The sequence below is a fragment of the Pagrus pagrus genome (assembly GCF_965226575.1).
Source record: "Pagrus pagrus genome assembly, chromosome: 6".
NCBI classification, from domain to species: domain Eukaryota; kingdom Metazoa; phylum Chordata; class Actinopteri; order Spariformes; family Sparidae; genus Pagrus; species Pagrus pagrus.
Genome location: NC_140190.1, coordinates 15,815,530 through 16,103,656, shown reverse-complemented (window position 1 = coordinate 16,103,656; position 288,127 = coordinate 15,815,530). Strand labels below are relative to the sequence as shown.

At 40.9% G+C, this 288,127-nt stretch overlaps 14 protein-coding genes across 28 annotated transcripts in view; 8 read left to right on the top strand and 6 right to left on the bottom strand.

The window, feature by feature from the left end:
- The window catches only part of LOC311258090 (uncharacterized protein), a gene marked incomplete at its 5' end in the record, with an annotated part of 14,777 nt that extends 1,373 nt beyond the window's left edge, over positions 1-13,404 (top strand). Inside the window, 4 exons of the mRNA XM_084354136.1 lie at positions 3-758; positions 4,004-5,012; positions 8,656-8,771; positions 13,148-13,404. Of these exons, the coding sequence (XP_084210262.1) occupies positions 3-758; positions 4,004-4,864 (1,617 nt within the window). The 3' untranslated portion in view covers positions 4,865-5,012; positions 8,656-8,771; positions 13,148-13,404. The remainder of the gene's footprint in view (positions 1-2; positions 759-4,003; positions 5,013-8,655; positions 8,772-13,147) is intronic.
- On the bottom strand, positions 11,062-17,502 carry mydgf (myeloid-derived growth factor). Its single transcript, XM_084354826.1, has 6 exons — positions 17,271-17,502; positions 15,790-15,840; positions 15,608-15,669; positions 15,180-15,261; positions 12,804-12,876; positions 11,062-11,237 (listed from the first exon to the last, which is right to left on the bottom strand). The coding sequence occupies exons 1-6, from the start codon at positions 17,430-17,432 to the stop codon at positions 11,158-11,160; spliced, it is 510 nt and encodes a 169-aa protein (XP_084210952.1). The 5' UTR covers positions 17,433-17,502; the 3' UTR covers positions 11,062-11,157.
- Positions 17,503-23,482: 5,980 nt separating this feature from the next.
- loxl5a (lysyl oxidase-like 5a) lies at positions 23,483-28,217 on the bottom strand (the record flags this gene model as incomplete). Its single annotated transcript, XM_084354672.1, has 7 exons — positions 23,483-23,568; positions 24,101-24,216; positions 24,530-24,625; positions 24,784-24,940; positions 25,640-25,777; positions 26,412-26,520; positions 27,230-28,217. The coding sequence occupies 7 exons, from the start codon at positions 28,215-28,217 to the stop codon at positions 23,562-23,564; spliced, it is 1,611 nt and encodes a 536-aa protein (XP_084210798.1). The 3' UTR covers positions 23,483-23,561.
- Positions 28,218-35,694: 7,477 nt separating this feature from the next.
- On the bottom strand, positions 35,695-39,636 carry mibp (muscle-specific beta 1 integrin binding protein). 2 transcript variants are annotated; one of them, XM_084355694.1, is made up of 8 exons: positions 39,373-39,636; positions 38,407-38,497; positions 37,799-37,847; positions 37,387-37,561; positions 36,747-36,818; positions 36,450-36,556; positions 36,201-36,286; positions 35,695-35,995 (listed from the first exon to the last, which is right to left on the bottom strand). In XM_084355694.1, the coding sequence occupies exons 1-7, from the start codon at positions 39,396-39,398 to the stop codon at positions 36,201-36,203; spliced, it is 606 nt and encodes a 201-aa protein (XP_084211820.1). In that variant the 5' UTR covers positions 39,399-39,636; the 3' UTR covers positions 35,695-35,995. The 2 variants fall into 2 exon arrangements, with proteins under 2 accessions (XP_084211820.1, XP_084211821.1); XM_084355695.1 differs by lacking the exons at positions 37,799-37,847; positions 39,373-39,636.
- A 2,713-nt stretch (positions 39,637-42,349) lies between these two features.
- On the bottom strand, positions 42,350-55,960 carry atcaya (ATCAY kinesin light chain interacting caytaxin a). 2 transcript variants are annotated; one of them, XM_084355406.1, is made up of 13 exons: positions 55,269-55,960; positions 53,633-53,732; positions 51,075-51,133; positions 50,727-50,975; positions 50,194-50,367; positions 49,930-50,032; positions 49,241-49,372; positions 48,793-48,879; positions 47,908-48,006; positions 47,646-47,681; positions 47,409-47,480; positions 47,222-47,280; positions 42,350-45,353 (listed from the first exon to the last, which is right to left on the bottom strand). In XM_084355406.1, the coding sequence occupies exons 2-12, from the start codon at positions 53,707-53,709 to the stop codon at positions 47,247-47,249; spliced, it is 1,122 nt and encodes a 373-aa protein (XP_084211532.1). In that variant the 5' UTR covers positions 53,710-53,732; positions 55,269-55,960; the 3' UTR covers positions 42,350-45,353; positions 47,222-47,246. The 2 variants fall into 2 exon arrangements, with proteins under 2 accessions (XP_084211532.1, XP_084211533.1); XM_084355407.1 differs by lacking the exons at positions 53,633-53,732; positions 55,269-55,960 and adding an exon at positions 52,783-53,074.
- Positions 55,961-57,038: 1,078 nt separating this feature from the next.
- Positions 57,039-81,221, top strand: zfr2 (zinc finger RNA binding protein 2). 9 transcript variants are annotated; one of them, XM_084354577.1, is made up of 19 exons: positions 57,039-57,147; positions 60,598-60,838; positions 61,071-61,191; positions 62,128-62,355; positions 63,227-63,558; positions 63,820-64,008; positions 64,273-64,513; positions 65,803-65,990; positions 67,681-67,800; positions 68,896-69,059; positions 69,630-69,756; positions 69,856-70,067; positions 70,669-70,837; positions 72,054-72,228; positions 75,205-75,293; positions 76,349-76,444; positions 77,316-77,427; positions 78,159-78,256; positions 78,662-81,221. In XM_084354577.1, exons 1-19 carry the CDS (start codon positions 57,095-57,097, stop codon positions 78,833-78,835), a joined length of 3,129 nt encoding a protein of 1,042 aa, XP_084210703.1. In that variant the 5' UTR covers positions 57,039-57,094; the 3' UTR covers positions 78,836-81,221. The 9 variants fall into 9 exon arrangements, with proteins under 9 accessions (XP_084210703.1, XP_084210702.1, XP_084210705.1 ...); XM_084354576.1 differs by having other exon boundaries at positions 60,598-60,853; positions 61,074-61,191; positions 62,131-62,355; XM_084354579.1 differs by having other exon boundaries at positions 60,598-60,853; positions 61,074-61,191; positions 68,896-69,041.
- Positions 81,222-81,448: 227 nt separating this feature from the next.
- On the top strand, positions 81,449-94,415 carry matk (megakaryocyte-associated tyrosine kinase). 3 transcript variants are annotated; one of them, XM_084354053.1, is made up of 13 exons: positions 81,449-81,632; positions 81,892-81,934; positions 83,211-83,324; positions 83,407-83,522; positions 83,887-84,106; positions 86,213-86,306; positions 86,429-86,494; positions 86,615-86,714; positions 86,896-86,980; positions 87,922-87,995; positions 88,123-88,318; positions 88,735-88,821; positions 92,061-94,415. In XM_084354053.1, the coding sequence occupies exons 2-13, from the start codon at positions 81,926-81,928 to the stop codon at positions 92,286-92,288; spliced, it is 1,389 nt and encodes a 462-aa protein (XP_084210179.1). In that variant the 5' UTR covers positions 81,449-81,632; positions 81,892-81,925; the 3' UTR covers positions 92,289-94,415. The 3 variants fall into 3 exon arrangements, with proteins under 3 accessions (XP_084210179.1, XP_084210180.1, XP_084210178.1); XM_084354054.1 differs by having other exon boundaries at positions 81,449-81,934; positions 83,410-83,522; XM_084354052.1 differs by having other exon boundaries at positions 81,449-81,934.
- Positions 94,416-102,930: 8,515 nt separating this feature from the next.
- On the top strand, positions 102,931-111,199 carry rx1 (retinal homeobox gene 1). Its single transcript, XM_084354184.1, has 4 exons — positions 102,931-103,011; positions 104,368-104,692; positions 108,543-108,796; positions 109,690-111,199. The coding sequence occupies exons 2-4, from the start codon at positions 104,383-104,385 to the stop codon at positions 110,212-110,214; spliced, it is 1,089 nt and encodes a 362-aa protein (XP_084210310.1). The 5' UTR covers positions 102,931-103,011; positions 104,368-104,382; the 3' UTR covers positions 110,215-111,199.
- Positions 111,200-119,777: 8,578 nt separating this feature from the next.
- On the top strand, positions 119,778-125,032 carry LOC311258606 (fizzy-related protein homolog). The gene is made up of 14 exons (XM_084355050.1): positions 119,778-119,938; positions 120,818-120,935; positions 121,100-121,216; positions 121,345-121,408; positions 121,527-121,657; positions 121,885-121,967; positions 122,064-122,247; positions 122,336-122,401; positions 122,494-122,596; positions 122,785-122,969; positions 123,058-123,291; positions 123,976-124,080; positions 124,181-124,273; positions 124,362-125,032. The coding sequence occupies exons 2-14, from the start codon at positions 120,867-120,869 to the stop codon at positions 124,401-124,403; spliced, it is 1,476 nt and encodes a 491-aa protein (XP_084211176.1). The 5' UTR covers positions 119,778-119,938; positions 120,818-120,866; the 3' UTR covers positions 124,404-125,032.
- Positions 125,033-126,091: 1,059 nt separating this feature from the next.
- Positions 126,092-134,047, top strand: haus5 (HAUS augmin-like complex, subunit 5). The gene is made up of 20 exons (XM_084356089.1): positions 126,092-126,257; positions 126,391-126,489; positions 126,568-126,630; positions 126,806-126,838; positions 127,616-127,640; positions 127,814-127,946; positions 128,120-128,279; positions 128,388-128,484; positions 129,359-129,450; positions 129,560-129,614; positions 129,705-129,832; positions 129,912-129,993; positions 130,102-130,256; positions 130,373-130,535; positions 130,632-130,712; positions 130,870-131,015; positions 131,464-131,560; positions 132,096-132,234; positions 132,340-132,472; positions 133,793-134,047. Exons 2-20 carry the CDS (start codon positions 126,392-126,394, stop codon positions 133,893-133,895), a joined length of 1,983 nt encoding a protein of 660 aa, XP_084212215.1. The 5' UTR covers positions 126,092-126,257; position 126,391; the 3' UTR covers positions 133,896-134,047.
- A 367-nt stretch (positions 134,048-134,414) lies between these two features.
- Positions 134,415-152,314, top strand: sin3b (SIN3 transcription regulator family member B). Of its 2 annotated transcripts, none has more exons than XM_084355011.1 (19): positions 134,415-134,906; positions 136,048-136,154; positions 136,416-136,569; positions 138,754-139,119; positions 139,547-139,702; positions 140,037-140,165; positions 140,354-140,443; positions 140,616-140,734; positions 141,080-141,293; positions 141,622-141,738; positions 141,927-142,165; positions 143,077-143,260; positions 145,244-146,135; positions 147,759-147,928; positions 148,023-148,196; positions 148,962-149,054; positions 149,174-149,268; positions 150,684-150,882; positions 151,013-152,314. In XM_084355011.1, exons 1-19 carry the CDS (start codon positions 134,796-134,798, stop codon positions 151,247-151,249), a joined length of 3,846 nt encoding a protein of 1,281 aa, XP_084211137.1. In that variant the 5' UTR covers positions 134,415-134,795; the 3' UTR covers positions 151,250-152,314. The 2 variants fall into 2 exon arrangements, with proteins under 2 accessions (XP_084211137.1, XP_084211138.1); XM_084355012.1 differs by lacking the exon at positions 134,415-134,906 and adding an exon at positions 135,262-135,446.
- Positions 152,315-154,682: 2,368 nt separating this feature from the next.
- On the bottom strand, positions 154,683-247,798 carry xpr1a (xenotropic and polytropic retrovirus receptor 1a). 2 transcript variants are annotated; one of them, XM_084354773.1, is made up of 16 exons: positions 225,836-225,917; positions 223,950-224,566; positions 217,211-217,262; positions 176,158-176,259; positions 171,996-172,216; positions 171,744-171,893; positions 171,545-171,628; positions 170,578-170,659; positions 170,199-170,386; positions 169,651-169,830; positions 167,360-167,528; positions 166,285-166,485; positions 160,236-160,402; positions 160,015-160,154; positions 159,629-159,853; positions 154,683-158,732 (listed from the first exon to the last, which is right to left on the bottom strand). In XM_084354773.1, the coding sequence occupies exons 2-16, from the start codon at positions 224,016-224,018 to the stop codon at positions 158,675-158,677; spliced, it is 2,088 nt and encodes a 695-aa protein (XP_084210899.1). In that variant the 5' UTR covers positions 224,019-224,566; positions 225,836-225,917; the 3' UTR covers positions 154,683-158,674. The 2 variants fall into 2 exon arrangements, with proteins under 2 accessions (XP_084210899.1, XP_084210900.1); XM_084354774.1 differs by lacking the exons at positions 223,950-224,566; positions 225,836-225,917 and adding an exon at positions 247,795-247,798 and having other exon boundaries at positions 217,211-217,264.
- Positions 225,933-260,745, top strand: acbd6 (acyl-CoA binding domain containing 6). Its single transcript, XM_084354778.1, has 8 exons — positions 225,933-226,393; positions 226,619-226,683; positions 227,726-227,822; positions 230,979-231,055; positions 237,670-237,775; positions 241,118-241,207; positions 256,924-256,954; positions 259,916-260,745. Exons 1-8 carry the CDS (start codon positions 226,115-226,117, stop codon positions 260,068-260,070), a joined length of 900 nt encoding a protein of 299 aa, XP_084210904.1. The 5' UTR covers positions 225,933-226,114; the 3' UTR covers positions 260,071-260,745.
- Positions 260,746-267,923: 7,178 nt separating this feature from the next.
- lhx4 (LIM homeobox 4) lies at positions 267,924-279,451 on the bottom strand (the record flags this gene model as incomplete). The annotated part of the gene is given in 8 exon segments (XM_084355983.1): positions 267,924-270,846; positions 271,698-271,869; positions 272,706-272,860; positions 273,413-273,615; positions 275,319-275,490; positions 279,119-279,386; positions 279,388-279,400; positions 279,402-279,451. Coding segments are annotated over 8 exon segments (1,422 nt in total). The 3' UTR covers positions 267,924-270,457.
- Between the last annotated feature and the right edge of the window lie 8,676 nt (positions 279,452-288,127).

The following is a 288,127-nucleotide window of genomic DNA, read 5'->3' as shown; positions in this document are numbered from 1 at the left end:
AGGACAGTCCTGCCAGGGCGAACCAAAATCCAGAGCAGCAGCCGGACCCCAACCCACAGATCAGTGCAGGGGACGGGCCGCAGGGTCTGAGCAAGAGCTCTGCACAGGACACCTTTGTTAGGAACCACAGCAGCCACCTGACCCTCCTTCAGCCGCAGAATGACGGGACAAGCACCTCAGTCAGGAAATATGGGCCGCTAGTGGCACCACCTCCTGCTCCTGTTCCCGAGGCGCCTAACTGTAAGGTGCCTGTTGTGGACAGGAGGGGGAAGGTGTGGGACTACGGCAGCAGTACTACCTACCGCCAGAGAGACCTTCATTCATCCAGCTGGGTATGCTCAGACACTCAGGGACTAACAGACAAGCAGCATGAGTTCACCTCCAGCTTCAGCTACATCAAACATCAGAGCAGGAACTCCCAGAGCCAGAGAGACCTGACAGCGCTGAGGGAACCACCTGTGGAGGGTTTCAAAGGGCCCCTCAACGGAGTCATCTTCTCCACTGAGGTTCCTCAGAAAGGCCTGGGCTGTGCCACAACTCTACGGGCCCCCAGGAAACCCAGACCGAACCTGGAGCGTGTTGGGATCCTGGGCCAGAACCAGACATGGGTCCAATACAGGCCGAGCAGTGATGGGGAACCACAGAGGAAGGAAGCAGGCAGCAGCAGGAAGGTGGTTCGAAACCAGATCAAACGGGTGGTGGACAACCTGGAGCAGGTTCTCACAGCGCTGAGGGATGTTCACCAGGAAATGAAAGAGGTAACATGTTTTGTTGATTCTGCACAACTCACAGAAAAGAATAAGAAAGACTCAACGAGACAAAAGCTGTCGAGTGCTTTGCAGCCATTTCACCTACACAAGCATCACAAGGCTTCCTGAACTGACACGGGGAACAGCACAAATCAGTGGAGAACAGAAGCAGAGAAGTCTCTGCACCCTCTCGCATTCATTTAGACACTTCCTCATGCAGGAAATGTTTGTGCTTGTGCTAAAAAACCTTGAGGGCTCTGGCTCTTTCAGTTAGCAGTGCAGGCTACAAAGGCACGTCCTCAGCAGAATTGAACATGCATTAAAAAATCAGCAGCCAGGTTGCATGAATCCTCCACAGTCTGCAAACTGTTCCTCCAACTCTCCTCTGTCATCTGTCGTCAAACACACGCAGCTCTCATGCTGAACATTTTCATAGAAGTGAATGAGACAATAGTTACGCCTCATTTGCGTGATGCATTCAGAGGTAGCTGAGTTGATACTGTGTGACACTGAGCAAAGCAGTCGCCTTCCTCTCTTCATCTCTCTTTCTGCCTTCCCTGCTCTCATCTCTTCCTCCACTCTCCCTCCTTATGGACAGATGCTGCTCCAGGCACAGCTGGATAGCGTCCGACGCTTTTTTTTTATAATCCATTTATGTCTGAGTATCTCTGCCTCGTATTCCTCATCCAGTAAAAGTGACACGTAAATCTCGCCTCTTGGCATTTGATCTGCATCTGCGAGGTCGCAGCTAAACCCGAGGTAGCAACCTCATCATCCTGGCTGCGAGGTTTTCGTGTGACAGTACTAATATAACACTGATGAAAGCGCATATAGGCTACACAAAAAGAGGGGGGAGGAGGAGGGGGGAGCAAGCAGAGACACTGGGATAGAAAATCCCAAATTTTCACAACAGAGACGACAGATCAAAGGAAGATAAGGCACTGAGAAGAAGACTTTGGTCACATATTTATTTCAAAGCCCTGATTTATCATTCTGTTGCATGAGCAGCAACCCTCAGTTTTTATTTAATAATCAATCACTGTTATTAAAGGGAACTGGAGTGAGTCTTAAAAGTGTTTTTGACAGCGACTAGACAAACATTAAAGCAACACTAAAGAGCTCTCATAAGAAGAAGAAAAAAAGCAAAAAACAAAAGAAAGCTCACTCATGAATATGATAGCGATCCTCCGCTGAAGGCGTTGTGACGATCTAAAAACTGCTCTGTGACTCAGAACTCAGAAGAAAACAACAGCCGAAAGAGTTAAATGAAACTTAAATGACTGAGCTCGACAACAAGCGTCTCTCAGCGCTCATCAGCACGAGATGCGAAGACCTGAGGGGTCAAAACACATTGTTTTTAACAAACACTCTCGGGAGCAGCCGATGAAACCCGGAGACCTCTTCTCTTTTATCTCCTCTGATTTCTGACATTAACAAGCAGCACCTGCCCAGAGTCACTTGATGAGCATATGCACGCTGTACTTCAAAGTAATATGAAACGCCTCGCCCAAAAAAAGCTGTGGCATAAAAGAAGAAGAAAAAAAAAAAAAGACAAACCAGGTCATCTTTTGACATCAGTAAGGATGTTGTTGAACACAGAGAACAAAACAATAATTCATCTGTTCCAGCAGGGGCTGAGGATTTATCTGTGCACACAGAGCAGGTGGAGAGATAGGTCAAACCTTTTCCCCAGTGTAATTTTCTCCAATCTCTCCAGCCTCAATCACTGCACATGTGTGTGACTGTGTGTGCATGTGTGTGTGTCCACCAACCTGACTGTATCTTTGTGTTAAGCATGTATGTACATATGTGTGATTTGCATACACTCACGCTCTGCTGCACTCCTTCAAATGTATGCATAGCAGCGTATGCCTGCCTGCATATGATATATTATATAGTGTGATTTTCACTATCCACCCACAGGTGTTAGAAGGGAAACCCATCTAAATTTGTGCTACACATTTCGCATTATAGTAATCTCGTCCTTTCTAGGCTGAGATAAACATTTTGTGCACTAAGTAGTACTTTGTGTGAGATACTTACGGATTAGAGCTATACATCTGGTCCAGAAACACTCTAAATAATAAATGTAGGCGAGCAAATGCAGAAAAAATAATTGCTATAACTCTTAATATCCTCTTTGCTGGTGAGATTGGTTTTGTACTTTATACATCATTTAGTTAGAAACTGCTCAAATCGGAAGAAACGTCTTTAAGTGTTCTGGTGGATAGTAGTTTAAACTGCTGATCATTTAAACACAGTGTTCATATCTGCCTTGAATCTCTCTTCTTCCTTTTATTTAATTTCCTGTCATCTCCACACTACTGTCTACTATTCAAATAACAGGCAAAAAATGGCCAGAAAGTATCTGAAGCCTTGAAGTCATTTCATTGAGTAAATATGCCAAATAATCTCTGGTTTCTAGCTTCTCAGTATTGAGGCTTTGCCGCCTTTCCCGGTCTTATATCATTATAAATCAGACTGAAACCTTTTTAGCTTTAGACTGTTTTTCTAAAGCTTTTTTTTTTTAATACTTTATTGACCAAACGATCAATCAGCAGATTAAATAACAACAAAATAACAAAAATCACCAGAAGTTTCAGGTCTTTAAATGTCAAAGTCAAAATCAAATCGGCAAAGGTAGAGATATCGAGACTTTTAGCTGAGCGCCAAATACACTGGATCCTGAGACAACTCTGGTGACATCACGATGACATCTTCGGGGTTATGTTCTCAAATGAGAAAGCTCCATTCCAGGTTTACTTCCCAGTTATGCACAACCTTGTTTGCAGTTTTTGGTGTCCCGACAACAGTTTTACAGATGTCTTTTTTATAATGGTGGTCAACGGGGAAAATGCTTTTTGCTGCCAACACCAGCATGCTAACAAGCTCATAACGGCAATGCTAACATGTTGATATTAAGCATTGGTCAAAGTCAAATTCTTACCTGATGATGCTACAAGGGGGCAAATTTTTTGCTGCAGTACTGGGCAAAATTTGGATTGAGCAGCGCCATGGTATCTTTTATTCAACATGGTTTGGACAAACACATAGCTTACACCTACACCATAGACACCTGGCAAGATGGATTTCACTAGATCACATGGTCACATGCTCTCGTTAATCTAGCTCTCACAGGCTCACTCATCATGAAAAAGACCTGATCTTCATGTGCAAATCAGTGGAGCCTCTTTTCAGGTCTTTTTCTTCATCCATACTGCATATATTTATCCGTCATCGTCTGTATTTTCTAGGTGGTGCAGCAGATTGACAACCTAACCTCATCCATTGATCTAAATGAGGAGGAGCAGCAGAGGACTACAGGAGGTGACAGCAGCTCCAGTTCGGGCTCCAGCTCCAGCGAGGAGAGGAGAGGTCATCACAACGGGAGTCAGTCTCCACCAAATGTGCTGCTGAGCCCGGTAACCTCTGGCTTTTCATCAGAGAGGAGTCGAACTCTTCGGTTCACCTCCAGTCTGGGGTCTTCTTCCAGACAAGGTGGGCCGCCGCAGTCCAAGGATAATCCCCCTAAACTTCAAAACCTCCCCTCCCATGACCTCACTCTGTCTCCCCAAAGAAGCCTTCCTGTTCGGCCGCCCACTCCTGGTCTCTCCCCTCTAACAGTAAACCTCCATCACACAAACAGCCCTGGTTCTCAGCCTCACTCCCCTGGGCCTTCCTCCTCCATCAGAGTCTCCCCTCCCTCCCCTCTGTCTCCAAAGGCTCAACCAACCCCCATCCTTAGCCCTCCTGTCATCATAGAGAACAAAATCGGATCTTATCAGACCCCACAAAGCGATGACCCATCTGCTGGTCATCTCAGTCCATCATCGACCCAGCCTCCGTCTGCCAGCTGCCCACCCACTGCCTCAGACACTGTGTCCAACAATGACAGAGAGCGGCGAGCATCCTCAGCAGGGCCCGTTAACAGACCTTCACAGGTGTGCGCTGCCCCCGCAGCCACAGCTAAACCACCGACAGCGCCAGGCCGCAGAGGTCGCAAGCCTCCTCCGTACCCCCACCACAGACCGTCTGAGCAGACAAAGAAAGTGAAGGAGCCCCGCAAAGCTCCTCCGTACCCTGAGAAACGAAGGCTGCTCTCGACCACTGTGTGAGACAATGCAGCGGGAGGGGGAGGCTGATCGAACAGAGCCATATTCACAGCACCAGCCATGAGTCTGCGAGAGTGGAGAGTGATTTAACGCTCGCCAAGTTGAGCTGAGACCAAGTTTCCAAGGTGACAAGACGCGGACGCAACTTGAGGTCAGTATGTTGGGTTGAACAGCTTGGTTCTGCGAATGTCCTTTCCCCTCTCTCTCTCTCCTTCTATACAAATCTCTTGAGTACGTACGCTGAACATACACAGGGCATCATAACATCTGTCTGGGTTTCTGCTCTGGTAACAAGAGCCTCTGTACAGATGCTCACCACAGCTCTCCCACAGACTGCACAGTTAAAGGGCAAAGGAGAAGGCCTAATTAGATAGAAATATGGAGGAAATTGAAATTATTGCGAGGTGTCAAGACAAAGTAAGAACTGATGACTTTAGTGCAGCCAGACGCATCCACTCACATGTATCAGCATCGTCTGGGTTAGATAATTGCTGTCAGGAGTCATGATGGTATAACGAGAACTCAGTGCAGCTCAGGCTACTTTGGCTCAGCGGTGTGAAAAGCTCACGCGGGGGAGGAGAGGCCAGAGAAGTGTGATAGATCTGTAGACAGGAAAGGTCTCATAATATGAAGAACTTAGCAAGGCCATGCTGGGCGGCTCGGAACTGACTGGGTCACCAGCCCGGCGCCTGGGTCCATGTCAGGGGAGACAGGGGGCAGCTGGCCATTCGTTGTACCCTTCACCGGGCCCCTGGTGTTAGAAAAATCCCATCTCCTTTGCTGCCTCTGGCTTGACCGCCCAGGCCACAATCTCCATCTGTTCCCCTCCAAATGTCAGGAGATGCAAAGAGAGAGAAATCGGGGGCAGGTGTGTGAAAGGAAATTGAGAAAAACAGATACTGGAATGGCAGCCGGATTGATTACACAAATACAGCATCGAAAATTGATGGCTCTGACATGGAGGTAATCTGATGTTGTCCCCCCTAAAATGTTCCTTCAAAGCCTTGTAGTGGCATTTTTTAAAGAATAAAGCTGGTGTTTGTTGGTATTTTCTGTTACTGTCAACAAATCAAATGAAAAGACAAAAAACCAACAGTGTGTTAGTCCATCTCTGAATACCGTGTGACTTCTCCACCCTGCCTCTGGCACTCAGCAACAAGCCCATTTGTTCCTACTGAAGCAGAAAATCTTGTAAAAAATAACAAATAGCTTCGTCATTAGTTTGAGGAGATCAATGAAGGTCTGTGGCACAGAGGAATAAGCTTTAACAGGCTTGGAATAAACAGAAAATACTTGTTGGTTGGCTCAATTCACGGGTGGTTTTGGTATTTTCACTGGATTTGTTTACATAAAAAAAAAATACATTATTGAATATATATTAATATATTATACCGCCATGCTAGCAGCTCTGCAAGACTTTACTAACTGTGGGTGCAGCGGTGCTTTGAGCCGAATGCTAACATGCTTACAGCGCTTATATGTTGATGTTAAGTCATACGTCCATGTGTTAAGCACGCTAATGTTTACCATGTTCAGTGTTAGGCTGCTAACAATCCCTAATTAGCAACTGATGGTAATGCAATCCATTTTACATGTAGGCCTATGTGATTGAAAAATTAAGTACTGGACAAAGTCAGATTCTTACCTGATGATGATGATACAGCAGTGGTCGCCAGCTTCCAGCTCAGGACTCCCCCAAATGATTCCAAGATAAAAATTTAAATCTTTTTTTCATGTATTACTTCTTCGGGACTCTAACAAGGGGAAAAAATCTTCGATGAACTAGTCACAACTGGTAGATGTGTAACCAGTGACAAGGGGTTGCTTTGTCTTAAAAGACAAGTTCACCCAAAAATGAAAATTCAGTCATTATTTACTCACCCTTATGCCGATGGAAAGTCGGATAAAGTCCACAAAACAGAACGGTGTTGCATCATTCTCCTAAACAACTGCAGTAGATGGGGAAACAGCACAAACAAACAAAATGTCTCCATACATCTCGTCCAGCCCGAGATCCAAAATTGATTTGAAGGCACCCCATTTGAAGTGGGTGCACAAGCTCGACCGCATTTCGAGGGTGTAAATAACATCTTTTCAAATCAATGTGGGATCTCAAGGTTTCTGGAGACTTGGATTATGTTGGACGAGCTGTGCAGAGCCATTTTATGTTTTTTTGGGTCCCAATCTACTTCAGTTGTTTAGGAGAATGCTGCAACACTGTTTTCCTGTTTTGTTGAGTTTGAAACTGACTTTGCATCGACACAACAGGGAATTACAAAGTGTATTACAATAAATCCTGAGGGGAACATGAAGGTATGTACCAAAATGTACTTGCAAACCAAGTTGTGGAGACATTTTACTTGGAAAATGGTTGGTCTGTTGGTGGCGCTACAGAGGGAAAGTCAGCAGATTAAAGTCAGTAGGATTCATATTCTGGGACGTAGAATATGTGTTTGAATTTCATGGTTGTTGAGATATTCCAGTCTGGATTAAAGAGTTGGATTGATGTACCCTGATGCCATCCCTGGAGCCACTTTGGCTAAAAATGCCTCTGATCAGGCACCATCCTCATCTGAGCCAGTGCTTGGCAGCGTATATTTTCCTGATGGTTGTACTGTAGGGTGAAAAGTTGAGAGTAAACATCTCTGCTGGTACCAGATGGTAAATAGTAGTGATATGTGTTTAGGGTTTGTATGACAGCATAGCAGCAGCGCTGAGTCTCAGAGACCGAGTAAACTGGCAGTAAACAAAGACTTATTGTGCTCCAGAGACTTATTACTCAATGGAACAACCGTCTTGTCATTTTTTTTCTCCGTGAGGCCGCGAAAGTGGAGAACAGTGTCTGAAATAGTCACACCGTTGCTGTAAGACGCTTTAATTACAAGTAGGAGACTCTGTGGGAGTTTCTTGGCACAGCTTATCGTGATCTTGTTGAAACTCAGCTCTGCAAAAGTGCTACTACACAATAAATGTTGTGTGTGAAATCCAAGTGTTTTATGGTCACAGTCATGGTAATATTTTACATTAAAGCAGTGGTGAATTGCGTGGTTGCAGCATAAATGTGTTGTCCAAGTATCACAGGATCCAAACGAACCGATGCCAATTTGAGCACAATCATGATTACTGATTTTCCCTTGGCTTAACTTGAGATGAATAAATCCCCACTGACTCTATATCTCTGTAAGCCCACAAAGATCAACGCTCTATACATTCCCATATGTGCCTCTGGATTTACTAGATCCTCCCTGCAAAGCCTTTTCCCCCCAGAAATTAAGAGGAAACAATGGAAGCTCTTTATCTCATGGAAACATTTATCCGAGTACAATATATGTTAATTGAGCACGCTTACAGAATACATTTTGAAGCAAATTTGTCATAATGCTTCATTTAATGTGAAGTTTCATAGAAGTTTCTCATTTGCATGCTGAAAAACTGTTTTCTACTGCATGTTTAAAGTAAGAATACATTAATGTGACTGTTATTTTAAAAGGATATGACGGGGGCATGTTCATTGTGGCCCGGCTCTGACACGGCTCAGAATATTTAATGCCACTGCGCTGGCACTCACATTCCTTCTCTCTTTTCATGTTTACCCTTTAACGAGGCTGTGGGAGGTTCAATCAGATCATGACTGACATAACAAGACAGAAACGCTGGGTTATCTCCAGAACAGTGACAACATGTCTTTATTGAAACATCTGTCACATTTTCACCATGAATCAGAACAATCAAGCAGTAGAAAAAAAAGAAAACTTGTACAAAAGAAGTGACATCTTGTGTGTTTTTCTTGTCAGCATCTGATCCGGACGTGGTTATTTATTCCCGGTGTGACCCCAGAGGGATCCTCGACGGTGACACACAAACTGAGCACTTCCTCGACTCCAGAGGATCCGAACCCGGACCCGACAAGGTAACGAATCTCAGCGAGTAATGCAACCTTAGAATCAAATCAACAAAAACCTCAAATCTGAAATCAATCCCCAGAACTTTTCATTTGGACTCTTGTGTGGATCTGAGAGGAGTTGGATCGATGTAAGGAAGATAAAGGCGATCCTGCTCGCTACATAGGGGAGGGGGGGGGGGGCCTGGTCTAATGATGACGTACTTCTGAAACCTGCACAATATCCTTGCTGATCCACACATGTGGCACTGACAGATGAAAGCAAAAGGGTTCGAGAAGGGCTTAGGAATATGGGACGGCATCTCTTCGCCATATATACCGTCCTTCACATGTCTGTGCACGCCTTATATTTTAGGATCTTTGGGTGAAGTCATTGAAACGAGAAAAAAGATAATGGTTTTATCTTCTGCTGCATCAGCCGCTGCAGGTGTCTAATTAAAATGAGCAAGATTAGGGTAATTTCAAATAAAATAATGATGATTTATACTTATTGCCGAGACATATTTTCTCAAATTAGGGTTTTTACAATGAATCTGCATCCAAAAATACAAAAAGCGTGATCTTCAGTGCATCCAGCTCTTCATATCATGTTATGAAGCTGCTATCTGCTCCATTACAAATATCCCTTCTGGCCAAAACCTAACAGAAAGTTATCACAAATGGTACTAATTGCCGATTTAAGGGATAAAATGTGCTTACAGATATCTAGAACAGAGCGAGATTGAGGAAAATGTAATTGTTTCTGTGTGTGCGATGACGCTATTAAGGATTACTGCCTTTCCTCTCAGGATTACAGCAGATGGATAAATCCCTCCCTACTCTAAATATGTTATCTATACTCTACAAGCCCCCAGACACCAATCCTCTATACATTCACGTAACATCCCCAGTGGATCAGAGCAGATTTGCTCTCTGTAAGTCTTATAGCCTCAGAAACTAGGAAACAACTATGGAAGCACTTTATCTCATGGCAGAATTTTAACGACGACATTATGTAGTAAAAAATATTAGGGCTGTAACGATTCATCGAGTTACTCGAGTTACTCGATTACAAAAATTGGTCGAGGCAAAAACTCTGCCTCGAAGCGTCGTTAAATTTCTATGACGCGCAGGGATCTTGAATGTTCCACACGGACCGTTGTTAATACTGCGTAAAGTGCCGTACACGGACACGGAGAGCCCTCTCCGTCGCCGGAGAGCCGGAGAGCCTCTCCGTACTCTCCGGGCGCGGAGTGTCCGGCACTCCGTCGCGGGGAAACGGAGACGGCAAGGGCTGTGATTGGTCCTCTAAACTCACGTCCTCACGCTGGTTCTCCAGCAGGAGATTGCATTGCGTATCCGCCACCACGACGGAGAACTGCGAAGGCTCGAGATGACATGCCAGAGCAGAATCAGTTTGTGCGCGTTTAAAAAACGTAGATATGATATCTGCTTTACAGACAGTTGAGACCGACGTGACATGTTCTCTCTCTCTCTGTCTGTCTGTAAGCGTGTGTGCACGTGTGTTTGTTTACGTCGGTCCGGAGCTCCTCCCTTCGTAAAACAAAGCGGAGGAGAATTGTAGATGCGCGACGATGAAGAAATTATTAATTAAATGAACACGGTCCGGAACGGTTCTATAGGAAAAGTGACCTTAAATGACTTCTGTTGTGATTTGGTGCTGTGTATAACATAAAATTATATATAACACAGCATGCGTGCACACACATAGGTTGCTAGGATACCATAGCAAATAGGCCTATCCCAGAGATTATATATTATTTGTTAGTAGGTGGTTAGAAGGTGCAATCCCTTTTTGTAATGTTGTATAAGACAACACTAAGGCAAAATGGCCGTTACTATTTAAGTTTGTATTGATTCATAGTGTTACATGTTATAAATGTTTTACAGTAAGTTGAAACTGTATTGTTATTTAATTGTTTGCACTTGCACTAAATGAGTAAATTGCAATAAAGTTTTGGAGCCAAATGTTGGAGTTGTAAGAAATACCTCTGTTATTTAAAGAAATAAAAGCCAAATGGTTGATCATTTTACAGCCACATCATTTTCGTCATGCATTATTTGTTTTGGTTGTTTAAAAATGCAAAAAATATATATATACGATTAATCGATTAATCGATCGATAAAGTGCTAGATTAATCGATTCCAAAAAGAATCGATAGCTACAGCCCTAAAAAATATGAATACTCAACCGTTTCCTTTTCAATAAATCCAAAATTGTAAAAACAAATCAGGTACTGACGCACAAATTGCCACAAAGGTGACATCAGTATCATCCCGCTTCAATTTTTGGTTGTCATTCAGGAAAAAATCCATCCTTCATTTATTGACGACTGAGCTGAAACACAGAGGCTCGACTCAGGGCTCTCCAAAGCCATGTCAGACTTCTGACCAATTACAGCTCAACGTGTTGTGTCCGTCCAATGGTGGTGAGTTTGGAGAGTTGAGCGCTGAACTTTCCCTCCGTGTGGGTCACTGGGGATCGAAGAGGAGACACAGACAGTATTAAAACTAGGACACAAAGCACCTGAAACCAGCCGGTATCAACACACTGCAGAGTTGCAGAGCCAGCAGTCTGAGACCTGCAGGTCCAGTCCAACCCGCACTGCTGCCTGTTGGCAAGGAAAGTGAGAGCAGCAGGAGATCAGTCCTGCAGATGTAGATGTGCTCCATCCACAGATACGGAAAGTGAGAACCATGTGTGTTTAAACTGCGATTTAATTTCCTCTTGTACTGCAGCTGCTACTTCTGCTGTATGTGATGCCTGTAGTTTTATAGTTGGACATATTAAAAGAGAAAATGTAATAGTTTTGTTCACTAGAGCATATTTTCTGCTGAATAAGGAAGATAAACTGCTCACAGTGAATCAGCAGTCCTCTACTTTTCTTCTGCGGAAGAGGTGGTGGAAAACTAAAATGGACTTTAGGTTGAAGCTCAGTTCAGAGAGCTGGCTCTGAATGGGTGACCATATTGTATTGTTAGCTCATCTGTTGGATGTTCATGGATCTGAAAAAGTCCAGCTTATGAATGAATGTAAAGGGAGATGAACAGCAAAATCTTTCTGGTAATTTTGTTTTACATCACAAGAAGGTTAAATTGTGAAACTATCACTTATTGGGCCTGTAGGTGGCGACATCTGCAGGCATCTGGAGATCCTTCTACAATTACTTTTCTTTCCTATCGAGAGGCAAAGTCCCTCTGCTTGTGTTGGACCACCAATGGAACTTATTTCAAAAGAAATATGAGTGTTACTTAACGACGAGAGACAAACACATTTCTGATCCTGTTCGAATGGAGCCATGAACTACACATGTGATTTCTATTACTTTAAAAGAAAATGCTCAACTCGAGAAAGTCGCAATAAAACCAATGAAATATAAGACTGAGAGTGTAATAAGAAAGACTTCACAAAAGGACGTATAACAAACAAACGGGAACAAAACAATTATTTGTCTCTCTCCATTCACAGCGATACAAAGTTTTTCCGAATTAAGGTCCCACTGGAAGGGGCGTGGCTTCGGCACTTAGTTGCCATCAACAGAACTGGTACGTTGAGTCTTTAAGCAAGTTTACATTCAGTTTGCCTCTGGAGGTTGTTAAAAGCAACTTACCTACTATGCTACTGTTAAGGAATCTGTGCCTCGAAATCATGATCGGAAGGGTTTTGCGGAGGTCTCACAGTTGGGGATTATCCTCAAATCTGTGATAGTTGCTGGTTTATGAGTCTGTAAGCCTCCGTGCTGCAGTGTCTAATCTTCTGAAAATGGCAGTTACTGTAAATTGCTGTGTGACTTGTCAAATCCTGCTCATCACAGTCTGGAACTGAAGCCACAGTGGGGATTTGTGCCAAAACTGAATAATAACAAATAATGCCACAGGGACAACTGGCAACCCACTCACAGCTGGAGCATTTGCTTTTGAGGGAAGTCAGCAGGGAGCTCACGACGTGATGGAGAGGAGAGAGGGAGTGAGGGAGGGAGAGACCGACGTGACATGGAGAGGGAGTTGATTGAACACTTGAATATACAAATAGTTTCTCACCTGTTGATTCGCCAATTGTAAATTCCTCCAGCTTCAAAGGCACGTCACCCTGTCCTCCTGCTGCCGTCTGTGACTGGAGAAACATACAGCAGTGATGAAGAGGGGGAGGAGGAAAGGGAGGAAGGGAGGGAAAAAGAAAAAATAACAGGATGAGAGGCGGCGCAAGAGACAGCAATTTTTTTTTTTTTGCAACAGATTGGCTGGAAAGTAGGAGGATGTGACGACAAGGTCAAGGAGATGCTGTGCGGGGGTGGCAGGTGTGCTTGTTTGTGTGTGTGAGGTTATTTTTGTCCCGTCATTTAGCAGAGTTATTTTTTTTCTCCTTGTTTGTTTCCTACTTGCAGGGCACAGAGCCAGAGCAGGAGGAGGAAACATGTGCTCTCACTAATGACGGAGTGTCAGGACTGTCCTTGCTGGGGGAAAGGAGGCGTGTCAAGGTGTGCTTCACTTCAGCGACGACGCATCAGACACGGCAGACCTGCGCTAAGTGACTGAGCTCGGAGAGAGTCCAGACATTAACCTTTCATGAGACATTATGCGCAAAGACACAACAATTCTGAGTTTGACTTCCAGGACAAATAAAGGTTTCCTGTTACTATGACCGTCTCTGCTTGTGTTCCTTTGTCAAAGACGGGGCTAGCTGGGATGTAGCTCCATCCATCATTACAGGACAATGGATCAATCAGTTGTGCAGGGAACATGAAGGGTTTCCATGGATACATAAGTACACACAGTGTGTTTTATTCAGTGGTACTCAGGACTGTATGACAGGTAGATTCTGCTCTGGCTCTCAGACACCAAGAAACATTTGCTCTTGTGTGGACAGACCAACGGAGGTCTGAGAAAATCTTAAAATCCTAAAATAATTTAGGAAAACAAAAACTTTTAATAAATCCTGAAGCAGCCACTCTATTGGTTGTGAGTTTGATAGTACTCACATATGGAAACAGGGCGCCTGGTTGATTATTGGCTGATTTAGCTGATAAATGAACTTTTTACGCCGTGTACCACCTCAGAAAATATCCGGCTCTCAAATTAAAAGCATGACTGACGTTGAAATGCAGTCGCATAGGCCGACTCTATTCAACTCTTTTGTGCCATTTGCCGTTTGAAGCCTTGTTTCGTTTTCAAAAAACATATCTGGGATTCCTCTACGCACCACTACAGGGAGCTGCTTGAACCATAGTTTGAGAATAGTGGAACTAAAAAATGTATTAATTAAAAAAGATAATAAATATATTAATCGTTGATAAAAACAATTGTTTGCACTGATTTTTCTCCAGTTCTCTGTGAGCCTGATGAGACAAACGTCATCAGCTACACCTGATCCTGTTCATGAATCATGATGCCATTTTTACATTTCATTTACATATGCATATCCAAGAAAGGAGATAACTGTGTCATTGCATGTGGCAGCCATTTTTTTCCCCTGCGTCAGAGAAGACGAGATCAAAGTGTAAATGGTAACAGCTGATTTTATGCGGTCAAGAAAAGCAACCCTGAAAAACGGAAAAATCCCGCCTTAATCTCGTCACTGGTCCTGATAAATGTATTGCTGGTGCATCGGTGGATGTTTTATTATTTGCAGGCAACACAAAAATGTTCATCAGCTGTGCGCTGACGTTTGTGCCGACACTGTAAATTGTCAGGAGCTTTGATCTGAACACTGACAGGGTGCATCGAGGAACAACGCTTCATTACAGTTTGTCTTTGTTAGGCAGGAAAGTCCTGCAAGCCTTTTGCTGTCCAACATAAGCTCCATTTCAACTGATCAGTCAGTGGCAGAAATGCTGAAGACGGAAGAGGCTCGTTGCGAGGTGCACCTGCAGTATTATAACTACACTGAGCAGGATGTGCTGCTATTCAGCATCCAATGAATTAAAATACTGAAGACTGGCAATGTGCAGATCGCTTTTCTCAACACAGAAGGACGTGCATTGAAATTGGGGAGGCAAAGACTAAAGTAATAGATCCATTTCTTCCATAGTTGCATTTAAGTTTAATAAAGTTTAACTTGTTTAATGATATGACTGAATGAGCTCTACACAACAGTATTACCTTAATTTATTAATTTTATTATATTAAAAGTTCAATATGTAAGAAAGTTGACTAATGACTCTCATTTCCAGGTCCTCAAATACTGACACTTTAGGTAGGTGGCCAGCCTGACCCACCAATGACCTGGGAATGAGACTCAACAATCAGCTGTCTTTCTCCAGAATTTGTTTTTGCACCATCAATTGAAAAAACGTATCCATCAACTACCAAAGCTAAGTAATCTGTGTCGAGGACCAGGATCAGTTGACAACACAAACAAATTCATGTGAACAGCACAGGCAACATTTGCATCAACAATCGGGTTTCTTTTATACTTACAAATGCGTTGGCAAATTCAATTTTGGTTCCCTTCAGTTCAGCTTTGAACTGAGTGAAAAACAGGTAGGATTTCCCCTGAGGCCTGCAAGAAATGAAAAAAAATATGTGTTATCAACCTTAAGTGATTTGCATACATTTATTTGCTTATTAAGTCCGTGTCGGACATGAATACATTTAATCCGGTGAGGTTGAAAAACTCTGTTGTGTTGTTTCTCTTTTCCTCTTCTCTACTGGGACTGTCACGACTAACTAACATCAAAGAGTGACTCAGTGGAAAGAGACAGACGGGACGGATTCTCACTGAAGACACACTGAGCATCAGGGTCACCGAGCTGAAGAAGAGACAGCTCTGCATCCTGTATTGTGTGTGTGTGTGTGTGTGTGTGTGTGTGTGTGTGTGTGTGTGTGTGTGTGTGTGTTTGTCTCACCTCCACACAGAGCAGGAAAACAGTGTGTTGTCGTCACTCAAGCCCACACTCATCAGCCATTGCTGTTTGGCACAAACAAAGAAGTTAAATTATGCATAAAACCTGCTGTAATTAAAAATCAATACTATGATGCTGAAGACTGACAGCATGAAAGAGAGAGGGAGGGAGGGAGAGAGACTTACCTCATTGGTTCCCCCTTGTGAAGCATAAGTGAATGAGCATTCATACTCCCCCTGAAATAATAGTGTCACATATTTCTTGTTAAATTCTCACTCACATTTTCATTATTGATCCATCAATTTATTACATGTGCTTTTAATTGACAATCTCCATTAATCACTAATTATTTCTCTCAAGCAGGCGTTTCTGAACTGGAGTCAGGATGTCAGATTGCTGCTTGGTATCAGGAGTGTGTTTCAGTCATTGTTGATTTGATTGTTTGTACTAAATTCCCAGTTTTAACACAAATACATTCATTTTTTACAACTTCATAAATATTATCTTGCTTTTCTATGTTTCATATCATTATAAATTCAAAGGTCTGTTCTGTTCTGAGCCGTTCAATCTGGCCTCTGGTAAAGACTTGTAACCAGACGCTAGCTACTGACAGTGGTGGGTAATAGTAAAGTATATATTTTCAAATATCATATAATGGCCAATTATCAGATCTGATATCCAGAATTTTTCTGACTGTTGGAATCAATGTTTTTTTCCCCCATACAATTCCTGATACAATAAACTAATAGTGCTGTTATGGCTCTAACAGAACAATATTTTGCCTTCAAAATGTAGTAAAGTGGAAGTACTCAAGTGAGGTATTAGTACCTCAAAATTATACTTAAGTACAGTACTTGAATAAATGTACTCAGTTACATTACATCATTGGTCTCATGTAATGCATAACAGTGGAAGACAGGGCATCACTTTCAACATTAGCTTGATTATTTTAAGAATATTTAGCACACTGGACTGCATATAACTATAAAAAATATTATAATTATTATGAGCAATAGCATGATATTGGCACACCCATAGATCCACCATTAATGCTTTGAGTAACACCTGTTCATTTCCTGCTATGACATGTCAAAATGTCTGCAGTGTGAAGAGGGCATTTGTAATTTAACCCATTTTACAGAGAAATGATTAATCAACTAATAAACACATAAATAACAAATAACTGACATTACAAACATTCAGCTGCAGTCTTAAAGTGCAGACATCATATTAAAACTTCACTCTTCACTGTCAGCCAATGAAAGGAGCCGTTGTGGCACTTTGGGAGCGACGTGTCAGCCTCTCACGGGCTGTGTCGTCATCACCCTGCGACTACAGCTTAGCAGCGAAATGTAGTTTTTCCAGTCACGTTGCAAGAAATGTCGAATATATCGGATGTCACATACTTAACTGAAGGAAATATAGGTTTCACACACGCAAAATAAAATTCGTCACGGTTAGTTGTGTAATTACTGGGTCAAATGCGGATGAATCGATACCAATCAGGCGAAATGTGATCACCAAGACGGTGAATTAGCCTACATTTAAACGTGTAGGGGGTGGCAAACGTCTAGATTTGACATAAATGCAGCTTAACGTCCGGGTGGTGTTTACAAACGCTATCTAATTGTGTAATGTAAAGAAAATATTTAGCACAGTCACTTACAATCCCCTCACTGAAAGTGTGCACGACTCCTCCCGGTTTGACGTTGAACTCCACAGTCTTCGTCGATGGAGAAGAAGCACCAGCCGGGATTAACGCGGCAGTCAACGCAAACACAAGCAGAAAGGCCAAGTGGAAAGCGCAAAAGTTATTTTGGGTCGCCATCTCTTCCTGCTTAGATTGGAGTGGTGTGTCGCTGTGAGTTGCAACCCCAGGTTACCAGGTATCCCGTCGACTGTGGATGACGTCACATCATGCGTCACATGCCAAACAAAAGAAAACAAACCATGATTAAATATTTTTTTTAAAACACAAGCATGAAAAAGAGGAGTATACAAAATAAACTCCGGGTTGCTGAAGCTTACAGATCAACTGTTTTGAATATTGACACTTAAAAGTACCAGTACATTATTGATTGTAACGCTACTATTTATGGCCACACGATGTCGCCCTCGTTCAACCAACTTTGTACATGTGTTTCTAACGCTGTAAAGGAGATGGAGTATGTCTGTTTATTAAACATCTACATATAGCCTATTTACTAATGTGATCCAGTGAGCTGACATTGACCGATCCATCCCCATGACAACCGAGCAAACTCCATCTACTGACTATGACAATGTGAAAGTTGAAGCCTCCAGGGAAGTAGTAAACGTTTTTGTTTTTGGAAAAGTTAAAGTATTAATCACACAAACTATAGTTAATGTCACCTGTCATCAAAACTGTAACTTTATGGTCTGTCCAAGAGGGAAAGCAGGTCATAGAGGTCTACAGAGCACCCTTTAATTCACATGCAAACCCTCTGTTTGGTTAAATGTCTCTTTCTTACATAAGACTGCAGCCCAGGATGTCTAATGCAGGTGTAAAGGGGAGAGGGCAGAGTGGAAATCTCGTCTTCCCACATTTATGTGATGCATAAACATGTCACTGACCTTTCTCATATCAGTATAGCGTGTCATCTCATCTCGTCTCAGTCAATCATTCTTTACTGCAGAGCTACATGTGGTGGTTTTGATGGAAAAATATAAATAGAGGATTTTACCAGGCACAACATAATGTTCCCGATCATGAGGTTTTCCACACAGTCTGCTTATATCTACTGCCTAGTTTTGTTGCTTGGATCAGCTATGTATTCATAGTCATAGCTGTTAGAATTGAGGTTGTTGCCTGCATAACACAACTTGTCAACCATTTAAATACTGCCTATAGGGTACAAGTCACACTGTAACAGGAGTGGGGAGTGTGGTAAAGAAAACAACAAAGATGATTTTGTTTCTTTTAATTTGATATCAAGGTATACTTGGACTGAGCAGAAATGTACCCAAATCAAGACAATAATGCTCAACAAAGATGTTATAGTAGTTCACGATCTTTTGGTATCCTCTGATAAAAGCAACAACTCTGTGATGAGCCTTAAATACTTGGGCCTCTTGTATTTAGACCTGCTGCACAAAATATTATAGTAGTTGTATAGAAACTATGAGATACACATTTTCTAAGAAGCCAGTCAGCAAGCCTGCTAACAAACATAAAATATGTTCGCCAGGTCTCAGGAACAAACACTGTACACTCACATTCCTCTCTTTTTCACAGTAGGAGAACATTTTGTGTTGCAGCAGACAAAAACAGCCTCATGTCTTCTCCTGCGTGTCTGCATGTATGTGTGTTTTTACGCCTCCGGAGCCGTGACAGACGAACATGTGTTGGAGACACCTGAACATTGTCTGACACTCATGTGTCAAACCCATAAAGCAATACGAGCATTTAGGAGCAAATTCAGACCCCAAAATAACCGGATGGTTTCAGCTGAATAACCTGTCCGCCCTCTCTCACCCTCCCCCTCCATCACCTCCCCCTCTCATCCTGTTCGCAGCCTCACCCGGGCCGCCTCCCCGCCCGATCCCACTTCCCAGCCCAAAAATAATACAATAACAGGATTAATAACAGCATGCATCCACTCAGACAGCCTGTTGAGTGTTTGAATATTTACACAGCAGCCCCGGGAGGAAAAGTACAGGGGTCATTATGCACACATTCTTCTATTTCAAATGGGCAGAGCAGTTAAATCTGTAATGATGGGTAAATGTTCAGACTCAGGGGGTCCTTTTCCTGCCCAGGTAAACATTGTTTCCTTTTTCAGGATGTCAGACACTCGGCTGCATGTGTAACACCAGGAGGAGAAAGAAATATTCAGTCATTTCCACAAACAGCTTCTACTCTTTGCTATAAACAAACAGGTCTCTAAAAGGTAAATACAGACCACATATCCAGACGGGGAAACAGAACATTAATGCAGAGTTGGCGTCAAATTATTTCAGTAATGGCTCGTACTCCAGACTTTACACAGCAGGGAGCCTTAAAAAAAGCAACACTTCAGTATGTCAGTGGTTATGTATGTCTAGATTAATAAACAGAGTTAATTCAACACTTTGAACAGCTGTTAGAGAGACGAATCAGCCCTGTCGGAGGAGAGTTACTCTCCAATATGTTCTTCATCATTACCACGATGGCTACAAATCACTAGATGATTAGTCACAGTATGTAGCTATTATTATCCATCTTCTCACGGAGCTGCTGTGTGACTTCATCATCATCTAAAAGTGTTAAATGAAATCTGAAGGTTGCTGATTTATATCATCGTGTTGATTATCACTCTGTCACAGTTGGATTCATCTCATGAGAACCGCAGACTCTTCAGCACGTCTGTTACAATGAGGTCTGAACACTATGTGAACGAGCTTTGTTCAAACCCACAGCAGGTTATTTTGAATAATAGTCACAAGGAGAACAAATGTATGAAGAAGTATTTTATATTAACAATGGATCAAATCATATGTGTGATTGTCGCTCAAACAAACTGCAGTTCCTCTTGTCTTGTTTTTGCCTCTTTTAGCTCATTGTTTTGGCTTTCTCTCATCAGCATCGTGTCCAGCTGCAGCAGGCAGATGTTTCCAGAAAAGAAACTCCAACAACCCTCTGTACACTACCTGCTCTTCATCAGACAGCAGACAGACAAGGTTAACGACTAGCTGGTGAACATAGCAGCGCATTTAGCTGCCAAAGCAACCCAGTCGCCAGAATAAATGTAAGCAAACTAATATCTGCACAATCACAGATAAATTGAAACTGAATACTTCATGTTGGAACTTTTATTTTATTTTGTTGTTTGTTTATGTTCGATTTTCTATTTCTCTCTTTTCACGACGCTGTGCTTATGCTCTAGTTAGGTTCAGGAAACAAAAAACAAATACAGACTGGCGCCCAGGTGTAACGCCACCATCCCCTCCACCTCCTGATCTGAAAGTCTGGTACAAATGTCAACCTCGGATGTGTCTGTGGTTTGCAGAAACGTTGACTGTTAACAGTATATCCTGATGACTGGGCTGGCTAACGAGCCAGATTTCCTGTAGGTGTTTGTGGGGAATGAACTAGAGCTAAAAGAAGAGTAAATGTTGGACATTGTTGCACACAATGTTGCTCTGTAGCTGCTGGATGTGTGAGTTGTACATTTGTTTGCTAACACACTCATAACACTCAACTATAAGTATAACTATAAGGTGATGAGAGTTTGGATTTTTGAGAATCCTACAACTTGATACAATTCCTGTTGTCACATTTTGATTCAGAATCAGTTGCTGACTGAATAAAGTGAAACAGGTGCAGTATTTTCAGGGTCTTTCGCTACTGAAATGCAATATGACACATAACTGGGCGTTAAGCTAATGATGAATGATGAAGGCAACTTTCTGAGCAGGCAGGACAATCTAAACAAAAGTGTACGTACGCTGCATCCAGTTATGAATACAGCAAAGTATACTGTGGTAGCTGATTCAGTTGAGGCAAATTTAAATTATTTAAGTAAAGTAGCACACCTGAGGGCTTACCATCCCTCTAATGATAAAGTTTGAATGGATGCAAAAGATGGGAATGTATCAGATGATGAGGAGAATCTCAGTGCTCCACACACAGTTCATCCACATCACACTGGCCTTGAACCCATTTCACTCATCCTCTTATCCAAACATGGCCTCTCTGTTGAGCCCACACCATCTTTGGTCAGAGAAGCCTCGAGGTGATCCACTGATGTGAATTTGAGTGTGACGGAGGGTCAGGGCAGAGCCTCCTCCGCCGCTCCAGGTGCTGTTTGCTCAGGGCCGGCCGACGTGCTAAGCCTGCAGGGCGTGCAGGAAGGGCAGGGGTGCCGATCGCCCCTGCCTGCCCCCGCTGGAGATGGCGAGGAGGAGAGAAATTCCACAGATCCGCAGACGGCCAGGAAAACCTGACTGCAAACTGCTGACATCAGCAGCACCACAGAAACCAACCTTATCACGGGCTGACTGTCTGTGAGGCCGTGCCCAGAGTCCTGACTGTCTGAGACTCCAGTCAACAAGCGTCAGAGCCAACAGGCGAGACTGCAGGGACACTGTGTGGCAGTCACTTTGTTCCCTGTGCAGACACAAACTGCAGCACTCCCCAGTGCTGCTTCTGATCTCATTCAGTTTGATTTATTATTGAAAAGACAGACTCAAAGACAAATGAAACTTTATTCTTTTGTTTAGCGTTTGCACACAAAGTCCTGTTATTCTGTTGAAATGACATGTTTGGGGAAAATAATTGATTCCCTAAAGAGTTGTGATACAAAAACTCCTAAAAAATACACTTTTGTTTGTGGTTTTAGTAAAGTTACGTTGGTGGAATGAAAGGAAACCACTGAACTCAACCACAAGAGTGGTGCAGCTTTAGCACAAAAAAGGGCAAATGTTTGGGTTCAGTTTGGATAAATATCCAGTCTGATTCCTGAAGTGTACAATAACAGATGGAGGAGGACTCATCAGTTCAGCAAACAAGGAGCAAACCTACACTCTTGTTTTAAAACAGACTCTTAAAACCCCCTTGTGAGGGAGGTGAGTCGTCTGGCGCAGTAACAGATGCTGCAGAGCACTGGAGAAAATTTACTCCACGACCTCAGCACCCATCTGCCTGCATTTTCACCTCATAAACAACACTGAAACTTTTTCCTTCTTTCAACAAGGTGTTGCGAGAAAGTTCCTCTCACTTTACGAAAGTACAAAAATGGAAGAATAAGAATTTATCTCTGCAGAGTAAGAGTAAGACTGTAACACAAGAGTTATACAGTCAAGTTTACCTGCTCTACAGTATATTTAACATTACAAGACGGTGAAGCAATCTGTTTGCTCTGGACAGCAAAGAACAGTGCACACATAGAGCAAAAAGAATGAATTGTGTAATAGTTGTGGTGATTATTTATACATTTCCACGCAACAGTCAGACAGTGTTCCTAACAAATCCTGTGACAAAGTGTAAATAGAGCGAGACATTCCCAGACACCTCACATGGAGTTATTTCCAGGTGAATAAATGTTTTTCTCAATCACTCATCCACTCTAACACAACATGACAAACACGCAACAGCAGGCCTGTGGTGTGAAGCTCGGACATTTCCGAGTCACATAAACATGCTAAGTGGAATATTTCAGGTATTTCTCTGAGGTGTGTTATTCCAGAAGCATTTTAGAAATGCACCACTCCTTACACTAATGACACTCAGCCTGTGATGGACAGTGGAGATGACTTCATGCCGTTTAAACGTTTGTTCAAATTACGCAATTGGTAATGATTATTTACACCAGCTTTTTAAAAGAGACGTCAGTTTTCAATGGCACTTTTTGTTTCCAAAATAAACAATTAAAACTTTATTATAAAACATAATACAAATCCAGAAAACCTTTGAAACAATCAACCCTTTCACCAGATTTTAAAAGAACAGACTATACATTTGTGCAAGGGTAATATACACAGAAATGATACTCATCATACTGTTTGAAGTGTATGCATGAAAGCATCTGTTTTAGGTATTTTAACAGCACTTTTAAATCCTTCACGTATGTGGTCTAAATTAGACAGAGGATATTTAATCTCTGACAAGACAAAATGCTGATACATTTCAGGGGAGAACAGCACCACTGTTTTCTTCAAAATAAGCACCAAATTCAGTCGTACAGGTGAACTAAATATCTTGTTTTCTTTATATTTGTAAAGCTAACACGCTTTCCTCGAGTCCTCTGCACACACACAGCTGACAGTACAGTCTTGCATTGCTAAAATCAACATAGCTTAACATCCAGTTAGCCTGGCTGTAGCTACAATATATCATATGACATAAATACGAACAGATTAATTTATATAGTAGCAAACATTTAAATGTAAAACAGCTGCAGCAACTGTAAATTCAGAGCAACAAGACGGTATTGAGTGTGCCTGTGGGAGAGTCAGGTCAGCTTCTGTGAAACGAAGAACAAACATCAACAATGAGCTCTTCTTTTAACTTCTGGTCCCAGCTATACACCTTATTCATGTGGCGGCCATTTTCCTCCAAAGTCACACTCCAGGTAGGAATCATAGATTTATATAGAAGAGCTGGATACCAGATGGAAAGAACGAAGCCGTTGATTATCAATGGAAATGATGATGAACAGGGAAAAAGCCATATTTGAAGGTAAAAAAATATTTTACTCGTGAGCTGATGTTAGCATTCAACCACTTCCTAGCTAACATTATCATTTGTTTACATCCTGTGTATTTCACTTCCAGGTTTAGACAAACGTCTCCAGGATGTGTGTTGATATTTCTGAATTATTTTACACCTTTTCTAATCGTATTAAATCGTATAAATCTTATCAAACAGTAACGTTAGCTAGAATGTGGTTGAATGCTACACGCACACGACATTTGAACCTCCCACCCTGAGTGTGATGTCAGAGGAAAATGGCCGCCGTGTCTATAAGGAGTGAGAACACTATGAGGCTGACTTACCCAGTGATCCTGCAGTTTCTTGCCTGGACGTAGCCTCCTGTGTACCGGATGTCACAGAGCACCTCATTGTTGGAGAAATCTGACTCCTGAACCAGCTGAGAGGGGTTCACTGTCACCTGAGAAACATCAGATACCATTTTTACGAAAAGCACATAAAAACTCAAGTGAAGTGCCTGAAAATTGTACTTAAGAACAGCACTTGAGTAAATTGTTCATTCATTCATTACTGCAAATGAATATCGGTCCAAAATATCTGTTTTCAGTCTGCTGGATTTCTAATAATCGGCATCCGTAACAGCCTGGAAAAACCCATATTGGTCGACCCCTAATAACAATAAACGTTTCACATTAAAACATGATCGTGATCCATTATTCTCTTTCTGGTGTGGCATAAATACACTGCCGTATAAAGCATCTGTACACTCCCACCCTGAGTATGTAGTTTCCAGGTGGGACGTCAGTGATGTCGATCCACTGGCAGTCGATGTTGGCGTGATATGTATCATAGCAACCGGGACTGAGCCCCTGAAAAAAATACAAACTTATATTACTGAAAATACAATAATGACTCATCATTGAATCAAATTTAAAAAATGAAATAACTAAACAAGTATGAATTAACCGATGAATTAATAGAAAAATTGGATGGAGAAATAAGTAAATCATAGACCAGGAAGAAGAACCTGTGTGTGAACAGTGCAGGCGAAGCGTCGTCGTATTCCCGGGTCGCAGGACGTGTCCTCCAGACAGAAACTTGCCTTGTGTCCCTCAGCGACCTTCTGTCCGGTGGAGATGTCCAGCAAGTCATAGTTACTGAAGGCCTCCATACTGTGGTAATGTCTGCAGATACACACAGACAATGTGTTGCTGAAGTCACATTTTTTGTTGTCTTCATCAGCTTATTGGTATTTTGACAGAGATAGCGAATGTTATTCATATTGCATCATATTGCATCTCGTGCATATCACTTTGTATTCCTAAAAAACGCTGCTGTGGGGTCTTTTATCTTCTCACATCTAAAATGTCGTTTGATCATACACTCCAAAGCACCAAAAAAAGGAACAAAACAAGGCTCTTTGATGATCAAATAGAGCTTGGGTTGTTTATTCAGAAAAGATTTGGCCTCGAGAAGTTTTCTGTTCTCTGCTGTTTCGTCGGAGCACACGAGACAGTTGTGTTAATTTGACCAAATGAAAAAAAGCTGCATTTATTCACCGCTTTTATGCAAAACACTTTACAAATTGCCTCTCATTAACTCATTCACATGCAGACTGATGACAGTGAGCTACCATGCAAGATGGTGGACTGAACATCAGGAGCAAATCAGGTTCAGCATCAAGGAAACTTTGATGAGTGGACAGAAGAGGGAGTTTGGGACTGAACCCTCTACTTCCTGAGCGACGGTTAAATACTTCACATTAGTTTTGCATCATGGTACTAAAAAGACATACAAATCTGATGATTTAATGTGATGTTAGCTTTGACAGTGCATTATCCTTGATACCATTGCGAATGGACTGAGAGGTGTTTTGAACTCACTGATGGCAGCTGTGCCATTCCCACTCATGTCTGGGCTTCACTGGGAGGAAGTCTGTTGTTCCCTGGTTCTTCACTCGCTGTGGGAACCGCAGCAGGACTCTGTAGTCGAGGTCGCTCACACTCGGATGATACGCAGACCTGAAGGGAAGGAAAACAGGAAGAGAGTGAGCCAAGTTTACCTTGAGTGTCTTCGCTGCAACCAGAGGCCACCGAGTGCGCAGCTGAGGTTGACTCGTATCACCTTTTTGTTTGTGGTGTCTTTACATGACATTATCCTCCCCACACACTTCACTGCACATAAAACTGCTTCTCCGACCAGTTTACATAATGGTGATTTACTGTTGAAGGCACAGAGGTGGTTTCTGGTCTCGTCTCAGTAGTTTATGAGTTTACCTCAGGAATCCTTTTCCTTTCATTTCAGGGCTTTTACTTGGCAAAGTGGCTGCTCAGATCAGAGGAGAGAATCTCAGGCGGTTGCCAGGTTTGTGTCCAGCCGCTCTGTCACTCAGCTGCAACTTCCAAATGGGACTAAGTCCAACACACATCCTAATGTGGCAACCTCAAAGAAATCCTAAATGATTCTCATCATTTCTGCCTTTATTTGTGTAAATAAATAGATGTTGTGTCTAAAGGTATAAAATGTTATCACACAGAAGAGAGCAACACGAGAGTCATAAAAAAGTTAACCCAGACTGAATCTAAACCTACTTGCGTCTTCACTAGTTAACTTTGATTTGATCGATGTGGTGGTATGTCAAATAAATAAGCGCACCTGGAAAGACAGTTTTCTTCAGCGGCACAGCGAAGTGCGTACATCTGCACCCTCTGGATGTAAGAGGCAGCTTGGATGTAGTAAGGATCAGGAACCAAGTCTGGCAGGCCTGTGGAAACAAAACCAAGAAAGTAAATACATGCATGAGTCAAGAAAAGCCAAGGGAATCAAATTTCCTTAAGACTTTTTAAAAGTAGGTGGTCTGACTGTTTTGGGGTCTTTAGTTTTTGCTCTAGAAAAAAGATGGAAGCTTTTTAATTATAATCTCTGAGGAAAAAGTCTACATCTGCTGGTTTTACTAAGGAGGTCTGACACATTTTAACAAATAAAAACAACTGCAGTGTTTATGTTGTTAATGAACTGTGAATGCATCATGTCAAACAAGTCATTTTACTTTCTAAACTCCATGTATCAAATACTTTAATAGCATATTTGAGCGGATTATTGAAAGGAGAGCTTGAATACTTTATTATAACTTATAGTGGATAATGACCTGCTCCCAGTCTGTCACTCAACCATGTAATTTGAATTTTGCTCAGAGGCTCTCATACTGGAGACATTAGTTTTGTCATTAACTCTCAGTCTCATTAAAGATGCATTAGGAGAAGAGGGGGCTTACATTTTGAAAACGAGCACGAGGCATCTGTGGTGCTGCTTCACCGAGAATGAGCTGTAATCCATTGTTGAATATTCAGACTGTGATTTTAGGTTGTTACCAAAAACAAAGGAATGCATTTATTATTTTTGTTTTGTTTTTATTGTTGTTCACACTGTGTCAGGTTTACTACTCTTTAAACACTTCAGTTATAACGTCTCACCGTTGTGGAAGAACCTGGTGCCATAGCCTGGCCCTGGTGGAGGGCGCACAGTGACCCTGTTCCTGCGGTCCGGCGGGTAAACATCATAGAAAACCGAGTTCCTGTGATGAATACTGTGCGGATCCCTCGGGTCACTCGTGTCCGCAGCCCGTGTAGTATCCTGCCTCGGTCGAGGAAAGTGTATTTCTACAGAGTTGCTGGAAAGCGCTGTGGGAGAGACGTTTGACTCCGGTGTGTTTCTGGTCAGTGGGTGCGCTCTTTGCGCACTGCGAGCGTCTCCTAAACTGGTTTGCTGCTGGATGCGACGTGCATTCCCTCGATCCTCCTCGGCCACGCTGACCCATCCAGCTGTGGCAGGTGATTCTGGGCTCTCGGATCTCGTCCTGTCGCCTCGGCTGTGCGCAAAGTCAGGCGACCTCACCGGAGACGCAGTGGCCTGTTGTGCACCAGCGTCATCTCCAGGTGTGCTCCGTCCTCCTCGTGGGAACCCGCTGCCGGAGAACTCCTGGATGAAGCTGCGGTTGGACGGTGCCTGTTGTGAACGGTATCCCGCAGCCTCTCCAGAAGTTGCGAGGCGCGCTTCGGTCTGACTGCGTTCCCCGGGTCGACCCGCAGAGAGTAAATACTGACCCGCATCAGCACCGAGAACTGCCGTATCCATCTGACTGACGTCGTTTTGTTGAGAGTGTCTCCCGGCTGCGTCCTCGAGGTCTCTAGATCTGGTTATGGAGGATCTACTGAGCGCAACAGGAGGGTGAAGTCGGTTTAAACTGTTTCTAGTTGTCAATAAGAGCTGAGTGCCTCTTCGGACCTGCGCAGGTGAGCGATACTGACTCCCCGTGCTCAGTAAGCTGTACACCTGCCCGTTATTCTCCCACTGAATCCGGTGTCTCCAAGGTTCTACACGTGCGCGTAAATGGTGCTGACCGGTACCCAAACGCACCAGAACATCTAACACGAGAATCAATACAAGCACAGACTTCTCCATGGCTAAATGTGATGGTGTCTCTGGCTGAAGAGCTCCAACACTGAGACATTAACGATGAACATTTGAGCCTGACATGGGTGATGGGGTGGTGTTTTGAACACACACGACTCCGTCACGCAGTTGCGCACAGCATCACCGCAGAGAGAGTTTGGGTTGAGACGTCTTCAAATGTTTCATCAAAAAATGCTTCATCCGCCCAGTTCTCAACAAGGAGCCGCACTCATGTCTCAGATTAACCATCTCACCACCATCAACTGGATGGTTTCTCTAGATGGAGAAAAAGTGGCAGTTTATTGCTACATCCATAAAATATTGTTCTGTTTTTGCATTACTTCTTTTCATTCTCTCTCTTCCTTTTCTTTGATTTTGCCTGTTTTATCACTTTTATTCCTTTTCTTGTAATGATGAGTTCTTGTTTTAACTCACCTTAGACGAGGCTTCCTTGTAATTTGGCTCAACTGTTGAATGTTTATTCTTTAATATTGTCTTCCTGAGTTTCCTGCTTTTGCGTGATGGTCAAAGCACTTTGTAAAATATGTTTAAAGGTGCAATACAGTATAAATAAAATGTATTATTATAAAAGTTTATTAAAACACAATCCAAAATATCCAAAATAACAGTCTGGGTTTTACATGAAGCTCAGTGCGTCATGACGCACGGAGTTTATTGAAATTAAGATCATTATCACAGTGTTTAGACGTGATTCAATAAGTACATTAGGATTGCATCGATCCAAGCGAGCAGTGCTCTGTGTACAAGTGGGGTGACGGGGAAAAAATGAGTCCTGCTCACATCTGTAGGGAAGTTCATTCCCTGCATTCAACAGGCTGTATTCCACCTGTTGAGTCTCCACACTGACGCCAGGTCAACTTCTCCACCACATGAGGGCAGTGGACCCTCACTGACTCAATTCTCCGCTGATGCTCAGCTCAAAACTATTTTTAGATCCGAGTCTCGTGACTTAAACGAGTGTCCACACGTCACAGACCGATATTTCAGCTTTGAACATGAATGAAGACAGCCAAAAATAAACATGAGGATTAAGTTACTGTAAGGTTCTGCTCCCAAATTTGGGGATCAAGGTAAACCTCTTGATTTGGCTCAAAGGAACTTGTATTAATGATTCCCACCTTGAAGTAAATTAACTTCAAAACCTTGTAATGATGTGAGTCCTTCAGTGGGTAATTAAGAAACACAACACCTATCTTATCTCTCAGAGGATGCCTCCTCTTCATATCTTCACGCCTGATGCACTTCAAAGTCAGGTCGAGTTTCTATTTATAATCTGTAGTCACTGTAGAGTTTTAAATGACGTCACATCCTCCATTTATTAGGCTGCAGACCGTTTAGGTATCCATCTCCAACTCTTGAATGGGACTGTCTAGCCTACACTGACTGAAAACAAACACAATACTTTAACACTTTATATTAAGGTCCTTGTAGAAAGCATTATTTAATAAGTAATAAGTTATGGAGGACTGAAACTGTAATAAATGTATCAATATGTTGGGCTGTAGGCATTAATTAATTCATATAATGTGACGTATACTAGATATTCCTCTGTATTTATTTAACTTGTATCATTTCAACTCATTATTTACTTGCTCATTTAGTTTTCCATTTTATTCATTGATTTATTATTTTTTATATTTATTTACGTATTGATTTTTGTATTTAATTCTGATTTTGGCAGTTTCAGTCCTCCATAATAAAGTCCTTATAACGTGCTTGTGAACGTCAGTAAGCGTATTTAAGTGTTAATAATAGCATCATAAACATTTACAATAACTTATGAGAAACTTAAAACTGTTCATGGATGCTTAAGAATGCCAATAAAAGCCTTATGGGTTTCTTATAATTGTTTAAAATAGCATTACATGTATTAATACATTATGTCATTGTGAAACCTTTACTAAGCTTTTATTTGCTTTATTAGGATTAATACATTTTGAATTATCCATCTATTAGCAGCTAGCGAGAACAATGCCTTATTAAGGTTAACAAATTCTTTATCATTCACTAATTAACCGTTTAGTTTAGCTTAGTAAAGGTTTAATAATGTTCTATAAACTGTTAACAACTTTCTTATAAGAGCTTATAAATGTCTTATAATCTAATAAAAAACATGTTATGCTGTTATGAACACTTAAATCGCAGGTTGATAATGTTATTGAGCATCTTACAAGGAACTATAAGGGCCTCATTATTATTTTAACTAATGCTAATTACAAGGATCTTACTATAAAGCATTAAAGGCACAGAAAACTACCTTCACCAGAGGACGGATGCAGGTGTTTACACATGATGATGGGGTTGGTGACTGGCAGGAAGTAGGTGAGAGGCCCTCACCTTTTCCTTTGTTTTGTCCTGCCGATCCTTGGACGTGCAGACAGACTGGTAGCCAGTCGTGTGGCGCCTGTCCCGAGTGCATGGTGACAAAGGCAAACAGCACACTGTGGATTAGCGGAGGTCTGAGTGTATAAAACCTCCTGTACCAGAACCCCCCGCTAAATATACCCACACACCCTGGCAAGCACTCAGAGCCTCTCAGCAATCTGTGTGAGTATGAATCCATGAGTGAGTGCGAGAAACAGGAGTAAAGGTGAGTGTGTGTGTGGCTCTGCGTAAGTGTGTAAGTCTTGGGACATATAATATGAGGGTCCAGCTCAGGTTGGCTCAGGCAGGCTGTAACCGGATGGTGCCATTCCTCCAGCATGTTAGGTGGTCTCTCACAGTGGCATGGTGACACTCCTTGATCCCTGACTTGATGACACACATGATTTAAACCACCGCCTCTCCTGGCACTAACCACACATGTGGGATCTGACACCATCAATGAACACTGGCTGTGGTTAAAGAGGCAGGACTTTTCAGATAAGACCTGGAAATTTGGTAGGGAAAGTGGCAATCTTCCCCAAATAACGGCGACTGGTTCAAGCCAGGCTTTCAGCCCAAACCTCCTCAGTTATACTTGCAGATCCTGTGGAGGAAAGTAATATTTTCAAGTACTGCCCATTAGGCAAGGCAAGTTTATTTCTATTTTGCACATTCAGAAACAAGGCAATTCAAGGTGCTTTATAGGGGCATGCTAAATACATTAAAAATACAGCATTAAGAACATGTTAGAATTGTATTTACAAGACAATAAAAACAAAAGCAAGCAAATTAATAGCAACAGATTTAAAAGAAGCTATGAGCAAACTTCAGGTATTCAGGAAGCTTGTTCCACAGGTGGGGAGCTAAAAGCTGCTACAGCAGTATCAGCTGTATGTCTGCTGACTGACCGAAGTGTATATATTTTATAATAATATATAAAAATATACATTTGTATAATGCCTGTTACATTGTGATGCACATAAGTTATGGAAGTAAAGGCTCGTCTCCAAACCAGGCGTTTCAGGTAGTGCAGGAGCAGTGTTTTGTGTGCAGATCTTCTACATGTACAAAAATACTACATAACACAATAAAAGAAAGGCAAAAACCCAAAAAGCATAAAATGACCTCTACAATACAGTGCTTGAGTACATACTTCACCACTCCTGGTACTATATGCAATAACGTACATGGGTACATGCTGTGACACTGTGTGAGAGTTTTTCCATGTGGGTGATAAACCTCAATGTCCTATGACGCACTTAGAGAGAACGTCTGTGAATCCAAAACAAAGGCCAGAAACTCACATATCCACATCAAAAATTCAAAATAAAAAATTTTAAAAATGAAAAAATGAAAATAAAAAATCTTAATGTACACTTCTTGTAAAACCTGTTTCACAGTGTCTCAGATCAGCCCTGATTCACCTCCTGCATGTGTTTAAATCATGTGATAGTAGTCATCCAGCATCTCTATTCTTAACAGGCATTTAAGAGATGTAAAAACAAGAATGGACGACTCTAAACATGCGCATCTACACAAACTTACACAGCAATGTTCTGTATGTGTGTACATATGCAAGCATCATAAAAACAGAAAATAGCCTCCATCCTCAGTGTAACACTCCTGTGTACATTGTGTATATGACTGATTTGAGACAAACCCACGCTGTTTATGGAGGTCATACATTCACAAGCTGGGAGTAATTAGGTCAGGTTAGTCCAGGAAAATGTCTAGACTGGATCTGTTTTCACTACAAATAATGTAGCCACTGTTCACAGAGGTCAAATGTGCATTAGCTGACGTGTGGGTGCACACGTATACACAGCATGAAGCTTAATGTTGTTAACCTTTTGAGCATGATTACATGCAGTTGGTATGTGTATGTAAAAATGATCCAAAACACAGAAAAACACACTTATTTTCTCTGCAGTGTTCATGCTTGTACTTCGGGGAACAGATCGTCCTGTGTGCGTGCTCCTGCAGCCATCACACATACTGCTGTCATTTTTAGCACCGGGGGACCAGCACAGTGTGGTTAACTCCACGTCCACCTGTTAGAGCGTCACAACAATCACCTTGTCACTCCATTTCCACAAGACACGCACATGACAGATTACGTGTACCCACAGCTGATGTCATTAGGCGTTGAAAGGATGGTTGTTAGGCTACCGTCACAGGTGTCAATAAAATGAAGCTAACTAAAGATGCATTATAAGCCCAGCTGGCACCCTGCTTTTTCAAATTGACAGTAGCCTTAAAGGAGACATTATGCTTCTTTTCAGGTTCACTTTTGTATTTTAGGTTTCTACTAGAATAGGTTTACATGTGTTCATGCTCTAAAAACACATCCGTTTTCTCATACTGTCCAGTGCAGCAGCTCTGTATTAACCCTCTGTCTGAAACACTCCCAAATGCCCAGTCAGCTCTGGTTGGTCAGCTTACACACGCCTGAGCAGTGCTCACCGTGTCTCCGGTCAGCTCTGTCGTGTTTCCAGCTTCTAGTTAACTTCACTTCTACTGTGCATTAGGCATAAATTATGCAAATATATGACATGGTGATGGATGGTGTTTCAGGAGCAGTGTTTTCTGTGGGAGACAGGAGCTTCTGTTGGTGCAGACTTTTTAACTTTAAAGACCTTTTACATGCACAAGACCCAATATAACACACTGAATAAAAAGAAAAAGGACCAAAAAATCCACCCAAAAAATTAAATTACAATCCAGTCACTATGTGCTCAGCTAGTTATTGACTGAATTTTCATTTTTGGGTGAACTTTTCCCTTTAAGTAAACTCTCTGCTTTACGTCACTGGGTTTCCACAACTGCGACTCAAAATGACCTAAATCACTAATACTTTCAACCGACCAGTCAGAGCCCGGACTGATTTTGACATCCAAATGGTCCCTGGTTGTCAGTGTACTTCGGACATCAGGAGTCCTGAAATACATGCACCTACCTGACCTGTTCTTTATTTAGCCATGGCATAATAAGCTGAAATTCACACTCACTAACTCTGACAGGAAAAGGTATTCCCTCAGGGGAAATGAGAAATTATTCTGGCCTATTTATATGTGTGGAAACATAGTGGTAGGTGATATCAGCACGTGCCGTGGGCCTCATGCGCTGTAAATCTAGCGCTAATAGGCTAAATCTTGTGGTTAGTCTGTGACCTACTCAGGCATCCACTTGAAGCAAGTGAGGGCAGTGCTAGTGTTGGAAAAACCCCAGGAGGACAGAGAGGTGCTCAACAGAGAATTTCCTGTTTCTTAAATAGATACAAGCAAAATTAGCTCAACCTGGATGTAGTTCATATGGATTGTTTATGTTCTTTATTGTGTTCAGGTATTCAGATATTGCATTAGAGCTATTAAAGGACTTAGTGTCCAGTTAGATCATGTTTAGTTAGCCCAGTTGAAAGCGAGGTACATGAAATCCAGAGTGGCCCAGATTCTTGTTCTGTGGTCCTAGATTAAACAGACTCTTGGTCAGTGGGTCCTCACATTTTTGGCTGGTGCCCCATTTAAGACGAGCAATGTTCACTTATGATCCCACCGCAAACCGTGGAGTGGATGGAAGTTCTGTCCAGATTATTTAATTTGAAAAGTTTTCAGCAAACAGAAAACTACCCAGTATTAAAATAGAGAAAACCGTTGTTGCCAATCACAGGTCTGAGAAGAGAATCAACCACCCACATGGTCGACCATAGTGTTACTGACTTGGGGGTAAAAGATTAAAAAAGATAAAGATAAAAAAGATTGTCATTTGTCTTTGTAATGTTTTAAATTATACAAAAATACAATCAGGAAACAACAAACACCCAAGCTGGAGACACAGGCACAGGAGAGATAAAAATGATATGAACATTCATCAGAGCAGCAAATATATGCTCGTGAATACGGTCCCGTGTCCACAGCGACCATCATAGAAATGTTATCATGTTCACACGTCACAACCTTTTCATGGAGCTATGCTCAGAGGGTCCCTTCCCTTTAATTCAACATAACCTGCAGTACACCAGTCAGATGAGAAGTACCTCATCTCCTCTTAATTGGAGTTTGACTATTGTTTTAAGCTGCAGACATACAAAACATTAAGCCTACTAGTTCTCATCTGAACTTTTAAGGATACTCCACTGTGTGCAATCAGGATTGATAAGTGTAACCATGTAGGGGGGATATTTCCCCCTCCTCTTTCCTTTTTTTTTTTTTTTACACAATAACCTTTTATAACAGGTTAGCATCAGGCACTGTTGTAATGTTTCAGTCAGTCTTGATCAGTAAAGTGACTTTTTATTTACTCAAATTGTTTTTAGAAACACTGTGCACAATTATAGCACTAGAGGGTCCAGCAATGGTCAGCTGGAAGTGCCTCAGCCAAGAACTAAGGCCTTATCACAATCTTTTATCTATAGAGCAATAACTCTGTGGAATAATTTGCCTCACTACCTATTTTGTACCGAAAGTAAACATGTATTTAAAAAGAAATTGAAATCCTATTTTATACGAGCTGTACATGAGTACAAGTGGCTCCATTTTGCTGTCTAAGAAAAACTCTGTTTAAGATTTGTGGAAATTTTCCAATGTTTGTTTTAACTTTTTAACATTAGGTATATTGTGATAGACTGTACTTGTAAATGTATGATATGTTGAGGATGTGACATTCTTGTGTATATTCTGTGTTGTTCCTTGTGGACCCCAGGAAGACTAGCTGGCTACTAAGGTACCAACTAATGGGGATCCTTAATAAACAATAAACACTTCAGGGCAAGACCAGAAAGAAGTGTCACTGTTTGTGTTAACACCAGGAACAAGATGAACTGTACCAAGGTACAGGTATGACACCATCCTATCCAGTTTTAAGAATTTAAAGTCATGGCTGACTCAAGAAGGCAAGTAGCACAACTGCATCAGTACTTGCTAACCACCTTTACAATTTTACAAAGGCAACATGGCGTATTTATTATCATAGGTTTGATAAAAGAATCATGTAACTTTTTCAAAATGATATATAAATTCATGATTATCTCTCTACACACAAAACAAACAGCCCCACCTACATGTATCCATAGAACTATATCAATGACAAAAAAAGTACAGAGATCTTTGAAGGTTTGTATATCATCAGCTAATGACACATTTATTCATAGGAGAATGTGACAAATGGTCCAGTACAAGTCAGTGGTTTGACATAACAGTAACATACTAATGATCCGTTCAACAATAACTTTTTAAAAAGGAAAAAACAAAAATATAGATCATCCAAAGATGATTAAAAAGAAAATGATAAGTTAGCATTGCATTGTTGCATTTACAAACAAAGAATAAAATTACAAAAGCTCCATAAAAAAAGAATCCTTCGACTATTTACAATTTCTGTACAAGGATGGAGAGGCCGTCTTCCTGCTGCAAGAAAAACAAAGAGAAAAGAATATTGTTAGATGAGGTTGTAGACTTATACATTTTTTGTACACCCCTATACAAAAATATGCACAAAAGAAAATGTGGCAGATTTTTCAAACCAGGATATATGTTTTTAAACTGCAAGAACCCATAAATGTAATTTCTGTCAAACTAGAGAAACAGTTGCATACTTAATCTGCCTTCTTACCTATAAACGATTGAGCAGGTTGTTCTGAATGTCCTCATACACCTGGTTGTAGATCTCCTCTTTGTGTTTCAATCCATCCAAGTACTCTGCAACACACAAAAGGTTGATGAGGAAACAGACATTTGAAATCATCCTTAAAAAAGGTTGAACTGTTGGCCCTGAATTACCCAAAGAAAATATCAAAAAACATACTGATCTGATAAATATCCACTGACATGAACCGGATAAAGCATTCAAGCTGCAACATACCAATATTCAAACTGCAGTCCTCCATCAGTGTCCTGTGCTTCAGGTACATTGGCCACACATGGCCATCAAACAGGCCGGGAGGGTCGGGGACAGTGTATTGTCTTGTACTGAAAATAATAAAAACACACTGTTAGACAATGTGCATTTGCCATGAATGGATTATGGAGAAAACAAACTATTATGTATATATAAATAAATATAAATAAAAATAAAGGTAGTGAAGATTGAGCTATTGGAGGAAAAAAAAAAAAAAGGTGAACACTAAAGGTATAAACAAATCGTTATTTGTACTCTCACCTTCTCCTTCTTTTGCACTCCTCGTAGGGAATTGTTATGTAATAGCACTTGTTGAAAACGTCCAGCAGAGGCCTAGAGGGGAAATGAACAAGGCGATGAGCAGGGCCCTTAATAATGATACAGAACGTGTTCAGCCAAACCAGAGTAAAGGAGCATAGTTGTGCAACTGCTCATACTGTCTGTTATCTGCATCTTTACAGAGTACTCAACGTTCACCCAGCAGCAGTCAACTTTAAAGTACAACTCAGAGATAAGGCCTTCAGCAGAAAGAGGCTCTCTATCTGCAGGACCCACCCCAGTTCGCATGCAGAGGTCCGTGAACGTATACCAATGGTGAGCAAGCAAAATTACCATGTGACACAACAGAAGTAACACCGCCCTTCTAATGTTTGTTGTCATGAATTTCTGAGAATTTGCGAGAAACAAAATGGCCACTTGCCCTCACTGAAAATTTGGTGGTCTGAAGGCAATTATATAAGAGAACTTATTCAATTCAGAGCGAGTAAAAGCAAACAACTAACCACCTTTCATATCAATAAAACCAGTTAATGTCTATTAACATTACTGGTCAGTTGTTTGTGATGATGCATCAGGTAGAAACTTCCTTGTAGTTAAATGGAGTGAATTCAAATTAACGTACGGGAAGTTGTAGAGCAGGAAGCCCTCCACGATCAGGATGTGGGTCTGCTCGTCGGGGTCGGCCACACTGGATTCAGAAGACAGAGTGACGCCGTGGGAACGGGCGAACTTCACTGGGTTCTCAATCCAGCCTTTTACTGTGTTGGTCATGGCCTCCATATCCAAAGATGTGATCACTGTAGTGCAAGATTGATAGAAAGGAAGATGGTGGAAATGACAGATAGTGAATTAGAATAGACACATGTTGAGAATATAAATGTGTTTGAATTTAGCTCCAAGTTACTGGAGGTCTTAATGTTGATATATTGGGTGTATAATGTGTTACAGCTATAATGTATAATGTTGTAGGATGGAGGGGGTATATGACACTAGAGTAAACAACGAGTCATTGGCAGTCTTCAGTGAAGTCTTACCATCCCATTGTTTAAAGCCGTCCTCCCCGACTTCTATCTGATCAGGTTTCTGAAATAACAGTCACCAATAAAACATTGCTGCAACCTCACAGCTCCGAAAACTTCCCACTCACATGCCAGAGTAACAAGGTCAAACAAAGACACACGCACAGAAGAAAAAGGAACATAGGGCATGCACAGAGTAAAGCAAGCCATTTACAAAAGTACACAGCTTTAGTGAAACTGGGAAAATGCCAAATAAATATAATGTGAAGGTAAACTAGGAAAAAACAGATGCATATGGCCATGTTAGAGAAGTACTGTGAAGTTGATTTAAAGCTTGTTAGATGGCTATCACAGTACATAAGGACTATTATTAAGAAATGTCAAGGATAGAAGGGAGAAAAATCATGAATGACAGAATAAGAAGAGGAAAAACAAGCAAAGAAACTCTGTTACACAGAGATCAAGGCCATTATTAATCTATCTACTGTGGAGAACAGAGCAAGTGGGATGTGTAATCACTCATGGCAGAACCAGCTGCTTAGCTTACATGCAATGCCCATGCAGTACACACAGGAAGGACGAATAACACCATAACACTTTGTATCATTCACACAAAAACTCACCTTGAAAAAGTCATCTTGGTGCACAACACAGCAGTTGGGCAATGTCTTGATCAACTTGTTTGTCAGGGTGGTTTTACCACCATTAGTGACTCTGTGAAGGCAGAAAATGATAAAATGCATATTAATAATAATAATAATAATAATAATAATAATAATAATAATGAATTGCTCACCACGTTTATGATTTAAAACTAAATTATTTTTATGAGGAAAAAATAGCAAATATGTAAGCTTTCAGACAGAAGATACTTGGCTACTTCTGTTTACATTTTATTTGATTATTTAGTATACATGACATAAAGTCATATTAGCCTAAAACACAGTTTAAAGCAATCAAACGATGAGTGTGTATGTGATTAAAAGTGAATATGTACAAAAGGTAACAGTCAAGTCGTGCTGAACAAAAAGCACATGGCTCTGTTTTCATAAAAATCAGCTGAAATATCATACATTCAAAACTGTGTCATTTCCTCATTTAAACCTTTTATTAATGATAATTATGATATTAAACTGTTTGTTGTTTCGGGCAACACTAATCTGTACTTATACCAATCTCCCTCCACTTTTGAACTGAGTGTGGCGGTGAATTTTCAAAAGTCCCGCTCAGTTGATGACAACAAACCAGCCGCACCGGACGTCGCTTTGAACCGGTTTAACAACACGCCTTTACTACTTTCTGGCGGGCGGCTGATAAAACATGTGGCCAAAAGGATAATGTAGGTACATGAACCAGAAGCTAACGTTGGCCACCATTGTGAAATAAATAACTTCATGCGAATAGTTTACCTTGAGATGCCTGAAGCGAACAATAACAAAGGCTCTTGTTATCATTTCAGTCAAGTCTGGCATAAACTCCACTTAACTGTCAGTTAAACTAACAATGTATAGATTTAAATAGGTGTATCTTCACGTCAAAGATGTTAACAAATAACGGATAGCTATTTTAATAAATGCAAAAACACTTACCCGCCAACTCCTATAATGTATTTCATCTTCTCTTCTCTTCTCTTCTCTTCTTTTCTCGACAGCTCTGCTCAATGTCAGCTGAAGAAACAGCCAAGAGTATTTTTTTTTTAACAAAGCCGAGGATTAAAATCCACCAGTTGAACCGCTTCAGCAGTTTGTGGACTAAACTTCTGGTCTGAATGACTTTTCTCTCTACTGCTCCATTGACTGAGAGCGCGAGGTACTGCAGTTTATATCCAGCCTGCGTCGTGTTGCGTCACGACTCACGCAGCCACGGGGCGTCCTCGTGATCCGACGTGCTCGTTCTGTTTTCCACTCGTCCTACGTGCCTCTCCGCTGCAGCCAATCAGCGCCCGGAGAGCTCCTGCCGCCAGCCAATCACAGCCCCCGAACTTTCGCACATTTACATATTTAGAAGCAGCTGCTCCTGTCCATCAGAGCTGTGGACGATGTGCAGCTCGTACTCTTACATTCAACAGTTAATCCAGCTGGTGATCATCTGTCGTGGAAAACTACCATTGATGGTGTCTTATAGATACATTGAAATAACAGCTACATCTCTACTGCTCTACTGTGTACTAGAAAACTGGTTACATTTCTGTTATCAGGGCTGTAATATTCATTGAGAAAAATGTTAATATATTGTGATTTCCAAATATTATTTAAGAAAACGCTCATTAATAAGGGTTTTAGAGTAATATAATACTTTAAACCATTATAATTAAAAGTATGCAAAGCCAACATCATATTAAATCCCTATTAACATGGTGGAATTTTCTTAGAGAGCACAAATGTGGAAAAAGTACCAGCCAAGTAGGTCAAGAAGTATTATTATTGCTGAGATTTTAGGGTCTGGGTACAGCTAATTAAAGGCAAAAAGTAGGTCATTTTATTCTTCAAAAGGAGGACAGATTAGTAGTTTTCTTTGTCTGAATTATGGCCAGTCATACCAGGGGCATTAGGTTCTCGAGTAAAAGTAGCAATAAATTACATTTAATTCAATAAATGCAAACATGTAAAATGTAAATTGTACTACATATATCTTATTTAAATGTACTTTAAGCATAAGAGGTTGAAGCACTTTTAGGCCCATATTCAGCAGTATCAACATTATCATTATTATTATTGATTGACTGATTATTATTGAATGTGGAGCCGTTTTCAATTACCTTATATAGTCAGTGTTGTAAAAAGTACCCAAAAGTCACACTAAAAGAATAAAAGTAAAGATACCTTGTTAAAAGATTGCTTTGGTAAAAGTGAAATTCACAATAATAGTTGAGGAAAAGTCTTAAATCAACTGATATTAAATATACTTAAGTATCAAAAAGTACAATATTTACCTCCAAAAAGTATAAAATAGTATAAAAGTAAGGTGAAAATATCTCAAAATTGTAGTTGAGAATAATGCTTGGAACAGAATAGAATCAAGGCTGTACAGATTGTAAACTTGACTCCTTAAGTAAATGTACTTAGTTACTCTTCACCACTGGTCTAAACTTGTACAATGCTACAAAACACTCACTTACACAGATGTAACAAGATCGGCTCAACCAACTTTTGACACTTCCTTCAAATTATACAGCACTGATTCTTTCTACAAATCGCAGTAATATACACCTTAGAGAATTTTCTAGATATTTGTTATGTCACAGCCCAGATGAGCTTTCATATGTGAAGTGTGTCAGGAGTGTGAGCGCCACTGTGCAGCAGCAGGAGCACTAAATTTAAAGCGACAGATGTCATGGGTTCAGACGTGAGCCAGAGCAATGTAGCTTCCCTGATGTTTTATACATATTCAATATTCACAAAGGAGGTTCACATTAAAGTAAATCTCAGAGAAAACAGGAAATGTAATATTTTCAGATTTTATGCTGCACTGTCTCCAGGTAAATCATCTTCTGTTTAGTGTCTTGCTCTCTGCCTGACAGTGTGTGTGGCATCCACGTCTATTTGTGTGAACGTCTCCATGTGCAATGTGAATCCTGTCACAGCCGTCGGGGGTCAGGGGTCGGGGGTCAACAGTCAGGGTCTCTCTCTGTCAGTGTGTAAGGGAGAAGGGTGTCACGGGTGACTCATATGATAATCTTATGGCCATGGGGACGTCACAGGCCTTGATCACTGCCTCGTCCAGACATGTAGTGCATCCCCTGAAGTGGTGACATCACGCTGACACAGCAGCACCAAAAGTAAGCTGCCTTTTGGGATTTCTAATGCACCTGCATGTCCTCATCCAGCAGGAAGTTTGACCTCCACAGCCTCACATCAGCTCTCATTAAAGTATTAGTAGGGGTAAAATAGTGACCATTTTCCTTTGACGTCTGCTGCTGTGTTCTAGGTTGCAAGTCATCTAAATGTCGATGATCTGAGAAATTGTTGATCAAATCAATTTACCACTTACTGGATGATCATCGCCTGAAAAGATGATGGATAGTGAAAATCTTGAGGGACATCGGGCCGTATTTCAAGTTAAAACAACACTGAGTTTTTACACCCAAAACACACAAGACTCTACTGCCATATTGATAATGACACGCAAATAAGAATTAGCCCTTCGAAGCAAAACATGTTTTAACCTGGGGCCTCATAAATAAAATTAATTAAAGGTATGTGTACACACAAGCAAACACAGTCTTCATTATATCTTTATATGTACTTTTATGATAAAGATCAGTTTGCAAAGAAAAAACAGAAAGCCTTGGGTAAAGAAAACCTGATGCGACTTAAACCTGTAACAACTGATTTGTTGCCTCTTGGGTGGCAGCAGATAAAAGCTGTATACAACACTGACATAGTAATAAAACATAATATGACCACAGCCGCCTATTTACACATCTAATTTAATTTAATACAAGGCTATAAATTTAGATTTTGTTTCCATAGTGGTCTGCACTGGACAAAAGTCATCTCAAGTACATGTTTGTAAGTCCAGTTGTTTCAGCCATTGCAAGAAAATTAAACACATGACAGATTTTTGTGAGGAACAGTTTATTCAGTTATATTTACAAGGCAGAACCGATCATATCAATCAAAACAACTTCAGAACCACGAATGATAAATCATCTTTCCCACTGAAATCTGAGCAAACATTTTACAGCAGACAATTGGAAGGCAAATAATTTGTATAAATATTGTGCTTTCATAGTCAAAATGAACATTTTGATTTTTGGAAATTTCATATCAGCCATTTCTATGCAAGCCTTGCTTATGATATTGGGTCTGACTTGATATAGTTAACCTACAAACTAACATAACTACAAATCAAAAGGTTACATGTTACATCCCTTCACATTATCTGGATTTCTTTTGCCGTTTGGTTCAAAAATAGGCACTAAGTACAGCCAACAAAACTCAAAGGAACTTTACAAAGAACAATGAGCTCTGTTTGGATTGTGATAAACATGTGATGAAACTGCTCAGGTTTGGTTTAATGGTGTGAAAACACCCTCACATCTGAAAAGAATTGAAAAGTTGAACCTTTTCATTAACATTCCTGTACCAGAAAGGCAAAAGAATATAAAGAAAACTAGAATTGAGATGGCACTTATGAATTAAGAGTCCTATTTTCTGCTTCAAAGAAGCTTTTCCATGCCTTACTAATAGCTACACAACTGCATGGCATTAGGTAACAACACAAAATACATTTTAGAAGAACCTCCTGAACATAAATCAATCCCATAATATGCTGAAACCATTCAAAGGTTATGTGACAACCAAATCCAATAGTGCAAAACAAGGCAGGCAGGAAACTAAATAATGCAGCTCTTTACAAAAATAAAAATTCTTACTCCGTTGCCCTCCTGCTACTACTAAGTTGCACAGATGGAAGACATGAGAGAAAATCAATGCAACCCCAGAACGATCCATAATGCATTAGGATGTTTGAGAAATGCTTGTTAAACATGACAATGTGTTGACATCGACTCAGAAAAATGAGATGTCACTCTGATGAAATGAACAAAAGTTTTGAAATAATCTCCACGTGAGCTACATAAACCTTATCATTCTGAAATCAGATCAAAACGTCGTCCTTTACACTGTGAGCTGACAACAAATGATCCCATATGAAACAGATCTGTAAGAATAATACAATTGTGCAATTTATAAAATTATTATGCCAACACGTGGGCAGTGCTTGTGTCTTTTGTCTTCATTATGGCCACTTTGATACGAATTTCATACAAAATTATTGCAGATGTGTTTGGTTAGTGTTATATTTATCTTAAACATGACATACAGTTTGCAATATGAAGTCTAAATATGGCGTAGTAAATATAAAGCCTTTTTGTTTAACGTTGTATGAAGTCTGTTTATGTGGCCATAACCATGTACAGGAGCCCTAAACGGTCATTGGTCAAACATATTAGTTTCTCAGTTTTCTCGTGAATCAGCATGTCATTCATTCATGTCATTTTCATGGAATAACAAATGTTCTCCCAAGATAAGGAGATAATTTTCTCGAGATCTCAAGAAAATGAGCTTTGATATCCGGAGATAACAAGATAAATGAACCAGTTATCACAAGAAAACAAAGGTTGTTCCTTTTATTCCTTATAGATGAATCTTCTTTAGATCAGCAGAGCCATGCTAGCATGCACACACTGCGTTTTGACAAGTGTTGCAACTGATTTAAGCCGAGAATATCAGATAAAGGTGTATTATTGCCGAAAAGTGCACATGGTTTGCTTTTAAACTCCAAAATCCCACTTCACTGAGCAGCGTGTATGTCATGGTCCTCTCTCACGAATCTAATCAAGTTGTTTTCTCATGATAAATCATCTCGTTATCTCGGGAAAACAACATTTGTTATTCCGTGATAATGACATAAGTAACCTGTGATCTCAAGAAAACAAATAAAAACTGAACTCGTTATCACGGCGAAACAGAAAATAATATGTTTGAACGGTGACCGTTTAAGGCTTTCAGTAACCATGTGACACAACAAGCACTGCTTCACAAACACATGTATGATTCTTACACATTTTCTCATATGGGTTTCCAGGCCACAAAATGCAAATATTGATCATGTTCCCACGTTTTCTATGTACAGACGACTGAGGCACATCATAACACAAGGTAGAGTACAGATGTTAGTACATTTGGACATTTTCAAAATGTCAGTACAGCAGAAGGCCTTTTTATACAGCATTTATGGGGCAAAAAAATAAAGATGAAGGCATCTGATACATTGGAACTATTGTTATTTACATCAAACGCACATTATATTCACAAGAATATAATGTGGCCACACACTGACCCAAGCTCAGCATCTGCTACATCAATAAAGTTGCTGTGAGACATCGCTAGTCTCTTAAATCTTTCTTAACATATTTACACACCACTGTCATCAGCCTAAATTCTTACATCTCCAAAAAAGAAAGAAATACCTTCATGTATTACATTTGCTGAATTCAGAAGAAGGTCCAAATAGTCAAAAATCTGTTGTAGACAGCGTTTACTGTTAAGTTTCTCTTAATGCAACTAGTCTCAAAATGTAATGCTGACTTTATTAGTTATTGTTTTCTGTATTCAAATTCAAAAATACAACCTGGATTTTGGTTGCAAAACCTGGTTAACTCAAGATATGTACCTTATTATGACCGAAAAGTAGAATTGTAAAACTTCCTTTAATCACAGTAAACGTCTGTAATCCTTCATGTGAAGTTACACCATGAGAATCTAAACTGGAGTTACAATCGTTTCGCCCAAAACTGCCACACTCGCACAAAGTTTCTCTCAATGTCCGGAGCCTCACGATGATGTAATATTACAGTATGAGCTATACAATAGGTCCGATGACCGGCAGAGAGGCAGAAGAGGTTCCAGACAGAAGGAAAATGATGCGCCATCTTGATGACAAATAATGACGGCACAAATCGCCCGCTGGATGTTGGTAAAACAAGAAAGCACACGTAGACTTGATGTACCACAGCCTCATAAGGGTATAAATCGAAGGCTTCATGCTCCATATGTCTGTCACACTGCATAAAGAGAAGGAAATGTTTGTTTAAAACAGTTAAGACTCGATAGTTTGCAAACAGAAAAAAATCTCACATCCGAAAAGACGATTTTGTTTCATTTTAAATCAATCATCTGTTCAATAAACCTCTAGACACCATCATATATGTGCTTGGAAGTGAAAACCTGCCTGTTCAGTAAAGAATTAGCTAATAAGAGCAGAACATGAACAGTCAGAGTCAAGTAACACTTTCATCCTGCTCACTTCTTTGTATTAATGAGTGGCGTTTGAGTCTTATGACCTTTATCAGAAAGTCAGTTACAGCACACTACTGTATTTATCCTGCAGCCAGCTGGTTTCATAACAACAATGTGCCTCGTTAACACTGGCTCTGAAGGGAGCTGGTGGTATGACTTACTACTAATAGATGGTGTTTATCCTATGACGATATTATATTATGTAATGAACAGTGAGGTGTTTTATGCAGTGGAGGTTTTGGGGGAGATTTGTGTGGAGAGTTGATTGCAAACTTATAATACACTTATAATTATTTGTTTTCCTCTTCTCCTCTTTATCTGTAGCTGCACCTGTAGCATTGTTTTGTTTGTCCTCTTTGTATTGTCCTGTCTGTCTTAGGGTGTCCTACACATAGAACCATACCAAGTACCAAGGTTGCCAGATATGGCAAGAGAAAAAAGCAGTTGGGTCGATGGAAACAAGTCCAAAAGAAGCGACCTAGCTAAACTGGCTTAATATTTCACACTAAACAAACAGTATCTGCAGAGTGTTTTTGAATCGTCCGCCACCTGAAGTCGAATCCAGTCCATCAATACAGCCTCTTTCTCCTACTCTTTTTTTGTATTTTTACCTGTATTGTCCACCTCGTCCCTCGCATTGTTAGCTAAGTAGCTAAAAAACCTCCAATAATGGCGCTTTTTTCTTTGAAATGTCACCAATATTTGTGTAGTGTATTGGGAAAGGGGAGACGTGGAGGGACAGGGTTGTAGACAGATCATATGACGTGAAAAAATAGGCATTTTCACTAAACAGGAGACATGCCTCCAAGGAAGCAACTACACTGAGAAACAAGCAGAAAAAAAGCGACCCGTGACCACCAATATTTGTAAGCGACTTTACAGAAAAACAAGCCCAAGGTTGCTTATAAAAAGCAGACTTGGCAACCCTGCACAGTACTGATTCTCACTCTGCAGGGGTGAGTCAGTGACCCAGTTCCACCTCTGCTGGAGAGAACAGTTTTGCAAATCAAGGGGAGGATGTAATTTTCTGTACTGAACTGTATTGAAATAAAAAAAAACTTGTATATTTAAAAAAGAAGATATTATTCACAGTAATACTTTGATATGTTTCTTGAATCCCAGCCCTCTTTTTGGACCAGAAAGGCAAATTTTAAAGTATAATGGGCGATTTAAATCCGGTTTCTGAGGGACTTTTTTACTTCCTTAACAATATGCATGTGATCTACACTTAACTAGACAGGATCTTGAATAATCAGGCAAGAGAAGAAAAGGGCGACTGAGAGAAGCTACTCAGAAAAGGCTGAAAAACAAACCCATCTAATGACCAAGCGTCAGTGTAAAGGTCTGCGAGACACACCAGATAAGGAGGACACAATGGAGGACTATCAACTGGATGAGTGTGAATCTGAATGTAAATGAAAGTTTCAAAAGGACAACAGTTCAACCCCCAATATAAACACACCTCCTGCATAAATGACAACAAATCGTTCACCCAGCTTTCACACTGCCTCTTCCTCTTCCCAACAATAGAAAGGGTCACTGTTTCGATATCTGTGTGGCGATATTAAAAGCTAGGTGGTAAATCTGTTTCACACTGGAGCTTCAAATAAGAAATACAACAGTGTTTTATTACCTTCACCTGCACGGCTACGTCCTTCTCATAATCCTTCACCTACAAACATCGACTTTGGCCTGAAAACGAGAAAACAAAAATGCACTGAGAACTTTTATAAAGTCAGAAGGAGGACACTGCACCAAAAACTCATCACATCCCGACTAATCAAATGTCTGGAGTGAGAATATGACAGGTAGACAGGTACCTCTCCGACTTTTTAATTGGCTCCTGTGGGACTGACTGCTGCTGCTCCTGCTGTCTGCGCTCCTGCTCCATCCTGGACACCAGACACACACACACACACACACACACACACACACACACACACACACACACACGATGAGTGCAATTCTGTATGAGAATTATATGTGCAATTATATCTGCATTATATGTGAATGCACGAGTTACCAATATGAAACAAAAAAGGACAAATGTATTTCACCTTTCTCTCCGTGCTTTAATCCTCTCCTCGTCAAATCTGAAAATGAGTAACACTGTTATATCCTCATTCCACACAGTAAAGTCATTTTAAAGAACCACAGTACTAAACATATTTGGTATTTAGGATGTGACATTAGACTAGTTCTCCACCAGGTTTACATGAGTAATCATTTTTAAAAAGGGCAGCAGTAGGAACTGTCGCCTGCAGTTAAAGGGTTTCTTCTACAGCTATTTCCCTCCATCTAGTGGTAAGAGGTACTTACTGCACCACACACTCTGGAACATGGACGTGCTCCATGGGGACGATCTCTGCCAGCTCATCCAGGCTGTGGACGTACTGGATCTTGTTCATGAACTTCACACTGCAGAGGAGAACAACAGAACAACAGCGCTGGAGAGCTCCTTCAGTGACAGGCTGCTTCCCCCTGGAGGACTGATATCAAAGGTCCTTCCCTGCTGCTGCTGTTAGACTGTACAACCAGCACTGCTCCCACCATCCACTTTAAACTGTGCAGTCTCATTATACCAATGTGCAGTTTCCCAGCGTGCAATTTCTGCATCTCAATGTGTAAAAGTGTAAATACTTGGAGTTTTTTGTTACTTATTTATATTGTTTACATTGTTTCTACTGCTTTTTTACTTATATTTTTCAATATTTTTAACATATTTACTGCTATTGTTTTAATTGATGCTCTCTATTTTTGTTATCCCAATTGCTGCTGTGATATATTGCAAATTTCACCGCTGTGGGACTCATAAAGGATTATCTTATCTTATGTTATCTTATCTTATCTTATCTTATCTTATCTTATCTTATCTTATCTTATCTTACTACCTTGGCTTTTCTCTTTATAAAGCCCAGATAATCTATCCTCTTGCCTTAACTAAGGACTCTACGTGACAAAACCTTCGACTTGACTTGCCTAAGAAAAAAAATGACTTGGAACTTGATTGAGACCTGGAACAAATGACTTGAGTCACAAGTCTGCTAAATTAAAATGCCTTTTTTTTTCATATGACAAAGACAAATCAAAAGCACTGAATGGTCTTTACTAGTTCACTACAAAAGTATTTGTCCTTGTGCACCAAGTTTTGTGTATTTTCCACTTTGAAGCCTACTTGTTCAGTTGTTGGTTTGCGTGTGTTACCTTATAAAGGGCCTGGATATCGCCAGGACGGTGCGTATGAACCATGTGGGATGCGCGATGACCAAAGACTTCAGGTTCTTCCTCAATCTGCCGTCACAACACAAACAAGTACATTCTCAATTAGGTTAGTAAGTTTAAAGGCTTCTGCTAACACAGACACAAGATGTTAAAAATATCAAACTGAGAATTAAAAAGAGGTTTTCTCTAAATAGAGTCCAGCTGCAACTGTAGCCTGTGAGTCATCTTCAGCCTCCTGCTCACTGACAGCAGGTGACAACTTCCATTGCCCTCCATTTTGTGTCTGTCAGTATCGATGTCATGCATTTCTGTACGTACGTAGCTCGGTGGCTAAAAATAGCAGAGTGAGCCTAATTTTTTTCCCGTCCATAAAAGTTGTTTTTGTTGAGTTTATCAACCACTTTGTTGGAAGATTTTCCCCTTTTCCCACCTTCTGTCAATCATCTGGTAACACTTCTTGAGCCAGCTGATCCCGGGCATCTTACTCCGAGGAGTGGCTCCGTTCATGTAGATGATCAGGTAATCTTCAGCAACGAGCATCTCCAGACTGCTCACCACATACCTGTTTGAAAGGGCACAGCGTCGGGGACAGATTATGAGACCAAATGTCATGGGTTGGGTTTTGGTTTGTCATTTCCTGTTTTATTTTGTAGAATATATCCTTGTTTGTCTGCTTGTGACTTTCCGCTCCCTGTCTTTTTCCTGCCCTTATTTTCTGTGTACACCTGTGTTTCATTTGTTCATTAGCCCTTGTGTATTCAAGTTTTCCCCTCACTCTTTGTCAGTTTGTCTCTTCTCATCCTGCCTTTCTGTGTTCTGTGTGTTCCTGATTTGTTCCCCGTTTTGAGATTACTCTTTGGTTTTCTTGGATTCTCCTTGTTGCATTTTTGTTGCCAGGTTTTTGTTATGTCCCTTTTTGTTGCTTGCATTTTGGATTTGGACATGATCAATGCATGCACACTTTTGACTGTGCCCGGTGACTTTCCTATGAGACGTGATATTAGGTTACTTCTGATTTAGGGGCCTCTGCCTGGTATGTACATGCAATAATCCATCTATGTATAGCATCAAAGCTTGAGCCTGTACTTGAAAACTAAAAGTCAGTCAGGATGGACTCACAGGAAGAGGTTTTCCATGATGTAGTGGTAATCTGCACAGCTGCTGTCAGGCAGGTAACAGGCAGAGAAAACAATGATGGCGTTCAGGCCCTCGCCATAATAACCTGATGAGAGACAGTTTCAGTTAATAGCGAATAATGTCGTGACCTTTGCAGTGTAACGACAGTCTGTCTTGTTGGTTGTGTGCCTGTACAATATAATATGGCTGAGAGGTTGCATGTTTTAGTCATCTTCCAAAGTCTTTCATGAGTTGTGACTGACTGACCTCCGTGTGTGATGACCCGGAGGTAAGGTCTGATGACCTGCATGTCAATACGATGCTCCTGTTCTCCGATTATCACTGTCCTCCAGAGACGTCCGTTGTTGGCATTCCCATCCTCGCCTGCTTCTCCTGAACCGTCACTAGGACCTGCTTTGGCTGAGGCCACCGGTGTGTCATCTGGACAGACATGAGATTTGTTCAGACAAAAAGTTAAGTATATTGTCTGAGTGTTAGCTCCTTTTAGATGGAGTTTAGGCTGAAAACCTGATTTAGTATTACTTCCATTCTCAGCAGTTACCTTTTGTGTCACTGTCTAAGGATTAAGATTAAATTAGGATTAGGTGACATTTTGAATTAGACTTTGTTTGAAGATAACTCTTTAAAGTAATAAGGCGTTTTAAATAAAGAAATAAAGATTAAACAATTAATCAGGAATACAAGTACAGAAAATGTAAAATAATAACAATAAAATAAGAAACTTGAAAAATTAAACTTAAAGGTAACATTAATAAAAGGCTTAAATTAAAACCACTTACCTTCCCACTCCAGCTCGTTGCCATTGGTGATGAACTCCAGCGAGTCTGTCTCATCAGGCGTATCGATGTCATCAACATTGATGTCCAGGTCATCCGGTGTATCCAGGAAGTCGTCTGACAGCAAAGAGCCCTCGCTCTGGTCCAGTGAAAGGTTCATCTCCGGGGCAACCAGTGTGCGGCGCTTACGGTGTGACGAGGACACGCCGCCGCCTCCTCCTGGTGGGCTCACATTCAGGGAGTTAGGGGGAGCTACAGCAAGACCAGGAGGGGAGAGACAAACCAGGAAATGTAACTGATGTCATAAAGTGAGAATATTATGGTGATCTGCCAGTTTCTAGTGTTACTTACAGGCTCTGTCGTCTGTGAGACCACAGGAGGGATCCATGTCTCCGTACTCTGGCAGTGGTCTGGAGGGAAACATACACAGGTCAGCAACCAGTACTCTGCTTGTCAGTGGTGGAAGAAGCATTCAGGTGCTTTACAGAAGTAAAAGAAGTGACACCGCACTGATGAAATATTCCTGTACAAGCAAAAGACCTGCATTGGCTGCCGTTAGCCAGTTAGGCAGTTAGCCATACAGCTAGCGGTCCGGACTGGGAGTTCTGGGACCACAGAAGTGTTGGTGCTTACAACACTAGCACAGGAGCATTAGACCAGGACAAAGATAGCTAGTTAGCATGCTAACTTCATTAGATATCAATGTAATACAATGGATAGACATTATAACTGTTGTTTCTTTACAGTCTGTTGATAATTTAAGAACATTTTTGAACGTTTTTAACTAAAAGTCTTACATAGTGCAGCTTTAATCTACAGAAATGCATCATTCTATAAGAACATCACATGTTTGTAGTGTTGCTAAGTCAAGGGATTTTTAATCTTACTTAGCTGTAAAAAAAAAAAAGGCTCAAAATCACAGAAATTTGGACATTTCTTCGAAGAAGACGTGAAATAACTTGCCGAAACGACAATTTGTTTCAGTTGTTTAATGCTGCTGGAGTGTGATTTCTTTGTGAAGGACTCGGGTCCGCGACAGTCCATAGGATGTGACTTTATGCATGTTCTCCAGTGCCTCGTCTCAGTGTGCTAATAGAGAGCAACAGCACAGCACAGAAGTCCCACAGAGCCCAAGTACAGCAAGCAATTTATAAGATCTGCTCACTGGGTTCTGAATAAAAGCAGCCTTAACTTTTGGCTAATAAGATTATTTCACATATTTCAGATCTATGTTCTCTGTACGCACTAGTCTACATCTAAAATGTCACATTGTGATAAGGATGCGGTTAATGGACCAGTCAACACGTGGGTGATGTCACTAATCTGGCGAAGCATTAAAAAGAGCAGCAAGTCTAAGAGGATAGAGATGGTAATTAACTTCTCTCTGAGGAGAAATGAAGCTTACAGGGCTGCCAGGCGAGGAGAAAGGCGAGATAAAAGAGGGGAGAAAAGGGGAGAAATTAGAGACAGAATGAGGGAAGAAGTGTGTGTCTGCAGAGACAAAGTGGTGCAGCTCTGCCTGTTATTTACTGCTGACACCCTGCGCAGGAGGAGGAGGAGGTGACGGGAGGTCACAGTCTTGCATTTGCATGAGTTTGTGTTGGTGCGTGTTTATGTGAGAGCAGGCAAAACTACGCACATTAGGACAGATGTGCTTACACGTATGTATCAGCGACAACACAACAGATCAAAACACAAGAGATGCGGAGAGCTACAGCGCAGCGTTGTTCAGCAGAGATGGTCTTAACTGCAGTCCTGTCAAAGCCAACTGCCCCTATCTAGAGGAGGGCAGTGTGTGACAGTGTGTGCGCCTCCTGTGCCAACAGCACTGGCTTTAGCCCACAGAAACAGGCGCTGATGAAAGGTCCGACCCTACTCCCCGGAGACCCCTGCAGTGATTACCAGTTCAACGCTTCCTTTGTCACAAAATGAAGCCTTTTCTACAAACACAACAGATTTATGGCTTTATTTCCTCTTCTAACAAAAGCAAGACAATCCCTTTTGTTCCTATTCATGGCTGCTGCTACAACAACGTCAATATCGAACCGATGATGCTTACCTTCTGGAAAATATCACGGGGCTGTTTTTGTCAGAGCCGATTCAAATGAGCTCTCTAACCTCACACACCTTTTTGTTTGGTTTGCTTACTCATTCCCTGTCTCCTCCGCAGAGAAGAGCAGAGCGTCTCTCAGTTAATAATCCCTTAGCTGCTGGATATTCCTCCGTGTCTGACTGTGTCTTTAACCCAAACCTTCCACCATTTTCCTGGCGATGCTGTGTTGCTGATCGGCGGCTGCTGTTGCGTCACATGACGTAGCCTGAGACCATTTACAGACAGAGCTGCACCTGCTCCCTGGCTTCCTCCTGCCTCACAATCTGACAGAGGAGGGGGAGGGAAGAGGGAAGAGGGAGGAGGAGGAGGAGGAGGAGGAGGAGACTGCTGACTGTCTTCTCTCCTGCTCCTTTTCTGCCCATCAAGCTGTGAACATCAGATACTTTCTAAATCTTGGTGGCGCATTAAGAATAAATTGTGTTTTGCCTTCATCGATCTTTCGCTCTGCTTTTCTCTCTTCTCCTGGTGTGGCAAATAATTGATCAGCTGTCTTATCTCTGAGAAATCCTTTCACGTCAACATAAGAATTGTTAAAGCCTTTAATTATAATAGTACAGTAACAGCTTTGCTAATCCTTAGAAAGAAGAAATATTAACAAAGTAGAGCTGGTAGTTCAGCTAATGAATAATTAACTGCACAATTAATTCCAAAATAATGAGTTATTCATCCATAAATTAAAATGTGCTGCATATGCATCAACACACACAAACACGAGAATTTGCTATATAGCTGAAGACACACACACACACACGAACACACACAGTAGGTAGATCAGTAAGAAGTCAAAGGATCTCACCTGGGGAAGTCTTCATCCTGCCACTCGTCTTTCACTTCCATGTTCTCCATTCGTAGAGTCGCCTCTGTGGTGCCCATCCCTCAGAGAGGAGAGCCGGGGCCTGGAGGTGTGAAGAGAAGGGTTTATCAATGAGCACCATTCACAACTAAAACAACTGTTCTGACTAGACAGTTGGCTTCATGGCTGCACCGCAGGAACACGTGTTTGACTTTGAAGGGAGGATTCTTATCCAAAATATTTTCTCATTTAACATTTCAGGGGCTGTAACTCACATGGTTCTGATCCCCCTGCCTCAGAGGAGCACATGTGAGAGGCATGTGACCGACTCGGGCGCGTTTTCTGAGCTCAGCTCTCCTCAAAGTCAAATATCACGTATGAATTTCTTCAAGGGTGGAACTCAAGAGGCCAATGAGGAGGACGACGTGCAGACCTAATCCTCCCTCCCTGCTCCATAATCCTACTGCGCCGATGTGACTGTGGCTTGTTTGATCTCTACTCACACTCGGGCTTTATTGTAACTTCTTTTCAGATCTAATATTCATTCATTTGTTCTCAAGAGTGAATGCCTACAATGCAGAGACTTCACGCTGCATAATCAATAATGGCATTAGGATGCACTGGATTTAATGCTGAAATCAAAACGCATTATCACAACACAAGAGTGACACATTAATAACAGGAGCACAGGCCTGTTTTGGGCTGTGAGCTGCATGAGAGCAGCACAGTGGATATTAAATTGGACCTGTTCTCTTTGTAGTTCTCCACTCAAGTAGAAAATCCACAATATCTGAGCAGGTTCGGCTGAATGAGAGAGGACTCCCAGGTCTGTGTTGGAGGATATTCTTAGAAACAGACTTGTGAGTGCTTGCCTGGTTGGTTTTGGCAACGTGTTAAGTGAGTGCAGCGTGACAAAGATACCGTTTTTTTGATAATAAAACACTGCAAACTCAGTGTTGATCACAATGAGAAATAATGCAACACAGGTTCCTGACTAGAGGATGTGGAGCGGTTTTAGTGGTTTTGGTGGTTTTGGCAGCGACACTCCTGGTTGATTAAACGGGACGACAGCCAAGTCTCACACAAAGGAAATAATTCGTTTCTACTTATGAGCAGCATGAAGTCAAACCTATTAACACATCACACACTTGTTCATAGCCAGTCCCAGTGAGACAGCACCCTGTGAAAGGAAGGGGTGATGGGTGGTGCACACTGTCAGCTTGTTTAACAAGAGTGGAGAAAGAAAACAGAATAAATGTATCAAAAACAAGCAGGTTTCTTCTTAATCAAACCATCTTGACAGGCTGGGAAAATATCCCAAGAAACATTTAAGATGTCTACAAAATGCTGTGTGTAGAAATTAAGTTCAGATGTAAACCAGATGTCATTAAAAAACCCAGATCCTGTACAAATGTTGTGCTGCTCATGTAAACCAAAGATTTTTACAAAATGAATCACCTCCATCGCAGGGGGGAAACGGCCTCGCTGCCTTTCTAGGTCATCTTAAAAGGAACGGCCAATAGGAGAGAAAACCTAGATGGATTTCTGTTAGTGGACCATCTAATGTGCATGCAATCAGAGTAAGGTGTGTGCCTTGTGCAGCGAGCAGAATAGAAATGCAATCAGTGACTATACTCACATGAGCGTTGTGAGATCCCCACAAAACCTCTCGCTGCTCCGTGTCTGTGCGTCCTCCCTCCTCCTCGGTCACACAGATTCAAGAAGAGAGAGTCCTGATCCTCCTCGCCACCAGGAAAAGCAGGGGTCAGGCTGAAATTTCTCCTCTCACGCTCCCTGTCTTTCACTCATTCACATGCACACACACACGCTCGTGCACAGACACAGTCATACAGTGTCCTCGATGTCAGCCGCCAGCCAGCAGCAGGTGTTTGAAGACAGGGGGCACCTCTGTGTTGGACTCCCCCTCCTCTCCTCCGCCTCTGGCCACCTTTGTTGGGAGATAGACTGGCCGTGAAGAGCGAGCCGACAGCCTGCCTCTCAGCTCCGACGTCCACACCACCAAGACACAAAATTCCTTTAATCAGAATGCATCTGCTCTGGCATCATGATCTCCCTCTCTATCTTGCTCTCTTTCCCTCTTTTGTCTCCCTGTGGCTCCTAATACCTTTAGACCATCTTTCTCCTCTCCCAAATATCAATTCAAACCCTTCTTTGAGTATCCAAATCTCTCCGAGGAGGCAGCTCATTTATCCCTACAGCAACTTGGGAAAAATGAGCACCAGTCTCTTCACTCCATTAGATAATCCTACTGTTGTTTTCGGTGGTCCTGTGTGGCTGCTGTTCCCTGGCAACAGCATCTCTCTCTCCATCCATAGCTTCTCCCCTCCCTCTCTGTCTCCTCGCCCCTTTCATACATACTATACCCCAAATCTCACCACACACATGAATTATTCAGTCCCTTACTTCACTTGTAACTAACCAATCATATCACGCCTGCTTAGTTTCCCTGCATGGTAGCTGCATATTGCAATAACAGGTCTCTTTCTATATTGGTGCTATAAGCCTATACCCCGCCTGACATATGTATGCGTTTTTATATCATAGTTTTCTTTCTTTTGTGCTTCTCCTGAGATGAAGCCTAAAACCCAAGGTCATTTTTACCTAATTATCTTCTCGAAATATTATGATTTCCATGCAATTTAAAATCACATTGACAGGGCACTTGAATGTGATGTTATGTTGATTTTTGTCGATTGATCCCCCGCCTGGTCGTTGGATTTACATCAAGTTTTATCTTTAACATCAGTGCAAGCGTGACTGACACAGACACACAGCAGGTTCGCGGCAGAGAAGGCGAGAGGATTCACTTCGATCTACTTCCGCCTTCGCGTAAACACCGTGTTTTAGATAACACGAGGGGAGAATTTAAGCACGTAAGCGCTGCATTTTTCGTTTTTGCAAACCACGCTCGAATAATAAGCATAACTAAACACGTTTATGATATCCATTTAATTTTGAGAATGACGCTAATTCCCAACAGGCATGATAACGATTAAACGTCCTCCTCATCTACCTTCTTTCTTTCTTTTTTTCTGTTTGTTGTTCCTTTTTGTTGTAAAACTACAATTTAACAGTGTTTCTTTCAATCATTTTCCATGTCTCACACCTGAAAACTTCATTCCCAAAGATCGGTTTTCTATTTATTGATTTTTTAGCGCGCATGCGTAATACAGTTATGTGGGAATGCCAGACTATACGACACAATCTATGCTAATAATGCAACGGTAAATTATCTGAAATCATACACTGAGTCGACACGATTTTTTCCACGCGTTAATGGTGTTTTTTTCCCCACTGTGTGTAAGATATTTTCCGTCGTACGCAGTTCCGGTGTGGCAGAGCGGCGTTTCCATTGGCCGCAGCAGAGGGGGTGAACTATCTTGACGGTCAGTTTCGGGGGTTCACTGCTGTCTGCCAGTACTGTACTGTACTGGAGATGCCAAGATGGCTGCAAGCAATTATTTCGGCTTCACACATGGTGCCGGTCCACAATACAGGTAATTGAAGTGATGCAGGTTGGTGTCAGCATGCCTTTTGAGGTGAATTCGTCAGCCGTAGGTGTTTGTCGATGGAGAAACAGTCCCTGGTGGGATTTCGCTGCGTGGCGGAGGAGAGACAGGCTACACGGCTAGCTTGACCCGCTAGTTCGGTTAGCTTACGTTAGCAAGTTAGCTAGCTGAGTTCGCAGGCCGACACGCTGTTTGACAGAGGGTGAACCCGGTACATCCATCATCGGCCGGGGAGATAGTATTGATGGTTCAACTCTTTCACACTCGGTAGACTTTAACTTCAAACAAAGCGTCAGTTGTAGTGTGTGTCAAGTGTCACGCAGCTGGTTTAGTGAACAGAGCTGGCTGCAGCTGTGTCGGGTGAGATTTTGGCCGGTGTTTAGGATTAAGAGGGCTAGCCTCGGTCCAGCTCTGCTGAAGATCCGGTGACGGTGTCTCACGAACAGTACATTACTTATGATTGTATGTTAATAGCAACATGCTGCTGGAAAGGGAAGTTTACACAGATACTACTTGAAGGTAGAACAGTCACAGCGGTCACCAGTACATTTACCTTTGACAGGTAATCTGATATAATTTGCACATCATGTAATTATCATCATTAACTGCGGTTAGTGAACTGGGAAGGTTTCCTGTCGTTTTGGTATGTGTTGGACTGAAGTCAAGCCAACAAACCTGACAAACAGGAGTGGGCTGTTCTCTCTGCACCTCATAGTGCTTTTGTTGATGTGCTTATCTCTGCACGTTTCCCCTGAGTCTGTACTTCCCCTGATTTTAATTCATCTGTGTCCTAATCCTAATTCTTGATTAAACATAAAAACCTACAGTCTCATGTCACTTCACTGTGCTGGAGCTGCAGAGGTACAGCAAGTTTGTAGTCTTCATGAGGTGCTCACTATGTGCAGGGTTATCTCAAGTGAGGTGTGGATCGTGGGGTTAAAATCCCACGACTATACATGTAGTTTAATATTTTTAAATCAACATGAATTGCTATATAGTATATTTTCTGGAAGAATCAGTGGATCAAATTGCTACAGATAGAATGACATGATATAAATGGCCAATTCAGCAAAGTGAAGATGTGTGAAATCAATGTACTTCATTACTATGAAGCAAAAATGCAATAAAAACAAAACAAAAAACAAACTAACAAAAAACACAGTAATGCCTAAAGTAGCAACCAGCCGATAGCTTGGTTGGATGATATAACGGGTAAATCAGTATCGGTGTATATGTTGTCTGGTGTGCGCCTAGATGAAAACGTCTCATGGTCATAATGCAGAAAAAGATGCTGGAGTAATTTCTTATTATCAAATTCCCAGTGACGTTTGCTGTTTCAGTGCACTGATGTCATTTTAGACCACAAAGTCTATTGTTAAACTGTAAAATATACTACCTAAGTGTTTGATAACCTCACTGGGGGATCACTGCAGAAAATATGTGTATATCGGCTGATATCAGAATGTCTTATTCCCTAATTTCAGTGTCTGCATCAAACCAAAAAAAGTCACGTATAGGTCGTGCTCTAGCCTAAAGCACCTCTGCTCATTTATTGCAGAATCTTCCGCATTGACTTCACACATCCAGAGATATTAAATGGGTAGATATAGTGACATAAACAGCATAGCTGATGAATAAAGACACATTGGATGTATTTATTACAGCTCTGATTCCAGGAAACGGATTCCTGACATCACAGGCTTCAGTCTGTTTACTAATCCTCATCCCCTCCAGCCTAGATGCAACAAATCTGCATTGAACATAATGTCATAAAGAGGAGGCGTTTATGGCTCTTCTGACAAGCATACAAATAGACAGTCTGAACCTTCTCTCATATCGAAGGTTGCAGTCCCCCTTTTACGTATACATTTGGATAATTTTTCTTCGACAACAACAAAATCTAAGTAATTTATATTGTCTAACGGTTTGTATAGTCACATCGCCTGGTCCTGTCTGTACTCCTTAATAGGCATTTAATAGGCAGTAAGTGTCAGTGCTTGTGTTCAGTGTTATGAAAGCACAGGCATCCATTTTCCAAAACTTTAACACTGACTGAGGCGTTCTGTTAGCAGTTTTTGTTGGAGGGATGGGTCAGAGCACACAAGTAGGTCAACAGAAGCGTTATCAACCAAACTTATTGATCTGTTTTCCTGTTCATTTTCGGTGAAACGGCTGATATGAGACTTGTTCAGAAGTGATTCACTGTGTGGCATGTGGCACTTGCATAATCTAATTTATTTAATCTTGGAAATTCTTTCCCACTATTATGAGATAATGTCATTACGGCCACTTCGAGGAATGATTCAGCTACTCAATGGACAATCGCTAAAGTCAAGCCCAGAATTTTTTTCTCGGATCCCTACTTTGTCACATTTGTTATGTTACAAACACAGTTTCCTGTTTAAATTCTGTTGTGCAACTGTTTTCGTATTTGCACTGGATCCAAGATAAAAGATATGATAATTAAAGATAAAATGGTGTTGATTTATCTCACATAGGGCTGCATAATATGGTAAAAAAAAATTAAATAATTCAGGATTTTTCACTGATATTCACTGAAAAAACTATTAAAACGGTGATATGACATTTGTTGATGTCTGTACGTATGTCTTCTTACATCTGGAGAACAAGATATATAGGCAAGGCCATCTGTACAGCCCTAGAGTTGCTCATGACAATGGTGTTTTGTCACACATTTTACCTTTGTCAAAACATCGCAGCTTCGTGCTTGGTCATAACGCGATTTCAGTAACATTTCGATTAATTGTGCAGCCCTTCTCTTAAAGCATACTGACTCTATGTTCTCTACGAAATTAAGGTGACATTTAATAGTAGCCTTCGTTTTCTTGTCTATCCACACTGAAAGCTTAATATAGATCCTGATAGCATCAGTTAGATGATGTCGTTGCCAGCAATAGAGGCTGTCTGCATGCTAACGGCTAGGCTGCTGTGGAGTTGTCCTTTCTGTATTTCTCTGTATGCTGATGAAGAGATTAACCAGGTCAAAGCAGGCAGGCTCAGTCAATCATGTTATATTAGTGATCACAATTTGTTCCTCCACAATTAATTAATTAATCTTGATTTGGTTTTGACATTTTGCATTTAATTTGCCTCCCTGTTTTTAGTGTATGTCAGTAGCCGTGCTACCAGCACAGCTGCATGGATGGTAGTGTCTGTCTGCTGGTTGTTTAGTCATTCGGTATTTGATGAATAAACATGACATTTTGTACAGATATCCATGATGTCCAGACTATGAATTCTATGATTTCTTTAACTCCTTCATTTGAAAGAAGTTTTGTTTACTACTAAGTGAGTGTGGATTTAAAAATTCTGGAGAGCAATTAAACTTTTGTTGGAAGAATTATTATGCAAAGCCTCAAGTAGATGCTTTCCTGAAATGTAATGTACTTAATGTCCCCTCCCTCTCCTCTCCGTCAGTACCCAGCCTCCCCCGGCCTACTCCCATCCCTCTACAGCAAGTTACAGTGTCCAGCAGGCTCCAGCTGTAGCTCATGCAGTGACTGCGTCCTACTCTCCAGCTCCAGTCCAGGCCGCCCGGCCTGTGGTCTCTGCCACTTACCCTGCCTATCAAAGCCACCAGGCTCCGCCTGACTACGCCTACAGGCAGCCAGACCCCCCAGCTCCCCCACAGCCCACCACCACCCCGCAGACGTACCAGGTATACTCGGACACGGTCAGTCTCTTTCTGCTTCCTTTATGATTTCTGCTGCTTATTTTCTTATAGCATGGTGTGCTCATGTTGTATGTTGTGTAATGGCTTTTTGTTTTGGGTCATGAGATGTGGATTTTAGACACTGATATTTGTGCGTTTTAAAAAAAAATCTTGCTGCAATTATCTACTCAAATATGCTGTGTGACAGTTGGATTAAATACTCTCTTCTAAACACCAGCAGGACAACTACAGCTATGGACGCCCTACTGTGGCTGTGACTACCTACGACAACAAACAGTACTACCAGACGAGTATAGCTTCGGCTCAGAGGACAGCCACAGAGAACTATTACCAGACTGGTGAGTCACTTTATTTTTACTCTTATGTTGTGTCCAAAGTTTCATCACTTTTAGAGCGCAGTGATTATTCAACATCAAAGGGGAGCTCCAGTGATTTCACACAACACATTTTTAAACTCTAAACTGATAGTCAGGTTTTTTAGGCTAGCCTGTTGACAGGTGTTACCGTTTCCACCAAGCGGTGCAGTACCGTTCAGTTCGTTACCCCTTAGAACGGTTATTTTTGTGTTTCCATTATCAAAAGTTGCGGATGGTACCAAGAGACATCCTGATTTTAATTACCCTTCTGCTGAGGTACAGCACACTGATCCAACACTGAAAGGTGGAGTGAAAACACTGCCTACAGCTTTTTCTTAAGCAGAGCTTGTTTCTTTTTTGTAATAAGCAACCACATGTGTGCTGTGTGTAGAGATTGTATGGTCAAGCGAGAGAGCAGAAGTAGAAAAAAGACTGAATGCCAGCAGAGTACAGAATGAAAAGGTTAGCAGTGTGTATATGTTGTCAGTCGGGCAGTAATGCACATTACAGGTCACAGTGCATCACTTAAGAAATGTTGCAGTTTCTCAAGAGTCCCAAGATTTTGAATACAGTCCATATCAGTTTACGAAAATTATTTTTTGACGGTGATATAACAAGTGTTTCAGATCTAGTTAACAGTGTGAAACACCAATACTCACACTTCAGCCCTGCTGGGGTTTTGTTGGTCATCAGTTTTGGTATTATTTACCTCACACTTGGGCGTGAGGTAAATAACGGTAATATGCCACGTCTGGAATGTGTCTGCTGCTCGTGTAATGAGGATCCTTCCTGCCCTGCCAAAAACCCCTGACAGGCAGTCCCAGAGGGTGTGACGGATGTTTCATATCTCTTTTGCCCTCCTCACTCTAATGCCCTTCCCCTCCTTCCTTAAACTCCCTCCACTCTTTTCTGTTTCAGTAGGAGTAAAGAGTGCTTACAGTCCAGCCCCCACCACTGTGTACAGCCAGCCGCCTCCTCCCCAGAGGCAGGTAACTGCCCTGAAGCCTCTGGCCCCCTCCAGCGCAGTGTCCACCAGCTACAACATCTACCCAGTGTCCACCAGTGTCCAGCAGCCACCCACACCCATTTCATCCTACACCCTCGGCTCCTCCTTCGGCTCCACCGTTTCAGCCACCACCTACTCGGGTAACATAAGACAAGATGGAACCTTTTTCACCCCAAAGGAAATATTTGAGCGCAAGACGCTGGATATACATATTAAAAATAGATACAGTATATGCATAGTCATGTAAATGTATTGTGTGTATATATATATATATATAGTAAACCCAATAAAGAAACCCCTGCAAGCATGGCTGGGGAATATATACGATATATATCGTTATTATGATATGAGACTATATATCGTCTGAGATTTTAGATATCGTGAAATGGCATAAGTGTTGTCTTTTCTTGGTTTTAAAGGCTGCATTACAGTAAAGGGATGTAACCAGACTGGTCTACTTGCTTTAATACTTCTCTTTACCCACTTAGTCATTGTCTCCACATTACTGATGATTATTTATCAAAAACATCATCGTGTTAATATTTTGTGAAAGTACCATTAGTCATCCCTACAATGTTTAGAGAAGTAGGGCCTATTTGGTCAAAGATATTGTGATATTTGATTTTGTCATCCAGTCCAACATTTAGGGAGTGCTTTTGAGAAGATTTCAAAATTGAATATTTCTGATAGTGTTGAGTCAGTTAAAATGAACTGTGATAGTTCAGATTTTATGTTCAGCAAAGAAGTGATAGAGTGAAGGGGTTTTATGGTGGATGACAGAGGTGTATGTAAAACATTGATACCTTGCTAAATAGAAGCTGAAGCTTAAGTTTGTCGTTACGTCACTTGCCGAAGAGGATTTTGGGATTGTATTTGTCCTCCTTGGTCTTTAAGTGCATCTTTTTGCTTGTATGACTGCTGGCCATTCATGTTTGACCCAAATCTTTTATGCTTTTCTTCTCTTTAAAGTTCTCTGTCGTCACTCTCTTCTCTCTGCTCTCTCACCCTCAGGCATTAGTTACTCCAATTATGATTCAACTGGCTACACCTCCACATCTGCCCCCTCCTACTACCAGCCGGCCCAGCAGACTCTTACCCAGCCGCAGCCTCCACCTCAACAGCCGCAGCAGCAGCAGCCCCAACCCCCCATCCAGCCACCACCCAAACAGCTGACGAGCTCTTCCTGGAGCAACTCAGGCAGCAACATGGTGACAGCTCCGGCTGTAAACACCTACAAAAAGCCAACATTTCACCAGAACAAGCTGCAGAAGCCCAAAGGGCCTCCCAAGCAGCCCCAGCTACATTATTGTGATATCTGCAAGATCAGCTGTGCAGGCCCTCAGGTAGGAGTTTACAATATTTTTTTTTTTTGTTAGTATTACTAACATTTAAGACCAGGGTACATGTTTTGATGTTGATGATAAAGTATGTTATGTTGTTTTCCTGCTACTTAATGTCATTAATTATCAACAGTTGTGGGATTTTTTTTATATCGAGTTAGTTCACCAACAAAAGGAAAAGCAAGGAAAAGTAACAAGTACGACTATTTCTATAAGTGCATTTGGAAGACTCATCTTGCTGACTGGTTTGATTTACTGCCTCAGACGTATCGGGAGCACCTTGAGGGACAGAAGCATAAGAAGAAGGAGGCAGCCCTTAAATCAGGGGGACAGACAGGGGCCAGCAACGGGCCCAGAGGGGTCCAGACTCAGTTACGCTGTGAGTTATGCGACGTCTCCTGCACCGGAGTGGACGCCTACGCTGCCCATATCCGTGGGGCCAAACACCAGAAGGTAAGCACAGCTGTGATGCTTTTTTTTCTTTGTCTTCAACTGTTTCCAGATTTGTTGTTATTTAAGAAAACATAGGCAGCTGTAGAAGGTATTGATGCAACATGCTTTCGTGATCGGACATGACTTTGGTGTTCTCATGTGACATTCTATCTGAGCTGCCAAGGGTTGGAACAAGACCTGCCCTAGGGATTTGGGATGGGATTAAGTTTCAGCTGTCTTAAAGGTTTGTATCTCCCGCTGTGTCTCTTTGTCAACCATGGAAAGGTGGTGAAACTTCACACCAAGCTGGGCAAACCTATACCTTCCACCGAGCCAGTGTTGGTGAATTCGACAGCAGTTATCACCACATCGACAGCTGGGAAACCTCCAGCATCCACGTCCACTTCTGCCTCTGTCTCAACCACTTCAACTCCCACTGCGACACCCAAACAGGTGGCTGTGAACACCATGGCCAAAACAACAGCACCCGTCAAGAAAGCAGCTCCTGCTAAAATAACTGTCATTTGTAAGTAGTTATGTAGATGATTTGAGATGTCTATCATAGGACCTGTTTAATATCACATAGCTACTGCTCCACTGCCATCTGATATTAATGTTTATCTCTGCAATACAGCTGCACAACACACACTTTTTAAAAACTAAAATTTTAAAAAACGTAGCGATGCACCAATCGGTTGGCCAGGGACCAGAATCGAGCAAACTTTTTTATTCTGCTCACATGTCAATTGCAGCGCATTACTACTACTACTGTTTTTGCATTTCACAATAAGAGTCCCGGAAATACCAGTATACACTGCGTTAATGCTGAAATTCACCAAGACATCTCAGTAACATGGTAATAAAATGGCTTACAACACTTTATTTTGTTTTATTTAAAAGTCAGTGTTATACTACGAATATACAACAGTAATTAATTAAAATGTCAGTATCAGTTGTAAAATAATTTTTCTAGCTACTAGTGTAAAATAACGTGACATGGTGGGTTGGTTTTCTTCCTGTCCGACCCAATCTTTTAAGTCAACAGCTCCAACTGATGGACTTATTTTGATTCAGCTTTGAACTGAATACAAAAAAACCAGTAATTTGGCTCCCATGTAAGCTTAAAATCACTCTAATCAAAGGATTGGATTGATCTGTCTCTATTATTGTCAAAGCAAGGAACATTTTAATGAATAACACAAAATTTAAAACTAACAAATGAAATAACTGCTGGTTGATGGCCAAGCCGGGCTAGCCCCACCTCCAAGTAGGCGGTGAGGTCTTGTGACTGCGGCCAACCCGTAACAAGCACCTGTGTCCCCCTCAAATTGATACTCAATTTATGTCCGCGCAGGAAACCTGATAGAAAGACGTTTTTAAAAGTCAATGTGTTGCTGTCAGTACTTTTGTAGCTTCTAACTGAATATCTACTGCTGGTGAAAACACATTTCCTGTGATGCTGATTCATAACAGAAGCTTGTAAATGACTAAATAACGGGGGGCTTTTATTTTGAAGAAGCTATAGTGAATGAAACGTGTCTGTAGCTGAATTAGAGCCACTTTGTTAGCGGTGATACTTTGATAGTAGTGCAGGGATTGGGAAAGGCACGTCATTGGTTTAAGACACACCTTCAAGCAGGTAGCTCGGTTGTGGTGGAAATGCAAATCACGGCCGGGCCAGGCTACTGTGCCGAGTCAAACCGAGTAGAGCCAGAGTAGAAATAGATGTTTCAGAGTTTTTTTCCCCCAAACAAATGGGAATGTAGCCTTCCTTAAATGAACTCTCTAATCTGTAATATCTTGTCTGCCGCATAGCCAATAAGCCTGCCAGTGTTCCAGCAGCTGCAGTGACAGCGGCAGCGGCAGCGGTGGTGGCTGCCAAGGTGGAGGAGCCCATGCAACAGTCAGCTCAGAAGATGGAGTCTCTGAGTGACAATGAGGACAGTGACAGAGCTGGAGGCCATGGAGATATCCAGCCGGTGGGACATGACTACGTGGAGGAGGTAAGCAGGAAATGAGAAGAAAAATGGTCATGATTGGATACATACATGGATTGATACATGTTGGTTAATATGCAAATAAGATAAATAAAGCACATTCTAAAATAAGAATGGTACAATATTATTTTTGAATAATTTTTATCGACTTTGTTCAGAGGTCTTTACTGTTCACAGTCATCTGCAACATTAATTCTAGTTGCCTTATGTACTGTAGCTGGCTGGATTAAATTCTGTCTTTCTGATGGTGTGATCAGTGCCCTGGCGTCTTTGATAGGAAAGCCCTGAGTGGCCACAAGATGCGTCATTTAGTATGAAGTATTATAGACTAATACATCTTGATAAGAAGCAGATGCAAAACAAGGTTTAACATCTTTCCTGCTGCAAATTCTGGTGAGCTACACATGTAAATCCCAGTAAAAGCTTTTTGAAAAACTGATGGTTATTAATTATACCAGATTGTTAAAGTGAAACTCTCGCAAAATACAACCTAGGCTTTTTTTGTGAAGGAACCCGAGTCAAACCTTTGTGTAAAAGCATAATTACGACGAAAAAGCCACTTTTAAGATTTGCCGTATTTTCGTTTTCGGGTCAGAATCATTTTCAATGGCGTGCTAGGGGCAACTTTACGGAAGCATTTAAATCGCTATGTTTAAAACACTAAGAAGACTCGACACAACATGAAACTTTGCTCATAGTATCACCAGGGTCTCTACACATGAACACGAGCATTGAGAACATTGTTTGTGTACACAGAGTTTACTAAAAACAAGGTTTTTGAACAACTCACGCTAGCAGTAGCTTGTTTTGCTCACCGCTGTCCTGCCAGTCAAGAAGCGAATTTAATTAAATTAAATTAAATTAAATTTAAAATAATTTAGTTTAATTATCCATACATTTATATGGAACTAAGCTTTAGGAGCTTTCCACCTTTACTCTCCTCCATGTTACGTCGCACTCGGGGATCAACGCTTCTCGACTGGCAGGACGGCGGCGAGCAGAACCATTATGCTTTTACACAAAGATTTGACTCGGGTTCCTTCACAAAAAAAGCCTAGGTTGCATTTTGGCGAGAGTTTCACGAGAGTTTCGCACCCCTACTTCCCTCGTCCATGGTATAGAGAATCACAGCAGAGAAGATGTTTTGTGGTTGTAATTTCTAAAGAGCTTACATATAGATTGGTATCAACAAATTTAGCATATACCTTGGAATTTGCATTAGATCCACGCATCTAGTTTTGATCAAGCTTCAGAAATCCTTGATGATTCAAAGATATGTTGGAATTTTATGTCAAATATTTTGTCTCCTTTTAACACAATTAAAGAGTTTCTCTTATAAGAGCATAAGATAAAATGTAGGTTACGAATGTAACCACGGTTCTGAACCCTGAATGACTGCCGACAAGCTCTCAGTAAACTTAGTGTCAGGTGATTCAACTCAATGCTACTACAGCAGTTGACCTGCGGAAGTGATAAGATAAGGGACTGTTGTTCGGGTGACACTGGTAGTTATACCTGGCTAGGGATCATCCAAGGTCAAACATGACTTTGTTGATATGAAAACTCGACCTGCCCGTGACAGAAGATATCCAGTGATAAGCACTGCGTCTGGCAGTCAGAAAGGGTGAAATAGTACCTATACTACGTTTATTGTCCTGCTTGGTGTTGTTTACCTGAAGTCTCCTGTCTGTTGCAGGTCCGTAATGTTGACGGCAAGGTGATTCGATTCCACTGTAAACTGTGTGAGTGCAGCTTCAACGACCCAAACGCTAAAGACATGCACCTGAAAGGAAGAAGGCACAGACTCCAGTACAAGGTAAGAGGGCTGGAGCATCACTGAGTTCATTACTGTCTGGCTGGTTATCCACAGAGACGTAATGAAAGGGGGTGAGATAAATAAAATTTTGGGTATTTAAGATTACATCTTTAATTTGCTTGCACGTGATTACATGGGCATTAACTAATTGCTTTGAAATATGTTAATGAGGACACCCATACGGTATGATTGACTGTATTGATGCCAAAAATGAGCAATCAAAAAGAGTATGGATGCACAATATATATCGGACCGATTATTGGGTAATTGGTATCAGTGAAATTATAGCTGATAAACACAGTTGATAATACAAAGTGAATTGCTTTCAGTAACTTAACAAACGCAGCATTTACACACTGCAATACAGTAGGAAAGAAGAAGAAGAAGCACACTTGTTAGACTAATGACGTCAAACTGCTGCCCCTGGGGAGAGCATGCAGGTACTAAATACTTAATCATTCATCTTTGCTCATTACATCTTAGCCTTTCTAACCCCCAGGTGTGCATGAATTATGTGTTTGGAACTATTTTTGTAAAATACAAAAGGACATAAGAAGCAGATAGTTATCAGTGTCGGCTGGAAAAATCCATATCAAGCATCCCTAATAAAGTTTTAGGGGCACCAGACAAACCTCTAGTAGTGCCTTGGAGCTGTTTTTTAAATTGTTAGTCCCTTTTGGACCAACCAACAGTTTTACACTATTCCACTGGTCAATGGGTGGCAGTTACACGCAGAGATATACAGCAATTAGCCAGCAAAGGCATAGAGGAAGAGAACTGCAAGCTAGTAAACATGGATGTAAAAAATGTCTTTCTCAGTAAGTCAGGATAGATGTTAATGATGCTGGATTTAAAATAAATAAATAATTATATAGTGAGTAACACTAAATATAATTGTATTGTAAACGCCACAGCTGAGGCGAGGAAGACTTGTTTTTTTTTTCTCCAAAGGTTTGTCATTCTGCTGTGTCAATGGAAGCCCAAATGGAAACACTATTAAAAGTTTATCTGCACTAATGTGGCCTAGAATATGCACCGACTTTCATTACATGCTCTTTACATCCCCCTTACATTTGTCCTGTCTCCTCTCTGTAGAAAAAAGTGAACCCAGAGCTTCCTGTGGAGATCAAGCCCAGTAACCGGGCCAGGAAGCTACAGGAGAGCAAGCTGAAGAAGCAGAAGCAGAAGGCGGTGCTGAAGCGGCAGAGAGACGATGAGCAGCGCTGGCACATGGAGATGAGGTCAGACTCATGGCCAAAGTTAGTAACCTAAACTTGTTCCTACTTTGATGTTACGTTTGCAAGTTTCCTTGGTTGGCACAGAACAGATTAAAAAAAAAGTATTCATACAGTTGAACAGCTGACTGTTAGTGTGACGCATTTCAAAAGGGAAAATTGTCATTATTTTTATCGACTCTTTTTCTGTTTTCTTGACTCTTTCTGACACTGAGCTTTCATAAAATACAGTCAACAGCCAGAGGAAAGCCTTAAATTAATCAAATTAGATGTGAGGTTTTATCAGAAAAACTGTACTGGGGCTGATTCAGGGAGTTTTTGACCTGCCAGTCATGTGCTGTAATTGTTTGCTTGCAGGAGGAAATGCACATTTTGTGTCTCTGGATTATCTTTAATTAACGCAGTGCTTTTGACATAAAATCTTTCTGTAATGATTATTTTATATGATCAACTGTAGATTACAGTAAGTGTTTTGGTAAAGGTTTTTTTTTTTTTATGGACAACTGTGTACTTTTAATAGCAGCCATAACATCCCCCTGTGGGAATAATTTACTTTTAATGACAGACATTAAAAAACCGCCTCCTCTCTTGCAGGCGATATGAAGAGGACATGTACTGGAGGAGGATGGAGGAGGAGCAGATGTACTGGGGTGAACAGAGACGCAGGATGGCTCCTCCACCGCTGATGAGCCGCCCTGGTATGCCAGTACCCCCTCTACTGGTGAGCGTCGCAATTGCAGTTCTTTTAAACATAAAATAGCTTTTAATGAGACTTAATTCCAAGTGTGACCAATCACTTTTTTCCCCTCTCTCCCTCAAGACGTGTGTGCGTCGGCCAGACTCTCCTGATGACCGTCACATCATGGCTAAACACTCCACTATTTACCCAGTCGAAGAAGAGCTGCAGGCTGTTCAGAGGATTGTCTCCCACTCAGAGAGAGCCCTCAAACTGGTGTCAGACACACTGCTGGATAAGGAGACACCAGTATCCAGTGTTACTACTGCTGCTACTGAAGGAGAAGAAGAAAAAGGGTAAAAAATGAATAAATAAATACAAGTGACCTCTGACATTTTTCTCTGTTCATGTTAGTAAAACAAGTATTAAGGTAGCTGAAGCCTAAAAGCACTTTTATTATTCTGACATAAGAAAAAGAGCAACACAGAGCACAAAAGATATCATTTGCCTGTGTTTGTAGGTTTTTGACACGTGGATAAAGGAAAATCTTGGTGTTTTTATTGCAGAGTAGGTTCAAAATGCATAGATACTGTAGATAGATAGATTGAAAGGAGCTTAATTTAATAACAGTATATTAGCACGTAGAAGCTTCAGTTTAAAACTGTATATCAGCATGTAGGATATTAATTTAAAATAGTATATTAACATGTAGAAGCTTCATTTAAAACCAGTATATTTTACAACATCAACAATACCAAAAATACAGGCAATAAATATGAAATAAATATACATACACAAGAGCTACAGATTTGTGGACAAGTAAAAACATGTAATAGAATATTAATTATGTTTGTGATCCATTAAGTTACTGCAACAGAAACCCCTTTAACTGACTGAACTGTTTGTAAAATCAGTCCTGCGGGTCTTTATCTCGTTACTGTCCTTCTCTCCTGTCAGTACTGAGAACGCAGCCCGGATGCTGAAAGGTGTGATGAGGGTGGGCATCCTGGCTAAAGGCCTGCTGCTTCGTGGGGACAGAAATGTTGAGCTCATCCTGTTGACTGCTAAGAAACCCACCATCTCTTTACTGAAGAACATCGCTAAGCAGCTGCCCAAGGAACTGGAGGTAAGAAAACAGACTAAACTAACAGACTGTTAATTTAGGACATTTTTTGAGGCTGTGGGACGGAAGAATTGTGGTAAACTTCATAACACTGAAATGCTTTAAGTTTATCATGAGTGTGGGATCATACAAACAAACTGTTGGCAAAAAAATGGCAGGAGGAAGTCTCCCTCTGCCAGTTTATTGCCAGTGGGTTGTTAAATATGACGTGATCAGATACAGTAGAATTTAAAAAAGAGAACTATTCTACTCATCCACTGCCTCATGACTTGTCATAAGAGCTGGGTACTGAGGGAAGATTTTATTGTTATGTAACTAATAGACTGGGAAGGAGAAGTTTCACTTCTGATACTTTTGTTTTAGATCCCAAAGAATTTGCCATAAAACACAGAAAATTCCACTTCAGAATCACTTCATCCTAGATGGGGTTTTCTCATGTGCTAGAGCAGCTCATTTATTAAGAGCGAACATGCACAGCTGTGTCTATAGCAAGAAACAACACAGCCGTTTGTCCTCCACACATATAATAATGATTAAAATCCCATTTAAGCTTTGAACACATGGTTGGTGGTTCAGAACGGACAGTCCTTCCCCTGTAAATCAGTTTAGTATGTTTTTTATTTTTTTATTTTAATATTTTTAGAGGTCTTGTAGGCTGTTAAATCTGTTAGGTTACACGAGTGCTGTGTGGTTTCTAGCTTTGGGAGAGATTTTTTTCATGTTCACAAATGAGTGAAGTGCCTTTAGCATAAAGAAAAAAAACTTGTGAGTTGTTTAATTTGCTGACATTTCCATTTAAGGCTTACACGACGGAGGATTCACACCAAATACAACGTTGTGATGTGTTGTAATGCCGCACTCTTCCTTGCTCCTGCTTTAGCTGTAATGAGTGTTTCATTAAAGGTGCTTTTGACTGATCTTTAGATTCACTGCCTGGTTATGACACCTGAATCCTACAGAGTGAGATGGGGCTTTTCTTCTTAAACTGGCCGATTGCTTACAGTTAAAGAGATGATAAATTGTTGAGAAATATATTTATTGTAAAGTCACCGACCCTGTTTAAATAACTGGGAACTGCCTCGAGAAAACAAATTGCATAACCCAGGGATTAAAAACATAACAGTATCACCCTGTAACCTTTGCCAAACAAGGCTATTCTTTGCCCCTTCACCCCTCCTCCTCTGTAGTGAGTAATCCCAAGTGTCCTTTTAACCGGCAGACATTTTCTGAAGATCAGTATGAGGTGCAGGCTCACCCCGAGGAGGCGAACATCGTGATATTTTCAAGCAAGGAGCCCAAAATGCAGGTGACCATTTCTCTCACCTCGCCGCTGATGAGGGAGGACACTGCTGCTGAGAAGGACAAGCAGGCAGGAGGAAAAGCGGCTGAGAAAGGTTAGAGAAGCCAAAGCTTTCAGTACCAGACAACCAAATGTAAGCAATGTGTGTAATACACTTATATCTATATATATTTATATCCCTTGCTCCAGCCTTCCACCCAGTAGCAGCCTAAATTTTAGGCTAAGATTACAAAAAAATGAGAGGTGGGACTTTTAACCAAGCCCACATTCAAGTTTTTTTTCTTTAACCCCTAAAATAAGAATTAACTCACGCATTCATTTGTCCCACTCTTTTCATTTCCCCCATTTTTTGCAGTTATACTGGTCCCCTTTATTTCTTTTCCACAACATGGGAATCAAAAGCCGGGCTCTCCGACCTTTCTGTGCCATGAGGGTGTGTGTTTATCTGGTGAACACATGCTCAGATAAAATCTTTGAGAAACTATAATAATGGATCAGTGTTCAGATAATGCCCAGGGATGAAAATGCATCAAATGGTTACACTATTTGTACAAATTTACTATTTCTAGAATTCAGAATTTTTTGCTTCCTGTTGCATTTTGGCCATGAAACCTGAGGAGGGGATTTTGAGGTCCAGCGACTTCCCATTCCCTCATCTTTCATCCCTACATCATAACGTGGCATTATCACTGACAAGGTGTTGGAGTGTCACTTTATCGCCTCACAATGATCAGTATTTCAATAGTAATAATAAGATGACGTTAGTACATTCATTGTCATGACTTCCCCCACCATTCAACAAAGAAGGTACTTTCCAGGATCATTGTGTTGCAAACACTCCTCCGCCTGCTCCAAGAACTGTCAGTGTTCAAATGTGTTTCTTCCCATTTGGAAAACATGGTAGAAATGTTTTCTGTGACCTTTGTCTTTTATTTTTTTAAAATTTTGTTTGGGTTTGTTGATCAGTTCCCCAAATTCTGTATCAGCAGACCTAGGCAAGCCAATGGTTAATCTGAAGACCACACTTGTACACATACCACTATGAATAGAATAATTAAAGGAACCAAAACACTACCCATGCTTATTAAGCTTTTCAGAGGAGGAAAAGCCTCTCATCAGAGGGGCTCTGTTGACGCTAAATGGAAACTCCCAACTCTAAGAGGCTTGATAAATATGAGTCTTTGATTCTAAGTGGTATGGTAGTGTAGACTTCAAAAAAGTGGCTTTGTTTTTTGTTACATATTTCCCCTGTAAGAAAGCTAATGTCCTCTGTTGTTGCTGCAGTTCCAGTGAAGTAGAAGTGTGGAAAGCCCCACGTCTGATCTTGTGAAATATTACATCATTGCAGTATTAACTGACCACACTGAATGATTTGGACGAACCTGTCATGTGTTATTTTTGTAAATTTGACTTAAAAAATGATTACTGTTTCATTAACATCTAAATCCAACACAAACATTACTCTGTATTCTCCAGTTTTTAATACGACTAATTAAGTTAACCTTGGCCTGTGTCATATTGTTAAAAAGGTCTTCACCTAACTTTAATTGGTTTGCTCACTGATGTTGATATTATATTTAGAATATGAAGGCATGAAGTACTGCTGCTCTTGTGCCTTTATTGACTTGGAAACCATCACTATCAGTGCAAAGCAGGGCTGATTTGAAAAAGTTTGGTATGAAGTGAGAACATTTCCAAAGGGATAAATTCATGTTTCAATTGTTAACTGACCAAAAGTTGGCTTCTGTGCAAAGTCAAATGCAAAAAAGAGGAAGTCCACAACATTCAGAGTTTAAGTTTATTAAAGGGAAATTCTAAATGTGACCAGTTAAAGTTAATGTGCACAGCCTAAAAAATCTTTATATATGGCTTAACTTCATAGTGGTGTGAAGAAAGCCACATGTTTCTAAATAACAATGATGTGGAAATGACAGGACTCAATGACGAGTTCCTGAAGTAGAAGAAAGGTTACAGCATTTTTTAGATGTGTTGAGAGTGATGAAAAGAGTGTAGCAAGGAAAAAAACAGGCCCATTAAAGACTGTTTTATTGTCGTCATCAAGCTAGTTTAAGCCTCAAAGCAGAATACATTTTGACTTGCCATAGCAGGAAAACAATTTCTTTGTTCCAGTTTAAGTGTCCGAGTAAGCCACGTCAGTGAACCAGCATGCTCAGTGCTGCTGCCTCTGCACTGACGCACATAGTCTGACTTGCCGGATGTAGACTGTTGGTATAAAGTATGCAATTGGGCACCTATTTCCCCCTTTTTCAAAACCCCCATTGCCACATGAAACATAAACAACAACCTCCAGGCTAGCAACCTACACGCCGAAACCCCACAAACATAAACAGCTGTTACCTTTTGTTTTGCAGAGATTTAGCCATTTTAATGCCAGTGTGTGTAAACCCCCCCTTATAACAGAATGGGAATTGGTGCAGTCAGACCTCTCTCCAGTGCTAACAGTGCTGTGGAGACAGGTCTGGCTATGTGAGACTATGATACACCTAATTGTAATGTCAACGCTATTAATTTATTCGTTACACCAATGTTTGACGAGTCAAAATGTGTCTGTAGAGAAAGATGTCCACAGGCAGATGATAATGGCGTCCAAATTTTAAGTCGCTATTAAATCCAATGGGTCAGGCATCAAATTTACACAATATTATACAATATAATATAATTATAATGTAAACTCCTTTCTCTGACTGCCTTGGATTTCCTTCCTTTTTGCATGTGCCTTCCACTCTGAAGAACACACTGGTGATTGTACTACGTTTTTTTGCTATTTTTTCCAAACACTTAAATCTTCCTCATTTGTAGGTCAATGCTTGACTTTTCTCTCAAATCATCTCGTCACTATTTTTCTCCCAAACAAACTGAAACAAGCCAAAGAGTATTTATGGATTTAAGGAACTGCCTGGTCACACGAGACAAACATGAACGACCAATGTTTTTATATTATCAGCATCTACGTCAACAGTGACAACACTTACTATATATTGCAGTCATCATTTTGGTTTTGCATTAGTTTGACTGTAAGTCATGAGCTAGTGCATGTTATCTCCACCAGATGTGGCTGAGAAGGACCCTCCAGATCTTCTGAATAAGAAGAAATGTCTTGAGTACCTGGCCGCTCTCCGCCACGCCAAATGGTTTCAGGTAAACTCATCAGAAGAGCTTCAGTTTTGTCTTTGGGTTGGGGTTTACCATCTTACAGTACCTTCTTGTACAAAACTTGCATGAATTAAATTCATTAATGGTAGCGGTAACTACCTACCTGCTAACTTTTTCAGTCCATTCAGAAATGTGTGGTGACAGGACATTGATCTCTTTTACAGCGACCATTTTGACTTTGGTTGACTTATTTTGACTCATAGCAAGAAAATCACGCGTGTTATTATTTACACTGCTCAGTTAAACTGAAGTTCCATTAAAGTGTCTGATTAAGCCGATGAGCGATCCTGTACAACGCGTCAAAATGTCCTTAGAAGTCGATTATTTGTGTGGAGGTGTTTATGATTTATTATTTTAAAATGTATTATTTTGCAGAAGTGTTGGAGCGTTTGGAAATTAACTCACTTCCTTTTAAGATAAAAACAGGAGGTGGGATTTTGTTTTTAAGTACTACAATTAGGTTTTCATGTGTAACTAGATATTACGTCAAATCCTGCTGACTCTGTGGCTTTACCAAAGAAAACCCCCCAGTAGCTATGACTGTTTTTGTGATTTCTTATGAGGCTGCTTGTTGTGTCCTGTTTTGTTCTAACTATGGAGGAAGTCTTATAACAGAAATGTTTCACTGTCAGCAGAAATCACCACAGTGAGAAAAAATGACATTTATCTTGTAGAAGTTTCTGTAAAAAAAATATTTCTTATCAGTGTTGCAGTTTTCAAACAAACAAATAAAAAGAGTGCAAATTTCATAGTTTTTAAGAAACGCCACAAATGCCTCAAAATAATAACCACAAATTCCCAGTAGGTTTGATTTAAGTCGTCATTGTGATTAAGGATTTCAACAATCCACAGTTTAGGAAAGAGTGTGCGATCAGCTCCTCTTCATTTATTAAGGTTTTTACTCACAAAACATGGTCTGTAGTTTTGAATAGAAGTCACCAGTCAGAAGTCCAGTTCATCTGAAATAAAAGTCCCTTTCTTGTTGATTGATGTGTTTTGTTTTGTTTTGTTTTTTGGTGTTTTTTTCATGACTTCTGAAGGCTCGTGCCAACGGGCTGCAGTCCTGTGTGATCGTCATTCGGGTGCTCAGAGATTTATGTCAGCGGGTTCCCACCTGGGGGAAGATGCCCGGATGGGTAAGTCACTTTAAACTGTGTGTTATTCTACTTTTTCTATTTTTACCATCTCATAAATATTCTGTCACATCTGATTTTACCTTTTAACTAAAGTTTGTTGTAAATTTCCGTCCTCTTTTTATTGCATGTCTGTCTCTACTGGTGGCGCCTGTGAGAACAGTTACATAACAGTATATTTACTTGCATACAAAGTTTGTATCTTATGGGAGGAGGGGACTAAGGGCCCGTGTCCACAGAATGTTATTTGGGCAGAAAAGGGCTGGCTGGGCCCTCAGGAGCACTGAGATGAAGCGTTTGTGCTCTGCAAGAAAAACACTGCATGTGCGTCTTGTCTTTATGACAACAGTATCTTGACAACTGACGCTGTGTGATTGACACTGTCCCTTTGTGGTTTACGATCTGTTTGTTTTTTATTTGACATAGGGACATCAGAGCAAGAAGGATGTGGGTGCATGACATGATCTGTAGGAGACAAAAATACCGTCAAATATTATCCCCTAAGCAATGAAAAATAAAAACAGTGATGGTCATGTCAGCAGCTCCTTTCTGAAAAGTTGAGAGATTTTCAACTTGAAACACTCGGAGTGGCCGCGCAAAATAGGCGTAGCGCTCGTACAGAAGACTCTGGGCACTGTCCCTTTTCTCTGGGCGGCGCAGACGCTTGCTCCTTATTCAGAACACTTTTAAAAAGACACTGGTGTTGAGAAATAAAAAGCTTTGTGAACACAAGCCCTAACACACAGTTAATGTCTTGAGCAGGGGTTTTATAAAGAGTCGAGACATGGAAAAGTAGAGAAGGACCTATAAAGGGACTTTTGGAGTCTCTTCTTTCATTTCAGTGTCTGTTTCCTCTGTGTGTCTCTCCCTCCAGGCGATGGAGCTGCTGGTGGAGAAGGTGATCAGCAGTGCCGCAGGCCCGCTCAGCCCAGGAGAGGCCATGCGCAGAGTCCTGGAGTGCATCTCCACCGGCATCCTGCTACCAGGTTAGACAAACCAACATGTTAATGAGATGAGATTTCACAAGATCAAAAAAATCTCTCCAGCTGGTGAATGCCACATGCTCATACAGAACTTTTAAACTAAATTTGTATTCATATAGCACAGTTTTATACAAAAGCAGTTCAAAATGTATTACACAATAACAAATAAAACAGCAAAAATGTGTTTCAAAACAAAAACATTTGTATATATAAAGAACAAGAACGGTGTGTTAGTAATGAAACTGAAAAAGAAGGCTAAGTTTTGAGAGAACGTTGTGTATGTGGATCAGAGTGCAGCGGAAGGTATCTTTGTACTTGCTACGCCTGCGACGCATGTACTGTGTAGGGCTTTGTGAGTCACAGGTCAAAACAAGACAGTGAGATTTCGTTTTTGGGATTGTGTCTTCAGTTTTTGGACCCAACAGTGCTGTGAAACTTTTCAGATTGTGTTGTGTAAGTTAACATCTACAGAGTAACTGCATAAAGGATAAAGTTACTCAATGTTTTGTCATCTTCAGTTAGCTAGTTCAGTCTCTTTTGTCAGCTATTGTCAAAGGATGCAGATAAAAGGAATCAAGAAAAAACAGCAAACTCTCAAGATCAAACTGCCAGCTTGGGTCATTTCCTGTAAACTGTAAGAGTCATGTATAAAGTATATATATATATATATATATATATATATATATGTAATATCACATTTCCATTTCTAACTGGTTTCTCCTCCCTTCACTCAGATGGACCAGGGTTAATGGACCCCTGTGAGAAAGAGCCAACAGACGCTTTGGAAACCCTCATGCCTCAAGCCAGAGAGGACATAACTGCCAGCGCACAGGTACCCGTACAGACTATTTAGACTGATTCTGATTGGTTGCAAGGTGGTAAACTGTGGGTAAAGACAGAAAAAATGCCTCAAGAGCTTGGTGCTGGAGTTTTGTGTCACCAACAACATCCAGGAAGATTAAATGGCTGCTCAATGAAAACCATGTAAACTTCATTTCAAGCATGTTTGGTATTTACTTAATTTGGACGTCCAAAGCGACGGGCAGAGGACGAAAAAGGAAGACTTTCAAAATAGCATTTGCCACAGTGAAGCTAGTAGTCATCACATACCCCCTCTTCTCCTCCCTTCTTTCCTGTGTGCCTCTACAGCATTGAGTTGTCAAAACAATGTATCTAAAAAAAGATGCCTTCAACTAAACAGACCTATATTTCTATCTCCTGTTTTCTTTGTCCCCAGCATGCCCTGCGGCTGCTCGCTTTCCGTCAGATCCACAAGGTTCTGGGCATGGAGTCCCTGCCGGCGTCCAAGGCCAGCGCTCGCAACCGCAAACGTCGACGGGATGGCAGCGAGACGGGCGAAGGGGAGGGGGAGGGCAAAAAAGACAAGAAGGAAGAAGCAGAGAGTGGTTGACCTCTGCCTCCAGAGCGGGAGGCGTTTGCTAGTTTAGAGACTGGTAGAATGTCACAACTTTAAACCTTTTCTTATCTTGAAAACAATCTTAACACGCAGCTATACATATATGAATATAACTGACTGTACATGTTACCCTTGAATTAAGAGGAATAATGTGTTGGAGGAGCTGTTACTCAAGCTGACGTTTGAGTATCCGTACTGAAATTCCTTCCTCCGTATAGTTACTTCCTGCAGATTTAGTGTCTTTTAAAGTGTGCAGAGAAAATTGGCTCAGTAAAAAAAAACATGAAAATTACTGATTGAGTCATTCCATTTCCATTTAATTGCACACTAACTACTGACCATCCCTCCCTGTTTATTCACTATAGTTAAAACACCACTGTCAAGTACAGTTAAATTGCTTTCTTTGATGTCAAAGCCTCCAGTTAAATCATCAGCACCTTAAGCTTTATTTCCAAAAGAGTCTGAACTGTGCTGCTCTTCAGGACAGTTCAGCTTGACCATCCGACTCTTGAGTCTGGACTCGCTGAACTAACGTTGGTGCATGACATGTGTAAACTGAAATGTTTTTTTTCAGGCTGTGTTTAAAAAGAAAACAACAAAAAAAAAAAAGATAAGTGTGAAACTGATCAGTGAGGCTGTCTGGAACTGGTATTAACATCCTGCCTGAGAGATGTGATCACAAGTAGACAGCTCTGAGTACAGGTGTGAACACACGCAACACATTTGAGAGCTGATCAGGGCCACATGTGACCTATGTCAGTATGTCTATCTAGAAAGTCCCCAGATTCCCTTAAAAAATCACTAATTTTTGTGAGTTGTTAAGTTAGGAGAGACTTTATAAACTTTGTGAAACGCAGGCTGTGAAAAAAATCGTAATTATTTGACCCTTCTTGTAAATTCGGCGTTAAATGTGACACATTAAGTTGTTTCTTTTCTTGTAAAAAGAGACAGTTTCTGTTTTTCTTGCCAACATTTAACAGCTGTTCGAACACACTTTTATGAGAGAAGACAACTTTTTTTTAATGGCAAAACATGACAAATTTTACAACTGCAGTAAACAGTAACCGATAAAGTCTACTTCCTTGTTGCCCATCGAGAAATCCCTCAGACTCCCTTAAAAAAACACTTAATTTTGTGAGTTCTTGAGTTATGAGAAACTCTGTATCTTTGTGGAACGTGGCCTATGAAAATGTTTTATTTGGGAAGACTTGCAAACCAGGCAAATGTTATATGTTAAGGTCTTTCTTTGCGTAAAAATAGTGTCCGTTCATCCCAGTGATGCACATGTTTGTTTACATGTAGAACAGGCGGGTGAGTCAGGCGTGAGCTGACAGACTTAGAGCTGTCGAGTTGTGACGGATCACTGAGAACGGATGTTAATGCCGGAACAACCTCAGAGAAGACTACCATGGTTTAGGATCAACATAAATGCAGTACTGTGATGTTCATTGTGCCTAAGATGACACATTAGTGATGAAATAGTGTGACTATGTTGAGCCAGCGGAAGTGGCTGAACTCTTCACGCCATCTTCGATCCTCTGAAGTCTCCCGTCAGGCTGTTTCAACATTTCCTTTTGTACACAATTTGAAACGAGCGAAAAGTCGATTCAGTTGTGAAATCCAGACGCCCTGCATCCCACCTTTTACAACAAGGCCAGACAACAATAGCTTAACCTTTTGGAAATACATCATTTAGGATTTTGTGAGAAACATACAAAGACACAGGAGCTCAGCTGTGGGCAGCGTCCCCCCTGAGGTTTCCTGTGGAGGTCACACTGGAGAGTAAATGTGTCTGAAGAAAGAGAGAGAGATAGATGATTATGTTGCACAGTCTGTAGCATGCTGAGGGAATGAAGCACTTAAGAAAAGATAATGTTATTGTATGCAGCCATAATTTTATCATTAAAATAATATGCCTAGTAATCTTTTTTCTTCCAGAGTATGGTTAGCAGAAGAGAAGAGAAGCTTAAGTCCGAAAACTACGACTGAATATCTACTGTAATGATCAAGCAGTCCTTTGACTTTCTTCCTTGTGCCTGCATCATGTTGTACGTTACAGAAGACTGAGTACGGGAACATTTATGAGTTGTCTAATGATCTTATTTCACAAAGATGTAGGACAGGGAAGGGACAGTTGCACAACTCTTTTGGCTTAAAAGTTGATGTGAGAGAATTATCGTGCAGTCTTTAGTTCGATTTTTTCTTTTCTTCATTTACCAAGAAGAGCATCATATAAGTATTGCTTATTTTATTTCTGAAGGATGTTGCAATCTTTTTGTATTGTTTCAACAGAAAGTGTGAACGTTGCTGTCCTATTATTTGAATGTCTTTGTAGTGTTGCCTAAAATTAAGGGGAGATATTAAAAACACTTTTAAGCCACTTTGTCTCCTGGGCTGGTTTTTTGTCTGCATCACTGCCAAAACACACATCAACACATTTCTACACTTGTTTCTGCGGTGATAAAGACAAAGAAGTCGCAGAACAGCGTCACCTCTTGCGTAGCTTCATGAAATATGAACCACATTTTCCTTAATATTGAGGAAGTGATGTGACAGACTTCACAGCAGCCTCGCATCCCAGCTGCAGACCACGTCTGGAGCACGAAGAGCTACAGAATCGGTTCCTCCTGAGTTTTAATGAAGGAGTTTGGCAGAAAACGTCCTCAAAGAGAAGCTGCTGAGGATTTTATGAAGTCGTCATGTTGGTGTTTTCCTCCAGTTTTGTGAGCCGGCAGCAGCTGTCCTGAAGAAGAAGAAGAGGAGGGAGGCTGTTTTCAGTGGAGAGCTGCAGGTACTGAAACATTCATGTCGATAAGAGACCAGTCCAGGGCTCTTCATCCTCCTCATCCTCTGACGGGCTTTTACTTTGAGTCTATGCGACAGGAGCAGTGAGGCGCGAGGCTCGGCAGCCTCACGGTGGGTCTTCACTCCACAGCTGCTCTCCAGGTCTCTGTCGAGGCGTTTGGACAGGACGACAGTGTGGACTTCTTATGACGGACAGGATTTGATGTTATCTGCTCGTTCAGAGACATTTTTTATCTCTTCGACAGGTGTTCAACACAGAGACAGCCCTTCATCCTGCTCATGGCAAAGGTAATGTGACTCAGAGCAGCTGCGTGCGACAAAGTCTAGTTAGCTTCAAGTGTAAGTCCATGAATCATCTTCTTCATCTCTGCTGGCTGTAGCTTTTAGTTAACAACAGCTATTAAAAAATGTATATCCGCTGAAAAATTGTAAGTGTAAGTAAAATACTTATACCGCCTTGTAAAAATACCCGATTGCATTTCCTGCATTTAATTATATAGTTCAATAGTTATTTCACTGTTAACAAACAATGAAATGTTTTATAAAACATTTAGGATGTTAAGGAACCTTAAAAGTTTATAAGCAACTTCACAATAAACAACTTATTGTCAAGTGTTATTACAACCTCTTATATCAGTAGTTTATTATGATTTTACGTCAACTAACAAGGCACAGCTATTATTGTCATTATTGATTAAAGGGGCACTATGTAGTTCTGGAGAAGAAACTCAAATTCAGAATTTTAGTATTTATAATAATGAGGCGATAATAAAAACTCCAAAGCTGAATAAACAAACTGTTCTCAGAGGAAAATAAGGTCCCAGAACACTGTTTGAAGCTGGCAAGGTGGCAGGGTCCGCCAAATATAAACAAAGTAAAACAGTAGGAAACTGTGTTGTCCTTTAAGGTCAGTTTGTCTATTCAGTCATAAAAACAAAGAGTTTGTTTATTTAGTTTGTTTACGCTTAAAAAAATCAGTCAAGGAAGATCTTTCTCTTCTGATTAAAATTTCTTCCGCAAAACTTCACCTTCACCTTTTATCTGCTGAGTATTCCCTCTATTGTTTGAACACTAGTGAGAATTGTCGCCATTGTTACTCAGAGCCCAAGGTGACACTTTCACAATGATTTTATTGTTGTAGGTGGGAACTTGTTTTAAAACATAAAAAAAGAGAAAACAAAACGAATGACAATGAAACAGCTCCATACAGCTCGTCCAGTGTAATCGAAGTACATGAAAGCCCTGAGATCCCAAATTGACCTGAAAAAGACATTATTTACACATTTTTAAATGTCAGAATCTTTTCAGATCAGCTTGGGATCTTGGGGCTTTCAGGGAGAGTAAAATTTGTAATAATTAATATTTAATAATTAATAAATGTTGAGAAAATGTTTACACAGCTAACAGTCACAGAGCTTTGTCTATATTTTGCCTATCGTCAGTACCAGATTACAGAAGATCTTTGAAAGACAGTTATAAGTTTGACTCTGTTGTATCAGACAGACACGCAGATGTTACAGGGTGGATTTCTCTCTCTCTCACCATGATTAATCTGCTGCTGCAGATGAGCTGGGCTGCAGGGACTCAGTGTGTAGCCAAGGGGGACCACAGGAAACCCAAACCTGGAGAACTGGCCTACCACAAAGGGGACTTCCTCACTATTGTTGACACGAGCACGGTACTGTCATGTGTAATGTCGTGTTTGTTGTCAGTCTTTATTTTCCAGCGTTTGACACAAGCCTCTGATCGCTGTTTTCTAGAAGAAGGGACATTACAAGGCCAGACACAACACCACGGGAGAGGAGGGACTCATTAACTCCACTAAACTGCGTGAAAGAGAAGCTCTCCGAGTGGACCCCAGCCTCAGCCTCATGCCGTATGTCTCCTCTTCTTCTAAATTTGACACCTTCTCGCTCGTGCATTGCTTCACGTCAGTACACATGTTTACATTCAGTGTGACTGTCACATGAAAGCTTTTTCTAACTTTAGCTGTAGGTCACCCGCATCTTGTGACCACACAGTGTGGGCTGATGTTGGGCGTGCAAACAAACATTGTCTCAGGATTAATCACCTCAACTTCCTCTTTTTTTGGGCAACTGATGTTGGATGATGTTTTCTCCTCCTGTCTTTTAAAGAATTTGTATCTGTAAGATATTTGGGACTTATTTAGGATCCCAAATGGAGGGTATCAGTACCCTTTTGTGTGGTTGTGTGGCTCATCCTGTGTTGTCTGTCACTAGTTGGTTTCATGGGAAGATCTCCGGGCCAGAGGCGGTGTGTAAGCTGCAGCCGGCCGAGGACGGCCTGTTCCTGGTTCGAGAGTCCATCCGCCATCCTGGCGACTACGTCCTGTGTGTCAGCGTCTCCGGAGAGGTCATCCACTACCGGGTGATTTATCAGGACAACAAGCTGACCATCGACAGCACGCAGTACTTCTACAACCTCATTGACATGATAGAGGTGAGAGGCTCTTGTGTTATTCTGTGTAGCTGCAGGTCTTTGATGTGAACGTGAAAAGAAAAAAAAAACATCACTCCAAGACTTCATGGACATTATTAACATCTAAGGGTTATTTAACAGCAGAATTGACAGTAGAGAAATTCACTTCCAAAGTGAAAAGACAAGGGGAAAAGTCTGAAAAGGTCTGTCTGATAGAACACAATGAATGTTGGTCCGGGTCCTTATTTTAGATGCTGCTCTGCTACATACCTGATTAAAAATCAATGGGTTGTTGTCAGGCTCTAGCAGGGATGATGACGAGCTGATCATTTGAATGGGGTGTGTTGGAGCAGGGAAACATGCAGGGCAGGGGGCCGACAGAACCAGGATTAATAAACACTGAGCTGTGGTGTCACTTTTAAACTCTGTGTGGGAGTGTCCTTACAAAGTCGTTAAGGACACGTGTGAGCTCTGAGTTTCAGAGTCGTTGGGGCCACTTGTTGGTTGTTGACCCAACCGGCCTTCATGTGGGTTGCTAGGGCTAGCTGAGCGCAGGTGTGAATGGTTGTTAAGCTGTCCGGGGAGGGAATTCAGTACTGCATTGTAGGTGGGCGATAAGTAGTGTCTTAGGCCAAACAACTGTGAAACTCAGAGCTCCCACGTATCCTTAATTTAAAAAATACACTACTTTGGCTCTGATGCAGCATGCAATCTGCAAAGTAACTCGTAGCTACAGTTATCAAATACATGCAGTGAAGCAATTTGCCTCCAAAATGCGGAAGTGGAAGTATAAAGTTGCAGAAAATGCAAATACTAAATAAGTTAAGTAAATGAAGGCCCCAAACTGCAACATGTTGGTCTCACCATAAAGTTACAAGTTAAAGCTACAAGCGTTGCAGCAGTGTTGACCTCTGCGCTCAGAATTTAACCACATTGCAACATAAATAATAAGTTCCTCAGAAAAGATTTCTCCCATTACACACAGACAAGTGGTTTCTGAACCGGGGTTCCCTTTTCTTGACTATTCTGTCATTTGGTGCTATTTTCATACGAAGGACTGAATTACACTGACAAGAGTGTACAGCCATCCTCGCAGCTCTGTGAGGCTGTGTGTCGGCACAGCGGTGACAAAGACAATGCTAACACGTTGGTGTTTAGCAGGTGATCTTCACCCTCACCATCTTAGTTTAGTGTGCCAGCATGCTAACATTTGCCAATCAGAACTGATGACAAAGTACAACTAAGGCTGATTTTCATAGCAGTAGATGTCGGGACGTTTCTCTCAGTGAATGCACACAATTTCATGCTGACCTTTCTAACAGTCCATGACACTCTGAGGCAAGCTGTATTTGTGTTTGTCAGTTCGTCAAACTGCCAGCTCAGTGAACCCAGAGTAAAAATACACGCTTCATGAGTCAAAGGGAAGCAGAGACAGAAAACCCACAGCTTTTATGGTTTATCTATATTTGCTCTGCATCTGTGTGAGGTTCCTGTCAAAGCTTTGCTGCTGTGAAGATGGACTCGACTTGACTTATCAGCATGCCACAGATGGTTAAGTCAGACCGGCTGACTTATTCCTGCAGGGAAGCAGAGGGAGGACACTCCAGATGAATATTTGGGCTGAATCATGTTGGAAGTGTTCCTCTGCTGGCAGACTGCTGATGATATAAAACTGATGTGTCAACTACAATGACGACATGCTTTACTAGCTTAATTCAGCTGCTGTGTCTTGATGCTTTTTGTATTTTGCAGTTAGGAAACAGAGACATTACTCTGACTCTGAAGAGGTAGATGCTGTGGAGCGGTTTATTTAAAGCTAAATATAGGTTTACATTGTACTCTCATTGGTTTTCTGTCAGTTGTCAAACAGCTTCCTGAGTGCTGTGAAGTTGTTCTCACAAGGTTGAAGTTATCTGTGTCAGTTCACTTCCTTATTCTCTCTGTGGAGGTGGAGAAAACAATAGTATGTTCTGGACATTCATAAACCTGATGTATGTGGCAACATTTACAAAACACAAGTGTTTATTGTGAGCATACCAAAGGAAATTACATTGTCTATAACACTGTAACTCTTTGTGTGTGTGTGGTTAATATCTAATACCTGTTGTTGGGTTTCCATCTCTGCAGTTTTACTCAAAGCACAAAGGCTCAATTGCAACAACTCTTCTGAAGCCCAAACAAAAGCAAGGCACCAAGTCAGCCGAGTTGGAGCTGTCTAAAAGTATGTTTGTTTTTTAATCAACTCATTTAAGTGAATCATTTTTTATCTCTCAAGTATAATAAAGATTTTGTAAGCCTGTAAAGATGTTTTTTGTTAGGTTTAACGTCCTCTCTCCTCTCCAGCTGGATGGCTGCTGGACATTACGAAGCTCAAACAGGGAGAGCCTATCGGAGAAGGGGAGTTTGGTGGTGAGCTTTCTTTGATTCAATCTACTCTTATTATTAACGGCTTATCTCAACATTTATTATGAAAAGGGCATTTCCAAGAGTTCAGTCTTAGTAAGGATGTGTTCTGATGTGTGATCCCAGCTGTTTATGAAGGAGAGTATATGGGCCAGAGGGTGGCAGTAAAGACCATTAAATGTGATGTCACAGCTCAGGCCTTCCTGCAGGAGACCACAGTGATGACGTGAGTCTGAAGATTTCATCACTTTTGATTTAGCAACTTCTGTCAAAACACTTAATTATCACTAGAACCAGTTTTCAGTGAGTTTGCTCAGTAGAAAATAAACTCTTATTGTAAAAGTGTTCCAGTCATTTTGATTCGAATGTATCTGTGTGACTTTTTAATGTGAATTCACTCCTTCCAGGAAGCTCCAGCACAAAAACCTGGTCCGTTTGTTGGGAGTCATTCTGTACAAAGGGCTTCACATTGTCACAGAGCTCATGACTAAGGTAGAGTCTACACATCATCAACCAGTGGTCCTAAGCTGAAAAATAAATACATTAAATGAGTGTCATGTAACAATTAGTAGCAATTTACATGTATCAATCACTTTTTTATCGGCCATATATGAGCGGTTAATGCTCGTTCTCGAGTGCCTCATCTCAGGGCCTCTCTCTGCTCCACTAACAGAGAGCAACAGTAGCAAAGGTTAGTTTAGAAATGGAGTCTGCTGACATAAAATAAGGACAGAGCCCCTTAACAACCGGTAACAAGACACACAAAAAAATATATAAAATAAAAAAATAGGTAACATTATGAATGAATATTGAACTAAGCGCATGTATTAAAAAATTGCACAGTACATCAAACTGAACAGGTTTGTCCTTTAACCACAATAATTGCACTGGTCAACACAAGTTTTTCCTGATAAATCTACTTGATGTCTCCTGATAAAGAAAGCTCAACTCACCAGCTCTGAATTCACCACCAACGTCCAGTGAGAACAAATAGTTTGGTGGTGGTTGGTTAGTGTGCTGGTGTTGTTTTACTTCCTGGGTTGTCAGGTACTTCCTGGAGCACAGCCAGGAGGCACTTAGTTAAGATTTTGGTCGTCAAAGCTCACAAAAAATGATCTGGCCATTATTAAACGCCACAGCTCAGGAACAGAAACAGCAAGGTGGTAATTCTGCGGCGACTTTCCTGCAGGGTCTGTTTTTTTTTCCTGGTTAATGATGTCAAGTCAAAATCCACAAGCTAATTCTGGTTCCTGGGCCTCAAGTTTATTTTCTTTATTTTATAGACATATTACTTTACAGTGTCTAAGTGTAGTTTTTGTCATGCTGAGAAGTCTTCAAATACAATATTCTTGAAGTATTTTAACACTTTTGTGTGTGTGTGTTTATGTGTGTGTGTGTGTGTGTGTGTGTGTGTGTGTGTGTTTGTGTTACAGGGAAACCTTGTTAACTTTCTCAGGACGAGAGGACGTTCAGTCATAAACTCAGTCCAGCTGCTCGGCTTTGCTCTGTGAGTTCAAACTTCAAAAACAATCTTTTAACTGCTTATACGTAACATTTGTGTGTGTGTTTGACAGTTTGCAGGACAAAATTCAAATGAGAAGTGTGTGCGTGTCTGTCTGTGTGTGTGTTTACAGCGATGTGTGTGAGGGGATGGAGTACCTGGAGTCCAAGAAGTTGGTTCACAGAGATTTGGCAGCTCGTAACGTGCTGGTGTCCGACGACGGCATGGCCAAGGTCAGCGACTTCGGCCTGACCAAGCTGGACTCGAAGGTGTCAGATAACGCCATGCTGCCGATCAAATGGACGGCTCCTGAAGCTCTGAAGAAAGAGGTCGGTTTGAAGACCTGCCGTGTCATCTTTCTGTTTTTTCTGTTTCTGCTTCTCTGTGATACCTCAGTGTTCCCTCCAAATGCCTCTGCTTTGACTTCCTGATTAAGCATATTTTTTGTATTTCGTGGTTATTTCCACTAAAATAAATATAAAACTCTGTTAATAGTCATCAAACAATCTTCTCATACCTTATAATCAATAATACATGATAAAGAAGGAGCAGGTTGGTGTAAGGACCTGATGCATATGTCTCTCCAGCATAACTTCCCTTTTCTTTATATTTCCTTCTTTAATTCATCAGGATGTCAGAGTTTTGACTGTTTCCTGGAGTTTTAACAGATCTTCCTAAGTATGCCTGATTGTTGAAAGGGTTCAACATTTTTTAATGTGTGTATACATTTGCTCCCATGACACAGAAATTCTCCACAAAGTCAGACGTGTGGAGCTATGGTGTTCTTCTGTGGGAGATCTTCTCTTACGGGCGACAACCTTACCCTAAAATGGTAGGTAGCACCAGCGCATGTTGCCGTAGTATTATTATAATATGTGTAAGTGTGTGTTTATATGAGTGTGTCACGAGGCACATATGTGCATTACAGAGATGTCACTTACAGCAAAAACTGTCAATACCACTCACATGTCTGTCTGTTAAATATCAGTCAGGAGAGGGTTAGCTTAGCTTAGCATATTGACTGGAAACAGCTCAAATGCTCTGCCTAACACTGCTAAAACTGAAACTCTAATCAAGTGTAATAACTTTCAATTTAGATAAAAAATCTAGTTGGTCTTGTTTTTAGTATAAATGGATTATGTAGTGCTTTCTGACTTAGTTCAAGTATCACTTGTCTCTGTCTCGATACGTGACTTTGTCTTTATTTGAGTTATTTCTAATAGACACAAGGTTACTGTAAAAAAAATCCACCTCAAGGCTAGAAGTTATTTTTTTCTTGCCAAGTAAAATGATCTTACTGCACTGGCAGATAATTGTGGTTATCCACATTTATTTATACATTTTTTTCTTATAGTTCCATGTTTAATCTTCCCTTAAATCAGATCAGCTTCCATCTGTGAAGTTATCTGACCTCTGTGAGATATTTGAAGAGCCTAATATTTGCAATCTTTTGCACTTCACATGTGATTGATATGATTAATAGGACCTTCTTCAAGTTTGACATTTTGCTTAATCAAACAACTGCACAACCACTTCATCTTATCTCTGTCTCTCTCTGTTCTAATGGCTACAAAAATGTAAAGCCGTAAAGATTCTGCAAGATAAGACTCTGGATAAACCTTACTATCGTCACTATCCTGAACTCAACAGGAAGGAGTATTAAGCTTGTTAGCTAACTGTTTCTCGGTCACGTAGTAGGTGTATCGGTGGACGCCTGCCAGGCCTAGCGACGGATCTGACCACAACTTACTGTGTCAGATCAGGATCAGATCAGGCCTCAGGTCACAGCAGTGCGTCAGTGTTGATGGAAGTTTAGTCTCGCTGCTGTTACTCAATGACAGCAAAACATGCAGAAATAATCTTATTGTCTAAGTAAGTAGTTAATCTACTTTATGTTTGTGCTGGAAGAAGAGGAAGAACTCTTTATCTGTGTTTTACACGCGATGCTGGAATGCAGTGACTCAAGATGTTATAACATAAAATAAAAAGAGCACCAGCTGTATGTGGTGGTTGGTATTTCTGCTACGATGGAGGCATCCAAGGGGACACTTTTGCTGCTTTTAATCGCACATGGGGGCACCAGGATATCATTAACTTAAGTACAGTTTTGACATACTTTGACGTTTCCTTTGCTCTTCCTTGTCACTCAGACACTGAAAACAGCTGTCAATGTCTTGTTTAAACGCTCCGATTGATAAAATGCAAAGCATCGTCCATGTTGCTCCCACATTTGAACTTGACGCACATGAGCGCAACAAAGTCGTAAGAGCGACTTCTGATCTCGGGAAGTGGGACCATCCGAGGAGCGTGTGAATGCAGCATTATGCTGTGACCCTTTGGAGGGTTCTGACCCGCAGGTCGGGAACCACTGGACTAAACTGTAGAACTTATTTCAAACTTATTACTTCTGTTCTTTTACTGAAGTAAGATTTTAAATGCAGGACTTTTACTACAAGTGGAGTATTTTCACTCCGTTGTTTTGGTTCTTGTACTGAAATAAAGGATCTAAATACTTCTTCCGCTGCTGTGTATATGTAGACATCGAAGCAGGAAGGTGTAGGTGGTAGACGGAAGGAGCAGAGGTTGACGTCACATGAAGTCACTGCCATGGAGAGACTCTGGAAAGGAAGAAGCTATTAAACACAGCTCTGTTTGTCATAATCCCCACGCCCTGACCACTGAGGTGACCTGTGTGTTGGCTGACAATTCATTTTGAGGACAGCAGGATCAGGTGGCACTATTCAGAAGGTTAACTAGCACCGCACAGCCTCGCATGTGTTTTTTGCACCTCACGTCAGGCGGTGTCCTTTTAAATGCAGATGATTACCTCCTAATTACAGCCTCTTTAACATATACGCAGGTTGATTTATTTGGGTCAAGTTTATTTTCTCCTTAATTAAACTCTGCGCCTTCTAATTTGTTGTCTGTTGGCAGAAGGAATGAACCCAGAGAGAGAGAGAGAGACAGAGAGAGAGAGAGAGAGAGTGTGATCAATATCCATGTTTTGAACATAATAAGGGAGGCAATGACACAAATCACATGACACTTTTTATTGCAAAGTTCATAAACACAAAACTGAGGTAGAGACATTAAAGTGAGAAAATATGATAAGAACTAGACATTACCCATCAAACCCCCTAACATTACACACAGACAAAACAAACAAAACAAATGCTCGTTGTTTGCTTATTTTTCTCTATTAATTGTCAAGAAAAGTGGTCAAAAAATGGGGGAAAATGTCAAACAGCCAAAAGATGACGTCCTCAAATGTCTGACCCTGACCCTGCTGGTCCATGCAGAACAATATGGTGCCTTTTCAGAGCCGGCTCCCATCAGTGCCATAATTTTTAAGCAACATAACAATCATCACCACTATCATTATCACAAACCGCTGCATTATAATAACCAAATGTGGGCTTATTAGTCAAAATGCTCACCTCCAAGGAGAGAGGGACGTGGTAGTTCAATACAAAGGTTTTTTTGTCTGTGCACATTCAGGTTGGTGAAATTTGTTCAAAATGTTTAATTTACTTATCAGGATTCACTATTTAGCAATTTGTACGGCAAACTAATGTTTCCACCTCTTCCTCTTTGTCCCCTCTGAGGCGGCCTTATGGTTTAACACCTCATATTTCTGTTTAAAATTAATACTCTTACTCTAATGGGTTTATTTTCCCAACATAAATCTTTTTATTAAACATATGCCTCCCACCCTGTCTGAGAACAACTAGTCACTAACCTAATGAGGCTTATCCTGGTTAGGTTAAGAAGCTCTTTGGCGGGCTGCCCCGGTAGCTCTAAGTGGGCTAATTGATAGAGTGCAGCAGGAATCCTGGAAATAAATTAGCATTTTTTCACCTCTGGTTCCTTCGTCTCAAATCAATGGGTTTTCAGTTAAATGCCTGAAATAAGGGAATAAATAAAATATATTTTCACATTTTGTTAAAAGACGTCAGTTAATATCCTACTGCAAATCCTCACACTCACAAATCCCATAATATTGCTGTCCAGTTATGTTTGAGTTGACTAATGTTTCCACCCTGCCTCCTTCCTCTCTCTTTGCTCCTGTAGTCTCTGAAGGAGGTGAAGGAGAGAGTGGAGGGGGGCTATCGCATGGAGGCTCCAGAGGAGTGTCCCTCCGGTGTTTACGCCCTGATGAGGATCTGCTGGGAGCAGGAGCCACGCAGACGGCCTGCTTTCCACAAACTGAGAGAGAAACTTGAAGGAGAGGTGGGTAAATGCAGCCCGAGCCCTCGGTCGGAGCATCGAGTTGGGATCAGGTCTGCGTCTGGATGCTGATGGTTTGTGAATTTTGAGCTCCAGAGTGGCAGTTGTTGGACAGCTAATCTGCACCTCTGGTGTTGTTGTGCATCACATTACGGATGGGACGAGACAATCACCATGTGACACTGATCATCGTGTAATGCCAGTGAGAAATGGTTTACTGGTTGGAGCCATGAATATACCAAACTTTGGTTCAATGGATCTGAGCAAAATGGGTGAATCAGACTGTGGTATGATCGTATTTATCCATGGATGAAAACGACATTCCATCACTTTGATCCAGACTGAAATATCTCAACAACTATGGGAACGACTGCCATAAAACTCTCTACAGACATTCATGGTCCACAGAGGATACATCCTAATGACTTTATACATTGAAAAAACATGTTGATGTTATTTTTGACCACAGAAAGGGATGTCTAAAGGTGATTTCAGTTGGACTTTAAGGGTCAAGATCCCTCACTGTATTAACAGAGCACAGCCACAGTTTTTGAGGTCTGTTGACACTATGCTTCACATAATTCAGGTGATGTCCTTATTTATCTCAACAAATCCCATCCAAAAAGACAACAAAGCAATATTAATAAAATAATAAACAATAATAAAACTAACAAGTATTGTCCGTGTAGCCAAGGCCCTAATAACTTTTCCTTCTGTTCCACAGAAGTATATTGTTGTCCGAAAATCATTAAAAGCGCATCAGTGAGCCACACCTTTCCACTGGATGTCATTACAACAAGCATGTACACTGTAGTTTCTGTTGAGTCAATAGCTGGAATAAATGTTGGCAATCTACATTTCTGCAGACCCCGAAAGTGATGAAAATTTACATTTCTTTATGTTCAGTTTTCAATCTAATGTTGTGACAACACTTTTTCTATGGTCTGGTTATACCTAGACACTAAAGCATTGGTTAGGGTTAGAAAAAGGTCATATTTGGCCTAAAATACCTGGTTCTGCTTCCACAAACTCACCTAAGACAGCCTAAGCCTAAGCCTAAGACGGTGGTCTTAGGCTTTGCAACTGCCTCACCTAGCTGTCATGACATTGACATCCCCTCCACCTTCTGACATGAATGTCAGCTTATATACGTACATGCTCACATACATCTGAACATGATATGACACATATTGTAGAGATGTTGATAAGATGTATGAAACATACGAATGTAACGTATCCGTGCAATGCCAACATTTTTTCCAGCAAAAACTACACTGTTTGTTCCTGTGTGATTTACTGAAAACGTCCCTGCACACCTTTAGGAAATCATTTAGCCTCTTTTGAAAATATGAAGGTTTACATGTAAAGATTTAGAGGGTGCCACAGACAGACTGAGGAAGTCAGAACAATTGTATTTTAATGGGATTTGTTAACAACAATAAAAATACAGACGCTCTTCAGTCTCGTTCCCTAAACAGTATTGTGAAGCTTGATGTCATAATGTGACGGAAATAATGAAATGGAAAATACTAAACAGATCGAGTTTCCTGACATGTCATATGTCTGAATGTCAGTTCTGTTGCAGGCCTGCTTATTGCCATATGAATATGGCACCTGTATGCTCAGAAATATACACAGAGTAAATACATATATTTAATGTCGGGAGATGAAACATGTACAAGAATGAGAAGGACTGAAGAGAGATGGAGGAGAGGAAAATGTTTTTCCTGGATTTAATCGCAGATCAGCTAAATCTGCTTGTATCCCAGCAGTAATACTAAGCAATATGTTATGGACTGAGGGCTTAATATGACGAATATTTAATGTTATTGCTGATGTATGATAAGTAAAGAATTTTGCTTGTGTGCAGAGGAGATTTAGAAAGTCTGTCATTAGCTGCAGATGCTCTGTAGACCTCTGGTCAGTTCTGCTAAAGCACAGGAGCAAAGATGTGTTTTAATTGTTCAGATTTCTTTTTACAAAGTCTCAAACTGTTTTTAACACTGTTAAGTCACGCTCCCTGGACCTTTATTCAATTCATTCAAATTTAATTTGTTCCATAAGACCAATTCTATTGGAAATATGACATTTATTATGACTTTCTCCTCTGACTTTATTGGGATTTTGAGATTATTGCAGTGACTTTGTGTTATCCAACATCCTCTTGGGATTTTTGCAGGTACAGAATGTTTTTTTGCTTTCCTGCAGTTGATCATTTAACATACATATTCTATTTATTAAAGTACATGTATTATGAATGCAGTTGTCAGCTGCTTTTCAACAGAAATGCAATGAAATATTAATCTTTTGGATAAGACTAATACACATTCAGCTCAAAACTCACCACCAAATGAAGCCTCTTTTTTTGGATTGTCGTCGAGTCACAAGACCAAATGAAAGATGTCATTTGATGTAAGTCTACGTAAGCCTGGTATTTGTCGCCGTCCCAGGAGACGGACCCCAAATTGAGGCTTGATCCTCCGTCTCTTGTTATAATACGGTGCAGGCGAGGGTCCTCCACGATTTGTTCAATCTGCTCTGTGTTTCCCAGAAGCTCTCTAATGGGATGAACAGCAATTTTCTGCACAAGGATTCAAAAAGGAGCCCAAAAATGATAATGAAAGATTTGCTGTCTTCGATGGGGATGAGTTATACATAAATGAATATCAGAGGTTATTTCCTTGATGTTTGTCAGTGTGTATTAGCACTGATGCAGGGATATCTGGACACAGCTTTTTTCCTGGTACCCATATGTTAATGGCTGAGCTTTAAGGATGTTTTCATGAAGTGTGCTTTAGCTAATCTACTGGAGCGGAGGCATTGATGGACTGATAAATGACCTGTGAGCTGTTGCTGTCAGCAGTTCCTTTAAAAAAGGGAAGACAGAGGAAGTCTTGTCACTCTGAGCTGCAGCACATCAGATATGAAATCAAACAGTCAATATGATTTTAAGGTGCTGACTTTCAACTTTAATTTTAGGGTTAGGTTTTTTTCTTCTTCTTCTTTTTTACTGTTTTCAGGAATTGTAACACTTTTTTTTTATTATTATTATTAATAATAACCAACAATGTGTTTTTTCTCCAGTCTAGTCCAACACATGCGTGTAAATGGCAGCTTTATCCCAATGTAGTCATTTTCAAATATTAAGGCAGAACACCTCGTTCTGAACACCTTTTTTGACAATGTTTGCTCTAGTGGAAGTGGAGCCAGTGAACAGGATGGGCTTATCTTGGTTAGGGTTGAAGAAGATCATCGTCACCTCAGAAGGTTTTACGTCAACGGTCACGGAGCCCAGCTCTCTGAGCCAATATAAGTATTAGACATAAGATGCTTTTCAAGGAAAACTGTGCCTTGTCCTTAGAAAGCAGTAAAACTATATTATCCGAGCATCTGAATCACCAACCTGTACAACCAGACTGATTGATGTACATTTTACAACTTTAATGTTGTTCTTCTGTCCATTATGACTTTTGGTCATGATACATTTTACTCACCATGTTAAAATGATGAGTCTAATGAGTCTATGAGTGAAGTTAATTCCCAGATAGTAAAGCCGCTGTAGTCCAGATTGGGCCCACACCAGTCAGGTTTATCAGGCCCACATACCGCGCAGGATGACGACACGTGGACGCTCCACTCCTGTTTGCGAGGTCTGAGCCACAAGCAGGACATACCATGACCACATATCAGCCAAGAACGAATCAAATAAACCAGAACTGGCCCACAGATCAACAGGGAACGTACAACCTAGAAAAATGTCCTAAGAACTGGTATGTTAACCCAGAATACACCAGACCGTAAGTAGCTAGGCCCGGCTCAGCACAGTCTATATGCGTCATCGTCTGGCAGTTAACAACACTGACCATGCTTATCGATACGTGGGTTTGCATCTCTAAAGAGGAACTGATAATGAGCTTTTCACATAATCCTTTCTATCACTATGCTTACATTATCTGCTTTAAATTTTCTCTTATGCATATTTGTCTCTCTAGTGGTCCTAATCATCATCTAACTGTCTGTGTGGAGACAATGACTTCTTAAATTGAAAAAATTTGAATGAAATATTTGATTTATGATGACATAACTGCACATTTCAAGGCTTTTATAATACAATTTTATATAAAAACAATAAAGATCAAACTGGGAAGTCTTCATATTTCAAGAGAAATTCAGTTTGACGCCGTGGAGCAACGACAACAGATGTTTTGCTGCCCACAGTCATTATATCCGTTAAGACGAGTCAGGTTTGATCTAAACATGCTGCCACTGAGTAAACGTTGTGAAAGCTCACCCTGCTGGGGGGGCAGCTGTAATTCAATTATGGAGATAAGGATAAAAGCAGCTGTCTATCTCTTTGTCAAAGCCTAACTTGTTATGTGACAAGTTGACTGACTTACTGACTATACTTTTATTTTCACACCTTCTTACTGTACTAGATTTTGAACTTATAGTTGCTCATTTAGTAAACAAAACAAAACAAAAATCTAATAATGAATAAATAAATGTAATTATTTTTTCTTGAGTGCGCGTAGTGTTGTAGTCAAGACCGCACCAACCGAGACCGAGACCGAGACCGAGACAAGGCCAAGACATTTGGATGTCGAGACCGAGACAAGACCAAGACCATATATATCAAAGGAAAATCATAACAAAACATCAAACTGTGAGTTTTCTTTTTTTTTAGCTGGGGGAAATCTTTACACTAGAATGATGTGTAACTTTAATATGGGTTATTGCATTTTGGTTCATGTGTCACAATTTCCATCCATATTTTTGTCGAATGATTTCTGTTTTAAATGTATTAAAGCGTCCTGATAGTCATATTACTACAATCCAGACATTCACCTGAATGTTGAACCTGAACCAAGGAAGTTGTTTTGGTTCAGCTCTTGAGAGATTCCATTACCATTACCTAAAGAGATAACGGTAACGACTATTATGTCCTCTAAGCCATGATAGTGGATCTAATTAGCCTGGCATGGAGTTGATGTTACATCTGCAACTGGGACATCATCTGTCATGCCCTCAAATTTAGTGCAACCCTAAACTGAGGCCACTCCTTGAGTGGCTCTCTGCCACTCTCGCCTAGTGTGTGTGTGTGTGTGTGTGTGTGTGTGTGTGTGTGTGTGTGTGTGATTCAGGTGTGCCAGAGTCAGAGCAGAGTCACCTGCTGCACCTCATCATCATAACTAAGCCTATTCAGATACTCAGCCTTGCCATCGTCTCCCAGATCATAGACTCTGCTACCGGTTAGTGTTTGCCACACTTAAAGACATTATTTACTAGTTCGTACTATTTTTGGCATCAAGTTCTTATTGTTTTTTCTCTGAGACACATCCTCATCATTGCAGTCCTGCCTATTTCTGACTCAGGTCCACGTCTCCCCTACCTCATCTGGCCAAGTCTGCTGTTCTGCCTTATTTGTCATGTTCCCATTATGTGCCATATAAATCTGGGGAACATACTGTAGGTCCCTGGGAACATATTACTCTGGGAACACAGTTCTTTAGGAACACAGGATCCTGGGAACAAGACTCTTTGAACATAGGTCACTGGGAACATAGGATCTGGAAACATAGGTCCCTGGGACCAGGATCCTAGGAACATTTGGACCCCAGAACACAAGTCTATGGGAACATAGGTCCCTGGGAATCTTGAATCATGGAAACATATGACTCTGGGACCATAGGACCCTGTCAGCATTGGTGCCTGGGAAATACAACTGTGGAAACCCTTGGAACATAGGACCCATGGAACATAGGTCCCCAGGAACATACGACCCTGGGAACACAGGATCCTTGGAACATAGGACTCTTGGAACACAGGCTCCTGGGAACATGTGACTCTGGGAATATAGGTCCCAGGGAACATAGGACCCTGAGAACATTAGACCCTGGGGACTGAACACTATGTGAATGTCAGACCCTGGGAACATAGGACCTTGGGGGAATAGGATCCTAGGGACTAAAGGTCCCTAGGAACTTATGTCTTTGGAGTTATAGGCTCCTGGGAACAAAGGACCCTGGAAACATATGACACTGGGAATATAGGTACCTGGAAACGTAGGTCTTTGGGAACATAGGCCCCTGCAAACATAGGACTCTGAGAACACAGAACTTGGGAACATAGATGCACTCCTGCAAAATGGCTTGCAAGCTTTGCTAGAAAAATTCCCAAATTAACATTAATTTACTTGACGGTCCAACAAGGAACTTTCATGTTTCGTAGATTCTGGGAGCCCCTGTGGGCAAAGACAAAACAAAATTAACTAAAGTAGCCAAAGCAGCTAATTTACGCTATTTACATGATCATTTAAATGATGGGATGACAAGCACAGGTGAAAAACAGAAGGTTTCCTGTTCATCCCAATCTCCCGACATTGCGTGAAAACAGTCCTTACTGCCAGTGTTAATAAGGAAGGAACTAACTATTAGCAGTTTTAAGGAATTCTGAATTTCTAACCCAACAGGAGAGCCAATCACAGCATTATTGTCTTTGCATGTGTGTGCTTTTCCATGATTAGTGAATCACATGAATTCACCTTCCCTGTGACACCAGTACCTCACTCTTTCTCTCCCCCTTTCTGCCTCTCTCCGTCCCCCCTTCCCTCTTTCTTCCTTCCTCTTTCATCCCCCTGTCTCTCTCCCCCGCTCTCAGTAAGCTGACACTGCGCATTTACACGTTAGCTGCTTTTACCTCTAATAGGATCAGAGGGACTTACATTGTCATCTGATAAAACTAAGCAGCTTGATAACTAGACTGCTCTTTCTTAACCAATTTATGTTCAATTAGGATAACAGAGAAACAGTGAAAGGACCAAAATGTTTTAACAGGGAATATACAAGAACCTTTGATTATTATTACTTGTTGGCAGTGAGGGTCATTTTGTGAACAGACTGGTCACACCAATGGGAATGAAGGCTTTTTGAGGCAGAATAATGTTATTGTGCTCCACTCTGTTTTTCTCGTCTGAAACTTAAATGATTATTCATGATGTTAACTCCTCTGTTATTGATCATTCTGAAATCTGAATGTAAATTATTGGTTTTGAAATCAAAATTGAAAATGAACACGAAATGTAGCAATTCTTAAAATACTCAAGAACTGAGCGCAGGTATAGTCACCATACAGACCGGAGTGGTGAAGAGACCGGGTGATATAGCAGGAGTGATGAGATGATGAGTCGCAGGTGCGTCTCTCCGCTGCAGCAGCACATTTCCCCAAAACTCAGCCTGATACATGCGGTATCTGTAGAAACTTTGAATCTGCTACAATTTAAAATAATGTTCTGTTGGTATAAAACAATCACAGCGAGAGTTTGACTGTCCCACCAACAGTGGTACTGAAGAGGTTAACGCATTCAGAAATCACTTTAATCATCTTAGAGCCATGTAGACATAAGAAATACATCAGAATCAGATTTTTCTCTGATGTTCAAGGTACCAGGTACCATTGATTTTTAGTCAATCAGTAAATCAATCAAACTTTGTTTATATAGCATCTGTCAAACAAATCAAAATGCAATTTAAAGTGCTTTACAATAGATTGAAAAACATGGGATATTTAGAAAACAAAATGGGTTTAGAGACACCAACAGCAATAAAATATAGGTCATTAAAAAAACTAAAAGTATACAAGCAATCAAAATAACAATAAACATAAAATTATAAAATATTACACTCAGAAAATGATTTAAAAATGTTAATAGAATAAAATAAAATATAAAGAGAATGAGAAACAGTACAATATAGATAATAAAAATTAATATGATTTTAAAAAAGCACAAATAAATACATTAAAATAAAAAAGCCATTTAACACCACGTGTAATAAATAACTCCCTCGGCGGCTATCTCAAATCCTCAAATAATCATTCTATACAATGAAAGATAATTTCTGTTTGCATGTATGATTTGATATACATTGCAAGATGGAAACAACGTTACTATAAAGTCAGGAATAAATTCCAGTCACATGTTTAACGTTGATGGAGCAGCAGTAGATAGACATAGAAACCAAGGTCTTCCTGGTGTGTTTAGCTCAGCTGTCTAAGCTGTAATCTAGTCAATGGAAACTAAGTAGAACTATGAAGTAGGCATGTGTTGTACATGAAGGAGATGAATGATGGATCCTATAGAACCCGAGGAACCCACTTCACATTTTGTCACTGAACATTTATCATTTTGAATGATTTTCCCCATGAAAACCAAAAAAATGCATTTTTTAAAATCTTCTGTCTTTTTCCTCTCAGCTGACTCGTTTTACATATTCTGTCATGTGTACTTTCACCTAATAATAATAATGGCTGAAACTGATTAAATCTACATTGCTCTAACTTATGTTTAAGGTCACAGGAAAGCTCTTTAGCCTCTTTAGTGTTGTGACTGATTTCTGTGACACTAAGCCAAAGTCATCGCTGAGCTCCATGACACTTTTGGGCTCAAACTGACTGTGTGATGACAATGAGCCTGACTTTATTCCTGCCTTGTTTATACCTTGAGGAGTCTGTTTACTATCATCATATCATAATGTCACCTCATCATCTAAAGCAGCTTTCAAATCCAAAAGACATGTTAGTCCCATTAAAGATTTTTAAAGGTGCACTATGTAACTTTTTTCATATCAATTTTGGTTATATATTCCTATATTCTTGAACTGTAGGACTTCTAGATGTGTGTGAACAGGCTTTGAAGTACATCTAAAATGTAAGCTCTTGCAAACTGTTATTCCATGTATCAAGAGCTCTGTCTCTGTTTGTTTAAAGGCCTGTAAAAAATTGCATAGTGCACCTTTAAGAAATACTGCACCTCCACAAAGGGAGCTCTGCTGTATAATTTTTCAAGCCTGGCCCACTTTTCAGCCACCAACCTGAATGTGTCCAATTTCCTGTTTCATCACCCTCTCCTCCGCCAGGACAGTATCGGTCCGACAGTGTCTTCTTACACCACCGGTTCCTCTCTGAACACAACAACTTTAGATCTGTTAATCTGTCATGTATTCATTTGGTACATCAATTCTTTTATTAATTAATTTTTCTGAAGCTATAGTGCTCCTTGGGTTTCCTTCGTGTTGGCCCAACTGGGTGAAAATGTCAAAGAAATACCGTGAAGAATTTCTAGGAAATCACTGATGATGAAATGATGAACTTGGAATATAATCAACATAAAATATCAGCTCTTAATGATTTGATTTGCAAAGCATTACTATTTGTTTGTTGCTTTTCTGAACCCATTTCAGCCAAACTGTAGTGGATAATCGTGGGTCAACACTTTCTAGAGTTTAACTGTGATTATGTAAAGCTATTTAATATACATTTCATATAGTGCACAACAGATAGTATCTCAGTATTTACCTAATACATACAGTTATATATGTATGTATGTGTGTGTGTGTGTGTGTGTATATATATATATATATATATAAATACAACATTTGTATAAAAAATAACACAGTAAGCAGATTCCATAAACAGAGAATAAGGAAGTAGATTTATTAGCATTTTCTTTACAAACAATAACAAGCTGACCTCAATGTTTTAAAATCAGGTAAACGCAGTATTTATTACCTAGTTTCCTGTCAAGCAGTAATTATCATTCCAATTTACTCATTTTTAAAGTTTTTCTTGTAAGTTTTGTAAATTATAAAGATTTTTTTTACAAGATTTCTCTTTTTGAATAATGCAAAAAAAAAAGTTTATCTATGTTCTTTAGTCCACTAAAGTTAATAAAAGTAGCATGACTTACATTGCATTTTTAAAATAAATGCTCTTGTAGCAGGATGTCAGACTAGACAGAGATTTATTCAGATTCAGATTTTATTGTCATTGTACCCAGATACAAGGAAACTTAGTTTAGCTTCTCTCATTTAAAGATATAAAAGACAAAGCTTTAACGAGAAACAGAATACAGAATATAGAGCAAAGGCTAGATTAACGTTAATGAATAAAACAAGTACAATTTAAAAAGTAGTATCGGAGCCAAGAGAGAATACAGAAGGAATGTCAGACAATATAAAATATCCTGGGGGAATTTAATTCAGTGGCACATAATTCAAAGTTTGATAAATTAAACAAACATTATGGTTTTGGTGGGACATTAGTGTAAATATTGTTTGAGGAAAAATGTTTTTATTGCAAATGAATAAGTCAACATCATCTCTTTAAAATGACATTAGTTTGTACCTCATGTGTGATTCAGTATTTTCATGTAGCTCAATATGATGGAGGGGTCGAGTGAGCTCAGTGCAAACTTTCAGCGGCTCTTTTGTCTTTAAAACAATAAATTTGTGAAAGAAAGTCTTGTCCAGGCTTCATTAGCCTGGACTTCCTCCTGTGGGGGTGAATAGAAATGACATTTAAAACAATTACTTGAGCAGAAAACAGCTGCCAATCACTCTTAAAGGGGAAGGATTCCAATTAATAACCCTCTCCTAATCCCCTCGTTTCACCTCCTACGCCCCCTAAGCTTTGTCTACCTCTCCCTCTCTGTCTTTCTCCTCTTCCACTCTCCTCCCTGAGCTGGACTGCATGGCGTCTCAGCTCAGTAGTTGAATCTTCTTTTGCACCGGTTGGCTTTTTTATTTAGTTACACTTTATTGGAGCTTCTCTGTCAGGACTGTTCGCTACATAGAGAGATTATTTAGAGAGAGATGCAAGGTGAGCAGAGCCGGCTGAGTGAAGGCGAGCGGTGCACAGTGCGGATCTGGGAAGAGTGAAGTTGGAGGGCGAGCTGCTGAGAGGAACAGGTGGAGCACTGGCATCAGCAACTTTAACAGTTCAACATATTTACTTCCAAAAGGTAAGCTCAACCACTGTCTTGTTTTATGGCTGTCACACGTTTGAACTTCAGCTTTGTTACTTGTCATGCAAGTGCCTGATCGTGGAGATCTGTGTTCATGTCAATCTTGGGATGCACTGAAGAAACAATAATAATCAGTTTTATCGAAACCACACACTCCTACTCCTCTACGAGCTCTTCTGCACGTCTGTAGATCAAATACAGGAACAATTTTGTGCGCCAATTCAATGCAGAAAATGCACCCTTCTTTCCCTCTCACTTACTCTCTTTATTTCTTCTTTATTATGGGTGGTGCTTATTAGTTTACATCAATTTTTGATGTGCTGGATGTCCCAGATTGAGCCAAAAGCCCTATTTCATCATCCGAATTCTCCCTTTTCCACCTTTTTTGCACATAAAGCCTCATCTGTTTTTCACAAACATGCAAAAATAATTTAATCTGTGAATGAATTTCTGTGTAGAAAGAGTCAGTAACTGCAGACATCACACTTGTAGCTCCTTGAAAATAGTTTGCTGGTCTTTAAAGATTGCCTTGCTAGAATAACAGTCTATCCGAACTATAATGGGAAACAGCAATCATCAGTCGAATGACAAGATACTATGTGTGTCATTAAGTCTTTTTTTATTCCAATTAGGGCTGTCAAGACATCAGATTTTCACCACACATTTATTGAATTCACGATAACAATATTATCACAATATCTATTGAAATTTGAAAAAGAAATGCCAGCCATCAACTCTATCTGTAACTTTGTTTACTGTGTTTTGTTTATGTTTTGGAAAATAAATTACCAACTCTGTTACTAGTGAAATGGCGACCAGATGAACTCATAAGCAAAACATGCAGAAGGCCGAACATCTCCGCCGGATTATTCACACGATATTATCATATGTGTATTATTAACACGATATCAATATTTCATTGTTATTATCAAGATTATTGTGAATATCCCTACATGGCGACACCTCTAATTCCAATAGAGATGCTCTAAATCTGACACAGTGTTAAATGATTTTTTTTTTTTTTGTAATTTTTGGGAAATATAATTAGGAAATGCTGCATTTGTTTTGTATAAAAAGATTGAATGTACATTTAACACTGTAGGGCCGTTAGTGCTGATCATTCATATCAAAAGTATGGATCAAGGAGAACCAGCAGCACCCTTCAGTCTGTACTGAAGCTTTTCAGAGTGTAAGGGACAGACTTTTAACCCCCTGCGTCTCTGCAGAGGATAAGCGGGTTTAGATGGATAGCAAGAGAACAGAGGGTCATCTGAGGCAACCAGGTGATCTCTAACTCTATATTCAACCTATAGTCCCTCACTTACTGTAAACCTCTTTTCCTTCTTATTGCAGTGCCCAGACGTTCGAATGCATTTATCACTGGATACCATGAGCATGGTGGACGACAGCTGCCTCTCACCCAGTAACTTCCACGAAATGGGGAAAGGTGGGGGCATTGCTGCGGGGGGCCGTGTCCACAGCATTGATGTCATCCTAGGGTTCAGTAAAGACCAGGACCCCCTGCTCAGCCCCGCTGGGGCACCACGACCCCATAAAGTGGACATAGATGGCCTGGCAGAGCCTGGGAAGCAGGAACCCTCTTCACACCCGACCTACAGCGGGCACCTTTCATCTCTGAGGAACGGCAGCTCTGAGCAGCAGGAGCAGCAGTACCACGGTGAGTGCAGTTGGGGATGCTGGAGATGCTGGTCTCCATCCTGGCAAAGCAGAAGTTTTTCTGCACCATCAATTATCAATATTATTTTGGTCTGACTTCAGAGTTTGTTATTGAGGAAAAAGTTTCAGAATCAGCCGATTTTTATGCTTCTAAACTCAGAGATGTTGAAGGATATTGATCATGCAGCAGCACGTCTGCGCTTGGAAGGCTGGAGAAGTGCGAGCTCTGGGTTCACTGTGTGAGAGATTTGAATTGATTTTGCCGCACTGAAGTTAGGATATTTCAGTCTTTCATAGTCCAAACAAAACTTATCCAAGAACAAGAATGAAATTTTTATGAAAAACTTTAAATGGGCACTATGTTGCAGAAAACAAAGATCTTGACTGACTGTTTTTTTTTAAAATGCCTAATCAAACTAAATAAAAAAAATTTCATTAATATTGTGAATATTAAAATTCTGAGTTTCTGAATTTCTTCTCCAAAACGACATAGTGCCCCTTTAATGCCTAAATATGAGTGTTAGGCTTGACCGAGGAAACGTGTATTACAGAGCATGTAGAACTAAAAAGACTGACTTCTAAAACTTAAGCTGACTGAAAGACATCACACAAAGAGGCAGCTGTAAAACAAAAACATCCACAAAGCTTATTATTAGATATAACGTTAACCTTTTGTATGTTGGCATGATGTTGGTAGGAGAGCATCATTTTGGCAGATCACATCATTTCTTCAGCACCCTCGAGTGAGGAGACAAAGTGTTGAAATGAGTCCCACAGCAGCAGCCAGGTCTCTGTGGACACGAGACCTCTGAAACACAGTTTTTAATATTATTTTTTGTTCCATTATTTGAACCATTGTTTGATAAAAAAAGAGGCAACTGACAATTAGAAATCTGACCTATTTAGATGAGGCACTTTTACTACACTGGCTGCAGCATTTCCGTGCAAAAATGACTCGCATGTAGATTCACAATCACCTGTTGAGTGGTCTGGTGGGCTGAGATTGAGAGATAGCTCACAGAACAAGATGGTGCGGGGAGGTTTATGTCCCCAAGCCCAATCTCATCCCCTTGTGGAATTCCCCTAATCTTCTCTTCTGCAGATTAGATTGTACAGTAGTTCATTCGGGTGTTATTGTTATTGTACTGTCTCAGAGTCAAATTCATCACGTTTAATCTGGAGCTATTTTCACTTGCAGGATCTGGCAGGTGGTGGCTGGTGATTTTGTGGCAGAAGCACAAATGAGAAAAATGATTCTAAGTGATTCAGGGGGACGTTCGTTTCTCTTGATTAACGTACATCAACACCAATGACATCACTCCTTTGTGTGTAACTCCTGTGAAGTCAGCGCAGTTCCCCCTGAATGAGCAACTTTTCTGTGCTTGGTGTCAGTCGCCCCCCTCTCTCTCTGCGCTGAGATGTTCTGCTGGCTGATAAACAGTGGGCAGCCTTCAGACCAGTGGCTGCGATGGTCTGACAGGCCAAGAGCTGGTCACTGAACCAGACCTGACCTCTGCCTTTGTCAGAGCCTGGCCTTTGTCATAGCTGCTTAATGAGAGGTGGATAAATGAACCCCGAAAAATCCTGCTTTGCCTTTGCCTCTGCTCCCGTTTGCCAGTTGAAAGAGCACAATGTCCCCCTCCTTTATCTCCATCAACATGTCTCAGTCACAGAAACATGCTCACAGTTACATTTGGATCAGTTGGTTTACCGACGCAGTGGCAGCTGGACGAAATACAAACTCCAAAGTACTTAAATAGGAAAAATTAACATAGTAGTGGTTACGTGTAAAGGTTTATTTTTGACATTGAAATACTCAATACTAAAGCAGCTATAATCAACAGTTTTATACTAACAATATATCAAGCGAGCAATAACGTGAAAACAATATGAGAACGTAAAGCTCGAATATAGTGAAGCTTTATAAAGAGTTTTATCCACAGCTGTTTAAACACATCTGCTCAGCACCAATCACCAATCAGCAGACAGACACAGTTAGCAACTAGCTGGTGATCATAGTGGAGCAGTTAGCAGCTAAAGAGTCAACTATTCCCCTCAGGAGGTGGTAGAGACCAAACACAGAACTAGAAGTGAGTGACTTTTAGATTTCATTAAGCGTCCAGAAACACAACTCAACATGAATGCTAATGCTTCTGTGTAGCCTAATAAACAACCGTTTGCTAACAATTTTGCTATGTTAGCTTGTAGATGAAATATATGGCATTCACTGTCACTAGATATCGCATGAGAGCACCAGAATCTCAGACCAAAACAAATGTGCAAATCATAACACACACTGCTCATGAAACTCTGGTCGAACTGTAAAATTAGGCAAACTGGACACAATTTGAATCACAATTCTGTTACTGCATAGTCTATTTCTTGCTTAAATTTATTTTCAAAAACATATTTTAGTGTATTATTCAGCCAGGGAAAAAGGTTTCTAACCAGGCCGCCATGTTGAAAACTGACGTGGGAAAGAGACCCAGATGATCCAACATGCAGCGCAGTTGGCCCGGCCAGCGATCAAATAACAGGCTCTCCCAATGCGTCAAACACAGCAGCCTGGTCAGTTGCCCTGCGCTTGCAGGGTGTAACCATGAGTAACCAAGTATAACTGTCGATTTGTTTTTAAGATATGCGCGAGTAAGTAAACTTACATAAATCATGTAGGTTATGGAAAATGCGTAAGTGACATGAATGAACAACAAGCAGGATGTTTTTCTAAACCTAACCGAACCACGACTGTTTTACAACATTAATAACAATTGAAAAGTCATAATATGTTAAATGTTTTTCAGTAAGCTTTATTTTGAAAGTCTAACAGAATGTTGCATATCCATGGCCCTTCAAAATATCATATACTTCACCTTTAAAAGTGATGAATCAGTGATGTTTTCACAACTTGCATCTGCTGACCTCAAGAGGACAGAAACTCGCAGAATAGCTTTTTCAAATGAAATTTCAAATTTTGAATTCTTCCACTACTCTTTCTTGGCCAAATCACGACCACATAATTGCTTCTTTCTATTTAGATGCCAAATTTGGACTTCTTACACCAAACTGCAATGTGAATTGTAATACTCCTTCCTGGACAGTATTTAATAGTCAATTTAACCGTTCTGTGACAACATCTCCATCACATCCTGAGTTGTGTATAGCACCTGATTGACGTCCGATCCTGGCAGACAAACCCTTCTGGAGTAGTGGCTTCGTGAGAGCGACTGATCTGATTGTTGGATCATCATCTTTGTTTAATTCAATTACTTGCTGATTAGTCTAATTCAGCCAAGTCTCCTCCTGACAGACGTCACTCTGCTGCGTAACGATTTCTGCATTTCTCTGTTGTTAAAAATGAATGTTGACAAGGCCGTGGATGCATCTCAGTGAAAGCACATTTTTGTGGGAATGAACTAAGAGTGTTTTTTTTTAGTCCGCTGTCAATAGCACTGTTAAATAATGTATGTGATGCAGTGGAAACAACAATGTGAGTCACAGCTCATAAAAAGCAACATTTTTAAACATGTACAGAGGACAGTTTACCTTTGGAGAAGATAAACACTGGAAACAACTTCTCTAAATCCGATTAGGAATGTTTTCGAGCTTCATTGAAGTTCAGGGGATTGCTTGCTTCACTGACCTACAGTAGCCTATTGTTGCAGGTGTCAAATTAATGTCTGCTGTAGTGGAAAGTGAGCACTTCATTCTTCATTTCAACTTCCCATTCAACATTTGTTTTTATTCTACATTAGAGTTCACATATGCATAATCACAACTTTCAAATAAAAAACTTTGAAGACTTAAGAATAGAAAATTGCATTTCTGATTCATTTGTCTTGTGCTCCGAACAGACACCGGCTTATTCGCAAACAAGTGCGACGAGGAACTGAACGAGCTGAGGAAGTGTGTCGAGAGCGATGAAGGCAAGTCTCCAGAGCCGGGCAAAGACGAGCAGCCCAAGAAGAAGCACAGGCGCAACCGCACCACCTTCACCACCTACCAGCTACATGAGCTGGAGCGTGCCTTTGAGAAGTCCCACTACCCAGATGTGTACAGTCGTGAGGAGCTTGCCATGAAGGTGAACCTCCCGGAGGTCCGAGTTCAGGTAGGAGGATCTAAACACGTCTATAGTTATAACAGTCAACATCATTAATAATGATTTTGTCTACATGAGTAGGAACTCATATACTAGTACAGCAATATAATTACACAACCACATTACAAGCTGGAAGTTAAAGAGTTGGTGTGTTTCCAAATCCTGAGGTTCTCTTGAGAACAGCAGAAACACGCCAAGTCTTTAACCTTTGGCTTCTCAGGGTTCAGGTGATGAGATTGCACCAGTTGCGTAAACAGGGTGTGTGTTTCTAGCTGCCCACTTATTAAGTCTGAGTATTTTTGTCGGACCTAGATGCAGAGATCAGAGACAGAGCTCAGTCCAAAGGTGTTTATTTAAATAAAACTGAGATGCAGGGAGCGAGGAGGGATCCCAGCAGAGCAGATGAAGCTGTGGGCTGAGCAGAGAGACGCTGGAGGATGTCAGGAGCATTCGGGCCTTCATCAGTGTTGAAGGATGTGATTCAGCTATTGGTTTTTAACTATAACTAATATAAATTACCCCCTCCTTGCGTTTTGCTGTGGTATTACTGTTATCGCAAACATGGTGACCGCTAGCAGCCTGGCTAGTGTTACTGACTGATTTAGTAGACAGAATGTTGGTTTTGTAACGTCATGGTAAAGGGAAACACATATTAGCATGGTACCAGAAACACAATGAATGCCAGTCGGTTCACGAGGTTTCTATCACTCTCCCTCTTCAACTTCTTTGCCTCCTCCTTAAAGCAACAAAGTTGTCTTTTGCCAGTTTAAATGAGTTAAAGTTCCCTCTGTGAGATGTTTTTTAACAAATACAGAAACAAATACACTGAGATCTAAAAAGGCGGATCGTGCACTCATGCCCCTCGTATTCAGGCATACTTCATGATAACTTTTGTCCCTCAGGTCTGGTTCCAGAACCGCAGAGCTAAATGGCGTCGGCAGGAAAAGATGGACGCCAGCACCATGAAGCTCCATGACTCGCCCATGCTGTCCTTCAACCGCCCAGCACCAGTTCACACCAGCATGGGGCCGATGACCAACTCCCTCCCCTTGGACCCCTGGCTGTCCTCTCCCCTGTCCAGCGCTACACCGGTCCACAGCATCCCAGGCTTCATGGGTCCAGCTCAAGGCCTCCAGCCCAGCTACCCCAGCCACAGCTTCCTCAACTCCACTCCTCATCCACATACTCATCCTCATTCTCATCCTCATTCTCATCCCCATCCTCATCCTCACCCTCACTCTCACCCTCATCCGTCCATGGGCCAGGGGATGCAGAGTATGGCTCCTCCTCCCTACCAGTGCCCGGCACCGTACCCTGATAAATACCCTCTGGAGGACGTGGACCAGCGCAGCTCGAGTATCGCAGCACTCAGAATGAAAGCCAAGGAACACATCCAGTCTATGGACAAGACCTGGCAACCCATGTGACTAACAAAGCTGGCAGTCCATGTGAATGATGGAAAGGGAGATGCTGAAGTTGTTTCTTGGGGTTCAGGGTAACAGATAATGAGCAAAATGTTGGAAAATGACAGTGACATGTCTGTTACCCACAGAGCAAAGGAAATGCATCTTGAACTACGAAAGTTGGGGATTTTAGGACTTTCTTGGAACTTTCGTTTTACCTTTTTTTATTTTGCCTCATCTCAAGGACATGAAGCAGACAAGTCTACAGATTTGTTAAATTGTTGATTTAAACCACCAATTACTAGACATCACTTCTCCCTCCAATCTCCAAGGGTTTAGCGTTGCCTTGGGTGCTATAACAGTCTTCTTGGTGAGCACTGCTCTTATTTCTTTCCTTACTGACCATGCAATATGTCAGAACTGGCCACCACCAAACAACTCCAAACATCGCGGCTAACTGCTGCTAGCTGTAGCTGCCGTTAGCTAGTAAGCTCAGTTAACTGTGCAGCTAGTGGCAGTACTAGCTATTTGCCTGGACTGGGAGCTCAGAGCAACGGGAAAGTGTTGACGTTGTTTGTTATCACCTCTGGAGGTACAAAATGTCAAAGGGCTAGCTGGTTAGCATGCTAACATCAACGGTTATTTCTTCATATTCTGTTGATAATTTTAGTTTTTGAACGTTTTAAACTAAAATTCTTACATATTGCACCTTTAAGGCATGCTAACATGACAACCACCTAAATATGGGGATTATATTGTTCTCATCTCTTATCTGTTATTTCTTGCAGCCATCAACAATCGAATCAGACAAAAACATCTGACACTCAGCTGTTCATTCTTTACTTTTCCCATTTTGTCACCAAGTTTGTGTTTTTACTAATGAATCCAATTGTTTCATTTTCATGGGTCAGCTAATCAGAGTGTCACAGTACTTTGTGAATGAAAGTTTTCAGCTAATCTCCCAATTATAGCATTTAAGTTGCTACCTACTGACTTCTCACTTTAGATATTTGACCATTTAGCTTAGACACCCTGGAATAACTGGAGGAAGATGGAGGACCAGTGAGGCCTACTGCTGTGGTTCCCAGTATACAGGGAGAGCAGAATCTCTCAGTTATGGGGTCACAAACTGTAAAATAGGAACATTTATGCTAGTCATAGATGGGATGGCACCTTCCTTGTGGACCAGGCCTGAGAATATACCAAAAAATAATTCTGCACAATTATATTTCTTTTTTCTGAATTGTGCCGAGATGCTTTAAAGAAGAAAGAAGGTATGAATAAAGGAAAGGCGAGTGCAGGGCTGGCCAAAGTTTGTATGTTGCAGTAAGGTTCGATTTTGCCCAGCAGATGTTTGTAGTGAAAATAGAATTACAATTAATTTTTAAAGGTGCGTTATGTAGCTTTGGTAAAAATCTTTATTGATTGATTAATTTAATGACTGAACAAAAAAGAGAACACAGTGGCATACTTTTTACTTTGTCGGACCCTTCTCATCAAACACTGTTCTGGAGATCCTTTCCTCCTCTGGACATCTTGTTTATTCAGTTATGAAAATATATTCATCAATCAAATGTAAAATGTAAATATTACCTCTCTGATTCAAAATTTATTTTCCAAAAACTACATAGTGCACCTTTAAAATAAATTTGAATTGCTGTTTGTAATTTTTTATTAATTATAATTTTAGGTAAAAATGCTCTTTAAATATTTAGGATCCTTAATTATTTTAATATTCTGCAGGAAGTCAATGAGTGTAGGGAACTCTGAACTAGTATCATTTTGCATCTTAACAATACAACACAATAGGTGTTTGCTCTGGCCCGTGGTCCACCATTAAGTTCCAGTTTTGGCCCTCCAAAGTAAAAAAAAAACTTTGGGCACCCCTGTACCAGTGAGCAGAGTAACCCTCTTTTTGCTTGAGTGGCTGCTGGAGGAGAAAACCTGTTGGCAGCTCAGTGTTGGGTGGCTGCGTGTACGTGCAGGGCAACAGAAAGAGCCCTGTGTGATGCGTCACCCCACATAGTTTAGTCTTTGTTCGGCACAATTGATCCAAGTGTATCCTCTTTGTCTGAAACTGAAGCGGTGGGAGGATGGGGGGGGGGTCTCAGGCTGCACTAAATAGGCCCTTGTAACCATTTTGTCATGGAAGTTTTTTTTTCTTTCTCAATCAAAGGAGGAGAAACGTGTATTGTAGCTGCTATGGTCATTAGTGACACAATATTGGTCTTTTACCATCTGTTGTAGAGTCAAGCTGTAATTGTCTGAAAGGTAGAGAAGATCAAACCTAACCACAATGTGTTTTATATGAGCCGTAGAGCTAAACAGATTTGAATTTGGTGTTGAGACATTTCAGCATCTCACGTAAATAAATATTTACAGGCAGGAAAGCTAAATGGTAAGCCCATATGTCAACTTTTTCGACTTTATTATGAAACAATCTTAAAGTGCAATTTCAGTCTCCTTTTTATTTTATATATATTTTTATAAAAAAATGAGACTAATTTCTACCCCATGAATATTTTGGACCATTGTATGGTCATGAGTCATAAGTCATGTATCCACATAAACTACAGCTACAAGAACAATATCATGTAATTTCTGGTTGATTTTAAAACCTGCTCAGAGAGGGATGAACACAGTTTTGCATCTGCTGCTCTTCATTTGTCCATATGTAGTTTTTTAAATGTTGGTGATGTTTAGACTCCCTGTGGGACAATGCCAGACCCTCACACTGTAGAGGAAACAAGGATTACCTTCCACATTAAGAGCTTCTTTAGATTGTTACATAAATGTCATTTTGGACCAAGAACAAGCCAAAGGTTAGAAAATTGACAAAACTGCACTAGAAGTTTGACAGTTTTAGTTGTTTTTTTTGTGTGAAAATGTGCAGGATGTTTTTCTTGTACAGCTGTTTTGTTTCTTTCATGTCCTATTAGTTAAATCTGTCCTTTAGTGATTTCATTGTTTCCTTTCTTTTTGATTTTGTCTGGATGTCCATATTCTGGAAAGGATGAAGATCTACTGAAAATAAATATAGTTTGATAGAATATGTATCTCCACCTTCTCACTGCAGTTCTTTCATGTTGACCTGTGCACTCATTCCCACACAGAGCAGTCCAAGATTACTACAGCATAATCGTTATCATCTGACATACATGGGCAGAGACGTTTTTCTTTCTTTTCCTCCAACACTTGTGCCCTGTCTCTCTCTGTCATATAAGAGCTCTTTCTCTGTACTCTACCCCTCCCAATCCTCTCTGCTGTTCCACGGTTTGGTGGCAGGGTGCCAGCCTGTTAGGAAGATGAGACTCCAATCAATCAGGGCTTCCCAGGGGGCCCTCTGACCGCAGGGCCCGACTCCCTAATTGCCCCCAGGCAGGCAGGCCGGCAGGCTCAGCCGCTGCAACACATGTTCACAGAGGGACCGGTGCCGCCGTGCTAGCTGGCCTCCTCAGCGTGTGAATCACTTTCTTGGACAGATGGAGGACCTCACTACACAGGCCATATGGGCAGGCCAGTGGATGTTACAGAGAAATGTTTTTCTGAGGTGATTAAATAGTACATCACACTCCAGTGGTGTGTTGCTGGTTTGTGCCTCTCGTGAATTAAGATTACATTCCAGTCACACGGCTAAGCGTCTGATTTTCAAAAAAATTAATACTTGTTGATCTTTTATAAACCCAGATGGTCATTTAACTTACAACAAAAACAAAATAGAGCATATTGCAACCTAACTGCGTGTATATCTATTTAGCTATATAGATGTATGTGTGCTCATGTGTCAGTATTTATGTCAACGTGCTCAAATAAAAATTATCTTGTGCAACAATTATTAGACGTGTTATGGAGGCCTTACCAGAATCAACAACTCTTTTAGCCATCTGGATGAAATAAAATCTGGTTGTTGCACTATAGAAAAAGATTTTTTAACTAATTTCCCAAGTTGTGACTCAATATCTCCTTGCTGAATTTGTACGAGAACCAAATTTATAAATCGTATTATTAGTTCTATTAAAGATGCCATATGTAAGTTTACTCCTTTAGTGGAAACGCTAATATTACGCTTACTATTGATTTGCTTCTATTTCTGTCAATTCCTTCTTTGCTGACAAACGTGGTTTCTTGCCCTCGAAGCGCTACTTCTCCATCCTCTCATGTTGGACTTCGGGCAGAGTAAACACTACAGTTACTCACTATCGGCTCTTTTGAGTGACTAAGTGGTACTGCGAGACAGGACGGACAGAGGCTACCTGGTGAGCATGTTAACTTCAGTAGAAGTCTTTGACATGACGTCAACACTATTCCTTCAAACTATTGATTAGATTTGATTCCAGTATTTAAAAAAATCAGGCAGTGGACAGAATATGTTTTCATCCAGATGTTTTGAGGAGTCTTACCTGTTCCTTAGAACAGTTTTTGATTTTGTTGATGACCCACTTGGGTTTCCAAAGATTGCAAATGCGTTTCTTCAGCAGAAACTTGGATGCTTGGCTCTGTGACTCAAATGCAATGGTAATGCATGGGAGGCACAAACAGAGGCTTTTTGTTGATATTGAACAAAAGTAAAAGCAGTTATAAACTCGGCTCAAGAAAAACAAAATAAAACCAATATTTAAGCTCAAATCTCACGGATCACGTACATTTTATTTTACAGTTTATAAACAAGTGCACGTGAAAATCTAAAGAGAGAAACACTTTCACTTCTTTCACATGTTGCTTTTGTTAAATGGATTGCATGTCATAATGTTTTCGAAGAGGTGAGCAAACATTATGTTGAATGGATGAAAAAGGAGAAAAAAAGGTTTGAACAAGAATGGGATGAAAGTAGAGACAGAATGTGAGGAAGTCGGAGTGGGAGAAAAGAAAAAGAAAACATTAAGAAAGAGATTAAGAAGGAGAAAAGTGTGGGAGTGAGGGGGGGTGGTGGGGGTGGAGGCGGGGGGAGTAAGAGTAGAGAGGAAGAGAGGGAGGGAGGGTGGGATGGCTGCTCATCAGAGTTAATGATGTAGAAAATCCCCCAATTAGAGCGTTTTCCTGTGTTGCAGGATGAGTTCAGAGCGGGGTCCTCTGACAGCCCCGAGGATTAGTACCCGGGCCGGGCCGAGCCGAGCCGGGCCTGAACAGACACTTACTAACTTCTGGACAGCTTGGCACTGCTCAGCTGGGGCCGGGTCGGGGCTATAGCCACAGCCAGGGGGCCAGGGTAGGCATGCGTTGAGCGGGAGTGAGTCGCACAAAGAAAAGCATGGGAAAAAGAGCAGCAGCAGATCAACACGGGGAAAAAAAAAAAAGTTCTGGTGGAGAGTTTTTCTCTGCTATGTAAAATCACAAATGTTTTCAAATATGAGCCAAATAAAATTTTAGCTGTTATTTGTGTATCTTACCCCTCACTATGTCCCTGAACCTTTAAATTATGAAATATTTTGAGGAAAAGACAACTATGATAAGTATGATAAGTCCATGACTTCTAATAAATGATGTTAACACTGCTTCAGCTCAGTGTTCCTGCATGGCTGATGTATTTATTTTGTAACAGCGTTACTGTACATATGCGCTCATACAAAACCTAATCTAATCCGGACATCTGGATTATACAGAAAATCAATCTGTCTTCATATTGTTTGATGTTGTAAAATAAATCACAAGATGGTCTTTAATCCTCCAGACATGTTGCCCTGACACTTGGGACAATAAAATCTGCTCATCACTTTGTCTCTTCACACAATGATGAGGTGATTACTGTTGAAACATATCTACATACAACCAATAAATGTCTTGTGCCTTTCATAAGGTGTTGGAGCAAACAAATATATAGAATAGACGTGCACTGATTTATGGCCAATCATCTGTATCGATATTCAAAATTGGCCTATCAGCAAATAAGATGACATTGCTGCTCCTGGCACATTCATGAGCTACTGGCTCGGGACACCCCTGCCATCAGTTTGTAATTTGTATGATCAGATCTGTCCTCCTTGGTGAATGTAATAAATATCACAGCATCACACATGCACAAGTATTCAATTATTAGATATATGCATTGGAAATGATCAAAGAAACTCTTTGAAAGTTCTTCCCTACTACGCTAAATCTCAAGTTATTTTTAGTTATATTATATCATATTATCATATTTGGAAGTTAGTAATCTGATTAAATTAGTTTACAACAATTTCACTTGGACCAGCCCCAAAAACCTAAAAACAACAATACAAATAAATGAGGAAATCATGTTTTCATGTTTTTCTTCCATGTTTTCCTTTGTACTAAAGGTCACAGAAATGACGATGTCAGCCTTGTTGAAAATAGAAAGACAAGCCCTGACTCACCTCCGCTACACGTTACTGTGGTCATTAAGAACAACTGAGTCCCTAATGACTAATTGATTAATTGTGCAGTCTATTATTTCGCTCCTGCACACCAGTAGATCTGAAAGGGCCACGGCTGGAGTTAACAGTCTTATTGGAAGGACGCGTTCCTTGCAAAGGACAATAAGGGAAAATAGCGGAATTAATTGGGTTTGATTAAGAGAGCTTTTCAATGGGACACAGCTTTTTCGCATGACATAATTAGAGGTCAGTTAAGGGGGGGGTGGTGGATGGGGGGATTTGCTTGTTGGCGCCAGTGTTGTGTGGGTGTGTCTGTGAGAGAGACAGACAGACAGACAGAGAGGGGGGTGCTTCCTTCACACTTGTAGAGCTATGTTGTGTGTCTGATGTGGTACATTTCTATTGGCTCCCTCACCGGTAAGCACACAGTGAAGTTCACATGGGGCCCACTGTGCGCTCAGTGTGTGATTATTATCACTACACTTGCCAACATTAAAGGCACAGTGCTCGCTCTTTTGTTGCAGCCACATGCTCATTAGCAGTGCACTCCGGAGAATACATTATTGTATAGAGCAGGGCGAGGGGACGGGGACAGAGCAGTACATTCAGCTGTGTTTTTAGATGGGAACAAAACAAACGCCAAACAATAACTACACACTCAAACACGCACACTGTGAATTTATAATCCTGTTGCAGTATAATCTAAAATAGGAGGCCGGGCCATCAGATCTAAAAATACATCTGAACTGTCATGAACTGAAAACTGATTAGATTATCAAATATTTCATCACACGCCTGCAGAACAGTTGTGATTTCACTGTTCTCTGAGACCAAAACTGTTCAGTGAGGGGAATCTTTAATCCCACAGACAGGACGCATCCACCTTATTGAGGAGTCCCTTGAGCAAGGCATCACACTACAAGCTACAGGAAAAATGTTCTGTATTGAACAATATGATCTGAAAGTGGAAGGAGAATCTTTCCTTTGGGCATCAGATCATATTAGTTACTACTTTTACTACTAAAATTTAAAAAAGTTAATCCTACTTGGGCTTACATTTGCATGTGTTGTTGTTATTGATGTCCTTGATGAATTCCCACAGAGATCCATATCTCTCAAGACTTGTGTTTTTATTGTTGCATCAGAAGAATGTCTGTTTGTCAGAGGCTGGTTTAAGACTTGGGCCAAATACACAGCAGGGGAATGTGACTACTTAAACATTCAACATGCCTCTATATGACCTAAGAAAAAAGACCATTCGCAAGAAGTATAGTTTTTTTTGTAATTATGATAGTCATTCTTCATGCTTGTCACCAGACCACACTTCACTGGGTTGGATAAGTCATGAAGTTAAAACTTTTCTTTTTATGGTGGAGTGCTGAAGATAAATTCAGGGGTCTGACAGCCTGAAGAAAAGAGCTGCTCTGTTGTGGTGGTACAGTACAGCACTAAAACTAACTTTACTCTGCTTTACCGTCATCTTTTATCCAAATTGGCCGCCAGAATCAAATCAAAGTAGCTTGTAGTAGCTTCAGGTACTACTGTAAATACTTTTACTCAAGTACTGTACTTAAAATTGCACTACATAGTTTTCATGAAGACATTTTAAGAGAACAGAAAAATCTTCACTCATTTGATTTTCATGACTGAATAAACTGAATAAACGAACTGTCCTCAAAGGACAACACAATTTCATACTGTTTTAATTTGTTTATGTTGGCAGCACCCCTCTAAGTAGACACCTTTCTAGCATCAAACTACATTCTGGGGACCTTATTCCCCATAATTATGAAGTAACTTAAACTGTACAACTGTAGCTATTTCTGAGTTTGTATTATTACTCTATCAATATTGTGAATATAAACTTTGCTGAATTTTTTCCATGAAAATACATTGTGCGCCTTTAGGTAGACCTACAATTTTGAAGTATTTGTGTTTTAATTTTGTATTTTATTCTGTGCTACTTTACACCTCCACTAAATTTTGGAGGCAAACATTTATTAGCTTTAGTTTCTATTTTGCAGACTGGTAACACTTTATAATAACCACCATGAAAAAATAGTAAACTTAGAAGTTAATCTTTAATATCATTATTATTATTTCACCATTAACAAACAATGAAACCTTTATAAACCATCTTTTAAGCAACTGACGTTTATAATACTTGTAGCTAAATGGTAAATATATACTGTGTCGTTGATCTACAAACATTTTAGATGGCTGTTATAAAGTGGCAAAAGTTTTATAAATCGTTCATAAAGCATTTAGTTTTTGATTACTATTAACGTACGTATAACTATATATTTACCATTTATTAATGATGGTTACATAAAGTGTTACCTGCAGGTTTAGATGATCAATTTAAAATATAAATCAATTAATAAATAATGACTTTTGGTACTTTTATTACATTGTGATGCTAGAAATTAAACTTAAATATGATTCTGAATAATCATTTCTTGGTTGCAGAATCTACCCCCCACAGTGCGACAATGGACTAAGAGACTGAGACAGGTGTACATTATGGAGGAAATGACTGCACAATTACAATTGAAACAGCTTTTTGTGGCATTTATTTTTTATTTTATTAAGTTACCTTTCTTTTCCTTCTTAAGAACTGATTAAGTGGGCTAAGTGAAAATGTTGGAAGCGCTTTGTTGTCAAGGAAGGATCAAGATTGTATGTGATCAGTGTTTTATTTGGATACTTGGAAATTAGTTATTACTCCTTCCACCACTGTATGTACAGTAAGCCACAAAGCAGTGCACTGCTGTCTTCAGCTGCTCGGCAGAGTTTGAACGTAGAACTAGGACGCCCCCTGTGTTTGGTACTTGGTCATGACAAGGGCTCACCCCTTATACACAATGCAGTACAGTATATATATATATATATATATATATATATATATATATATATATATATATATATATATATATATATGACTAAAGCAGTTTTCAGTTTGATTTACATCATAAGCTCCCAACATGTTTCATGTACAGTTGGAGTAAATGCAACTTACTGATAACCACAGTAGCCACCTTTTCCTAAGTCTTTTACTGATATTTATAAATGTATCCCTACAGTTTATGATAGATTGTACTGTTGTCTTGGTTGTGAAATACCTGTAAGGACCCCATGATCCCTTACTTACCCACTACTAACCCAAACTGGTCAGTCAGCTCATCTCCTTCTGGCGACAACAGCTGAAGCATTTCCGTGTTTGGATTTGAGAGGTTGACGTCACAGGAGTGACAGAAATCCCACAATGCACCGGTCCTTTTCACCTCAGCTGAAGTGAACTACATTACATCTGAGAGTGAATAACTTTCAACATATCGCTTCATTTCCTCTGATATATCCGAGAAGTGTTGTTCCTGTTGGGCGTCTGTGTGCTGATATTCTGGGACTGGCTCGCTCTTGTATGTATGCTGTCTGTTGTGAATATGATGGGATTAGCCACTAGCTAAATTAGCTAACGCTGTCATGAGCTAGCTAGATACAAACATGACTATAAATAAATAAACAAGGTATTTGATGACATTTAGTTAATTTCGAACAAGGGGCTTTAAAAATATCTTTCATTGTTCTTTAACTGGTTGAAAGTTAGTTGTGCCGTAACGAATTTAACGGCTAGTTAACCTGCTTTTCCTCCAGATCTAGCATTGGGTTTGATAGAAGAGTTTGATATAACACTGAATAAATGAGACACTGGAAGGGTTATTTAGTTTATAACAAATAATTAAAGGGGAATTTTACAAGGAAGGATTAACTGTTTGACAGATATCTTTTAAAAGTGCTTTGAGATATGTGCAATACTACTTTGTATAAACAACATGCAAGATTTTTTACAGGATTTACATTTGTATTTTCATGATACTACTTAATCTTTTCTAACCCTACAAGCACAAACAATCAAAAAGCAACTGCATTTACAAAAACAGCATTTCAATTGAAAGGGGCACTATGTAGTTATGAGGAAGAAATTCAACCTCAAAATCTGGGTAATAATACAAACTCAGCAATAAGTCTTTTTTCCCCATTACTTAATGAACAAGCTGTTCTCAGAGGAAAAATAGGTCCCCAGAACACTATTAGGCTAGAAATGTGGCAGGGTCCGCCACATATAAGCAAAGTCAAACAGTATGAAATTGTGCAAGTTTGTTTATTCAGTCATGAAAACAAAGAGTTTGTTTATTTAGATTGTTTTAGAAATCAGTCTCTTCTGATTAAAATTTATTTCCCAAAACGGCATACTGCACCTTTGAGCTGATGAAATCATTGTTTTGTGTGTTTGATAGGTCTCCAGCCTCCCAGCCTCTGGCTTTGGGATCAGGATCTCAGCGTAGGATGGATCCAGAATATGAACATCGCCTACTCCGCCAAATCAACATTCAAAATGACAACTTGAGCCCTGTTGTGAGTCACTTCTTACTTTACTAAGTGCCCTTATAAAGTATATGTTGTATTTGTACATCAACACTGAACTTGTGGTATGTCAAGTTAGATTATACTGATCAAAAAAGTGCCCAAACTTCCTTTCATTCGTAAATAAGTATACATATACTTCATCATTTTTGCAGAAACTGCATGGTCGGACACCAACCGCCTCCCCGTTGTCTTCACCCAGTAAACTTGGAGACAGATTCATTCCGACCAGAGCAGGAGCAAACTGGAATATCAACTTCCACAGGATCAATGTATGAACATTTTGTGGTAAATTTATTGAGGTGTTTGTGTGTTACTTAGGTATTGTTTGGTTGAAGTTGATTACTGTTTGAAGAAAGTTTGTGTCTTTTAATCAATAACAATATCTTTTTATATTAAGGAAAATGAAAAGTCGCCAAGTCAGAACAGAAAAACAAAGGATGCTTCTTCTGATAATATCAAAGGTAAATACATTTCTTAAATGCATACGTACACAAATACATTTCTTAGTATCTTAGCTAAGTATGCACCTAGCATTGTGGTTTTGTGTTGTGGTATAAAATGATATTCTTGCACATGTAGCAGATGGGCTGGCCTACTCTGCTTTGCTGAAGAATGAGCTCCTGGGAGCAGGAATAGAAAAGATCCAGGACCCCCAGACAGAGGACAGGCGTCTACAGCCATCAACCCCAGAGAAGAGAAGTCTATTCAGTGTATGAGCATTTCATCTTATATTCCTTAAATAAAGTGAAAGCAAATTGATCATACAGTGTAAGAACAGACACGCATACAATATGCTCTCTGAGTGGGGGAAGAAAACAAAATGAGAGAGTAGAACATCACTATTCAGTCAGTGTACAGTTTTTCTTCAGTGGTTTATGTTATTTTAATGAAGCTGGTAGAGAATATGACGGTATCTGTCCCTGTGTGATCTTTGCAGTATTCACTCAATACCAAAAGTTCGTCACCGGACAATGGCACCAACATCTCCCCCTACTCTCTCTCACCTGTCAGCAACAAAAGGTAGACGCAGCATTTTGTTTTTAGATCTCCACTGCAAACAAACCAAACTGAACATTTTGGCATCAGGGTTTCATAATGTCCAACTTTTTTTCGCAGTCAGAAATTGCTGCGTTCACCAAGAAAGCCAACTCGCAAGATCTCAAAGATCCCCTTTAAAGTCCTGGATGCTCCGGAGCTGCAGGATGACTTCTACCTCAACTTGGTGGACTGGTCGTCTCTCAATGTCCTCAGTGTCGGGCTGGGAACATGTGTTTACCTGTGGAGTGCCTGTACCAGCCAGGTACTGCAGAGTGTCTACACAACTCATTTTTGAAAATAGAAAATTTGAATTTGAATTGTTTGATGCGATTGAATTGTCTTTTCCTCAGGTGACAAGGTTGTGTGATTTATCAGTAGAGGGAGACTCAGTCACATCAGTTGGGTGGTCCGAAAGGGTAAGTACACACAGCTTACTGCCTTCCGGAAACTGTCACGGACGTTTGGTGCAGTTTGTCTTTTGTACTGAGAGGATTCTTTGTGTTTTTAGGGTAACCTGGTGGCAGTGGGGACTCACAAAGGCTATGTTCAGATCTGGGACGCTGGTGCTGGGAAGAAACTCTTTGCCCTGGAAGGACACACAGCTAGAGTTGGTGAGAACATTTGCCTAACAAGAATGATGAAGTCACAATGAAAACAACTGAAGAAGATAACTAGAAATGGTCAGCATTAAGATGAGGGTTGATAATGCTTGGAGTTTTTGATAGTTGTCTCCTGACAGAAATTATGGATTTTAGTCAAATGTTGAATGTCAAACAATCAAACTTTTTTGTGTCTGCAGGAGCATTAGCATGGAACGCAGACCAGTTGTCGTCGGGAAGCCGTGATCGTATGATTCTTCAGAGAGATGTGAGGACCCCTCCACTCCAGTCAGAGAGACGGCTGCAGGGACACAGACAGGAAGTGTGTGGCTTAAAGTGGAGCACTGACCATCAGCTGCTCGCTTCTGGTGGCAACGACAACAAAGTACGGTTGTTGTTTTTGTTTATAAACCTGCCTCTATCTTTCTGTATTTACTCATTGTATTTATTGATGTTGTTATTTGTCACCTCAGCTGCTGGTTTGGAACCACTCCTCACTGAGCCCAGTGCAAACATACATGGATCACCTGGCTGCGGTGAAAGCCATCGCCTGGTCCCCCCACCAGCACGGCCTGCTGGCCTCGGGGGGCGGCACTGCTGACCGCTGTATCCGGTTTTGGAACACGCTGACCTCGCAGCCACTGCAGTGTATGGACACCGGCTCTCAGGTGTGCAACCTGGCCTGGTCCAAACATGCTAATGAGCTGGTAAGTGACTCCAGATAAAGACGATGCACAGTTGTATAACTTGGATTGAGAATAAGGTGCTACATTGCTTATTTCTGAGCGTCAACACACTGCTTGATGATGTGACGATGTAGAAGAGCTACAGTAAATAGGGTGAAAACATTTGATTTACTTAATGTTTTACATTTGTACTTAATTTATATCAGTTGGTAGAGCTTTCTCAATTTGAAATTAGTCTCTGTATCATGATCAGTCCAATTTGGTGACACTACCTATTCCTAAACCTATATCCACTACAATTCACGCAAACAACTCCAAGGAGGTTTATACCCTTAACAACATTTTAAATCCACATTAATTGTGATAAATTGGCACATCCATAACTCAAGAGTGTTTGGAAGCCTCTAGCTAGTCCCAGTGTTTCTCAGGATTAAGACACCATATGGCGTGCTGTGTTTTTTGTAAATAATCCTCTAATGAGGCAGAGCAAGGCCTTTGCGCTGTTTCTATATTTAATTGTGAGAAATGCACCTGTTAGCACTTGGAGAAGTGTTGCCTGTTCCCTTTTTAGATGTTAGGCACACAATGTAAAATATGCATTGGGAGACCAACAACTTTCTGTTTGCAGTGATAACATAAATGTGTCTAAAAGAACTGACCTGCATAAAGCTTCACCTTTAATCACAATATTGCCTCTTTTTGCAGGTGAGCACTCATGGCTATTCTCAGAACCAGATCTTGGTGTGGAAATATCCAGCTCTCACTCAGGTTGCCAAACTCACAGGACACTCCTACAGAGTGCTCTACCTGGTCAGTTTCTTTCTCATGAGAATGTGATCTTGCTGTTCTTCATGTTCAGCTGCTACTTTTTGCAACATCTGGCAGATTCATGATTTTATCACTATTTTAGGCCATGTCCCCCGATGGTGAGGCGATAGTGACGGGAGCTGGAGATGAGACCCTACGCTTTTGGAACGTATTCAGTAAAACTAGGTCAACAAAGGTGAGAAAGCACTTTTTGGGAACAGCATTCAGTAATTACAGACTCCCTCATAATCTGCATCACCATTAACTAAGTTTCTTTCTTTCAGGAATCTGTATCAGTTTTAAATCTCTTCACCAGGATACGGTAACTTTAAGCAACTATTAAAACTCTAAAACTCTATTTTGAGTGGATTCTGGCGTCACCACTGGATCGCTCATCAACATGGTGCTATGGGACAAACAGTACAAGCTGAGACATCTTGTGACATGTTATCACAGAGGAACTCGCAGTGAGAGCAACGGAGCAATTTTTTTTTTCATGCTAACAATTGTTTGGGAAATTCTTTTTGAATTGTGCTCTCATTATGAATGTAGTCATTTATTTTACTCTTCAAAAAATGTATAAATGGATTGAAGAAATCACAGGCCTTACTTAAAAATATTGCGATACTTTTTTCATTGTTGTGGAATAATGTGGAGAGAGCATTTTTAGTTTTTGTTTAACTCAGGTCTTGTTTATTTAATGCCACAGTGGCTTTGATGGAGAAAAAAATGCCATTACATATTTTGACTAAAACATAAGACATAATCACCTAATAAGGCCTTTACAGTATGAGCACCATGCTTACTGTCATCCTAGAGTGCTAAGGTTGAGAGTGGTTGGCTGAAATAATGCAGTTTTGCTCCTGTGGACAGAGTCTAATGCTGTGCATCTAGACATATACTACATGGTTGATTCTTTGTAGTAAAGGTGGAAATAAAAGATTATGGAACTGAAGGACTTGTGTGTTTTTTAAATGCTGTGCCTGTATCTAATCCAGAAATGGGATAAAATAGTGGATAGTAGTTTATTAATAATAATAATAATAATAGTGTTTTAACTTTTAGTATCACAGAATAAACAATCAAGTGAAACAATAAAATGTCACAATATCCGTAACTAATTTTGAGTAGTGTATGTAAATGGTATTGTCACACGGCTGTGAAGAACAAAAACAGACTGTCCAGAATTACATGGCCAGTAGAAAGAGTTAAAACAACTGGGATGTATACAGTATATATGAAACGCAGGCAAAACGAAAGAGAGATTGTCTGTCATCCTGTTCATCCCCTTTTAAAAGTAGTAATAAGACCACCCTCGAGAAGACCAAAACCAAGAACATTTACATAAAGTCTTTGCTGAATTTGTAAACATCATTCATACTGAAACCATGTTCATTATTGTCTGTACTGTGCATGATGTGTTATTTATTATTGTGTGTATTGTGAGTTACTAGAATCCTCCTGTGAAGCTGAAGGCAAATTTCCACATTTGTGGACAATAAAGATTATTATTATTATACGCATTGCAAATACCACTACAATTTAGTTGCACTTTTGTCGTTATTGTTTTAGATTAGACTTTGTATGTAGGCTACTGCATCTTAAAATTACATTTTTGAGATTTGTATGAAGTGTATGCTGCACATTCATGTGAATATGTATGTTGTCAGCAAAATTGTCCTTTGCAGTGTTGATTTATCATGCTTGAATTGTGTTTATCCTTCCATTAAATTCAATATCATGTCGTTTAATTGACTTTACAGATTCTGTGGTCAATAATTTGACTTTTTAAAATTATTTTTTATGATTAATGCCAATGGGAGAGTGCATACACAACACTAGTGATATAGGATTATTTGAAAAATGAGAAAAAAATGCTAACTAAAGTTGAATCAACTTTTATATAATGTATATTTAATCCGTGCATATTTGTGATGCCAGACTCATTCAGTTGTTGTCCAGAGTTAACCGTCTGTTTTGATCATGAGGGGTTTATACTGTGTATCCATGACAACAAACGGCTCCAACCAGCGGCGGCGCTGCCTCAACGGATATCCTAACCGGAAATACAGTGAATGGGCGGGAGGTTGAAAGTTTGAGAATTGCAGATGAAAAAAATAAAAAAATCTATTACCAACTAATGTGAATTAAAGTAAAGACGCATCTTCTACAAGACTAGAGTAAGTTCATGGAGTACAATAAGCGAACTTAGCGTTAGCAAACTGTGCTAGCTAACGGACAAAAACAGCCTCTTGTTGTTGCTAGCTAGCTCGCTCGTTACAAGCAAGTTGTTTACTTTCTGCCGTCTGTCAGGATGGCGGACAGAAATCTTGTCCAGGAGTTAAAACGTTGGGCGACAGAGGAGTTCAGTCTGCCTCCGGACAGCCTGCCAAATGACGGCTATTTTAAAACGTGAGTACCTTTCCCTCATTAGAAGTCACTTGATTCCTACTTTACAGCGTTGACCAAGCGTGATCATTTGTTTTCTAGGCTCTGTGTTGGGTCAGGGAAGTCGATATGGAAATATGTCATCCAACACGTTTTCCAACAAAGGTTAGTCGTAACTCTACCTTCCTGGTCTGTCATTTATCAATGGTCAGAGTACTGCTGATTTCTTGCATGTCATCCCAGAGCTCCAAATAAAGAGCGTCATGGCAACTGATGAATGGGTCACTCAGTGACTTCACTAATGGATTACAGCTTCTTGACGGTTTCTCTGTTTTCACAGGAACGTGAGGGTCATGCGTGGGAATCTCCAGTGGTATCCTTTCATGCCCTGATTTCAAAGGATTTCAAACCCACCAGTGTCTTTATACTATAATAATGTCAACTTCATTTGTGCATTTTAGTCATTTATTTGCTCTTGTAAATTTCATCGAGAGATCACCTGGGCAGTAGAGAGTCAGTAAAACATATTGCTGGAGAATGCATAGATTGTTTTCTGGAGGAGCACTGGTGGATCCTGCTCCAAAACTGGCTGATTATCAGAGGCCGATATTCAGCATTTTCCCTATTATCTGTGTTTCTTTTGTCCAGTTGCCGAAAAAATAAGTGGATTTACAATGCACTACTTTGGGTTGTCTCATGTAATGTCCCGCCCACAACAATATCTGATTGGTGACCTGTCACAGGTAATAGCTTATTAGCACTGAATAATGTGTATCTGCAAAGTAACTAGTAACTAAAGTTATCAAATAAATGTTGTGGAGTGGAAGTATTAAGTAGCAGAAAGTGGAAATACTGAATTAAAGTACGTCAAAATTGTACTTAAGTACAGTGCTTGAGTAAATTGTAGTTGGTCTCATTCCATCACTGGTTATTCTCAGCTTTGACGATATGATTTTTATTTTTAACTGTAAATGAATACCGGGTTCAATTATCAGTTATCGGTCTCCTTGTTTACTTATAATTTGTATCGGAGTCGCCTCTGGAAAAAAAAAAATCAGTCGACCCCTACCCTCCATAATTGCCTACTGTGCTGTCTCATAAAACCCCCCAAAATAAGTACAAACAATTTCCTTGACGTTATGGCTTCAAGGTACAAAGTGCTACAAGATAAAGAGGTAGGCTACAACTTGTTTTCTTTCCTTTCCTTGCTGTTCAATTCTGTTTCCTAATTACCTGCTGGGTGTGATACTTGAATAATCTTGATGATACACAATGTGGAGTTTTCAGTGAGAAAGCCACTCATAAAATGAAGTGTATTTTTAATCTGCTGGTGTTTTGTCATGCTCAGTTGAAGCAGGCTGAGGGCCAGAGCGAGGCCGCTAAACAGAGAGAGCTACAGAGGAAGATAGAGCAGCTGAGAGCTGAGATCAGTCACCTGGACTCTCAGATCAGTGGTACAGAGGAACAGTTGGCTACACAAGGTAAGTGTCACATACAGTAAGGGCTGGGTATCTGATCAGACCACGTTAGTCCTTCAGCAGTTGCTGTGGTCAGAAGGCAGACAGCTGGCTCATATGCTGGTGTTTGATTTGCTTCCATTTTTTGATATTTAAAGTGATATCTTGCACCCACATTTTTTACTGTTTACTAACAGAGCAGTCCATCAGCCATAGCTGGGCACAGGTGGAGGACAGCCAGCGCAGAGAGCTGCTCCTTCAGGCCTTCAGGCAGCGCTGCGTCTTGGACCGTAAGGTGCTCTCTGATGACACGCAAAAGATCAGTGGGCACTGCAAGACACTGGAACAAATCGCCAGGTAAGCCAAAACATTGAGAGTTAAAAATAAAACTGAACAAAGAGGGATAATTAATACATGCATACTAATCATTTATTAAGCAACTAAGGACTGTGTTGTGTATTGCAGGAAAGCCGAGATTGAAGTGCTGTTTGACCATAAGCCTTCTGGTGGCAGTGATGGTGATGGCCTCAACTGCAAAGCTGCAGCAGAGGCACAGGTCCTGGTAAGCACTGCCTAAATCTGCTCTGTATTTTACTGAGATGAGATTGTCTGGCATATGCACTGTTGGTGTATTGCTGTTATCCCAAGATAACATCCTCAAATGTCTTGTTTTGTCCACAGCCCAAAGATATCAAGTTAACTGTCTTAGAAGAGTGAAGAAACCGGAAAATATTCACATTTAGGGAGCTAGAATCAGAGAGTTTTGTCTTTTATATTTCTTGCAAAAGTTATCTAAACCTATTATCAAAATAGTTTGCGATTCATTTAATAGTTGACAACTAATCTATTTAAAGTTTCAGCTCTACGCACAGTTTGTGTCCGAAATCACTCTCTATTTCCCTTTGTTTACCCTCCGTCATCTTATTTTAGTGTCTGGTTTCTGAGTGAGACATTCATGCAATTTATGGAGAAATCTGAAATTCTCAAAGTGGAACAAAAACCAAGTGTCCATGATGTGCACACACACACACTTTCTGCTAACAAATTTCCAATCCAATGCTCTGCAGTTATGTGAATCTACATCTGTGAATGGTAAAGATTAAACGTCTATAGAGTAAACTACTGACTATATAAAGTATTATATAGGGAGTGATTTCAGAGACGCAACTTAAACTGGAATTTACAATTCCATCTTATGTTGGAAACAGCAATTGATTCTGTTATGCAATGCCATCTTGAAAATAATTTTGTAGTACTACAGCTGGTGGAGACGCACATTTATTTGATGTCCTTTGGCGACCTGTTAAAAAAACGAAAATAGGACAGTTGATCAGCAATTATTTGCACATATCTGAGTAATGTAGACCAAGATGCCCGTAATACCTCAGCTGCTGACCGAAGGAAGTCATCCATTTTTGTAATTTTTTTCCTGTTAGCGCGAAGTGAGAGAGCTGTGTGATGACAGGGTCCACTTCTATCAGTCTTTACAAGAGAGTGAACTGAAGACTTCTCGTTCTGCAGCCAAACAGTAAGGACTAGTGAATCCAGTATTTCAGAAATCAACAAAATACTGTCTATGAGATATTATCAACTTCTTCTTTCTTGAATTAATCTCTTCTCTTTTTGTTTCCTCTCAGTATGACTCGTGAACAAAGGACTGCCGTGTTTCAGTACTGGCTGAGTGCTGTGGAGGTTGGTGTATTTTGGCCAAATCTCACTTGATGTTTTAGTACTTTTGTATGTGCTGTTGAATGAACATGTTGTTACTTGTCATCTCATTAGAACATGCTGGGTTGTTATCCACCAAACCACGTCCTCTCGGCGTTGGAGTATTTAGCATCCAGAGAGCAGAAGGAACTAGAGCAGAAACTCTCCTCTCTAGATGTGACACGGGATGTGACAGCTCTACGGTAAACTTCAACATTATTATAGTGTTCTCTCTTCGTTTAAGACTATAAAGTAAGTATTCATCTAGCATTTTAATTACAGGTTCCGCTATGAAAACGATCATCTACTGGACATGTCAGCAGAAGAGGATAATGAGTTGCCCTCAGTTAAAACACTCTTAGAGGTGCTAAACATCAACTAACATGACACTATTATATAATAGTCCACAGTGGAAGAAAACATATTAATGTCTTTCCTTTTTATTTGTGGAACTGCACAATTGTTGTTCAAGGCTGCTTGGAAGGAGGTGGAGCAGAGTATGGTGGAACTGGCCCAGACTCGCTCCAGAGTCCAGAAGCTCCAGAACCAGCTGCAGGCCCGCAAGAAGGAGGCTGAGCTTGAGGTGTCTGTTATTGCGGATGAGCTCCACAATGATACCTTAGCACTGTAAGCCGACTCACTGTAAAGTTAATTGATGAGGTTCCCACAAGCGTATTATTCCAGGAATAATGGAACAGGTTTATTTTAAAGATTTAACTTTGTTTTTCCTTTGTTGCTGCCAGTTCAGCTCTAGAGATGGAACTCCAGTGTGTGATGCAGGTGGCGGCCAGGGATCATATTAGAGACTGGTGTATCCAACTTGACCAACATGCCAGAAGTCGACAGGAGGCCCTTAGGAGCCTCCGCAGCCAGTGGCAGAGCATCCTTGACTTCAGACAACTAGTGGTAAGAGCAAATTCACACCCTCTGCCAGTGTCTCTCTTTGATCAGGCATTTTCTACATGCTTCCAAAAAAAACTGTTTTCTGTTGTGACTCTTCAGGTTCTCAGACAGGAGCATATCAGAGGTCTGATTAAGGGGAACTCCATGGCCAAGATGGAGCTGATCCGACTGCACACAGAGGTGTGGATGTTCTCCATCTATAACAATGAAGATTATTTATAAGATTTTGGTTGTGTGGGGAAAGAAGTGTTTTTTTCTCTTTAAACTGAAGGACTTTTCCACAAAAAAAGCAAAATAAACGTCTCTTGAAGATTTCTATGCCTCTGTCTTGTTTCAGTTACAGGAATTTGTCCAGAGCAAACTGGAGCCGCAGTTTGGAGAAGTCACCGCTGCAGCCAACATTCTGAGGAACTCCATTTCCAAGGATGCCAGACAGTTGGGAACGGTTTCTCTTCTTGCACTGGATCGGAGGACTGTTGAAGGGTAAGAGCAAGTTGTCTGACAACTGAGGGGTTAAACCTCATTCAGGTGTGTATGTAACCAATGAAATATTACTTTTTTGTAACAACTAGTTTAAAAACGGTCTTATATTAACATCCAAACTGAGCACTTGAGTACATATTTTATCACCAGTAAAATATACATAGGACAATAAATCAAAACGGGTTACATTGCCTACTCTGACACATTTTCCCTCTCTGTTTTGTTACGTTTCATGATCAATTATAAATTCCCAGAGGGATGTAGATGACAAAAGCAGCGCAGTATAATCTGACAAGAAATTATCAGACTTCATCAGTAGTGCACCTGTGGCTCTAGCAGCAGCAGGCTCTCATTAAGAAAGTGCATCACAAGGAAAAACATTTCAATCACACTTTTGATCAAGTGCTGAACAAAAATAGAGAAGTGACTTTTTTTTCTGTTGTTGCAGAATGCAACGAGTCCCTGCATCGTGGTTGTCCATCCATCGCTTGATGTCCCCGACCTTCAGCAGCTTGTGTCAGAGCCTGGCATTCCCACTGTACAGGGTGAGTCTGGGCATATAATGCATTAATCTGTTCTGCTCAAAGAAACACTACATATGCTTAATGTAGGAATAATGTAGGAGAAAATAATTAACTATTTAACTAACCATAGTTAGTTGAGATGACACAAGTTGTTTTCACAGTATGAATGTTGTACTGTTGTTTTTGACACATCTTTGGAGTCTGCTTGTCATTAAAGAACTGGTGGCTCAGTCACTGACTATAATTTTTCATATAATTTCTCACAATCCAGCATTGTTACGACACGGTAAATGTTTGTATTTAACTTCCATTCATAATGATGTGAAATTTTCCTGTGGAAACTCGTTGCCTTCATATAAAGTTGAACTAATGAAAAATGATATCCATGAAAATCAGTTTTATTGCACATGGGCACAACACCCACAGCCTTGTATTTTCTAGGCTGTTGTGAATTTGCTTTGAAGGGATATCTCTGTCTTACAAACAGTTACTTAATCACACTATGTTCTCTGACTTTGACAGAAAACTAATTTTTCTCCTCCTTTTTACACTCCAGGCTCCAGAGGAGTTGTGTTCCCAGACGCGCTCCCAGCAGCTTGAGTTGCGTTTTCTCCGTCAGTTACTGCAACTTCACTCTGCTACTCTGCAGAAAATACAGAAGGAAGCAGAGCTGCTGCATGCATCTGATCAGAATGGTAATCAGGGGAACTTATCAAGAGTGAAGCTTTTATCATGCTTAAAATTAAGAAGTGCAACATTTGGCTGTACACATGCTCTATACGATACACTCTGTCTCTTAGCTCTGCTGTCCAGAGTTGTGGAGGAGGATCAGAAGCTTCTGAAGGCTCTCATACCAAGAGTCAGAGGCCTCACCCAACGCTGTGCCCAAGGACTTTCTTATGGGGCCCAAGTCAAAACTGCCATCTCCTACTGGTGAGGCACATTTCTGAAGCAGATAACCTGTTGTTAAACAATGCACTAGGTTAACTTCCACCAGGTTAATGGTTTAGATAACATCTGTGTTAAACCTTAATGGAGCCATTATGTACTTGAATGTGACTTACAAGTTATAAACATATGGTGTTATCTTTTTACTACATTTTCATAATGAGATGTTTAAACATCAAAATACTCAAATTTAAGGAGCTCTGCATTACAATTTGTAGCAATTCACATGTTTTAATCACATTTTTATTGGCCATATGAGAGTGGATTGTTACGTGACTTGAAAAACGAGACCTTCCCTGTCTCTGTCAGTTGCCTATCCAAGCTTGTGGATGATTAGTTGAAGTTGTTTAATGCTGCTGGACTGTGGATTTCTTTGTGAAGGACTCAGGTGGGATTTTCCAAGACAACCCAAAGGATGTGACTTTATGCATGTTCTCAAGTGCCTCGTCTCAGGGCCTCGCTCTGCTCAGCTCACAGAGAGCAACAGTAGCTAACGTCCACTAACGTAAACTAACGACCGACTTCCTGCACAATACAGAAGTTGCAAAGGGCCCCTTTAAGCATTTCGCACAGCACTGTGCAGAGTAAAATGTCACAAACGATAACAAGAAGGCCCTGTTTTTTCTCTTTATCTATTGTTACTAGTAAACTCAAGTTTTAACCTTTGATTGCATATCAGTGTTTTCTAAACATTTGTCTCATTTTGGATTTATACTTACAGGATTTAAAGGAAAAGTTTGTCCAAAAATGAAAATCATCTACATGCTGATTGAAAGTTGGGTGAAGTTTCATAGTCAAAAAAACATTTCTGGAGCTTCACAGCAAACCTGCGCTGTAGTATTCTTCTTAACAGCTGAAGCAGATGGGGACTTGTTTTAAAAAAACTGTAAAGAAAAAAAAAATTGCTCCATGTAGTCTGCTGTAACCCAAGTCTCTGTAAGCCCCAAGAGTCCAGATTCATTTGAAAAGATGTATTTTAGAACCACTGCGCCTTGAGGTCTTAAATAATGTCTTTTCAAATCAATTTGGGATCGAGGGGCTTCCAAAGACTTCAATCATGTCGTACAAACTTTATAGAGTCGTTGTACTTTAAACAAGTTCCCGTCTACTACAGTTTAGGAGAACTAAACGACAGAACAAGAAGTTCCAAAAATGTTTTGTGGACTACAGAACCTCACCTGACTTTCCATCAGCCCGGGGGCATGAGTAGATAAGGACTGATTTCCATTTTTGGACGAACTTACCCTTTTAAAGGTCTGGTTATCTGGTTAACCTGTTCTGTTATGTGTGTGTTTGTACATTTAGGTGGGAGAAGCCTGCCCAGCATGTCCTACCTGAGGTCAGTAAAGGAGGACTGACTTATCAACAGTGGCTACAAAGGTGGAAACTTGCTGCCAAAGCCTCTTAGGGGACGCCTTACAGCACCTTTCAATGGCAGATTAACCATACTACAGTCGTTAGTAAATGAAACGATGGCTATAACTAAATCACACTATTGTTTTTCTCACATTGTTCATGCTTGTTACCCCTCTGTGTGTCTAATAAATCATTTTAAATCCACTCATTTGCCCTTGTCTTCCTTGAAATGCGTTGAAAAATAGAGTAAAGTTGCTAAAAAAGCTGCCTCCAGCTCTCTTATTGACCAGGCTGAATCGGTGCTGCATTTTGCACGGAATGAGCACATATCTATCGTTGAGCCCGGTGTCGATCTGTGTCACAATCGGTGCCCAGTCAGTCGTCGATCCTGTACTTGAGGGTACAGTGTGAACTATGAAGCTATCGTTTTGCATGGAGTAACATTGTTCCTTTGTAGCAGAGAAGGGGGAGTGTAGCAATCTGATTCTTGTGAACTCAGCTCCTCCCATCGCTGCGGCTGCGCAGTACAATTTTTCACTCCTCTTTTTTTCAATTTTTCACTCCTACTCTGGCTTCCGGACGCCAAGACAGACCGCTGCCGCCGAATTTAAAGAGACAGGCGATAGTTATTTTAAATACGATAAACGGCAACCATTGTCCCTTAGCTTATTTTCCGACGCTTCTTGCCCGAGCTTGTGTATTTCGATGGCGATGTTTAATCAAAGTCGCGGCGAGTAGCAGCTCGTCTGTCATCACCCTCCACTCTGCTGGCTTTTCCGTCCCTTTGCGCTGTGCCGAGACTGTCCAGCTAGGCAAAGTAGGGTTGCTCGCTGGCAGGCTGGCTTCCCGACCGAGAGGAAGGTTTGTCGGCTAGCCAACAACTGGAGGTAACACCGAAGCTTCCCTCTCAAGTTGTGGTAGTGGCTCTCCGAGCCTCCTGTCGCCGGGGATAATGGCGAAGATTCAGGCACACAGCACGGCGAAGCAAATAAACCAAATTCAAGACAAGCCTTTCGTTATAACACAAAAGCAAGTGCAGCAGCAGCACTTCCAGAAGCTGAAGGTAAGAAGACAACGGACACGACAAGGGAAAAGTCCCTCAGAGTCAGAACCATTTTGTTCGTCGGATCATTGCATTGGATTTGAGGCTTTTCTCTTTCTCCCCTAACGTCGAGAGTAGTGAAAGGATCGGCTGGCTAACGTCAGTTAGCTCGCTGGCCTATTAAAAGTAATTCGTTGCTAAACAGCCGAACATTGACATTTAAGGTTAGATGTGGAAGCTGCGTTTCATTGATGAATGTTACCAGTGACAGTGGAGAGACACAGTTAGTGGTAGTTTCTTATTTACGGTGTCATGAAGAGCTACTGTGAGCAAACGTTAACTCAAACCTCGGTTGTGGGAAGTTCCTCCTTGTTCGTTTTTTCAGCCACCCTGAACAAAGTGGAGGACGTCAGCCAGGCTAGCCAAGAACGGCTATTTCAGTTGATTAGCAGCTTCATTAAACGTTTCTTTGTTTGAATATTATCATGCTGTTTTTGCCAACACGACACTGTTGGCGAGGGACCAGCTGTGACTAAACGTATTGTATAAATTTGTATGTGGGTAGGTGTTGTAAGTGTTCGTGGAGTTATTATCGTCAGTTGACTGGCTAACGCTAGCTTGAACAACCCCTCTATCGTTAGTGTGTTTGTGACAATGCTTTGTGTGAACACATATTTTTTAATCGTTAACCTAACCCAGCTCGGATGTCGTGGATAAAGAAAGCCGAGGTCCAGTGAACAAAAAAGCTGCTCGGTGCTTCTTGTATTCGCCCATTTATTTATTTATTTAGCGGTTACTTGTACAGCCCGTACAGCTAACTAGTGCATTTGTTGATATAGCACTTCAGTTCACAATGAGGAGGGACAAACGTCACCTATTTGTATAACCTGAGGTCCAAAAATGTCCACATGTAGGATGTGAGGAAATTCTGCAAAACAAATATTTTGGTTCGTTAGTGGTAGTACTTGCTATTATATACAATCATGAATCAAATGCAATATAAGTATGTACGTATAGAGAAGCCATTGTCCTGTTGGACAAGTTTTTTGAGAGCTGGGTTTACATCAACAGCACATTAGGATTTTTGTCAAAAAGCTCCTCTATACCTTCAGGTTTGTGCAGCATTGATCATTTTTGTGTTTTTTTCTCTCTCTGTGCTTAGGTTGAAGATGCCTTGTCATATCTGGACCAAGTCAAAATCCGTTTTGCCAACGATCCTGGCATATACAACAAGTTTCTCGACATCATGAAAGAGTTCAAGTCACAGAGGTACTTATGCAAGAAGTTTTAGTAATGCATTTTTAATTTGATGATTTTTAATGCATACTCTTGTGGTACTGAACAGTGGCGCTTGTGTGTCAACTTTGATTACGTTGCAAAAACCCAACCACACATCTTAAGGCATTTATCAATAAGGAGAATATTGCAGATCCTTCTTTCATTACCCAGTTTATATTCTCCTTCTATTCACATTTATTGCATATGTCATCCACACCACTAATGTCTCTGTGTGCCTGTTGTCATGATCAGCATCGACACACCGGGGGTGATCAACCGTGTGTCACAACTCTTCCATGGACACCCAGACCTAGTCTTGGGCTTCAATGCCTTCCTACCACCGGGGTATCGGATAGAAGTCCCCAAGAATGGGGTGGCTTTCCTCCAATCTCCGTTCTCCGCACAGGTGAGACCGCTCTCCACACAGTTGAAGTTGATAAATTCTCAAAACTTGAAGCATTTGACAGGTTCAGCAGGTGGAGCAGATACTGTATGTTTAGGCCCAAAGAATGTTTAAAGTTGTAAGAGAAAACCAGGTCCAGTTGGGTGCTCTGCTTCAAAAATAGGTTAGTTTTCACAGATGTAAATCACAAAATTAATCAAGACATGAGGGAATTTTTTTAAACCACTGGATAGTTGTACTTTCCTGTCTTTGGAGAAACATTTCAACTTTTAAATACTGTTTTAAGATCCCACACATGCCATGCTGAAGTGTACACATTAACTTAGTAGCCAGTTTATTAGGCACACCAAACTAAAACTAATGACTATAAAGTTTCATGCACATCTATTTAAAATATTTTCAGCACAAACCAACATTGCAACTTCCCGAAGATAGGAATTATTGCAGGAATGTTGTATTAAACTGCGTTCATTTTTGCTAATTGTACATATTAAACTGGCAACTGAGTGTATGTTATGTGTATAAAAATGAAATTGCAATGGGTAGGTATCTCTTAAGACAAAAAAAAAGATTGTCTTGCAGAAAACAAATGTAAAAATATGCAGAGATCAGGTTGAGGTTTGTCAGTTTCCACATGCAGTAAGTCAAGGGAACTTTAAGGTGCTCTTTAAGATGTAAAAAAGTCGCACAAAACAACGTTCATAGGTCTTTCTTTGGCAGACCAACATGCCAGACTAAATAAAGGATTTTAATATACTTGTGCTGCATAAAGACATTCCTCTCTGAAAATAAATTTATTGGCTTTTATGTGAAAGGACCAAATGCCAATGTTGTTTTCTTCTGTGTGAGATTTTCTTGTTTTGGAAGTGGAGGGCTTGACGAAGGAATGTGAGGACCAGGGGAGTTGCTGTTTGAGTGCTGTTTGAGATTTGCATTAAAAGTGTTTGACATCCGTTTTGATTTTATAGTATATCGCTGAATATGTTTCAGATGTATATTTAAGTAGTGAAGAAGCCGTACCTGCTGTATTGATTTGACATAAAAGTCATCTTGGACATAAACATTGTGTGATATTACTCAAGTAAGTTAGATGCAATATATGCATGATATTTTCAAAAAGAGTGAAAAAATGTTGTTTTTTTTTGCGACTTGAAGTCTCTTAATTGTAAATTTAAGAGAAAACTTGCTGTTTCAAAAAACCACCTGTATAATGCACTATATTACTGTCAGCCATTTTACTTGAGTGTGAAGAGTATGGATACTAAAATTTAGGGATGATGTTCAGGTTTGGTCAAGTCAATTGACATGGTGCTTTCAGGTTCTTGTAATGAAAATAAAGTGTGAAAATGAATAGGTATAGTTTTAAAATAAGTGATGGACCTACTGTGTTTGGACAATATGTCCTCATTGATTTATTAATGAATTATTAAGTGCTGGGGTTTGATATTGATGTGACAACACTTTGAACGCAGCACAGAGGCTACTTGCTTCTTTGCAGGTGGCAAACATTAATGTGGAACTCTACTTGAACGGGTAACACAAACTCATGCTTCAGCTTTTCAGCTTGCTTTAACTGCATCCGATTGAGTCGGGACATAAAAAAAACATAACGCCTGTTGAGTTCGGGTCAGAATCAGTTACTACACTCTCAGACTCAGGAGGGTAAGGACAGAGAAATGCAGCACTCTTATCTGAAATGGTGTGAAAAGTATGCCTGTGGTACCACGAAAAAATCCAACAATAGAAAGAAAATAGTGTGGTCGATTTAAAGTACAGTATTTTGTGCTCACAATCCCACAATACTATGAAAAAATACCATTGATAAAATATCTTTGTTGTAGTTTTGCTTCATTTTCACCATGTTCCACTTCTAAGACTTTGAACAGATGCAAAAATAACAATGTGGGGATCTTTTCAATGATGTGGATAAATCATGATGAGTCTTAAGTATAAGAAATAACAATTCAGTTCATTATGGAGCCGAGAATGAGTGAACAAGGGAGTGAACATATGCTTGGAGACGGGTAGGGTACATTTTTTTTAGCATTAACATTGCTTACCACCTGGGCTGATATTTACTGCCATTTTTTGTAAACAAAATTTTAATGTAAATAATTCAATTACTTGAATTAATTCACTGCTAACCATCCAGCTAAACTTCTTCCTTCTGTCTTCTAATCTGTCCAGGTGTCCCCAGGGACGCAGGGAAAGAGTCTCACCACCTCTGCAGTGACAACCACCTCAGGTAGTGCCTCTGCCGCCCATATTGAAGCTGGACCTGCCCAGACCACTGAAGTCAAGGCGGCCTCATCAGAGCCCCCAACTTCCTCAACTCCAGCAGGACCTCCAGAGCCTCCCAGCAGGCTGTCTCTTCCCCTTACGAGCAGAGAGAGCCAGAATCAGGCGACCACATCCTCCGTATCCCCACCTGCCTCGGAGACGAGCCCCGTAGAGTTTGACAGTGCCATCAGCTACGTAAACAAGATCAAAAACCGTTTCCTGGACCACCCAGAGATCTACAGAGCCTTCCTAGAGATTCTCCACACGTATCAGGTACTGAAGAGATAAAATATGGTGATTTAAGTAGCTTTTTAGTTGCGTAATACAATATAGGAAATATAGGAATTTTTAGTTACTGAGTTTTCTTGCGTTGCTTCTGTTCTGTTGTTCTGATTTGGACTTCTAGAGTTCTTCGTAGAGGTTAGCAAAACCGAGGTTTCACAGCATTAATATTCTACTGCAAATTTGAGTCCTTAGTAAGCTGCTTTATTTTATTTTAAATTAAACAAAATCATGAAGGTTGTTGTCTAGTGTCATCTTTCCACAGCAGTTTGTTCCTTGGAGGAAAGTGGTGGGGTTTGTGTCTCCTGCATCAAGATGATGTCGAGCAAGGCCAAATAATTTTAACTTGGCTCTGCTTTTTGAAAATTAAGTTTGATCCCTTACCACTGATCACCATTTCCCACCTACTAACCCTCAGAAGGAGCAGCTGGAGGTGAAGGAGAGTCGAGGCAGCCGAGGCAGCAGTGGGATGACAGAAGATGAGGTGTTCTCTAAAGTTGCCAGTCTTTTCAAGGGGCAAGAAGACCTGCTGGCTGAGTTTGGACAATTCTTACCTGATGCCAAGAGATCATTGGTCAGTAAAGATGCAGCAGAAGGAGACAAATAATGTTGAAATTTCTAAAAACATTAAAAATCATAGAGTTTGTTACATCCTGTCTCTGCACACGCACAATACAAATACTCTCTGTTGTGATTTCTTCTTCTTTTCAGTGTGTCAAGATTTTTTTAAAAACTCATCCCGGCTGAATTGCTATTGACATTTTTTATTTCCCGTCAGTCTTTTGACTGTTTGAAGCACAAAACAAGCTATTTTGTTAAGTCAACTGTGACTTTTGGAAATTGTAATTGACATTTTTCACTCCTTTCTGTTACTCTGACACCTTTCCCATGTGCTTTCTCTCGTGTAGTTCACAGGGAGCTCACTGACAGGGGGGAAAGAGACGCTGAAACGGCCGGAGGAAGAGGACACGATAACCAAACAGAACAAAAAGCGGCCCAGGCCCATCCTACTGCAGCACATGTCCCCACTGCTCAAGGTAGTTTCTCTATTTAGATTAACTGCCTCAGGGAATGCGCCATTGCATGTATGCATGTCCTTGATCTCTAAAACAACTCTTTGCATCGTTCTTAAAGCAACAGTTCAAAAGCTCCAACTGCCATTACTTTAATGACTATTTTTTTAAACGCACAGATCATCAAGTATCGATTTCTTTTTTTTTAATAGAAAAAAATGAAGTATTCCTGTACCAAAGATCAGTCCTTTGCTTCAGTTGGCAAACATGGAGTCTTAAGAGAATTCTCCTTCTTTGATAAGGTGAGGCATCATTTTCCATGTTGGATTTCCTTCTTCCTTTCTTCATACTGTTTATTTGACCCACTTGCTTTCTTCTTCCCTTCTTATCTCTATTGCTGTCTTTTACTATGTATTTTTAATCTGTATTTGATAACATCATTGATCGGATTTCCCTGTCACCCTCATCATTCAGGTTCGTCGCCTGTTTAAAAGTCAGGAAGTGTACGAGAACTTCCTGCGCTGCATCGCCTTGTTTAACCAGGAAGTAGTTTCGGGAGCGGAGCTGCTACAGCTTGTCACTCCTTTCCTGGGGTAAGTGGATGGAAAGATAATTGAACTGAGTAAATGTGTGAAATCAGAGACATGGATCCAGTAGCTGCAGGGAGCTGACAGGAGGTTGTAGACGTAATGTCTGGACTTGTAGAGGAGACAGTTTGGTATTACTGCAGAAAAGGGCAACAATTGTTTTAAAACGTTGACATTTATAAAAGGCTTTCAGGACCATTGACGACTATTATGTAAGGGTTATAATGTAGACTTTTATCTACATTACATTCTTATTGGTAGGATTATTCAGATGGGTGACATTTGTTTTTTTGCTCAGCTGTTCTCTTCCTGATTTATCTGTCATTCCTGATTCCATCCATCTCCTTCCAGGAAGTTTCCGGAACTGTACACACAGTTCAAGTCATTTCTGGGGGACAAAGAGCTCTCTCATGCTGTGTCAGGGCTGTCGGATCGCTACATGGAGGGGGGAGGGGGCCGGGAGGTGGATTATGCCTCCTGCAAGCGCCTGGGGTCCAGCTACAGAGCACTGCCCAAGACCTACCAGCAGCCTAAATGCAGCGGACGCACTGCCCTATGCAAGGAGGTACACCCACTTCCATTTTCTAAAAGTATTGTCACTAGATCACTGCACCACTTAAAGGTGCCCTGTGGAGTTGTCTTGTGAACAAAAGTTTATGTTTACACTCAGTGTTACTCACCATTGTGTGCGTATCCTTGACAAGTGTGTTGAATGGATCAGCTTCCTCCATGAAATATTAGCAAAGCAGATTTTTCCTTTGTTTACGTGCTTGCAGTCTTCTTCTCCTTCTTTTCTAGCCTAAATTGTAGTAAAAGATAAAAAGGTGTCTCATAATGAAATATATTCCAATTGATGCTCATTAACTTTTACTTTTGTATCTGTATGTGTGTAGGTGTTGAACGACACCTGGGTGTCATTCCCCTCTTGGTCAGAAGACTCCACGTTTGTCAGCTCGAAGAAGACTCCTTATGAGGAACAGCTGCATCGTTGCGAGGATGAAAGATTTGAGGTACGTACATCCTAACGAGTTTGTTTACACTTCTTGCAGAGCCTGGAGGTTTGTAAACATTACAACTTATTCAATATGTTTTTCAGCTCTTTCTGTCCCTGCTGTCATAAAGAGGTGATAATAAGCTTTAACACATACAGCAATTGCCACTAAACTGTAGCTGATGAGAGCTTTATGTGTGTAACTAGTTGGATGTGGTTCTGGAGACAAACCTGGCAACCATCAGGGTGCTAGAGAGCGTCCAGAAGAAGCTCTCCCGACTTTCACCCGAGGACCAGGACCGATTCAGATTAGACGACTGCCTGGGCGGCACCTCCGAGGTCATCCAACGGCGTGCTGTGTACCGTATCTATGGTGACAAAGCCCCTGAGATCATTGAGGGACTGAAGAGGAGTCCGGCTACCGCTGTGCCTGTGGTGCTCAAGAGGTCTGGACTGTCTTTTCATTTCAAATGTTATTCACAGGAAAAGCGTTTAATTGAAGAAATACAGTGGCTGGATTCTTATGTTTATGATGTAGATGTTCTATCATTACTATTACTGTCAATTAGATATATTCATGTAACTCACAAATTTTCTTTTCAAAATTGTTGTTGTTCTCTTGGTTTGTGGAAGACTTGGGTACACTTATTTGGCAGAGAGTTTGGGGTTCCTCCTCCAAGAAAAGTTTTTCAATAAAAAGATTAATCACTTTGGACCATTTTTATATTTTTGTATTAAAAGTTGGAAAAGCTAGAGCAGAATGAAAACCAACACACTGACAGCTTATTGATAAATCTTGCTAAAGACAGCCACTGGGGACTAACCAGCACCATCAGATCTGGGAAAAGTAATTTAGTTTAGTTTTAGTGGTTTAGGTTGTGCCCAAAACAGCTGGGGTGTTCCACCTCAGCCTTATAATACTCGTGAAAACTCTGCATCGTAAATGTGAAAAGAAAACTGTTGGCCTGCACTTTTAGTTTACATTACCAGCAGGGAGGTTTAACATAAGTGACAGTATGATAGAAATGTTGATTTGCTGACAGTACCAGTAAGGTCCTTGTATCAACAGGCAGTGATCTTTGTACGTCCTGCCAACAAAGTCGAACCATTCCAGCAACAGAAAAAACTGTGTTTTTAAAGTGTTTGTGATTTCAGTGTACTGTCCTTAGGCACTTGGAAATGTGTGTTTTTAAACTTGGCAGGCTTCCACATTTAGAATGATTTCTGAAAAATGGACGTGTTCTCTTGCACAGATTCTCACAATCAAAGTCCCTGACAGACATGTTAACATAATGGATGTAAAGAAGTGGTTTGTTTTGCGAAGTGTCTACATTTAAGGTGTGTCTTCATTTTGCAGGTTGAAAGCCAAGGAGGAGGAGTGGAGAGAGGCCCAGCAGGGTTTTAATAAGATATGGAGGGAGCAGTACGAGAAGGCTTACTTGAAGTCCCTCGACCACCAAGGAGTCAACTTCAAACAGAATGACATGAAGGCCCTGAGGTCGAAGAGTCTTCTCAATGAGATCGAGAGTGTCTATGATGAGGTATAAACATTCTTCCTGTCTTCCAACACCAGAGCTTTCATAATTAGGTGTTGAGTATCAGAGCCATATTGTAGGCTGGACATAATAAAACACTGTTTATTATATTTTAGAGTGCTACTGATCTACTAAACTCCTCTTTTTAACTTGGAATATGACCCCTTTCAACCCTAGAGCCAACCGAACAAAACGAAATGGAAAAAGTTTCAAAGAAATCACTTAATCCTGGTGGTCTTTGTGTGTTGATTGTGTGACTTTACACCCAGCATTTATCATTTAAATCATATTTACATTTATTTAAGAAAGTTTGTCCTTTTTTTCTTGTTTTCTGCTTTTGTTATTTGAGTTTAACAGTTCAGTCGTGACATTGATGAAATAATCTGAACTCCGGGGCCTTTATTGCCTGGCCTGTATCAACAGATTGAGTTGCTCATTTGCCCTGAATTGATAGAAGTTTAAACTTTCTTTGGTCCTGAGAATCTCCAGAGCCTCTCATTAGTGTTCACTTCAACGTTGGGCCAAGTTCATTCTTGACCTTGGAAACGTTATTTGACACAAGTTGACAATACAATCTCAACTCAGCACTCAACCACAATAATCAGCTGGAATCATAGGAGGTTTGAATATTATGTGCAGTTCATAATTATACTCAATCTGCTGAGGATCATAAAAACTCCAGAACAAGCAAGCAATTGGACCTTGAGTTGATATTGTTTTGTATTTTCCTTGTATGTTGTTTTTCTGTAGACCTTGGGTATTGCTTTTTGTTACAGGAAAACTTTGTAGTTGTGAGGGAATTGATCATTTCCCCCCTTAAATTTCATGTAGCATGATTTAATTGTTTGAGGTCAATGAAACCTATTAAATGGGAACTTTGTAGATTTTCAACCAGCTTGTGTGTGTAGTAGTATATGCAAATGAACAATGGGGAACTTTTTTCCATTTTCCCTGAACCCCAGAGCCCCCCCACTCTTGTTTGCAAAAGTCTGCCAAATTATACAAATGGGTCATCTGTCAGATTTAAGGGCTGTTCTGCATTTTTGTATGCCTGCTTCCACAGACTGAGTGTGGCCGTGTTTCCGTAAAGCATTTTATGCGCATTTTGAAGAATATCACATTAGTAATATTATGGAAAATGCAAAATTCGAAAAAAGTTTCGAGGCTCACATGACTGAGCAGCTGTTTCTGCTGTTTGCTGCGTGCATTATAATCATTGCATTTCTACGTTGTCTCTGGATAGCATGCAACATGTTGGACATGCCTATGCTAGCTGACATGCAAGAACAATTACAACTTGCCCTCGAAGGCAATTTCTGAAGACCTCTCTACACAATTCAGACACAAGGCAACTCATAGTGCTTTAGTCTCCTTGTTTGTTTGCCTCTAGCTTCTACTTCCAGATCCGCACATTGTGTAGCCTACACTGCGTCATCCTCCGACGAAATTACGTCTTACGCAGCCTAGTTAATTAGCTCAAAACAGTTTATGGAAACGTACCAGATTCACTTTTTTTTTTGCAAAGTTCGCTTAGAAATAAAATATGCTTATAATACTCTATCTATATGATCTAGTTAGAGAAGCTCCTACCAAACTCTGATCAAACTGTCTAAAGACCACAAACTGCCTATTTCTCTTGCCTAAAATGCTCTCAGAAACATATTGTTTATTGTACTTTGAGGCAAACCAAAGCCCTGCCCAACTCTCATTACATCACCCATTAGTGGGAGTGTTTATTGGTCTAGTATGAAGCAGTGCATTCTGGTTGTTGAAGGCTTTTGACCCTTTGAGAGAAAGCAAGACCACAGCCCTTTTTCTGTTTTCTCGGATCACGTAGCCCCAGTTTAAAAATGTTTTTGTCTTTCTACTGCTTAGGCAGCCAAGTTTTTGCAAGGGGCATCTTTCCAGCGGTGATGTACTTCTTGAGTGATTTGTCACAGCGTGTCTTTTTGTTGCCTGCATTAATCCGTGTTTTTCTGTGTATCTCAGCGTCAGGAGCAGAGCACAGAAGAGGGTGGAGTTGGCCAGCAAAGTCGTAACGGCTCTGGTGCGGCCTCATCCAGCGAGCCTCACATGTTGTTCACATATGAGGACAAACAGATCCTGGAGGATGCCGCCTCGCTCATCATCTACCACGTCAAACGCCAGCCAACCATCCACAAAGACGACAAGGACCACATCAAGCGCATCATCCAGCACTTTGTCCCCGACCTGTTCTTCTCCCGCCGCGGGGAGCTCAGTGATACTGAAGATTGGACAGATGAGGAGGCTGAGCCTGAGGAGGGTGGAGAGAGAGGAGCAGCAGGAGGAGTTGGAGGAGCAGCAGCAGCAGTAGCAGCGGGAGGAGGAGGAAATGGTAATTCTAATAATGCATCAGGAGCAGCAGCAGCTACAGGTAGTCAGTCTCAACCCCAGCCTTCCCAGTCACAGTCTCAGGCCCAGTCCCAACCCCAGCAGCAGCAGCTCAACGGGGAGTCCAGGAGGAGGCGCTGCAGCCCCTCCCAACCTGCAGACACAGAGGCCTCCACCACCTCCAGTAGCATGAGCCAGCCTGGAGGGACCGCCTCATCCACCCCTGGATCTACACCTATGGAGACGGGCTCAGGTGCAACTGGGGAGAAGGTGGACCTGCGTGACCCTGAAGCAGAGCACCAGAAGGACCTGGACGGCGTCTACAACCTTTTCTTTGTCAACAACAACTGGTATTTCTTCCTGCGGCTGCACCAGACCCTGTGTTCGCGGCTGCTGCGGGTTTACCGACAGGCAGAACGTCAGTTGCTGGAGCACCGAGCAGAGCAGAGCAGGGAGAGGCTGCTCATGGCAGAGGGACGGAGAGAAAAAGCATGTGACCTCGCCATGGAGCTCCGCCTCAAACAGCCAAGTAAGTTCAGCTACTGGTCAGTTCTGCGAGTGTTTATAATTGTTTATAATTCAAGTAGGTTCAGCCAGCTGTCACATCTGGCTCAACATGGACAAATAATCTCAGTGTACGAGGTTTTGTTTTTAGATCCTTCAACTATAATCAAGAGGTGTTGATGAGGTAATTAGTCTTAATTAATAAGCACTGAATCACAAAGTGAACTTAAGTCACACTGTTTCTGATGCCAGTTCACCCACATGAGGCCAGGATTCAGTGTTTAGTCAGTCAGCCTACATAATGAAAGGAAACGCATGTTTCAAAAGTATTCCAGATGTGTTGAGAGACTGATGCTGTTCTTTTGTTTTCCTTGCCTGCATTTAAAACGGCATGATGTTGAAGATTTCAAAAAGTCAAGAATCTAAATAAGGGACATACTGTTCAGTGGGTTTTTATTGGACTCAATCTGGTGGGAAGCACAGTGTAGTGTTGTATGATTTTGTTTTATTTGAGCAGGAATCTGAAGATCAGCATCAAGGCCATTCAGAGCATTTTTAAAAATGTGTTTTTATGGTGTAAAAAGCTTGTTGTATTTTGGATAATTGCTTTAGACTAGCCTATTAGACACTGAATCTTACTGTAGGGCTGCAACTAACAATTCTTCTCAATATTGATTAATCTGCCCTTCATCTTTCAATTAATCATGTGGACATAAAATGGTGAAAAGTGCAATCACAATATTGTTAAGCACAAGGTTACGTCATTGGATGTCTTGTTCAGTCCTACCAACTAGAGCCCGACCAATTCTGAATTTCTGGGGCTGGTGTCGTAACCCACATTGGGGTGTAAAAAGATTTCAGGTATCGATATATCAGCAGATATTTTAAGACCAAGGGGAAAGCAGCAAACTGTCACTTTTGAGAACCTTAGAACCATCAAATGTTTGGCGTTTCTGCTTAAATGAGATAAATCTATTATAAAATGGATCGACTAATTGTTGCAGCTCGATCGCAGAGGAGCACAAATGCATATCAGGCAACAGTTTGAACTAATTATATCAACTCTATCACTCTTTGTTAAAGAGCTGATTTTAGTTCAAAACTGCATTCGAACTTTAGTATTTTTCTTCTTCCTGGAGGAAAAGACGGGGTGTCCAAATCCTGCTCTGTCCCTCCTGATACAACACATCCACTCTGACACTCGATCCACACAGATGATTTTAAAAGATATAATATGCAACATGTGCAAAGAAAAATGTCTAAAAGTGACCAGACCTTTGTTCTATATGTTATTGACTTGTGTGAAATTCTAATTTTATTCAAGGTGACAGTGTGTTTCATTTGGTCGCCTGTGGCTGTAACTTCAGGGTAAATGTCAGATGATGCCTCAAAGAGTGAGGAAGGAAGATGGTGAATGTGACTGAACATAACATAAAACTTTGATGCATTACCTCATCCATGAACCTGGTTTTTGCCTGAGCCGCCACATAAATTTTCATCTGCAACGGTGGTTGTTTAACAGTGTCTCCCATGATCCCAAGCTGCTTCAGAAGATCATCAAACTTGTGGCAGCAATAAATACTTTGCGTTTATTGACATCACAACGAGCGGCTGTTGTAACAGGTGTGACATCCTTTTGTTTCCACAGGTGAGGTGGAGTTAGAGGAGTACTACCCTGCCTTCCTGGATATGGTGCGCAGCCTGCTCGATGGCAACCTGGACTCCACGCAGTATGAAGACACACTGAGAGAGATGTTCACCATCCATGCCTACATCGGCTTCACCATCGACAAAGTCATCCACAACATCATCCGGCAGGTAAGAAAAGTCAACCGTCACCTCATATCAGAGAATAGAGACATGTACAACATGAACGTCGTCACATTCTGACCCACATCGTCTCTCACTTCAGCTGCAGCACCTCGTGAGCGACGAGGTGTGTCTGCAGGTGGTTGATGTTTACCTTGCTGAGAGGAAGAGGGGGGCAGCAGGGGGAAACCTGTCCTCTCAGTGCGTCAGAGCAGCATGGGAGACCAGCTACCAGTGGAAGGCGGAGAGAGTCATGGCTGAGGAGAACTGCTTCAAGGTGAGCAAAGTCCTGCTGGATGTAGGACTGCACTACATATTTGCGAAACTATTTCCTATTGTTAACCTCTACCTTTGCTGAAGTGGAAATATGCTGTTAAAGGTGCACTACGTAGTTTTTTAAGTTTTTAGTTTTTAGTTTTTTTAATCAGAAGAGAAAGATCTTCATTGGCTGTTTTTTTTTTATGCCTAAACAAACTAAATTAACACACCCTTTTGTTTTTCTGACTAAATAAACAAACTGACTTCAAAGGACAACACAGTTTCATGCTGTTTTACTTTGTTTATATTTGGCGGACCCTGCCACCTTTCTATCTTCAAACAGTGTTCTGGGGACCTTAGTTTCCAGTTAGCTGTTCTAACTGGAAACTAAGGTCCCCAGAACACTGTTTGCTCAGTTATGGAAAAAATAAATATTTCTTGGTTTGTGTTATTACCTCATTAATATTGTAAATATTAAAATTCTGAGTTTGAATCCTACAACTACACGTTGCACTTTTAACACTTGTTCAGTAACTTCAGAGGATAGTGAACAGTTCTCTGGACATTAAAACAAAGCTCATCACTCACATTTATTTATGATGGAGTGTATTTTAAGATAATGATCAGAGAGCTGCTTCCTGCTGCACTGAAAGTTAATAATTTCCTTTCAGAACAAGTTTTCTTTATGAGAATGTTGCTACAGTGCTACAGATGTAGTGAGTTACAGTTTGACCTTCAACGTTATGACTAACATTAAACATTTGTTTGCATTCTGTGTCATCAGGTGATGTTTATCCAAAACAAGGGTCATGTGACGATGACCATCGAGCTGCTGGACACTGAGGAGGCTCAGGCTGATGACCCATTAGATGTACAGGTAAACATAAATTCATAAACAACCAAAATGTTTGTTTTCAAATAAACTATATAATAAATGTAAACATTTATTCATCTTATTGGATCAGTTATTAATGCCCTCGCTGTCTTCTCCCTCAGTGCCTGTCGAGCTACATGGAGCAGTTTGTGGGAACAGAGTCCAGTCTGTGTTCACAAGCAGAGGGCTACTTCTTCAAACCTGTTTTTCTGCCCAGGTATAACAATTTATCATGATTATTTCTTACAAAATTTTGACTTTTTTTAATTTTATTAAAGGCTTAAACTTGAAGCTGTGTATATTCACTTCTTCTAGCCACCCATCTCATATGAATAATAAAGCCATTCCAGCTTGTGAGTGTGACTAGTGTTGTAATGATACTGGAATTTCTAACTGTGATACAATACCTTGAAAAATAACAATATTCGATACCATTGGGGGGAAAATGCCACAACAGTTCAGGTTTTTATTAAAAGATAAATATAACAAGGCTTGTTTATTGTGAGTGAAGCAAAAACAGCCTCTGAGTTTATTTACTTCTGGAGGAGGTGGGATTATGAAGGCACTACAGAGGTGCATGTGTCAAGAGAGGAAAGTGAAAAATATGCAGCTGGTACTGGAGTATCAATACTGCAAAAACATGAGTATTGAAACTGCTTTATATATTCATTATTGATTTATTTATCAGTTTGTTGATACTTTTCACAGTGGACAAAATATTCGAAGCATCTAATCCATCATCACCGAAAGAGAGATTGGATTCCTGCAAACTGTCTGCACAAAGTTAGAAGAAAATGCAACGTTTCGTATGACTTAAATGTGGAATTATCAGTGAACTTTGTGCCGACAGTGTGCAGAAGTTAATGACTTGCTATGCATACTTACTTTACTATGCACCTCTTATTAATCGCAAAATAATCCAAATCAATATGACTAAGTGCAATATCCAATTGCACACATTATTTTTATAAAGGTAAAATGTGTCACAAAACAGTGTTTTTAATGAAATTTTGTAGTGCTGCAGAGATGCTCTTGCCTACAAAGCTTGTTTTCCAGATGTAATAAAACATGTTTGTTTGGCAGAGACCAGGAGAAATGCCACATCATCATGATTTTACTAGTTTTTCCATGACAATGAAAATTGTGATGTAAAATGTAATCATCCATAATAGTCATGAATTATATCACAATATCTGTCAAAATAATCGCATTATCACTTTTTGACCATAGTGTGCAGTCCCAGTGGATGTGCGAGTGCATTAGGTTTTCCATTTACGAAAAAAACAAACATCTGCCTTAGATGTATAGTAATATGTACAACGGAGGGAATATGGAGCAAAATACCAAATCAATTTAGGCAGAGTACCACCCACAGGTAGGAACAGCAGATGTGACTAAGAACATGGAAATATTGAAAGTTTATTTTCTAGTTAAGTTTTTTTTCTTCTTATCGTTTTCTTTTTCTGTCTTGGCGTAGTTCTCACCTTTACCTTCTTTTGAGCCAGGAAAAATCCTGTTACATTGCAGGATTTGACTAAGAGCCTGGAAAAGTTTCAGTTCAAACAAGTCATTCAGTTGTTCTCAAAATAATCCAGTCAACATGCTAAGGTCTAATAAATGTGTCTCTTCTAGGAACCTGCGTCGTTTCCGTCGCTGGCAGGTGCGGCAGGTGGAGGCGATGCGCTGCAGGAGAGAGTGGCACCGCCAGCTGGGAGTGGAGAATGCCGGCAGTCTGGACTGTCGATTCAAACTGAACACTCACAAGATGGTGTTTGTCATGAACTCTGAGGATTACATGTACCGCAGAGGAGCGCTGGTCAAGGCCAGGAAGGTATGTCATTAGTTTTTTCTGAGATGTGATGTGGAGAATCTGTGTGACGATGTGTGGGGGGGATAATCACCCCTCGCCTTTTCTGCTTGTTAAATCCTGTTTGGACGACGCTCTGACTTTTTCTCCGCAGTCGCAGCACAGAGTGGCAGCGAGCCAGCACGATCGCTTTGACAAGTGGCACCAGGGCTGGCTGGCCAATCACGTGGCGACCTCGGCTGAACGCTCGGTGCAGAAGTGGCTAATGGGCGAGGAGGAAGAGGACATGATCCCCTGCAAGACGACCTGCCTGTCGACTGAGGTGAAAGGGCAATCGGTGAACAGATACCAGGTTTATTACAGCGGTAGCAAAGCCCCGGCCTCACCGTAGAGGCCTGCAGAGAGATGGACGTACAGCACACACACACACTCACATACACACACACAGAGGTTAATGCATGGACGTACAGGACATTCATACACTAAACATAAACAGCTGCAGTCCCTCTTCTCCACATTCCTCCACGACGTGTTCACTCATTCACTTCCACTCATAGATGAGGAAACTGGCAGGAACACAGTGCAGACTGTTGACACCAGTGAACAGTGAGTCAGTGAATGAGTGCACAGCGAGTGACGACGTGGAGAAACGAGGACCAACACAGACACTGATGTAATCAATGATAGAGAACTTGGCCCCGACCGACGGGACGAGTCGGACACAACGGCACAAACGGAGCATCATCATCATTATTCTAGCTTCTCCGGTGGCACTAAGAGTTGATTGATGGACAGAGACGGTTGATCAGGTGAGACGTTATGAGATCATGGAATTTGTTTCAGAAATGTGAATGTCTGTTTCTTTTTCTTTATTTTTTAAGTCAAGTGTAGTTTTTAGCTTCTAAAGCCAGAGAGCCTTCTGTTTGTTTGTTGGTTGGTTGGTTTATGCGTGTTTATATGGAGAGATAATGGTAAAACGTGTGTATGTATGTGTATCCTGCTCTTCATTTTGTCTGTTTGTATACAGGCTCTACAACTCTAGTAATTGCATTATTACTGTATGTGCATATATACAACAGGGGTCCTGTATTTTTATATATGCATCTACTCGAGTTGATCGATGCATCTTAAGATCACGTGGTTCTTTACAGTGTTTGCTGTCAGCCAACGATGTTGATGTTTGCATTTCGTTTTTTGTATTTTTTCCCTTTTTTGTGTTGTAGCTAAACAAGATATCACCAGGGCAACATGGAGTCCTTAAAATTAATTGGTTTAATATGGATGAAGCAGTCAAATTATGTATCATATTCATGATACTAAATGTTTACTTTGTATTGTCTTTTTTTTGCATACTGACATTGAAAATAAAAGCAAAATATCAGTGTTAAAATAGAATGTATAACATTTATCCTGTATCAGTTATCACAAAATAAACAACCTAGTTGTGACCTTCTTAGATGTTGACTGGCAGGTTGTTTGTTCAGAGACATACAGAAGACTCGCTGGACACAACTTGCTGAATTGAAACATTGTTTTACCTAAAATAACTTCAAAATCATGTTGATGGCACCGTGTCTTGTAATAGATTATAATAAGACAAGTTTTCAAGACATTACATTGCTACGATGTAATGAGTTTTGTTTGTATTTACGACAGTGGTGTTGCACTCAGAAACCGTGGGGGGCGCCAAGTCACAAAAAATACCAATTTCTACATAATGTTGCTTTAATGTAGTGGTTGCATTATCATCAATAATTAAGATTTGAAACAACTAGTTGATCTGAATAAAACAAATCTATAAATCGTTCTATTTACTTTTCAAGCACAAATGTGAGACATTAGCTGGTTCCAGCTCCTTTTCAGGAGGATGTGAGGATTTGGATTTCTGTTTTTAAAAGATAAATCACTGTATTCTGAATTTCTTTGGATTTTGGACCGTTGATCAAACAAAACAAGACCATATGAAGACATCATCTTGCGCTCTGGGAAACCGAGAGACTGATTCAAACATTTTATAGACAAAACAAATACTTGATAAATCAACAATAATTGTCAAATAGATGAAACAAATTAGCATTATTTACTGCCCTGTTTTGAACATGTGGAGCTCTGTAAAAGTAAGATTTATTTTAGGTTGCTGATAAAATGTTCATATTTTTCTTGTATGTTGTGAACATTTTAGTAAAAACAATGACTCACTACAAAGTCCATTACTATCTGTTCAGGAGCACTCGATCGCATCACATGATCAGCTAGCGTCATTATATTGTAGATTTTCTAGATTTCCACTTTTTCTGAGTACTGCAAGGACTCTTTGGTTACAAGTGGAGATTTAGATTATGTAAGATTTATAGGAGATGATTTACAAGCTCAAACGGCCATTAATTGACCTTGTTTTTGCAAACTGCTGTTTCTAAGGAGAGTGGTCTTTCATTCTCAACTGATGCGCTTGTTTTCCTTTTAAAAGGGGAAAAACCTTGTGATTATGTTGGATTAAGAGGCTGGTTTGATGGTGATTTGTCACAAAGTTAGCTGTGTTCTCCTCTGAGTTCGTGGGTGCTAGTAGTCTGCCAAGAAACAAGATTTTCAGGCTTTTCAAGATGATTCATTCATCTTCACTGGCACACTGAACATGTCGGTGTCAGACTCAGTTTACCCTCTGGGAATGAAGAAAAAAACCTGCATCAAATCCCTAATCGCTGCCAGTGTTTTTGGACGAGTTCCTCAAGCTTCTTTTGGACAGAGTTGTCAAATCTTAAATCTTGTCAGGACCTGCGACGCCACTCTTCACCGCCAGACTGAACTGAACGACCAACAGAACTGATCTCTGAAGTTTAACACGGTTCTGATCTGCTTCAGATTGCACTGCAAACAAAACAGAAATAATCATAGAACAAACTAAATTTAACTAATAAAAGCACAATGAAGAGGAGGAAACAGAAATATCCTTTTAACTCTTTGCATACTCACTCAGCAAAGTTTCTTATCCACCATGAAGGTCCGAGACATCCACCACACCTAAAACTAAAATCTGTGACAAATACAGCTGCGATGATTAGTTGATTAATCGATCAAAAGAAAGTTAACCACCAACTATTTTGACAATCAATGAATGGTTTTAGTAATTTTTCAAGCAAAAATGTTCAATATTTGCTGATTGCAGCTTCTTAAAGGTTAAAGCCACCAATTTTACACATTAAATTGCATTTACAGTTCTTGGGGAGTGCTTGCCAGTGATGTCACTCAGTGGAAAAAGTTGCATTGTGGGTGATTGCAGGTGCCAGGTTTTGAAAAGCAATCATCTAGCATTAGACTCCTGTAATGCTGTTGGACTCATAATGGACACAGTTTAAAAACAAATGAGCAAAGTTGATACAGCAGAACCAGAGGTATCACCTTTTTTTTCTCCACACATTACTCAGAATGCAACTCAGCCACTGAGTGACATCACTGGTGGCAATTTATCAGATTGCATGCAGCTTCAGCCACGAAAGGCTTCATTCTACTTTTTTCCACATATGTACTAGTTTTCTCCAACACCTGGAGTAACTCTTTAACTGTGAGGATTTGCTGCTTTTATTCATTCATGATAATGAAAAGGGTTTGGGTTTTGGACTGTTGGTCGGGATAAACAATCTGAGGATGTCATTCTGGGCTCTGGGAAATTGTGATTGTGACGTTTTAAAGACTCATAAATTGTGAAAATAATCAGATTAATCGTCAAAACAATTATTTGTAGCGCTTAGTGGCAAACAGATTAGAATAATTCGGAGCAGCTAAAACTTTAATAGTTTAAGAGGAAAAAATGAGTCGAGAGTCAGAGCGAGTTTTAAAAATAATCGTGGTTTATAAAACCCAGATATGACAGGATCACCAAAGTGTATACAGAAATACAAATACCATCAGGAAAAGCATCATAGAACAGTGTTATACACTCGACATGTACAAACTACTCTGTAAAAGGGACTCGAGGGGAGGATGGTTCAGACTGTAAGACATTTTCCTTTCTTTATGTCTCTTAAAATCACATTTAGCCACAATGAATTTATTCTATTATTATTATTTTTTTGTATCTTATCAAAGTAGAACATCCATCTACCAAACTACAGGTACTATCACGTTCAGCTAGATCAGAGAGGGCACGAACAACATCGAGGGAGGGAGGGGAGGAAGGGATGCACACGTATCAAGCACTTTAACATCATGGGGGTTTCAGCAAGCAGTGGAAACAAAATTTTCACCCATGAGAAAAAATGGGATGTCAGGGCTTCTCACCGTCTTCTCATCAAACACGAACTGTACAAAAGAACCCTGTTTTTGTTTTTGTCAGTGGGTCACACATACTGAACAGACGCTGGTCACTAAAACATGATTTTCTCACAGAGAAGCATCTTAAAAATGCCTCCAGCGAGCAAATAAAAATATCCTAGATCTGTTTGTGACGCAGATCTGGGATCAGTTTTAACGGTATCTTGTTATGGAGCGTGTCCTCTCTGTATGTCAAAGTGCTTCGGTCAGCAACAACAGCTGTTAACGTCCACAATATTTTCATGCACGTTCACAAATGTACAAACAGTTTTACAGCTTCAGGACACAGAAATCTCCTTCGCGATGAGCCTTGGACGCAAACCCCCTCCCCCCCGGAGATGACGGAGCCTCGAAACATGAAGGAATCACCGACAAGATACGACCAATCACATTCTCCAGTTCTATGGATTTTTTTTTCTGTTTTTATACAAACACATTGTCAACAGATTTACACATGAAACGAGTGCAGGATTGTGACCGATCAAAAAAAAAAGAGCTCATCACCTAAAAAATACTGCCTGTCTTGGAGCAGAAATGGCAAAAATATGAAATCAATCATTGTCACAGTGGCTACAATGATCGCTAATATACACATCATGTCAAATAAATTAAGATCTATGTACAATGTAGAACAAAAGCAGCATGCAGGCAAGACAACGGAGCCTTTTTACAAAACTATCTGCTGTAGAGTTGCGCTTTCTGACACGAGAGAGAGAGAGAGGCAATGTAGGCTGTGTGTATGAGTGTTTATGTGTGTGTCTGTGTGTGTGTCCAGTGTATTTAAATGGATCAGGAAGCTACCCATCTTCTACTTTTTCTACTTTCTTGCCTTCCAGTTCACGTTAACCTCATTTGCACACAGAAGCGTTTCAGTCTTTTAGCCGCTACGGGAAAAAAACAGAAGCAGAAGAAGAAACAGGACTTTGTGTAACATGTTTGTCTTGTAGCTCTCTGGGCTTCATCTCATGACTGGCTGGTGGTGAGGCGGTGTAGCCACAGGGAGGAACAGCAGAGCAGAGAGCAACATGAGGGAGGGCAGGGGAGGGAGGGGGGGTCAAACAGGAAGAGAAAGTGAAACACACACACCAGCATTAAAGTTAGCATCCTGTCTCTGAAAGCCAGAGGCCCTTTAACAGCAGCAGCTACGCACTCTCACAGCTGTTTGATGTGTGAGCCGTTGGTCTGAAAATAAGCCAAGGACACGAATTCATTATCGACTTTCCTTATCTAAGATTAGTGGATTACGTTTCATCTAACAAATCACAACACTTGAAACTGTTTTTTCAAAAAGTGCTAAAATGATTGAGGCAACATTAAACATCAGACGGACAACGTATCTGATCGCAGGTAGGTTGAAGCTGTGAAACACGTCACAGGTTAAAGATATTTACTGTTAGAGAGCCTGAATGAGCTTTTACAGCGTTGCCACATATTTAACTGCCACCAAGTAGCTCAGTTAGAGTCTCAACCCTCCTCAATTATCATTAAAGTAGCCCAGTTTTTTATTTTGGTTTAATTCATTTAATTTAAACTACAAGGAACTTTCAACTGGTTATGAAACAGTCTTAATTTAATACTGATGCCTCTATTATGTGACCTACATTATCAAACAAGACCATCAGCAAGAAGATTGCCTACTTCTATATAGTTATTTTAGTTACTCTTAATGCATGTCATGGGGCGGATTCCAACTCATCCAGGTCGGATAAGTCATAAAACTATAGATAGTTTTTATGGCAGAGTGCTGAGAATTAAATTAATTGAGTCTCACGGCCTGAAGAAAGATTTTGTTTTTATTTTGTTTCCCTGTCATCATCTTTAGTCCACAGGTGTCACTAGAAGCAACAAAACAAATGAAGGTTCCTTGTAGTAGCCTTAACTGGATGAAACCAAATCAAATGAGGTTGATTCATTTGGTTTTAGCTTCACTTTTTGTTGGAAGTACAAAACTGCACAATCTGGCAACACTGAGCTTTTGTCAGGCGGCATGGAGTTTCTAGGAGTCTTGTGAGTATCAGTGTACTCGTGTTTTGTTGCAACCTTCATAAATCAGATTCATGCGAGTTTAAAAGCTCCACATTTTTCTCCTCTGGTCCCACTCACAGTTTGAGAACCACCGGCATTTACTCTCTTTTAACTCACTAACAATTCAACTGAACATCCGACGTGGTGCATCACATTTCTCTGTTCGTGACATAATCTACTCATATTTCTGGGATTTCCAACAACACAGAACCTACCAGCTAAAACAGCCCAATGACATAGTTTATAGCTGAGCTTTGTGCAGGTTGGAGCCGCTGTAGCCACAGACACATTCATATAAATAAAGCTTTGGTAGTTAATGCAAAGAATAGCAATGCACACACATATACTGCAGCTAATCGGGCACTTTCAGATTACATGACACGAGGATTCACAAGTTACTTTTGAACTAGGGGGTAAATCGAGGTCTAACTATGAGCTTATTAAAAACGTGGCACAACGGAGAAAAACATTCCAAACATTATAAAATACATTAACAATCATTGTGTGGATGCAAAAACTAGTCTCACTAGTATATAAACAACACATGTAGAAGTACTTAACAACTACAATCCAGTAATAATGCACATCAAAATATGTATGAAATATATTACAAAGCAACTTCACAGACTAGAAATGTTTGAATCAAAACATCCCTTTTTGTGTACAAGTAGGTTTTTTTTTCTCCATGTTTTGTGTATTAAATGCACTTTTCCTGCAAGTGCCTCCAGGGCTGTGACGTTATTACAACTCAACCAAGAAAAAGAAGAAAAAAAGATGGCGTATAAAAAGAATCAACAAGTTGAAACCAGTTGATTTGTTTTGATATGCTGTGCTGTGGGTTGAGTCCTTCCTCAGGTTACTATGGATTCATATTTAGTCTTTTTTGATTGGCTTGTCTTCTCCCTGCTGATCCTAGTGTAGTTTAAAAAGAGTGTAAACAGTCGTCTGTAGCCTCGATCTATGCAGCTTCTCCAAAACAAATCCAGAAAATAAACCTAAATAAACACAAACATCCCAAAGTAAACAACACATACTGACAAAGTCCTTTTAAAAAAAGAAGAGGATACTCCCGGGCAGTGTGGTCGGTGTTTCCAGTGATGTGCAGAAGATTTCCCTTGGCGTCTGTCCATCTGTCTGTGTGTCTGTGTGGCATCAGCTCTCTCCTCTACTGTTATAATATTACACTATGCTTGTGCTTCAGCAGGTTTGTGTTTCTTCATTACAGTGTGTATACTATTGTGTGTGTTTTCTATACTTATAAAGACCAGATATACTCACATGGATGCAAACATGAGGTAAATTGTCCAAAGTGAGGGCAGCCTGAGGTCCTCATTGCTTTAAAGGTATCGACTGAGGGTAAAGGTCACTACGCGTGTTACTATAAAGGAGAAGGGTTGAGGTTGTGTGTTAGCGAATGAGGTCCTTGTAAGTATAGTATGTCTGAGTGTGTGTTTGCGTGTGTGTACGTGCTGACGTTGTGGACTCAGCTGAAAGCCTCATCATCCGTGTCTTCAATTAGCACCTTTGTGTCCTTTTTCGATCTAGAAAAGAGGAAACAATTAAACAAATTATCGGACATTTCATTTCATACGATCATTTCAACAGATGTGTTAATATTAGTTTACATTTTAATTAATTTAATTTATTGATGGTGGCACTTTGAACCAACCATTGTCTTTTTTGTTTTTTTATATTGGTGTCTATAACTTTTACCTGATCCCTGGAGCCACGTGTACATAAATTAATGTGCATAAATTGTTTGTTGTTTATTTATATGATTAAGTTCTCTAGTTTTTTAGTTCCTCAGACGTTGTGTCTTGATCTTGATAAATGGATTGGAAGTGGACTGCCAATAAAATCTGAGATAACAACAGACATAAGTCCAAGAGTTTATCATTCTGTCTCTTTTTTGGCGAATTACACTCAAAATACAAGTGTGGAGAGAGAGTTATGTTTTGTCCATTATTGTACAGAAGTGTACATAAAAACCCTGAAACGATTACAGTTTATGATTTTTTCCATTTTATGGTGGGTGTCAACCAGCGTTAAGGTGCATAACCACCACCTAATACGCGTAGCAAGAGTGGAAAGAAACTGAAATGATTTAAGAGGTGCTGGATTATTTACAATATCAATATCAATATCGGTATATTGCAACAAATTTAATAAATCAATTATAATTGTATGATATAATTTAATTTTTTTAGCACTTTGTATCCAGCGTTCCAAAAGAAAGTCTGTTACTGTCGTGTTGTTTTTCTCAATGAGACGATAATGACAAAGATGAGAAAAGTGAAATCTCTTCAAGGCCTCTGGAAATCAGAATCAGAACATTTTGAGACAGTCTACAATAATATGTTGTTTTTTTCCCCCTTCGTGTTATAAAACAAACTACAGGTGTGTTGGCCTGGGTGTCAGTGTCCATGTTATGTCTTACTGTGAGGAGGACAGTAGGGGGCGTCGGAGCGACAGGCTGTAGGACCTCTTCCAAATCTTCTTGCCTGAGCGGTTCCGGACGCCGTCGTCCTGGTCCATCATCTGCTCCAGCAGCGTCTGGTCGTCGGCATTGAGTGGCGCCACTGAGATATCCCTCACAGCACGAAACTCACCACAGTTATTCAGGTGCTCGTTCTCCAGACGGAAGAAGTTCCACACAAAACGCCTGCAGGGAAAAAGGTGAGAGGGGTGAACCTGACCAGACAGCATCGTCTAAAGAGGTGTACTGTCTTCTCCTCATCTTAAATCATTCTGATGCAGCTTTTTCCAGATAGTTGTACAACTATGTTGTAAAAGTGTAGACGTTATCATGTAATAAAGACCTACCTGAAGACCTCAAGAGGAGCCAGCACTGTGGCTAGGATGTCGCCCACAGAGTGGATCTTGGTCATTGTGGTCAGACAGATCTGGATCGTCCAGGCAAAACGCAGGATCACATCTTCTAATATGGCACAGTAGTAGTAGGCCTGGACAGAAAGGAGGCAGGGTTAGGGTCACAGTGTGTGCATGTGTGTGTGCTTGTGCATGGTAGGCCTGTCAGACTCTACCTTGTGTGGATAAACAATTTCTTCTCTGAGGAAGGTGTTTTCTCCGGCTCCACGGTCAAACAGGCCCCAGTCCATGCGCAGATCCCAGATCAGTGTGTAGAGGGAGCTGATGGTGGAGAACACGATCAGCAGGTAGAAGAACATGTCGGCGTCCGTATGTCCTTGCTCTGGAGTAAACACACAAACACAACTGATTACAGACAACATAATACAATTAAAAAGATCTTTTTACAATCTGTTTAAAGATCTGGAATGAAAGGGAGTGGATCCCTGCCTTTTAAATGAAGCTTTACCATGTTACTGAAGGGAGTCAGTGCAACTTTTGCAACAACACTGTGACCACTAGAGGGAGCCCTCCTGTCACAAATGATAAACTGCTGTCCTGTGGACAACTATCAGAGTCAAGAGTAGAATTTAAACCTACATCATAGTATTTTACACTTAAACGACAGATGACCAAACCAAATAATACAAATTACCAAAATGAATTTGTATAAAAATTTAGTTTGTATAATTACCAAATTATACACCGTGTTGCAGCCTGTTCAAAGTAACTACCTGAAAATAACACCTGTACTGGGTGTCTGTTTGGGCTTTATGAGCAGGTACTGTAAGAATATTACAATTAATACGTCTTTATGGAGGACAGGTGATTACTACAGCTGCATACAGAAACTGAAATACTGTGTTCAGTGTAACGGACTTTCTTTCATGTTGACCTCTTAAATCCTCAGGGTTCAATAAAAACACATTTACAGTACATGTGTGTTCTTCTGTGGTAATGCTAACATCAATGGGCCATTTTGCATTAAAATGTCCATCTATTGTACCGTATGTGCACATATGTGTGTCCTTAACCTTAATATTGTGTGTGTGCATCCAAACCACTGGGACACGCAGCAAGGGGCCCCAGGTCAGACTCGAACCCAGTGCCGCTGCAGTGAGGACAACGCCTCTGTACATGGGACCCGCTCTACCAACTGAGCTAATGGGCGCCCCTTGATTTCATCCCATTTTTGTTACAATTTACAAAGTGTCCAAATTTTTCTGAATCGGTGTTGTGGAGAAGAAGAAATGTCAGTTAAATTCTTCTGTTACAAACACTGTGTCCTTCCTTCTACTATCCAAAGACTTTACTGGCTGAGTAAATGTTAATGCTTCTCAAAAGGGCAAGTACGTACAGTATATGTGCCCAGTGTTTCCTCTACATTCATCAGGAGTGGTGGACCACCACAGTAAGAACAACACCACAGCTAGATGAAATGGGAGACTGAACATTGTAATTCGATGACAAAACAAAACAAAAAACACCCACACAAACAAACACGAGGCCTACTGCGTAGAAGTATCATAAATATGAACAATGTTAGTGCTGCAACCACTTATGGCACTAAAACACAAAAGACCAACAGGGATGGACATTGAATAAATACGAAAAATTACCTCCTGCCACCACTGATGCAAAACAATTACAGAGGAAACCCTGTGTACCAATGAGTCAGCATCAGCACACGATGATTAGGGCCATTGGCTCTAATGATGATAATAATCATAATTAGTCGAACTGCCCACAGCTGATGAGCATTAATCAGCTGTACATTTGTTTACATTAGTTTGATGTCTTGAATAACGTCCTCGCTGTGCTCAGCAGCGTCTGTGTGTCTCCGCAGGATCACTCTGGATGTGATGTGTTCCTCAATGGGCGTCGATATATAAACCAGCACCCTGTGGCCTAACACAGTGACTCACACAGACACAGACAGCAGCCACCAGACAGGGACCGGCCCCGCTCCCATTTGTCATAGTCACTCCTCCTCCCTGCTACCAGCCAACAAGACGCCGGGGAGCAGAGCCGGGGACATTTCTACCAGAGAATTACTGCTGTGCTGCTCTGTTAACGGCTGCGTCCATTGTGCTGTTTGCTTCTCCGGCTGAGCGATGGGATGGAAGTAGTCCCTACGGCCACACTGAGATTTCCCAGCCGTAGATTAAACGTAGTCCTGGACAATAGACTCTTTTCACCAGAGAATATCCACTGATGTGATTTCCTCAGCTTGTAAAGTGTGGAAGTATTTAACCCTTCAGTTTCTGTTAGGGCAGAGTCTTTTTCTTACACCAGGCTGGTTAGCCACCTGAGCATTAAAAGGTTAAAGCACGGCGAGATGGACATTGATCGGAGACTCAGTTGGGACTAACAGTGGTCACTGGCTGCTGTCACACATGCTCAATTGCTCGTAGTCTGACACACACACACACACGCACACACACACACACACACACACACACACACACACACACACACACACACACACACACACACACACACACACACACACACACACAAACGGTTGCTATTGTTGTCCACAGGCAGCCACGAGGTTTAACAGCACTTCAGTAGGCTCAGTTTGTGCAACAGGCTCACGTCCCACTGATGGAAACAAGTTCACATCAAGAACAATCAGTCCCTACTATTAACAGTGATTTCTCATCTGTTGCCATGGCAACCCCAATCCCTCAACAAGGTAATTAAGAATCCTGCACTTGGAGATCACCCATCAACAGACCTCATGCAGCTACATACTTTAACTCCAACACTGAAACAGGTGATTTACGACTTTTCTCGATTTTCTCGCATCAGGATCATTGTTCACACACACAGATGATGCACCATCAAAGGATGGTTAACTCTAGATGTTAATATATGAGCTGTAGCAGGAGGAGGAGCAGGGGTGAATTAGAGGTCAAGCAAGCAGAGAGAGAGAGATTTGTTTTTTATCTTTATTGGTTAACGTGTGTTTGATTGAGGGTGTGTCTGTGTGTGCAGCAATTCCTCTCTTTATAATGAAGGAGAGGTCAGTACATGAAATGAAGTCATAAAAGCTGTCAGCTCTGACTGGGCTCATCTCTATTCTAGCAGAGTTCAGCAGACATGTGTTCAGTCGCGGGTTGGTGATTACCTCTCCTCTCCTCTCCTCTCCTCTCCTCGACCATTTCCTACCATTGTATTTGATATCTATTAAATCTGTGAGTCATCATCTTTCTCACCCTCTGGTGCTCTCTTGCTTTCTTCTTTCCTCTCTCCATCTCAGCTTTCATTTTTGCCTCCCCTCTGTCCTCTATCAGCTCTAAATTTTCTGATCCTTTGCTGCCGCTTGATATATTTCCACCTCTCACAGAGAGCAGCAGGCCTAAAGTTCCTCTTTGGTCATGGTTATTTTAGCTGGTTTTAGGAGTTTTTGATGTTGAAGTCACAGGCGGGGGAGGTGTGCATTGACTAGAAAAACACCACATTTTTTCTCATTTATGATCTCTCACTTTGTATATTACTCGGTGCATTTTGGTTTATTCCCCCTCCAAGCAACTTTCTCTGTCTATTGGAGGCTTGCACTATTTCTGTCCACCATGCAGCATCCTGTTCTCCTGCCTCTGATAAATCCCCCGGGTTTAAATTAGCATTAGGCCTGCATCTAAAACAGCAATAAGTCTCATAAAGCTGAGCCTGTATTGATCCTGAGTAAAGTAATCTGCTTGATTGTCGGGCATCACGCTGTATCTTACAGGGTTTTTGGGAATTCTGCCCTAAACCAGGAAATCCTCCATCACCTCTCTGGTTACAGCCTGTGAGCATCTGCTGAGATTACAGTTTCATGACAGTGTCGAATCAGTTCTTCACACTGCTGAGCTGAACGATTCTCTCAGGGTAGAAGGCTGCTCCATTTGCTGCACCACATCAAACAGGATTCAACCCTGAACTCCCACAACACTGCCCTCTTAAAAAAGTTTTCGACTTTGTCTGCAACATGTACACCAGAGACGAGTGTGTACATATAATAATAATAATAATACCAATGTATGTAGATTTGCAACTGAAAGCTTTTTTACCTCCGCCAAGGCGGTTATGGAGGTTGAGTTAAAGTAAAGATGTCATGTCAACATATTACTTATGATTATCAGATCCCATATTTAGCATTTTTCCAAACATCTATGTTTGTCGTCTGACTGCAGATTGTTGTGGAGCAAAAGTACAATATTTGCCACCTTAATAAGCCTGCTTTTTTTCATCAAGATCCATGCGTTATTTCCTAAGAAATTAAACGAAAATGGCGAAAAATGCCTCGCAATGTTAAGAAAGTGAGAAAAAAAAATCTGGGGTCCGTCCCTTTATCTGTACCTGCACCAAAAGTTAATGGGATCTATCTGGGCCGAGACTCATCCTCCATCCAAGTTTCATGGAAAATCTGTTCAGTAGTATTTGAGTAATCCTGCTGACAAACCAACCGACAAAGAAACAAACGAACGGATATGGGTGAAAACATAGTATTTACATATATGAGATAATAGACTGTCATTGTTTTGTACAAATGGAGGAAATGGACACTGAATACCACTCAGTCTTCTGCAGAGAAGGCTGTGATTTATTTGGCGCATTTATGGTTTAAGTATTTCTCTTTCCCGGAGCTAAATGGGTGCAGTTCCAGGAATGAGTGAGGTCACCCAGAAATCATCATGGCTGTGAGCAGGTTAGCAATGAAGGTGACACATCCACACACAGACGCTGGGAGCTCTGCCAGAATGTGACTGACACTCCAGCCACCTTTTACAGCTGGACCCAGCGGTGTGAACACGCCACCGACCTGCTGTCTTTTCAGGCGGCTGCTGGGTAATCTGTCCTGCCAACACTAAGACAGCTTTTTTCACACCTGGACTTTCTACTTTGATTGCTTCAGAGGCTGTTTCACGATCATTTCTATATTTGGATGCAGGATGTTCTGACATTGGAGTCCCTATTTGTTCAGTAAAGGCTTTAAAATTTACCAGAACCACCATTTCTGCAGAGGATACATCAAATATCTCTAAAACAGCCAATTTCCTCAACCATCCATTCACTATCCATGTGTGTATGTGTGCAATTGTCGGTCCTCCCAGCCTGCTCCTTCCCTTAACCAGCAACTGGTCTCAGCCTCCATTATCATGCTGGATGAAAGACAGCTTCATACAGAATAACACATGAAGAGAGGCCATTAGTCTACAGGCTTCAGACCAGAGGAGGAAGGAGGATATGGTTTAATGGACGCCTTTCCTCGAGCTGTGGAAGAAAAAAGGTCCATCCGTCTGTCTGTCTGTCTGTCGGTCGGTCTGTCTGTCTTTTCCTCATTCAATATCAGATCAGTGGCGGTCAGCTTAGGAAGCAAGCATATTGATTAAAATTCATATCGGAAAAGAATAAAGTCAAGCTGGGAAATAACATTTAGCGCTTTAAAAGGTTGAAGATGAGGTTTCACAGCTGGCATTTTGCTAAAATAAATAAATAAACTGGCATCAGAGAAGAGTTTAAATATGTGAGCTGCTTTAAAACGAGCCCCGTGGACAGAAATATGTGTGACGGACAACTGAAACACAAAGGAGGCATGCTTTATAGCCTGGGTGCTGTGTCTTTGAACATGAACTCCTTTGTGATAGGGCTTTTGAATCAGAATAATTGCAGGCTAATTGTAAGCTGTCGGAGTGAGACTGACTTTACTTTTGATGTAAAGCGCTCTCTCTTTTTCTCAGTTTTTCTCCCTCAAATCTGGCAGATCTCAATTTTCTTTCTTTCTCTGTATTTTTCTGTTTTCTCTGCTCCGTCTCTTCTCTCAGACTGAAGGCCATATTGTGAGAGCAGAACCTTGTTTATCCATGTCTGTGTTTGACAACCCTTTCCCATTTCCATTATAAAGCTCTAGGCACCAACAAGAAAACCAAGGCCAACGTGTACCGTTTGCACTCAAGGTCACCTCTGCTTTCTGAGCAAACACAACTCAACACAAAGGCTCAAAAGCATGTGTGTTGTTGTCATGCTCCTGTAACAGCAACTCACAAACATGGTGGCTTTGGTTTGTAGACCAAAGCTACCTTTACACAGACTGACTCCTGTCTCCTCTGAGCTGGATTTTACAGCATCGCAATTGACAGGTGCACTTTCACACGTTTCCCCAGCTCAGTTCAAACCTAAAACATGAAGTAGATGACAAATTAAACAGATATTTGAGTGTACGTATATTTGTCTTACCTCTGTGTGTGGCATAGAGCGCAGCAAAGGTGACGACAAAGAAGGTGGTGGAATATTTCCCAGCATTCACCAGGTGAGGGAAGGCCCTCTTGGTGTCACGGTAACGCCTCAGGCACTGGATGAAGCGGAACCAGGCGGGCAGACACTGGATGATGGCGCGCAGACCGTACGAGTAGCTGTGGCACACGAAGTCGTCAGGATCTAAAATAAAAAATATAAATTAAAAAAAAGTCATGATTAGGTTGAAATCTCTTGTCCTCTTTTTCTACTCCTCATCCCCTTCGCACAGAGAAGCTCATCATCATGAGAGTCACACGGCGACCTCTGTGTGGCCAAACATTTCCATTCCATTAGCTCCGTGTTAATTGGCTGCGTGGAGGCCGAAGTGTCACTGTTGGTGGAGTGGACGGACAGCAATTAAAAGCTCATTCACATCACGTGTCCTGAAAGAGCAGCTCAACTGTCTGGCACACAGTCAACTTAGTCCTTCACACTTACAACCAAAAGATTTTGGTCTTTATCCTCATAATATGATGCGAGGCAGCAAGGGAAGAATAAACATTTTGATTACCAACAAATATTAATATATATTATTTTAAATAATTAAAAATAAATTTTTTATTTTTTATATTAAATATATTAATAAAGTAGTGTATATATTCAAAAAGACTTGTTGTGTTTAAGCGTTGCTGTATGTTTTAGGTGGACAGACTTTCAATATGCCTCATCTATGTAGATCTATTCCAGTTAGTATACTTTTGCTTGAGATGTCCTACATTTCTTTTCAATAACTGCCCCTTAAGATATGAAACTCTGCGAACAGTTGATGAAATAGAAATGGATAGACGTATAGAAATGAGAAATTCCCAGCCAAAAAACAAACACACATTACATTAAGTTGCTTTGAGCTCTTTTACAACAATGTTTAGGTATTTTCAGGTAACTCTCTTCTGCAAAAGAGCATTAATCTTGCCCTCCCTGGGTTCAAAGTGTCGTATTTCATCTGCACACAGACAGAGGTGCAGAGGACATAAAGCTTAAGATTAAGCCACTGTCAACATGACTTAACTATCACCTTTAAACTTGGGCAGCAGACCCTTGCTGTTGTTCCACTGCAGCTCAAAGATGTAGAAGCAGATGAGATACTCCAGGTCCATCAGAACAACCACCAGAGAGTTGAGCTGATCAGCGAGCCAGAAATCTGCAAACTCCACCCGGTGAAATGGTGCAGTGAATACGCGAAACTAGAAACAGACAAGAGTGGAAACAAGGTCAAATAGAGTATAAAAGAACTGAAGAAAACACACACATTCCCCATTTATATAAAAATGTTTTGCTTTTCTGAAAACACCTTGATTGACCTCACTGCTACAAAGTTGACCTCGGATGTTACAGTGAATTCTGATTGTGTGTATGTGCTTTCAACACCGCGAGTGAATTAGTCGTCAATTAATTAGCGTGCAATTGTTGCAGCACTTCAGTAGAGACGTACAAAGCAGGGAACAACCTCTATTAATGATCTGTAACACACAAAGGGGATCGAGGCTCCAGACTACCTTATCAGCACGCCACAGGAAATCCTAATGAGTCACGCTTTGTGTCTGTAGGCATGTATTTGTTGATGTGTGCTACTGGTGCACAGCACAAACGCATGAAACAACCTGCCAGTGTTTTGTGGTGTGCTTTGGCTTCTTTGGGCATGTTATTTGGGGTATGACTTTTGGCAGGAGCTCGATTATTGACCACGCTTTGTAAAATGACACAACCGACTCTCTCACTCGACTCTTTCCATTTACCCCCCTCAGGCCACATGTGACATTCAGGAGTGACTGCATGCCTCCCTCTATGAACGCCATCAGACGCAAACGCCACATACACTCTCCCCTCTTCTGCAAATGTCAAACAATATTGATCTTTTCTTTTTTACACGTATCAGCTCATTATATATTTCTCTTAACCTGCCAATCAAACTTTGTATTGATCTAGTGGCCATCTCATTCATATCCGCTGTGTGGATGTCTCAAGGCTAAGCCTGTTGCAGGGATGAGGTGAGTTTTTCATTTCTTGAACAAACACTGGTAATCCAGGTGTGCCACCTCTGTAGTTTGTCCTATAATGAAATATTTGTCCTCTATCTTGTGTTAACTGTCAGAAGAAATCAACACAACAGGTTTGGGTACATTTTATAGCACAAGAGATTGTTTGTAAATTACAATTTCTCTTCATACATCCATAATCACTTATTGCTTATTCCTTCAGGATACATGTATGACAATCATGTAAAACAGCTCATTTCAGCTCTAATTCTGTGTAGTTTATGGGCGCTCAGGACCAATCAAAGACTGAGGCAGCGGAGGAGGGCTGAGGGAGTGTTGCTGAGGACTGTGGGGAGCTGTGAAGGAAAGGACAAGGATATGAGGAGGGGGTCTTCTGCTGCTGCTGCTGGGAGAGAGGCAGGCAAGGAAGGAGGAGGAAGACGAGGAAGAGGAGGAGGGACAGAGGAGCTCGGGGATCAGCATACTGATAGATCTACGCCTGTAATGATTGCGCAGTCACAACCTCCACCTCCCCTGGGAAGAGGCTGCATTCTATTATCCCTCAACCCTCTGCCCTCGGTCTCGCTACACCCCCCTCTACACACACACACACACACACACACACACACACCCCACCCTCTCTCCTGCAGGCCTGTAGCTCAGCTTAGACAAAGAACAGAGTAACATCGGAGGGTTTTGTAAACATGAGACTTGAGATAGATATCTGAATTGTACATGCATTCATGATGCGAGATAGGGGTGCATGAGCACACACACACACACACACACACACACACACAGACACACAGACACACACAGACACACACACACACAAATGCATCTGGGTCATATTTAAATTGTGTCAGCAGCACAATATGGTAAAAAAAAACACACAGCTGGATCTCGCCAATAAGAATGTGTCAAGTTTGGAAACAGAGGTACAGTAAGACGACATTCAATACTGCAATCACTAAAATTTTCCTGAAAAATAAATTGTGGATGCCTTTGAGATCAATCATGAATCTTTAGATCGCCCACCCTTACAGAGCAGGTATCTCACATCATCTCACTTTGTTTGCATTGGATTCATTTCATTATGGCAGTCCTCTAAAGCATGACTTACTGCTGGCTCACAGCTGTCACATTTGTCTTTGTGTATGAATGAACCTTGACTGTTGAGCTCATTTATCCAGTTCCATTGTTGGACATATTTTCAGCAGCTCTCAGTGAGTATGATTAGTTGCGCCAAAGCTCAAATGGCATCACTGTAATTCTTCCAAAAGTAAGAGGTGTAAGGGAAACACTCAGATAAATAATCAAGTGCACTGACCAGCAGCTTCAGGAGCCAGAAACGTGATTTGTAGTAGCAGGTCTTGAAGGGGTTGATGAGGAAGAGCACCATGAAGCCATAGAGGATGAGCGGGTTGATTTGCATGGGGAGGTGGGTGTACTCTGAGTAGAGACAGGAGAGGATACTGAGACACCACAACACACCCAGGAAACCAGCAATCTGCAGAGGAGAAACAGAAGAGACTGACATTACAAGAGAGCACTTTTGACACACAACCACAATTAACAAGGAAATATGAATAATTCAGTGCAAATTATGTTGTGTTTTGTATAAATAAAACCCTGTGGATATTAGGTGTGTGTTCTGCTGAATGTAATGCCCTTATTTTACATGGTAATGTATTTCTTGAATCTGCATTACCCTGATCACTAAACAACCCCATTCAACCCTAATGCATATTTTAAAAATGCATGATTACTCAAATCAATCTGAAAACAAAGTTGGTTTCTTAATTGCAGAGGAAAAGTTTGTTTTCTGAAGACTCAAGTCTCTCATTCACTAACAGAAATAATTGTTTCCACTCTGACCTCAAACAGGTGTTGGTGTGAGAGGTTGTTTCGGGGATTGATCTCGAAGATGAGGACGTGGTTGACTCCGGCCTGCCTCCATCCATATGTGTTAATGCCCAACAGGAAGATGAACTGGATCAACAGGAAACCGCCTCGATAGATCCGCACCAGGGGCCACACGTTCTCGAAGCGTATGAACACAGCACCTGATAAAACCACAGTGGATATTCTGCTTTGTAAAGATAAGGAATCAGACTGAGGGAAAACAACAATAAAAATCTGGCAATCATGCTCCCTATTAGAACTGCTGGTTATCTTACAGTGACACATTACAAATTGTGCAACGGGCTCAACAGGATATGAAAAATGTTTGAATCTGGATGCTTATGTGACTTACCGGTGAGAACGAAGGAGATGGCCAGAATGATAAAGAAGCCGCAGTAAAGGCCGACGCGAAAGGTAGTCCAGGCCAAAGCAGGCTGAACCAGAGAGGAGGAATACAAACAAAAAGTTAATCATCTTTATAGTATATATCACTGAGACACCTGTAACTACTGTATATAAACAAGTTCAGATATACTGTATATGCAATGTTAATTCAAGTGAGGCAAAACTTAATGGAGCTACAACTTCCTGAACATTTTCTCTGACTCCTTTCATCCGCTTGAATATATTTATTATACACATGCCTGCAGGGGAAATAAAGAGATCAATAGTCACGCAGCACAATTCAAGTCAGGCATGACAGTAATTAATGCATTAATAATAGTAGATATAAAAAAGGCAGGGGGGGTAAAGTGCCACTATCCCAGCCTGTTTCTGAAAGATATCCTGTCTGTTCAACAGTGGAAAGGCACTTATAAAATCAATACTGGAGCCTCTCATGGTTTCTCTCTCTTTGTCTTGTCCCATCTTCCTCCCTCTCTCTCTACTCCTCTCACAACAAACCTCTCACCTTTTGTTTTTAACCTTTGTTCACCACCGACAAAACATTTGGCCAACATTACAGTAAGATAAACGCCTTCTGGGATATTGTCAGGAACGGACACCAAATTTGTATCCAGGTAATCAAATAATGTTTGATTAAAAAAAAAATTAAAAATTAAATACGATAGTTATACACATTTATTATCATTCATTTCATTATCATTTTTGCTTTATTTTTTATTTTTGAGTTATTTTATTTTGTAGCCTCCCAGCCTACTTAAAAATATTAAAGAAATGACAAAAACTCAAGAGTAAACTGGTTGATATCATAAAACCATCTTTTTCTGCAGCTTGCAAGAAGGCTTTATTTACTTCAGAGAAAATAAGTCCAAATGTTTGAGGGGCACAAATTAGTTTCATGTCACAAAGCTTCTGACCTGAGCTGCTCCCAGTGGAGGAACTCTCAACCTCTTCATGGCCCTCTGACGATCTCCTCCCTCCAGCTCATTGGTGACGAGGGTCTATAAGCACACACACGCATAACAAAAGTGATTATAGGCATGTGTGTCTTGTTGTCCACCTTCATCATTGTAGCATAGTGAGTATGTGTGTGTTTGTGTACATGCGAGTGGGCACCTCTGTCTCAGAGATGAGCTGTGTGATCTTCTTGCAGGTGTAGAAAGGTGCCACCTCCACGTGAGCCACACGCCAGTCGGCCCCGCGAGAAGTATCCAGGATCTTGTCATGTTTCTTCAGGATTTTACGGAAACCAGTGAAGTTCAGATTCTGTGGACAATGGCAAGGAAACAACTGTTATAACATAAACCAGACACAGAGTTTGGAAACATGAAGCAGCTTTTCAACCATGACTGCATGTGTGTCTCATACCTGGTAGTTCTGGAGCAGGATGAGGCTGAGGTAGAACTCGCTGAAGGCTAGCTTCAGGTCCTTGATGTTGTGGTGTTTGCAGCGCTCCTCCTGCGACAGGTGGAACATGGTCTTGCGTCTCCGCAGGCCAGGCGGAGCATTACTCTCGCGCTGAGCATCCAGGGAAGACTGCAGCTCATTCTGCAGCGTGGCAAAACGTCTCTGGGCTTCTGCAAGCTTTTCTACAGGCGGGAAAGACAAGAAAATAATTAAAAAGAGGTTTTTGGTTTTCGTATGGCTCTTTATTGCTTACTATTGTGGTGCTTGTACTGCACCGCATCCATGCTTGTTAACCACTGGACTGACTATTGTCACTCTGTAGTTATATTTTATTTAGTCATGGAAATGGTAGAGGACAAGGAGAAGGTGACAACTACAGAAAAACCTTCTTTACATCCTGTCTCTTTTGCTCTCCTCCTGTCTGATGCAGAAAGCAGAAGCATGGAGACTATTAGGCTGAGCTGACATGTAAATGCAGCAGAGGGAGGAACCATTATCTGGGTCAGAGATAGGTTAATATACCCAGAGAGGGAGAGGAGGGGAAGAAATCGCACAGGGCAGTAACCTGCATTTCATTAACTCCTTTTGTACTTCTATCTACTTTTCAAAAAAAAAAGGAAAAGATAAGCACCTATTGCTTTTTTTATTTAACCAATCAGAATCCGTACCAGGTTCAGCCACTGAACAATGAAGCCCAGGTCTCTTCTTGCCCTTATCTCCTTTTCCTTCTATTCTTTTTAAAAAGTCTGGAGACAGAAGTAGAGGCAGTTCGAGTTGCTGATTTCATTGGGCCATCAGTTTATGGACAGCAATGAAGCTCACAGTCACACAGACTAAGACGAGTAGTAGTTTCTAATGAAATAAAATTTTCATTTTCATAATAAATTGTCTTATAGCCGGCGTAGATGCTATACAAATGATGTGAAAGTATCAAAACGCTCAATCTATGAAGAAATGCACCCAGTCGGTCTTGTCTTCAACTGAGCCGTAAGGACATCCGTAAGGTTTTCACATCAAAACTATAAAGTCCCGCCCTCCCGCTCAGACCTGTGAGATTTGACCAATCAGAGCAGACTGGGCTTTTCAGGAGGGGATTCTCAAAGAGACAGGCACTAAAACTGAGCATTCAGACAGAGCGTGAATAGAGCGGCTGCAAAAATAGACAGTATGAGAAAAATAATGTGTTTTTTTTAACATTAAAGCATGTAAACATTTTCTAGTACACACCAAAATAAAAGTAAGAATCTAAGAACTTAGCATAATATGGGACCTTCTACAATGATGTGCTGATGGATGTGTTTGGAACAAGCTTTAACATAACACCAGTGTGTTTAATTCATGATCCTAGAAATTTGCAAGTCATTTCTACTCCTGCTGTGACTTTCAAGTTCTTCCAGCTGGTGCAGAAACCATTAAATTAAAAGACCTGGAGTCACAATAAGAACAGTGTTGTATTGGACAGCATCTGATAACTAAACACATTTGATTTGTGTTTAAGCACACCGAGGCTCCAGCAGCTGCTCCTCTGTCCTAAACTAAGAAAAGCAGCAGTGATGATGTGGAGGGCTCACTGGTGACTTTCACGCTTTGCTGCCTAAAGACACACACACACATTCTCCAGATATCACACTACCTCAATCACAACAATGCCACAGCTCTTCTTCGACATCTAAATCCTTCATCTTGACTCGTACAGTCTGTCAAAACAATGCTTGGGTGAACACATGACAACAGGAGACGTGAGAAAGTCAAGACCCCGACCGCTTCAAGTAGGTTTAGATTAAATCTGAGGTCGGGGACCGCAGTGGCACTTCACAACAGAGGACATGTCTGAACAGTTCAGCTGTGTGGAGCTAATGAACCTTAAACAGACAGGTGTTGGAGGTTTAGGTTTCCACTTGTGTGGGTTTGAAAGAGAAGTTTAAAGCGCCCGTTATTCTTCCTCAGCTTTCAGGAACAAACAGGGTGAAAGAAATTTCAACTAGAGCGGCAGCCTGCAAAAAAATCTTTAACCCATCAGGATGAAAGTGTGTCCAACAGGCTGGGTTTCAGCGCAGCGCAGCAGAATGGCTTTGAGAGGTCAAGGACCCCTTTCAGAGGGAGATACAGAGGGAGAGAGCTCTGTGGAGGCAGGTGTATTATATAAAGTCAGTGCACAATTTATCTCCATCTATCCACCGCTCTCTCTCTCTCGCAACCTTGCCACCTTTTCAAACTACTACACACATACATACACACACACACTAAAACACAGTAACTGGCATCAGATAAAGCTGCCTGTCGGACACAACTCTGCAATTTCTTCCTTCACCCTCCTGTGTGGAGGATAAACAAGACGCCTGAGAGCAGGAGGAAGACGCTGATGTTTTCATACGCAACATTTAAGTAACCTCAGACCTCAGGTCTGCTGAGGAGGCAGTGACTCACTGACTGCAATACTGATGTGATGCAACTCTGCTGTCAACAGACTTTAACATGTCACATGTAGCGCGAAGAACATCAGACATGACAATTAAGTGTTCTTTTTTTATATATTATAGAAGGACAATAACATATATATGAGAGGACAAAAAATAATTAAAAGTTTCACAACTCTCTTGAAAGATTATGACTCAATGCAGAAAAGTCAATAATCGGAAATATAAAATCCAATTCTGAACATTCTCCTTCACCCTTGGCAGGGTTGTTGCTGAGGACCCAAAGCGGTGCATTGTTTAGTTTGATCGCTGCTCTGTGCAACAGCGGGGGCGTGGCTTTAGCACTATGGCTCAAATATATTTGATATTATCGTGGTGGCCCCAATGAGTCTGTGAGCAGTTCAGGAGGCTTAAGACTGGATGTGCAAACCCATCACATTATCAGATAATCTGTGCCGAACAGCATTTTTTGAACTGGCACTGCACCAGCATAATAAAGGTGTAAGTAGATCTAGTACACTCTAAATGTTGTATTTGTCAACAACTATTACTAAGCTGGGGTATAAAGAGTAAAATTATTACTTTTGTAATAATATAAACTATGTCTTCATAGGAGAAGTTAGAATGGCTAAGAAATGCTGCGAATTAATAAACATATTCATGAAATGTTTATATTCTGCTGAATAATGCTAAATAGGGTGACTGTGTTATGTCCATACTGTTGGGTCCTTAGCAAAGGAACTGTGTTCATATTATCTGCAGCAGAAAAATGGATCAGGACAATGAAAGATGAGTTAACAAGGCATGGCCTCTGCATCAGCTAACAGTAAGCATCTTACATATGTCAGTGCTCAATACTTACAATGTTGTTAGAGTAAGAACAAACTCAAGAGCATTTAAGTTTCTTCAGTACCTCATGAATTCACTTCCTGCTAACAAGCTCTGCCGTGATTTATATCTCGTTTGCTTGCTTCTCGAGCGATCCGTCTGCCTTTTATGTCCCATCATCATGAGCTGCAACAATCTTGCCAGTCAACCTTGGCCCTCAGCTGACCTGTAGTTACACAAACAGCCTCTAGAGGAAGCACTGTCTGTCTTCAGATACCCCACACTTACCCCTGAGCTCAAGTTCAAAACCAGAAGGCAACCTTGTGGTACGAGAATACCAGAATATATTATGGCTTCCTTCTCATGTTACATGGCACACACATACTCTTGCTCCCTGAAATACACACAGAGGTCTGCTCGCCTAAACATGACGACCACTGGCTACTTCAATCAAATGACCACGATTAGATGCCACGTCATTTGGCACTGGAATAGGCAGCTTAGCACAGAGTAAACAAACTGTAATAGCTAAAATGATGATAGACGATGATAGCTGATACCCATAACAGGCATTATATCATGGTTTATACAAGATATTATTGTATACCGTATGTGAAATTGTTCTGGCAATAATAACTTAAGCTAATCTGAGATCAGGAAGGAAGCATTATTGCACAGCCGAATCAATCATAAAGAAATGTTCAAATTAAATTATAGTGATATTGCTTCGTCTCAACAAAGTCAATTCAATAGTTCCTCTGACTCGCAGCACAGTAATCACATAATTGATCTGAAACTGCTTTCCTCACTTGACTTTGACTTCATATACTCAGCATCAGCAAGTGTTACCTGAAGTGTAACTGAAGTTAAATAAATACCTGAGTAGAATGTGTTGATTTTCAGGAGCTCCTTCTCGCAGGTCTGGAAAAACCTCTCCTCAAACTTAGCGTAGTATCTCTTCACGGTGTCTTCATCTGTGACTAGAGGGAGAACATGAAGAAGAAGGGAAAAAAAAGGTTACTAGTTGTTTGCCGAAGGACTCAAGTATGTAAATATATCAAGCACCGTTGCACTTTTATAATCCTGACCCAAGGAGGATTTTTGATTATGTATGCCTCAGAGCTGATAAATAATTAAATGAAACAAGAAGAGGGAAATACAGCAGTACACATAAAGAAAAAGTAATTTGGTTATCAACACCAAAATCACCCACATGCACCTGCTAAATCTCTCCATGCTTATGTGGAAAAGAAATTTTCACCAGGGCCAGATAAGTTCAGACCTCTCACCACATTACACTTAAAAGCAAATAATTCAGTCTTGAGAGTTCAATGTTGGTTTGCTTTTAATCCATAAGCAGGCACATAAAACTGAGGTGATCTCTGGAGAGCAACTGAATGTGAAACCAAAAGCACATGAATTTATGCACTAACAATAATCGCTCCTATTGTGACGCTTAAACTTACATTCCCACTTTAATTCTTTTAGCTTGTCCTGTCTCCTCTCAACACTATTGTTTCTATTCCCCTTCCCCTGTGTGCTTTCAGGTACTATTAAAATTAATGACATCTACATTTGTCAGTTATTGCCCTTAAGCTACCGGGTACGTTGACCTCAAACACTGGGAACACTTCACTGAACACAATCCTGGCAATACTCAGTGCCTGTGACCATTGTTTCTCAAGTCAGCTCTAACTTAATAAAAATTAATAATTAAAATGCATCAGTTGTTGATTAAACTTATAAACTCATTAATGGATACATATAAACATGTTGAAATATTTCCCACTCTTACATTTTATTAACACCATGTTAAGTAATAATAGGTGAGACAACAGCTAACGGGGGTGATAATTTGTCGTAGCTATCAAGCTTAATAGCTGAACGATTAATACTTCCAGCTACATGAAACAGCTGCAGCTCTTTGTTACAGTGTTGTGTGGGTGTTTTAAAAATGCTACTACTCCACTACTCTAAGTTAACATAGTGTAAATGATTACTAGCGTGAACAAGGATGGTGGACAGTTGCTTATTTTGATCACATCAAAGTTTTCATGTCCCAGAGTGTCCTAACCAGCTCAGCCAATCTTCCAAGAACTTCTTCTCAAAGGTGTGTTCCTGTATGTTCGTCTGCACAGAGTCAAACACTCATCCATTCAGTGTTAGAATTAGATCAGCAGCTTCCTTCCTTCTCTCTCCAGGCTGACTAAACCCTGCATGTCTTTTTCAGGAGCAGCCAATTCAATCAGCATCGATGCTCTGTCTCCAATAATCCTCTGCCTCATTCACAGCAGGCTACCTGACACCTGACAGAGTTTAAAATGTGGCCATTGGCCAGTTACAGGCCGAGCCCACACAGTACACACATGGTGAATGTCTCTGTCATGCTAACACATGTACTCAACAGTCCGCTTCATGTCAGTGGCTCTTACAGGACTTAAACTTACACTGCATCAAAGCAACAATAAAACAATGTGACAACCAGGTCTGACAGTTTAATACAAGAGCAAATATATTTCTAAAATAGCAAACAATAATTTATTTACAGTGTGACTCATATATTATTTCCAGGAATAGTTAACCTTCTCATAACTCAGACCTGCTGTGTTCATTCTGAGCAAAATAAAGAGAGATGTGGGTTTTGCTGGATAAAGTACATATAATGTCAGATCCAATAGTGATCACACATCGTAAACATTTGCTATTATATAAAGCGAGCCTCTGCTGCTGCTGGTAGATGGAGAGGCTTTCTATTCAACACAGTAATAACAAAGCGATGCCCCAGGCAGCAGCCTGTCAATATCACTGCTCACATATATCCCCACATCTGCAGCAGGGTTGTATAAGCTTGTGATGAAAAAGGTGGAAAAATGTTCAAGAGCAGCTTTAAAGTCCAACAGCTTTACAAGGAAAATAAATGAGAAACTGCCTCCACAGTTGTTAAGGTAATCAATTATAAGTTAATTAACCCACGCTTTGCAGAGTGTATAGCCTGAAGTATACTGTAGAAGGACAAATCCCGAGAAGCATAAAAGAAGAAAACTTCTGATAAAAGATATACGAGACCTTCACTCATGTTAGTATATAAGTAGTGCTCATTAAACATCCAAAACAAGATCATTAGTCATGACAAAAGTTGAAAAATGGGGCTACATTACAGTGATAGTTTGAAAACAAGAACAAACCTCCACTTAGCATCAACAGTGATTTTTATAGAGATCAAGAGACAGCGAATAAGGAGCTCTTGTATCACATTAATGGTGAAACAGATTCAGTAAAAAATGACAGAAACAAGATGGAGAGGAAAATGCCAAAGAGATGATTATAGTACTATGTAGATAGTGCTGTAACTGGTTGAATAGGTCACTTGTTTGTCAGGGCTCCTGAAAAACCAACTAAATGAAGTAAGAAAAGAATAGGATGAGAACAAAGGAGAAGAAGTTCAAGAAATGTGGACCGACAATACAGAAAGAAGGAACGAGAGACAGAAAAGGAAGCAGATGGTCTCCAATCTGCCTCACACTTCCACACAATTGCACAGTTCAGCTGCACCCACAACTCTTTCAGCCCTGCAACCATGCAGCAAAAAGGTTGACTGCCTGGCTGCTACAGATAGATGGATGGATGACTGTTTGGATAGAGGGATGCATGCTTGAATTGCTGACGGATCGGCTGGCTGATGTTAGCTGAATGACTGAAAACCTAGCAAGTCAGTGTGCCACTACAGAATGACTAATGGTGCTCCTTTGGTTAGAGCTGCAGGCAAGCAGGAAACAGAGCTGTACTGTAATTTAAAGTAAAAGGTTACACAGCTAATGAACACTTTGTATAAAAGAGCACTGAAGGATAAAGACAGAGCAACAGAAGGAAAACTGAACTGTGGGTCATTTAACATCTATGGGACGTTTCCTACTGTATACATCCATAACATTAGCTTTAAAATAAATATGTCCAATTAGGCAAAACATTCATAACGTTTATCTTAATAAATGTTTTTTAGATTCGGATCGAAACCAGCATCTTAAACTGTAATGTACCATTTAAACTGTTGAAACTATATGAACCAACTGATGTCACTTAATCAGGGCAGAAGGATTAATAAGGTATTGCCATGTGGAATTAGATGCCAGGCCCCCATTTTCCAAAAAAAAAACAGGAAAATGTCAACAAAATTAGTTGTAATTACATGACAAATAATTGTGTGTTATCAGGTTACATTACTGTTTTCTTTTTTTCAGTTTTCTGAAATAATTAAAGATTGTCAAGCAGTAAATAACTTTTGCAGAGATGTTTTGGACGAATAAATGTGTTCATATTTTTCTCACATGGATACTGACTAAGTCAGTGTGTTGGTGGATGAAAGTGTAGATGTGAAGGCACTGCAGGTATAGAAGGGGTTATGAAATTACCTTGCACCCCCGCTTCTTTGTTTTCTGCTGACCGTATGCACTACTCAACACATCAGTGGAGGAGTGTATGTGTATATCCTCACAGCTGTGTTTTACTGAAATCTAAACAGCACACTCCCTAGCTGCTGAAACAATTCTGTCATCCATCTCCTCAACCTGCCACACATTTTAACTTCAACCAGCATTAGCACAAATGAACATAATTAATATCTCATAATTACATTGTCTCAACTCTTTACCCGCCTCCTCGGATGAACTGTACTGCTGTGAAAATGCAATGAAACCTAATTACAAAAACATTTTAAAATTCATGCAACCACGAAGGCATTTACTGTATCTTTAATTTCATCTGCGGTGTCTATGTTCATGTTAATCTGACACCTTCTCTTTCGGCTACACAGTATGAGCTCTCATTATCACAAGTCTGGGTGGATGATAATAAAGATGGCTTTCTGGAGTCCAACAGCGTTCACCAAAGGGATTTCAAGGTATATAAAAGTTTGGACTTCATGGAGATGAGAGCTTCAGAGTGAAAGGATAGAAAACCTTTAATATTCTGAATTTGGCAAATAAGTTTGAATGTAAATGTGAAAAATAAAATAATCAAACTACTGACTCTCTACACAAGAACAATACACCATCCTAGGACTCATGTCTTCAGAGGGAAGACATGAGTCTACACTAACATACAGGCACCAGGACTCACAGAGGGCCTTTCTGTCTCCTGTAGAGCCGGATGTCCTGGCATTTGGGGTGAGTGTGTGTGTGTGTGTGTGTGTGTGTGTGTGTGTGTGTGTGTGTGTGTGTGTGTGTGTGTGTGTGTGTGTGTGTGAGTGAGTGAGTGAGTGAGTGAGGTCAAGTTAAAGAGATGATGATAGAGCTCCTCAGTAGGGAATAATGGTTCTGTCCCTGTAGGGCTGCATGGTGATTTATGCCTCTGCGATGTGTGTGTATATGGGTGTGTGTGTATGTGTGTGTGTGTGTGTTTATTGTGTGTTATGGACAGTACTTTGAGTTGAAACAATAAACACTATTCCCTTTTTCTTCAGATGACTTAATGAACAGTTATTCAGTGTTTGTGAGGACATTCAGTAACGATGTTTATAAAAGTGACCAGCGAGGGCAGAGAATTAACAGCAGCCGACAGGCTGCGTTTTGCTCAAGGCGACATAACTATTATGTAGATGTAGAGTCTAATTTATCTAAAGCTACAGAACAATCAATATGTGGTTTGATTAGATTTAGGAACCTTTAACAACTGTAAATTACAAGCCTAAACCATAAAATAAGTGCCAGGAGCGGTAAGGCCTACATTTTGTTTTCTCACCCCCAAACTAACGGATAAATCAATTATTTGATCAATCATTCATCAAGCAAACATTTGCTGATTTTGTCTATTTTGTCATTATCATTATAAATTCGCAACTTCAGGTTTCTGAACTCGTTGTCACATAAAATATATCAAGACTTTGAGCTGATTATGTGGGCCTTGTCCTTAATTTGACAATTAATAAAATAAATTACACATGTAGTGAATAATCAGGAGATTAATCAGTAGTGATCCAGTTATCAGCATAATATAATAATCTATTGTAAATTTCCAGAGGCCAAAGTCCGGTCTTGATATTGAAATGTTGTCTGACAATTTGTTAAAAATAGAAAAAAATAAAAACAAAAAATAAACAAGCAATTGTTTCTTTGTATTTTCAAACAATACATAATTCTTGATGATTCATCTTGTGTCAACTTAACCATTAATGAGCTCAGACATAGAACCCGAGTATTATTTCTTTGTTTCAGCACCAACAACTATATCTCTGGACTGTCACTGAGCAGGAGATGCACGTGCCTCAAAAGTCATGTATGAAGGGCACCAAGGGGTTTTGTATTCAAGATAATGAGACATACTTGGGTACAACATGCTATGAGGAGAGTAGATCCACTGCGGTATATTGTGTTCATTCATTGGCTCCACTTTTTCAGACAAAGAATTGTGCTGGTAGCTAGAAAAACAACTCTTGACCTACAGTATTCCCAGGGCAGCTTGTAGAAGGCAGCCCCCCTCTCTTCGCTAACCCCTTCTTCTGTAGATTGTATAAATAAATGATGAGACAGCTTCCCCAGAACTCTACCACTCTAACCCCCCCAAAACCCTTCATACACACCCCACCCCCAACTTCTTATATTCCCATACAGGCATTCTATGACAAGACCCCATAAAACCAGCACATAAATCCTTCATGGAGGCGGTCCGATATGCTGACAGTGAGAGGGAGCCGACATAAACACACACTAACTCTGTATCACATCCTTCACAACTAAGGACGCCTTTTGGTTTAATGCAGGTGGAGTAAAAGAGGGGAAAGAGTTTCTATTGGTTGTTATTCACTTTTATTCTGTTAGTCCTCTGCTTTATCACCGGTATCCTGCTGAAAATCTACTGCCGTTAAGTTGGGAGAAAAGCAATGGTTTCCTCTGTGTTAGGAGCTCAGATATCATCTGTCATTAGACCAGAGCCTGGAGAGAGGGGAGAGGACACTGCATCTATCTCTTCACAATCCTCAACAACAAGCTCACACATTCAGAGAGACACACAAAGTGCATGTCCCTATTGTTAAGGTCCATTTATCTCATTTAATGACACCTCAGTGCGGGATATAAACATGTTCTGGTAGCATTACTATCGGGGGAGCTGAGGAGGCCATTAAATTATGATTGTCGTTCTATTAGCTGCGCTTATCTCGTCCCACCAAGCACACAGGTGTAAATCACAAATGAAGAGAAGGACAAACTGAGCTATAAAAGAAAATAGGATTTAGTTCACTGTGGGCTAATATTAATCTAGAGAGACAAAAACAGTGAGTGCATAAAAACAACTTCAACATCCTTGTATGCCAGGCTCTAAGGAAGGAAACACAACACTAAAATCAGCCAGATACCCCCCTCCCCTCCATTCCACCATCTCGCCTTTTTTTTTTCTTCTTCTTATTCCCATTCGGCCCTCCAGCCACAATTAATTCTACCAATCATCTCTCTCATCGAGGCCAGGGGAACATTAAGAATGCACACTCACTTGGCTAGACTGCCAGCCAGGGAGGACCGGAGGCAGGATGAGGAACTACTGTAGCTCCCAATCCATTGTGTACTATTTATACTGCCAGACTGCAAGCTAAGCAGCTCCAAAAAATATACTACACCGGCAAAGAGTAGTGAAAATGATATGATGGAGAGAATCACATATTCCACACATTCTGAGAAGTGTTAATATATCTGTCTTGTGTGAACTGTATGTGTGTATAAGAGATAAGAAGAAAGAGAGAGAGAGTGTGAGGCACATATGATGGGTATATAGCAGCCAAGTGCTTCATGAGGGGAAGGGAGTAAAAGCAAAAGGCCAGATGGGGTGTGAGATGATCCTGGGGACCAGACAGAAAACACCCCAAAACACTGGAGAATGGTATGGAAGAGTCACATTAGAGGAGAAAGAAAAACGAAAGACAGAGAGAGCGGAGAAAAACTCTAGAGACAGTGTTTAAATAAAGGAAAATATATTCCCTATGTAGGTTTAATTGTTAAACATCTGTAAAATCTTCTGTGTGGAGAATCCAGCACTAATGCTCCTTTATTAGATGGGACTAATGTACAGTACTTTCCACTGATAGACTGCATTACTGCAATGTAATGACAATTTCGGAATGTAAACAAACGTGCATTAATGGCCACAAACCAATAAAATTAAATTCCCTGACAAGAAAAGATGCCAACATAATTTGACCACAACATACAGTAAATACAGGGCAAACACTACACAGCAAGAGGTAATGGATTAGCTTGATAAATCGATTACATGACATAGAGAAAGAAGAAATCCAAAGATACTTCACAGATTTGGTTAAGCTGGAACAAGTAAGTTCTGTGTTTTTTTAATGGTATATGGCATGCATTGAAAATACAGTCATGCAAAATACTGGTGTGTTGATTTCAATACTATGGATCTGTCCAAGGTACTGAAATCACAAAATAAATGAGTTGCAATAGATCTTTTTCAAAAAAGACATTTTGACATTTCCCAGTAGGGAAACACAGGTATAACTAACAAAACTGACAAGGGCTGGATTCCATTTAGTTGCTTCAGTTTCAGGGTCCTTGTATTGTGCATGTTGACCTACTGGGAAACTTTAAGAGAACAGTGACAGGGTTTTCCCTACCAGATGCTGTAAATACCAGATAAATGTAAAATCAATGTTAAGAGCATTACAACTAACTAAATGACGTTTTCCACATCTAATGGATTTGGTTAGTTAGTCCCCAGTGAACTTCTTTAGCAAGTTTTATGGGTTATGTGCTCTAGTTTTCCCAATTACTAATTCTTAAACCAATATGGTAATAATAATGGTCCATAATAATATGAAAGAAGGAATGAATTAAATTGTATATTTTTTTTTTATTAAAAAGTGTAAATTAGCTTCGGGGAGGACCCCCAAACCCCAATGCCAAGTACAAATCTAAGCCTTCCACAAATCTGGGGAAAACACTGGGAGCCATCATTACTGTCATCATCACCTGTGTTTTTCCTACAATTCTGTGACAAACCTCTGGTGTTGTTAAGATGGAGTCAGTAGGGCAGTTAGTGTACTATGTTGAACAAGAAAGAAAGTGGGGATTTCAACCGAGTAGGAAAATGGTTTCAGCTTGTTTATCCAGGACAGAAAAGGACTTTACTTAAAGTAAAGGAAAGTAACTAAGTGGGTATAAAAGATACAGAAAACTTTTCCCTGTGTAGCAATTACCTAAGTGAATCACTGAATAAGAAATAGACTGTTCAGACAGCAGGCTGATGGAAGGTACACTAATAGGCAAAGTTTCTGAGAACTACATGAAGTGGGTCACGTTTGTCGTTACACAGGATCATTGTTTTTTCCATTGTGGTTTTTCCTATTGAAACAGAAGTCAAAAACAGAGAATGTGTTTGTGGATGTGTGCATGCCTACTAAACTGCTTATAAATATGTATGGAAGGACTCTGTATGTGTAAAATCTGCCCTGCCAGTTACCTCTGCCTTTTCTCAGCATGTTTGTAAGCCCTGACAGTTTCCGTGTTCCTTATAAGCCCACATTCACACAACCCAGTTGACAGCAGAACACAGACAGACACATCTGGTGCAGCACACCACAGAAAAAGCAGAAAAAGCATTGTGGTGACTTGATTTGGAGTTCAGTGGAGGGTTAAATGGGCATGGTCGAAAGCACAGAGGAGCTTAAATGGGAGTAAGGGAGATGAGGGAAGAAGTTAGATGAGGTGGAATTGGACAGAAAAGAGAAGTAGGCCACAAATTCTTCCAAGTGGACAAACAGGAAGTCAACAGAAAGCGGTATTATTGACCAGGGGAGCTGATGGGAAAGTTAATTACTCCTGCTCTTTATTCTTCAGAGGGCAGTACTTCTCCCTCCCTTCTTTCCAGCCTCTTCTTATTTCCCTAAGCTGCTGCTGTGAAGTGTTATCTCTGACAGTCAGAGCGAGGGAAAGTTTGGCCCAGTCAGATATCTCTCTCCTCCCAGCACCACGCAGGGCCTTGAAGATCAGGATAGTTTCTCTGAGAGTCTAACCGACTCCCCGCAACTCTCTATAGGTAGATAGAGACCCGAGGGAAAAGGCAAACTGATAACAGTGTGAATTAAAAGCTGTCTGATTCATCTCATCGGGCGAAATGTTTGCCTGGACTTCTCAGCTTCAATCACATCTCTCAAACTCTGTCAGACATCTTAAGCCCTTTGAGATCCAGAGTATGTAAAATCATATTTGTCTGTCAGTGAAATCCGCTATGGGGATAATATGAACTAAAACGAAGCACACTGTCTCGACTGAACAAAATTTGTTTTGATTAGCATGTGTTATATTTCGCGTTACTCAACAGTAGCATCTTAATGTGATATTTATTGCGAATATCACGTTTCTATACACAGACGGCCATGGCTCAGATAATGCAGACGTTATTCCTGAGGCAGCAGTCCAATAAAGGATGTAGATGAGTATCAATGTCTCAGTATGCAAACTCACGCACAGCGCAGATCCCTTACAAAACATTAATTGTAGCAAATCTAATCTTATGAGATCAGCTCTGATTTCATGGAGGTTCTTGTGGAGCCTGTAAGGCGAGTGTGAGATGACTGTTGAGACTCTCAGGAGGATACAGTTATGTATTTTAACTAAAATGTGGCTAATTTGCTTTATCCTTCAATCAGAATGCTGATTTGTGGGAACTATTATTTCCTCTGTTGTTTAAAAAGAGCACATTACATTCAATACATCAATAGCTGATCATTTCTGATTTCTGAAGTCAAATTTATATTTATCTGCAAGACTGTAGTGTTTGCTGTCATGCGACGTAGGGCTGCATGATATGGTACAACAAAAAACAAACACTGCAATTATTGTGATAAGATGCACATTTATTGGGGATGATCACCATGATGTGACTGTGTGATGTGATTTGTCTGTACCAAAATAAACATGCTTTCTTACATCTGGAAAATGAGATTTGCAGGACAAGGCATCTCTGCAGCACTATTCTATTTAGTCACACATTTTAGCCTAATAAAAAAATTGCCTTATTTACAATTTAGATACTGCACTTGGCCATATTGCAATTTTCGATAATTTTACAATTAACTGTGCATCCTGATGTAAAAGGTTAAATGCAACAAATGATCTGAATGAATTAATAAAAATAAAGGATATCCAACCATGGCAGAGTTCAGTTTTATAAAAGTGACAGACACTCACTGCAACACCAGGTCTACAATGTGAAACACACTGAAAAACAGTTCTAGTATAAATGTCATACAGAGACAACAGCTTGATAGAGGATCACTAACACTATCACATAGAGCTCAGCAGGCCATTCTAGTAGTTTCCACCACAACATAACCTCAAAATGTATGTGTCTCTCTGTGTGTGCGTGTGCATGTGTTTAGATTTCCTCCATTATCATTAGGGAGCCAGTATCCTACTGGTTAGACTAAGCCTCAAGTGCCTTACATCTATTTGCTCATGGATTAGAGGAAGTTGCCACCTGATAGTGATCTCCTCTGAAACATCTGATGCCAGTCAATATAATTTAGAAAAAGGCAGGCACCTCATGACACAATTTGATTCCAATTTAGAGGGCAATGATGCGATTATAAAACGATTATCAATACATCATGATGCTTGATGATCCATAATTAAAACAAACAAATTAACTGACTTCCATCATATTTGCTCATATCCAGCTATCCTAACCAAAGATCAAGAAGTAGCCTAGTTCAGACATAACCAAACTAACATAACCAAAACTGACATGTTTATGTTTCAACACAACGAACCAGTGGTTGACTGATTTTTTCCCCCTAATTGTAAACACACCTCTGTCAAGAATCAGAAGGAACTGATGCTATACAATTATGTTTTGACTTTCCTACAGCCACCATTGTACCTTCCAGTGGATGAAACATCCATGTTAATACCCAGCTAATGCCCATCTGTCTGCTCAGAAAGCATGACTGTTGTTGACTCAAAAGGTTGCATGCACAGGGAAAACCTTCCCAACATCTGAAACTTTTCTTAAACTCTTGGAAAGCCTAATGAAGCAACAGAATTGTAGGTTGTTGTATGTAGGTTTTTGGCATAATATCAGAGGTTGGATATATTCCAGCAGATGGTAGAACAGCACTGCAAGAACTTCAACTTTATAGTACACACATATTTGCATATGCATGAGTCAGCAATGACCATATAACTGGACAATATGGCAGAGCAGAGCTCAGGCTGGCAACATACCAGGCTGCTCTTGGAAAATTATTCACTGACTCGCTGAGCTGGAAAAACGAAGGTTATATGAAGCAAAACCTCATTAAGAGACTAGGGGAGGTGTACGAGAGGAAGGGGAGCGTAAGGAGTGCCAGAAAAAGAGGAGGAGGTAGAAGGAGGGAGGCTGGTGGTTGAGCAAGGGGTGGAGGGCACCGGGCCTCATCTGCATTGTGTGAATTCACAGCACATGCCCAGTGCCTGAGGCGAATTTGTCTATTTGTGTGACAGTGTGTGTTTGTGCAAGTTTTGTGTATTTGCATGAGCTTCATGTATTTGCATGAGTTGCATGTATTTGCTACCGTACTGTATGGTTTTGTAAACAACTTTATTCTAATTAACTTAATCCTGTGTAAAGACAGGGGACAAGTCCTTATCTACGATTTAATTACCATTAACAACCACTAAATAGGGATGATTACAGTTTATGATAGTTTCAGATACACTGAGGCACAAAGAGGTGAAAGAGAAAGATAAGAGGTTTGCTGGGGTTACTTGAAGAACTACAGCTTTCTCCACACTGTACAGCAATCAACTCCTTAATTTAGTCTTGCTCCACAGCTTTTATTCTCCACTGTATCTCCTGAAGACAATCAAAGCAGAGAAAACCAGAGTGCAGTGTGAACCCTGTGAATAGATACAGTACAGAGTCTCCAATCTCTTCTCAGGATCACCAACTAGCAGCTTAACCCCATTAGTCAGGGCTGGTCTACATGGTCATGGCTCATTAAGATAACAATAAGGTTTATGTTCTGCTCTTAGCGTTATGCACACATGATTGATATTAATCATCATCTAGTCTGTGGAGAAAAGAAAGCATCGGAAATGCTTGACTGTGCTGTTGATGTCTCAGTTTACTGCTCTGCTGGAGAGAAGGCAGGACTAAACACTCTGATCTCTTGCTTTAGCGACACTTTTCCATTTTGCCACCTTGATTGTCTCTTGATCTCTTCTTCCTCAGCTCTTTTTGAGACAGAATATGTTTTATGGCCTCTCCCACCACTCCCACCTCCCCATCTTTCCTCTTCGGTGAGCTGGTTCATTTGACACATATGCAACCAAGTGGAAGGAATAAGGGCGGCATCCTAGAGTCACTGCACTCATATGGAAAATATCAAGGCCACGTCTGTACTGTGAGGAACTCATCAGGGTCCTGTCTGCCGCTACATGTAGCACTAATGTCCTGTCAGAAGGAGTTGTAGAAATAAAATTGTGTCTGACTTTCAAAAGGAGAAGAATATTGTGGGTTATCATTTTTTCCACTTTCTCTTCTGCTTTACTTTTCAGTAGTGGACAAAGGAGATGGAGCAACGCTGTAGCCATTTTAAAGTAGATATACAGATGTAGAGGCTTTAAAATGTATCACAAGTTCATAATTATTATGATTTGTCTCACTTAATTTTTCTATTTATGCACAGTTCACTCGGTGACAACTGGCATTCAATATTAAAGCCTGTGCGAACAAGTACCCCAATTGAACAGCGGAGAAGAGAAACTGTCCTGTAGGTTTTACATGACCTTACATCATCTCCATCAGGCCCATTGTAATCCTGGCCTGCTGTTACACTGGAAACACACAGCGTGTCGTAAGACAGAGCAGTTCTCTGGTCAATCTGGATGATAAAATGTTATAGAATAAGACCAGTAATAATACTAAAATTGTGCTTAATTTTTCAAAAGACAAAAAAAGAAACTCTTGTAGAAAACGAGCTGAAGCTTACTGCCACCTAATGTGTTGTGCATCTTTGAAATACTTGACACTGCTGATGGATTGAATAACGAAATTAGATGTCTCACAACTAAAGCACCCATAATACAGTGGAGGACTGGGCAGGATTAATAAAAAAGGCAGACTCTCTCCATTTATACAATAAAACTGATAAAAGGTGGCAGCAATATTAATAAAAGCTAAGGACAAAAGCAAAAAAATATGGTCAGTCAAAGCTAAAGTCAAATACTGATGGCAAACCCAAAGCGTCAGTATTTGACAACCTGGGAATGAGACTTAATTAATCAATTTCTCTACAATTGTCTACCTCAGTTTTAACAGAAAACAAGAAAAGAAATTGCTAGTTGACCTTGACATTTAAATCAATATTTAAGGATATCATATGTTGATTAAAGTACCTGTATCGTGAAATAGAAAAAAAATCTCTCCTTTATTCAAACATAGGACCTGGAACCAAAATTGCCCTCTGCAGCAGAGTTGCTTTTTGACAGCTATAATAACACAAAACTACCTGGGTGGAGGGAAATTGCTCTTCCATTTCAGTGTCTAGGTGTGTGCGTGTGTGTGTGTGTGTGTGTGTGTGTGTGTGTGCCAGCGTGTACTATAAATGCTCCAATAGACTTGCATGTGTTGAGTAAGTGTGTGTGTCCTGTCCCATTTTTGAGAGCTGGTTGGCTGGGAGTGACATTGTCATTATCGACATCTCTCCCCGCTCCCCTGGATCCTGTAGCCATTAGCAACCAACTCCGGGAGTTGGCCTCTCCTCTGCTGCAGCCGATTGCTTTCACATCACTGTGTGACTGTGTGTGCATGCATGCGAATGAGCAGGTGTTCTGTTTCGTTAGTTTGTGTGTGTGTCTGTGTGTGTGTGTTTGTGTGTGTGTGTGTGTGTGTGCATGCACTCAAGCCTTGATATGGCTCTATGATAGCGACATGATTGAGGGCGTCTGTGTTGATTATTTGATAAAATGCAGCCACACTGTTACTCATTTATTCCCAATTTATTTTCGTGTTAAGACAAATGTTCCAGGGCAGCGTTTTATCTCCACAGTGACATAGAAAAACACACACACACACATTTCATAGCAGACATGCTGAACAGAAAACTGCACACCAGGAGGAAGCGGTCAGCATAAAATAATCAATATGTGTTGATTAGGCCTACTCAGTACCTTTGTATTGCATGGCAAGCAACAGCCCTTTTTTCTGTGTGCCTGGAAATCAATACTCTGATCTCTGATTAGGCCGGGCTGCACATCTCACTGAACAGAGGAAAAGAGCAGTACACGCCAACTGACTGTGAAATGAGACTGAAAAAAGCACCAGTCCATGATAGATGACCGAATAAAACAATATTGCAGGCGTAGTTTCCCAGAACACAAATTAAGCTGCATGTACGTTCCTTAAAGGCATCAGAGGAAAGTCTTTTAGCTGTAGATAGAGACATGTTTACTTCCAGATCAAAAAACAGCATCTAATGTGAAAAACCAGCAAACACAGAGCTGCTCTTTGTGCAGCACAAATGTCATTTTCAAAGACAAGCAGCGCTCAGCATATATAATGTGATATATATTCATAGCTCTGAAATAACACAGTTAGGGGAATGAAATGCCTTGCTCAGAAGCACCTCATAAACAGCTGAAAAAGGACTCTCTTCCCCTGTCTAGACTCCCACAGTAGGAACATGGATTTGGCAATATTCTAACCTTTAGGCTGACACTGACCCTTCACATAGCGGAGTCAACACTCCAGGCACTTATTGGCACAGTAACAAGAAAACCCTTTTATACTGAAGGCCCCGCTGGGAGTCTGTGTGTGTGTGAAAAAACTCCTCTCTTTTCTGTTTGGTCTGGAATCTCTGGCTGTGTTCTATGAAATATCACAGATGTGGGAGAAAAACAACTTTAGATTATGTTTGTATCAGATGATTGTTACTATACAATGAACTTAATTACTGTATGATGTTAAAGGTGGAGCAAACACTTCATCCATTAAGAAAACTCCACAAAATGTCTTCTGAAGATTTATCAAATCAGACCCAAGGGATTCTATTTACAGTTGTTGACTGAACCCTCAAACGGTGGGACACGTTCTCACATTAGTGCGCATATATGTTCAGAGCAGATATGATAATAGCGACAAATATACACTCATATACACTAATAGTATGCTAATAAGTCTTTGTCTCTGTTACTATGGGAGCTAGTCATGTGACAAACCACAGGAGTGTGTCGATATGCATCTAAGAATACCTGTGAGAGGCCTGTGTGTGTGTGAGAGAGAGAGTGTAAGAGAGAGAGAGAGAGAAAGAAAGAAAGAGAGAGAGAGAGAGAGAGAGAGAGAGAGAGAGAGAGAGAGAGAGAGAGAGAGAGATCATATATTATAGCTACATTACTGGCTGGCGGGTGAGTTTAATCAGGCCAGTAATAAAAGCAGGGTGTGCTGATGGAGGAGAGTCCTCTGGGAGTTGCAGCTCTTTGTGTCTCTCAAACCCCTCTGGACCAGGACAACCTCTCCCTCTCACCCCCACACCGCCATCTTCCCGCCCCCTACTGACAATCCTATTCGTATATTTCCTTCATCACTCCCCTCTTTTTTCTTCTTCAGCTGCTCCTAAACTCATAAAAAATTACATAAAACAGGTTAAACCTTGTTCCAATCGCCAGTGCACCTTGATGCCACTGACCCTACGAGCAGGACCTAAGACCTTCAAACAAACCAGCCCCCTTTGTGGACACACACCTGTACCCCACTCCTTTTGCTAAGCGCCCCTCCCTTTGAGCCGAGCGGCCTCCCAGCAGATGATGGATGTGACAGGAAAGGCCCTGGTGGTGGTGGGGAGCCCCAGCCTAGCTGATGGCTTATTCATTACAACGGGCTTCAGCTGTCCTTTAAGGACCGTAAAATGCCACAGAGCAGTGCTGTGCTCAACACAAACACCTTTATTGTGATGGATGTGGCAGCAGAGGCCCCGCTGGATCTACAGGTACCAACCCTGCTGCTGGCTCGGCAAAATTTGACCTTTGTAAATGTAGCCTTATGTCTGGTGAGTGGAAGCAATTAATTAAACTTAATTAATTACACAGTTAGCACATAGCCTCAAAGTGTAACTGCAGTATGAGGGCCATTGCTCTACCCACCACACTGAAGTTATTGTAGCTGTCCAGTGTTACCAGGAAAATTTTACTAAATCATTTAATTTTACTAAATCACTCCAAAAAAATAAATAATAAATAACCACTGCCACCGAAGCAAGTACTGAATACACAAAATACTGAGTGATGCACTGCAGCAGACATCATGTTCTTGGATTTCAAATTCTTCTTTCTCTTTGTACGCTAACAGGAAGGATAATAGTCTTTTAATATTTTACAGAGAAAATCTGCAGTGGTCTGAAAGGGTCACTGCTTTTAGCCACTCATCAGGTGAGCTTGATTGTGCAATATGCTGTGCACATGTGAGCCTGTCTAAAGCTTCAAGTGTGTGTGTACCTGCAACTCTGAGCTCCTGCATGCATTTTAAACAGCAATTCTGTGAAGGCACTTCAAGTGACCCAACATGATAAATAGGATTTTGTAAAAAAAAAAAAAATCCCCAAAGCGACAGAATTTTATCAAAAGCACACAGAGTCCTCACATATGTACACACTTGCAACACTTCACTCTTGTGTCACAGCCAGGAAACTTTAAAGAAACAGTCATCCAATCCAACAGACTTTGCCTGTATGGTGCTTCAGGCAAACACAGACTTCAGGCAATAAGCACTTGTAACTTTATCTGAGGGCAAGTTCAGTCTGAATTATATTAGTCTCCTTACCAGACACTTCCTACATAACACTTCTCCCAGCTGAGTGTCTAGTCTGCCTGTGAACTACCCAGCCGAGGAGCCCAAACTGCTGCAGTCTTTCAGTATCAACAGTAGCAGTCACAGTGCAAAGGTCCTGTGTGGGCTGGCAGGCTAAAGAGGAGTGATTACAGATGAGTGGACTTTGACTTTGGGGCCAGCACGAGATGGATAGAGGCCAAAAAAAGAGCAAGTGACAAACAAGGCATCTGCTGAGGGAGGGACAAAAACAATGCTGAGAATGAGAAAAACACAGGTATCAACCAAATAAAAGGGTAGATGAAGGTAATTTCTCCTTTAAATGACCGCTGACATTCTACAATCAAATAATACATGATTAAATATGAAGGGAAGCATCTACACCAAGTCATTTCACATGTATTCACCAATAAGAGTATCCCTCTCATGTGCAATCACAGCATTCACCACAGTGCTTTGTTTTTGAAGTGACATGCTCCGTCTGTCTCCACCCACCTCTCATCTCATTTTTCCTGTCCAGCTCATGAAGGAGGATGGTTTAGCCCATGCTTTGCAGTTCCTAATGAGGCTGTGTGTGTGTTGTGGGGGTGTTTTTGTGTGTGGTGTGTGTGTGTACTGAATGCATTGGCCTGGTAATGGCTGCCTCATTGTATTACCATGGATACAGCTGGATGGATGTCAATGTAAAGAATCCTATTATGTTCTGTTTGTCCCCTCTGGAAAATCCTTAATAAGGAAATCCTTACGCCAATTTCACGTCTAAACACACATGACAGGAGGATGAAAAAGTCCACAGTCCTTTCTTTCATTTTAGTCAAGAATTAATGTTAAACCAATCGGATAATAAAAATGCCTATCACAAGCATCCAGAGCCCAAGGAAACTTCTTGACATTAATCATTACGTCCAACCAACAATTACAAACCCTGGAGATATTCAACATGCAATGATATGCAGCAAATCCTCACATTTGCGAGGCTAGAACCAGTCACTGTTTGTCTTTCTTGAGTTGTAAGGACAATGCGTTTTGTGTGACACACCTCGAGCTCCTGCAGTGTCTTGTTTAATGTGACCTTTGTCCACTGGCACCTCTGTGTCTGATTTTGTGGTTATTAGTATTCTAATGTCATTCAAATGCCAGTTAGAAGGACACCAGGGGCAAAATTGATCTTATTCTGCTACAGAGTGTAGTGTGTGTGCACATGGATCTCCTATTTACAAGCAGTACCAACAACAGCAGCAGCCATCTCCAGTGTTCAGACTGCTAATGTGAACATGATGGGCCCGTCACACAATGAATGACAACAACAGACAAGGTGAAAGTTCAAATTGCTACTGATGAAATGCTTGTATTTGTGCCGTAGTACAACTACTGTGGGGGTGCGCGTGCACGCACACAAACACACAGAAGAAGAGACACAAATAGAGATATACACACCACACATCCTTCATTCCTCCTCCAACAGGGGGTAGATGAAAGAGCCTGTAGCTGTGGTTGGAGGATGGGAGGATGGGAGGATGCTGGGCGAATGAGAGGGGGTGTAGAGAGCGTGGGCGACTGACAGACAGACAACAAAAGACCAGCACTGCCCCAAAGTTCAAAAGAGCCCTTTCAACCAAGCATCTATCAGTGTGCATACAAACACACATGCATATGCCAACAAACATGGTGCCACTGAATCATCCTTTATCCACAGGTAGAGTTGGATTTTCACACATTTTTGTGGGTTTACTTGTGCATTAAAAAGAGCTCTATGGCTACATTCAACTGATCCCTGTTATCCCTCTGTATTGAATAATCAAAAACCACTCCAGAGTCAGACTCGATGACCACACACTCAATGATGATTTTCCTTTCCAAGTGCTCTTAGGTAAGGTATAGATATTTTCTCAACAAGGCAAGCACACATGACAATAAAAAAATGACCTTCAGATCAATTTGTCAGAAAGATGTAGAGTCAAAAGAAAGAAATGTCTACACTCCCAACATGAGAGCATTGACTCTCTTTAAAAACACCACTGTTGAGGTGGCAGAGCTCTGCAGGTCGCGTCGGCTTTGTGGTCATAGCTGCAACATCACTTCCCACTCCATTTCATCTACACTGCAACATCTGCCTCCAAGAGTATACACGCACTCACACAAATGAATAGAAAGAAACTTTCATTGATTTGATCACTATCTCATAATTCATCATATGGATGCAATTCTGCCTACATTTTCTCTCCTCTCCTCATAACAATTGAATGTCCATGATACATTTAACTAGTTAGTTTTAAGTAAGTTATACATTACACAAAGTTAAATTTGGTTTGAAGTGGTGAAGCTCCAGAGACAACAGGGAGAACAATGTCACCACATTGACAGGCCATTATCCATAGCTCTCCAGGGATACACTTTAAGCCTCAACAGTCAAGCTTGTTGCTAAAGCCAAACTCTGTTGCAACACTCCTGGTGTAACTCTGGCAGCCCTTGAGAGTCTGTCTCCTAGTGACAGGCTTGTACATGCATAACCACAGATAGCCACAACTGAAGTGTCGCTAACAGGATTGTGGAAAGCTCAGTTGTAAACAGATGATTTGAAAGAGCAGAGGGTGACTGAGAACAAAACACGCATACATAAGTTCAAGAAAATTGAAAGGTCACGCATCTTTAAGATAAATCTGCAAAGCAAAATACAAATACAAATTGCTCAGCAGTACCAGATAAGTTTTATGGACAGAGACATCAAATTAAGTCAGTCTTTGGACAAAAAAATCCAAACATACACATTTCAAATTTCATTCATTTCCAGAAGTAGAAGTTTATAGCTTTATCAGTGTCATAAAAATGGGCCTTCACGTAATTTTGTTGCATTTTAACAGTCAAGTAGTGCTGCTATCGGCTTGTAGCCAATGGGATTTGTGCAAGCAAAAACCTATATTTACATCTATTTTTATACATACTGAATTTTTATTTTACATTTTTTAAAAGTTGTAACAACAAGGACAAAAATTGGTTTAGATGCTTGTTTAAATTTATTGTAATTTGCAGTGATAAATTAGTGTCCTCAAAAAAATCCCTACAACGAAAAATCAAGAATCTGACAAGTCGAGAAGTCCCCATCTCTTATTCCTTTAGATATTAAATATATATCTCGAATATATTAAGTAAATGAAAGTACTTATCTCGCTATATCTAATGCTACATCTATCCATTTGTCTTAATTAGATGGATAGTTTTCCTCTCTCCTCACTTCAAAATTCAGAGAGAAAAGATGAACAAAGGACAGAATCAGAGGTGTGCAGTAATGCAACAGTGCAGGATGGATTGTTAGCTACATAACTTAAGAGCTGAAAGCATTCGCCCGAGAGCTTTTCAGCTAGCTATGTTTAATTTGCAAAAACACTTTGGTTGGACAGAATTTACATAATTGTAGCACTTATCGCACCATCACTGAGAAAGTGAGAGGTACCCGCCCAGTGAGAGAACAGTTGTCAAGGCAACTGAGGCGAGGGTTCAACGGGAGCATGTCACCGGCCTTGAGAGATAATCGTGGAGGGAGGGGCTGAGGTAGCTGAGGTGGTGTTCACACCGGGAGCTGACGGGAAGTCATATAGTCATGTGTGCAGGTAGGTGAGGTCATTCAAATTACTTCCCAGAGGGACGTACACATAGATCTTCAACGCTTCTGCTGCTGTCAACTGCACGTCCAACTCACAGCAGGTGATAAAGTATGTTATGGGACATTGTAATGGTCCTCTTTAACTACAGTCCAGTTGTGGAGAACCATCTGCAGGTCTGTTTATGCTCCACTGGCCACTCAACTGACCACTGAGCACATTAAGTTTAATGAGTTAATCTACTTTGTGTGTCCACAGATAAATGACTGCAGAACTCAGGCATAAATTTCTCTCTCAGTGTCCTGCTCTTGTTTTCAAATGTTTACCTCTCTGTGGTCTCTCTTTTTGTCTTTATCCCACCTTGACATTGCCTCACTGCCTCTACACTTTTCTCTGAGTAATACACATGGCTGCAGGGTTAGAAGGCTATCTTTAGTTTTCTAAAGTAAAATATGGTGTGTATTTTTATACGTGTGTGTGTGATATTTACACCGTGACTGAAATACAAATCAACGGCAGAAAACGCTCACAGGACGGCTGCAATCTGTGGCCAAGCTCCAAGAGGGATGAAAATGGGCTACCTCTGACTGACCATCTAAGCCTCTATCTCACACACCACACACCACACACACACACACACACACACACACACACACACACACACACACAGACCAGGAGTGTCCAGCAGAATGTGCAGTCCTGGATTCCTCTGTCTGTACACCAAGAGAAACAAATTAGCAGGCGGTCTGTTGGGCTCAGAGTCTGGAGCGTGGCCAGAACATGCAGCACTGAAGAAGGAACCACATAGTGCAGTTGGTGGCCACAGGCCCAACAAGAGTACTGTTTCTGCTTTACTGCTTTTGATCTTTTTGGAAAAATAAAAGCGACAATATGAATTATTGCACAAATCAGATTGTATACAGTGAGTTCAGCAATGCTGTAAATTGAACCACAAAATGTTCTGAAACTTTGGGTTCATCCTCTGAGAACCAAGAATGTCCAAAGCAAGTTTAAGAAATTATTATTTTTGATAATCTGCTATGGACCAAAGTGACCTTTTGAAGGAAATTTTGACTAGATGGTGGCACTACACTTAAGGTCATGGGGTCACAAAATTTGAGCAATCATGTTTTGAATATCAATACCAGATTTCATGGCAATTAGACAAGATACTGTAAGTGATAGACTGAAAGAAGTGCAGTCAGAACAATACCCCTGTACTTAGCCCCAGTACCAGCAGGATAAAAAGACTAGTGTCTTGAGTTAATATCACAACTTGTTTTGTTGACTTGCTTGTGGGCCTCTGCTCTGAGCAATTGAATGTGGGTCTGAATGGGCGAAAGCGGGTTTGTGTTGGTCAGTAAGACTAGAATAGCGCTCTATAAATGCAGTTTGTTTACCATTTATTTGCCTATACTGCACTATTAATGTTCTTCAAACTAATGGGTCAATATGATGACAAATGCAGACAGTCATAAAGAGAAAAAGGGGATGAGAACAAGTGAGATGTAGAGATTCAGAGAACGATACAGATACATTACAAAGGCAGATGAAGAGATTCTCAGCAGAATCAACAGATTGACAAATTCCTCTGCAGAGCACTTATGCTGTCCGTCACTTTGCCAAGGCCACTAACACAGTGAGGGATGGCTGTATCCAGGCAACCAGGCGGCTAGCATCAGCAGCCTGTATCTAACCACCATCAACCAATCACAAGCATCAACTCCCACCTTAGCCAATCGTGACTGATGTCAAGCAGCTGCTGTTCAGCGGGGAGCTATTATCACGGCCAACCAACTCGGTGAATGGCCAATTGTCTGGGTGCCATCTGTGGATCCAAGAGGTTGAAACCCACCTAATGGCCTTCAGCACATCATTTCTACCTGAGCTAAAGACAAATAAACAGCATATACTGTATGTGGACACTTGTGTCTTCATATTGCTGCTATAAATACCAGCTCTAGGTTTGTCATTCAGACAACTTATCTACAAGTCACAGAAATTCAATTAGTGAAGTGATTTCTGTTTTGTTTCTATGGATCTCCATTAGTGACTCAATAAAGCAATCACTGCTTCTCCTCAATCCAATTATGTCTGTTGCACAGAGAGGTTATTATTGAAATCAAATTTTATTTTCTGAAGTGTTGCAGTATCCAGAGGACTATTTGTGCTCTTCTTATCTGCCTCAATCTACATTTTACCATTTCTTCCTAAAACGGACCAAATACCATTTAAACTAACCTATCCCTGTGGAAAAAGATGTTCTCTGAGCTGTGAAGTGTAAAACAGCACAACACTGAACATATTCAATTTTTAAAAACATAACGAGATATTGGACTATTTCCACTTTAGTCTGGTGGGACTCAGCAGCTTGCATCATAAGCTATTTGGATCCAACAGATGAAAATACAGGTCTATTAGAGCATATTATTACCCTGTGTGTGTGTGTGTGTGTGTGTGTGTGTGTGTGTGTGTGTGTGTGTGTGTGCGCGCGCGCGTGCGCGTGCGTGCCTGTGTGCGTAACAATATATGCCTGCCAACAGAGGCACCTCAACAGAGATTAAGGTAGGTTCACTTGTGTGGTGTAAGTGTAATAGTTTCTATTGCACCAACTCCTCTCTTCTCTTGCTGCTTCACTCTCACACACACACACACACACACATAAACACACATTATCGCCCTCACTTTGACAGACATAAGTTTAGGCAAGGCAATCTGTTAGCCTAACTGTGGCTGACGGTTGCTGTGATGTTCGGTTCACTCTTTGTGTTTGATCCTCCAGGTACAGAGGAAGCGAAGCCTACAGGGACATCTCATCCGCTCGTTCTCATTCTCTCTCCCTCTGATCTGCTGCAAAGCTGCATAACAATACAAGCATTACCAATACACAGAGCATGGTGCACCTTCTCTGTAACTGCATGTAACAAGCTGGTGTCTTTCTCTATGTTTGTTTGTTTCTGGTGTTTGAAAGTCCTTCTCATCCGGGCTTTGAACTCTGCAGAGATTTGGTAAAAAAAACAAAGTTCTGAATACATTAAACTTTTAACTTCATGTCTGTGCCAAATGAAACATTAAGGGATTACCAAAGCTGGTAAATTGCATTATCAGGGGAACATAACAATCCATCTAATGGTTGCCGAGACTGCTGAGAAAAGAGAGAGCTGAGTGATCCGAGGAGCAAACACTGAGGATCCAACTAGACCATTTACGGGAAGAAACACGAATACAGTTTGCTCAGTTTGTTGTTGATGCATGAGGTAAAGGAGGAAACAAGGAGTGAGCTTGAGAGACTGCAAGCTTTATGCCAGAGGTATGAAACAGAAGCAACTTGAGACAGAAAGTAAGTCTCATGCTGAAAGGGTGTCAAAGAACCAGGAGCAGATCCAAATGCTAAAGGCTGAACAGGATGCCCCCAACAACAAATGAAGCTGGGGAGCAAGCTCCTGCCACAAGATGCCTCTGAGAGGGAGTGTTTCCACCAGGAGATGGTGGACCAGAACAGACATCAGCAAATGTTGAGCAAGAGATCAGTCAGGCCCTCCACACAGAGACACCAAAACTCATTGATGAGCTGAATGACGAGGAGGAGGAGGAGCCCCTTCCTACCCTACAGGCACCTAAACTCCTGGATGAGGCCCATGTTCCTGAGCAGAAGGCGAGAGAAAAAGACGACGCTTTCTCTCTGGAAAAGAACTCGCCACTTCTTCATTTGGGGTAGAAAAAAGAGAAGCTGGAAAAGGAGCTTATATCCAACTATGACTCCAACAAGTAAAGAGTCAATAAAAACATATAACATTTAATAACGGCTCTGCATGAATAGTTGTATTTTGGAGTAGTGGTATAGATTAGTTGCAAAGTGGTACTTGAAAGGAAATTGGTAATACTTAGATAATTGGAATTGGTCACTTGAAAACAGGTTTGACAAGAAAAACAGAGATATAATAGTTGATAATAGTTGTTAAGAGCAGGATAATGTCAGTTTAGAGCTTGTGGTGGTTAAATGTAAAAGGAGCATTTTCCGGAGAAAAAGGGTTTACTTAGAGAAGTTTTTAAAAAGAACACATGTAGTGAAAAGGAAAGTAGCATCCGACCAACAAACCAGCATTATCACGCCAATAAGCAGTTCAAAAAATCTCCAGAGCATTGAATATCATTGTCTGTCTCTCTGCAGTCTGCACTGTGTAAAAGGCCTGCTCACCTTCTCACATTATCTCGAGCCATTAGGGCTGAGCTGGAAACATCAATTGCGTTACAAAGAGTGAACGGCATGTATAACTGTAACTGAACTGTACACAGGAGCCACAGAGAGGTTAGTGTCCGTGTGTGCGTTCCTATGTGTATGTCTGTGCACACATGAGCCTCTAAGGTTTATAGATAGCAGCCGCTCGAGTCATAAAAACAAGATAAGTGTTGTGTCAATAGTCCAAGCTGTGGCCATTAATCTAAGCAGAATAAGAGCCCAGGCTCCACTACAGTAACCATAGCAGACGCAGCGAGGCCGCACTGTAGAGGTGGAGAAAATTCAGTATCCATTAACCTACAGGGTGGCCATGCCATTAACAGAGGGGGTCAGCGAAGTAACGTTATAGCCAGGACACCACCAGCTTGGATGTTGCTTGAAATACATCATCACCCATCAGATGGAGTATGTCGCCTGAGATACATCATGATATATCCTGGAAAGACTTGTGCAATATTGCTATTTTGCATGCTATTTATATAGAGTACACTACGGCTCCTCCTCTCAAATTCAGAAGCAACACCAGACCATATTTAAAACATCAGGTGTAATAACGGTAATGTTAGCAGCACAAATCCTGTATTAACAACAATATTGATAACTATCATGATGTTGATTCTCATGTAAATGATGATGGGAAGCTTGCATTGTCAATAGAACTGTTTGAATAGGACATGCTTACAAAACATGTTTTAGCAGTGAGTAACTTAATTTGCGTACAATTAATGAGACGCTCTTTGAAATGCTCAAGAGAACCCCTCAGCGATTAGAGGTAAATATAACAACATGCTATTATTCATGCTTGTTTAGGAGTGGATGCCTTAGTCAGCTTGGTGTGGATAAACCAAGGTGTGTGTGCATGTGAGTGTGTGTGTGTGTGTGTGTGTGTGTGTGTGTGTGTGTGTGTGTGTGTGTGCACGCATGTGTGTGTATTTGTGTGAAGGTGTCCCTCTAGGCTGCCGTGGTATTCTCACAACAGCAGCTGCAGCCTCTCGATAAGAGTCGCACTAAACAGCTTCACTTTGAGGACAAAATGAACTGAAATGTGAGGAGGAAAACATTTAGAAAAACCCACTGACACACACATTTCTGTAACAGTGCAGATATTAGGAAGCTCGTAGATTAGCAGACATGAAACAAGGCATTTTCCACAAAGAGGGAGAAGAAATTTGGCACAGTGTCTGGAAACTCTGCAGTCAGGCAGAGCTGATATTAGCCAGGAACATCCCATAAACAGCATAACTCAATATTAGTCACATTGATATTCCAGATTTACTCAGTATATCTCTCTGAGTGTAATAACTTTCTATGACATGTTTAATCTATTTGGATGGATGAAAAGGAAGGAGTACAAAAGGGAAGAGAAGGAGGAGGACAACTAAAGAAGTGAAGGAAGAACAGATGCAGAGACATTTACCAGGGTGGCAGAGAGAATAAAAGTTGAAAAGGTAGCATGAGATGGAAAAGGAAAGCCAACAAAAGAGGACACAAAGGCATTTGAGGCCTTAAAGAATGTAATAAGGAGATATGAGAAGTAGAATAAAGGGGAAAGGATGAAAGATGGTATCAAAATACGAGAGAAAGGGAAGAGAATAAGAGAAAAAAGTGAGGATTAAATGAAAGACTGCAGAGTAATTGTGTAATCTTAGATATTTCTCACTGAAGCAATGTAAGACTCCACATACATTCCTATGAACAAGCACATTAGTGTCACACATGTACTTAACATGTTAGCTGTTTGCTAATGTTACACTGGCATGGCAAGATTGCATTTGGGTAGCACAACATTGCAACCTTAAACCTATCCTATTATTAACCCAATCCTATCCAAAGTAGTGTGAAATGAGCAGTGGCTTGTTTTCTCACTACTGTGAGGATTATCTGAAATTAAAGCAGACTCCTTATTCTCAAAGAGCACGAAATTCAACACCACAAACGAGATACCAACATATTGTAAACTTAGGCCAAACTGCATATTGCTGTTAGGAAAGGTAATTCAGGCTAAAGCTGAATGTGATTTATTCCCCATTGAAACTTGTCTCCATTCCTGATTGTAGTACCGTAACTCTCACTTATGAATGAGCCATCATACTGCCCATTCTACCTTTGCCGCCCAGGCAGGGAGGAAGGAATCCAATACATGATATTATTAAATTAGGAGCAATTTCCTGACTCAATCAGATTAGGAGCATACTGACCTTGTGGTGCTTGAGAGTCGTATCATTAACATGACTTACATGAGCAGGAAGTGCCCTTTTTATTTATCTATTTTTTGTTTTAAGAATCATTTTATGACAACAGTTCAAAAACAAGTACGGATATTAAAAAGCACTCAAAAGCAATGTAGTATCTTTCAGTCACAAATTGTGAGCCTAGTATATATTGGCTATATATTCAATATAAATCTTACTGATGGGGGGTTTAAGATTTAAAAAGCATCATCTGAATATTAACCGGACCTTCCATTGACAATTTAATGCAAGTGTGTTTTATTTGTTGAGCTAAGATATTTTGGGTCCTGAATTCTTCACATTCCCTAAACTGACCTTTGGACAGGTAAATCTATAGAATGCATTATGTTAGTGAGGGTCCTCACAAGTATAGACATACATATGCATGTTGGTTTTGTGGGGGGTGTTTGGGTAACATATGGTGCATGTGGTTTGTTTGTGCACATGCTGCGTAGAATATGCGTGTGTGACATACAAAGTGAAGAGCGTCCGTTTTGAGTGGCATTTGTGTTGTGTGTGTGTGCAGGGGTATGTGTGAGAGTCTGTGTGTGTCGCTCAGCAGCATGGGGTAGATACTAGCTGAGTTTAAAGAGCAGCATGTAGAGGAGAGGCAGCCACTGTCTGTCAACCACCAGTGAGCACTGGGGCTCTGAATTCCCATTCATCCCCTTCATCTGCCCTCTGTAAACGGACCACCAAATCAGAGTCGGAGATTTCTGTGGTTTCAGAGTGGTGAACGTGTGTGTGTGTGTGTGTGTGTGTGTGTGTGTGTGTGTGTGGGTGGGTGGATGAACCATACTGACTGAGCCTCCTAAAGCCCTGCAGCGAACACTATCTGGCTGGTATTTTTTCAGAGCAGACAAATCGACCCTTGAAGATCTGACCTGCTCCTTGTTAACCTGGGTTGTACACACATACATACACAAATGCACACACACTATACACACCTCAAGTCACTAAGGAAGTGCAGCCAAGGCAAACCAACTACATACTGAGAACAGAAAGCATGGTAGAAAACCACACATTTTTAAGTCTGACAAGTAGAGGATGTTATTCGAGATAAAACTATGACAACAGAGGCTTTTTTGTTTTATGTGGTACAGTTAATTGCTACAGTAGATAATCATGTTTCACCACTTTGTGAAACACACAACTGCATAATAGGATATTACAACATGGGCTCCGGAAAAGTGTCAAAACTTTTCTAGGAACCAGGGTTGTAAATAACTTTCAGTTCCTTGTACGTCTGCAAAAATGTTCACGATGGAAATGATCATGAGTCATGATCATTATACCTACTGTACCAACAAAAATACTTCACACACTGTATATAGTATATGGCATCATCCAACTCTACATAGGTCCTCAGGCAGGAGCACTGGAGGACAGGCAGGAGCACTGGAAAACACATTACCATTGTGTTTATGTGTTTATCAAGAGTAACTGTAGTTTCTTCATCTTGTTTGTTTGTGTTCTCAACATGCTTTGAGAGACAGTATTAAAATTCAACCTAACACCCCAGCCCTTAGTTCTACATGTCCTACAGTTATTGTGTTTGGATCCTGAATGTCACAGGAACAAAACAAGGCTCAAGTGATTCTGGTCTCTTTCTTTGGTGCCATGGTAACTGTGATGGAGAGAGTTCAGCTCGGCTTTGTGTGTCCACAGAGAGGTACAAAAAATAAGGTTGCAATCCTACAGTGAGACCAACTTTGGAGCATGGTGCCACTCCCAGTAATTTTATGTTTTCAAAAATATAACAAAGCCTCCTAACAAGGGGTTTTGCAACCGGGCTTCCTGGCTACGTTAAAAATAAATGCTTTCAGAGATTAACAATAGAGCAGTTTAAGTCATTACACATATGATTCGTTGTCATAAAAACCCCAACAAGAAATTTACAATAATCCTCTTACAAATGGCTGCTGCACATGCCGGGGGAACAATAAGCTGTTCTCTGCTCAATTGAGCTGCATACTAATAGGGTGATTATGAGGCCTAATTATCAGATGGCACTTGTCAAGAAGAAGTCGTGCGGTTTGCCCCAAGGACAAAATGCAAAACAGAGACAAACTGTTGTTTCTGCAGGAAAGCTACTGAGGAGTGTCTTTTTTATAATACAGCTGGTTGTAGGTCAGGCGGACACATATTTATATGACAGCCATGACGGGAAGTCTGAGAAAATACCATCAGGCACAAATATGCAGTATACATGTAATGTATACAAAGGACACGGCCCTAAGAGTGACTCAACCCTGCCAGCACTGAAGTCATTGGTTATTATTAACGTACATAGTGAATACATTAGTCACATGTTGAGGAGGATATGAAATATGCATATTCCCTGAGGCGGCATATGGCAGCAGGGACGGTTAAGAGGAACTGCTAAGAATGATGAACAATAACGGTCCTGACATGGTGACTTTAAAGTCAGTGACAGAAGTTTCAGATATTGAATGAGTGTGTGTGTGTGGTAAGAGTGAAGTTGTCTTGCTGTATCTAATCCCCACACTTGTTTCTATTATAACATACACCTAGGGCTGGGCAACATGGCCTTTAAATAACATTGCAATATATAGATCCTCTAAAGCACTTTATAAATGCTAGGAATGGGCAACAAAATCAAATATCAAAATTAGGGATGCCATTAATTGAAGAAACACTGTCTGCTAACGGAGTAGACTGTAATAAAAAGTGAGACACGCTAAACGAAGCTCAGTGTGGGAACATGTTGAACAAGTTAAAATGTATGATGCTACTCTTTAGTTTGGTAGTACTTCAAGAACTATGCTGAACTACATTAAGAACAAACACCCTGCTGCCATGCCCAAGGATGGCTCGCAGCCAAAGATCATTGAGGGAGTTAGTCAAATCAAATCCAATCAATTTTATTTATACAGCCCAAAATCACAATCACATTGCCTCAATGGGCTTTACAATCTGTACAGTAAGTCCGGTAACGTTATGACATTGAGCGTTACAGAGACTTAACACCTGATTAATGGGTGCTGGCTTATCAAAGCAAAATGAAACAAAACTACATCCCCATTCACAGTATTTCTGGCCAAACACCTCTACATTGATATTGTGACAATATTGTAGGGATGACTATTGGTACTTTCACAAAACATTAACACAGCAAACTTTTTTTTGATAAATAATAGCAAGTAATGTGGATGGAATGGCTGAGTTAGTATTAGAACAGGTAAAACAGCCTGGTAGGTTTAGAAAATGACATCACTTTACTGTAATGCAACCTTTAAAACCAGGAAAAGACAACACTTGCAATGTACTTTGCAAATGTCCTGTTTTTTAGCACTCCTGTGGCTGCCAGTGAGTGACAGGACAGTTTTTGAAGACTCATGTGCATCAGGAGGAAGAGTCACCATATTTCCAATCTCACACACTGTTAATAATTCAACGTTTAATATAAAAACAGACGGGCTGTCCGGGCGGGAACAATAGCAGTGAATTATTGATATCTCTCTCTGCTCTTGTCTCTGGATTAGAGGAAGGTTATATACTGTAAATAAGAGGAGAAATTATATCTCGACCAATATTCTTCTGCCCTCTGAAGGAGCCATCCCCTGACCTCAAATGTATTAAACTTAAATTACGACGACTTACTGCTGCCATCTTTGGAAAGCAGTTAAAATGTACTTTGAACTGAATTGATTGAATAAGCAAATGAAAAAAGCTTCAGCCAGGCTCTCATGGTCTTTTCTGCCTCCAGTTCTTTTTTTCGACACTCTTTTTATGTGAGAGATATAACGTTTGGAGAAGGAAGCTCCCTGAGGCTTTCTCTTCCTTTCCTCCAATTACCACCAATGTCACCTCTCTTTTCTCTTTCATGCTCCTCTCTCATTTTATCTGTCATTCTCAGCCCTCAATGCTCCTCTGTCTGCCTGCCCACCATCTTTCTCTGAGTGTTTGTCTCTGGTTTTGCCCATGGGCAGAAAGGTTGAGGATAAAACATATGGAGACCACTGCAAACACAAATATGCCACCTCTGAAACCCACCCTCCATACACACAAACACACACCCATGCACACCAGGCACCGACCCCCCTGGGGCCAGACTCAATTTAAAGTCAAACTCTGTGCTGTTAGAGAAATGTTTCCATCAAATATCATGACTGAAATAGATCCTTCTGCTGCCAGGTGTAGTGCTGAGGCCTGTGATTGTGTCGACAATCAGCTGAGAGTCAATACAGCAAGACAGAGATGAGGAGACAGCCTCATATGAGCTTCATGTGATTGGTACATTTTCACCGCGTTTTCGTTCCTCTGAGCCAATCTGAGCCAGGTTCTGGCCGTTTCTCCAGAGAGACCAACGGTGCAGCAAACTGGTACAGTGAAGGACACTGTGTCTTCTCCAACGCCCTACTCTCCCACTAACATGTACAAACCCACGCACATACCATCACCATGTATCACTCGACCATTAAAAACTGCAGACACATCGATGAAAAATATACCATTTGAATTGTAACACATGTACCAGCTGCCCAATCCTAGCACAGAGAATTTATCTAAATAACAGAATTAAAGCTGTTGTAGAGCAATGAAGGTTTTATCATTTCCATGCAAAATTTAATAGAAAAACTGAGTGCTTAGTGGATGGACACTGTGTAATAAGTGATTTCATTGGTTGTACTCTAATTGCAGTGCCAAAACCCCCAGAAATAAATCGGCATATGGCCCCGCTGTCATCACCTATAGCTCACAATCACACCCACACCCCCTGTAGCACACAGCTCCTTATGTGCCTGTGTGTGAGAGTCTCTGTGTGCAAGTTTGTGTTTGTGTTGGTGTGTGTGTATGTGGGTGTCTACAGTCAGTTGTATGCGAGTGCAGCGGAGAGCTGCAGTGTGAGAAGATAAAAACATCAAAACACACACAGCAGAGACAAGGTCACATGTCTCTATTCTTCTTTCGGCCCATCCATCATCACCTCCCTGCTTTGCATTGCTCTTTTCTATTACTCACACTGCTGATCTTTAATCTTTGCATACAGGACAGATGCCATATGCCTGACATCCAAATCTACAAATTGCAAATCATTGCTAAGTTTTTTTTTTTCTAGTTTCAGCCGTGCATTGCAGTCGATTAATAAAACTATTGCAATTAATCCATCAGAACAGCCTTGTGTGAAGCTTTGCTAGATAAATGCCACGCGGTCAGCTGTGACTGATTGGTTCCACTCAGTAGAGTCTGGCTGATTTGCTGGCAGACAGCCAAAGCGAGTGATTAGGCTTCTCATCACCGATTAAAAACAATAACTTGCGTCATAACAGAGGTTAGATTATGGTTGGGAAGTCCTGTTAATACTAAACAAATACACCAAACCCCTGAGACCTTGGCAGCTGATTTCTAATGAATAGAGATGGGTCTCATTACATTCACATGCCTCCCATGCTTTAAATTGTTGAGATCACTGCTGGTGCTCTATGTATATGATCTCCAGTTCTGTGCCTGGCAAACAGCCAGAACATATGATCTATGCTTTCTGTTTATTTAACCTTTATTGAGCTTGTATTCTCATTGGAGTAAACACTCGCTGTCTGAGAATACTATTTAGTGTTTATCTGAAGAATTAGTGTTAAGCCTCTGTCCATCTTTGAAGATGTGGCGATCACAGGCTGTTCCTGTCATCCACATTCGAGCGCCAGCATGTTCAAAAGGTATGGAGATCAGGAGATGTTTGCCAAGGCCTAAACAGATGTGCACACACATATGTAAGCAGTCATACATTTGGTAGAGAGGCGCAGGAATGACAAGTTGTTGACAACAGGATTCATAACCATTGGAAGCCCTCGTAACTACATTTAAAGGTCCACACTCAGCAAACTGACATGAGAGAGCTAGAAGGGGCAGGTCGACTTTTGAGTCACCTTACATCGCCCGTCTTTTTCCGAAAAAGTGCACTTGAACACACCACAAAGACTACAATCGACGGCTAACATGGAAATAACTCATTCATGCAGCCAGCGTTAGTCTGAATTTGTTATTCAACAAAGGAAACTGGAAGACCTAGGACTGCAGTGTCTTCACCAGTCATTGCCATAATGTGTCTCTGTAATGTCTTACAAGACCTTCTGAATCATGCTCATCAGTTGATCTTCAGTTGCTTTATTCCAGGCGGTCATGTGGTTGGGAAAATATTTGTGTATTGGAATGATCCGTATAAAATCAGTCTCTGTGTGCCCTCTTGACTTAAGTCGTTTGCCTCCATTTCTCTTCTCATGCACTGAATCGCCAAGATGAATAAGATGAACAGCCAATCAGGGTGATTTCTGCCACTGATAGGCTCTGCCGCCACATCAGTAAGCTCAATTGGCTGAAGGCCGTGGCCCGTGAAGAAGGGTTGACAACGCAAAAACTCGGGCCACAAAGCTAGACATTGACGAAGTCATCTCAACTCTAAGTATCACTAACCTCTCCTTCACCCTTCTCCATGTTCCAGAAACACATCATCATCATTTCTCCTACACTTGCCCCCCAGCCCCTACCATCTCTGCCCTTTCTTTACCCTCTTTTCTCTACACCTCAAATCCTTTTACCCAACACTGCATTTGCACCAGTGGAAATCTTATCCACCCAGTCTCCTGTAAAATGCCCAATATCTAAAAATACCACCCCTGCTGGATCCACATCCTCATCTGAACTCCTCACCCTTTCCCATCACCACAACAGTGGCTATCCAGACCCCCTCCCTTAAAACAGCCCATACCTTTCCTTCTCTCCCCCTCCTCCTCTTTCCTCTCCTTCATTCAGGCGAGATCTAATTCAACGATGAATAATGGATGGATGGATGGAAGACTTTCATCTATCAAGGTTCTCTTTCTCTCTCTGTCTTCCTCTTGCGGGATGGCTGTAGTGTTAATGCAGGGCAACATGCATTGGAGATGAGCCCAGGGACCTCCCACTCAGTCTGTTTGTCTGTCTGCTGCCTGAAGGATCTCTCTCTCTCTCTGTTTCTATCTCTTTCTGTTCCAGACCGGCCATTGACAATCCCATTCAAACCATTTATCATTGTTTTCCAACCTTTTCCTTCTTTTTTCATCTTTCATAATCATCACTTCAAACACTAAACGAAAGAGCGCTGGCCATTCTCCCTCATCCCCATCCGCATCCAATTACCTATCACCTTTTCACTCTTCATTACCTCAGTTCGATTAGTCCCTGACCTTGAGATAGTGATCCTAGGTTTGTATTGACCCTGACCCCCCTGCTTCCCTCCCCTCTAATACCGTTAGAAGCCTCATCAAAGGACCAATCTCACAATCCACTGCCACCTCTCTCGTTCACTGCTTTGTAAGACGAACGCTGGTTTAAATCCACTCTGGAAGCTAAACCTGCTAGAACGAAGGAAAACCCATTCTGTAAGCTTGATTATGGATATGACAGCTCAAGCTCAAGAAATGTCCTGTTTAAATGGCAATTAGGTGTCAAATTTGCAAAAGATCTTGATGCCATGGCAGTCTATTGTGGACTTACAATCTCCACTGGATAAGGAGCCTCAGGTGTCTTTTCTTCTCCCAGAAATATTGATGGTGAGGAGCAAAAGCAGCAACAGAAGAGTCTGTCCGCCTCAAAGCACCAAAAGATCTCAATCAGTCTGTCTGTTATTTCTTTCCTACTCACTTACAGCTGTTGTACTTCAGTGTTGCTCCATTTGATTTCATTTGACTTGAATCTTCTCGATATCTACTAGGTGGCACTGAGATTATACTAAAAAAAAAAAAAAAGAAGAACCAACCCCCAACAAAAACCCAACAATTAGCACTTGGAAGTGAGCAGCAGCTTGTCAAGGATCCCATCAATAATGTACGCTGGTGGGAGACCCTGGCTGCCGCAGAACTGTCCTGCTGAACCCTCATGCCTGTCTACCTGTCTGTCTGCCTGTCCATCTGTCTCCTTCCAACCATTGCCTTTCTCACCTTCTGAGTGCCTGCCTGACCTCCTGCCATGCTTCCAGCATCTGCTTGTTGTCTAACCATACACAAAGTCGTTTCTCAGCCTGGCTGCCCGGGTGTTTGCTCTGCATGTATCCTTGAGCTGTTGTGGATGAGAAGACTGTATACATGTATGTACTAATTTATTTATCTACTGGAGATGCATCCAAGGTTCTTCATAATAAATACTTTATTCTAGTGTGGACACTGCTATTTCATTATCACTTGTATACTTGATGAGCAACAACACAAATAAATCACAAAGAAAAGATTCATATGAAGACAGCAAACTGATCCAACGGCTTGGAAAAGGCCATGTAAACAGCATTATTTAAAAGAAAAACAGATGCATCTATATTTTTGCAAGACTGGCTGAACAAAAAACCTCAATAATCAACATGCCAAAGCAAGAAAATTACAGAAATCAGAAAGCTATTCCGCACAGGGGGGCGAGGACAGACTCCGAGGGGAACAAACAACAGTAATAACAGCTGCTGTTCCATCATATACGCCAGCAGAATAATAATCAGCACTGTATCACACTGGCTAGCAGCCTTCAACTAACCTAAAATGGCGGGCGAGCAAGCATTGTGGACAACAATCGAAAATAGTGGAATAAGTGCTGGCTAAAAGGTGTAGCTGAGGTAATTATTCATGTTGCCACTTTTATTAAACAGATTAGGTACAATGGCTCACACACAAACACAAAAATATTCATTAGGAAGTGTTAAGTGGTTTGCTGGCAGAGTTGAAAAAAGGTCCAGTTTTACTGTTCTGTTCATTGTCTTGTAATCAAAGCCATGAAGAGGCAGGTGAGAGGGAGACAATATTGTCCGGAGGAAGCGTGGGAACAAAAGCCTCACAGGCCGCATAGCAGAGGCAAGGCAACTGTGAGGGTACAGGTGTCTGATGGGAAAATGAACATCTGGCTCTGTAGTTGCTTTGTTCTGGCTCAATGAGAAACAGAGTGAAACATCAATGCCATCCATCCATACATCCATCTGGCTCTATGGAGAAGAATTCCTCCTGTCTGTAGTCTTTCCTCTCCTTCATATAACAGTAAAGTTTGAGTGGTGGTTTTATACTGATATTTGAGGAAAAGACTGGCACTGTTCTCTCTTCCCACTCCGATCACCGCTACCAGTTACACAAGATCACTCAAACACAAACATGGTCTGGTCTGGCCTTGACTGGTTAGCCCCCAAACCAGACACACTGGTATGTGTTTCAGCAGATTAATGATGTGTACATATATGAATCACACTGATACCCAAACATCATTATTTCAGCAGTTTCATGCCCAGTATAACACAGATAACCGGCAACATATTTTCATTTCAGTGTGCTGTACAATGAGATTATCAGTCTCTGGGCTGTGGGTTGAATGAGACATGGCTGCAATGATGGCTAGTGACAAAACACATTTGGAAAACATGTTTAAACATCTTACAAGGTCAAAAGTTTTGGTACTAAGACACATCCTTATTTAAATCTTTAAGGAACAGGTTAGGACTCCTTCAATGAAAGTGGATGCCTTATTTCAACACAATACAGTACAACACAGTACTGATGAGATCTGACAAACATATGGAAGGGTGCATAAACATTTTGGCAATGACATTTATTTTTTATGGAAATGGTAGAGCTACTGACCACAAGAAGAAGCACTGCAAGCATCTTATCTCACACTGCTGCTTTTATACTGTTATTGATTTGACTGCATAAAAACATAAAAATCCCTAAAGGGATGAGGAAACTGACAGCCAAGCCAGTTTGTGTAAATACGGTGGACATTTAATGAAGGAGGAGCTTTACTATACAATGTAGAAAAGTAACATGAGAAACCATCCATTCATCATAGTTTATTTGGGGTCTGATTCATTCATCTCTGACATCCTGACCTCGTGATTCAGAGGAAAATCCATTCTCTGGTCCCCTACGCTGTAAGTCAATAACGTAGCACCCCATTCTCCTTCGTGTGTGTGTGTGTGTGTGTGTGTGTGTGTGTGTGTGTGTGTGTGTGTGTTCATGGTACTAAACAGGAGCCCCACCCTTACTCCCTGTGTGCATCCAGCAGTGCCATCACTGCCATCTTCCCACAGCTCCACCTTATTGAGCACAGTACAGATACCATCACAGTAACTGACTGGCCATTTACAGAAAAGCAGAATGGAGGACGGAATGAATGAATGGATGACTGAGGCAGCAAGTGAATGACTTACAGTGTGAAACATCCTCTGCCTCCAGGCTCCATAATATCAATTTAGGCATGTATGGCATGTAGAGCTCATCAACATTGCTGGAGATCGTATGACATACACAAAGACTCCTGTTAAAGCTGTGTGTTTATTATCTCCGGCCATTGTTCTCAGATCTCTGTAATAATCAACAGACTAATTGAATTAGATTGTGGCATAACTCATTCTAATGGTTGGAACAGGAGGAACCAGAGATCCGACCAGCTGTTCTCTCTGTTGTGTTTCATTGGCTCCTCACAGCACAGGGGCAGCCGTGTTTTAATTACAATTACACGAGGACCAATGGAGGGACCGAGGAATGAGAACAAAGGATCTTAACGAGGAGTAAAGGGTCATACGCAGCAGTGGAGCCACCATAATGTGCATGTGTCAGTTTGCAACAAGCTCTCTTAATTACTGTTAATCCATTTTATAGAAACTGAATGATTAATTTGCCTAAAATGGTGCTGAAAGAAGTGCATCTTTTGTGGAATGTTTCCTCAGAGGCTTTCTGGGGTGAATGTCCATTTAAAGAAAAGCCACGCTAGCACTGTAACATAACACAGCATGAGAGACAATTATGCGCTTACGGAAAGATCTAACCATGAACATGAACATATTTGTTTAATGTTGTAGGCTACGTGTAGCTACAGTCCAACACCCTGACAAAGATATATATGCAAGGCCCTGAAAGAGGCTTTGAAGTGCTGCCTGTTCAGTGTTGTGTCTATCTATTAAACAGCTCTATCAGGTACAGCAGGGTGTCCAAAGAGAGAGCAGAGTGGGTGAGCAAGTAGTTACACAGTTAACCGTCTCCCTCAGGCAAAGGGAGACATCCTCTGAATACCAAAAATGCTGCTTTTTGTAATGAATGAGGCTGCAGACAGAGGGAGAGAGAAAGGTGGGATACACTCTTGAATCAAAACATAATCAGGCTTCCACTAACAGATTTAATTAAATGATCAAGGTTTCAAATTGGCTTGAAATATATTTAATATCACAATGTATGCATTTTTTAAAAATTAGTCTATTTCATGAGATAAAAAATGTGATTTAGGCACATTTAATTACTTTTTGGTTACTGGTTTCTTAAGTTGAAATGATTAATTCGTGAATGCAATCCCCTGCTCCAGATTCCTCAATTGTGAGGACTTGCTGCACATACAAAACAAAAAATGAGTAAAAAAACAAGCTGCCAAGTGTTGAATATTTTGGCACTTTAAAATGAGCTAAAAAGCCAAACATCTGCTGTTTATTTTATTTCTAAAGAAGTGATGTGGGAAAAATGGGAGGCTATGGCTCACGAGATGAGCGGGTTGGTCATGAACTGCATCGTTGGAGGTTTGATCCCTCATGTTCACATGTCAAAGTGTCCTTGGTTAAGACAGCAAAGTCAAAATTAATCCAAAATGCAGCAGCTCTGCTACCTTTTGTCTGCAAGTGTTTGTGAGAATTAGTGAAAGAAAGTGTTATATCCACACTACAGCAAAAAAAAAGTCAATTTTTTCACTATCATTCTGCCCCAGTTTCAATTCAATCAGATTTGACAGATTGAGTCTAGTCGATGTGAGAAGAAAGTGCTGCAGTAAGCTTGGATTTTATAACACCTGCTAATCTTGTTTCTCTTATGAAAAGTCAACAAAATGTCAGCCACAGGAGAGAGCACACAGGGTTTAATAACGCTGTTTGACTGCGTCTACTTCTGTTTTCATTACAGCCTCTCTCTCTTCCCCATAAAAACAGTAAAAGGGACACTGTCTGATATATTCAGAGATTTCTTCTAAAGTCCATTGCTCATACTTCTTTCTTTGCAGTTGGCTGCTTGGCTGAGTAAAAAAAAAGTGTGAAAAGCTCACAAATCAATTTGATTGAGTGGCGAATGTTGAAACGTCACAACCATACCAGATGGATGACACGGTATGATTTCCTATTGACTGATTGATCCCGTCTCTATTCATAAGACAACCTCACCTATCATGCGACAGGCTGACAGAGGCAGTGCAGTGACCCATGAGTACAGCTCAGACCTGAGACAGGAAATGATTTATCATACACGTTGAGCTCGCCTAGCATGGCTAACAGCCTCTGGAGACAGCACTCAATGGAGAGACACAGCTCATATGTTGTCACAGAAAAAGACGTGTCAGTAGGTGATTTATTAATTTTCAACAGAGGGGTGGCCCTACCCTATAGTAAAAACTATATCTGTAGTCATGTCTTCCCCCAAAAAATGGGTTTCAAAGGTGTCTTGGTCTGGGGATGTGCTTTCAGAAGAACAGACGCTTTGGAATGATCTGAGTATTTATAGAACATAGTTCAGAGAATATGACAGACCCAAGATGAAACTGACAGAGAGACTTCTGAGAGAAAAAGGCACAATTACTAATCTGTCTGCTACTTCAGTCCCAAGACAGCAAAATGGATTTGTGGGTGGATGCACAGTGAGGCTGCTGATATTTCAGAGCCATGGTCGTGATCTTCTAACGTGCACAAACCTCAGTCAGATAAAGGATCAATGAGTCAGGCAAACAACCCCTCTCCCCCTGCACTCTCTCTGCCACTAGGGAGGGAGGGGGATGGCGTGTTAACAAGAAGGATGCATTTTGGTCATTTTGCTAACAAGTGTAATGGTGTCTCCCCTCATTCCCCCCCAATCACCTAGCCTGTCTATAATGTTATTAAATGTACAATTTAGGAACGAGCAACACCAATAGAAACCCATACATAGATACAAAGCCAGTGAGCATTCCCAAAAATCACATTTCATAGAACATTTTCAATAATAAATCTCCTTTAACACCTACTGCAGTCAAAAACAAAGTCAACAAATGTCTGAAACAGATCTCTGTGCCTGAAGCCGACTCTTACACACAGGGTTACACACACAGACACACACACAGACACACACACACACACACACAGATGTGGCTCGGTCATGCACACACTCAGTGACTGTGTGTTATGTCTTTGTCGCTCAAGGAGAGAATCACAACATACTCCCATCCACATCAAGACCGCTCAGCTGGAACAGAGCTCTGGGAGTCGCAGCTCTGCGAGGGGCATGTTGCACAACACCGAAAAATCTATTACTGTACAGACACACACATTTGGGCATGAGCGCACACACACTCATCACAACACAGACATGCAAGAATTATTCTCTGCTCCATCCCAGACTCTCCAGATATGCTTCCACAGTCACACAGACAGAGCCGCACATCATAAAGTCTCAAGCCTGCAGCTAAAGAAAGTTGTTTATCTCCACAAACAGGTTTCTAAAATAAAAACTATTGGTTTACATTCTTCCATCATCACGCATCACTTGACGTCTAGGGCCAAAGATTAATTATAGCCAGAGGCCATCCTTATCTTTGCTCTGCTGAGTAGCAACACTCAGCACTGCTGGCCACTGAACTCTGGTCTGGTCTGCTACTTGTTTTAAACAACTACGAGCTTACTTTAATGAAGAACGTTTAAAGAGTGTAAAGCATCTTTTCCACCACAGCAAGTGTACAATAACCAAACGTATTCACTTCACCAAACTTTCAGCGTTACGTCACAGCATGTTTTGCCTCATATGTGCAGTCCATTACTGTACTTCATGCAGGTGTATAAGCTGATCCGGGAAGGTGGACGGTAATGATCTGGTTGAGTTATGGCCTACCAAGTTTGCATGTTGGCAATGATTTCCACCTATTTTTAGCCAATGAAGGGCTGTTATTCTGGGGATGCCCAAACAGGCCCCAAGCAGGGTGCACTGGGTACAGAGGTGTGTCTGTTGGTGTTTGTGCGTGTGTGTGTGTGTCTGCCTGTCTGTCTGCCTCTGTGTCTAGGTTTGTTTATCCGAACAGGGAGTCTCCTTACCTTCTATGGATGGGGCTTGGTCCTGGGCAGCATACAGCATATCCTTGAACGCCTGGTGAGGAAATGAGGAAAAAAAATCACTGCATGCACACACCGACCAAAGCAACACAAAAGACGGTTTACTGTTGTACTTCTGTCAGGATGTTAATATGAGTGAAATGTCTGTGGAGTCGTCCCAAGTCTACTCCACATCAGATCAACTGAACAAAGTGTATTTATAGTATACTATATAATACATAATAATTGGTGTAAGTAAGAAGGGATTACATTAGACCTCTGCACAGTTGTTAGCACCATCTGCTTTTCTAGTACCATTTAAACCATTTAAAGCCATTTGAGAGCCATTAACTAAACTCTTGTTCTCCATATGGGAAGATTACAGCAACGGCCACAAAGCCGTTAACATAATGAACAACACACAAACTCTGGCATTTTAATGATCTCATTTACTCCAGTTACAGTTTACTAGTTGCCGAGATATTCCTAAAGCTTGTGATGGAAAAACTGAGATCAGATAGGCCCAACAGTGGTGTTTTTGGTAAGCATGTAGGGAAAGGAGATTAGAGCTGTACCTAATGGTTATTTTCATTGTTGATTTACTGGTTGATGGTTTTCTTGATTAATCGATTTGACGTTTGGTCTATAAATCCTCAGAAGAAGATGACAAATGTTGATCAGTGTTTCCCAAGATGACATCCTGAAATGTCTTGTTTTGTCCACAACCCAAAGATATTCAGAAAATATTCACATTTAAGAAGCTGGAATCAGAAAACTTTTTTTTTTCCTGAAAAATGTACTCGAAACAATTCATCAATTATTATTGATCAATTGATCAATTAATTGTTGCAGCTCTAACGGAAACTTCAGAAGAAACAGTAGTATTCAAGTGTATAAAGCAAATACTTACAGAATTAATTAAGACATACTTCCTTTCCTTATTTGTTTCACTGTGTTAATTTAAGTAAATGATAGCAACAACACAATAGCCAATAGTCATTCACCCAGGCAGAAGATTATACACAAAGAAAGATAACACAATACAGCTACAAGCAACTTCTTAAATAATTAAAATGACAGATGAAGGACTTAATGAATGACAGTTTAAATTACAAACTAGTGTTAGATGATAATATTTTATCAAAGTGTGCATCTGTGTAATTAAAAGCGTATATTGGGAGGAAAGAGAGAGACGGACTGACAGACCAACTCACGGATACAAAGCAGATAGACAGAGAGATAACTGCAGTGGTTTCTCTGCAGGAAGATTGATCTCGAAGATAATGTGAACTGACAGATAATTGCACGCTGGCTCATTTGAACATATCAGTGGTAATCAGAGAAAAGACTGGAACTGAAGCCTGTTTCTCAATAAAGATGTCTTTATAACTGCAAAAATAGAAAAAAAAAAACACTTTATGAAGTTTAATGAAATACTTAATCAATAAGACAATGTTTACATTTTCAGGGCTCAGAGTGCTCAATACTAAAATCTGTCATTTTCTATTCAGCACTCAACTCATACTGTCAGTAAATAAAATAAGTCATCCAAATCTAACAACCTGTAAGTTTTCCTGTCTCATCCTCTGATTATATCAAATTCCTCTCCGACTGTCCAGCCTTCTATATAACCTGCTGCTTTTGTAACATGGCAGTGAGAGAGCAGTGTGAGTAATCCTGTATGTGGGTGGGAACCACTCAGAAACTGCTATGCATTAGTAGCTGCCTGGATTGTTGCTACTTAAGTTCCTCTGTGAATTACATACACAATGAGACTCTGACGCTGGAGTCTAATCCAAGATATTAACATTTCATCTGTATGTCCTATCATCTCTTCTCTGTCAGATAGACATCACAGGAGACCAACTGTGTACACACACACCATTGGAGCAGGGCCCAAGCAAAAAGGGGCCCCCACCCAAACTAATAGGTGGGAAATAGGTTCAGGCAGGGAGGCATCGCCATGGTGATGGCAGTGATGGGAGAGGGGGCGGGGTGGCTCTTTGGGGAGCTGGGATAAACCTGCAGGCTTGGCAGTAATCAGTGGTGAAACCTGTAGACAATAACTAAACCAAGCCTAATGGGGCCATCAGTATGAATGACCATGCATTAACGTGATGATGGTGCATACTCACTAAAACAAACATGAGAGTAACACAAGTACCAGATCTAAGTCACTAAGTCCGACTGAGGCCTACACTGCAGAGTGTCCAATCAATTGGATGTTATCAATGAATACTTGTGACACGTTGAGTGGACACTAACCAAAACATTTAGGTGCTAGGATGGTGAAATTCTCCCTCTAAGATGCTTGAGATTGTAATCCCTGGGCTTGAGTAGATCACACAGTGTGCATCATTAGACCGAGGAGTTCAATGGTGGATCACTTGAATCCCAAGCTCTGTGTCTAAGTGGATCCCTGCATGTAGACAGAGGAGTAGAGAGGATGGGAGGAGAGGATGGAGGGAGGGGGAGGAGGGGTGCAGAGGGCAGGTCTGGTCGGGGACCAGATGTCCTCCCAGTGGGGGAGGAACGATGAGGTGAGGATGGAAGGAGGGAGGGAGGTATAGGAAGGGGGATCTCTCAGCAGTTGCCATGCCATGCCTGTTGTATACATAATGTTCATATTGTTGAACATGCTAATAAATCACTGCACAAAACAGAGATGATGTGAGCCATGTTGTATATTTTATGTACCATTACGTCTGTCACAATACAAAGCTCACTGTGCTGGTTTAGACATTTAAATGACATCACTCAGATTAATTAGAGAAAGACAAGGCTTCGCCTTTGAACAAACAGCAATCACTCAATGAAATCACAGTCAGGCACCTGTTTTTACCTCAACATAATATCACTTTGCTAGTTTGAATTGTAAATGCGAGTCTCTACAGGCACTTTCCTCCTCCTCCTCCTCATCTAAGCTTACACAAGTGATTAGACTGCAGAGGTAAATGCATAAGTGGCCTTGTTCTCCCACCCACAGACACATCCACACCTGCATCTCCATCTCTCACTCCTTCTATATACCTCTAACATTCTGTACGCATTAGTTATTCAACATATGTTATGTTATTGAATCGTTAAACCCCTTGTATCACAGTGCATCACGCTTTATCACAAATTACATATTTTGTATTCATCACTGTACTCTGTATCACATGGTTAGATGGACACACTTATACTCAAGAAGAAATCTTATGTTATTAATCAATGAAGCTCAAATGTAGAAGATTCCAAATGATCTCACATCTCTTCTGTCATTTGTAACATAATTTTTTTAATACCCCTTACGTACGCACAAATGTTGGCAGTTGGCATACACATTTTGAATGTTTCTTGTTCTCAGTTGAAAAAGCAATCTTAATCTTAATGAGATTATCAATTATCCGTACACATTTCTATGCATTAATACAAGAAAGTTTGCTTTTGCACGATATACTCTCAGGCATGTCGAGAAATTTTCATTTGTCGGAGTTTTCTTTTTATGACTTTGCACTTAAAAAGACCTTTTTGTAAGACAAGTTGATTTTTGAGTCTCATTCCCAACTCGCTCAGCCGACCCGTCCTACAATCCCAAAGCGTCAGTTTTTGACGAGTTGGGAAGACTTGGGAGACTCAAAAATCTACTTTTCTTACAAATAGCACCTTTAATAACTGTTATATTTAAAAGACACATCCTCTCCCTATCTATAAACCTACTTGCCCTGCCCTTTAGGAGAAGCATCTGGAGTCGGTCGGACATGCACACATCCATACCAAACAGCTGTTTAGCATATAGGTTTATAACTACGATCCCACAGGATATAGCGCGCACCTAATTGCTCGATCGCTCAATCACCTTGTCAATGCCTCCGTGTTCAAATGAAGTGCCTTAGTAACTAAAGTCTGTATTTGCTGGAACAGCCACTTTGCCGCATCCTTCTCATCTGCATAGAAACTAGCTGACCAATCTGAACAGACAGAGCACCGTTTTCTACACAATAGTCTGCTCTAAAAAAAGGAGGAGAGCGAAAACTGGGCAGCAGGTTAATTAACTAGCACACAAAGGCAAGAATATCCCTGAAAACCACAGACACTTTGGACGTGGGCAGCTGTAATATTGCATACACCACAGATACAGACAGCATCACATTTTACAGCATGGACTATGGATAAAGATGACGTGTTGCTGGAATAAGGTGTCAGTGTGTCATTTAATGGACGGACAACTGTATTACAATACAGCAACCTTGTTGACTGCAGTGGCAACTGCAGAATAAACACGAGTGGCTGTTTTTGATGGCTACGACTGGGTGTAATAACTGAGTGCTTTTATGCATTTCTCAAGCTATGTGTAACGTCCCCTTCACTGCATGAAGAATCCATGGACTTATGATGATGTGTCTGTTGCATCACAGCAGCATATTACGGCTTTGCATTTTTCAGAATGACATTAAAATTGATTTGACCCACTTTACTAAAGGCAACTGAGTTAACTCACTGCAGACAACTTTATTTGTGTTCTTGTCTCTTGACTTGTTTCAGAGGGCATAAAAGCCTTGAACAAGACGTCCATCATCTGTAGGTGTGAGCTCTCTCCCTGATCTCTGCCTATCCCACCCACTCAGGAGGTAATGGTGTTTACAGAGGTCAAACAAAGACTGACGGCACAGATATCCCTTCCTCCAAACCCTATATATAATTTAGATTTGAGCAAGAATACAAACTGTATGGATGGTAGCAGGCCGCCGTTCTACATAATTCAACATCGCTTCACATGTGACACTAATATGTTTGTGTGGCATATACATATATAGAGTTTTAGAGATGTTAAAAAGGGGAAAAAGGCCTCTACTCTCAATGAATTAATGGTTGATTATAGCTGTGGTTACAACAGATTTATTGTTTTTCTTTCATTTAAATCTTATGGAAATAAGAGAATGAAATATAGGCTGATATCTTTCAATCTTTCAAGCTCACACAACGCAATTATTCCATTAATAAAGTAATAAATTATCCTTTGATATATCTAAAAAGATTATGCACCATTTCTGAAAAAATTATGCAATTATTTGTTATCTAGAGCATCTTTTAAATTCAGTCGCCTCTAATGATTGATAGAGGTGTAAATATAGTGCTAAAAAAAATACATTAGTGAAACTTTAATATCACTTCAAGATTTTCATATCTGATATAACTGCACTAAACGCAGATGACAGAGAAAATCTGTCATCATCCATCTCAGGTCAGCGAGTGTGTTGCTGAAGACTGGAAGTGTAAAATGGCTGGTATGGCCATGCATCTGTCCCTGGGCTCACTCTGCGTCAGTCTGTGCATACAAAGACCCCACACAGGCTGTCCATGTATGTTGGTAATCAATCCAAGTAAAATTCTGTAGGAGAGTTGTCCTCGTTTCAATATGTGCACATCATATCTGACATCTCTTTATCCTTTTCTGCTTTAATTATGCTGCCTGAAGATGTTTTCATTGCATAATGATGACAGCCTGGACAGATCCAACTGTGACTTACACAACTTAATAACCATATTCAGGGCATGTTTCCAAAATAAAAGCAGTGCAGTGAGCTTCTGTTGAGTCTGGGATGTAGGCTGCTGAGGTTCAGGGGAACGGGGTCTTTGTCTATAATTCATAGAGCTAAATGGAAAGGAGCAGCCTGCCCTGTCACTACATGTCTGCAATAAAGCTCTTAATGTAGGGCCAGCAAAGCAGAGAAGTGGGGTGTGAAAATAAAACACTGAAGTACGGTACGCCACCAAACAAAGAACATGTGGGTACACAAAGGTCTCTTTAAATCCACAGAGATCAGAAACCAGACCGAATATTGTGTTAGATGAAGACCTGCAGGTAGATTCCTCGAGACAAACCGTTCCTGTTTAATTGTGCAAAATATCAAAAACATCTACATAATAGTAGAAATACTATGTACTATGTATTTTTACAAAACTGCTCAAAAACCAGGAATAATTAAATAAGAATATTTGCAATTTAACAACTATGCATAATTGATGACTTAGAGATGTCTCTTGTGTGGTTAGATTGTTTCAAATAATAAAAAATGAAAGGATAATGAGGAAGATGAGTTTCTTAAATGGAATTATGAATGCAATTGACAAAAAAACACCATCATAAAACCTGAGGGGATATGTGTGAAAAAGGGAGGAAAAACGAGCAAATTGAAAAAAAAAGGGGGAACAAAAAAACTTCTAAAAAAAAATAAAAAAAATAAACTGTATCCATATTTGTTTTGCAAAGAAAATGCTAAAAAATAAAAATACAAAGACAAAAAGCAAAATAAATTAATTATTTAAAGGATATTACGAAATATTCATAGTATGATTTGTTCAAATGAAAAACAGGATGATGTTGTTCATTATTCCAGTGTGAAAAGTGTGTAATTGATCAGAAAACTATTCATTCTGTTCATTTCTCGGGGTGTAAACTCAGCAAACAGCAGTAATAAACACTGAATGCTCCCTATGGCTCTTAACACCCGCAGTCAATTTCCCCTCCATAAACAAAAGGACATCCCTTATCTTTCCCGTCGTTTATTGCTCTCAGGAGGGAGCTACACTGAAACTGAGAAAATATTAACAGCAGCTTCTTTAAACGTGTCATAGTTAATAATGACTCTTATCTCCCACTTTTCTCTGTGAAAAAGGGGATGTATTTGTGGTACTTTCGCCCCATGCCCATATTCACAAGGCGTTAATTTCAAAGACATAATAAATGTCACTTTACCTCATATTGAAGATACTGTTTCCTCCACTCTGGAGTGATGTGGGACGAAAGATGCTCCGCGAATTTCATTTTGTCGGAACAAGTGTCCCCTCAAACCTCCGTTAAATCCGAGAGCGGCTGTCCCCTTCCCCGTCGACGCGACTTTTGTTATTTCAGTCAACTTGCTGGCTCAACATGCGGTGCGTCAGCCCGGCGCACTCCGCTCCTCTTCACTCCACTTCTGGCTCGTCCCGGTCAGTGCACTCCGAGCAGATCCCGTCCCACATACTCTATCACGGGAGGGACGGCAATGGCAACAGTCTCTCTTTTAACAGCTGGACGGACGGCAGTTTAACGGAGCCGGTGAGAGTGCCTCAGTGACTTTGCTCCGTCCCTCCCTGGGCAGGTCTGGGGACATTGCGGTCCGCCATCGCATTGAGCCACAGCGACGTGGTTGCGTCAGCAGAGCGCGCAGTGGCACCGGTCGTTGCTGGGACCTCCTATGAAAAGTGTTGGCGGTGCGCTCAGGGAACCCCTCACCTCCTACACAGATCACTCAGACCACAGGCTCCTGTCTCATTAGGCTTTTGTCTCGTGCTTCCGCGTCTGAGACGCTTGTTGTCTCCACTGTTGAGTGTCTGCAATAAGACAGGGGATAGAGGACAACTTCATCATAGAGACACATGATATGAAAAGCTCATTTGAAGTTGACATTTGCAGCTAATAGTGCAAAGTCAATGTATAAGGAATGCAGGCTACTTTAAACACCATGATTGCCTGTCATAATCTCTGATACAGTCCTATTCGACTCATGAATATAACCTACAGACTTTTCCACAGAGTGAGTGTTCCTGCTTGAACATTTCTACAATTTATTTGGATGTGGGACAGCGAATTATAGATGCGCTACCTGGATGCTGAATACTGAAGCCTTTATTTGTGCTCTGGAGACGCAGATAGTTTAGAGAGGTCAGGATAATAAGCAACCATTACTTATAGGTTCTGCAAAAGGATCTCATTATACTGTGTCCATACTCCAAAGATCCCTACATTTATGACAAATATGGGATATGACAAATGCACCTACAAGACATACTTAACAAGCTGGATTGGCTATTCTGGGCTATTATACTTTTAGACCATTTCAAGACTGTTTGGGACAACTGCTCAGTGAGGGAACAGGTGACACTTCATCATTTTGCCAAGAGCAGCATCTGCTGGACAAACTGCGCTAATGCATCTCGTCGCCCAGTGCGTTAAACTTTCTACAGTTCAGCTGCCTCATGTCAGGTGTCGACACCATCTGTCACATGTAGTGTTATATATTCAATTAATGTGATGCTAACTGCAGTGGAAGATAGATATGCACTCGACCTGAATGTATTGAAACTGAAACTGGACAAATTGGACAGAAAAGTTATTAAATGAATAGCTGGCAGTGAAGCTGCGGCAATTAATTAATTAATTAATTAATTAATTAAAGCCCAAATTAAATTCACCTGCGTTAGGAGGTTGTAGAATGAGGCGAATAGAGCAGCTAACGTTAAGCTAACAAGCTAAATATAAGCTTTACAGACCAAAAATGACCATGTTGCCTGTGATAAAATGCGAATACTTTATATTTGAAGAGATTTTAATAACCCTTTTTTTTTATTCAAAGAATCAGTTGGCCTAAGCTATTAGCTACGGACGCTATTAGCTAACCCTAACGTTAGCTTACTTCACCTTTAACTTTACTCAGTTAACCTATAAGTTAATTTCCGTTGTTTCCACATTAACCGAATTATCATACAACAACAAAAACAACATGTTTTTTTCCCCTATAAAATTATTAATCAGCTTTAAAAACATGGTCGTGCCAAAAGAAACAGGTACATTCTTGTGGTTTCTATCGTGTTTTTTCTCACCGCGAAGTCCGGACAGAAAATGCAACCGGAACCTTTCTCACGAGCAGGAGGTTTCGCCGGAGATTTTAGTTGACAGTACCAGAGACGGACCATTGGCAGAAACAAATCCGACTGTAACGGATTCTTAACGATAACGGATTAAAAAAGCAAAATCGCCGCTGAAATACTCAACATATAAATAAATCTGGCAGGTACTCTCCGTTCGTCTTGAACGTTTTTCATACGGATCTACGGTGCACGTCGTCTCTGACGTACGTTACGTTATAAACAATAATAACAATGGCTTCTGGGTCGCCGTCGTCCTCTCCGGACACTGCGACGGGCTCAGGTACAGACCCAGCCCGGCCCGACACAGGGGAGCCCCTCGGTGGAGCAGGCTCGGACTCGGACTCTGACCTAGGTTTGGGTAAATTTGACTGCAGCGCCATGGAAATGGGGGACCGGCTGGAGGGAGACGAGCTGGAGCGCGAGTTCGAGTCCGCAGCCGAGCGGGTACGAGATCTGGTCCAGACGGCCAGCAGGGACCAGCTTCTGTACCTGTATGCCCGCTATAAACAGGTGAGCATCGGATTAAATGGCTCTGTGATTGCGTAGGTCAAAAGTAACCTCCAAATACTGTCACCATGTGGCTCTAGATCATAACCACGTACTGAATCCCCAACATCATGTGTCATCACTGATTTTTGACAGCTGAGGTAGGCCCAGATGCCTATATGTTGTCCTCTATGTAATAAGGTATGGATAACAGTGGATCAGCTGAATAATCCTGATTTTTCTTTTCAGGCCAAAGTGGGAAAGTGCAATATACAAAAGCCTGGCTTCTTTGACTTTGAAGGACAGAGAAAATGGTATGTAGCCTAAGACTGGATTCAGGTTCCAATAAAAAAAAATTGTTTATGTGTTTAAACAGGGATGTATGAATGATTTTGTCATTTTCAATTGTAGCTCAAATGGGACTGTCTGAGTCTAAGTGAGTGACTATCACATACACTGATCAGCCACAACATTAAAACCAATGACAGGTAACGTGAATAACATTGATCATCTCATCACAATGCGATGTTCTGCTGGGATCTTGGGTGCTGGCATTCATGTGAATGCCACTTGACACGCACCACTCATCCAAACACTGTTGTGGACCAAGTACACCCCCTCATCACAACAACACTACCTGATGGCAGTGGCCCCCCAGCAGAACAGTGTGCCCTGACACATGCAAACACTGCTCAGGAACAGCTCGAGGAACACAATAAAGGTCCCAAGGTGTTGACCGGGCCTCCAAATTCCCCAGATCCCAATCTGATCGAGCATCTGTAAGACGTGCTGGAGCAGGTCCGATCCATGGAGGTCTCACCCCACAACATTCAGGACCCAGAGGATCCACTATAAAACGCCCTGGTGCCAGACACCACAGGACACCCTCAGAGGTCTTAAGTCCATGTCTTGATAGGTCAGAGCTGTTTTGGCTGCACAAGGGGAACCTTCACAATATTAGGCAGGTGGTCATAATGTTATGCCTGACCGGTGTATACTGTGTGTGAGTGAGAGCCATTGAACATGTGTTCATGTGCACCTGCATGCTTACAAATGAGGAATATATTCAATAATTTTAAAGTACCCCTTGCACTTTTGAAACAAAAAATCTGAAACAAATCCATTCATAAAAAACAGTCATTATAAAACAAGTAGTAACAGGTTCTCAAAATCTGTTTTCTGTGTGAATGAGAGCTCATGTTAAAATGTCCTGTCTGTTTAAGTCTGTTGTTTTTAGTCTTTTTACACTCTGAAAGATTTAAAAAAACATGACAACACATGATATAAATAAAAATGTAAACCTTCATCTTACAACTGTAGCTTATAATTGTGGTGACATGTATGATATCATTACAGGCAAGCCTGGAAGCAGCTTGGAGACATGGAGGCGGAGCAGGCAATGCAGGAGTACATTTCCTGTGTCAATGTTTTAGACCCTGAAGGCTGCACGAAGGTAAGGACATTTTTGAGAAGCTTAACACTAATCTTGATTGTAAATTACTGTACATAGTTAACTATACTACACACATTTGTGTCATTGTGGATCGCAATAAAATGGTTTCAAAAAATAAGCACTGAATAAATCAAAGTTATAAACAAATACAGGACTATTATAAGAGTAAGATCAGAGAGGTGTCATAAAACCCTCTGAAGGTGAATGATGAAAGATGAAATGACTTGCAGCGGGATAGAATAAAAAATAAAAAAGACTTATTTTGTCTGCAGTGCACATTTTATCCTGGAGTTTTTCAGTCACGATAATACTGAACTGAAGGCCAAATCCAATCAGGGAATATCATCTGTAAGCTCCTAACACTGTTCTGTAAATCATACCTTTCCTGCCAGATTACAACATTTAGCTAAACTGCAAATCTCACCCACCTGGCACTTCATGTTCCGACTAAAATTACCCATGAGAAGTATTTCAGATAAACACAAGTATTCGACTAAGCTCTGCTCCACGGTAAGATGAAAAGGATGACAAAAATAGAAACATACAATGTCATTGCTGCTCTCTGCAGATGCAGTGCTGTGTTTTTGCCAGCAGAGGTCAGTGTCACAGTGTCATTTTGTCCCAGGCCTTTTTGTAGCTCTTTAGTCTGTACATGTAGCATGAAAAATACATGAGAAGATTATGTTGTCTGTTCTCAATAGCTGACATTTTGGGATATGAATAATGGAAAAAAACTGTCATAGAATTGCTGTCGAGATGAGCTGGTGTGTATGGTGACATAAGAAACTGTTTACGTCTCAACACCCTCCTGTGTCATGTCCTCCTTTGACTGTGTCAGGAGAGCTGTGTTGCCATGGACGGGCTGTCCTTTGGGGCGGCAGCAGAAGCATTCAGTTACACCAACAACTGCTTACTGTCTGCTGACTGTTATTGATGGAGCACTAAACTTGTCATGCGTGATGTTTACATCAAAATGTGTGTGAAGTAATAGTAAATATAGAACAAGGCAGATTGACATATGTTTACTATGCACAGATACAAAAGTGATACTGTTAATACTGAGAAAAGTATCATTTTAAAGGCAGCATTTTAAAAAAACTGGCTCCAGTCTCATAATGTAGTTATGACAACATGGGTCTTTAATGTTTTTCAGCCCAAATATCCGTTACCTGATAGACAGAGGGATCAGAGACCATAACGCATACTGTACATTGTACAGAATTATGTTGTTGGCCTAAAGTGCCATGTATAATCAAACTGGCAGCAGTTGTAGCAAGGTTAGGTGTGATAGCCTCACCCTCTGCAATTTCTCTGGTGGTCTCTGAGTTGGAGGGTATGTCAGACTAGTCTCTTGAACAATAATTTACAAAACAATCCACTGTGGCTCACAACAAGGACAGCAATCTTGAGAAAGTAATGCAAATAACTGTCTAAAATGTTTCAGTAATGTGTAGTTAGCCGACTCATTTGCCTTTACGTATAGGTGATGCGCAGTGATCTAGCGTACAGTTGAGACTGCTCGCTCCCATGATTACACGTTGTATCATGGGTAGACTTTCATCGATGTGGAAATTAATGTTTGTTTGTTTTTTAAATGTATCTTTGCTCATAGAATATTGTATTTGTGTTAATGTGTATTTCGAGACACTTTTAAATTTTTAAATTAAATTAAATAAAAAATTAAACTTTAAATATATTATCAAACAATCATTTGCAGCCCCCCTGCAGTAACTTTGAGGACCCCCTGTTGAAGACTCGGCTCTACAAGTGTAGTACTTTTCCCAAACAGTGGGTGGATTCACAATCACATAATGCTCCACAAACACAGCCCCCCAGATGTAAGAAGGTTGTTCTGTCTCGAATTGAAAAGCCAAAATATAAATGTATGTGTGTCCCAAAGGCCTTTTGCATGTCCTGTGTGACATGCTGTAGCCTCTCACATTTTTGCTCTCCATTTTCTGCCCTTTCTCCAGTTTCCCTCACCTCTTCGTTACTGCACCTTTTCCCGCTTTCCTCTTTGTGCTACCTGCTTCCCCTTTAATTCATCTCTCCCCGACCCTTTTCTCTTCTTTAACCCTTTTACTCTTCTATTACCCCCATCCCTCCCCTTTCTTTTCTCTCCTTCTATAGTTATGTCTCTTTAATAGCGTCACTGTCAACCACATGTCCAATCCTGACACCTTCTTTTCTCTTGGGCCATGCTGCGGGGCAATACTCGCTGACTCTGCCCCACGGCTGCACAATGCCAGGAGAGAGCTCGGCCAGCAAACGCAGAAAAATGTCCCCCTGAAAAGAAGATGATTGTATTAGTGTTAACAAAGCACCATAGCATGGCAGTGGCTATTCTTTTTGAAGCACAGTCAAACGGTGTAAGTAGGAGTGCATGGACAGAGAAGCATGGGAGAAAATAATAGGCAGAATTTGACCTCTGTTCCTTCCTCAATTGTTGAGCAGACACTGGGTTTATATTACATTATGCTGCAGAGGAGCACAGCCCGGTGCATCAGCGAATATTCTGAGTTTCTGAAGTGAATTAGGTTGTCCCCAAAAGTGCTCGCACAGTTGTTTTGCCTCGCTTGTCATGTTCTCTCTCACTCTCGCTGTTTTCTGAAATCAGATTTGTGTGGGTTCTTTTGTGAGTTGAGGTTGGTCAGAAAAGAATAGGCTGGGTAATAAAGTCTCGGCTGAACTGAATGTAACATGGAATTCCATGAAAAACACAGAAGATTAACAAGGGCCACAAATTAAGGCGCTCTATATTTTATATTGGTCTTGTTGGACATTAATAACCTATGAGGTCATGTCTGAAGCCCCAGAGACTTGTTTCAAAATGACACAATTTGAACTCAATACATTTGTATTGTGCATTCGCTTTGCAGAGGCTGTAGGTGAAAAGCTATAGGTACAGCCATCCATGGTGAATAGAGGAACCTAACCCCTTTGTATTGCATTGAGCACACAAGACAATCAGGTCAGTACCTCTTGTCTATATAGGATAGCAACACAGGCTGCAGAACTACGCCCAGCTGGACTAGGTTGGTGTTTGACAGCAGCTATCTTTGGACAAGTTTGGCAACAGTGACAAACATCTGTATATGTTTTAACTGTGTATAAGGTGGATGTTGTTCTTAAATGTGATTGTCTTTTACTTGTCAGGAAAGACGAGGAGCAGAAAGAAGAACAGGCTTCGGAGGAGCAGCAGTCAGCTCTCTGTACCAGGAGGAGATGATCAGGTATTTACATCAGAACTAACACAAACTAGAGCTGCAACGATTAATAGATTAGTTGTCAGCTTAATCACCATCTATTTTGATAATTAATTATCTGATTTATGCTTCTTAAAGGGTAACTCCATCAATTTTACACATTAAGTGTGTTTACAGGTCTTGGCGAGTACTACTGCATATGTGAAAAAAGTAGTACGAAGACTTTTGTGGCTCCAGAGGAAGCTTCGTGTAACCTGATCAATTGCCCTGAGTGATGTCACTCAGAGGTAAAGCTGCATTGTGGGTAATGTAGGCCCCAGGTTTTGAAAAGAAGAAGAATATGTGGAATAAATTTTAGATTTTGATCATTTGTTTTTAGACTGTCCACAAGTCCGACAGTGTTATTGGAGTGCGCAATGCTAGACCAGTGGACTGCTTTTCAAAACCTGGTGCCTACATTACCCACAATGTATCTTAGCCACTGAGTGACATCACTGAAGTCAGATTACATGCAGCTTCTGCTGAAGCCACAAAAGGCTTTATACTACTTTTTTACATTTGCAGTAGTACTCCTCAAGACCGAAATAGATTTTATTGTGTAAAATTGGTGGAGGTCCATTAAAATGTGAATATTTTCTAGTTTCTTTATAACATAATGATTTTTGGGTTGTGGACAAAACAAGACACTTGGGAACATCATCTTGGGCTTTAGGAAACACTGATCAACATTTTTCACCATTTGTATCATTTTATAGGCCAAACAGCTAATCGTTTAATCAAGAAAATAATAAACGGATTAATCAAGAATGAAAATAATCGTTAGTTGTAGCCTTAACACAAAGGCACACATGCACACACAGACCACCATACATCAGAAACTGTGGAGTTTTCCAGACACACATTGTTCGTTGTTGACTCCGTACACGTCTCACACACTCTCTTCATTTTCAGAAGACTAAGCATCTAAATGCATTTCCGAGTTCTTAAGTTTGCTGGAATGGACTCAGCTTTTTCCCTCCAGCTGTGAATCACCACTCCTCAATGCTGAGGTCAACTCTATCTGGGTCTGGCATTGTTAACCACTGATCTTGATGCTGTATTTGATTATATTCAACAGACCGTAACTGCAGTTAGGTCCCGGAGACGTCATACAGTTCTGATTTATGTTAATGAAATATATTCTCCATTTACTTCTGCCTGGCAGACTTACTCAAGCTTAAAAACCTCATCTTCATTTCAATGAAAAAAAGAGCTCTTTTGGAGATGAAAATGAGATGTGTGAATCCTGCAGGTTTTCCTCCTAAATGGCTGTATATGATTAGTATGCACGGTCTCGGGAAGAGGCGGCCAGAGTCCCCCCTTTTTAATTACGTTACGATTCGGGGGGTACTTTGAGGAGGTGGTGGGTGATGAAGACACGCCGGGAACAGCGGAGGGAGGCAGGTACAGCAGGTTTCCCAGAACGATGCTCCTCTTGCTGATATCCAGTAGCAACGATGCCCCGAGGGAAACTGGCGAGGAGGAAGTCATTAACATGGCACGCACACACACTTATGCACATGTGTGCACACATAAACATACACTCGCTGCTATACGTCGCTGCGATTGGCATCCAAATCCATGCATAACCTCCTGGAACTGTCACACTCACTGCTCTGCTGCTTTTCAATTTCCTCTCCCTGACACACACACACACACACACACACACACACACACGCAGACCCACTCCATATTAAACAGCTAAGCACCTGTTAACCAGACAGAGTTAATTGCATTGCTCACTGCTCATCTCGATCTGTGTTTGTGTGTGTGTGTGTGTGTGTGTGTGTGTGTGTGTGTGTGTGTGTGTGTGTGTGTGTGTGTGTGTGTGTGTGTGTGTGTGTGTGTGTGTGTGTGTATCGACAAAAGCTGGATTGATTAGCAATATCCCTGGGCTACTGAGCTGATCAGTGTGTGATTGAAGAGGCTTTGAATGCTACATTTGTAATTCTCTCTCCCGCCTTGCGAAAGGATTCTGATAAACACTGGAGGCTTTGTTGTCCGGACACTTTGCTGGAAACCTCTGCCGAGTTATCTGAGTTCTCATTGTTTCTCTTACTTCCGTGGAGCTCGGCCATGTTGAGAGCGGTCGACCAGGGTCCTATAGGGGATGTGATGACAGATTGTGTAGGTGTGTGTGTGTGTGTGCGTGATGGATTGTGTGGTTGTGCTGTTGATCAGTGTGAAGCTCAGGCCAGGTAGATGAGTGTTCTCCACCACTGTGGCCAGTTTAGCCTGATGGATGAAGGACATATCTGCCAGTACACCAGACTGGACACACACGTGAGCTTGTAGCACTCTCACACAAACGCACACACACACACACACAAAACCCTTGGTACCCCAGTTGCTGTGATGACAGAGTAGCCTATGACCTTCCCAGCATGCATTGCGGGGCTGTTGATGTCACGTCGTTTATAGGACACACATTAATCATTTGTTTGTTTATGGCCTGTGTGTGTGTGTGTGTGTGTGTGTGTGTGTGTGTGTGTGTGTGTGTGTGTGTGTGTGTGTGTGTGTGTGTGTGTGTGGGTGGACACGTGTACACTCACTGTGGTATGGATCACATACAGGTGTTGGTCATGTGTGTGTGCATTCATATGGGAGCTTATTTTAGAACTTGTTCACATTATATAAGCGTACACTACGTACTTCGATGTGTGCTCGTGCTTTTAATAGATGTGAGCATGTGTCATGCGCCCGTCAGGCCGCCTCTGTCCGACCATCGACCAAAGACTGATGAGCTGGCCTATTGATTAGTTGCCGGGGGAGACGGATGGTGGCCACACATCAGGGACACTTGGGGTCACCATGGCCATCAGACGAGGAAGTGGGTGTGGTCCAGTGCGGAGACTCATGAATAAACATAGCGCTGGTAATCAGGAGTATGTAAATGAATGTGCTCATACATAACCCAGCAGTGATAAAAGTGTAATGAGTTATTCATAATTCATCACGGGCTGATGAGGAGGTGATGGGAAGAGGGAGGGGAGGAACGAGAGAATTGGGAGAGAGGCGTGTAGATGAAGAGCTGAAGAAAGGGAAGCACAGAGGTTCATTAAAGAACAAACAGCAGACAAAAAACTTTGTTTGTGTCTGCTGTTTGTGTCGATTTTCAAACTACATCAGCACTTCAATGACTAAATGTGTTGATGTGAGTCAGACTGGTTCATCTCCACTGTGGGTGGCTTGAAGTTAAATCCAGCTGTGTGCGGATGGAGGGCTGATGTTAGAGGGCAGCGACACTGAGGAACTGTGACGTTTCTTTAATTTAATTGTTCTTTACAGCAAATGTCTGTATTTGTTCGACCAGTTACACACAGGCAAATGAGCATATACACATAACAGATGGTTGCTAGTAATGCTGCCAACTGTTTTTGTTTGTTGCTATTTTAATACATGCAAGAAGGATAGATCAGTGGTTTTCAAACCTTTTGCCCAAGGCAAGCCAAACTGTCAAAGCACACCTGTAACCTAACATGTGTTATCTAATACTCTGTACGCAGGGTTTGAAGAGACTTTATGAGGGTGTAGAATTTCCCTCTGTACTAGAAAATGAATGTGTACAAAGTACTGATGTACTGTAGTAAATTAAAAACATATTAATTACTTGTTGTATAGTTTTATACTGCAGTAATAATATATAGTTGTAACAAAACCACATGGCACACCTGGATCTGCCTCATGGCACAGCATTTGGGAACCACTGCGATAGATATTCAAATGCTTTATAAACGGTCACCTTCTCTTTAACGTCACAGAAGTCAGGATAAAAATGCTTTTAGAGATCCTGAGAAAGATAAAAAAAAGACCATAGTTGTTTTTTGGGGTGAATGCAAGCAAGGGCTTCACCCAGGCGACTATTTAGCAGAGGTGGTGAGGAGCTCAGATTGTGATGCAACATTTTTGTATCTGTCAGTTACAGATTTTCGGTTAATCGTTTGGTCAGTGAAATGTCAGAGAATGGTGGTAGTAAAGCAAGTACCAATCATTAAGGCTGAGTCTTCAGTGGCAGCCCAGGTTCGCTTCCAACTCATGTTGTCAAAAATACTGAAACATTTATACATATTGTTGCTGAATCAGAAAAAAGAACATTCAAAATGTTTCAATACTCATTTTTCACAGTATCCATACTCCAGTACTAGCTGCGTTTTTTCACTTTCCCCTCTTGACAGCAAGTTGACACATGTGCCTCCAGTACACAAATCTTGTTTATTTTTAATAAAAATCTAAAATTGAATGCCTTCAATGTTGTTTCAATTTTCCCCATGGTATTGAACATGGTATCAAATATCAATATTTTTATCGATATAGTATCAAAGTTGTAAACTCCATTATCGTGACAACACCAGTTCCAAGCTGTGGCGCTTTCCTGCATGTCATCCTCTCTCTGTCCCATTTCCTGCCTCTCTCTACTACAACTCTCCAATAAGAAGAAATACTGTAATGCCAAAAAACTAAAATTACTTTACAAAATTATGAAAAATGCTCATCAGAAACTCAGGGTGATGTCTTCAGATGTCTTGTTTATCCCAACCACAGTCCAGAACCCTCAAAGATATTCAGTTTACTGAAGAAGAAGAAGAAGAAGAAGAAGAAGAAGAACTTTCTGACATTTTAATAAAGGACTCTAAACAATTAATCAATAAACCAAGTTGTTGCTGATGACTAATTGATTAATTAACCAATCGCTGCAACTCTGCATCCAGATCCTGACACATCCTTGTTTGTCATTAATTTAATCTGTAACGTGAAACCTAAGCAATAGCTTTGATCATTGTGTGATACAGCCCCACTGCTCCTTTTCCCTGAAGGTTGATTCCTTTATTTCATAAAAGTATATGATATTTTCTGACGTTAGTGAGTGGAGGTGGTCTTTACTGCAGGCAAAACATTGTAGAAATCCTTGAAGTTGGTCACACTTTTTGACGTGCATTTTGTGCTTGAATTTAATAGCCAGAAAGGCAGTTCAAGGTAACTGAACCTTCAATCTAACTATGATAGTGTCAACGGCTTGTGCTCAAATTACAGAGCTGTAGCGATTTGTAGATCGATAAAGAATTAGTTGCCAATCATTTTGATAATCAGTCCATCGATTTCAGTCATTTTCAAGCAGAAGTGGTTGTTCCAGCTCCTTAAATACAACGATTTACTGCTTTTCTTTTTAACGTGTTATGGTAGATGAACAGTCTCTGGGTTTTGGACTGTTTGTTGAACAAAAGAAAAAATGTAAATGCATCATTTTGGGCTCTGGGAAGTTTTTGCCACTTCATAGACGATTAATTGATTAGCCATGAAAATAATTGGCAGATTGATCAGTCATGAAAATAACTTTTAGTCGCAGCCCTACAAAGCTAAACAACATCCTCAGTCTTTATGGGGACGACAGGCCTCGGTGTCTCCTGTGTGACTGGAGTGAGGTGTGTGCTGTGCAGCAGAGCAGGCAGGCGTCAGAGACAGGAAGTGGGGGATTTGGCCTTGGGGATGACTGACTTACTGCGTGGGAGTGGTAAAGCGGCGGCCATGCAGGGTTTCAGTCAGACAATAGCGCACTAAATTCAATTAATCTGAATGGCCGGCATGGGTAAGAGGGGAGGGGAAGGCGTAAAGCTCTAAATGAGATTTCGCCCCTTCTCTCCCCTTCACCCAACAGCCCTCCTTCACCACCACCACCACCACCACCACCACCAGCCGCAGCAGCAGCATCCCTGCACCCTGCCTCCCCCCAGCACTCACTCCTGTCCCCAATGCCAGGAGGTGATTAGAGACACAGAGATATAATCAGAGGTGGGATGGTGCTGCTGTGTGTGTGTCGTGTGCCAGCGTTCCCGAGGGATGTGGCACGTGTGGCTGCCGCTTCAATATGAGACAGACGGAGCAGTTTTGTTTTTGTGTTATCTGTGATATCTGTGTTTGATGACTAAAGACTTCACAAACATGGCATTAGCTGTGTTAGGCATGCACACACTTGAATGGACCTGCAAGACAGTTAAAGGGTCAGTTCACCTAAATACCAGATAGATAGATAGATAGATAGATAGATAGATAGATACCAGCCACCTGAATACACATGATTTCATTGATCAAGATCCACGCATTATTCCCTGAAAAACTGACAAAAATGTCAAAAAACGCACAGTTAAAGAAAGTGAGAAAAAAACCCTGCATCCGTCCCTTTATCCCAATCAGTAGAAAAAGTTAATGGGGTCTATGTTGGGCTGAGATCCGTCCTTCATTCAAGTTTCGTGGAAATTCGGTTAGTATTTAGTACAAACCAGCCAACAAACGGACACCAGCAAAAACATAACCTCCTTGGTGGACGTAATAAAAACTGTTCACAGGGAAGTCTGTGGCTTATTCAGAAATCAGGAAACAGAATGTATAGAGAAATGCTGCTGTTAATATTTAAGAAATGAAATCCATTCACCTCCATTGTTTTGATATAGAGGCCCCTGAAGTCTCTGACATATAAATCAGGGCAAGTGAAACCAAAGAAAGTCATCTGATTCTTTAAGCACAAATGTTCAAAAAAATAGTTGACTGACTTACTGTCCTCCTCTCTCTCTGTCTCTCTGTCTCTCTGTCTTCTGTATCACTCTCAGGGAAGAGGACAAGAACATCTTTGACTACTGCAGAGAAAATAACATCGACCACATCAGCAAGGCCATCAGCTCCCAGACAGTGGATGTCAATACTAAAGATGAAGAGGTAACTACAAAACAAGACGCCTTGATGTGTTAAGTGAAACCGCACTGATAGCATGTGAGAGTTATTACCATGACAACACTGTAATGTCATAATTTGGGAAAGTGAGTAACACCAGTTTGAGGGGAAGAGAAATCAACGGTTTATTTATCCATGTGTGGAGGGATGTACCTTGCTAAAGTGTCCTTTAGTAAGTCACTGAGTCTGTGCCAGCTGCAGGGTTGTTCTCATGTGCTCTGACCTCTTGTGCAGAAGGGCAGGTGAAAATAATCAGTGGAACATCATGGAAAGTACAGGTCAGTAGGGGATGCTTCACGCAGCCCTTTTTGGCGTCGTTACGTAATGGTTTCAATGAATCTGAAGCCACAAACACATGGGAACGGCTCCTCAGGCCGAGATGTGTAAATTGTGTGAACTGCTATTACCATCGCAAGGTGTTTTCTGGATTGACCCCGGAATCCATTCATCTGCCCTGGATTCATTATCGTCCAGGCCAAATGGCTCGATCCCTGCCACTCTTTCATCACAGCCGATCAGCAGACGGGTCGGCTGGTGAGTTCCCAGCCAAAGGCCAGATGGTTGAGGGACCTCGGCAGAGAAAGCTTTGTCTGTGGACTTCCATTGTTGTCGTTCGCCCACCTGCAGCGCAGCTTGCTCAACAGCAGAGGGCAGTGGTGAAGTTTCACATCAGCGAGACCTCTGATCTGCCTCTGCAGCCCAGAGAGAGAGGCAGAGAGAGGCAGAGCGGCTCTATTCAGACTCTTTGGATGTGTGACCAAATATTCACCTGTGTTATATATTTCTAGTTGTAACTAACAGAGCAAATACCAGTTTAGACTGCAAGTGTGTGGAGGATTTTCAGAACACATTAGGACATGCTTCATGCAATTTCCACATTGCTCTTGTTTGAATTTGTGACTTTTTTGAAGATAATTAATAAACAGCAGCCGTTTAGCATCATGATCGTATTCAAGTAACAATAAAAGAAAAACGGAAACAAAAATCCAGCGAAACCAAAAGGTGAATACAATGTTTTAGTCAAATAAAAGAGAAAACGCAAGCAGTTATATGTTCTTCTGTATTATAAAACATTTTGTAAATACTACTGTAATACTTTGCAGAATCATTATTGAGGAAAAACAGAAGGGAGGAGACGATGTCAGATTATCCCATTTTGAATGTAATTCATATAATTTAAATTTGGGACGAGTCAAAACAAGGATACAGTTTCTAATTCAATTAAAAATCAATCAAAGATTGTCTATAGTTTTGATATAAATGAAATAATTGTACTGTCTATTGCTTCACAAAAGAATGAATGAAGGTTTTGACCACAAATAAAACATTTTACTTTTTTTATTACTTATTATTACTTACTTATTTTAATTATTTTGTATCACATCCCTTCATTTTGGAAGATTCTAGTCCGTTCACAGATGTTATTTTTGATTTCTTTAATCAGTGTGGCTCTCTTAAAATAATCCAAATGCTTGAATTTCCAATCTTATTATGATTACACTTTTTTATGTATATATCTGAAAAATGGGACCCTCCCCGTCTCTCTCAGTTGCCTATACAAGCCTGTGGACGATTTGTTAAAGTTGTTTTACCCTGCTGAACTGTGGATATCTGTGTGAAGGGTTAGATTTTCTGCGACAGTCCAAAGGATGTGACTTTATGCACGTTCTCAAGTGCCTCGTCTCAGTGCCTCTCTCCACTCAGTTAACAGAGAGCATTAGTAGTTAACGTTAGTGGAGAAATCAAGTCTGCTAACATAAACTAAGGACTGGCTTCCAGCACAACACAGAAGCTCCAAATTTTACAAATAGCTAAGTTGTTGGATCTAAATCCAAGGCATTAATTACTTAGAGGACTTCTAACTTTGTAATGTGCAGGTGCATTACAGCCACATGAACTGGTGTGACAGAGTAGAAGATCCTGAACTGGGGATACAGTGCTGCTCTGAGTAGCACCATAAAGTAGGACTTGGAGAAATGTTCATCATGTTTTGTTAAGACAAAGAATTGACCAGAATGCTTCGATGAATATCCAACAGGCGACATCCGTGCCATAACTGCTAAAGACTCACCTCAATCTTGCCTTTGTAGTCTGTCTGGTACTGAAGATTTGGATACAAATGTGTATTAGATTGTGAAATGTTGCTTTACCTTTATTTCCAAAGTAATTTATCATTATATTACAATGTGGTGGCATCTTTCACACACTTGCATTCTTTTTTCATACTTGCCTACGCTGCATACTTCCTGTTTTATACCAAATCAGACATGTAACACTGCAAGTGTGCATTGGGGCAGCCAAGGAGAGAAGACATTTTCACATTTTGCGTACATGTATACTGACAAGGTGTGCATGTGGGGTCCATTTCTATGTGTGGTTAGAGATATCCTTTCCTTTACTATTGTTAGTAACTGCTAATCTTTTCGATATGGGAGTGAGCGTGAATTTGTCCTCCTTGAGAAGGAGGTGCTTAACATTTATTACCTGTAGTTTATCTTTCTGGATAATTCAGCCCTGATAAGAGAAGACCCTTCTTAATGTAATTGAAATTAAAAAAAAAATTAAAAATTAAAATTTCCACTAAACACTTGTGTGCATAGCATCCAGATGGAAACCATAAACTGTGAGTCTTCAGTGAAAGCGTGGCCAGCAGTCAGCGACAGCACACCTGGAAGAGAGCAGGAAAGAGAGAGAGAGAGAGGCGGAGAGAGAGAGAGTCCAACTTATTGGTATTCTGGCCTGGCTCATAAGTATCCATTTTAACATGCAGCCATGGTGATCAATATGATTTAAGCAACCGAACTGGACTTGGAGAGTTTGCTTTACCTAATTGGCCTCACTGAAAAATGAGCTTGCATGGTTTTATTAGAACAAGGATCTTGGACCTTAGGAAAGGATCGTGTGTGTGTGTGTGTGTGTGTGTGTGTGTGTGTGTGTGTGTGTGTGTGTGTGTGTGTGTGTGTGTGTATGTGTAAGATAGTGTAGGGGGTTGCTGATCAGGGGGCTGCTCTTGTTTTGTGCACAGGGTCCCATCAATCAAGCTTTGCAGACTGTGTGCAGGTTACTGTAATTCGTGCGCGAGTCCTCGATCTCTGCTTGCACCTTACTGCTCTTCTCGAAACACACAACTCCAACACACACACACACACACACACACACACACACATATACACAGAGTTAGGCTCTGAGTTCTGAATGTGTTCTGCAATAAAGCTAAATTAAACATATTAGTGCTGTTACATGTTTCAGTTCTACTCCACAACTTTTGCACATGCCATGTTAAGTATGCTGCTCCCTGGTAATCATCTGGTGTGTTTGTGTTCTCAGGGTCGGGCTCTCCTGCACTGGGCCTGCGACAGAGGACACAAGGAGCTGGTGTCTGTATTACTGCAGCACAAAGCCGACATCAACGGTCAGGTGAGCACCATTTTTCGCTCGATGATTGCTTCGGAAAATCTGGTTTTGGCAGCCAGAGGTGCGTTCAGTTTGTGCCTAAACCTGAAAATATTTATTTCAGAAGCTAAAAGTTTAATTCTGTTTCCTCTGGAGAGTTTCCTCTGTCCTGTCAAGTTTATAACTACACCTGTTATTTTTGCTGCTCAGATGTGCTGCGATATTTGCTGCAGTGACATTACTGCGCTCAGGGCCAAAGTAGAACATTTTTTAATTAGTTTATTTTATCAGCAATCTGACAAAGGGGTTCATCTTAACCACATTTCAAGGACACGACAGCTTATGACAGTACATGTCATCATGAGCCTCTCTTTTTTGAAAGTGTAAGACAACTTCTTTGTTTACCTGGAAGCTCTTACTTGGAGTTATTGGCTTTGGAGAAGCAAAGTCACACACCAACTTCAGGCTGTTCCACGTTCTAGTTTCATTCTTATCAAAGACATAGCAGCATTTGTTTTGTTTGCATTCAGCAACAGCTCCCGTGAGTTTTTGACCTGTGTTATATAGACTGAAAACACCAGTATTAGCTTTCAGCTCTTCAAAAGATCGATGAAAGAAATCCTCTGTGGGAAAATACATTGTGGAACAGCGACTTGCCCAGAACTGGAGCGGGACTTCAGATATCTATTACGTTATTAGATTACGCCCCTATAATCACATTAATTACTAAACTGGAGAGCTGGAGTTTTTTTAGGTGGTGGAAGAACATAAACATTCATGCAGTGCACCGTTTTTTCAACAACACTTAACTCAGAAACAAGGGTTGGTTTGTGTTCTTGTTTCTGTCCATCAGAGACCAGTTCAGTCTGACATATTGAATATGTCACTCTGCTGAAGAACAAAGATGAGCTGAACCTTTTTCTTCCACCAGGAAGTCTTGAAGTCCTTTTGTTTTAGAAGTGCACATGTAAAAAAGGCCCAAAGTGACATCTCCAGCATCCCTATTGCCATTCTCTCTTCTCTCTCCATCCCGTCCAGAAGGTCACCTTTAATTCACTTTGTCCCACAGACAAATCCCCCAGAGCTTTAGCAGACAGAGTTAGCTGGTAGCTAGCCTAGTCTTTAGCCTCCCAGAGGTTTAGCAGCATCCAGGAGGCTTTAGCTCCGGCGGTAAGCTGGCTCAGCTGCACATCGGAGAAATTACTCCTCTTCCCTGCCCAGCAGGCACGACACAGTGCAGTTCACCGGGCTGCATGCTGAGGCTTTAACTGTAAAGGCCGAATCAATTGGAAGTAATCAGGCAAATTGTTTTACGTTGCACAACCCACATAATCAGGACATTTCACAAATGACTTTCTCTTTTGTGGTCATGCGTGGCCCCTTTTTGTTTTGAATGCCCACAGGGACGGGGTGGATTTGCGGCGAATGGTTCATAAAAGACTTAACAGTGGGATAACTACAAAACACTTCACTAATGATTTAGAGCCATATCAAGATAATGACAGCAGAGGAGGGAGGATTGATGTATAGACAGAGGCTTTTGTCCTTTTGTAAGATGTATTTACAGTCGTGTATCTGTCATTACAGTATAAATTAATATTCCCCATGTGCCAAGATTTTTCAGCAGTCAAAGATGCAAACATAAATCTTTGGCCAGGTAGTGATGATGGATGGCTGAACTTGACCGGACTTTTAGAGTTTTGTCTGATTTTACCGCTTTTCATATTAAAACATGGAGCGAAATGATTCAATCTTTTATCTTAAAACTTTTATATTGCAGCAAACAGACAGAAGATGACAACAATCTCGAGATTTCAGGTGTATTTCAATTATTTTCAGTCCTGTTCTGCTTTTGAAAATGAGCAAATATGTGTGCGTAAAGCAATTTAAACCTAAGATAATGTTTCAAAGGGAGCGCTTGTGCATTCATGTCATCTGGACCTTTCCACCTGCACGTCTCTCAGGTGTTAGAGGAAGCTGGCTGTAAAGATGAGTTAAAATTTAAAGACACTGGACCTCTGCAGCGGAGTTACTGGGAGCAGATTTATGAGGTGGCAAAGAGGTGGCTGAGAGAAAAATATAGTCAGCTAAATCACACCACTCTGTCGCAATGCCAAATTATCTCACTGTGTAAAGCTTACAGAGCGATATGCTTCTCATTAGAACCTGCTCGAACATCCTTTTGTTTTGTTTTTCTTGGGGTTAAGTCAGCGAGGAAAGACCATGAGGAAGAAGCGTAGGAAAGGAAATAAGTAGCGTTCTGTAATATTAGAGAAAGATAACATTTTGACCGGCTGCTTTATTCGTCTGTCACATAAAACAAAGAGTATGGGAGGTTGTTTGTGTGTTCATGAGAGGAATAGAGGAATGTTTGGGTTGTTTGCAAGCTATTACAGCGACCAGTAATCTCTCTTGACCTCTACCAACTGCCGAGCAACCAGTAAATAAAGATCAAACATGATTTATGCTTAATTTGTTGATTAAAAAAGAGGGAGGGGGGACTTGAGAGTTTAAACAAAAAGTATTATTATTTGCTTGGCAGAGGAGGAAAATCGTTTGATTTAATCAACTGATTGTTTTAGAGAAGTGTTCCCAAACCCTGGTAACCTGCATTAAGGGCTCGTTTGATAGTTAATCCTGGATCAAGGCAGCGAGGGACGACAATAGGTAGCTGTGTGTGTGTGTTTGAAAACACAGATCGCAGCTCTGCCACCTGCCAATTGTAGCTCAGGCCCTGGTGTTGCTACTGTACATTAAACCCCACCCCCACCTCCACCCATCCTCACCACTGCTCCCTCAGCTCGTACACACAGAGAAAGTGGGGCAGTCGGCACAAACTGTGGGAAAGATGGCAGTAAAAGCTCACTTAACGTAATAATGGAAATTAAGCTTAAACACTGGACTTATATTCTGTGTACGAGAATGTTTTTAAGAGCATTAATGAGGCTTAAGTTTAGGACATTCCATCATATCAGTGAAAAAAACTGATCTCACAGCACAAAGTCATCACTAATTAGAGTTTGGTCATCTTTTGTTTTAAAGACGCTACGAATAAAGTGCTGAATCAAACTTTTATGGGTAATGACCAACATATATGCAGATAGCTGGCATCGAATATTAGCTCATATTCCTGTTTAATTTATTCTGATCAGATATCATTTTAATCATAATTTTGCTGTGGACAGAATAATCTCACCACAGGCTCCGTTATCTGTTTTACAGCTTTTAATCAGATCGTGTGAATTTTTGTCACATGGAAATGTAGATGTTTAAATTTCGATTTTATTTTGATCATTTTTCTGACGACATAACGATATCAACAACAACTTTTCAATCTAATTTACATTATTTGGATCCAAATTTGCTCATTTTAGATTGTATTTTGTTAATCAGAATTCTTCTGCAGCTGTTTTGAGTTAACACACCATCGAACAGCGGCGTTCAGTAGGTTTGTTAAGCAGATCAAAGATATGTAATTAAAAAAAATGTATATTCCTGGATGTGAGTCATGAAGAAAAGTGCTATTTTCATATAGGTACTGAATCTATGTTTATTAAAATACATTTTTAAAAAATATATATTTGTATTGAGCATTGACAGCGTAGTTGTACATTCAAAAAGACAGAAACAGAACACTTTTTTTTTGGTCTGGTCCCCTGGCCGACCGCAGCCCCAGGCATCAAACAAACCAGAAAAAAAGTGAACAATTAGTTAAATAAGGAAAGAAAATGCTTTTTTTTTTTTTTTTTTTTTTTTAAAAGCAAAATAAGAAATGACCAAATTATACAATTTAAACAGACTCAGTCATCTGACCTATCGGGCATAATGTCTACAGTGTCTATGAGAGATAAAAAGCGGTATCCCTATTTTATCAAAGAGAGAACCTCAATTTCTCTATCTTTACATTTTACAGAAATCAAAATATTTCCAACAATATCCAGCTGTGATTCCAGGTAACTGACCTGATTAAGTTAAAAATGTTTTACGACAAAGTTTGTCTGTCTACAGAAGACACAGAAGATGCTACAGAAGAGAAATGACAAAAAGATGCAAAGCTGCATCAGCCAGACTTTTTCTTGGCCAGAAACAGTTTGTTTTTTTTAAAACACATTACAAGTTCTTTTTGTACAGATTAAACAAACAAGATACAACTTGCTAATTGGTGAAAATGCCAGTAGGCAGATTTAATTAAGCTTTTATAGAGCCAGACTGGGTGTTTCTCCCTGCTGTGGTCTGGCTGTAGTTTCATATTCACAGTACAGATGTGAGAGTGGTCTCATTCTTCTCATCTAATTCTTCTTAGCGAAAGCAAATAAGCCAGTTTCTCAAACTGTTTCTTTAAAAAAAAAAAAAAAGATGACTCAGTCATAATCTGGGAATCTTGTATATTTGTTGATTTTAATTAATAATGTTTCCTTTTGTGTGACCTACAGTTGAGGAGTTTTGTCCTTTCATTGGTCTAGACGTGTTCTTGTGTGTGTGTCTGTTCTCCCTGTGGTCATTCTCTGTCCAGACGGTGTAATCCCACACCCACAGTTAAGCCTCATCCCACACACACACAACTTTTGGTTTCCAGGAGGAAATCCCAAACCTTCCTCTAACCCTCCCAACAAGCTGTAGGGTTGCCATGGAGATATGCATTAAGAGGAAGGACATGCTCGTTCAGGGAAACTGGAGTCGAAAAGGCAGGGCCAGAGTGGATTTACACAATGTGTGAGTGAGCACTGAGAGGGTGAGTGACAAAGGTGGGATTAGTGTGACAAAGAGGAAGGACAGGTGAGATGCAGGTTAACACAACACAGACACAATGCCAGGAAGGAAACATCGTTAAGGTTTAAAGTAACATGGACGTGTCTCACATGCTTTTACTCGACTCATGCCTGCTTTTTTTTTTTTGCCTTTCTGTCTGCCTCTCTCTCTTTCCCCTCTCCTCATCACTCTCCCCCCCCTGAGCTCCCATCCCCTTCACTCCATCCCTCCCTCGCCTCTCCGCCTCTACTTTGTATTAAAACAACATGATCCATGAGGCGGGGAGGGCGACTCGCAGCACCGCTAATTCTAATTAATCCAGCGTGGTAGCACGGCCACGGCAGGCCCCAAGCGCTCCCAGTCTATCAGATAGAAATTCATAACTTAATTGAGGTCAGAGCCTCGAGCCGGCAGAACAAAAGTCTCCAGCCAGGACCAGCTAGATCAATAGTAATAAATATCTGACTGGGCAGCCTACAATTGGTGGCTAGAGAGCACAACAAGTCTTGTACACGTAGTCTGCATGTAGAACCTGCAGGGATATCTGAGCAGTGTGTGTCACACTGGAGTATCCTCTGACGTTCCTAAAATGTACAGTTTTATTATCTAAGACCGAATCTCACAAAGTCTACAGTTTGTGTTTGTTGGCCTGTGTGTAAAACACATAGAGGGCGCTCTGTATATAGAAGACAGCATGGCTGATTTGTAATGGCAAACTCTCTTTTAAGGTATGGATCCACTGATTTGATATCGATGTGAGCTGTGTGGGTGGACTCGCCTGTATAATGGAGTCAGACGCTGAATAATGACTGCGTGTGACCCCCCAACTGTTTTACTCTCTTGTTGTCAGAGAGTGAGTTTGATTTTGCTCTGAACATAATTTGCAATATTTTATAATAAAATAAATCATTATATTTCATAACACTGATGAAGTAAACAGTCGTATTTTCAATGTCCATTGTGAACTTCTAGATCTTGCTCAATAAGTCAGCCAGGCTGATATACCATCAGATATGAGATAATGAAGATATCACCGTAAATGTTGGCTGATAAGTGACGAGACATTAAAGTTCAATAGGCAGATACCTGTAGCAACAGTGTTCGATACATACTGTAGTTCATTTAACACAGAGCTCTGACATGTACATTTTTGAAGTGTCACACACAATGCAGAGCTTGGTGACAATTCTTTAATATCCAGATTTTTAGGATCCAATCAAAATGTTTGTTTAGCTGATGTGAATAATAAAGTGTTAATATCATCTTGAGGTAAATTCACGGTTAAAGCCAAGGCTGCTTCACCAGTTCAGGCTACAGCCAATAGCTATTTTCATCATAAGTCAATCTATTAAATGTAATCAATTAATCTGTGAGCCTGTAAAACATCCAAAAATAGTGAAAAATGCCTATCACAGTTTTCCGGTGCCCAATGAGACCCAAAGATAGTGCAATCTTAAATCAATCTTGATCTTGTTATTAAATCTGATAAAAGAGTCAAGCTGCAAACTCTTACGTTTGAACATTTCTGCCACTCTAGTAGTTTAATAATCCAGTGTCGCTCTGAAATAGTGCAGATGTACTGCATGTTGAATGAATGGTACAAATATAAAACGTCAGACTTTATAAATATGGACCACTGCAATTACCAAATAGCATAAGACTGCCTTTTTTTCTCAAAGTGTTTAAGACGGCTGCCATAAAGTTTTCTCAGTTTGTGCCAAATCCTCAGCTCACAAATCAAAAAGCATGTCAGGGAAAATATTTCATTTTAATCAAAATGAACAAATCTGAAGCATTAGCATCTGTTCATGCACATTTCTCATGAAAGAGCATAATAAACCTTATCGATATTCATTATATATCATACTGAAGTTGCAACATTCATCAAAAAATTAAATGCACAGCTCTACTGTGGCATTTTAGAGCTTTTTGAATTCAAGCTCGGTCTGCTGTTGTTGCCAACACTGAACCCTCTCATCTGTGTCCTCTGCTGTGGTGTCAACTACTTGTGTGATCAAAGTGCTAAACACACACACACACACACACACACACACACACACACCATGGTGGTTGATTGAAATTCTATGGTGGAGGCATTATTACACGTTTGTATCCCTCCCCTTTCCCAGCACTGCCTCCTATAACTAATGGCTCAGTCAGGCCAGTCATAACAAATATCCAGCCAGATTCGTCATAATTGTGTGTGCGCATGTGTGTTTGCGTGTGTGTATGTCCGTGTGTTTGTGTGTGTGTGTGTTTGTAATTGTGCAACCTCCCCAGAATGTATAGGGTCTTTAAGAAGAAGAAGCCAGCAAGGTGGGAAAGTAAGAAGACGGAAATTATCAAGGAATCAGAGAGTAAAATAGGATGGAGAGAGAAATAGTGCGGGTAAACAAAGATATAAGATGGATACTTGTTAGATTTGGGCGATATAACAATATATATTTTCACACAATGTTGATTTGTTTAATATTTTATTGTTTATACTATGGCACGGGGAATGTAACAAGGCAAGTAAGCGAGCTTCCACTAGCTTTGTTCACTTGTTGTACCGGTCAGATAAGACGAGCGAGTCGGACAAAGCATAGCCAATTTCAAGATTTTATTCAAAATCAGTTCCCAATACAATCAATCTTTCTGAGATTTTGTCATTTATGTTTACAAAAACATTCAATTTCTTTGGCGGACAACATCATCTACCAGCAGTGTAATGGTAATGTTGATTTAGTGAACTATAGCTCGCGGCTAGCTCAAATCAGGCCGGTCATCCCCATTGGAAATTCCTTATTAGCTAACGCTAATAGTGCAAAGTTGGCGGTGTTCAGACGCATTCTTGGCGTGCTTGCCTGGTGTTGGTCTCTCTTGTTCCATTTAGAGTAAAATAGACGTTAAAGTAGGGTATGCTTTAGAGTATGGCTACCTTTCAGACCCAGACGTGTCTTGGATTCTTAGTCAGATCCAGTCAGTATCCTCCCCAGCTCCACCCTACAAATATAGTCACACCTGGCTCCTACAAGCCAAGATGACTGCTTCAAAACAGACCAAATCAGAGTAACAGCAGGAGAGCGTTACCACCAGAGGAGCCAGTTGGTAAATCAAACTTTAAAGGTAGTCAGTCGGTAGAAGAGAGACAACATCTTCTCCATCAAGAAAAACCTTGGGACCATTCTTTGCTCTTCTTTTAACAAATTAACTCTCCAGTTTTGATAGATGCTAGCAGCACCTAAGCTGACCTCTTGAGGAGCCGCCATTGTCGTTTTCGAATGAACGGTCCTTTCTCTCGCTGGTCGTCACACCATAATCACCCCCGTAGCTGGTAGTAGTTCCTCAAAGAACACTGATTGGTTCAACGCCTCTGTGCTCAGCCACAAGCACATCGCTTAAAGCCTGGCGAGATGGATTTGCGAGCTCACATGATCACATGATCTCCTGAATACGGCAGCCGCACAAGGAGAATTTATTGCTCCTGCATTTAGCCAAGTTTCTTTTAGCATTTCTGATGTTTATTTGTTTTTCTTTTGGATGATTAAATCTGTCAGGCAGTTCTTTAAAAGGTTGCCATTTTCAGGCAAAAAGGAATCGGGACACACCTCAGAAAAGTATAATACACACACATAAAAGGCACCATAGGCACACACACACACACCACTTGACATTTTACAAGTCACACTGTAAGGTGCTCTTACAGGATTCATGTTTAGTACTTGCTGCACATTAGCTCGACTCGATGAAATGAGAGCTGTTGCCGCGCTGTGTTAAAAGGGCCTATTGGACATAGATACAGTTATGAATCTATAATATGAGCACTCAGAAAAGAGCCAGCGACTTGACAGTAATAGTGCAGCCTAAAGAGCCATTCCAGCAGGTAACAGTCCTCTTTGCCATCATCAGCTGTTGTTTCTTTCTTATTGGCCACTCACTGGGCCTTGCCTACACTCAACTATTTGATTTCCATCGTTCTTAACCATCCACATAAATTGTCAGGAGCATTAAAGCTGTCCTCGACCATTTCAGACAGAAAGAGGGGGGAGTGAGGAGTGAGAGAGTGAGAGCTGGATACAGACAGCAAGGGGAGGGGACGGGGGTGAGGAGAGAGAATAAACAAAGTAAGTGTTTTGCCTTCCATCAGTCTCCCGCAGTACTCAGCTTTATGAGTCCCTCACTCCAAATGCCTCAGCCGCAGCCCCCGCCGCCTGGCCATTGATTTTCAGATTACACTCTTTTATGTATTTATTTATTTCATATATTTCTTTTTAAACATCATCGATGAGCCGCAGGAGGACAGACGGGGGCCTCGGGCGATGTTAATTCTTAGTCTCAACCCTATCCTCCTCTCTGATGGCTTTAATGGAGGCTAAGGTGTCCCACGGGAACAAACGAGCGTGGCGACACGGGGAGGGGAGGAAAGATGTGCATGACGAGAACAGGGTTGGAGAGAAGAGAGAGATTTAAAGGAAAAGGGAGGCTTCTTTTGTCTGGTGTGAGTATTGTGGGTAAACGTGTAGGCTTTTAAAGGAGGCCAAGATTTAGCATGGCTTTAGATACTCATGTTAGCGTTTGTTCAGGAGTTGTTTTGGGGTGGGCGACCTGTGCTGAAATCAGGTGTATCACACTTTTCGGCCTCTTCAACTCTGACACAATAAATCTCTATAATCCCTGGCATCCTCCAGGACCTCTGTCAGCTCTGGACCTGTGACTCATTCTGGATTTCCTCACCAAACTATGAGGTTGTGATGGCAGCGATGGGTGTAAGCGGGGTGGAAGGGATCGGGGACCACCGGGGCACTGAAGGACACTCCCAGGCTGTGTGAAGGACAGCGAGTTTTGGCGTCAGGCTAATTTGACCGTGGGTGGCAGTGCTCACACGCTGAGTGGCAAGGTTACCTCTCCCTGCTCAGAGAGGAGACCCAGATTCAATTAGGGCTGGCCCCGGTCTGCAGATCCTTTTAACACAGGGGGCCTTCCCGGCTCTCACACACACAAACACACAGAGCTATACACAGCAAACATAGGGCAGACTCGTGCATGTACATGTGTTTGTGTGATAGCTTTGTAGCTGCCTCAAGGGATTTCAGTGATGATTCTGCATGTGCATTCATTATAATCATCTTTAGTTCACATTACACATGAATAAGCTGCTGTGTAACACGTTTTTAAATTTTGTAAAACGCCCTATCTCGCAATGTTAAAAAAAGTGTGAGAAAAATTCCTGGATCTGTCCCTTTTATCTGGATCTGAACTAAAAGTTAATGGGGTCTATTCTGGGCCAAGACCCATCCTCCCTTCATGTTTCATTGAAATCTGTTCAGTAGTTTTTATTCAATCTTGCCAACAAACAAACATAACCTCCTTGGTGGAGATAATTAACAAACTCCGGTCAGTCCCACCCACTCCTGGTTCAAACCTCACCTATTCTGAGTATGGATACAGATATAGATAATTCAGTTGGTTGAACAGATGCAGATAATGGTGTATTAGCTCATCCCTAATAGATAACATACGTCAAGTGGCTGCAAGTTGATTTTCTCGCTATTCTGACACCTGCATGACTTCATGCAACAAAACAAAAGCTCCAAAAATATATCCTATTGTATGCACTTGTAAAATGCTATTTATAGTCAACAAAAACTTAAAAAGTGCATAATCACCAATACGGTGCTGTAAGTTTGTTCTGTCTGATCCATGATGTTGGTGCCACTGTAGCTGCTCCAGTTACAGATGGGACCTGATGAAGGAGGTCTTCGTCTCCTCCATCTTACTCAGATCTGTGTTCTGCTCTCTGATTAATGGCACCTGCTCATCATAATGCTATCTGCTGGAATCTGCATACCAATGATCCCAGTCGCCTATCGATTCACCCCTCATCTTCCCCACACGCACCCCGGAGACTGATACACACACACACACACACACACACACACACACACACACACACACACACACTCATTCCCTCTCTCTCCCTCCCCCGACCACTGTCATTATAAAAGTCAGCAGCTGCTGAGCGCATTGATCATAAATCATAATTGCTTGTCCATTTTTCCCCACTTGTTTAATGTTGCTGTCAGGGACAGTAAGGGGATAAAAGGGGGGAGGCGGGGACAAAAAGAGAAGAAGAAAAGGCCAGAGAAAGTTTGCTGAAGAGAGTATATGATAGTGAGAAAGAAAGAGATCTAGCAGAGTTTAAGTTCCATGCAGAGCATGTGTTCGATTTGCAGAACAAAAAGAGAGAAGCCTTTATGCGTATTTTAATACAGTCAGCGAGTGGTCATTAGAGAAACTACATTAGCCTTTTTATATTCAGCTGTAATGGTTGCACCTTTTTAAGAAACATGTTGGAAGTTTTTCTTTCAGATTTGCAGATAATCCACTCATCTCCCCCGTCACAAAAAACTCTGAAATTGTTCTGCTGCTCCTTCTAAAAGACTAAAACGCTCCTCTTGTTTTGTGATGTCGCCAAGATGAATGCCAATCATCTTGATTAAGGACTTGATTGTTTACAGTAATTACACTAATGTCTCAAAATGACTGTAGTCATGATTTATTGATGCTAAATTCCAGCACCTTTTAAGTAGTATTTTTTCTATTCCAGACAAAACATTTGTTACTGAAAGACATTGATGAAGGCATTGTGTGCCAATAATGTTCTGTACCGCTTTAATTATAGTTACTATTGAAAATAACACAATTCTTACTAATTAATAGATGGTAGAAAGATGCCACACAGAACAAACAGGGCGACACAGATAGCATTTTTCTTGCTTTTTCTTTTAAGAAAAGCTGGTGTTGGATTTGAAGATACCTTTAAACTCAGGCCACAGTCTACTTTCTGGCTTGGACACAGACAAACAGTGAAATGCAGACCTAGTTTCGAACAAAGAATGACTCAAGGGACCTCTGCCCTATTTGTGTCCCCAGACAGAGTTAACTTTCCAGCTCTGATATGCTCTTGATCCCTCCACTCAGTGCTGGTGTCAAACAGCTCGGGTGGAGTTTTCTTGCCCTGTTGTTTGAGGTTTACAAAGGCAGACTGGAGAAAAACAAGTTAAAGCACTTTCCAGAAGCGAGCATCTGTGACAGTCCCATTGTGTGTTCCCTGCAGATAAACAGAGTTACTGCACGGTTAATGTTTTATTGTCAGTCTGACTCTGGGTTGCATGGTCGTTCCTGAACTCTTCACAGATAATTTGACTGAACAAGACACAAATATGTAGACATAGTCATTTAGTGTCTGTCTTATTTTTTTTTGTTTTATTCCTTTATAGATCTGAAATAATACTCTAACTAGTCCAAAGAAAGAGAAACTATGTGCTCATATGTCTCCACATCCTTGATCTGCTGTCTTTTTCGTCCATCCATCTTGCTTCACATCATTCGTGTGGTAGAAATGATAGATCGGTGCGACTTAAATTCAGCAAAACTGCAATTGTACTAATAGATCAATCCCTATCCATGCTGCTCCTAAGCATATTGCTCCACCCCATTAGGGTGATACACTACACAGTGCTGGATCTCTGCTGCTGCTGCTGCTGCTAGTGGTGGTATTGTGCAAGCGGCTGCTTTATTGAGCACTCTGCTGACATCCAGCCCAGCATTTCTGCACCGCAAGGGGAAACTTTGGATGACATGTAAAAGCAAGGGGTTCGGTGCGACATGCCTCAGTAATGGGATGGGAACAGGGGGTATTGCAGGTATTGGGGGTGAGTGGTGGGATGGGGGTGGGATGGGAGGGGAGGGAGTGTCTCTTCCAGGCTGCCTCCAAAGCAAATGGAAGACAATCCAATTTCCTGTGATTCCATCAAGCCTCCGTCCAGGACGCAGGGGCATTAGGGAACGCTGAGAGGACAGGCCGCTGACCCCTCACATGAACATGCACGAAGCATGTACGCTGTGCACGTACGCTCACCATATTTCCCCACAAACATGCAGGTGTATCTGTAGTTTCTCTCTTCCGTCATCTGTCAGTTTTGTACTGAATGTTAGGTAAGGCGCATTTTTTTACACATACTCATTCTTACTTTACTGTGTGTGTGTGTGTGTGTGTGTGTGTGTGTGCGCGCGTGCGTGTGTGTGCTTGTTGAACAACGGACTGCAGATTAGCGACCGCTTTAGATTAGGGCTTAAACCCCTTACACTTTAATTATGACTGTATGTATTTGTGTGCATCAAGGTCTTTCACTTGGCCCCGGCTGTAAACATCTGTCACTGTCTCATTGTGCTGAGGCTTTGTGTGCATGTATGTGTGCATGCATTATGTGCGTGTGTGTCTGACTTAGGCTACTTTAGGGGACACTAGACTAAAGACCGGTTAGCTGGGGACAGGTTTTCCAACTGGGGACAAAAGCTGACAAAAGTTGATTTTGGGTCGGTGGTTAAGGTTAGTAATGTCCCCAAAAGTGACCTATGTAAACCTGTGTGTGTGTGTGTGTGTGTGTGTGTGTGTGTGTGTGTGTGTGTGTGTGTGTGTTTCTGATTTAGGCTATATTAGAGGACATTAGACTAAAGAACGGTTAGTTGGGGACCAGTTTTCCAACAAGGGACACAGCTGTGTTCCTATTTGGGAAAAGGCTGATTTTGGGTCAGTGTTTAGGCAAGTCTATGTAATGTCTCTGGTAAAGTGATCTGAGTTTAAAGTGACTGAAGTGAATGTGTGTGTGTTAAGAGAAAAATTTGTGTTGAAAAATGTTTTTTTCCTTGTGGTTTTCTAAATATGGCAGAACACCCCTCTTTTTATATTTACATAAATATCCTGGAAGGTAAAATTTCCCCCTCCACACAATTGTTTCGCACAGTTCTACCTGCCGTCTCTTTCTCCCTCTCTTTTGAATCATTGTGAGAGACAGACACAATGTACGCAACACATCACAGGTTGCGATTTGACTCGCAGACAGACGGCATTGTTGTCTTGGGTTAACTACGGCACGCTTTCCACGCTGGTGGCGATTTGCATCTGTGATCTGTGATCCACCCAGAGGGAATAGAAAGCTCTAATCCAATCAGCAGGTCCCTGAAGTGCTGCCCTTGAGAGAAAGAGAGGGAGAGAGAAACACAACAATAGGCTCACTCTGCACTGGGCCCAGCTAGAGAAGGAAGACAGGAAAGGGACGGAGAAGGAAAAGGGGAAGGAGGGATTGAAAAGGAATAAGACTGAAGAGAAGACTGAATGGAAACAGAGAGAGAGGTGGATGTAGAGGAAAAGGAAGGGTGACGGTGGGTGAGATGATGAAAGAAAAGAGATGAGGGAGGTGTGGTTAGGTGGAGAGAGAGGTCAGAAGAAGAAGAGGAGGAAGGATTGGAAGAGAGAAGAGAAAGGACATGGAGGTAACCAAAAGAAGAAGGTTCCTGAGAGGATGTTCTGTTAGAAGGGCAAAGGTGGAGAGCCTAATGAATAATTTCACCATAACAGTTTGAGTAATTTGGAAGTATTTCCACCGCAGTGACATTTTTCGGCACTGAAAGAAATGTCACTGCGCCTGCTGGCTTTTAATCTGCCTCTGAGAGTTTGAAACCTTTTGTTCTTGGCTCAACAACGGAGAATGGAGGCAACAGTTTGACCATTTATCATCATTATGAGGTGCAAAGGCAGGCTGGAACAGTGATTAAGAGCTGAATCTCCTGTTGATGATGCCTGTCATATATTGTGTCTTATTTCACCTGCACACACACACACACACACACACACACACACACACACACACACACACACACACACACACGCATGGTGTGTCCCCAATCCACATTTCTAAGAAGAAATATATCTTTACCATTGACCCTTTGAACCCAAGTATCATTTTTACACACACCCACATATCAACCGGCACACACACGCACCCACTAACACGTGTGCAGATGAAAGACCACCTAGGATTTTCTGGTCACCCTCCGACACTCAGTCATCTCTCCATTGTCCCTAAACTGCTCAGGGTTGTCAGGGTTGTATAGCCTTCACGGTTAATTCATCACAAAGATAAAACTGTAAAAATTCTATATTTTTCTTATTGTCAACAAATCTCATGAAAACAAACTAAATTAACAATTATGTTGAAGCCAAACTTTTGGTTTTAATATCAACGTTTGTTTTGATAAATGATTAGAATTAGAATTAGAAATTAGAAAATTATAATTAGAAAAAATATGTGGAGTGGAAGAGAGACACTCACTTCAGCCTTCAGGCTCTAATTCCAAGTCTGGGATCTCAGGGATTTCTGACACTTCTAACACTTGGTGCAAAGAACTACACTGGACGTGTGGACAAACAGCTGGAAACATGGCTGCAATCACAACAATTGCTGGCAAAAAGAGTCCACATTAAAGTCCACTATAAACACTGACAGATTCAAGGTTCAGTTTGTTTGTTTTTTAATCATGCTATACTATTGCTGAATGTGCATAAAAGTTCAAAAGGGTTGAGATCAGCCAAATGCTGGTAAACATGCAAGTGTCTAGTCGATTTTGCTTCATTCACCAGCCAAATAAACAATTGTATTCTATTGGGTGGCTGGTAAATTTTGAACATTCACTAGCCAGTCACCAGTGGGCAAAAAGTTCATTTTGCACCCGATATAGATTCTGGGGCTGTCACTCGTCTGATGTTGGAGTTTAGATACGTGATGCTGGAGGCACCACCGCTGTAATATGCTGAGTTTCAGCAGTTCGTTGGTTCAGGTTGATCAAAGCTGGAAGTCAAGTTGAAAGATTTGATTTTGCAGGTCACATGTTTCTCAAATCAATATCTCATCTTCTCATAATCCACCTTTTGGTACAATGAAAACACAGCACCCTGCGTCCACAACCAACAAGTAGGAGGTAATTGGTGTTCTAGTAGCTGAAAGTTTTCCTGGGAACTTTGGGCAAAGTAATGAAATTTCTCTTACACGCAAAAATGCGATTTATATTTAATTTCTGATATTTTTTTGAATTTGCACTCCCTGGGGTATTTTATTCTCCCACTGGGCGCAGGTCTGTTGATGTGAAGACTTGTTTTTGTCTTACAGGATAATGAAGGACAAACAGCGCTACATTATGGTAAGAAGGCCTCTTTTATTATTCTCTAAAAATGCTTGAAAAAATGCACAATATATTTTCTTTTTTCTGCTATAAAGCTTTTTGTAAGTGTATGAGTCTATTTTTCAAACGGTGAATATTTCATTTTCGGACGAAACCATCCACATTTCCCATACACTGACATCATTATGTCGTCTGTGTGTGCACTCTATTTATATATAGCACCTTGTTTCCTGTGCACACCCTCTCTTTGCCCACATTTGTCTCAAATTTGTCATCCTTGCCTCCTCTTCCTCGCACTCTCTCTCTTCCATTCCTCATATTTATGTTCTACAGTTTCTTTCACCCAGTTTCTTTTTTATTCCTCTCTGTTGTATCCTGTGGGTGCCTGTGAGTGTGCGTCCTTTGGTATGTATGTGTGGATGCCTGTCTGGTTTTGTTCTGCGTGTGTGTGTGTAATAATCGCCAGGCCTCCCAGAGGAAATCAGCACTGGTCCTTAGACTCCCCTGACCCTCTCGTGCCCCAGCACACACGTCCCTGAGGGGCGGTTCCCCTGTCCTCTGAGCCTCTGAGTGTGTGTGTGTGTGTGTGAGGCTGGACCATCTGTTGGTGGCTTTGGAGTGGGCATGTTGCATCACCCACCGGCAAACTGCACACACACAAACACACACGCTCTCAGCAGCAGAGGAAGCCCCGAGGATGGGGCATAAAAAGATGACTAATAAACATAAGCGATGAACTCCAAGAGACAAATAGCAGAGAATGAAAATTCATTCCCACCTCTCTTTGCACAGGGCCACAGTGGCTGGCAAGTGATTAATTGAGGGTTTACTGCTCACCATAAATTGTTCTCCTCCTCTACGGCTCCCCCGAGGGCCAGCCACTTTTTACAGCTCAAGGCCCAGGCGAGACACCCTCCACGCGTACACACACGCACGCCACTGGCTAAATAAAATACTGTTTAGAGCAACAAGAGGAGGACTGCAAGCGTGGCTGGAAAAATAAGCCAAGCTTTGTTAGTCTGATTTGGCTGTAAGATAAGTGCTTTCTTATAGTGTTTGACACTCACACGCCTCACGCTTTTCATAGACACACACACTTGCTTACACACACACACACACACATACCCATGCATTCCGATGTATCATCATATCTCATGCACACACACTCCTGCCAGCCAGCTCGCCAGCCACCCCTGGGCTGGAGGTTAAAAGGCCTGACTGTCAATCACCGCAGCTGCTGACATCAGCGATCATGGCGCAGCACACAGCCGGCTCTTTAAAAGGAGTGAGCGATTGACACCGACAGAGAAGAGCACTCAGAACAAGAGAGAGGAGATGAGGGGGGGCAAGGTGCCAGAGGGCCGAGAGGTGCATCAGGAAAGCAGGGACCTGCTAACTGGGTTAAGAAAGTGCAAGCCTCCCCCTCTTCTTCCCCCCCCTTACACAGAGAGAGAGAAGACCCTTTTAGTGGGGCACAAATTGCCAATGGGGCAGAAATGAAGTGTTTGAGAGAAGCACAGGTCCAGGCCAGTGTCAGTGCTGGGCCTGCAGATGGGCTTTTCATTAACTGCAGCACTGTACAGACTTTATTAAACTATAGTACGCAGAAGAGTCAAATTTACTCAAACCTGGTTCACACCATTATAACAGCAGTAGTAATCCATCAAATTCACAATTATGGTATTTATCCAGATAAGAAAAATGTTACACAGTATAACAACAGTCCATAGTTTCAACAGGAGTGTACAGTCATGTTAGCATCATGGGCACCCCCCACAGAGTGCAACACCACTGTCGTAAATACAAATCCCAGGTCTGTAATAATTTGTCAGACGTAATGTAGGTGCTAACTACAAACCAAACCCATCACGTTATAACAATATTATGTGTTGAAAACTGAAGTTGAAGTAAACATGTATGTAACGCTGTGATCCTACCCTCTCACTGAAGTTACATAGTGCATAAACAAGTGCTGGGGGGGCGGAGTGGCTGAGACAGAGACACCATTCACCCTATTACAACACACTGTACCATCTAAATGATTTTGAAGCTGTTATTTAAGTTAAAAAAGTTACATAATGCTGCTTTAACATGTTGATGTTTAACAGGTATAACATTTACCATGTTTACAGTCTTAATTTAGCGTGTTGGCACACTAACAATCGCTAATTAGCACTAAGCATAAAACACAGGTACTGTAATTTAATTTGCAGGGATTTGTCATATACCAAAGTATTGGACACTGGAGTGCAGTTCAGGCCGCATCTTTCTGTCCAAGAGAGTAGTAATGTAGTCCGACCCGAACGCAACACGTGATCTGTTTTTCTGGCGCAGATGATGTAAGCTGATGCACAGAGTGTTTCCCTGTCATGCAGTTACAGGTCACCTGTTTACCCTGATTACAGACATGTACAATGTAGATGACTGTGTTTTACGCAAAACAGCATCTGGGGTGCCCAGGAGCTCAGTTTGAGCATGAGGCCCATTTACAGAGGCTGTGTCCTTGCCACAGTAGCCAGGGGTTTGATTTCAACCTGTGGCCCTCCCTCTCTCTCCTCGTTCCCTGCCCCCCTTTGCCTGTCCTATCAAATAAAGCCAACTGAACAAACCCAAACTGGACATAATTTCTAAATCTTTGTCGGAGCCCGGCATGTTGGTACCCGTTTGATGTGGGTCGGGTATCCATACTCTACTGGGCACATTGATCTGTTGATGGTGCCAGATACAAACTTATGGAATCACCAAAGTTATTACAAGAATGTCTGCATCACGTTTTGTGGCAATCCATCCAGAAGTTGTTGAAATAACTCACAAATGTGAACCTAATGACCCTAGAGTAAAAGTCATTGGAATCAAAGTCGTTGGGATACATCATCTGGGAACCATGAATATTTCACTGGAAAGTTGCCCTATGTCCTCTTACTCCTTCAGTCTTCTTCTCATCCTAACTCTGCTGTTATTTCCCTCTTCCTTTCGTAGCATCGGCGTGCGAGTTTGCCGACATCGTGGAGCTCCTGCTGAACGCTGGAGCCGACCCGTCCATCAAAGACATGGAGGGCTCTCTCCCTGAGGAGGTCACTGAATCAAGCGCCATCTCCTCTCTCCTGCGTCAGTACACTGCTCCGAAAGGCTAGGTCACCCACCTGCCACCACCCGATCCCTGCCCCTGTCCTTGTCTCCCCTTGTTCATCCCCAGCTGGATTGCATAAGTTTTATTTGACTTTATTTCCAAATACTTGAGGTGAGTTTGATTTCATTGGCTATTTGGAGCTACAGGGTGTTAACATGAGCCCTTCCATTTGATAAGACTCATGAAATGAAGCACACCACATGTATTTTCATTTATTCTAAATACTGTATATTGACTTTATATGCCCAGTAGGGTTGGGTGATATGACAGTTACTGTAACTGGTTGAGATTTAAATATCTCCTCTGAGCAGGACTGCTTATTGGTATTATTGGAATGACAGGATTTGTGCATCAGTGAGATGAAATATGTGGATTTGTCAGGTATTTAAATCACTCGAGGAACCAATAACAGACATTCCAGTCCACATATTTTATCTAGAAACGGGGTAACGGTCAAATCACAGTATATGATATATTGTTATCATGATATAAAATTACATTCTGTAATAGATGATTTTATACATATCACCCCCTCTACTGCCCAAGTCTGACAACCAGCCAGGACTTTTAGTCTGGGTCAGCCCTCTCTGACCATTTGATCATGACTCAATTGTGTTACTTTCAAGGAATGCTTTGATCATTTGTCATTTATCTCATTAAAGGCTTCAACAAATCTGTTCCCTTTGACTTGTTGTCTGTTTGTTAGATAACTTACAGTGCGGGCTCTGATAGCTCACATGTTGGAACATGGACCCCATGTACGGAGGCCGAGTCAGCCTCTATGCCCTATGCTCTGTGGGTCCCGCAACACGGAAGATCCAGGTTATTTTATAGCCTGGAAGTTGAGCCATTTTAGCTTTATGCACCACTGAGCAGCTTTCATGGGAGTGAATGGGGCTCCGTCTCCAACACTGTCCAGATTTTAATGTAATGTCCTTGGTGTCATCTCCTCTCTCTCTCCCCGCCTTCCTGTCTTACTCTCCTAGCTGTCCTATAAAAAAATAAAATAAAAAATAAAGGATTAAAGGCCAAGAAAATAATCCAAAACAAAAAGATAATTTACAGTCAACATCAGATTACAAACTACTTTAACACCCATTGCACAAACACACACCTCATGTTTGCAGTGGTAGTAGTTGTACTAGTAAAACCAACTAAACTCACACCCCACCTTAGTGATCAATGTGGTATTGAAGACGGACATTTTATAACAAAATCAGAACAAACTTCTGTGATTTGCTTTACAAAAACACAACCAAATAAGGCAAAGCATTACCCACAAAGCAGCTGAGAAGATGGAAAAAAATGAAAGCAAGATTACTGAAGAAAATCTTGGAGGAACACACAAACGGTATCCCCGACCAGGTCTGGTACCGGCCTGCCTAGAAGGTAGCAAACAACACGATCTTGCTGAAAGTCCAACAAAGTGTTTTGCTACAATACAAATGAGAACTAATGCAAATCCACTGAGACTCTTTTTCTTTGGCCTGTATGTAAAAGAGTGCAGTCAAAATAACGCATGCATGGAAATAGTAACTATGCAACATATTAAAACACGATAAGAATATTTCCCTGATGTTTGACTATTCGTGTAGTCTAAAAGTGAGAAAACACTCAGAAAACAGTCAAAATTGAGCACAATTCAATCTGTAAGGTCAAACATCTTTCAACTCTGCCTTTTTCAAGAAAGAGAACAATAAAAGTACATAATCTGAACAAGAGCAATGCCCAGCATTGCAATATACAGAAACAACAGCACCAACAAAATACATTTATATGTACATAATAAAAAAGGAAAAGAGGGAGGAATAGAAAAAAGAGATATAGAAAGAAAAAAAAAACACAGCCCTATAAGCAGCTAGGTCAGTTCATCATTCAGTACATTGTTTTGTGTGTCATTGTGTTCAAATAATCATTTTAAAAAAAAAACAGGTATCCATTTTGTTTTTCGTAAAATAGCTTATTTTTTGTAAGGTCAAACATTGTCTGAAAAAATACCTGACGAAACAGTTAACTAGCATTGATTACATTAGTAACAGTTGCTCATTTTTCATAAAGAAACATTTGACTAGGAAGATGTGACGTTAAGTGCAAATTTTGTCAATATGTAATTTAAATGTCTATATTAATAAAATATAATAATAGATTTAACTGTTTAGCGAGGGTAGCAACATTAATCAACTAGTCACACACATCCCTTGTAAAAACATGTGTATGTCTGTATGTACAGTATGTGCATATATATATATATATATATATATATATATATATATATATATATATATATATATATATATATACATACTGTCCATTAAAAATATTTACATGTATTTGTTGCAAAACTTTGGTATATTGGTGTTTATAAATGAAACAACTTGTTTTGGCGCCTGACACTGCTCTCACCACACTCCACTTATTAACTGGCCCATCTTCACTGTACACACAACACTGGACACTACAACCTGCCTGTGTAGTATTATGTCATATAGGAGAGATCTGGATGTTCTCCAAAAATAGCCAACACATGGTCTGAGTCCAAATCTGCTTTACTCCTCCTCAAGCCCCCCGATCAGCACATTCTCTGCCTCAGCTCACACACACACTGCACCAGATGAGAATACACTAAATCTGGATCCTGGATCTTAACTACAGCTCTATGAAGATACAAATGCACATTTTGTACACAGCAGTGTGGACAAAGCTTAATCCTTCACTCTCTAACACACTCCCTTGCTCCACGCCTGCCCTCATTCCTCAGTGTTTTACTTAAATCTGCCTTGACACAAGGCGTTAGATAACCGTCTGAACATGTCCGGTTGCAGCCTGTCAGTCACTCACAGATCAATGACAGCAGAAGATGGTCTATGCGGCATTGGTAGTCATCACCAGGGACACCGCTTCAAATTCAATTCTTGTCCTGACAGCTGTTGTACAGTTGCTGTGGTGAATTGAGATGCAAGTGAGCTGTGCTACACATGAGGTGAATTAAAAACTCCCCACATAATGGCTATATCTGCATCCATGTCCTGTCCTTCCCTCCTGCACAAATCGCATGAGAGAAGAGTTTTTTTTTTTTTTTTGCTTTTTTATGTCCAAAAAGTATCATCATTTACTTTCGTAGACTCCAGCCATGCAGCCTTCCTCAATGACATTTTCTGAGTCTGCCCTCATGAATTTTGAGGAGGAACCCCTACATGAGTTGAGAGGAAACCTTTTGAGTATTCAACCTGAGTCTGAGACATGGTGCGCTACAATCCCACAAAGAGACAACCAGTGACCATCTTATTGTTATGAATTCCATCCACATCCGGCCATTAGGCTGTTGGTGTATCTCTAAAGCCTGTTTGGGGCCCGCTGTTGTCTCCTCGTTGCTTCCGAAACCCCGTTACGCTGGCTTGAGGTAAGAGAGGGTGACGGCAGTAGAGCTTCCCCCCCGGCTCGTCTGCGAGACTCTGACACTAAGCCCATTATGCTTCCATTATGGGGCTTCAATTTTCCTCTGAGCTTTTCACTTTTGACACTGCAGCTCCTTCCCTCTCCAAACCGCAGACTCACACACTCACCTCCCCCCCACAGACCCAATATTGTTAAGCCGGTCTGAATATTTATGCATTTTTCAGAGGTGAAAAGTAATAAACTACATGTACTCAAGTAGTCAAGTTGAGTAGAGTTTTGAGGTACTAGTACTTCGTTTGAGTGCTTCCATTTTGTGCAACTTTATACTGTTATTGCGCAATATTTAGGAGGACATTCACGTGGAGCTTTTTATTCCTTATTATTCTTTATAGTGAACATTTTAAGATGCAAATAAGCGACAGTACACCACATTTTACACAACAAATGAACACAACTAAATAGTTTAACATCACAACAAAATTAGTCAGGATGCCATTTAGGATGTTTGGCATTAAAAGTCTTTTAACTGCATTTGGTAGCTTCTCCATCAGGCCAACATCAATGTGTGTGTGTGTGTGTATGTGTGTGTGTGTTCCTCCAGAGGACTCCCCCATCTCTCCTCCTTCCCGCTCTCATCACTCCCCCTTTTTATCTTTCTCTCACCGTCCTCCTGCACACTGCCTCTCTCTTCGTTTACCTCTCTGCTCCTTTCTCTCTCCTGTAAAAGCAATACCATGTCGTTGCTTTGGCCAGCTCTTAATGCAACGCCCCCCCAACACACACACACACACACCTCCACCCTTTCCCCCCCATCCTGTCTTTACGCTGCAGCACCCCCACACCCACCCTGAGCAGCGTGGCTGGGAACCGAACAGTAAGCAGAAATCCCTCTGCTGCTGAAACTCTAATATCAGAGGCTCAGTCACTGGTGTCCAGGACCGTGTGTGTGTGTGTGTGTGTGTGTGTGTGTGTGTGTGTGTGTGTGTGTGTGTGTGTGTGACTCAAGGCTCAGCTCCAAAGCTTTATATGTAGTTTATGGTGATGAACAAGCATTTATTCTCCTTTCTCCACCAACGCGGAAGACCCGAAGAGTCTGGTTTGAGCTCACATACATACATGAAATCCACCAGAGACCCAGGCTCCCAATACAACAAACGTATCATCATCACTACAGTATTTGTCTTGGTTTCCTTGGGGTCATGAACCCTCCTCCTTTGCTTACCTGTCATCTATGCAATATGTGCAGCAGGGTAATTATTGAGTGGAAACAGCCCAGTTTCACATTAAAACAGCATTGAGCTCACAACCTTGAGGGTGTCATTGAGAGGCCTCTGTTTGACTCCAGCCCCTCTTTAAGGATCACTCAGTCATCCTGCGGATCATTGTTCACCGCAGGCCGGGTGGAGTCATTTGGGGAGAAAAATGCCCTGTCTTGATGCTGCGAGATTGACTTTGGGTCCACAACAAATCCTGTCTAATTTGCATGTTAATTTATTCCCTTTTGCTTCTGACAGAAAAAAAACTGTTTCCTGCAGGAAGTTTGTAATAAAAGCCTTGCGATCAATGATAATGGCATTTGTGCTTGTGTTTGTCATCTTCGCAAAAGCAACAGTGGTGGAGTTTCCGCAGATTTATTTGTATACTAGTGCTGTAAGTGGCGTGTAAATTATCCTAACTGTCTGTGTGGCTTTTTATCTTTGTAAGGCAGTACTATTAGAGCCTATCCATTATTGCCCATAGCCCAGCCAATCAATGCTTAAATAAAAATCAGCTCAATTTGTAGCGTTTTATGCAAACGTGCAAACTCCCACCAGGCTGACTCTTTGCTTTTTGTTTTTATAATGTAACAGGAATAGCTAAAACACAAAGGAATCGATAACACTTAAGTTTGGGTTAGGTTGGCCTGCTCTCAGACAAGTGCTGCACGATGCTGCATACAAATGAGTTTCATACAGATGTACACTGTGGTGTAATTTCATTATAATTCTATGCATAGTTAGCCAACACCATAGTTACAGGGAATAAATCCACTGTGACCTGAGAGGTTTTAGCAGTGCAGCAACTGCAGCTAAGAACAGTGGCAGACTGAGCAGCCACACACACAGGGTCAGGACCATAGCGGAGGTCATGTCCTCCATGTTCTTTATAGAAATATAGAGGTTTTGGTGACGTGAGCAGGATTTCTCATACTACAAAATATACATGGTTGTTTTTTAAAATTCTTTTGGGGGTATTTTAAATGTAGACAGCCCGTAGTAGGAAAATTTAAGGAAGTTAATGAAAAAAAGCCCTCAGCTGGATGTGAACCTGTGATATTGTGGTTAATAGTCAGCATCTTAACTCCTAATTGCAGGTTTACCAGTGGTGGTTTTTGGTGTGTGACTGGTGGGTCAGTCCACCACTTTGGTTCAGAAGGAAACATCTCAATAACTGTTTCATGAGTTACACATATCCATGTCCCCCTCAGGAGGAATTGTTTGTGTAAACAAACTTTCACTTAGTGATGTAACCCTGTGTTACAGATCTCTGTCTGCACCAGTTATTTTTCTGGTATAGGAGAAAATTTGCTCTGTCTTGTTTGTATTTCTTTAAACCAAACCCAATCACCTTGGACAGGGCTTCACCCAGGATTCAGCTAGGGTGCTCCTGCAAGACAGTGGTAGGGAACTTGTTTTGCATGTGGGGAGGCGAGCCCTGGCATTAAAATGACTAAATACCTGTAAAAGAAAAGGTAAGAGCAGCTAGCTTGTTTAGGTTCACATCATTAGCAACGGGTTAGTGTTAAAATAACTTTTCATTATCGGTGTGTAGGTTTCTACGGAAGCCCTAAAGGGCCATGCATTCATACATTTTATTTCCTCCGTTTTCCAGTGATAACAAGTTAATTTCATTTGTTTTCTCGAGATCTCGAGTTATTATCTTGAAATAACAACTGCCGTTTTTCAGCTATATCGGCGGCGCAATCTAAGTGAGCCTGATGTCATCGTTAACTACATAGCTGACCAGCTATGAGGTCCCGGGCGTCTCCATAATCTCAGGCCTATCATATCATAGTCATTATCTCGAGATCTCTAATTATTTATATCGTTATCTCGGGAAAACAAAGTTTCGTTTTCTCAAGATCTCAAGAAAATTATCCCGTTATCTCGGGAAAACGGCAGTTGTTATTTCAAGATAATAACTTGAGATCTCGAGAAAACAAATGAAATTAACTCGTTATGATGGGAAAACGGAGGAAATAAAATGTATGAAAGCATGGCCCTGTAGGGCTTCCGTAGGTTTCTACAGTAACACACAGATTGTAGGAGAGAGGAGAACGTGGCCTAATATAACTGCCTGACAGTAGTCTACATCCGCTGAGTGAGACTGACTGGCGACTAACATTGGTGACCCCCCAACTTTTCATCTCCATCAGTTGTCATCGAGTCATGTTTTTTTGTTCAATACTTTTTTTTAATCAAAAACTATTCAAAATCCCATCAGCCTCATTTGTGCTTTGTGTTGAATGCTAACAGCTAATGTTAGCATGCTAACACTGTAGACTAGGTTGATGAACATGGTAACTAGTCATGCTAACATTAACATGCGAGCATTGTGATCATGAGCATGTTAGCAGGCTGGTGTCAGCATATAGTGCCAGTACAGCCTCACCAGAGCTGCTAGCATGCTTTTAAATTAAAAACAAATATTAGCATAAAAGTATTTTGTATTTCTCCACCAGAAACTTAGTGTCAGAGGAGGCTTTAGACCATCGATAATGGAGATAAAATGTATAGAAGACATTTGGTTGTTATTGTGTGGTTTGCATGTGGGAAATAGGACTCATGACCCCGGTGGTTAAAAATCCCGGCTACAGCCCTGCATATAGCCTTCTTACCAGCTTGACTTATTGTCATACAAGCTAACTGCCTGCATATGGGCCATATTCCCTCTTTGCCTGACCACAAAGCATATTTGCCTATATTTCACAAAGCACTCTACAATTAGTTAACAGCACAGGGATTAAGGATAGATTTGACAGCGCAGCGCTGCAATCTGCCGCTGTGTCTCTTTAGCACTGAGAGGATCAGTGAGTACAGCCGGGCATCTGTTTCCCCACTTGTTTTATTTTTTTCTCTCTTTCTTCTCTCTCTTCATGTATCTTTCTTGTCACCCCCACCCCGAGAGCGAGAGAGGAAAGCGGCATCAATCACTGTTAACTGACTGACCACTGTCTGTTGGTGGTACTAAATGGATCTCCACAATTGAATAGAGGCCTAAGTGTGTGGTAAATGCTCTCAATGGGTAAATGAATTTGCGGGTTAACTCGCTCTAAGAGGGTTTCGATAAGGCAAAATAATAAAAACACCTACAGCAGATATTTTTCTTTTGATATATTGAAAACAAAGTTCAGCTGAAAATCTTAACTCTCACATTCATCACTGCAGGCCCGCTCTGTTAAAGAGAAAAGCAGTCGAGGGGTAACCCAAAGACAATTCAGCTTTATTTTCCTCATATAGATTTGACTGTACACGGTTCATACCATTACACAGAAGGCATAAATGAATAAATTCAGTGCTCTCTTTTACATCTTTTTCAAAGACACATGGCAATAATAATAAATAGCGCTCATGAAACAAGACGATCAACACGTTTTCAAACTGTACAAAATTTACAACAATTTAGATGCAAACTTCTGAGGCAACACAGACTTAACAAAACTGTTGTGGTAACATGTTTCTGTATGATTCTCACCAAACACTTTAAATCATAGCCCGCAAATTACTCTAATGTTTTGTACATAAGTGGTACCAATGAAACACTTTGTATGTAAACAAGAGAAGAAAGAATAAGTGGGTAAAAGATTTGCATTTACCGTAAGTACTTTTTAAATTAACCTGTCACATATTAAATAATTACAGGATACCCTCCAGAGATCTTTTACTACAGCCTGGTCATGTAAACAAATGTTTTTTACCTGGCAACAACAACGATGTAAACCACACTTCATATTTTAAAACCTTTTAAATTTTTTCCCAAAGTATATTTGAACTTTAAAATTCAAAAAAGTCAAATTTAAGTGATGTAAGTTCCTCTTAAACACAAACCCACTCATTCCCTAAAGTCTTGTCTTCTTCTACTGTACTTACATATTAATCCCAGTGTAGTTAGACAGTATGTATTTCATTAAAACCAACTATTTACTAGATAAGTATGCTGTAATTTGCGGGCTGAAATCTAAAGTGTTTCCAGATTTTTCTTAATAGTGTCACTTTCTGTTTGTTGATTTGCTTTCTGGCTCTTGAATAGGACGCTCGGGTTTAAAAGGACTTGGCAATTTTTCACATTAAAGGTGACCCAAAAAATTAAAAGCTATTTTCTTCGATTGGCAAAACAAGAAGAGGAGTAAGGATGTGTTCTCAAGCAAACTGTCTCTCAGTTCAAAAACATTGGTTTTGACATGTTCAACAGGTCAAATCAAAGTATAACAGCTTAAAGAACGTCTGCATTTAAAGGGAATCAGACCCAGGGGTTGAACTTTAAGTCAATCAGTCTTCTATCTGCATTGTGGTGGGGGCGTTAAGATGTAGTAGAAGTGTAAGAAACGTATCAGCCCAGCAGTCATGCTAGCACTGAAGCTGCAGCAGAGTATCAGCCCTGATTGTGGGGGGCTCTGCGGTAATCCCTCCGACACGGAGGCCAGGCAGGGGGAGAACAGACTGACAACACATCTGGGGGTCAGTAAGTAGGTTGATAGCAGGCAAAGCCAGAGCTCTGCTGGACTGAGTAGATTACCAGGAGAAGCATGGATCAGACTGAGGAAACACAAGAGCCAACACAAAGCAATTTTTTTATCAGCGCCCCTGATAATACTTGATGGTTTAAATGCCAAATAAATGTTTACTTTTTTATTTGCTCAATAACATCTGCAAAGGAATCTGCATGTTTTTATAAATTTGTTTTATCCTTGTCTTACATCTGTGCATTCAAAAAAATAAATCAATAATTTAGATGTGTGATAAATTACTTGAATGGTTCGAGTTGATTTTCTCCAAACTTCTTGACTGTCCTCCAACACATAAGCTTCGTTGTCTGGAAACAGATAATTTAATACTGACGGACGTCCGCTCTCAGACAGCTTTTACACAGACAAGAACAAGTCAAGCACCTATAAATATAGAAGAGAGACCTGCTGTGTAGCAAACAGTGTTCGCCCTCACTCAAACAGAGGAGACATCGGTTTCTACGGACAGAGGGACGGACAGACGGACAGACAGACCAACGGCCATCTACTTCCTAATAACTTGTAAGCTTCAGCAATACATTAAAAAACGTCAGCATGGTTCAAAATTCGCACTTGTGCCACTGTTCTTGTAAATTTCTCTCCCCAATGAAACACTGTGTTTTTGCCTTGTGCATATGTCCCTCCTCTTTTTCTCTCTTCCTCTGTCTGCATTCCTGTCCACATGTGTAGAAAAAGAAGAGGAGAGTAAAGTGCATCGCCAATGTAAAAGGCTTTGATATGGCCAGACAGCAGTCCTACTCGATATCAGTCAAGAAGCATGCAGGTGCCTCCTGGGTCTCATAGGGACTTTGATCTAGATTGTAGCCCTATTGTTGTAGCTGTTATGAGACAGGGATGGTTTATTTTGGAGGGGGTGAGACAATATCACCTCCCCTGTGAGCAAAATCCACTGACTTGCTGGAAATCCAGTTTCATTTTCAGAGTGAAAGAACAAAATAAAGTCTGGTGATGACAAAAAATTGTATGATACAATGTTGAGATTGAACATTCAGCGGTGTGGAGGTTGTTCTTCACTGCTTTTATCCGGACTGCACATCTTGAGTTATCTCATCGATACGACTGCTGAGGGACTAAGAGTCACACTTTTTCTCTTCCTTCTCCTCTTCACCCAAAGTCACAAAACATACCAGTCTTGGAGGGCGATAGAAAGAAATGTAAAAAGCCTTTTGAGTCTGTTTTGTTGTATCCCCACAGCAATCTTCTACGAGACTCAAAACTGGGAATGGTCCATCTCGTCCAGCCATGAGGCGGGGCTGGTGGGGAAGTCAGGGTATCCTGTACTGCTGCCTGTGGAGAGGTCTGAGGTCGGGCCGCCTGCCATGGCCCTCAGGGCCTGTCCCACGCCGCCCGGCCCGCCCTGCACCACGAGACTGTCCATGCTGAAGCCCAGGTTGTTGAGGAGAGGGGTGTGGCTGGGCAGAGAAGTGATGGAGGAGGGCGACTGAGGGAGACCATAGGGGCTGCCTGCTCGGATATCGTGGTAGGGTTGTCCCGCTGCATCGACAGAGAAGCTGCCGTTCAGCACCGCACTGTTGGACACGTCACCGACACTCCCATAAAGCCCATTGCCGTGGCCGAGATCTGAAAGGACCTGGTCATCTGTGGAGGAGATAACAGCACTTAGCACGAGGGGTGTAAAAACTTTGACACATCAACAGCGCTGTCAGCTGCAAGAGCATTATATAGTTGTTATATTTCAATACAGTTAAGTGCTTTTATGAGTGAGATTTATTGTGGCAACATTATGTGGATTTCACGAAGGTACAGTAAGTGGATGCTGAAGTATTTAATAAGCATTTGAGTTTTGTTGGTGAGAAATGATGCGCATTATGTTCATCTGTAACAAAGGAAGTCTGTATGTGTGCAATTACTGCGGCACAAAATATTTGTTTCCATCTCAATCCCTCCCCCGGGTGGCTTCAATAACAACAAAGCCCCAAAGCGCTTTCTCTCTAATTGACTAAAAGCCTCACATGCTTTATAGAGTTTCTGTCACCATGTTTTCATTTCTCATAAAAATGGCCTTCTTTTTAAAAGTGGCTTGAGGACTTTTATGACTACCCAAAATGGGGTTTGCAAACATTAAATAACATAGGGATGTCTAAAATGTCGTTTGCATCCCACTAAGGACCCTCTCTCTTTCCCAATAAGTTCCATCATGGCGACAAACGGAGGCAGGAGGATGCGTCAGCGGCGGCGGGGAGGTGTGAGAGGAATGTTAAATGAGAATGCCGTTTTGGGTTTGCCAACAACAGCAACGCAGGAAAACAAATGAAATGCCACAAAGACGCATTCAATCGCCGCTGCACTCAGAACCGTGTCATTTAGCAGCTTGTAGGGTCCCTTAATCCCATTAGCACGACAGCATGTCTGACAATTCCCTTTCAGGAAAATCTCTCTTAAGCAATAATAGATATGTGCTCGGTTGAAGTCCTCCATACAATACGTACCTCTGAAGCTCAGTTCACTGTCACTGAGTCCGGCGTCATCGGCAGAGCTTTCCTTCTCCACTTTAGTTCCCCCTCGGCTGCGTTTGACACTTTTATAAAACTGAGTCCAGCGATGTCGACCTGCATCTTTCTTCAGACGCTTTTCCTTTGCTCGCCGGTTCTGGAACCACACCTGACAGAGAAAATCGTAATTATTATTAAGTGAAAATAAAATTTTAGATTGTAATTATTCAAAACAATTAAAGGTGCAAAGTATACACCAATCCAAAGATGACCTTGGGATGAGGTTTAATGTCAACAATCTTTCTCCAGAATAATTTATTGTACCTTAAATACTCCAGCTAATAATAATAATAATAATAATAATAATAATAATAATAATAATAATGATAATAGAAAAATGTAATTTGACTTATTCAATGTTTTCATGACATTTCAAATCTTAAACATTTCAAACCATCTTGTTTTAATCAAAACATTATGCATTTTTACAAAACAGATGTGCAGTTTAAAATGTCTTTTACATTGGAAAACATGGTAGATGTAGATCATAACTAATTTGGTCTACATTAGCCCATCATAATAAACAAGAAAAAAACAATGTTCAAAATGGTGTTGCAGAACGATTCATAAGTCAATAATAAATAAACAGAAAAACCAAGAAAACTGCTGTAAGAAATACTAAAAAGAGGCTCAAAAACAAACATTAAATTTCTTTACATCAAAATCAGTATATTATTAAGTCTTAAGTTGCGAGTTGTTTGTATCATGACTTTGTATCGTCTTGTTGATTAAACACGATCTTAATAGCTCTTCAAAACCCTGATAATAAAGGCCCAAGTGCTCACTTTACATTTATGAGCTTGATTATTAAAAACAGTAGCTAGTTTATAGATGCTCAAATCATGATGATGATCTTTTTGCTGTAGTGGAAAACCAGCATTTTGCACAAGTTGGAGACAACAGGGAGCTTTTTGCAGGAATATAAGAAAAGACCAAACCCTCTACCTGCACTACTCTCATGTCCAGCCCCGTCTCCGAGGACAGCTGCTCTCTGACGTGGCGTGCCGGCTTCGGCGAGTTTTTATAGGCACTTTTGAGGGTCTCTAGCTGCTTGGCCGTGATGGTGGTCCTCGGTCGCTTGGTCCCCGCCTCTGAATCATCTGAAAACATCATTACAAGTGTGAGCGACTCCTTCTTACATTTGTCATGTTGCCTTAACAGGCTGTGCCCCTTCGGCCCCTGTGTGGAGTACACGTGTGTTAAATGAAGTGAATGGTCATGTATGGAAGTGTATTATTGTCCTTGTGCATCTGTCCCACTCCCACAGCAGAGGACATAAATCTACCCAGCCGGAGTGCCACAGGAACGGAGTTATTGGGGCCGCACCGTATAAGAGCATTGCTTCACTTTACATAATCAATCAGAGATGCATGGAAATCTCAGAAGGGATGGAGGGAGAGAGACAGCATCCACACCCAGACAACAAACAACATAGATCCACAGTCAGAAGTCATTTCACTGCATTGCACTGTGATCCTGATGGAGTTAAATGAAGCAGGAGCTGTTCAACGCTGAATCACACGGGCAGTGTTTGACAAAAATGAGTCACTATTGTTGAAACAAATCTTTTCAATGGATATTCTTCTTCTAAATTGACTTGATTTTATCGAGTATCAGCAAATGCTTAATATTTTAGAGTTATGCAGACCTACCGTTTTGTTTTGCCGTCTCATAATCCACCTTGCACACCAGCCTCCCGTCCTCCATGAGGTAAAACTCGTCCCCGGTGGCCAGTTGTCGGCTGCACATGATGCAGGCAAAGCAGTGCAGGTGATACACAAAGTCCTGCGCCTTCCGCACAACCTGCGTCGGAGGGATCCCCTGTTGGCATGATGCACATTTTGTTCCAAAACGTCTGCAGGAAAGCATGAAGAAGAGAGCTGCGGTTAGAAATTTTTACACAAAACACCAGCTGGCAACCTTCTCCTATTTCTACCCACTTTACAGGAGACTGTGAGACCAATCCTGATTAAAATTTCACATGCTAGACAGCTATTTCTTCAACTGCAGCCAAGAATTATGGCACAGTGTCTGTATTAATAGACGCTCCAGCTGTTGTAGAAGGAAAAATCAGCACTGGAATGCATTTCTGTTAACGATAGACCTGTCCACAGGCTGATGGATGGAGAGGATCAATGCACTGTGTGTGTGATGTGTGTGTGTGTGAATACGTCTGTGTGAGTGTGTGTGTGTGTGTGTGTGTGTGTGTGTGTACGTGTTTGCATGTTTATGTGTTTGCAGATGAAGTACTGAGAGCTAAGGAGGAGGAGGAGGTAAAGGAAGAGGAAGAAAAGGGAAAAGAGGAAGAGGAGGAGGAGGAGGAGGGGTGCTCACAGTAAACACACCCTAAGGAGAACCAATAAAACACTGACTCAGGAGAGGCTTTAAATCACACAACCAACCCACAGAAATAAAAAGAGCAAGGTGAAGCCTCCAAATCACTACTGGGACGCATACACCACTGAATCTGTGTGTCTACGAGCGTGTGTGTATTTCTGTGTTTCTGCATGTGTGTTGTCTCCAGTCACATGCGTCGCTCGACCACAGTTTGAACATGCAAACGCCCCCCTGCTGTCCCCTGGGTCGGCTAACACAGTTAGCTCTCAGTGAGACTCTGGAGCTCTTTAGGTCTCATTCAAGCTTTGAGCATTAAGACCTTTCAAACATGATTTAGTAAAAAGCCTGGATCTGCTGATCCTGTTTTGGATAAAAGTCAAACTCAATTTTCTTCTGTAATGCCTCAGAAATCAAATCGTTTTAATGAAAGAAAGAAAGAAAGAAAGAAAGAAAGAAAGAAAGAAAAGGAGTTTGGTGAGCTCTTATTTTGTAAGTTTTCTCTAATAATGGCACCTGAACAAAACTGCCAGTTAAATGTGAATAATGACATCAATTTATAAATAAATCTTGATTAATCTCTGATTAATCCAAATCAGATTAACAATCAGATAAAAAGAATAATACATTTAAACCGGACAATTAATAATAGTTCACCCAAAGATTGAACATTTAATGTTTCGGTTTAAAAAATAAAAGGAAGTTGATAAAAACCTTTCTGTACAAAAAAAGGTGTCAATTGAATTCATTATTTTATTTTATTATAATACAGCTTAACTTTCCAATAAATGAAAAGGCGACTGTAAAAAAAAAATCCTAAACATTAAAATATGGCTAAACGAGAAACACTGGATTTATGCTAATATATTAACAGCAACTTCTACACGAGTAAGCTAACTATGTAGCCAGTTAGGCTAATGTTGTTAGCAAATGTTTAACCAGACATAGTCTAATATAAACCTATAAGCTGCTTTGTAATTATCAAATATAGCCGAATTATTCCAAAATATATTTCCGTCAGAATCAGTCACTTTTCGTCTCACACCGACCTAATTAGAGGCGAAACTGAGCAAAATATTACTTTTTCTGGGTGCGATCCGCTTGTCTGGATTTTATCAACACCACTTCAAGCAAAGAAACCTACTCGGGTCTTTTAAAAGAAATCCCGAGCACCTGTGAAAATAAAGCGGTAAGGAGGCGAAGCAGAAAAAAAAGCCCACTGACTTGAAGAAATCCTCCTTGCAGTAGACGCTTCCTGCCCGGGAGAAACATTTGTCCGCCAGCGGAGTCTGGCAGTCGGCGCACTTGAGGCACTTGGAGTGCCAGTGTCTGTCCAGCACCTTCAGGATGAACTTGTCCAGGATGTGCTGACTACAGCCGGCACACTGAGGGATCTCTGCGGGGACACAGGAGCACAGGGTCACACACGGAAAACTCAGGCAAGCCTTCGTGTTTGTTAAAAGGTAAAATAAGAGCAATTTTATACGCGCCTGTATCGAGAGGATTCATTTAACTCAACTTTGTAGGCTACTTAAAAACAGGTGGGTTTTTGTTTTGTTTCACCGCCGCCATGTTTAGTCCTAAAAAGCACATTTTCTCATATTCAGACAAAATGGCTGCATATCTTTTCTGCACATTAAATCTTTACTGGTAATTGGATTTAATGCTGAATATTCTTACATTATATTTGTATCGTGTATTTAAAGATGGAAGGGAAATGCTTTGTTGTCTTTCAGTTGAAGAGGCTAATCCCGATGTATTCGTTTTTTAATTCGTATTTGTTTGTTTTGTATTTTTGACCCACATTGTCTCGGTGCTTCTTTTTTTTTAACCTTTAAAAACACATAACAGTTGTTTAATGTAGCTTTGTAAACAATAAATAACAGATGATACCACGTGGAAAAACATCATTTTTTTGTCTACTTCTGTTCGTGAGTCTGTCCGTCTCTGTCCAAGGTGCTGAACTCACCCCTTTATGACAACAACATTGATTTTTCTTAATTTTATTAACCAGTTGTGTTCCTCTGAATCTCTTTACATGGGGGCGTCAGCGTCAGCAGTCAAGATGTCAAGACGGAGATTACATTTCGTTTTTGTGGGAAGCAGACCACGTGTGCACAAACAGAAAGCAGATATCACACGGTATCTAACCTTCCCATTTATATATTAACATTATTATCATTATTATTATTATTATTATTATTATTAATAATAATAATAATAAAGACATTGGCATTAATATCACCAAATTCTGCAGCGACACTGATAATCTAGTACAAGCTGATTTCAAAAAGCGAAATTAAATGAATAAATTAAAGAAAACAATATGTTCATCTATCACATAAAGCATATTTCCTCTCAAAACTGGGCCTTTAATTAACACAACAATATTCCATAATTTTGTTTATTTATACGCTGGCACGTGACAGTACAGAAATGGTTTATTGTAGTCTTTTATCATTATTAAATGTGTAATTTCCAGCATATGCGTGAAAACTAATGCGTGTTTAATGTTATTTTGAAAAAAACCCATTAATCATTAAAAAACAACACTGACGATCACTTTTGCCTTAAATCGTGTTTAATCTAAATTATCCTGTAAATAATAATAATGCAGTTTCATATTTTTTTTCTTTCGCGGCTTCTCTTAGTCAACATCCACATGACATCCGATAATGAAAAATCAATATCGAGGAGAAATGGGCAGAGAAAAAACACTAGTAGGCTGTTTAAACACGCGCACACACGCACACACACACACACACACACACGCACGCACACACACAGAGGAGCTGCGGCTGCTCACAGTCCAGATAAAAACATTTTACAAATAATCGTCTACAGCTCGAGGAGCCTCGTGTTTAATCTCAGCATACTGTCTGCACAAAACAAAGCTCCCGGGCTGTGCAGCATGGAGGTCAAGGCAGCGTGCACGCAGCGTGCACACACACGCTTTATCTTTTTTTTTTTTTAAATGCACGTTCAAATCTTAAAAATGGAGGCGATGTGTGATCATTTTGTGCTATATTTTTGCATTATATTAGCTTTTTTTTTAAAAAAATGAATGCGTTTAAATGGACCAAAATAGCAGATTTGTTATGATACGACACCAAAAGAAAAACAGAGCAGCATTCCTGCACAGACAGAAGACAGAAGACAGGATTGTCGGCTGGACTGGATTTGTTTCACCTCGACGTGTGAGCTAATTCGTGCAGAGACCTTATTTTAAGGAGCATGTGCTCCCTGAATGTGCACGTCGGCATCTCGTGTAAACGTGGAGAAATCAGAAGCGTTTTAAATATGTGGAGATAAGTGGTGGGTGGATGAAGCTGGGCGAGGAGGAGAAGTGGTGCTGAAAGGAAAGCAGCACGATCTTGGCAACGACAGAGCGTCCAGCATCCAGCCTCAGTGTGTGTGTGTGTGTGTGTGTGTGTGTGTGAGAGAGAGAGAGAGTTAACCTCGTGTTTTCAGGAGGGCTCATATCTTGGTTTCAGTCCCATCACCTCCTTTAACAGTTTTTTAATATAAAAAGAAGAAGAAGAAGAAGAAGAAGAAGTGCAGTCTGGCAGCCTTTCCAACTCTCAATTGTCTAATGATTTGTGGTAATTAAACGTGAAGTAAACACTTTATACCTCAGACTAATAGCCTGCAGGTTGAGGTGTTGGGGTGTAATTGCCCTGAGTCATCAGAGCTCTCTCTCTCTCTCTCTCTCTCTCTCTGTCTGTGTGTGTGTGTGTGTGTGTGTGTGTGTGTGTGTGTCCCTGATATAAAACATTGTTCAAATAAATTCTCTGCTGCTTTTATTCCTGGAATAATCCAGATTTAAATCCAGGATGAATGCTGCTGGGGCTGCAGGGGGTTGAGTGGCAGGATCTTTATCCAATCTTTTAATCTGCCTCGATTTATAAAATTAAAGAGCATAAGCCGACCACATATAGTCTCTTTTTTCTCCTTTAAATACCCTGTCTGTCCTGTAGTTGTGTTTGCAGTTACACTAAACAGGCGACAGTATTGTGGTGCAAAGAAAATAAATCCTAATATTATTTTTGCAATGTTATGTTGGATTTGTACCCCAAATTGGAGCAAAACGTTTTATTATCAGTGTTTTGAAACCAAAGCGCAGTCTGGTAATTATCGAACTGAATTATCTCATTTTGTTGTGGATTACTTTGTTGCCTATTAGACTTCAGGTCCATCTGTACATTTTACCAACTCGCCTATAAATAATTGGGTCAGAGCAGAGATGTATCCCGTTGCATTTCTGTCTTGATCGCACGATCAGATTATGAAGGGGGCCTGGCACAGATTAACACGAGCAGATGCAAGGCAATTCTCGCCTTTGATGCTGCAAGGTGGATAAAAAACATGCAAGAAGATGCTGCAAAATAGCTAAAAAAAATAATATTGTATCTCATCCTTGATGAATTGTGAGACTACAATGTAAAACAAAACACAAACTGATGCGCAGGCCTTGATTCAGAGACGATAAGGACTAAATAAAGTGTGCGAGGCGTTTATTTGACTCAGTAATGAGTGTCAATCACAGTCAGAGTGTGTTTGTCTGATGGGTGATGACAACTGCGTCTGATCTCTTGACCATGCAGGCTCGTTTACAAATGAACAGCTGAAGACTCCAACAACAACAACAACCTGACGGAGCAAAGTTGAGGCCAGACTGTAAAATGAAATCCTGTTGCTTTTTTTTTAAAAAAACCAACAGAAATAATCATTTTCCTTTCTTCTAATTATCTGATGAATAACCAAAGTGCCGTCCTCTGCACGAGCCTGCAGCCCCGTGAGTCTGCAGAGATGAACTGGACACGAGGCCAATAATCAGTATTATTTAAGGCGTTGAAATATAAGCAGTATGACACATCACTGGCCTGTACGTGACAGCCGAAGACTGAGAGCTTCAGCCTCCTCTCCTCCTCATCCTCCTCTCTTACTGTACCTAAACCCTGCAGCACGCGCTGCGCTCAGAAAAACGAGGTAAAACCAAAAAAAAAAAAAAAAAAATGTCTTACGTTGCAGTGGCACTCCGAGGATCTCCGGTAAACTCTTTACAGGACTCTCTGTCGGCAGGACCGCCGCACTTTGCATCATCGTGATCCAAACCCGGAGACAAACGCACGCACATACACCCGCAACACGGTGGGCGCACCGCACTCCCCCGTCCTGTCTGGTGGAGAAAACAAAGTACGCTGGTGCTGATGCTGAGGCCTGTCTGCTCTCTGCTGCAGCTCCCTCGCCGTCCCGTCGAGCCTCTATCCCTGTTAGGTCTCTATTCCCGGGGATGATGTCCGTGCCGTGCCGTGCCGAGCTGTTTTGGAGTGAATCAGACAGGCTGCTCGGTCCATTCAGCGCTGCAGGGGCGGCGGGGCCTGACGTCACCGCGGCAGAGGCTCACCGGGGGCCAATGGGAGCGCAGGAAGAGGAGGCCCCTCGAGAGCGGAAAGCATCCTCCATAGGTGTACGAGCGAGGAGGAGAGAGGAGAGAGGAGGAGAGGCGTCGGACATGGTATATGAAACTGTCTCCGGAGAGGCGGGACCTTGTTCCTGTCGAGACCATAAATAGCTCACTGCAGTGGCTCCCGGAGGGGCCCCGGGCCAGCAGGGCTGCTCCTGGAGAGGAGGAGGAGGAGGAGGGTCCCAGGGAGATGAAGTTGAAGTATTTTTAGGCTTTAGTGATTTATAAAGAAAGGATGAGAGGTGTCTGAGCGGATTTCAGAGTGTTTGTGCTCAATTTTTTAAACAACATCTCTGATTATTTGGATAGAAAGCAACACAAACTCTAAGTGTGTTGGTTATACACTGAGCTATTTCACAGAATTACATGATTTTTTAAAAACCGTGTTGCCTGTGGCTGAGTTAAGCATGTGGCTGTGACGAGCTCCCAACATGAACTCAATCCAGAAACAGTCCCAAAGAAATGTAAATTCAACGTTTTCTTTAAAAACCAACCTTCTCATATGAGTTTAAATGTGTTTTTCAGGGTGACAAGACGCCACACTGAGTTGTCACCGCACCCAGCGGTGATTTCATTGGACTCGTGTCTGGGTCAGATCCACAGCACCTTCACCTGTGTGAGCTCTGCTTCGCTCCCCGTGGCAGCCGGATCTCTCTCAGTGACAGGTGGGATTAGGAGTCTGGGCGCAGTCCTCCTGACACTGCTCATTTCAAACCCCATCGTCTGAGACTGCTCTCCCGGATAAGATATTCCCCCCGGAGGGCTGCTAGTTCAAGCTAGATGAACTCAATCTTCGCTTCCAATTTACTTCAAGCGCGCAAAAAGAAAAAAGCTCACAGTGGCTTCAGCCCAGCGCAGGTTGTTTCCGTCAACAGCGAGTCCGCCTGCGGGCTCACAACACATCTGCACGCACACATCTGGATGACATGTGAACAATAAATTAGGTTTCATGTTGTTTGATTTTATTCAAATGAATCCCAATATAATTTAATTAATGTGGGGTTTTTTTCAGCACCTTAAATTATAATTATGATTTTAGCAATCTAACACAATTATATACTACTACTACTACTACTACTACTACTACTACTAATAATAATAATAATAATAATAATAATAGCAGTAGATCTCGTGTGTCAAAAATCTTTCCACCAAATTACATTGAAAAAATTGGTGATTTAATGAGCACTGGACAAAATACAGCGTGCGGAAAGTGTGTGTGCGAATTACAAAAATTAAAGCTTTTTTCTGTTAAAATAAATGAGTCCCATTTCTAATAAGCAACCCAACGCCGTCGACGTTTTCTCTTCTGATCTCCTCGTTTCTTTCCACGTTTATGTGCGCCTATTTTCCGACTGTTTCTCCTATTGTCGCACCGTTTATATACTGTGGGGAGCCACAATCCCATAAGCCGCTCGCCTGCATGTGCTGGGTAATGTTTCAAAAGTAATTTAGTAAAATGAAAACGCACATCAAGCTGATTAAAAAAAAAAGAGAGAGGAGGCTGGGACATTACAGGAATTTTATCCCGGCCGATTCAAAGCTGCAGTTTGCGGGCCAGGTGTCCCCTCCACCCATCCATCCATCCATCCATCCACCCATACATACATACATGTGTGGCAAGGGAGTCATCTGGTCTTACTTTATTTTCATTATACACTTTTCCCCTCAAGATCATTCAATTGTATCCAACTATTCAATTACTCTGATTGTTGGTATCGAGACCCTCTTTAGCTGCCCCCTGGAAAACAATAAAGCAGATAAAAAAAAAAAAAAATGCTCTTAACCTGTCAGCAAAGGGCAGCACAATTAGAATAATTGACGGATGCAAAACGCAGAAAGAGAACAGATGCGAGCGGCACATCTGGTTTATGATGCGGTGCAAAAAAGAAAATAAGTAAATGAACACGTGAATTACGAAACAATCCTTCAAGAAATGTTCCTGCTGCACTAGATGACAGAAAATAAAAACACAGTATTTTTCTAACTGGGACAAAAGACGTCCACATGTCTCCAGCTGATAAATACACACGTTGAAATCTGAAACAAGGCGCTCAAAAACAATTATCAAATAATGACAATTATAGCTGATCTTTGTCTACATGAAGGTGTTGCTGTAAGAAAAGCAGCAGAAGCAGCTCGCTCTCTCTCTCTCGGGCAATAATTCAAGCAGAGGGCGACTCCTTTGCCACCGCCGTTGACCCAGCCACCTCTAATTAGATCTAATATTTCAGTGGACGAGTTCATTGACATCTGCGATTCACAGATCCATCTTAGCGAGCAGAAAATACAGAAACACATCCATCTCTGCAGGAGGGAGCAGGCGTGTGTGTGTAGAGCCTATACATGGAGAATAATAATACAGGTGTGTGTCACCAGCAGCATCAGCAGCAGCCTGTGCTGTCATATATAACTCACTGCAGCGGGCCTGCTTCACCATGAGCCGAAACATCACATCTTTCATGGATTTAATTCATCATTAGGTGTGTGTAAATACAGGATTTATGCGTTTATGTTTCGACACGTTATTTACAATTTTTGCAGAGGCTAATCACGTCCGAAAAGTCACGATTAAATATGAGGCGAGCACAAAACAAAACAATAAATGTGTGCAAAAATAAATAAAAAAACAAAACAAATTCTTTGTGCATTATATCGCTGTGCATATTTGAGATCAAATGCACGTTTTAAAACGGCTGCAAACGTCCTTTTCTGCTCACAAGATGAACACGAAGCACCAGAGTGCAGACCTACCTAGCTCAGACTCTTCCTCCTCCTCCTCCTCCTCTTCTCCTCCATGCAGCTCTTGTATTTCAGCTCGCAGAGAAGCAGCAGCAGCAGTCGGTCCGCACTTTCTCCGACAGCATCAACACGAGGCAAAGCACCTGCAGCGCGTCCCCTCACCATTCGGTCCGAAAGCAGCAGAGGAAGAGTCAGAGAGAGAGGAGAGAGGAGGCAGACAGCGAGGGGGAAACCTTCGGAGAGAGCACCGAGGAGAAAATTAAATTGCACTTGGGGGGCAAATTCTATTAGGGAATAGTTATTGTCTCCTGACAGCTCCTGTCCATTTGGGTAATTAGTAGAAGAGATTGGTTGAACAAACCAAATCTATTCCCGTCAGAAATGATATTTTCCAATTCCCTGATTGAACCTGACCCTGTCGCGCTAAGACGAGGCGGTAATAGGCTCATTTGACTCAAATAACAAGTGCCTCAGTCCAGACGAGCCTGTCAGAGGAAACAATGACTGAGATTTTAAAAATTACCAGAGAGAGGTGTTTAATTCTTCTCAAAACACAGGGCTGCACACAAAGATTAAGGTGTAGAAATGTTTTATTAAATCCTTATCATTAAGTTAGATAAGAGAAAACAAAACAATCATTTACAGCTGCAAGAAATCTGCTCATTTTACATCAGTACATCAACCTGCAGAGCCCAGAGGGCTCTTCTGTTGCTCTGAGAAGGTGGAGGAGGGATGGAGGTTTCTCAGCAGGAACATAATTCCTGTGGTGATTCTCTGGTCCTGCTTGGATGCATGCTACCCCAATGCATGCTGGGATATACTCCAGACCCTCATGACCTTCATCAGATGAGCCTTGGAAACAAACGAATGAATGAATGAATTAATGAATGAATAAATAAATAAATTAATGATTCAAAGCTTTGCATGGAAAGTTTTGACGATGAGTGGTTCCTTTGTGAGAAACCATCAGTTCAAATTATTATTATTTTGCCTTTTGATCTGAAACCCAGTAAACAACAATTTCCATAAACCACAGAACAAAATGATGTAACTTAAAAAAGAAGATGATGGAATAAGCACACAAAGCAGTTTATTTGTTATAATTCACATTAGATTTGCCCTGAAGCACAGCTGCTCTTCCAGGAGTCACCCTTTAAAAAAGAAAACACATACGCACTGTATAAAAACAAGCATTTAAAAAAAATAGACATTGCAATATCACAGTCCAGACGTGAGTAGTGTGTTTTTCCAAGCAACTCTCCAAATCAACAATTGTTTGTGCGTTTCTCTCTCAGTTTGAGCTGATCAAGATCCCTTCAGGGGCCTCAGGTTAAAAGTCTGTCTCCCAAAGGAAACCTACATTTATTTAGCACGTGTTACTAATTCAGTTTGCATTACTGTTCTCAGAGGATGAACCACGATACAACATACTACATCTCAATGTATTGATAGAGTTAAGTTGCTTATCATCTAATTTTAAATGCCCGATAATTAATACATTTATGAAATTAAATTAAATCAGTGTTATAAAAGGTACCTAAAAGTCATACTTGAGTAAAAGTAAAGATATTATCTTAAAATATTGCTTTGGTAAAGGTGAAAGTCACCCATATGAATTGTATTTGAGTAAAAGTCTTAAAGTATCTGATATTGAATTTACTTAAGTATCAAAAGTACAAGTAAAAGTAATACATAGTATACATATGTTTACATGTATGTGTGTAATGTATATGGGGAGGCTGATTATTGGATCTGATATTTTGTAAATATTGGAATCTGCATTTCTAGTTACTTTGCAGCATGCAGTCTGCAAAGTAACTAGTACTAGTAAGTTATCAAATAAATGCAGTGAAGTAAAAAGTTCAATATCTGCCTCCAGAATGTAGTGGAGTGAAAGTAAAATAAAGTTGTGCTTCAGTACAGTACTTGAGTAAATGTACTCAGTTACATTCCATCACTGAATGAAATGTTTCCGGTGAAGCTGAGGAGTGAACGTTCACACCGCGGGGACAGCAGCAGTGTCAGCTGAGTGAATTAAAACAACGTGACTGACAAGCGTTGGATCTTCTCCAGCTTCATTATCTACACTTCCTGTAAGCTACATGTGCTCATTCTGTGACCAGAACATAAAAAATATCAGAGGCAGAACAGAGGAAGTAAAGGTCAGCTTTGTGTTGAAATTAAAATAGTGCAGTCGAGCATATTATCAAGGCCTAAATGCAGCTGATAGTTGGAGGTTATTGATTCTCGGGGCTTCCCCTCCCTCCTGTCCACGCTTCTTCTGCACTCTCTGCTGAACACAGATGAACTGCGAGGACTTCCTCATTTCTGTTCCTGAAAAGGCTGGGAAGACATTCACAGAAAAATATCAATATTTTCAGTTTGAAAGAAGCTGAAAGTACATCAGTCGGGTCAATATGTAAACAAACAAAACAAGATTTTCACTGACAACAACTGATTTCAAGCTCAGGCAGCATGAGAGTCGTTAAAAAAGTAGAGATGGCACCAGCATGATTATCCAAATCCAGACTATAGTAACAAGACTCCTACTGCTGCTTTCAGTGTTTGGTCACCAGATTTCCTGGAGAGTCTTGTGTAAAGAGCATCTCGTCTTCCTCATCCCTCTCAAACAAAGATTTGGATACAAAAAAGTTCTCACAGGAACTACAGGAAGGACTTCAGGAACCACACAAGGGCAAGAGGCAGTTAGTTTCTTTAGACAGAAACTAAAATAAACACACACTCCCGCTTCCTTTTGTTGCAAACATCATCCCAACTCAGTGATGATGAGATGCGATGTTTGGGAGATCAGCAGATGAGTGTCCGTCCGCATGATGGGGGAGGGACCTCGGCAGTAAAATGAGATGGATCTGACCCTGCTTGACTCCGTCCTTTAAAAGGCTGAATGTTTAAAACCTAAAGGGGATCTGGCTTAGTTTGGATGTGATATATACCGATACCATATATTAACCTCTTTTTCATAATTTATTCACCCACCCCTCCTCACCCTCCCTCCTTCTCCCTCGCTCCACAGCAGGAAGCTTTATAGTATTATTAAAGTCAGAAAGAGAGATGACAGAAAAATGCATCAAGCCCCTCCTGCATTTTAATATCAATACCGGAGGGGTAATAAACATCGAGGCAGAGAGCGTACAGGAGAGGAGCGACTATAAAACCCTACATTGTCTAATTTATGGAAGACAACAACAGGGCAGCAAGGTGAGGTTTTTACCCTTCAGTCTGTGCTTTCATAACACAACAGTACTCAACGTTTGCTTAAACACCAAAAAAAAGTTTGGAAGAAAGTAATCTGGCCTGTTGCTCATCATGCAGCTATAGTTGAGACGACACACTCGACAATTCCTGCAAACTGGCTAGATGCAGATGTTTACGTGTCTTTCTTATTTATTCAACACTTTTAAAGTTCCTGTGTTGAGCTTCAAAGTCTTTTCTTGATCTCTGAAACAGCAGATGAGAAAAGTTGTGATAAAATCATTACTTTGTAGAGAAATATGACAAAGACAGAAACCTTTAAACTCTGTTTTTATACACAGACAGTGAGGCATTAAAGAGAAAATCTCCATAAATGAGTGTAGAAACTGAACAAATGAAGATGTTTCCATTTGGACTATAGGGTCCTTTAACTTTCTTGGCGGCAGTGTTGGAAGAAATAGTCACCTTTACTTCAATGTACAAATACTCTGTTACAAGTAAAAGTATTGAATTACAAAAGTATCAGCATCAAAGCACCAAAAGTAAAATTCTTCATTATGCAACATATATTTCACAATAGTATTATACAGTTGGATTATAATTATTAATACATTAATGTACAGATCACTTTAACATTATAAGTAATAATTTCTACTGTGTAATGCAGTTTAATCTATAATAATATATATAATCTATTTGCTGATTATAAATAATGATACATTCATGTATGCATCACTTTAATACTGAAGCTTGTAGAAGTGGGGCTAATTTCAGCTACAGCCTCATATATAGTAATGTACCGTAGTTTAATTGTTGATTATATTCTGTATTCATAATCTGATCGAGTGCAGTTAAAAGTACAATATTTACCATTTAAAGGGCCAGTATGTAAGTTGATTTCTGATTCTTAATCCCAGCTCGTCTGATACTTACGCTTTGGGATGGCAGGTCGGGTCGGCTGCCATCCCAAAGTGTCATGATAAAGTGGCATCATTGCTACCCATCTACAGAGCGTCAGCGGCATTGGTGAAATGGGATGTTTGCACAGAGCCAAAAGGATACTAAAAGACGACACACGCCCAGCCACAGTCTGTTCACCCTGCTGCCGATACAGAAGTATCCACTGCTGTACCACCAGACTACGGAGCAGCTTCTCTCCTCAGGCTGTGAGACTCCTGACCTTATCCTCAACACTCCATTGTCTAAAATAGATGTAGCAGGATGCATGGATTCATCATCAATCATTATTGAATTCAGTACATTTTGAATCAAAAATTACAATTCATGCGTAGGGATGGCCAGATTTTGCTTCTGAATTTAGATAGAGAGCACAAACATCTCTGAATGTGTCTTGTTTTAAATGTGAAGGCTCTGTCCTCAGTATGAACTGCTCACCTCAGCCTTGGCAGAGCTGCAGACAGATATTACATTGCTGCCAACTTCCTCATTAACCATCATTAGTCGGATCCGGCATCACACTCGCAGCTCGCTGAGGCTCGAGGAAGCAGATAAAGACTTCTGTAGGATGAGCAGCACGAAGCATCGCTGACTCCAATCCTATAACAAACACAGGTAACCATTTAAACAGATTAACAGATCAGGTGTGTGGGAGAAAAGTATTTAAACAAAAGACATAAATACATGTCTTTATACATATTTCACATTATCTTCAAGATGTTAAATACAATATACTTCAAGTCTTGCCAGATACAACAAAACAAATAGGTACTGTTAATAAACAAAAAAGTTTGGGGACATAATTTCTCCTTTAGTTTGACAGTTTCCCCAAGTTTAAAAAAAACACAGCCCACCCTGATATTAGAGTATGTCAGATGATATATTGGATAATGTTTGAAAAAGGAATAAATAACATGCAGAAGCTTCCCGGTGACAAACTGTGCTTTTCTCAATCCATTCTGGCAATCATAATGTGTCATTCAGGGTCTAATTCAAAGTATCTGAGAGTTTGATTAAGTCACAGAACCACAGCTGCTCAGCCTTGATGCTCCTCCGCTTTAATGTAGGGCTATTAATCAGCCTATTGTGTGTGTGTGTGTGTGTGTGTGTGTGTGTGTGTGTGTGTGCGTGCGTGTTGTTAGAGAGGAATCGACTGCCTTAACTCAACTAATTCACCATCAAAACCTGTCATACTGCTGATGCTGGAAACGTGGTTTGGATAAAGAGGAGAGGGGTTTCCACTGAGATCAGTGTGTGTGCGTGTGTGTGTGTGTGTGTGTGTGTGTGTGTGTGTTTGTGTGTCAGGTTTGGGGTGAAGGTAAGGGGCAGGAGTCAGGGGAATTCAGCGTTTCAGGAAACACAAAGCTCAAGATCAAGCGTCGGCTGTCCTTCAGATGGGCTTGTTGTAATCCGGACGACATCAAACCCTCGTCCTCCGTCCGTCTGTTTATCCCTCACACACACTGCTCTGTCTTTCATCCACCTTACTGGACCACCTCACCCGTGTTACCCTCCCCAAGGGTTGGCTGCAGCCCGCCCCCCCCGTAGAGCACACCTCCAAGTGTGTGAGGGAAGAAGCCCCATGAAAGCCGATTGCGTTTTAATAAAGTTTATTATCTGCGGGGAGCTAATCCTCAAGGGTAATCTCTCCCCT

Bases quoted from the DNA above. Each gene is read 5' to 3' on its own strand.
- acbd6 (XM_084354778.1), top strand. From the start codon at position 226,115: ATGGCTTCTGGGTCGCCGTCGTCCTCTCCGGACACTGCGACGGGCTCA. The intron at 226,394-226,618 runs GTGAGCATCGGA...TTTTCTTTTCAG, and splicing joins TGTATGCCCGCTATAAACAG to GCCAAAGTGGGAAAGTGCAA. The intron at 237,776-241,117 runs GTAACTACAAAA...TTGTGTTCTCAG, and splicing joins TCAATACTAAAGATGAAGAG to GGTCGGGCTCTCCTGCACTG.
- zfr2 (XM_084354573.1), top strand. From the start codon at position 57,095: ATGGCTGCAAGCAATTATTTCGGCTTCACACATGGTGCCGGTCCACAA. The intron at 69,757-69,855 runs GTGAGCGTCGCA...CTCTCCCTCAAG, and splicing joins TGCCAGTACCCCCTCTACTG to ACGTGTGTGCGTCGGCCAGA. The intron at 78,257-78,661 runs GTACCCGTACAG...CTTTGTCCCCAG, and splicing joins ACATAACTGCCAGCGCACAG to CATGCCCTGCGGCTGCTCGC.
- haus5 (XM_084356089.1), top strand. From the start codon at position 126,392: ATGGCGGACAGAAATCTTGTCCAGGAGTTAAAACGTTGGGCGACAGAG. The intron at 129,615-129,704 runs GTTGGTGTATTT...TCATCTCATTAG, and splicing joins ACTGGCTGAGTGCTGTGGAG to AACATGCTGGGTTGTTATCC. The intron at 129,994-130,101 runs GTGCTAAACATC...TTGTTGTTCAAG, and splicing joins CAGTTAAAACACTCTTAGAG to GCTGCTTGGAAGGAGGTGGA.
- mibp (XM_084355694.1), bottom strand. From the start codon at position 39,398: ATGAAATACATTATAGGAGTTGGCGG. The intron at 38,498-39,372 runs GTAAGTGTTTTT...CTGCCTTCACAG, and splicing joins TACATTATAGGAGTTGGCGG to AGTCACTAATGGTGGTAAAA. The intron at 36,819-37,386 runs GTACGTTAATTT...TTTCCCCTCTAG, and splicing joins TTCCTGCTCTACAACTTCCC to GCCTCTGCTGGACGTTTTCA.
- matk (XM_084354053.1), top strand. The intron at 83,325-83,406 runs GTACTGTCATGT...GCTGTTTTCTAG, and splicing joins CTATTGTTGACACGAGCACG to AAGAAGGGACATTACAAGGC. The intron at 88,319-88,734 runs GTCGGTTTGAAG...CCCATGACACAG, and splicing joins CTGAAGCTCTGAAGAAAGAG to AAATTCTCCACAAAGTCAGA.
- mydgf (XM_084354826.1), bottom strand. From the start codon at position 17,432: ATGGCGACCCAAAATAACTTTTGCGCTTTCCACTTGGCCTTTCTGCTT. The intron at 15,670-15,789 runs GTAAGTCTCTCT...TGTGCCAAACAG, and splicing joins CACAAGGGGGAACCAATGAG to CAATGGCTGATGAGTGTGGG. The intron at 12,877-15,179 runs GTAAGTATAAAA...ATGTTTCTCCAG, and splicing joins TTGAATTTGCCAACGCATTT to TCACAGACGGCAGCAGGAGG.
- sin3b (XM_084355011.1), top strand. From the start codon at position 134,796: ATGGCGAAGATTCAGGCACACAGCACGGCGAAGCAAATAAACCAAATT. The intron at 139,703-140,036 runs GTCAGTAAAGAT...TCTCTCGTGTAG, and splicing joins CTGATGCCAAGAGATCATTG to TTCACAGGGAGCTCACTGAC. The intron at 143,261-145,243 runs GTATAAACATTC...TGTGTATCTCAG, and splicing joins TCGAGAGTGTCTATGATGAG to CGTCAGGAGCAGAGCACAGA.
- atcaya (XM_084355406.1), bottom strand. From the start codon at position 53,709: ATGGGCACCACAGAGGCGACTCTACGAATGGAGAACATGGAAGTGAAA. The intron at 48,007-48,792 runs GTAACACACGCA...TCTCCTCTGCAG, and splicing joins ATATCCAGGCCCTTTATAAG to TGTGAAGTTCATGAACAAGA. The intron at 47,682-47,907 runs GTAAGTACCTCT...ACTCATTTTCAG, and splicing joins GTTCCAGAGTGTGTGGTGCA to ATTTGACGAGGAGAGGATTA.
- xpr1a (XM_084354773.1), bottom strand. From the start codon at position 224,018: ATGAAATTCGCGGAGCATCTTTCGTCCCACATCACTCCAGAGTGGAGG. The intron at 176,260-217,210 runs GTAAGGAGACTC...TTCTCCCTCTAG, and splicing joins CCAAGCCCCATCCATAGAAG to TCACAGATGAAGACACCGTG. The intron at 171,629-171,743 runs GTGCCCACTCGC...GTGTGCTTATAG, and splicing joins AGCTCATCTCTGAGACAGAG to ACCCTCGTCACCAATGAGCT.
- LOC311258606 (XM_084355050.1), top strand. From the start codon at position 120,867: ATGGATCCAGAATATGAACATCGCCTACTCCGCCAAATCAACATTCAA. The intron at 121,217-121,344 runs GTATGAACATTT...TTTTATATTAAG, and splicing joins TCAACTTCCACAGGATCAAT to GAAAATGAAAAGTCGCCAAG. The intron at 122,402-122,493 runs GTAAGTACACAC...TTGTGTTTTTAG, and splicing joins CAGTTGGGTGGTCCGAAAGG to GGTAACCTGGTGGCAGTGGG.
- rx1 (XM_084354184.1), top strand. From the start codon at position 104,383: ATGCATTTATCACTGGATACCATGAGCATGGTGGACGACAGCTGCCTC. The intron at 104,693-108,542 runs GTGAGTGCAGTT...TGCTCCGAACAG, and splicing joins GCAGGAGCAGCAGTACCACG to ACACCGGCTTATTCGCAAAC. The intron at 108,797-109,689 runs GTAGGAGGATCT...TTTGTCCCTCAG, and splicing joins TCCCGGAGGTCCGAGTTCAG to GTCTGGTTCCAGAACCGCAG.